At 37.3% G+C, this 288,358-nt stretch overlaps 1 protein-coding gene across 2 annotated transcripts; it reads right to left on the reverse strand.

Annotated features, from left to right (window-relative positions):
* Positions 1–56,518: 56,518 nt before the first annotated feature.
* On the reverse strand, positions 56,519–231,536 carry PARP8 (poly(ADP-ribose) polymerase family member 8). 2 transcript variants are annotated; one of them, XM_047763755.1, is made up of 27 exons: positions 231,397–231,536; positions 230,264–230,365; positions 229,243–229,297; positions 141,027–141,064; positions 134,629–134,718; positions 133,821–133,891; positions 132,276–132,353; positions 130,917–131,011; positions 120,578–120,638; positions 119,709–119,799; positions 112,034–112,100; positions 105,059–105,184; positions 103,964–104,528; positions 102,097–102,147; positions 101,896–101,991; positions 89,225–89,317; positions 81,971–82,096; positions 80,672–80,737; positions 78,138–78,205; positions 76,336–76,384; positions 75,136–75,248; positions 74,826–74,898; positions 73,563–73,632; positions 70,581–70,654; positions 69,143–69,212; positions 68,213–68,297; positions 56,519–56,895 (listed from the first exon to the last, which is right to left on the reverse strand). In XM_047763755.1, the coding sequence occupies exons 1-27, from the start codon at positions 231,425–231,427 to the stop codon at positions 56,793–56,795; spliced, it is 2,607 nt and encodes an 868-aa protein (XP_047619711.1). In that variant the 5' UTR covers positions 231,428–231,536; the 3' UTR covers positions 56,519–56,792. The 2 variants fall into 2 exon arrangements, with proteins under 2 accessions (XP_047619711.1, XP_047619642.1); XM_047763686.1 differs by lacking the exon at positions 231,397–231,536 and adding an exon at positions 230,453–230,850.
* Between the last annotated feature and the right edge of the window lie 56,822 nt (positions 231,537–288,358).

A 288,358-nucleotide genomic window follows, 5' to 3' on the forward strand; every position in this document is an offset into this window, starting at 1 on the left:
ATTCAAATTTAAGCCAGGATCCTAAAGAAAAAGAATATCTCTAAAGTCTTATAAGACTACCCATGCTGTTGAATAGAAACTTTCTAATTTTCCATAGGACAAATAATCATGCTAAGTAATAAAAGCACAGCAGTAACAAAGGACAGTGGTGCACTCCTTCACTGGATATTTTCCTTGGTATTTAAATCTTCCCTATTTTTAGGAGTTCCCCGTTGTGGCGCAGTGGTTAACGAATCCAACTAGGAACCATGAGGTTGCGGGTTCCATCCCTGCCCTTGCTTAAGTGGGTTAACGATCCGGCGTTGCCGTGAGCTGTGGTGTAGGTCGCAGACGCGGCTCGGATCCCACGTTGCTGTGGCTCTGGCGTAGGCTGGCAGCTACAGCTCCGATTAGACCCCTAGCCTGGGAACCTCCATATGCGCGGGAGCGGCCCAAGAAATGGCAAAAAGACAAAAAAAAACAAAACAAAACAAACAAAAAAAAAACTTCCCTATTTTTAAACAAACAAGCAAAACAAACTTCAAAAATCTCATTGACCTCCTTTCTCCTCCAGCTAGAAGCCTCTCTCCATCCTTTTTCACAACCTTACCAAAATGCTGTCTATATTACCATATTTCTATTTCCTCACCACCCGTATTATCTCATCCAAACAGTTCTTTGTAAGAGCTTCAGAACACAACTGACATCTTTAGAGCTCATATTATTTGGCTTCTCACTATTTATTTATACCGTGAAAATATTTCAAAGTATAAGTAAAATTTATGTATCAAAATTCTCTTTACAATATTCTTTTCTTGGCCTCCTTGCTACACTTTTTTATTCCTGTATCTCTGGTTACTAAACGTCTTCTTTGCAATATTATCCTGCAGAAAATAAGCGTTGAAGAATCTGTTATCTTAGTTTCCTACATACTCAGTGGCTTCAATTACCTTCTACAAGTCAATGAGTTTGTCTCTGTGTAGACCTCTGTTTTCAGCTTTGAATCAGTGCATGAAACTCTCTATCTCTATATGGTTGTCTAAGGCTTTTCCTAAATATTTCTCAAATTTGTTCACTGTTGGCCTCCACTGTTAATGCTCAACTGTGTTTGCCCACTTCTATCTCCAGGGTTATAGTACTGCATTCCTAACTGGTTTCCACATTGACCGTTGCCCTCTCCAAGTTTATCCTCCAAACTGCAGATCGAGTCATCTTTCCAGAAAAGCAAATCTGATCACAGTCATCCCACTCTCTTCTCCATCTTACAACACATTAAAAATTCTTCCTGAAGTCTCAGTGGTCTTAACAAAAAGACCAAACATTTACAGGGCGTAGTTACCTCTTCAGCCTCATCTCAATTCAGTCTCTTTCTGAGCAGCTACACTCCAGTCAATGTCTTTCTTCCAGCTCCTTGAATGCTCCCCTGGCCATCCACCAACAAGCATTTGAACAAGCTGCACCCTCCGTCAAAATATTCTCTTTCCTCTTACCTCCTGAGCAGACTTTGATTTTTTCATATGCCAATCCTCACTGAAGCATTTCTTGACCTCTGCTCTGTAACAAATTACCATAAACATAAAAGCTTAAAACAACACAAACTTATTGTCACACAGTTCCCATGGGTCTGAAGTCTGATTTCAAGTTAGCTGAATCCTTTGTGTAGGGCTTCTCCAGACTGAATTCAAGGTGTTGATACGCACAGCTTCATCTAAGGCTCAAGATCCTATTCCAAGATCATTCATGTTAACTAATGCTTCCCCTGTCATTGTAAGGCTGAGTTTCTCATTTTTGTGCTGGCTATCATTAATGAGTGAGTGGATAAACACATCATGGTATATCTACGTAGTTGAATGCAATTTAGCAATAGCAGTGAACTATTCGTGCACACAATAATATGAGTGAAACTTAACTATCTATTCTGAGAGAAAAAAGCCAGACCAAAAAAAGAATGCCTACTGTATGATTTTATTTACATAAACATCTAGAAAACCACACACATCTATCATGGCAAAAGCAGATTGGTGGTTGTTTGGGGATAGAGCAGTTAGAAATGGGAAGGAGAGTTAAAGCTAAGCAAGAGGAAATGTTTGGGAGTAACGATGGATTCATGATGAAATTGTAAATTTTAAATATACGTCAATTACTCCTCCATAAAATGATAGAGAATTATCGTCTCCACCATCATTAGATGCCTTTTTTTGCCTTAAATCACTTTGCTTTCTCTCAATGATCTTGGTCAGGAACCTAGGTCTTCTTTGAATAACTTTTGAGACATGGTCTTGAGGGTGCTTTAGACTACCAAATGACCAACAAGTTAGAGCATTGGCAAGTACGGAGCTAAAGGACAATTTGGAGAATTTATGAACATGTTTGAAAACTATCTAGTAAATTTTCATCCCTACCCAAGAGATCTTCTCACACAGACCTTTAAATCAAATGGCACCTTGAACCAAAAATAGAGTATGTGACAAAGATTTACTGAAGGTGGCAATGAAAGAAAATTGAATTTCTAAAATTTATTTATTAGTGACCAATAAATCAATTCAAGCTAAGCTAAGGGATTTTCAATTATACACCCCAAAAATTAATTTTAATTGAAATCAAAGTGTCATTTGAAACCACTGAGAAGAGCAAAACTAGAAATGTTAAAATGTTACAATACTCAACTTGAACTTGAGTTTATTTGACTCAAGTAGTTCAAGTTCCTACTACTCAACTTGCTCCCCTTGTTACAGGTAAAATAGTGCCCATGGTTTGTGGATACTTCAGTATAGATCCCACTGGATGATATCTTAGTAGAGAAAAATTAATATAATTCTCCAAGGTGCATGGAATAATTCCGTTATAACTACAGTTGATTAAGTTCTAGTTAGAACCATACTGGGCTTCCAGTAACCACAATTAGTAGAGTGCAGTTTCTCCTCCCAAATCTGAAGAAAAATACCTGTATCAAAGAAAACTCTAGTTACCGTCAACTACGCAAATGAAAGTACTTGAATACCGCAGCATGTACACAATTAGCTAATAAACTTCACTCAATAATTATCTAAAATTAGGAAAGCATAAAAGAAAGGAACGTGCTACATACCAACTCCAGGTTTTCCCCTAAAAGCATTGCTCTCCAGTGGTGACAGTCACAACATGTTTGGGAAAATGTTATTGGACCTTGTGGAGTTAACGATGTAGTGTGGCTTTCAGCTGGGAGGAGAGCTTTAAAGCAGAGTTGTAAGAATATTGTGGTAACTGTGATCAACACCAGGGAAAAGAAGTAAAACAGCGAGATATTGAAAATAATGTTTTAATGGAAAGAAACATAAAACAAACTTCACAATGGTGCCCTTTTAATGTGCTCACGATAGCTGTTAATTTTGAAAAGGTAAGTGGACTGTTTATAGCATATTCAGAAGTAGAAAGTAAATGTTAAGAAGGTCTATTTGGGGACAATAGAAAGTATGGTAGTAAATCTTACAGTAGTAGCTGCTTAAAATCTTGCCATTTTCCAAATTTAGTCTATGACCCAGAAAACTTTAACAGCTTGAAGCCTGGGAGCATCCTTAAGCAGATCAAAGAACCAGCCACACGTTTGGACTTTATAATCAAGAGAATGGATTTCTGCACAAGTTAAAGATACCAAACAGTGGGAAAAAATTTATTAAAATATGGAGTGAATGGAATCATAAAAGTCAAAGAAGTTTAAAGTGGGAAGACCTTTCCAGGTAATATAATACAACTCCTTTTTTCATAGAAAGAGAGGACACAAGCCTCCAGACATTACATGCCATGCTTAAAAGCACACAACAGAAAACCTTTGCAATCACGACTTTCTACAAATTATTTAAATGCCTGGAACACAGGAGACCATAAAACATATTTGCTGGATGAGTATATACATAAGTGCTTTAGCCTTTTGTTTAAACATTTAATTATGCATAGCCAAGTAGTTGGCAAATAATGTTAGTCTGCAAATTCAGACTTTTTGATTACACAGTACCATTTATTATTAATTTCACAACATGGTGTTTGTAACCATGGTGTACAAACCATGGTTTATACAATCCATGTTTGTAACCACGGTGTTTGTACAAAAACATGGAGTTGGTATGTAGCACATTCCTATCTTTTATGCTTTCCTAATTTCAGATAATTATTGAGTTGAAATTTATGAACTAATTGTGTACATGCTGCAGTATTCATGTATTTTCATTTACGTAGTTGACGGTAACTAGAGTTTTCTTTGATACAGGTATTTTTCTTCAGATTTGGGAGGTGAAACTACACTCCGCTAATTGTTGTTACATGGAGTTTGTAATCTTAGTCAGAAACCCTAAGCTACGATTAGAGTCTCTGAGTCTGAGAGGAGCCACCTACTACCTCTCAGGTCACTGAGGGTTATATGTCGAGGATAAGGTGTTCCTTGGACCCCACCTCCACTCTAGTCTCCATATACTGCACCATGCCCAGGTCCTGAGCACCCCTCTGCACTTAGCAGTCTGTCCTTCACCCTCCCTTCTATCGGTCTTCATCTTGGTTTCCACCAGTGAAATGTGAGAAACCAAGAGCAGGACTCACAAAACAGTGACTACAAGGACAGCATGTCAGGCAGATAATGAAAATGTAAGGAGAAAAAAAGCAGAAAGGCTTCAAGCACATAGGACTGATAACTACGAGTAAACTTAGAGGTCTGGTTTTTCCAAAACAGGGTAGAGGCAGAAAAACACTGAAATTATATCTTAAGTTCTTCGCACCCTATCGCTAAGGCCTAGAAAGCAATACTTGTTTGCTACAGCTGCTGTAGCAGAGAACCAAATCCTGGGTGACTTCAACAATAGAAATGTATTGTCTCCCAGCTCTGGAGGCTGAAGTCTGAACTCAAGGGGTCAGTTTCTTCCAAAGTTTGTGAGAGAAAGATGTGTTTCAAGCCTCTCTCTTCAACTTTTAGCTGATCATCTTCTCCTTTTGTCTCTTCACATCACCTTCCCTCTACATGTGTCTGTCTCTGTGACCAAATTTCCTCTTATTTAAGGACACCATTCATTTGCTTTAAGGTCCACACTAATGACCTCATTGCAACATGACTGCATCTGCAAAGGTCACATATAAGCGACTGGGAGTTTGGATTCCAACATATCATTTCAGGGGGACATGATTCAACCCGTAATAAATTGGATTACATAAAAAGTAAGATTTAGTTTTTTTACTTTTTTCACTTGAAAGGTACAAATGAAATTGTCAAGCAGCCATAAGATAACAGCTTTACTTTTGGAACTTGATATTATATTGAGTTAACAGTTTAGATACAGAGGTGGGCCTCCTGAAAATTCGCTTATCTCCAACCTGCCAGTGACTTTGTGTCTGTACTCTGGAAAGTAGCTTTTTGTGGTCCATGAACAATCAATCTTCAAATAGACAATGACAAGGAAGTCTTGTGTTAGTTTTCTGCTTTTTCACAAGATATTAGATTTATGTAATGGCTAAGAAGCATCTTCTACCGTTAACATTTTCATTTATGCATTTTTGTAAAGGTGAGAATCGAAAAAAAATTTCCAACATTTTAAAGAGTGACTAGAAATTGGAGAAAATTGTAGCACATTAATTTGCTAAAATATTAATGAAAAATTATAAGTAAGGCACTAGAGTGGCTAAGAGATACCTTTGGAGTCTGATGGATCCAGGTTAAAAAAAATCTGTCATTTGCTAATTATATGAACTTGACAATTAACCAACCTTGCTATGCCTCAGTTTATTACTTGATACACTTGTATTATTACGTTTTATTTTTACTTTTTTTTGTCTTTTGTCTTTTTAGGGCCACACCTGAGGCATTTGGAGGTTCCCAGGTTAGGGGTCCAATCAGAGCTGTAGCTGCCAGCCTACGCCACAGCCAACGCCATGTGACATCTGAGTCATGTCTGCAACCCACACCACAGCTCACAGCAATGCCAGATCCTTAACCCACTGAGCAAGGCCAGGGATCGAACCCACAACCTCATGGTTCCTAGTCGGATTCACTTCCACTGCGCCACGATGGGAACTCCTATGCTTTACTGATAATAGTACTAACATCATATACATACTGTGAGAAGTAAATTAGCAAATGTACATAAAATTCTTGTAATAAAGACCTAGTTCACAATAAATGCTCCATATATGATAGCTTTTTTAAATAAAGGATGAGAGCAGGATAATTAATTTACTATATAAATATGAGCCCTATATTATGATATTAACAAAGAATGATAAGATTCAATACTAATGATAACAATCGAAAGGAAAACAACACTTTGGAACTTTCATTTCACCTTTCCTTCTGAATTATAATAATTTGTTGAAGCAACACATACATCCTTTTTACTCAGATTATCAATTTGAAGCCATTCACTTGTATTCACTTTTGAAGTAATACTTCTTAACCTGCATTGTTATTTTTTATTAGCAATTTTCTATCACAAGCATAGCAATTATAAAATCGCATATCACTAGAAATTGATCTTAGAGATAATTTTGCCCAACCCTTTCAATTTGCTCATGAGGAAACTGATATCCAGAAAGGTTAAGTGGTTTTCCTAATGTTATATTTTTAGTTACTAATCCACCAAGGTTTTTGAATTCCCAGTCCAACAGTCATTGAAGGCAGTAACTCTTCAAAATAATGCTAATATATATTATATTAAGCAACATGTTGCTAAACTTGCAAATGTTTATTTTTTACTTAATTCTATCAAGGAAGAAGAGTTCATTAAAGTTACCTATTGAGGAGTTCCCATTGTGGCTCAGTGGGTTAAGAACCCGAGTAGTATCCATTAGGATTCGGGTTTGATCCCTGACTTTGCTCAGTGGGTTAAGGATCCGGTGTTGCCACAAGCTGCATCGTAAGTCATAAGTCGAAGATGCAGCTCAGGGATCTGGCATACTGTGGTTGTGGTGTAGGCAGGCATCTGTATCTGTGATTCGACCCCTAGCCTGGGGACTTCCGTATGGCACAGGAGCAGAATGAATAAGTAAATAAATAAATAAATATTTACCAATTAAAATTAAGTACAGCACTAGCATCTGATATCATTTAATGTGTCCTCATGGAGCAAGAATTTATAAATTGCTATTTTTTGGGTACAAATAATTGTATCCATTTGAAATTTCAAATTAAAACATACCAATCTTGATTTAAAAAGTAAAGACAGTATAAGGAAATGAAATTAAATTGATGGCACAGCCCTTGACTAAATTCACCTGATTAACATGAGGAACTCACTAAAAGATAAAGTAAGAGACAAGACTGGTTAACATAATCCAATCTGTCCATATCAACTCCTCTGGAAGACAATCAAACCCACAATGCTTTGCATTATTTGTTTGTTTTTTCCCTGATCTAAAGGTTGAAAAGAAACTGAGGTAATTTCTATTGACAAGATTTCTAATCATTTTCATGTCTCTGCTTTTTCAAGAGTTTTGAGCATAACAGCTAGAAGAACTAAATGAAAACTAAAGTAGTGGTGTCAGTTTTGGGAAGAATTTGTCTGTCTTCTTTGGGGAGAAGGGAATAGGAAGTAATAGTCTGGTTCTTATCAAAGACAAGCTCCTAAGGATAGGTAAATTGTTCGCATTCCAGACACTTTTCCCAGGGCTAGAAAAATTGCATAGAGCAGATTTTAACAGATGGAGAAGTCAGTTAACACTAACAGAAGAAGCAGCAGAGAGTCAGAGAAAGGACTTCAATGGAGAGATGGTGTAAAACAATAAAACAGTTGTCTATTTTCCCTCAAATTCAACATAGAGAAAACAATGGAGAGACCGTTTAAGGATATAATATGCCAAAGGCCCACTGACTGAGGTTATGTCACAGAATTAACTATGGCCTTACAACTGTGGAACAACTGTAAGGGGAAACAAACAGAATCTCTATGTTGAATTGAGGAAAATGACTTGTATTTGTAAAACAAGGGCTTGAATTGGGGCACAGCATCACCAACCTATTTTGGTTTTCTCCTGTTTAGAATTTGCCATTTGCCACATTTTATCTGTTGATGTATTCACAGAGAATGGGCAGACTCAGCCTAGTTTACAAAGCAATAGAAATAGAAGCTGGTTCTGGGATGGATGCATTTTACCTTTAAAAGAAAATATAGCCAGATGCATATTAGTCTTTAAATTTAAGATCTTCTTAGATAACCTCTTTATTACTCTGATCTGGTTGCCTGGAAGGCCAGCTGGAGCTGTGCTTCTGAAACACTATCTGTGGTTCTTGGATCTGTTTTTATCTCATTTTGGTTTATTTCCTTATTTTGTTGGAGAAAATCTTCTAAAAGCTATTCATGAAAAAGTTCTTAAAATTTATTTCTTTACCTTTATACATGACTGATAACTTAGTTGATTTTAGAATTTTAGGTTGGGATTCATTTTCTTTCAATATTTTGATTCTTTTGCCCCATTATATGCTAGCTTCTAGAGTTGCTGCTGAAAAGTCTATTATCTTGATACTTTATCCTTTCTATGGGGCATATTTTTATTTTCTTTGAAAGCTTTTAACATTTTTTTACTCTCAATATGATGATGAGCTCACTCAAGCTAGAAATTTATGCCTTTCATATAAGAAATATATATTATCCTAATCATCAACAGCAGCAGCAGCATTAAATTTTCCTTTTTCTCCTTTATTTTAGAACTTGAATTATTTGGATGTTGAATATCTCATATTGATTCATCCTGTATTTGATCAAAGTTTATTTGGACCTATTTTCAGTCTCTGTCTTGGGTTTTACTTTTTGAAATATATCTTCAATATTATATTATTGAAGATATATTTTTGAAATATATCTTCAAAATTATATTAATTTTGTTTATATGGGGTATCATTTTTATTTTTTATTTTTTGCTTTTTAGGGCCACACCCACGGCATATGGAGGTTCCCAGGCTAGGGGTCTAATCAGAGCTACAGCTGCCAGCCTACACTACAGCCACAGCGACACCAGATCTGAGTGGCACCTGTGACCTACACCACAGCTCACAGCAACACTGGATCCTTAACCCACTGAGCAGGGCCAGGGATCAAACCCAAAACCTCATGGTTCCCAGGTGGATTCATTTCTGCTGTGCCAGGACAGGAATTCCTGTTATTTGCTTATTTTTTAAAATAGTCTTCTATTACTCCATAGATATAGTATTTTATCTTGTCTCCAAGGAAACCAGTCAGAGTTCTAATGTTTCCTTATATTCCCAGGATTCCCTCTGTTTCCTTCAAATTCTCCTCTGTGGTTATTTTCCCCTCTGTCTTTCAAGGAGAGACTTTCCTAAAATTAATAAAACATTAATTTGGAATTTTTTGTGCTTCGGCACAACTTTGCAACTGGTAGACTTCCCCATAGACGGACTGGGTAGAGATGTGGCCATTTCATCAGGGGATTATTCCAAAACCAGTAGCATTAAATTCTTTTTTTCTTTTCCTTTGAGATTATTTGTTTGCTCCAGAGAAGGTGATTCCAATACTCTGACTGGAGTATGTGCCTGGCTCATGGTATTTTTGAAACTGAGGAGTGCAAGGTTGCTGAGGAGTTTCATTTCAGTTCATAGAATTTCAATTAATTCTCTTCAGGATGATCCTCTTTCCCAGTGTGTTGGCTGTCTCCTGGTCCAGAGCCTCTCTAGTTCAATTTTTCTGCAGAATCCCAAGTATCCTGCTGGGGCAGGGGAAGACTCACCAGGCTCCATGGTGTGGCACCATATTGAGCTCTAGCAGACGGCATTCTGTGTTCTGCCGCCTGCACTCTCTGCCTTCACACAGGCGGCAGAGACTTTTCCTATGTTTCTGATGGGGACCAGCTTGTTTCTCTTTGTTATCTCATTGCACAGTATGTTTTCCTTCTCTACTTATGTGGATTTAACACATCAGATACAGTTTTATAGAGGATGTGGCCTTTAGCAAGACAGGAGCCTAAAGTTCAAGGTTTGAAATGATGGGATGAAGAGAAAGAGAGTGTTGCATGGAGGGAAATACCATGACTAGAGTCAGGCAGCCAAAGTGAACTGGGGTTATACGTATGCCTTGGCAGATGCAACGCCCAAAACCAAAATGAAGAAGAAAAGACTTCCTTTGAAGAACAGTGGTTCAATGGGAGCCAGTTAGTGAGGGCTTGAAGACTGAACTACAGGATTTGAAATAGGTACAAAGGGCAGAAAGGAGCCATTGACAACTCTGATTTGGAGTGAAGGTTTCAGGTGACTAGACAGGCATGCAACTGGATATGAAAGATGAAAGAATAGTATTGGGAGATGTTCTCAGAAAACCCCACATTCTGATCACTACAGGCTGGACATCACCCTGTTATTGTAAGGTCCCTTTAAGATGAAGGTTGATACATTGAGGGAATCTAAGGTTTGCCTTTATATTTCTGGAATATCTGTATGAAAAGTGCTACTCCAATTGTTCAAATGTATCTGTGAACAAGCATCTAGGGAAGATCTGAAAGATGGACAAAAAATTACATACTTATGATACTAGCAGATTTATAAATACTTAAGATAAAGGCCACCAGAAGAGAGAATACTTTATAGCTTTAGAAGAGAAACTTTCATAAACTAAAGGTCATCCTTCCATATGCAAAAAGAATTCCCGAATGTAATCCATGTGCCAGGCATAGAAGTAAGGCTGATATAATTTCATTAGGAAAGTAGGTTCAGGATGGCAAAGTTAATTCTCAAAATGCTATCAGGTGTAAGAGGATTGATAGCTAGGACAGTTTTAGCCATAGAGTTATTATTCAATAATGCTTATTTGATTATGAATAAAATGAAATTGATAATAATTATAGACCTATACTGGTTTTACAACAACCATACAGATTTGAGGTTGGGCATATTTAAGTACAAAAAAAAAAAAAGAAATGAACAATCAAAGTTCCTGTTGTGGCTCAGTGGGTTAAGAACCCGACATAGTGTCCATGAGGATTCTGGTTTGATCCCTGGCCTTGATCGGTAGGTTAAGGATCTGATGTTGCCACAAGCTGTGGAGTAAGTTGCAGATGCATCTCTGATTCAATCATTTGCCCAGGAACTTCCATATGCTCCAGGTGAGGCCATATAAATAAATAAATAAATAAATAAATAAATAAATAAATAAATAAATAAATAAATAAAAGGTGAACACTCATAGAGAGGTTCTCTGCCTTTGGAGAATTTCAGCCAAAAGTCCTGGTTCAGGTATAAACTTGTGTTTCTAAAATATATTTTTTGCTCTGACCAAATGGAAGATTTTGTCTTGAAATTACAATGGCAATTTAGACAGACACAGTGTAATCCCTAAATTAGCATTTGGTGGGACTATTTAGACCAACAATTTCATCCCCAGGGAGAATAACCTTCAGTTATTTATGGACCTAAGTGCAGATGCCCAATTTTTCCTCATCCAAAGGCAGCCGCCTCAGCAATTTAGTGTCTCTTGCCACCACAGCAGGACATTGATTACTTTGATACTGAAAAAGAAAATGCCACCTACGGAATCATCAGTTCTATTTCTTTATTGGTGCCAAGAGGGTAACTGCTCTTCGCCCGGCTTCATGCGGAGAATGCCATCTCACAGGCTGTTCTTCCTGCCTGACCCACGTCACGCTCTTCTCCCCACCTCCAGAAAGAACCAGCGAGAGTCCAGGGTAGACTGCAGCCATCTGCTGCCTCCAGGGGCATCTTGACTGACCTCAGCTGCAGAGTCATTCAGAGTTTTATAGCTGGGAAAAGGTGGGCAGAAGTTACCAGTGAAGGCCAGCTTGGAGCAGATGTGTTGGGCAGAGAAGTCAGGTATCATCAGCATTGTCCCACCCACTTCCTCTCCTACCAAACCTTCCTTTGTTACATTAAAGATGTACCTTGTTTACTTTTTTATCACCCTCAAAACCTTTCTTTCTGGGATTCATTGTTTTAAAAAAAAAAAATGTAATTATTTCACATTTTTTTTTCAAGGCTGTACATGCAGCATATGGAAGTGCCCAGGCTAGGGGTTCAATCAGAGCTATAGCTGCTGGCCTATGACACAGCCACAGTAACACAGGATCCCAGCTGCGTCTGTGACCTACACCACAGTTCATGTCAGTGCCGGATCCTCAAACCACTGAGTGAGACCAGGGATTGGACCCGTGTCCTCATGGATACTAGTTGGGTTCTTAACCTGCGGAGTCATGACAGGAACTCCTCACTTCACTTTTTAAAGCTTGTCATGGCTGTCACTTTTTAGATTAAAATTCACAATTATTGGAGTTCCTGTTGTGGCACAGTGGAAACAAATCCGACTAGTAAACATGAGGTTGCTGGTTTGATCCCTGGCCTCACTCAGTGGGTTAAGGATCCAGCTGCGAGCTGTGGTGTAGGTCACAGATGCAGCCCAGATCCTGCGTTGCTGTGGCTGTGGCGTAAATAGGCAGCTGTATAGCTCTGATTTGACCCCTAGCCTGGGAGCTTCCATTTGCTGTGGGTACTGCCCTAAAAAGAAAAAAAAAAAATCACAATTATTATCATGGGCTAAAAGACCCGCACAATCTAACCACTGGATAGCCTCATCCCTGTCACTCCCCACGATGGTCAGTCTGCTCTGGCCAGACAGGTTCTGTGCTCCTTCCCACTCCACTGGAGCGGCTCCACCCCATTTCCACCTGGCTAATTCTGCCTCACCTTTATGTCAGCCTATGCCACTTCCCTGCAGGGATGTTTTAACTGCCAAGTTAGATTCTGCTAATATGCCCTCTGATCCACTCTGCACTTTCCTTAACCCACTGAGCGAGGCCAGGGATCTAATCTGAGTCCTCATGGATGTTAGTCAGATTCGTTTCCACTGAGCCATGATGGGAACTCCTCTAACCAAACTTTTGTCCCATGTAATCCATATTTTAGTTGGTCTTTAAGGAAGAGAGTCCAGGACAATTACATAAGCAGTAATACTTACAAATTTGTAGCAGGACTGAAGTCCTGCCTTTAAAAGTCAGCTCGGACAGCATTGCAGTGTCAGAAGCAGAGTTCAAAGGATAAAAGTGATTGCTATTAAGAGAAAACAAGGCTACCAAGTCTCCATGAGAATCTTGGAGCAGGTGAGGTTTCATTAAACTGTGTGAGATAGCAAAGATTGAGACATTGTGAAAAGGGTAAGGATGGCAGCAGTTATTCTAAGCAAGGAGGATGTCTTGAGTTACAAAATAAATTCTAGCCTGAGTAAAAGGTTCCCTTGAGGAGAAGATAAAAAAGGCTGGAGTAGGTCGGGGTTGGACCGTTGAAGACCTTGGATGGCAGCCCAGGACTTCAGCCTTGTGACTGAGGCCCCAATAGGAAGAAGTGAGTGCTGGTGGTTGTATGAGCAGAAGAGGCAGAAGCAATGAGAGTGGAGCCTGGAGAAGAGACCGAAGGACTCTTGCAGGCAGAGCCTGTACCAATGTGAGGTGGGCATCTCTTCCATGAAGGACAGATGCAACCCTGCAATAGGAAGGGATTGGAAGCCCAGGCTGATCTGTTAGATCGTCCGACAGCCTCATGGAAGTGCTTCAAAAAACAGAATGGAGAAAAAAGCATGCAAAAGACTTGTGTCCGCAGTTGAGGAGTCTAAAGAATAGCTATGACCTTGACCTTCAGATTACCTCTGTCAAGTGGTGGGAGCTTTAGAAGGGTTTTGAGCAGGGAAGTGGCAAGCTAAGAGTAGTCCTTTAAGATGAATCATCTGGGTGGGCCAGTGAGCGACATATATATTCTGAATCAATGAGATCTGTCATCACAAACTGCACTGGGACCACCATCTACCAAAGATGTTGAAAGTACTTTTCTATCTGACTGCAGTGAGGGAGGTGTGTGTCGGAGGGGGTGGGGGCGGCAGTTTTCACAACAATCTGATGATATGATTAGAATCAATGTTATTCTTCCCTTTTGGCCAAGGGCAAAAATGTGAAATTGACAGTGTAAATAGCTTGTCTAGAGTAATAATTCAAATTAGTGTAAGAGCAGGGAGTAAAACTCTTTAGTTCTCAATCTCTTTTCATTAAGCTGTGATTATGGTTAAATGTAGTCTGGGGCCCGCCAGTTTAAGGGGTGTCTCACAGGCTGCAGGTGGAGTCTGACAGCCTTGGTCAGAAGGACCCAGCTTTTATCCCTTCAATGCTATGGGGCCTACAATAGCCCTTTTACTTGCAGAGACCTGAAACTTCAAGTGAAGACCAGTGGTTGCACCCACAGCCAAGTCCACACACCTGTCATAATGACAATTTAAATTTAAAATGAAAATCTTTTGCAGAGAGTAGCCCCAGAAGCTCATTATTATAGCTGAGAAAAAGATCTTATAGGCAGGTAGTTTCTCATACATGGTAGTCCCTCCCCACCCCCCACTCCTGAGATCTGAGAGGTCAAGTGGCTTGCCTAAGAGTGCACAGCTACTCACTGGTGGATCCAAGACTAGAATCTGAGCCTTCTGTTTTAAGTTACTTGTTCAATAGTGGGTCTTTAAAGATTCAGTTAAAAAAAATTCAGTTCATTCTGCAAGAGGATTTGAAAAGCCAGAAAACGAATCCAGAATCATTCTTTACTGATATTTTCAATGTCCCTCCATCTAAATAGCATTCTATGTGGCTGAAAGCCCTAATACAAGTAAAAAATATTATCATTTCTGACTGAAGTTCTTGAATCAGTCCTATAGAAGAGTTAGTTGAATAGAGCAACAAACAGTAATAGATGGTTGGAAACAATCATCTTCACCTGATCTGACCTCACCTGACTTGATCTTCCTTAAGGTGCTCTCAAAAGTCCTTGAAGTTGAATCATGGCTTTTTATGTTTCTTTATGACCTTAATGCTGAATTTATAGGAGATGCTCAAACATGAACTGATTGGCTGAGGAGGAGAACACCACTGTGAATAACGCAGTGCTGGAAAACATTTAGATAGGGGAGTCCAGCCTGGTCCAAAGGCCAACTTCCCAAAGCCATGAGCTGCAAGCTGACAATAGTGGCAACAAATGCAGGAGTGGTTTACCATCTCTCCTAATGACCGTGTGGTTTGGCAAACAACCCTGTGAGTGGAGAGTGAGGAAGCAAAGCCTGGGAGTTTGCAAGAACCTCCACACTTATTTTGAATCATTGTAATAGCCTGAGGTGAAGCAGGGGTGGTGGCCCTCTAATTATTATTATAGGATAGTGTCTGGATAGAAAGCTCCTCTCCAAGTTTGCCATGAGAGATGGAATTCATTCACAGGTGAGTCTGAATCAAGCTGGAAGAAGAGGAAGGATCACTCAAGTGCCACCACCATGGAAGCAGTCCTGATGCCACACTTCCAGCCCCATGAGGACAACTGGACCATAAAAGGAGTGGTGAGGAAGGAGAGGGTTGGCAGTGGCATGCCAGTGTCTGCTCTGCTTCTGTTCTGGCTTCCCTGGTCAAAATCTCAAGTAAGTCAAGGTGTTCTGGATCTAGAGTCGTAAAAACTGAGTTTGCTGCCAATGGCCAACTTTGACTTTTAGGAAAGGACTTAACCTTTCTGCCCATCATGTGCCTCTTCAGTAAAACTGGGCACTGTATCTATCCCAGAGGTTAGTTGTAAGGATTAAATGAGATAATAGGTAAAGAATGCTTACTCAGGGAGGAACAGTGTAGGAAAATTTAAACATTTATTATCACTAGTCATCACTGTAACCCTTGGAGGATGGGCTCACTTGGAGACAAGGAAACAGATGCTTAGAACTGTTAGCAAATGCCCCATCTCAGATTCAAACTCAAATCTCCCAGACTCCTACATTCAAGTACTTAACTGATACATAATGCCATCTCCTTGATACTAACACATTGTTGAAAAAAACCTTCATTTTGGAGTTCCCATTGTAGCCAGAACCCCAACTAGTATCCATGAACTAATGAACAAATGAACCTGACTAGTATTCATGAGGACTCAGGTTTGATCCCTGGCCTCACTCAGTTGGTTAAGGGAACCAGTGTTGCCCTGAACCGTGATGTAGGTCGCAGACACGGCTTGGATCTGGCGTTACTATGGCTGTGGTGTAGGCCAGAAGCTGCAGTTCCAATTCAACCCCTAGCCTGGGCACTTCCATATGCCACAGATGCGGCCCTAAAAAGCAGGAAAAAAAAAAAAAAAGAAAAAGAAAAAACAAACCTCCATTCTTCTCCCAAAGGCAGGATATTTAATTCTTACGAATATCAGCATTCAATAGTCTCTTTCATGATAAAAATTAAATCACATTTACGACCATTCCAGCAGGATGCTTGATACATTTTTGCATTTAAATTTTTCCATTTCTTTCCTTCTCGGTCCTCCCCTCTGTCTTTATCTACTGCTATAATGCACCCAGCCCTTAAACTGTCCTTACATCTACGTATTTCTACAGAATACAAGGACACTGTGGCACCAGCAAAGAGAGTAATTCAAAAATACAGGCGAACTCCCAACCTATCATAGAGGTGGCGATTTTGCAATTAATTTTCAAGTCACATCCATGTATCCAGGGTGCTGTTTAACTCACAAAAAAATATATATATATATATGGAAAAGAAGTCCTCCTGTTTTTAGAACAATGGACATAATCCCCAACTTTCTTTGTCTCCTTCAAGGTTTTCCTAAGGTTGGTCCTCAACTATCCTACTAATTCCATACAAGATAACCTTTTACACTATTTCTGATTTGCTTTGTTTCTCTGGTGGACATCTTTTGTTCTGCACCCTTGTGTCTCTACTGTTTTGTTTTGTTTTTTTGTTTTTTTGGTTTTTTTTGACTCCTCTAGCAAGGTAGGATTTATGACGGGCATAACCTTGCATAGCCTATCAAAGATATAGGCCTATTTATCCTTCTTTTGCTCCCAGGGCTCCTACCCGCCTTTCATTTCTCAGGCCTCCGTGGGGGCACTTCCACCACTGCTAAGAACTTCAGGAAGGTCTCCATTCAAGGGGCTCCTGGAACACTTCAGCAAACACAAATCAGATTTTCAACAACTGCTAAATTACGCCTTCCCAATGTTCAGTCACTGACATATACCAGAGGCAAGTTTGTAATAGCTTTTGGGTCCCATACCTCATAGAGGAAAGATTCATTTCAGCACACTATGTCTCTTTTTTTTTTAAATCCATAGTGAAGAAAAAAAAATCTACTGTTTTGAAATCCTGTCTTAAGAAAATTGCCCATTTGCACTTCAGTTTATAAGAAAGATTGTTAACAAATGTTGATTTATGGTAAAATACATACAGACAATAAATTCTAAGCATATGGGGAAAACAAAATAAATGAATTAGCTACCACAAAGTATTTTCTTCTGAATGCTTTTCAAGAAGGAAGAGAATAAATCTAAGATATTTATAGCTTTACAGAAATATAGTTTCAGACCTGGAAACACCACATCTTGTCCAGAGTCCTCATTTTACAAATGAGCAAATGAAGTCCTGAGAAGGTGACTGATATGACAAAAGCTACCAAGTCACTGACACTTCTTTTTCAATGAACAAGTCCATCCAGGATAAAAAGCAACCAATATGATTTATTCTTTGGTTACCTATTTACGTAAGAGTTGCTCTGGAACTATAACCCTTGCTCATGGGATTGCAAGGTTCCTTACACTGAACCAGTCCTGGGTACGAAAGGGGTCACTTTAATGCCAGTTTCCCAAAATTCAGTGGATCACTCCTCATCTCATGGATGCAAATCTTACACAATGATAGCTTTAAGTCTCCAGGTGTTGATCAGAAGTTCATCTGCCTCCACAATTTTCCTTCTATAAGTACTGACCGGACCCTCAGAGTCAATTCCAAGAGTCTTTGCATTGCTATTGCTTGCTGTACCCTTCACTAGAGTACTGGTATTTATGCAAAGGGTGGTTCCAGGTTAAGTGTGAAAATGCCTTTCTCCACTCTGAGTCACCCTTTGCCACTGAGAACCACTGGAGCATAACCTGAGACCTCAAGTTTCTGGTATATCTACATCCCTCTTCAGTTTTTCTGCTTTCCTTTCACATGGCAGACTATATTGCTGTGACTCGACAGGGGTTATATAATTCAGTCCTATGGAGAGACCTCCGTGCCATCCTGGAATGTCCATTCCAGGTCCGATCAGCCACGGTGGGATTATATAATACAAGTATGTCTGCAGGACATCAGCCCTCTAGAGAATGGAAATAAACCTGAAAGAAAGGGAAATGGCCAGTGGACCCAACAGATACCCAGTTGGTTCACTATGGGATCCCCTGAGTCAGATACCACGATGCCCCTCCCGGTTCTCTTCCTCTTTTCTTACACAGATGCTTTCCCCTGTGTGACTCAGAATGTGAATGAATATATGTGTGCAGCCTCTGTTACCAACTTATCAGACATTGCTGAGCATTTCTGATTCCCAGGAGTGAGCTGACCTTAGGCTCAGGCTTTCATAAATTAGTTTCCCAATATTTAAAGAAATAGCTGAACAGTTCACCCAGAAAATCTTGTCCAATCTCCTAACTTGGGTATAGGACTAACTTGCATGGTTAATTTTCTTGCTTATCAGAGAAAATGGCCAAAGCCAATACAGGGTATGAAAATGACGGTAGTGTAAATGACGGTAATGGAAATGACCCTTTAGCCACGGATTCCCCATGTTATAAAATCTACCCTGAGAGTCTTAGGCCTTGAACCATCTATTTGAGCCACTGTTACTGTTCACATCAAAATACTTCAAAAATCCAAGTATAATATTAAACACCAGAGTGTAATTATCTCCAAATTAATTCTCCTGATTGTTTACTGGGGGAAGATAAATAACTCGTTTTCATAGTGCCAGAGAAGTGGAAATCTTTTATCTCAAAGTTTGGACATCTATAATAACAGCATATTTCATTTTTTAATTTGAGGCAGAGCTTTTTCAGTCTACCCAGCCCAGAATGTGTGCATGTAGCTCCAGGACAACAACAGCGTCTTTGCCAGGGGTGCTGGGCTCTGGCTTTCAATGTGGACTACACAGGCCAAGTCACTTCCCCAACAAAAGAGCAATTGGGAGAGAAATTCATCTCATTTATTGTAAAACAGGAAAATGCAATTATGCAATTTGCAATTAAAATGAGGCCTTCCATCTTTAAATTTAAATTGCTGAATCACTTAGCTTGGTGCTTACATACTGACTTATATATTTTATATTTCCTGTGATTATGTCTCCTTTCCCAGTGATGGCAGAGACCACGCATTAAACTTTCCAAATCTTCCACAGCTATTTTGGGACTATCTTATACAGAGTAACATTTATTGCCTATTGACTTAAACTGGGCACAGAGTGCTTACATTTTAATTGCATTTTTTAGATTAAATTGAATCTTCCAACTGAACACTGAAGGGTAAACACAATGCTATTTACCAGTCTTTATTTTATGCGAGTCTGTGTTGAATTTTGAATGATCTTTATAAAATGCTAAACCTCCAGCTTTCTACCAAATTTAAAATACTTTAAGTAAAATAAAAGACAAAGTTATGCCATGCCTCAAATAAAAGTTGCAGTCAGCAATCTTAGGGTCTGTCAAGCCAGCTTCACCTGAATTTATCCTTGCCTCTGAAACAATTTTCCCTAATCAGAATGATCTTCTAAGAGGATAAGTAAAATCTCCTGCTGAGAGATACTGATCGGATTCTTCTGGTAAATGCTATTAAGGTAAACACTTGGTAGAGACTTTGTCACTGAAACTCTCCTTATCTGCTCAGGGACATTCTCTTTTTGGATCTTTAATCATCATAGAGCAATCTGGACCAGGCAAGTCTAAGGCCGGAATTGGAAGGAAGAAGCAGTGTCTTCCCTCTACAACATCATTTAGCATTCTTGGAAGTTACTGAGGATGCAACTACATACACAACTTCTTACTTTTTAGCAGAAGAATGAATGCCCCAGAAGAGCCCAGCATTCTTCTGCTAAGCAGAGGTGGGAAAAATGAGGTTGATGCTAAGAATTTCGTGTTTGAGAAACTGAAGAGTGGATGCAGGAAGACCTGTGGAGACCTGTTGCCATCATCAAGCTCTACAGGAGGAAGGAGGTGGTCAGGGCAAGGGGGTGGCAATGAGGCCAGAAAGAAATGGATGGACAGGAGCGGTATGTCAAAAGTGGAAGCAACAATACTTGGTGAGAGATTCAAGATGGAGGGTAATAGAAAGGAAAGAATAAAGGTTGCTGCTTGGGTTTCTGATTTGATGGTGACATTTTTGCCAAAGTGAGGGTGAGGAGGACCATGGCTCGCTCCCCTGGCATATTTTGCACTGACCGTACCCCTGATCCTTGAGGCAGATGCCAGCACAGATAATTGCTCATTATTTGGGTCATCTTCCAGATGAGGTCACTTCACAGAGACTTTTGAAATTTGCTGCCTCTCTTTGTCTATTATCAATATTTTCCCAAGGTAGCTATTTCTTTGTCCATTCCTTCTTTATAGAATCCTTTTTACAAATCTACTTATTAAAAATTTATCCTTCAAGCACCAGTAAGCAGCTCATCTTTTCCACTGCATTTTCATTAATTAAAATAATTGCAAGAAATATGGAAACAAACTAGGTGTCAGTCGAGGAATGAATGGATTTTTTTAAATGTGGTATTTGTATACAATGGAATATTATTTAACCACGGAAAAGAAGGAAATTCTCCATTTTCAACACATGGATCAACCTGGAGGATATGCTAAGTGAAATAAACCAGGTTCAGAAAGACAAATTCTATATGATCTCACTTGTATGTAGCATCTAAAAAAGAACTCAGGAGTTCCCATTGTGGCGCAGCAGAAACTAGTCCAACTAGGAACCATAAGGTTGCTGGTTCGATCCCTGGCCTTGCTCAGTGGGTTAAGGATCCAGCGTTGCTTGAGCTGTGGTGTTTAGTCACAGACAAGGCACAGATCTGGCATTGCTGTGGCTGTGGGGTAGGCCAACGGCTGTAGCTCCAATTAGACCCTAGCCTGAGAACCTCCATGTGCCGCAGGTGCAGCACCCTAAAAGTGAAAGTAAGGAAGGAAGGAAAAGAAAGAAAGAAAAGCAAAATAAATAAATAAATAAGAACTCAGAGTAGTGGAAAGGAGAATAATGGTTTCCAGAAGGTGGGAGTGGGGAAATGGGAAGATGTTGGTCAAACTTTCAGATATAAGATGACTAAGTTCTGAGGCTCTAATGTACAACATGGTGATTATAGTTAATAATCCTCTATTGAATACTAAGTTTGCTAAGATAGTAGGTCTTAAGTGTTCTCATCACACACATACACAAAGGTAACAACATGAGGGGACGGATTGTTAATTAGCTTGACTGTGGTAATCATTTCACAATGAGTATGTATATCAAAACCCTATGTTGTACACCTTAAATATATACAATTTTTATTTGTCAATTAGTGTTTAGAGCTTTACCTCTAGCATTTAGGAAATAAACATTATATATATTTATTTATAAAATGTTAAATTAATAATGATATACACACATGCTTTACTAAGCTAAGAAAAATTAAAACATCTTGATTATAAAGAACACAAATGCATGTTCTCTCAAAATATCTTTCTAACAGTTACAGTGCACCTTTATACTAGTGTCCCATTGTTTTCAGGAACCAAATAAAGTTTTTTTTCCCCCCTAGGATTTTGCACAATTTTTAATAGAGTAGAAATTAGAGGTAAGATTCATTTTCAGAAAAGTGAATATTGCTTTGCAATGAGCAGACGCCCCAAGAAATCTTGCTCCTATGGATTTCAGACAAACATCAATGCTGGGAGTTCTATAAATAGAAAAGCCAAGGTAGAATTTTTAGCACAAAGAAAATAGTTGCTCAAGAAATCCCTCATATGTGGTAAAATTAGAGAATTTAAAATTATTCGAGGGGAAGCTTCTGCTTCCTTATTTGTTTCTTCAAATTTGTCTTTAAAGTGATACAGCTTCTACACTGCTGAATCACTTTAAATTTCATTTTGTAGATGATGCCAGGGTCAAGTACAAGGAGACCAGATTCCAGATAGAGTGACCAGCAGAGGAGGAAAGGTCAAGCAGACCACAGGGGTGGTCCAGACATCCCAACCCACACATCTGGTAGAATGGAGGGCATCCTTCCATTCGTTCATGCATTCATTCATTCGCAGTCACCACTGAGTACCCAACCAGAGACACTGCTAGGCACTAGGTAAACATTGCTAGGTACAAAGACCACCAGCTAGAGAGTCATAGAGCTTAAAGCCTAGTGAGGCCAGTCAAGCAATAAAGAAGTCAAAGGACAACTGCAAATTAAAACCATAAGCAGTTCAGACCATAAGAAGGATTCTACTCATGAGATGATGCAGAGAGACTTTGAAACTGACGGCACTAATGGCTTGAACCTAGCCAGAACACAGATTGGGATTTGAACCCACATGCTGGGACTTGAACCCAGCCAAAACCCTGATTGGGACTTCAACCCACAGTTTTAAATTCGAGTTACTCACCCTGTGTCTGGACTCACCAAGGTTCAGGTTCTTTATGCCTCCGTGCAGAAGGAATTCAGCGAGAGAAAAAGTGATATGCAGGAAACAGATTAATTAGGATAGGTCACTTGTAAGAGCTGCAAGCGAGCAGGAAAAGAAGCTCTGCCTGAAGATCCAGTGAGTCACAGTTTTATCATCCAAGGGGAGTGGGGGGTGGAAAGGCCCGCCTCTTCCTTTGCCGGAGTAGTAGCTCCTCCTTAGTATCCGGTGTGGTGTATATTCAAACCAGCTGAAGGGCGGTCTTCAAACTCTTGCCCTTGGTCTGAATCTGAGTGCAGGCCTCAACCCATCCCCCACCCAATGACCTGAAGCAATTCTCGAACCTCCACTAGTTAAGTGAGCCTGCCTTGTTCTGATGGTTTTCTTGAACTTACAGTGGTCTCCCATCATCCCCCAGGTTTCCCTCTTTATGTATGATCCCCTATTGGGACTTCTACAGCCACCTGTGCCTACTCTATCCCTATCAGTTTGATGGAGGGTAGTGTGGTTGGAAGACATTTTGCCGAGAAAGTTAACTTGTTACCAGAATATAAGAGTAGTCAGTCATACTGGTGGTGATGGTTGGGAGTATTCCAGGCAGAGAGAGGCAAAAAGACTTGAGTTGGAGATGAGCTTGGTGTTCGAGAAACTGATAGAAGCTGGTGGGCTGGGACACAGAGTCTGAGGGCGTAAGGCCAAGATGAGGTCAGAGAGGCAGGGGAGAGACAGATGGTATAAGATTTAAGTTATGTAAGGGATTTTGATTTTTTTGTTGTTGTTGTTCATAAAGTGAAATGAGAAGTTACTGAAGGTTTTAAATAAGAGGGAACTATGATTCCACTTATATTTTCAAAAGATTATTGAGGCTATTTTGCTGAGAACAGAAAGAGGGAAGAGTGGATGAGGAAGACCTGTGCAGACCTGTTGCCATCATCAAGCTCTACAGGAGGAAGGAGGTGGTCGGGGCAAGGGGGTGGCAATGAGGCCAGAGAGAAATGGATGGACAGGAGCTGTGTGTCAAAGGTGGAAGCAATGAGACTAGGTAAGAGATTCAAGATGGAGGGTAATAGAAAGGAAAGAATAAAGGATGCTACTTAGGTTTCCGATTTGATGGTGACACTACTTTTGCCAAAGTGGGGCAAAGTAGGTAAGAAATGGGCAGAAGATTTTGATGTGAGATTAAACATCACTGTGTTTTTTTAAATGTACGTATTTCTTTTAGAAAGCAGAATAGGCATAATATAGACAGAATTCCTGCAGAACTCCTCTCTTTCTCATGCTCTCTTTCTCTCTCTCCAAAATTAACCTGTGAAAAACTACAGATTTAGAACACTTTAAAATGTGGTTTTCATTTGGTAGCAGGTGTCAAATGCAGCCATAATCCCCAGCATAACTTTCTCAGTTCACAGTACCCTTGGTGAAATATTTTTATGGCAACAAGGCCCAAAGAATTAACTAATAGTTTTTTAAATGGTTTAGCCTAAACAAATTAATAAGCATTTTGTTCCAGCAACTTAGTAGCCATTTAAATACACACACACACACACACACACACACACTCAAACACACACAGAAACATATACCTACACACAAATATGTATACATAAACTGGAAGAAAAACTTTATTCTATTTCATCCTTAAATAACCACAGTTATATACCAAAGGATTGGATGTATCTGCCTCTTGGGCTCTATACTGTTTCTCAAAACCTTAGAATCAGATTGTACCTTGTCACCTTAATTTCCTCATGTATATTGATTTCTGCATATGATGGTTTCTATCACAGCAACTACAGAAAACTGTTTCTCAGATATGACATCCTTAAAACAAATGTAGTACAATTCAATGTTGAAAATGTGAATGTCCTTACATTAATAATTTGCCTGGGTCTGACAGATATTAAGTTTTGCTGTGTTGTCCTTGAAATTTAAAATATCCTGCTGTGACCTTTTGAGTTCCCTGAGGTATCCTGGGGCCCTTTAGCAAATAGTGTGGGAAATATGGCTTTCATGGGTTGCAAGGTAAACTTCAACCCATGTTCTTAGATCAAACCACCTTCATGGAAGGCATTAGCACAATCTAGATCTTTCCTCGGATTGTTATTTCAAAAGTCATGTAAATAAATGCATTATTTAATCAGTATTTCTCAGCGTTTTATGCAAATGAAGCTTTCTCAGAACTGACTTTTACTCATATGTATGCTGAAACTTAAAAAAAAAAAGTTAACCAATCTATTTGGAAGCTTTCTAAAATACTCCCCTAAAGTATATCTCAAATACTTTCTAAAATACTCCTCTGCTCTCTTAAAGAGAGACTGTAAATATAAATTAAGCTACTTTGACTCCTCTCCCCACATTTGTCTTTGTCATTGTCTCTCCCTGGAACTTTCTCTCCTCTTCAGTCACATGCAGAAGATCCACCGGCTGCCTTGTGTATCACCCCATCTTCCAAGGAAGAGTCTGTTCACCAACACAGTATGTCTTGGCCTGAAGAGGTACATATTGGATTTACTGAAGAAGGAAATGATAAGTTAGGACCAATGAGGCCACACAATGGCTGAAATAATAAAACACTAGGTATAGAGCAGGGATTTGAGATAGCTATCTTGTTATCTGAGAAAGTTTTAACTCTTTTCATGTTGGGAGTGTATTCTGAAGATCTGATATCACCTATATGTGAACTATGAGAAATAAGGCCTTTCCTTATATTTATAAGATGATGTTAAATTGGCACAGTGGGGGCTCATGATGAAGAGTCCCCAATGACGAAGACAAAGGTGGGGAGAGGAGTCTCCCATGAGCTCTTGGTCCATTACATTGTTCATTTGTTTATGCTCTCAAATTTTATTTGAAGGTAGAGTTCCAGAAGCTCCTATCTCCAAAATGTGAACGACTTCCATGAAATGACAGTGGGGTAGAATCACATTTTCAGTAATATGCAGTGGATTCAAAAATTTAAACCAATACAGGGGCTGTGTGGAGTGGTTCTGTGCCTCCAAGAAGGCAGACCTTCACAGTACACAGCCATTCTCTGGGTGGCCTTTCTGCATGTACCATGTAACTGGTGCATGTAGAAGAGATCCTGATAGCACTGACCATTCCCAGATTAACATGGCTATTGGGGATAGCAGCTCACATCACTACTTTAATTGGATGCCTAAGAATGGTTAACTTAGAGCAAGAGCACAAGCCATGTTCTTGGATAATGTCACCATGAGTTGTCTCTACTGTATTTTAAAATCCTCCTGTGGAGTTCCCTGGTGGCTCAGAGAGTTAAGGATATGGCATTGTCACTGCTGTAGCATGGGTTTGATCTCTGGCCTGGGAAATTCCACATGCTTTGGAGGCAGCCAAGAAGAAGAAGAGGAGGGAGAAGAAAAATATAAAATAAAATCCACCTGTAATTGTTAATTTCATATATCAACTTGGCAAGAATATGGCACATAGTTGTTTGGTCAAACACCAGTTTAGGTGTTGTCGTGAAGGTATTTTTAGGTGTGATTACATTTAAATCAGTAGGCTTTGAATAAAGTAGATTGCCCTCCATAACATGGATGGACTTTATCCAATCAGCTGAAGGCCTTAGAGAAAAGATTGAGGTTCCCAAAAGAGAAAATAATTCTGCTTTAGTCTACCTTTGGATGTGATAATGCAATGTTGACTTTTTCCTGGGTCAACAGTCTGCCAACCTGCCTTGCAGATTTTGGACTTATCCAGACCCAAAATCTCATGAGTCAATTCCTTAAAATAGACATAAAATAGATGATAGATAGATGATAGATAGATAGATAGATAGATAGATAGATAGATAGATAGATAGATAGATAGATAAAGAGATATATTTCCTCTTGGTTCTGTTTCCCAAAGGCCCCTGACTAATACACCACCAAGCTGCCATTAGTAGCTAGCTTCTCCCTCTGGTTCAGTCAGGATTTTCCTTTCCAAATATAGAAGTGAAAGGACCACAAGTCTTTAAAATTTGACCTTTAGCCATCCTCCCTCCTGGGTTAATTCTATTCCAAAATAGCATGGTATTTATTTAAAGTAAATCAAATCAAATTGGAACAGTAACACTGCACCCACAGTGCCCTCTAGGATATGTAAGTTTATTAATCCATCCTAAGACAAAGAGAGAAGCTCTTCCAGTTTCCACTAATAATGCCACTCCTATCATATCTCATGTGTGATGATTAAGTTAAAACAAGGCCTTTAGACTGGGCCCTAATCCAATAGGACTGGTGTCTTTGTAAGAAGAGGAAATCTGGACACAGAGAAACATTAGAGGTTGATGCACCCAGAGGCTAGACTGTGCATGAACTCATGAGAAGGAATAGTCTGTAAGCCAAGGAGAATGGCCTCAGGAGAAACCAAACCTGCCAACACCTTGCCCTCAGACTTCCAGTCTCCAGAACAGTAAGAAAATAAGTTTCTGTTGTTTAAGGTACCCAATCTATAGTATTTTGTTAGGGCAGCCCTAGCAAAGTAATACAGTAGGACATCAAAAGTCCTGTTTAAAACTCTCCTTCCATAAAGCAAAAAATACGCCCTCTTGCTGCTGCTTTTTTTTTTTTTTTTCCTTACAAAAGTTATGGTATTTTTCTGTTAGAGTCCTGACAGTCTTTTTAGATGGTAGACTATGGAGTCAGGTAAATATGGTCTTTTCATTCTTTGATTATATTTCTTTAGAATAATGAGGGAGGAGTTCCCGTTGTGGCTCCATGGGCTAAGGATCCAACATTGTCTCTGTGAAGATGTGGGTTCGATCCCTGGCCTCACTCAGTGGGTTCAAGATCTGGCATTGCCACAAGCTGCAGTGTAGATCGCAGATGCAGGATGCTGTGGCTGTGGCATAGGCCCCAGCTGTAGCTCCAATTTGACCTCTAGCCTGAGAACGTCCATATGCTGCAGGTGCGGCAGGAAAAAGAAAAAAAAAAAAAAGAAGAAGAATGAGGAAAAAGAGAAATGTGGAAAGAAGGGGATAATGCCCAGTTCCAAAAAGTTCTGGAGTCACCCGCAGAAATGTTGTACATGACACATAGCAGTAAATTGACCAAAGGGAGGTGGAGATTATGTTGATGAGGAGGAGGGGTGGAAAGAGAAAATAAAAGTAAGATGTTAAGATAAAGGTGGGACGGGGAAGCAATAACTCATCACCATTTGAAAAACTTGAATTAGTTTTGTTTGGTTTTGTGTCAGACCAGCAATTGAGGTCCTATTTTTTCTTCCTAGAATATAACCATCAGTTTCATTATAGATCTTCAAACCATGTGAGTAAATGGTTGGGTGAATTTCATTTAATCACATAAGAGTTCATGCTGAAATTTACTTCAGGCAGAAAAGTTAGAAGCACAAGGATATGTCAAATTCTCCAGTGACTTATGGTAAATTCTTAGAGTGTGAAACTATTCCTCTCTGTTGTTTGTAGATAAGGGCTGTTCAAAGTGGTCTGTGCATTTGAGAAATAAAGTGAATGGAAATTTTCTCTAAGTAGGGCATATTTCTGATGACTAAGATTAGTACATTATGTCTACTCCAAACTAAGTCAATAATGGATTGTTCCCAGATAAGCACACAAAAATGGGTTATAAGTAACTGAGAGCTGAAATAGCAGACATAAATTTATTAATTTAGCTCACTATAGAACTGGTCCAAAGAAACCAAAACACCTCCCAAAAGACCCCCCAAATACCTGACAAGGATAGCATGACTTTCATCAAGTGATCACATTAAGGTCATTAATAATTGCAGGAGATGACTAACCCATTCATAGTTTCTGTGGAACAGCAAACAGTGTAGTATCTGAATTGCATAGTGTCGTTTATCTTTCAATTTTTTTTCACGATCCAAGTGAAAAATTGAGTACTCATTACATGAGAAGAAAATCAAGCTAGAGAATGTCATAAATTTATAGAGAGCTCTATTGGAAAACACATCTTGAAAGTGACACAGCTATGACTGATGAGAAAAATCTCTTGCATTTATAGCAGTTTTTCATTAAAGATTTTAAACCTTGTGATTTTGTTTTAAACAAAGTGCCACTGTTTTTCAAAAGGTCTCAGAGAAGTTTGAACAGCAATTTCCAAATTCCAGAGAAACTGAATGCAAACACTATTATATCTGGAATTGAAATGAGTGTATTTTGCCTCCTTCCCAGGAGAACTGAAGACAGGAGGGCCGAACATTTCTTTGTATTTTAAACTATAAACACTTGAAAATGCTAGGGCTTTCCAAAGTATAGGTAAAACTATAAGAAGGAAGTTAAGAAAATCACAACCTCCCTCTTGTGAAAATGATAATTATAGCTTAATTGATAATTATAGCTTAATTGAAACTCTTTCTCTTAGAATGTATAAGATGCTAATGACAATAAAAGTTGGATGGACTAGATTCTTGGAGTAGAAGGTGGGCCAGAGATGAAAACAGAAATTCTCTCTCAAGAATATTGTTCCTTCAGGAAATATTTTGTTTTGTAAAAACATATGGCTATGCTACTTCCTACTAATGGTATAGTTAATAACACTGAGGAGAAATCCATTCTCCAGAATGTAAAACCAAGCATCCAGATGATGAGTCAAAACCTTTGCTCTGATGCTCTGTCTCCTCTATTGTGCCCTTTGCTGATAAACTCACACAGGTTGTCCCATATCTCTACGCACCAATATTTAAATGGTCAATGCAGAAAGTCTCTTGTCCAAATATTTACTAAGCTGAGGAAAGTAAACAGAGTGTATAAGAAAGTCCTCTTACAGTTAAAAAAAAAAAAAAAGGTACTTCATTGAAATATTTATCGCTCTGAATCATCTGTAAAAATGCCTTCCACTTCAATAGTTATTTATTTATCTTTTTTAGGGCTGCACTGGTGGCATATGGAGGTTCCCAGGCTAGGGGTCCAGTCAGAGCTGTAGCCGCTGGCCTACGCCACAGCCACAGCAATGCCAGAGCCAAGCCACATCTACAACCTACACCATAGTTCACAGCAATGTGAGATCCTTAACCCACTGAGCAAGGCCAGGCATAGAACCCATGTCCTCATGGATGCTAGTCAGGTTCGTTAACTGCTGAGCCATGATGGGAACTTCTCGATAGCTATTTAGATCTTGCAGTTCTTTTTTCTTATTTCAACAGCAAGGCACATGTTCCATAAACTCTGATGATGTAAAGAAACTTCTCTGTCAGTTTCCTTGATTTTTTTTATTCAATCATGGCCTATCAGATCAAGGTAAGACTGCTTCTCTGAAGTTAGGGCCCTCTTTAAGAAAAGTAACCAAGTGTTGGCTGGAGGGTATGTTCAGACGTCAAAGCCACAAGGATCCCCAGGTGAATGCAAGACAATTCCCTCCATAACTTCTTCACTTGGGATATGTGCACAGCTTTCATCTCAAATTCATTTGATATTATCTCTTCAAATCATAAAATTTAGAATAAAAACCAAAATTAATGTATTGTCTTCATCAAAGTAGACATATTCTCCAATTGGGATCCCCTGCTCTTCTGTCAAATTAGGGCTGGAAGCACCTATAGAAGTCATCTTGGCCAATGGTTTCCAAAATTTTTAATGTAAAAAAATCTATCAAATGAAGTCTTATCCCAAACTCTGATCTATAAGATGACCTGGAAGTGGCTTTGTCTTGGTTGAAACAGGAAAGGAGGAAGTCCACCCACCCTGTCTCTCACTCTCACCTGGAACCATTATCACAGCTTCAGAATCATCAAGCTCTGTGCAAAGTATTTTGAAAACAACCGATCTCTTCTTTCATTTTACAGACAAAGACCATTCATTTGCTCCCCTGGTGAGAGGATCAGAGCCCACATCTATTGAACACATCGATTAAACAGCTGTGTTCTTTTTATTACCCTATCCCTTTTTATTTTTTCCTATTTTCTTCTGGTTATTATTTCCCCACAGTGCAATTGAGTTGGTTACCTCTAGGGGTCTGTTCCACACAACTGGGGAACCTGGGAGTAGGGGGAGAGTTGGGGCGTGTGAACAGAATAGAAGAGAAAAACGTAAACTGTACCTCATGTATAAGATTCAGCCACCCAAAGGTAAATTATAGAAAGAGGACACTAAATTAGGATAGAAGAAACTCAGAACAGCAACAGTCAAACATATAGTTTCACTTCAAAGTCATCAAAGACTCCAAAAACTTTTAGTTCATGCCCTCAAACCTCTCTTTGGTGTTTAACATTATAATAAATAAAACTCAGAAATAGGAGATAATCTTTTCAAGCCAATAAGCACACACTAGACAAAGAGGTAGAGCTTACTGCCACCACTCTACCTGAAAAATACAAAAGAAAGTCCACATTACGTGAAGGAAGAACCAGCAGAAAGATTTCACAGTCTTTGCACAACTTTGTTCCCTAGAACAGGCAAAGTTTCTATGATTCCAATTCAGTTTGCTGTGAGCAAATACAATATTGTAAGAAATCTCTTTTACTTGGGGAGAAACTAAGCTCTCTGAGGGCTTTTATAATTTGTTATAATTTGTGATTATTTTTGGTGCTAGGTACTTTCATCATAAGCATCTTTGCCATAGATATCTTTGTTGGGATCATTTTTACTGCATAACTAATTGCCATAAGATCATTTAACTGTAAAAGAGAAAATGACTCTTTGATAAAGTCCTTTCTCCATTGATGCAGTGCTCCCATTTTTATTTACACAAACCTGAGCCCTCATAATGGTCTCTACCATGATGAGTAGACATGGTGATCTCAAAATAGTGGATAACAATCCCATATGTCAAGTTGATAGGAAGCAGAGTGAGAAAACTTACTGGAAGTGTGAAATAAGAGAATGTAAAGCCAGACTGCATACCTTACAAGAAAATGATAACATATCAGTTTGCAAATCCTTCAGTTGATTTGAAGGTGCAGAGTTGAACTCACATTTCCTGTAGGACTTTGGAAAATCCATCAACAGACATGCGACAACATGCCAAGAATAAACAATAGTGTAAAGGCTCCAACTAAGCAACACAAAGCTCAGTTACAAACTTGCATGCTGGTGTTTGGAAAGTGATACCTTTCTTAATGAAGGAAGAACTTTTAACAGAAAGGAAAAATATGATGCTGAACAGGGAGATGAATTGACAAGCAAAAATATATATACACAAAGTATGATAAATGAAGAAAACAATTTGGAAGACAAGGGCTTAGGTACAAAAAATTAGTTATTTGCATAGTATTAACATAAATCTACATACATTTAAAATATATTCAAATATTTTGTATTTTGCAGTAAAGTGTTTTTAGTTTGGTTATCCATTTTTTAAGTTCCAGAATGTCCTTTTTAATCACCTTCTTTTATTTTTCATTATTTTATCTTTCACACAAAATGAGCAAAAATGCTTTGCTCTTTCACTAAAGCAAAATGCTTATAGTGAAAATACCAGACTTCATTCTTCTTTTTTTTTTTTTGCTTTTTAGGGCCGCCACCTCAGCATGTGGACGTTCCCGGGCTAGGGATTGAAATTGGAGCTGCTCCTGCCAGCCATCACCATAGCCACAGCAATGCCAGATCCAAGCTACATCTGTGACCTACACCACAGCTCATGGCAATGCCAGATCCTTGACTCACTGCGTGAGGCCAGGGCTCAAACCCACATCCTCATGGATACTAGCAGGGTTCATAACCCATTCAGTCAACATGGGAACTCCGACCCCATCACTCTTACATACTCCATGCCAGGCATGTAAAATTCAATAATCATCCTTAGAGTGACAAGAATCTATCCACTGCTGTCTCTGAATGCCAAACCTTTCCTTTCAAAAATTGGTTGCTGAACTGATTCATTTGTCACTATTCTCTTAATATTTCCTTTTTTTTGTGCTCTCTACAGAAAACTCTCAAAGCTATACAAAGATATGTGCCCATACAACAACCCAGGGAGGTCTCTGCAGGTACACAGGGATAAACAGCTCAGCCCAGGAATGCTGGACCTAACCCTACTCATGCACAACTGTGCACACAATCCACACACACTCATACACTCACACACAGTCTTAGTTTCAGGACATTTGTGAAAATAATGCTTTCCCAAGGTTTACTTGTTCAGGAGAACAACTGTAATGCATTTTAAAATATGAAACATAGCAAAATTTTTTCCTGAACTAGTGGCTAAGAAAATGATAAATATAAGGTATAACACTGTATTAGAAATTCAACTCATGCAACCCTGGGTAAGATAAAAAATCAGTCTTGAGAAACCATACACATTTTTCAAATTTTCCTTTTCAATGCACTGCAAATAATCCATTTTCAATATACAACAAATAATACCTCATTAGGGGAAATAAAAAGAAGAGAAGAAAGGTATACAAGTAGGAGTTGGAGAAACTACATAGATAAAAACTTTAAAAAATACAATCATTTCTCTTCTACCCTCTCTGTAAAATCCAATCAGCCAATAAAAAGTGAATGGTTTTAAAGTTGAAAGTAGACTGTAAAAGAAGTATCTCTATTATTACTTTCAAAACTTCCAGCCTCCAATATTTATTTCTCTGATGTGAACGCTACTATGACAGACACAGCAATAACATTTGCAGGATATAATAGAGACACCGAGTGAAATAATGAAATTGCATGCAAATAGAATGTCCCCACCAAAGGAAAGTGTCAGGTGAACAGCGACATACACCAGAATACTGCTGGCATTTAGGGATTAGGATATAATGGAAAAATAGTGAGGCAAGCAGGAAAAAAAAAAATAGGTTAGGTAAATGTGTCCTAGAGAAAGGCTAGTCTGGAAATTTTACATTACTCTTTTCATTTTTCTAAGCTACGAATACATGGTGCAGTTTGACTGGGAAAATGTGTGTGCATATTTTTAATAGGAGGCACTGGTCTACCATGGAAACGACCCATCAGGGAACATAGAAGAAAAGACCAGCTATACAGTTAAAATGACCTCAGTGGAGGCTGACACAACACAGAGGTGAGAATTCGCTGTGGTCTGTCATGGGTGCCCACTGAGCACTTCCAGAGGACTCTACCCCCACCCCTTACTGGGTAGTGCCTACATCAAAGGCTCCTGAATGGTCTTTCTGGGGGATATTTAAGCAAATGAGAAAAATGTGAAAATAAAGATTCAACCTGACTGGAGGGCAGGGAGGTAAAGAATTTGTGTGCTAATTCCAAGCTGAGTTGTTCTAGCTCTGTGACTTTGGGCAAGTCTGTGCACCCCCTTATTTTATCTGTGATGACAATAATATACTCCGGAACATCAATATAAGGCACAGGATGCAAAGGATTTCTTTCTGAGATGCCCATCTCCCAACTTCCCTTTCTTCTCAAGGGCTGCCTGGCATTCTCTGGGCATCGATTCAGGGACACACGTGTTTGCACACTGGTATTCACAAGGTTTTATAGAATTTATTAGAATCCTTAACTAAGACTCATAACAAATAAAAGGATTTGCTTGATAAATATAAAACTAATATAGAGCCCTCATATTTAAGATCCTTTCAAGTACATTTTCATAAGCTACAAGACAAGATTTAAGTAGTTGATTCCTTTTTCAGAGCGAACTGATCAGTGTGCTCTCTCCAGAGTCAGGGGCAGCATGACTAGGCCCTACTATGGACCTAATTTATTTTTACTTCTATTTTCTCTTTAGATACTGTTTTTCTTATGGTTCCAGAGGGCTTTTGTCTTATCTTTACCAAATACTTTTAATAGCACTCAGCCATTTGTGTGTTGTGTGTATGTATTGGACCAACACCTGTATTTTCTTACATTTTTTCCTGTGTTCTTTATGACATTTCTATTTTTTTATCTTGTAACTATTTATGCCATTTTCTGTTCTCAGCTTGAAAATAATGCTTGGGCTCTGCTCACCATATCTATTGAGAAGCATGAAACTCACTTGCCCTGGAGTTACACACACAGTCATAGATCTGTGACCAAAACCCATCCACTGGAGAATGGAATGCTTCTGGGGTTTTCTTCCCAAGTAATTCTTAGCATGGCTGAAGGCTCTAGTTGTCCCTAAAGAAATTCTGTCATCTGGGCTCTGGCAAAGGGCCTCTGTGAAAACACACCCCCAAGGAAACAAACCTGTTCTGCAGGAACTTTCTGGTTTTAGGGGTTTTGAATATCCCTGTCACAGCTCAGAGACAGTAGCAACGGGACACAGCAGCCATTCTTTGTACCTCAAACTCCTCTATCTGGGCTTTGCTTATAAAATAAAATGCTGAAATCCATAAAATGCTGTAACATTTGAGTTATTTTTAATCTACCACTGGGCTGTGCAGCAATAAAAATACAGGCAGTGATGAGGCAACATACAATAAAACAGTATTTTATTGCTATAAAACTAGCCTATGTGAGCCTCACTCTAAAGTCTGTAACTTTAGAAAATCAACAAAGTATACTATGGAAACTCCCTCTTTTACATAATCCTCTTCCTTAGTTAGCGATTTACTCTTAAATATGTAATATTACATACAACTGGGGAAACTGTTATAATTTGTATGGATGCCCTAATATGATGAGTATTCTGTTTCTCCATCTTGCTTTTTTTTAGCCTTATTTACCACCAGATATATATTCCATGTTTCTCTGAAGTCTGTACTACTGTCACATTTAATTGTAACACAACTGTTTTTCTCACTTTAGAATGGGATTCCATTTTGTGACTCCATTTCTGAGTTAACCTTAGTTAATATAGAATCAGGCGTTCATTAAGCATAAAAGAATTATTATTCAGTCCGGGCTCTGATGAAGATTTAGAAGCACAAACAACAAAACAAAGTAATAATAACAACAATGAAACAATGATAAAGAGCACTAAAAGATTTATTTTTAGTGGTGCGTCCACTGCAATAGAATCCCTTCCTGGTGTTTCATGGTGGCAACACCATACTGACCCATTTGTACTAAGATCCCTTGGCCCCCAAAACAGTAGCAAGAAATGACCTTGATTCAACTCTAGAGCACCTAACAAAGACTAACATTTGAGAGGGAAACTGAAGGAGCCCATAGTACACACTTGTCTTTCAAAACTCACCTAAATTTGAATCAAGATACTTGAAGTATTAGCTTCATTCATATTTCAGCGGAGTTAATTTCTATTGCTGAGCTTAATGTCATGTGAAATGATATGAGACCTGGTAAGATGGTTCAACCAATATCCTCTGTCAGTCCAGTCAAGAAATCCTGTGTCACCCACCTAGGCTTCTTCAGTGTGGCCATTTTCCTGGGCGTGACAATGCAGGCAAAGTTCTCTTCCCATTATCTTCAACAGGAACTGAGGTGAACGCAGACACATTGTTAGACAGAACTGGTGCAGCTCATCCATGGAGTAAATAAATGATATTGTCTATCATTTTTGCAACAAGATTTTGAGTGGAATTGAGAATACTCGGATATATTTTCAAGTCTTTAATACAGTCAAGAATCCCTTCCCTAAAAACATAGCTCAAAGAATTTATCCTCAGAATCTATAGAAAACTATTAATTTCAGGTGGATAAAAGAGTTAAAAGCAAAATAAAATGACAAAGTCATCTTAAAAACCTAAAAGAAATTGGAGTTCCTGTCATAGCTCAGCGGTTAGCAAACCCGACTAGCATCCACAAGGACATGGGTTCAATCCCTGGCCTCGCTCAGTGGGTTAAGGATCTGGCATTGCCATGAGCTGTGGTGTAGGTTGCAGACGTGGAGTTAATTCCCCTAGCCTGGGAACCTCCATATGCCCAGGGTATGGCCCTAAAAAGAACAAAAAAAAAAAGAAAAGAAAAAAAGAAAAAGAAAATATGTACAAATGTTTATTTGATGCTTGGATAGAGAAAGACTGGAAAAATCATATGGAAAGCTATTAATAGATTTAACTTCATAAATATTGGAACTTCTATATTTCAACATAATAGACAATATTAAACATTCATCAAAAAGATGGTAAAATATTTGCAACCAAATGACATTTTTAATAATCCTAAATTATAAATAGGTAATGAAATAAAAATAGCAATAATAATTCAGTAATTCAATATGTAAAGATATAAACAGAAAATTTACGAAAGCATAAAACCAAAAGTCTCACAAAAAATAAGAAAGAAATCAACTTCTAGTTCCCAGGAGATGGAGTAGATATATTTCCCCTAGTCCTCCATGAAGCACAGCTGAAAACCCTAAACATTCTATTAAAAACACATTTAAGTCTATGAAAGGTACAGACTTGCTAGAGAACTGAGTATCCAAGGGACAAAACAGTGGTGGTTGGCTGGATTTTTTTTTGTTTTTTTTCTCTTATATATTCCAGACTTGGAGTTGAAGAAGCCAGCAACCCAGAAATATGAACAGAGACAGGCAACTGAAGCCCCAACAAAAGCCAGCTCTCTCTAGCCAAAGGACCAAGAAAGGGGGCAGCCTAGCAAAAAAAGAGTTGTTTTAGACAATAAACAGTTTTTTCTATCTAAGCATCACAGAACACACACACCAAAAAAACCCCAAAACCAACTGGCTCAATTCCTGTCCACTCCAGTAAAGGCCTAGTGGAGAGTCTATTTCCATTCCCACTGCACTGGTGGAAATGGTGTGGTGTCAGAGGATACATAGTCGGCAGGACTGTCATCATTCTCCAGGGGAATAAAGACAATCTTCCTCTGTGGTTTTAGGGGCGGTCTTTTTGGGAGCAGTTACAAGGCTCTTCTGCCTCTGCTAGTCCAGGAGGTACCTGTGGAAGCCAGTGTGGAGCCAGAACCCCCTTCCATCCAACAGCCAATAGAGGACCCCTTGCGCAGGTGTCTATGAGGCTGAGTGGGGAACCTGGACTTCTACCCAACCAGGCAGTTCTGAGATGATAAACCAGCATTTTCATCACATGCTCAAGGAACCCAGGACCTAAAGATGTTTAAACCACAGCAACAGCCTCCATGATAACAATTGCTTATTAACCCCTTATGCTGGCTAACTTTTTCAAGGAGTTTCTTCCTGGCTGGAGTTAAAATGAGACTTGGTTGACAAGTTAGAATGAAGAGGTAATCATTTCAGAGGATGTACATTTTATCATTTAAATTCCTGGTGACAGAGTTGATATATGGTGGCCAGGTAGCTGGTGAACAGTTAGTGAGAAAACCCCATGACAGAGTGGCTAAGGATGGAAGAACATGCAAATGTTGACATGAAAATCATTCATGTTTCAATGCAGTACCTGCCCCAATGCAAGTGTGAAAAATGCGGAAATGGGTGAGTTCCATATCTGAGTAAAACCATGTATGACACGGAAACAGCACATAACAGCAGCCAGGAAATGAAGGTGACCTGTTTCATGAACAATCCACAGAAATCCTGAGTCTGGCTGTGGATTTCCATAAGGTGCTGACCTTGGTATTTAAGCCAGTCATATCAAATTGATATCATATTAACCAAGGCAGGAGAAGGCAATAAAATATTTGTTAAAACCCTTTCAAAGCAGGTGGGACCCCACAATCTCTGTGCTTCACAGATCCAAGTCATCATGATTTGCTTTAATTATTCCAGATTCACAAGTAAAATGGCTCAGCTATTGCTTCCAGCAATTGGGGCTACAAGTACTAGTATACTTAGCAGAGGTTCTAGATTAATTGGGTTGTGAAACCATGGCTTCTTGATACCCTGCAGTTTCTTTTCCCATTGCCACATAATTCTAGTCTGTACACGATATTTTTTGTGGCGTTTTAGGCAATTGGCATGTTGCTGCCATCTGACTGGCAGTAAAGAAGCCCACCTTTGACATTATAAGATGATGCATCAGTGATTAAAAACAAAACAAAAGGTGGTTGATGTTTATTGTAGTGGAACAGCACAGACCCTGAGGGCCTTAACTAATTAGTATTCACAAACATATCCTCAGACTGAAACATCCCCTGTCACTGAAAATCATTAGTAACGAGATGAAACATTTTAGCAACAGTTGTTTTTTTTTTTTTGCAGCAAAAGTAAACAACAGACAAACAAAGAAGGTAGAAATTAAATAATCATAAAATGCTCCCTTGGTTTTGGAATAAGGGTATCATGGACAGCAAATGGGTGTTTGTCTATGTAATTTCCTTGCTTGCAGATTTTCAATGATTCTGCAGAATAAATCCAAGCTCCTTAGTTTGGACATAAAGCTCTTTGTTGTCTAGATCTTTTTCCTTCCATTTCCACAATTCTCAGACAATAATCTTTTTAAATGCAATTTTTTTAATTATAGTTGATTTACAGTATTGTGCCAATTTCTGCTGTACAGCAAAGTGACTCAGTCATACATATATATACATTCTTTTTTCTAATGAATTTTTTATTTCAGTTATTGTATTTTGCATCTCTGCTTGCTTAAGTTTTAAATCTTATATTTCTTTGCTCAGTATTTTCTGTAAACTATCAATCTTTGCCTCCAGTTTATTTCCAATGTCTTGCATCATCTTCAGCATCAACAGTCTACAGTCTTTTTCCCGGAGGCTGAGAATCTCCAGATCACTTAGCTGTTTTTCTGGGTTATTTTCTTTCTCCCTTATCTGAGTTATAGTTCTCTGTCTTTTCATTTGTATAGGTTTTTGGTGTGGTGTCCTTTTTACAGACAATAGAATTGTAGCCTCTCTTACTTCTGGTGTCTGCTCCCCTTGTGGCTGAAATTGGTAACAGCGGCCGGGTTGGGGGTGGGGAGGAGGGGGGGCTTGCTATAGGCTTCCTGATGGGGGGGACTGGTTCCTGCTCACTGGTGGGTGGGCCCTTGTTTCTGGATGAGATTAGAGGCAGCTGTGTGCCTGGGACAGCATGTTTACTGATGGGTGGGGCTGTGATCCCACCTGGATTATTGTTTGGCCTGAGGTTTCTCAAAGCTGATATGTGGGGCCAGATTTTCCCAAAATCGCCACCTCCAGAGAAAACACACACACAGATGAATATTCCCAAGAGCTTTGCCTCCAGTGCCCTTCCCCCCAAAATAAGCCACATTCAACCCGTTTTCCCAGGAGATCCTCCAAGAACTGCAGTCAGATCTGACCCAGATTCCTATGTTCTGCCCTGGGACCCAGTGCACATGAAAGTCTGTGTGTGCCTTTCAAGAATGGGGTCTCCGTTTCCCCCAGTCCCGTAGAGCTCCTGCACACAAGCCCCACTGGCCTTCAATGCCAGATGCTCCGGGGGCTCTTTCTCCCAATGCCAGATCCCCAGGTGTGGGGATTTGGCATGGGGATTTGACATGGGGCTCAGAACTCTCACTCGTGTAGGTGAGTCTCTGTGATACCTTTCCTTTCCAGGCTGTGGGCTTCCCACCCAGGAGATATGGGGTTGCTTAAATCGCGTAATCGCCCCTCCTACCTCTTGATGTGGCCTCCTCTTTGTCTTCTGGAGTAGGACACATTTTTGGAAGTTTCCAGTCCTCTCCTCAGCGAGGCCCTGGGCGGGGCCTGGGCCCTGGGACTTCGCTGGGCCCTTGGTCTGCATGGTCCTTCAGTCTCCCTACATTCTTCTCCCTGTTGAAGGTTGCTCAGCATTTGGTTGTAATATCGTTGTTTTTGTGAGAGAAGTTGAGGTCCAGTCCTTCTATTCTGCCATCTCAATCCTGTCTCCTGCAAGGATCCCAATCATCTGCTCCAGGGCAGCTTGATCACGTGACTCACTCGCTTCCTGTGATACTTCTCCTTAAGCAAAGTTGGCCTGAAGGGAAGGTGGCGCTCTCTAGCACTTGCTGTCCTCTCCTCAGCGAGGCCCCGGGCAGGGGCGGGGGGGATGGGCTTATCATCCAGGGACTTCGCTGGGCCCTTGGTCCGCATTTTCCTTCAGTCTCCCTACGTTCTTTTTTAGAAATTCTTTCCCATCATGGTCTAACCCAGGAGATTAGATGTAGTTCCCTGTGCTATACAGTAGGAACTTACTGTCTCAGACAGTAATCTTATGTCCAACCCATGAAGAAATACTAAGTAGGTCCTGGGCACTCACACCTTTCTTTTTTTTTTTTTTTTTTTGTCTTTGTCTTTCTAGGGCTGCACCCACGGCGTATGGAGGTTCCCAGGCTAGGGGTCTAATTGGAGCTGTTGCTGCCAGCCTATGCCAGAGTCACAGCAATGCCAGATCTGAGCCGCGTCTGTGACCTACAGCATAGCTCAGGGCAATGCCGGATCCTTAACACACTGAAACGAGGCCAGGGATCGAACCCGCAACCTCATGGTTCCTAGTCAGATTCATTTCCGCTGCACCACAGTGGGAACTCCCCTTTCTCTTTCTAATCTCTTTGTCTTTACTAACGTGGTTTCTGATTCTTGGAAGGCACACTCCCTACTATTGACCTGAAAGTTTTTCCTTTAGAATTCAATTTCCGGGAGTTCCTGTGGTGGCTCAACTGAAAAGGACCCAACTAGTATCCATGAGGACTCGGGTTTGATCCTTGGCCTCACTCAGTGGGTTAAGCATCTGGTGTTGCTGTGAGCTGTGGTGTAGGTTGCAGACTCGGCTTGGATCCCGTGCTGCTGTGGCTGTGGTGTAGGCCATAGGAGCTACAGCTCCAATCTGACCCCTAGCCTGGGAACTTCCATATGCCACAGGTGTGGCCCTAAAAAGAAGAAAAAAAAAAAAATCCATTTCCTGAAACTCTCAAACACACCAAGAATTCTTTTCTTCTGTATCTCTTTGGTGCATATCCATTGTGTCATCCCCAATGTATATATTATAATCACCCATATAATAGTCTCCCCTCATTAATTCACTTGTTCTTTTAACAAATATTGAGCAGTGAGTGTGTGAGGCTTGTCCTATGCACAGGGAATACAGCATTTGTATTAGTCAGGGTCTGAGATAGAAAGCACTTTCAGTATTGACAACAGAGGGGGTTCAATGCAGGATACTGGTCACTCAGGTGATGGAGGACATTTGAATCCAAACAGGGCATAACAAAATGGTCCAGAGTTAGTAGTATCAGTTAATCTGCCCCATAGGAGTGAGCTGGTGCCATGAAGGACAAAGGGCTTCTGCTGGAGAGGCCACCAGAGGAACAAATGGACGGAGAAATACCCTGTTTTCCCCCTTGTCCTGTTCTCCAATCTCCTACCTTGCTTCCCCTTGTCCACGTCCACCTGGAAGGCGGCCAACGCATAAGGAATGCAGTAGGCTCAGCCTCCCCTGCGACGCAAAGCAGCGGAAATGTGCAGATGGATCTGAAGGCCAAAATGCCCAGGATTGGCACAGAGCAAACAAACAAAAAGAAATGTCCCAGTCCTCATGAATACATGAGCATTTCATTGCATTTCCTCTCTGTATTCCTAACTCCTCACGTACTAATGGCATGTGAGAGGTGGCAAGTATACATCTTGAATGCCTTAATTGCTGAATTTAAAAACAGTTCAGAAGAAATCATCTTTATGATCCCATGGTTCCCTGCACAACTGCCCAGCCACTTCATGAGGAAGTACTTTGGGTGGCAGCTTTATCTCAATATCAAATTCACTTCTGGTGTGACTCTCTGTGAATCTTATTACAGTCTGTATTTTCTGCGATGCTCTGCTTTGGATTTTATAAATCTGATACCATGTCGAGGCTTTATAGTCCTGAGGATTATCAAGGTCACCGTATTCTGGGAGATGTGAATTGTGGCCATTTCTGGGTTTTTTTTCTGTTGTATTTTGCAGGACATAGCCTGTCCCAACAGCTCCTCTGGCCGATAGTGCACTGAACTGTCTGGGAGTAGAACATTAGATTTACCTTCTGTGGCCTGGGCAGGGGCTAGGGGCCTTGGCACTGATCTTAAGTGCTTCTGAAACAGATATTTCCAGGATTCTGCTGAACTCGTTGGCAAAACCCTGAGTGCTGTGCAACGCATTTAAATTAGCAGCTGTTCTTCCCATTTCTATCAAGATCCTCTCACCAGTGAAGGTCTTTTTCTGGGCCATTAAAAATGCCAAAACTTGTTCAAAACACATAGATTTCATAAACTCTGTGTACAAAGTGATTCAGTTCAGCATTTTGGCATGTTGGTCCTGTGTTTAGAATGTGCCGATGGGTGAGTGAGGGAGACAAAAATCACAGAACAGTTAAGAATCTGAGCTCAAGTTGGCTGGCCTTAGTTCCACCACTCACTGAAAGGTGACCTTGGCCAAATCCTTGTGCCTTTCTGCTTCAGTGTTTCAGTATGTAAAACAGGGATAATAATGGTATCAACCTCAAAGGTTATTGTCAGTATTAAGTGAAGTAAGTGAGAACAATGCCTTTTATGTAGTGTTAGTAAACATCATCAGAACTTTTAATAATAGTTACTCTTTTTTTTTTTTTTTTTTGGCTTTTGAGGGCTGCACCCGTGGCTTATGGAGGTTCCCAGGCTATGGGTCTAATCAGAGCTGTAGCTGCTGGCCTACACTACAGCCACAGCAACTCCAGATCCGAGCTGTGTCTTCGACCTACACCATAGATCCTTAACCCACTGAGCGAGACCAGGGATCCAACCCACAACCTCATGGTTCCTAGTTGGTTTGTTTCTGCTGAGCCACAGCAGGAACTCCAATAGGTACTCTTACTACTAGTACTTATTACTACATTCCTGCAGGCCAAAGATTGAGGTATCTTCCCCTTTGTGTCCCCCTGGGGCACAGCAGAGAACTTACAGCACAGTAACTACTCAAGTGTTTTTTGGAGATATTAAAGTTCAATGAAATGCTCCAAGTTGCTTTCTCTATCCTATTAGAAAATGCCCCAGTTTCAGCCCAAGGTCATTAATTGGGGAAAACCTCTACTGTACACATCATCTCAGTCTTGAGGGTGTCTCCCAGCTACCTTACTCTCTGTCCAGTTGCGTTTCAAGATAAGCTCAAAATGGAAAGTAGAGAAGACGAAGGAGAAAACAGATGTGGAAGGAAAATTCAAAGTGAATGGACGGTAGCCAAAAAAGACACAAATCAAAGCCCCCCCAGGATGGTAGCCAAAAAAGACACAAATCAAGGCCCCCCCAAAGGAATCAAATTAACAGAGAACTGGACTCATCTCATACTTGCAAACTCTAAAGTGTTTCCACTGCCCTGGAGGCCTCATGTAGGTCCCCTTGCTTAGTAGAAGATCTGCCTCTTCCTTCAGGGCTCAAATCTAATGATTTGTTGGTCCAAGGATGTGTTCCTCCTGGGGCCCACAGGAGTATTTTCAACTCAGAACATAATTCCCTGAGAAGTTTGGGTAGGTATTGCTTAGAGACCCAAAGGTATGAGCCTACAATTTTCACTCATTAATACCTTCTGCATGGGGTAACTGGCTCATTTAATGGGTATTCTGAATGTCTACTCTGTAGCAGACACAGGACCAAGGCACATGAGACAGATGAATAACTCTAGTGCCTTAGCCTCAGAAGACATGGAGACATCAGTGTAAATGATAGTTATGATTAACTATTATGATAGTTAGTTTTAAACAAAAGTCTATATGGGTGTCTTCCTCAAACTCTAACTTTCTCATTCTCTTAACTCTCAGTTAACTGGTCAACTCTTGAATAATTGTTTACTGAATACTTGCTATGTGCTGAAATTTGCAGAATTTGAAATATAAATAATATTTTTTTTTCCCTCCCCGGGTCTTTAAAAAATATTAAGGAGACAAACAAACAAAAAACCTCGAAAAGCACTTCTTTACAATACAATACACAGTACTGTCTGGAAGGTGTTCTTGGAAGAGGTGGAGCTTAGCTTGGGCATGCAGATAAGGATTGGAGATTGGTGCATGGAAGTCAGAGGAAGAGAAACTTCTTAGCAAAGGGAGGAATTTGGGCCCTGAGGAGAGTGGACAAGCTCCTGGTGGGTTGAAGGGACATGAGAAAAAAAAAATATGGCTGAATTCAGGGAGATCGTGGGAGATACGGTTGGATTGATGGAAGGAATCTAGAAATCCCAGAAAAAAAAATCTAATTAATTAGAGCAGCCAGTGCATACTCTGCCCAGGACCCCATTCTGTACCTTCTGGGTAAACAAAGGGCTGATGAATGAATTACAGGTTTTCCTTGGCAAATTGAACACGCTAGATAGTTTTGTTGTGAAGAGAAGTTGATATCTTGTATCCTGGACTTAATATTTAACTTCCTGTCTTGGCCATCTTTATCCAGTGTCATTCCATGTCACTGCCTTTAAACTTTCTCACTTTGATCTCTCTGTTATTGTGAGGTCTATTGGTGGTTATGTAAAAAATCGTGGTTACCTAGAGTCCTAAATTGTGCTCACGTTGCTCCCTTTTGTCTGCAAGTCTGAAGAGGATGACAGCTTGTAAACAATGTCACAATCTAACCTTTCACCTTCTCACCTTCCAGACTGAGGTTTTTGAAAATATGTTAACACGTATAACTTGGAGGGCAGTTGTTGGGGGGGGGGTGCAGGTAAAATTGCAGTTTCAGACACGCTGAGGAAAATGCCTATTTACATGACACATGTTTTTTTAACTTGAATAGCTAGGCAACCTGAAAGAAATAATAGCAGGAGTGTTAGAGAGAAAAAAACAAATTACTAAGCAGTTAAACCAAAGCTGAATTTTGTTTATAAAAAGTAGCATGAGAAATGTGTGGGACAGAATCAGGGTTAATATGAATCCTCCAGCAAGGGGGCTGAGAAATGAACTCCTCTTGGTTTCAGAGGCTCCCAGAATATGCCCAAGGCCCCTTTGCTGTCTCACTTTCCCTGTTGCTTTTGTCCTGGGCTCCTTTCCTCTGTTAGCTGCACAAGGAATGAAAAGCTTCGTGCCTGCCTCCTCACCCCACATCAATTAAAACAAAACAAAACACAAGGCTAATCATTCCTGGTTTTTGGAGGGCTTCCCCAATTGTGTAAAAGGACTTTAGCTTACAAAGAATCCCTTTCCTCTTTTATTTTTTCCTACAGAAAAAAAAAAACTAGTCCCATGAACACCCAAAGAAATGAAATAGGCTCATCTCATGTGTCAAAGGAAATGTCTGTTTTTGTGTCTCCCGGGAATTTCACATTCAGGCTAAAACAGGAAGTTTATGGCTGCTAAGAAGGAGGGTACGGATTGGCGAGAATCAAGGTTACACACTCTCAGGAAAAGAGTCTTTGTTTCCTTTCTGTAGCGAAACAACCACAGTCATCCTGACCAGGGATGGCCAAAGAAAATGACTTTGGTGCTTTCAGGATCTCCCCTGCTGGGGCCTCCCCCACACCCTTTCTCCACCGCACAGGCTGTCCATCCTCCAGGCTCTGTGGTCCCTCATCAGACTCCTCCCGTCAATTGGCTGTACTGCTGAAATCCTCACTCTACCATTTGACATGAGAAACAGGTTGTGAGAAACACATATCAAGGGAGTTGTTTTCAAGACAAATTAGGAAACATAGTGAACAACCAGGATCCCAAGTTGAGGTTTAATTATCTTCTTTTTTCCCAGAGGGGATTTCTGGTTGTTGTTTGCAAACTGTCACAATTTTGTATAGTGAGTTTGCAAAATAAGGCTTAGATACATTATTTACTCTGTTTATAGTTTGGTACCATTGGGTGAGAAAGGCAGAAATCACTGAGAAGAGTGTCTGCAGCATAAAATAATACTGCTTTGCCTGCAATATTCTCACATTATATTTCTTAATTTACTCATTCAAAAATATTTGCTTACTCAGGGTGGTGGAATTTTTAAAAATGTTTTTATACTAAAAAGTGGATCATGTATCTGTTGCTTTTTTTTTTTGTTTGTTTGTCTTTTTAGGGCCATACCCAAAGTATATGGAGGTTACCAGGCTAGGGGTCGAACTGGAGCTGTAGCTGTTGTCCTACACCACAGCCACAGCAATGTCAGATCCTAGCCGAGTCTGTGACCTACACAACCACTCATGGCAACACCGGATCTTTAACACAGTGAGAGAGGCCAGGGATTGAACGGGCATCCTCTTGGATGCTAGTCAGATTTGTTTCCTCTGAGCCACAATAGGAACTCCTTTTTTTTTTTTTTTTGTATCTGTTGCTTTTTGAATGTTTATATGCAGCTTGATATCTTGCCTTATGTCCAATGTATGCAGAGTCCCTTTCACTCTCAACAGCTGAAGGACTCTCTCACAGTGGCAAGAAAGTGGTGGACCTCTTATTCACCAAATTGTTGTATTTCAAATGGTAATAATTGTTATATTACTTATAATAACAAATGATGACTTCCCCCGAATCATCCTGGTTGGGTAGCAGAAGTGGAGAAGGTATGGAAGAGGTGGAGAAAGACTGTGTTCACTTTTAGTGCAAAGTGGTTGGATTCATTCTTTGTCACTTTTTTTCACTAATACTAGTAAAAATGTATGTTATTTAATTGCAAGATTAAAAAACCTTAACACTAAATGTTTTAACAAGTTAAATTTATGATATCAAACGTAACATTAGCAAAGAAAAATTGGTGGTGGTAGGTAGAGTATAATGTGCAGGAATGCAAGTTTTATGCAAAAAGCCACAGAAATAATGGTAAGTATAAGTCAGTTCTCCAAACTACAAAGTGTTGCAAGAATTTGAGCAGGAAGACATCATTTATGGCTGGGTAATCCAGAAAATATTCATGTACTTGAGGGTATGTGAGCTTGGCCTTGAATTATGGATAGATTTGCAAAAGGCAGAAACTCAAGGAAAAGGATTCCAAATAATAAATTGCAGAGAGCTATACTGTTCCCCGGCTGCTGCATATTAGAACTAGAAAATTGGCTATGCTGTAAGGCTACACAACTATTAAGAAATATGTATCCCAGAAGTTAACCAGGAAACACATAAAGAATAGAAACCTTCCCAGTTACACGATGGCAAAAATTAAATTAGATGTCACAAAGAAGTAAGTATGTGTAATAAAATTCGGGTATGTTGCAATTTATACCATGTTAGAAGGATGCAGTTCCTTTGGAAAGGACCTTATTTCCCCATTGATTTATAATTATAGATGTACTTAATTCCATCCCTGGTTTATTTTTATTGATAACATTAGTACTTTAAAGTATCTCTTTTCCTTGTATGTCAAGTAGTTAATGACCTGTAAATGAACTCTTAAATATGCTAAGGAAGCTCATTATTTAAGGTAATTATTTAGCAAAGCAATGATCTTTGGTTATGCAAATTACTGACGTTAAATTATAAATTTGCAAGTATCCAGTTTTATGGTTCATCCTTGGCCCTGAAGACGACTTTCTGACTCAAGTGTTGCTGGCTCCAATATTAAGATGAGTAACAGGAAGATGAAAATACATAATTCAAGGGTGACAGAGTAGATGTTACCTGCATTTAGGGATTCCTCCATTTCCTGCAGATGATGGAGCTGGAGCTGGTGATGATGATGATGTTAGCTTTGGCTTGTTATATTCCCCCTGCTGGGTATTATTTAGATTTATGAATATATTATGTGCCAACTATAAGACATAGTTTTGGCTTTAACATTGCTTCATTTGAAGAGTACTTTCATCAGATGGACATTTATAATTTACTGCTTTTGTGTGCTTACTAAGTGCCAAACACTTACTAGGTGCTAGAAATAATCTGTGCTTGGTGGCATGGAGGAGGGGTGACCAGGGAAAAAGCGGCAGGCAAATCAACACACCTTTCACGGTGTCCTAAGTGAGATGGATGAATGATGGTCAGATATATGAGAAGATTTAGAACCATCTGGTCAAAATTGGGAGTGCAAGGGAAGGTTTTAAAGGAAGTGAAAAGAAGCTTAAGGGCCAAGAGGAGTAGAAATTGGAGACAGGGAGTGAGGCTGAACAGAGAAGAAGCAAGTGAGAGGAGGTAACTAACCAGGGCTGTTCTCTGGACTGCAAATCATTCAGTGTGGTTCCAAAGCCCTGTGTAAGGATCACAGCGGTAGTGGGGGAAAATGAGGCTGGAAAGGGAAGAGGGAAACAGGGGCCAGAGGTTCTATTTTGCTGAGCCATAAATTGGGAGACATTAAAGGATTTTTAGGTAAGGGTTTATAAAATCAGATTTGCATTTTAGGAAGATCACATTAGTCTCAGCGTTATGAAAGGGGGTCAAGCTAGCTGTGATGTAAAAACAGCCTATTAATAGGAGCCTATTTGGTAGGGACCAAAGTTTAGGAGGGTCTTCTGTGTGCTGAGTTAACCTTTTAATTGTTACATCTGGGCATGTCAGACTCAAGACAGTATCTCTTTGCTAACACGCAGACCTAAGATTCACAATCTTAATAGTCAGGAGGCTGTACTTCGACGTACAAGTCTCTTCTGGGGAGAGGACCCCAGATTCAGTCAAGGGGAATCATTGGAAGATATTGATGTAACCCACATAAAAGTTAACAAAAGAAGTCATAGGAGAGATGAAGAAAATTGGACACACTCAGGACACAAAGAGGAATTAAAGTGACCTGGCTATTGATTAGTGGGGATTGAAGGACAGGGGAGGGGTAGGGGATAATTTGTCTCCTGGCTTGAGTAAGCAAGAATGGTGTGGTTCACTGGTTGACTAAGAGGAGTGCAAGAGAGGAGTTGAATGGTGGGGGATGGGAACACTGGTCAGTTTATCTGAGGTGTCCTGGGGTTACCGAGGAAGAGATGTATTTGATCCTATGAATTTGAAGCTCAGGGGAGAGATGGGACAAGAGTCAGAGGTTTAGGACTCATCAGACTACAGCTAGGAGTTGGACCCACTCATGGTGAACAGTGTCTTCCAAGCAGAGTGAGAGTTAAGATGCCACCATCCTGGGCGATGAGTCTCCAGTATTTCCTCGGCTACCCCGCACACACACACACAACTTGACATCTTGAGGGATCTGAGAAATGATGAGTCACATCAAAACAGACACGAGACATCCTCATTCTCATTGGAGACTGTGCTTATGGGAAGCTGTTTTGAAATAACCATTAGTTTAGTATTCACTTTGCAATAAGCAAGGTCAAACTTACTGGTTATTTGAAACATATCATGAAAAATTTCTCATTCCCATCTGCAAAAACCATTAAAGAGTTGCCTATAACTAATTTCTGGAAAACATATTCATTACACATTAATAATCCATTTATGATGTAGATGTAAGATTAACAATGTTTGAAAATTTGCCTTTTTGAAATAACGCTAGCTAAAATCATGGTTATTCTCTTCCAGATCTTAGTATTTAGCAGGTCTGCTTTCATAGGAGGAGGATGAGGTGTGTTCACAACCACGTTCCCTTGTGCTCCAGAATACTCCTCATCCTCATGTCCCTGCACTTGGCTAAATACATGCTTTTAGGCTTCTCAGCGGTGTAGACAGCATTGCCAGGTCAGTTCTCTCCTGAATACTAAAAGGAATAGGAGAATTTTAATTGATTTCTAATATAAAGTCTGGGGAAAATCACTCTCCATTTATATTATCTCTAACATATAAACTGGGCCTCTTGTTCCTCATTTACTGCTTTTATCTAAATCCTCTCCATCTCTTCTAAACATTTTTTTTTTTCCTCAGTTCCTCCTCTCCAGGCCTTTGTACCTGTCAGAATTACTAAAACCGACTTCCAACATGTTTTGCTTTTTGCCTCTCTCTGAAATCCTTTGGAACCCAGCTGCCAGCATGCTTCCAAAACTCCACCTTCATGATGTCACTCACCCAGGCGCTGACAATGATTTTTCCATTGCCAATTACATCAACTTCCCGATTTTCCAGAAGAAAACCACACCCAGCCTGTACCATGGTATCAAACAACTCCTTGATGGAACTCTTCAAGACAACCAGTTCAAACCCTTCACTGACTCTTCCCATTAGCCTGTTGTAATTCTTACATTTTCTAACCATTTTGCCAAACTGGGATCTCAAAAGTAATAAACATGGTTTATTAGAAAGAGACCAAAGATGAGCTTCAGAACTCCCCACCCTCAGTTTGGAGCCTAGTGATCCTTTGGGCAACATGTTTAACTTCTCATCTATAAGAGAGAGATACCTGCTAACACATTTCACAGAGTTATGTTGATGGGAAAATGAGACATTCTGTGTGAAAGTACTTTCTGAACTATTAATGCTACGTAAAGCAAATCCTATCTAATCAAAAATTTCTCTTATCTGAAATTCAAGAATACATGATTTTTAAACTATGCATATATTTGGAATCTTTGAAAATTTCAGTTTTCTATACAAGTCTCTATCATTTGAAATAAGTAAAAAGAGGGACCTGGAAGTTGGGAACAAAAATAGAGACCAGATGCTCAATTCCTCAGTGGCTTTCTGGGAAAAAACAACAACAACAAAACAAACAAACAAAAAACCCAGCCTGTTATCTTTTTAGTTAACTGGGAATGTAAAACTACGATCTTGCTGGCTCTATTCCTATGAGGGGAAATGTCATTTTTGGTCAGAGGGAATGACAACTCCAGGAGTCAGTAAGATGGAGCCGTGAAGTCAAAAAGGTAATCATTAAAAATGTGGCTGAAAAAAAAAAAAAAAAGACTCAGTAAGTAAGTGCTTTCTAATACATGTATTTTCTGCAACAAAGCAAAAGCAAACCATTGTGACTTTGTTGCAAAAAGACTGAAAAGTAGTGAATAAGTAAATGGAAATTAGAAACACTATTTATTAACACTAATTTAAGGATTAAGTGTCCTTTTAACAAAGGATTAAAGGATCAAAATGTCATTTGGATTGCAGTTTTAATTTCAATGAATGTCAAAATATTGATGAAGTTTTGTAGGTTTATTCAAAACTCGTTTGTTTTTTTTCTTCTAGAGCCGCTCCCACAGCATATGAAGGTTCCCAGGCTAGGGGTCCAATAGGAGCTGTGGCCGCCGGCCTATGCCAGAGCCACAGCAATGTGGGATCTGAGCCGCGTCTGCGACCTACACCACAGCTCACGGCAACGCCAGATCTTTAACCCACTGAGCAAGGCCAGGGTTCGAACCGGCAACCTCATGGTTCCTAGTTGGATTTGTTAACCACTGAGCCATGACGGGAACTCATATTCAAGACTCTTTCATCTGTAAGACCCCTTCTGCCCTGTGCCAATTTTCCTTCCACTTTCGTTTAAAGACCTTGTCCTCAGATTGGGGACAGTCTAGTAAGTGTCCTGCTGATGGCCATGCTCTATTCCATATACTGACCGTCAAAATGCATACTAGACTCTCGGAGTTCCCGTTGTGGCTCAGTGGTTAAGGAATCCTGACTAGGAACCATGAGATTATGGGTTCGATTCCTGGCCTTGCTCAGTGGGTTAAAGATCTGGTGTTGCCATGAGCTGTGGTGTAGGTCGCAGACGCAGCTTGGATCCTGTGTTGCTGTGGCTGTGGCATAGGCTGGTGGCTACAGCTCTGATTAGGCCCCTAGCCTGGGAACCTCTATATGCCTCGGGTGCAGCCCTAGAAAAGACAAAAAGACTAAAAAAAAAAAAAAGAAAGAAAAAAAAAGCGTGCTAGACTCTAACAAGTATTTCTAGAGTAACTGACATGAACTCTAAAAAATGAAAGTTTGTTATCTATGATATCTCAGCTATAAATGTAACATGAGTAACATTATTTTATTGATTACAAGCATACTTAGCTCCTCATAAATACTTACTATTAATGTGTTTAGAGAACTGTATCTATTTATGGACCAATGTCTTAGTCAATGAAATGTCTTATAAAAAGTAGTGCTTTACAAAACATTTTCCAATCATTCATCAAGTCAGAAATGCTTAGAAAATTGAGGACAGTTCATTTGAAGTGCTCCATTTGATATTAGGCTAAAGGGGTTTATAAATAGAGCGTACATACAAAATGTGCAAAAAGTCTTTTGTTTCAATCCTGTATTTCTTGATAGAACTTGAAATTAAAATGGTACTCACATGACCAATTCAATCTATTGCAACTACTTGGGGACTGCTGACAAGCAGAGTTTTTTATTTAATTCCCTCTTATTTTAAAAGTTTTTTTTTTTTTTTTTTAATGAAAAGGGCAACATCATTTTAAGAGTTTGTTGAGAACATCAAAGATCTAGTCCCAAAAGTAAGATTCATCGTGAGGAGTATGTAAGGCCTAACCGGGTTTTCAAAATAGTGCCCACATATACCGTACTTGTTGAACAAATTCAGATTTATTGAAAGTCAACATTTACATTGGCTACAATGTTAGAACTATTACAAAGCTGGATAAAAGAGGCTTAAGTAGCAATAGAAAGCAAGTGCAATAAAAAGTGAATAGAGAAAATATTTGGCCTTAGTGATATTTTGGCAGTATTTACATTATGTACATATTGTTAAATATTTATAATAACTCTAAGGCACCAAAGGCTAAATAGCAGGTTGCAATACTATTTTTGTGCACAAAAGTCAAGAAATTTATTGTAAAGAAGGCTGTTATATGTAAAGAAACATAGGCATATCTTAATGTTTACATAAAGGAGCGGCTGCATTTTTTTAAAATCTTGAATGATACATTAAATATTGGGCAGATTGAGGAAATTATTTTTAGGACATTAAATTATGTTGACTATGTAAATAAGCACTATGTTTTACTGACTGGCGGGTAAATGTGTAATGCAATCTATTCTTCAACACAGCTTTTTCACACTCATGGATATGTTTTGTCTAAAAACTACTTGAAATTCCTCTGAACTACAAAAACTTATCCTAATATATCACAGTGTATACAAAATCCTCAAGAAAAAATTACTGGGTATTAATATACATCAAATTTATATATAACATGACAAAAATTTATCAGGCATTCAATGCCGGAATATTCGAATATTGGTTCTGCCATTCTGGTATAGCAGTTGGGTATTTTAATCCTTTAACTGTTGAGGGTGGGCAATTCTTTTTGGCTTTAAGGTGAATGGACATAGAATTGGCCCATGTAGAAAACCAGTTCTAAAGGGAAGTAATTCTTTTCAAACTTTGCAACTTGAAACCTCTTCACATAACTCACTGGCTGATAACTATGCTATTTATCACTAGTGAGTGAAATGTTCCCATTACTCTATTGTCAAGAGGTAACTGACAATCTAGATCCAGCATGATCTTGACTGTTGAATTATTCGATGACTCCTATTTGTAAAATTTTATTTGATCCTTAAACTGGAAACTCAATTTATTTTAACCAACAGTCTATCATTTGTCTTGAGGTAGTGTTATAATGAAGAATTCTGCAGGTCAACAGAATAATATCATAATATTTTTAAAATGTGCTTCAAGTGTCACCATGAAAGCCATATATTTAAGTGGTAGATGGTCCAAGATTGAAAGGCCCTTCATAACATATTAAACACTATCTGATGAAGTCATCCAGACTTTAACAAGGATGATGAGGTTTCCCTTAGAACTTTCTGAAACCCCAGGCTCTAAGGCAAGTTATGGTATTATGGTATAAAGTACTGCTAAAATTCTTTCAGTGATAATAAAGATTCATAGATTATATATATTAAAAGTTTCCTTGCTTTTAGCATTGAGGAATTTCTTTTCTAAATTTTTCAGTGAGAAATATTCATTCTTAGCATTAACGATAGTTTGGGTTAGCTTCTTATATCCCATAGTCTTTGATAATGAATTGAAGGATGTGGCACTCTTATATTTAAACTTTAAATTTAAAGACCCCCTCTAAATCCAACATTTGACTGAAATTTGCTGAGCAATAAAATAAAAAACATTTCAACATAATGCAATCTAAGGCACCAAAAGTATCTTACCTTAAAGTATTCTATAGAACGAGGTTATATATATGTTATTACTGTTTTCTCTTCCTAAATGTTCAATTATTTTCTTATCTTTTTAAATACAGTGGACAATGGAAGAGGACAAATTATTCAAAGTGAAATTACAAATCAGTAATTCATGAAAAAAAGTAGGACTAATAAATTAAGGTTCTTCCCTTGTTTTAAGAATGAAAATAAATGACTGCCTTTGTTCAGTGGGTTAATATTAAGTAGTAATGGCTATACAATTAATATAAATAACTATTACAAAGCATCAGCGAACAGACTTCAAATGATTATATAAGTACAATACAGTATCACATGTTTGGAATCATTAAATATATCAAAAGATAGTATCTTAACTGGGTGACTGAATCAAGGCATTATAATAATGTTTACACTTCCAAATTTTAAGGACCTCCTTGGATTTTGGAAGCATGATATCCATTTAGTAATGAATACTGAAATTAGATTCTTTAGAAATAAAGATAAGCATCAGTAAACTATAGTATCCCCAACATTGCAAGTCCAATGATAAGACTGAAAGAATATACTTAGAATATTAAGTAAAAAGGCTTAGATAAAAAGGCTCTGATAATTTTTCAAAACAAACGAAAATCTGTCATTTGGCACTGCAAAAGCATTCAGTTATCATTAGAAGACATCTTATTATCATAAACAATGTCTACTATCTGTACTATTTAGAGGGTATTAAAATTGTCAACTACCTTCCTTGCTCTGATAGATGAATCTATTTTTATTCTTAGGCTGACAGTAAAAATTTGTATTATGAAGGTTTGTCTCCCCTAAATAGTCTTCCTTGAGTCCTCCAAGCTCCCCTTCCAGTTCAGATTCTAATACATACTCCTCACAGATCACTCAACTGTTAAGGAAACGCTTAGTGGCTTAGTGGTTTTTCAGTTATGCTTGGAGGCACTAAAGAGAATTTTTGGAGGTGTCCCAATGGTCCTAGTGGCCAAAGAGGTGGAGTTTCAAGACTTCAATTTCCAAATCTTGCTATTTATTACAGTCTCATATTTACATCATATACCTATGCATGTCCCACAAAATGACTGTGAAAAAGTAAAATTTTTTTTTGCTTTAAAATGTTTTAAAAAACACAAAGGGATTCAGAAGCCTTGGGGAATCTTGGTGGAAAGAAGCAGTCCTCTTGTCCTAAGTGAAGTTTTTCAAATATCTGGTCACACAACACTAACTAAGGTACTGAACCTTGGTCCTACCATACATAGCAGTATTAACCTCAGTCTGGTCTTGAGTTCAGAGGCACAAGTCAAAACAGATCAATGTTTTAAGTGAATCCTATCACTATGATTAATATCCCAACCATTTCAAGTCTATTTTTTGCAGAAATAAGTGGCACATCAATTATTTACAACGTAAGAAAACAGACGATTCGTAAATACTTCCTAAATAGCAATCCTTAATGGTGTATGACCTTTGTTCTCACCTTTTATACCAAAAGAAATAAGCACAGAATTTATAACATGATACTTGCAAATGAGTATACATTTTAGTTTTTTTTCTTTCTAAATAAATTAGAATCAGATATGAGCCTTGATTCAGGGTTTGAATAAAGCGGCAGACTTGCTAATTAAACTGCCCTCACGAATGGCCTTATTCCAAAAGCATCATGTAGGAAAATAAATACTGTCAATTAAAACTTGTAATGAGTGAGAACTTTAGGACCTAAAGAAACAGAAATGATTTTGATGAGCACATGACTCTTGAAAGGAGAATGCTGAGAGCTGATGTTATTGTTCTCTATAAACTTGTGTTCTTTTAATATAAAAGAAAACATCAAAGTTTGTCTTCTTTCTCAATATGAAAAAAATAAGCAGTGGTATTAGATGAAAAAATATAAAAATTCTGGTGTTGTATAAATAAATGTAAAAAATGTTCCCTTGTAAGAAATAAAAATATATATACTATTTAAATTCTGAGGACATTCTTTTAAACACATGATCACTTGAATATAGATTTAGTCCCGTGGGGCATCTATGTTCCCCCAATTATAACATTATAAAGAGTTGAATTTTAACCGAAGGGAAAATTCTTTAAACAAATAGAAACTTTTTGCAAATATTTTCAGTGAATGAACGGTGGTGAATTTGGCTCATATCTTGGTTTATGTCCAGATCTTCCTGCCTACTGAATATTATTTTCTTTTCATTGAATGATATTAGAGTTGTGGAGCTGCACTATCTCTGTTGTTAAAATACATATATGTGTACATATATACACATATATGCACAATCACACATTTCGATGCATGAATCTATAGATATATTACATACTCTTGGGCAAAGCACTGCATCTAAGAACTAATTGTTTTGTATAAGGAAAAACAACAGATTAGGAGACATCCCTCCCCCAAACATTTTAATGTTCATATCACTAATTATATAGCACATCTGAATGTGCAAACATTATACTTATTGCAAAGTATCATACAGATTTAGACGCCATTATAAAATGTTCTCAATTCTATTTTTGAACCCTAAAATGTCAGTATATAATACCAAATTTCCAATTAAAGAGTTTAATATAAAAATATCAGCACAAAACTGTTTTTTCAATCTGTTTATTGTGTGAGCAACCCAAACTTCAGTTTAAGTGCTGTTGTAATTTTATTACTAGATTCCATAACCCTACAATTGGTAAATTTTATACCATTTTAGGCATTTAATGAGATACTTAGAAATACTAAGAAAAAAATCAGTATTCAAAGGGTTAATTTTGTTTATAATAACAATAAATTATTTTATCATCTTCTTCAGTTCAAAATCCAGCTTTGAACCCGAGGAAGGCTTTCAAATCATGTTAATTAAATGGTGGTCCTTTAACCAGTAGCAGTTTGATTACCAATTACTCGAAGGATCTCTTTGTGAATGCCTCCTTCTTGTGTGTTAATATTTGTGTCTCCCACTTGGCCATCTTCATAGCTAAAACACACAACACAGAAACAAAACATTCAAAAACATCCAAAAAAGCATTTAAAACAGCTTAGAAATGCTTTTCGATACCTAAAATATACTGCAAAGGGATCAAGAGCAAAAGAGTTATTTCTCGGTTGTATTTAATAATATACTCACAATACTGAACACAGAAAAGCTCGCATTCCTAAACACATGATTATTCTGCGTCATACGCTAATGTGTCTCTTCCTTTTAAAGTCTGACTTTTTAAACTCCACAGAAAGCACTGCCTGAGATTCAGGAAGCACCCTAGTGTCTTTGGCCTTGAAAACATTCCCTCCAGCAGTTGTTATACGAAGAACATACCAACTTCAGTTATGTATTCCTTTGGTTCTGGATTTCATTTTATACACACACACACACTCTCCGTCTCTCTCTCTCTTATTCTTTTCCATTATAGTTTAATTAAAGATATTGAATATAGTTCCCTGTGCTATATAGTAAATCCCTCTTGTTTATCTAGTTTATACATGGTGGTGTGCATCTGTCAATCCCATATCCCAATTTATCCAGTTCTGGACTTCACTCCTGCTTCAATCATTTCTTTATTCTCTGATCAGTGACACTCGGAAAATTCACTTCATTTTCTACCACTGCTTCTTTGCCATGCCTGTCTTCTAATTATTATTCTGTTCTGATCGGTGCTGCATTTTTCTTCTTATCACAGGGTTGAGGTATTTCTTATCACAGGGTTGAGGGTATAAACCCTGTGCTTATTTATGTTGGTACTTCCTATAAGAATGCAAGTCTGCTAAGTTTAGCTAAGCCACAGAAGTGAAAATATAACATTAAAGGACAGCCATTACTAAGTTCTTCAGAAAGAAATAATTATTACAGATGATAATTTATTTCCTCAAATAAACTTATTTGGGCCCTAAGAATTCCCCAAGAATGAATTTTTGAGCTTCCACAATAATATTCAGAGTAGAATAGGTTATGAATTAATGTTAGTTCCTAAAAAAGACTTCAAGACAGAAGCTTTAGAGAAGTGGTAATTACTCCAAAACAGATAACCAGGGATGTGGGTACAGTGTCTCAAAGATTAATATGTGCCACTGTCTTTTCCTCACCACACTTAAATTCTCCTGAAATAGCACAATACAAAAAATGAAGCAGATGACATATAGCAATGAGAACTTAGGTTCTTACATAATCAACTGCTTATAAACCTAGTGATAACTGCATTTGTTATTAAGTTTAAACTTGGTTAATTCTTACCACACGCACACACACACACACACACACACACACACACACACACACGCGCGCGCGCGCCCCCAATGGTAAAATAGTATTGTAAAAAAAAAGAATGGGATATGTGGTACGACGTCTAGTTATAAATAATTTTTTAGGAGATCAAACAGTACGTGCTCTGTTAAGAACTGGAGAATGGGTAAAGTGAAATGCTTTAGAATTATCCAGATCTAATCAGGCATTTTATAGCAAACTATTTAAAGATTTACTTTATTGGACACATAAAATACGTTAGCCTGTTTTTTTTTAATAAATCTTGGCTACTCATTGGACTTAGGGTAAGATAAGCCATGCATAATTCTGAGCCAAGGCTGGGGTAGCAATCTGGTTTGAAGGCTGGGTCCAAAGGAGATAATGGCATTTGGCTAAGCCAACTGGGCTAGCTCCTCTAGGATGTAGGTTATGGAGAGGAAGAGACTGACAAAAAAAAGCATGGAGCAGACCCAAAGAAAATCATACTATTTGGAAAGAAGTGGGAAGAGTGGCAGGTCTTAGAACTGTTTTGGTTCTTTTTTCTTTTCTTTTTTTTTAAGGGCTGCACTTGTGGCCTATGGAGGTTCCCAGGCTAGGGATCAAATCAGAGCTACAGCTGCTGGCCTACACCACAGCCACAGCAACTGCGGGACCTGAGCCGCCATGTCTGTGACCTACACCACAGCTCATGGCAACACTGGATCCTTAACCCACTGAGTGAGGTCAGGGATCAAACCTGCAACTTCATGGTTCCTAGTTGGATTTGTTTCCAATAAGCCACGACGGGAACTCCTATTTTGCTTCTTGAAGGCTTCCCAATTTCAGATACCAGTCCACATGCATCTCCATCCTAAATTTCCTAACTAGTGCCTTTTATGTGTCCTATCTGTACGGCACTTTGGGTATAGTCAATGTACCTTCTATGTTCTCTATACTTTGGACGTAACACTAAATAAGATATCATCAGCTTAATAGACACCCAGCCTATATACTACCATCTCTATTCTTCAATTTAAAGTTGATCTTGATTAAGATTTGCCTGTAATACATTATAACTTTTATCTTTTTTCCCCTCAACCCACTGAAATCATTGTTTAGATCTTACTATCCTTCTGAAAAGTATTGACAACGGTTGCCCATGGCCCCCTAGCTGATGAATTCAGGAGACTGGCTCTGCTATCTCTGTGCCATGTGATGCAGTTGACTACTTTTTTCTTGAAGCTATATCCTCTCTTCACTCCCTAGCTGGCTTTTGATTATTCATTCAACCCCTTTCATTGCATGCTCTTCCCTGCCCTCGCATCCCAGTGCTGGTCCTACCCACAATTCCACCTTCAGTGTTCTCTCTCCTCACAATATGCAAACTCACTTCACTTTAGTCTCTCCCATTGCTATAACTGTCACCCACACGCTGATTCTAAAACTGCATCTCCAACCCTCACATCTTTCCCCAACTGTAATTTTCCGAAAGAAATCACAAAGGTGGTATATTCAAAACTGAACTTAGAGTTCTCGTTGTGGTTCAGTGGTTAACGAATTCAACTGGGAACCATGAAGACACGGGTTCAATCCCTGGCCTTGCTCATTAGGTTAAGGATCTGGCGTTGCCATGAGCTGTGGTGTAGGCTGCAGACATAGCTGGGATCCCAAGTTGCAGTGGCTGTGGCATAGGCCTGCAGCTGTAGCTCTGATTCAGCCCCTCGCTTGGGAACTTCCATATGCTATGGGTGTGGCCCTAAAAAGACAAAACAAAAAAATGAACTTAATTTACCCCAAAACTGCGCTTTTCGATTCCATCAATATCTCAATTTGCAGTACCCTCATCCACCCATTCTACCAAAAAGAAAATATCAGACATTCTTTGTTATTTCATGTGCCCAAGTCCGGTAAGTCCTCAAGTTGTCCTGCCTCCATTTACCTCGTTACTCCCATTTGCATCTTCTCTCCACCTGGCGCCATCACCTTCATTTAGACCTTCATTGTCATTCATCTAAACAAGTACTTTTCAAGTTGCAGGTTGTGTACAGTGAGCAGCAGGCTTTGAAATTAATTTACCTTGTTCAGGCTAGTATTTTTCAAAGAAATTAGAATACAGCAGGACAGACAGCATTGGACTGCAGCACACAAAGTAAGGTTGTTCTTTCCCAAGCCACAATGTCAAGTACATCTCTTTTCACAGTGAGAAATGCTGACCTAGACTCCTGCAATAACATTAAAACTAGTCTATCTCTACACTTACCCCCACCAACCCTCCTACCAGACTATTCTCTGCCCTGCTATAGTGATGCAAATGGTCTTCACTTCCCTTGCAGAACAAAATCCTGTGTCACTGGCACAGGCATACATGGGTCCTTTATAACTGAAGCCTAAACTTCCTCTCTGGTCATGACCCATCACTCCTCTCTCACTCTATTTCTCAAATGAAAGGGTTTGCCATTCCCAAATATACATTCATCGGCATGTATAAGAATTTGAAGTTAATGGACAGGAGAGGAGACTCACATTCTTTCAATGAACTATAATAATTTATAGAAATAGCATAAAGGGAGGAGAGAACAGAGAGCAAGAGTGAGAGACTGAGACTGAAAGTATTTAAGAAAAATGCTTATTTTCCCAATGTCCCTGAGGCCCTCAGGAAAGCACAATAGCTTGGTTGGAGGGATAAAATCAGCCAAGGGCCAAAGTCATTTGGGTGTCTTAAGCTATGAAGCATATGTAATGATAAAGGAAAAACCAACTACCATTTGATCTGGGCAACCAGCAAGGCTTAGATACTGCATTACTAATGGTATTAGGAAATTTATTACAATATAGCACAAAGAATATTTTGCAGCTATTTATCAGTATTACAAACACTAGGTTGTTAATATAACACTGAAGTTAACTTATGTCTAGGAAACAACAAAATTAAAAAAAATAGAGCAAAAATGCTATCAGTAGGAATGTGATACACTTGACTAAAGAAAGAAAAATGAAACCATCTAAAAGAAGACAAAAATTACTTATGTTTCCAGGAGTATAAAAGATTACTAAACTTTTAATAAAAATAAACCAATTTGCTTTAAAAGCTGAGAGAGAGAAAATAAGACAACAGATGGAATTTAGCTATCTGGAACTCTCTTGAGTATGGTAGGAAATTTCGTGGACAAAAACTTGAATGTATTGACAAGCTTTATTTTCAAACTGATTATGGCAGTTTTTGTGACAATTTTAAGATTGGTACACATAAGTTTATTTTCTGACTCCCTAAATCTGGCAGCCAGAAATAATAGCACTGTTTCTCATTAGCAAGAGAGAAAATTCACTGTGAACTGAATGATATCCAGCACTTCTCCAAAGTTCTTGTAAGAAATCTGATGCTGTAAGTGCACTGTCTACTTCATAGCCCATGTATAAATCTTTTCATTAGGTTAGAACATTCGGTCTTTTGTCATTGCTCTCATTCAATATGTATTAAGTATTTCTGCACAAGATGTAAGATTCCCAAACACGGACAGAATTTGCATTTCACTCAGGGAGATAACTGAGTTATGCAAATAACTGTAAGGACAAGGAAGCCTGGTGATAGAAAGAAAGGACAAGCAAAATTCAGAGCCAGGACAGATATCCTGTCTGACTGGGATGTCGGGAAGGGTCCCATGGGAAAGACTATATAGTGAAGCTTTGAAAGATGGGCTAAAGGCTGAGCTAGTGAGAAGGTCAAGCATTTGGAGTGATTGAGCAAAGGCACAGTAGTGGAGAAAACGATTCCAAGCTTTTTTCAAGAGACCGCTTGGATAACAATTTTACTTAATCAGTGGCTTGCCTGGGTAATTGAAGTAAAGTCAAATGGGCTCTGTGTTACAGGATGCCATGTGTTTATTTGTTAATAAGTGTATGAGCAGGGAATATTCAAAACTCTCCTTTTGAAAAATTAATGTGGTATAAAGTGTATGATCTTACTAAGCACAGGTAACTCTAAGTGGGGGTATATCATGGGTGACTGTCTCTACCTTTGCTTACCTTTGATTTCAGTTTCTTTACACTGAATAGGTATCACTAGTGTCAATAATAGTAATGTTTAAAAAAATCTGGCATTGTGGAGTTCCCGTCGTGGCGCAGTGGTTAACGAATCCGACTAGGAACCATGAGGTTGCGGGTTCGGTCCCTGCCCTTGCTCAGTGGGTTAACGATCCGGCGTTGCCGTGAGCTGTGGTGTAGGTTGCAGATGCGGCTTGGATCCCGCGTTGCTGTGGCTCTGGCGTAGACCGGTGGCTACAGCTCTAATTCGACCCCTAGCCTGGGAACCTCCATATGCCGCGGGAGCGGCCCAAGAAATAGCAACAACAACAATAACAATAACAACAACAACAACAAAAAGACAAAAACAAAACAAAAAAATCTGGCATTGTAAAAAATAGATTAGGAGCAATGAAGAAAACATAAGCATGGAGAATAACTGCTAATCTTTTGGTGTACTCTGGGGGAGAGAATGATACACATGGAAACAAAGGTATTTATAGAAGAAAACTGTGAGAGGATGTACTTGGGAGCTAATGATTCCAGTGAGCAAGGAAAGGGAAATTGAAAACTACAGCTCAGGTTTCAAGTCTCTTTGATGTGTAAAATGACTGCATAGATTTAGAAAGGTGCGAAATTGGCTAGGGGATTTAGCAATAATGGGTTCCACTTTGTACAGAATGATATTAAGGTATTAGTGGAGTTTTGGAGAGGAAAAATCCAGCAAGTACTTATAATATGGGCATTTCATTCATTCCTATGTACCTGCCAAGCACTGTGCTAGGTACATAATCACAAATACGTCACATAGTCCCTGACCTCAAGAGGTATACAGAGTAATGAGAAGACGAGACATAGGAAAGAATAAGTAATGAGATCCTGCTGTATGGCACAGGGAACTCCATGTAGTCATTTGTGATGGAACATGATGGAGCATAATGTGAGAAAAAGAATGTATGTGTCTGTGTGTGTGTGTGTGTGTGTGTGTGTGTGTATAAAGTGTTTCTGCACAAGATGTAAGATTCCCAAACATGGATGGAATTTGCATTTTGCCATACAACAGAAAACCAACAGAACACTGTAAACCAACTATAATGGGAAAAATAAAAATCATAAAAAAAATAAAAATAAAATTGTCACCAAATTTTTAGCCCATTAAAAAAAGAAAGAATAATCCAATAATAAAAAACATGCTCAGGGTTATTACATAGTAACAAATAGGAGCAGCACAAAGGCACCGAGGGAAGTTTCTGGGAGGAGGACACACACTAAGATTTAAAAGAAAAGTGGGAATTAGATAAGAAAAAATCTGAGGAAAGAGAACAGAAGAGAGAATCGAAGCTTGATGGAGAAAGAAAAGAACAAAAGCATGGAGCCTGGAGATGCCACTATACAGTTCAGGTTGTAAAGTGTAATGTCCTGGGGTAAGAAAGAGGGAGCAATGAGAAATGGTGAGCACGCAGCTGGGGGCTGGATCTCCAGGACCTGCAATGCAGTGGCACTGAAGGATGAACAAAGCACCGAGGAGGCAGGTGGCTCCCTTTGTAAGAAGAGACTGGACTTCATCTTTTAACTAGGAAGCAGTTACCAAAGAGTTTTAAGCAGGGGAGTGATGAGGCAGTTTCAACCTTGGAAACAGATCTGGGTTAGAGACAGAGAAATTGGATTTATTATTGACTGGGGATAAAGCAAAGTTCCCCGATTGTATCAGCTTGATGTCACACGGCTTATGTCACTGAGCCATGACTGAATGTCCTGTCGGCTAACTTCATAAATAAGCTGTCTCCTTGCTCAGTTTCCATCCAAACACGGTGTATCTTTTGAAAAATCATGATGCAATATATCTCTTATTTCATGTTATAACCTTGATACAGTACTTCTTTTATAAATTTTTCTTGTAGCTAAATTTTGACTTAAAACCCATATGTATTCCAAAATATTTTCCTTTTTGCTCCCCTTTTTTGTTCATTTGTTAAACATTTACTGACAAGCAATGGTGCCTCAGATGCCATGCAAGGTAATGCAGGACACACAGGACAGTAAAAAACCAAGAGGAGGAGTCTGCCCTTTAGAAGTTCACAGCCTCATGGAAGAGGCAGATACAATGAATAAACTGAATTTTAAATGGAAGTTTGGCACTGACCTGTGGGAACACCAGAAGGAAAGTTTAATTTTGATTTAGGAGCTTCATGGAAGAGGGGGTATTTGAGCTCAACGTTAAAAATAAAATAGACTTTGCAGAGGAAGGCCTCTTTAGCACTGAGATTGGCTTGACTCAAAACCCTGAAAATACCCCATGTCTCTTTTCTGAGAAGGATCTGTTTTATTTGGTCCTTTCTGCTCTTACATTTCTGAATTTCTTGAAATGTTCTGAGAAATATATACCTTAAATCTAGGTAACAGAGAAAAAGATGGAAACAGTTCATTTGCAGATCTGCCTGCTTTCAATCAAAGAACCACAAAAGCATTAAATGTGTAGGTTGTCACCAGATAAGCAAGATGTGAAAATGTGGTGGTTCTTACTTAGCCTTTCCGTGGTGCTAAACAGCTGAGGGAGAAGATATACCCCCATCTCTAAGCGCTTTCACCACAGCAGTTTGGGTGCAGGGGCCACTGTATCAGGGAGTGCTCAGGCACTAAGATAAACCTAATCTGATAACCTGCCAAATCATCAATTACCTCCTCTTGGGTTTTATTATTTACTCCTATTTATAGACAATAACAATGGTAAGTTTTCCTCTCTAGCTTCAAAATTCCTACTCACTGTGAAAAATAAACATTTTTGTCATACCTGACTACAGCACAATAGGTCTATCTGGTTTTCAGAGCCCCCGTCTGAGCCCAACTTCTGGCCCTTTTAAAAATGGCTGCCGTATATTAGATTCTAGATATAAGGGGTTAATAGACACAAACTACTGCCTTTGGAATGGATGAGCAATGATATCCTGCTGTATGGCACTGGTGGAACTGTATCTAGTCACTTATGATGGAGCACGGTGAAGGATACCATGAGAAAAAGAGTGTATACACGTATGTGTGATGGGGTCTCTTTGCTGTATTGTAGGAAATTGATAGAACACTGTAAACCAGCTATAACGGAAAAAATAAAACTCATTTAAAAAAAAGTCTGCCTTATTTCTACATGTTGACCTTAGTGTCTTTGCACTCAGGTGTCTCAAGGCCAATAACGGAATCAAACTTTAGCAACAACTCCTAGACACTCAAAATTGGCTGGAATCTGTTCTTAACATCTGAATGATTACATTTTGCCTGAAGCATTTATATTTAAGTTTATGCATTTTTGGAATTCTCTAACAACATTTTTTCAAACTTCTTCTCTCTTTTCTTCCCTAAAGGATATCTTCTTTTAAATTTTACTTTTAATTTTTTCTGATACCCTGTTCCCTCAAATTTCCCCCATTTTTTCTCTGTTATTTACTTGCGGGGAAGAATGTGATTAGGCTATTGCATGACTATTTCATTATCTCCTTCACTCTGGAAATCAGATTAGCATAGAATTTATTATAATTTTTAATATTTTCACTTAATATCAGATAAAAAAAGGAGGCCTCATTAATTTATATCTTAGTCATCAGGCCAAGCATCTAACTCTAGGTCACGATGTGTTAAAAAAAAAATACGAAGAGAAACAGAATTTCTGATTATGGCATGTTTATGATAACTCATTTCTTATCAATTTATTCTTTTCCTAGATGTTACCACTCACTGGGGAGGAATATCACTAGTGGAACTCCGTGATCACATCCTTTATAAAGAAAGAAACTGATGGTTGTAATTAGAATGTACATTAGTAAGTGAATGGATTCTCCTTTTGATGTGTTTTGAATCTTATCAATTTTCCTTAATTAGTCCCTTCTCTCCTGAGGAAGCAGAGAAAAAGGATGAAATCTCATCTGTGTTTATAAAGAAATGAAAATCATTACCTTAACAGAATGTTTTCCTTTGTAGTATTCGGGAAATATCTGAGTGTACTGAAAGTATCTACTTCTCTCTTCCTCAGATGTTTTTTCCCCCCTCATCTTTTTCTTATGAAATATAGAAATTCTTCTCTCCAGTCAACACACATGTATGCACACCCACACACATATCTCTACCGATTTAGTTTATGTATAATTTATGTAAAACTGCAAAGAAATAATACTGGAAATGTTTACTGCCTATGTCTATATCTAAAGTTGTTTATTTAGCTCAACAAATTTGAATTTTAGCAAGATGCTAAAAGGAGCAGAGTGATATCAGGCTAAGAAAAGGACTCTGGAGTTACTTTTTCATCAAAATCTCCAGGTCACTCAATGAAATAACTTTGTAATTGGAGATATCTTTTGGAAGGTTGATCCTCTAACAATAAGAGCCAAAATGAGCAAGAAAGAAGGGAAAACATATTTAATGAGTCCCTTTCAGTGGAGACCTGCACTGTGCTACAACTTAATCTGAATCATAACCTTAAAAACCTAGGAGCCTACAGAGCCACAAGGCACCCCTCTCTACCTTGCCTTCTGCCCTAGGAGATGTGTATGCTTGGTCAGTATGCCCACTTGTCCTCTAGTTTTGGTAGAGTTTGTCCAGTAAGGCATCTCAGCAGAGCACTGGCGGGAAGGTCAGGTCAAAGTTTTGTTTGGTTCCAGCCCCACCAGGACCCCTGAACTGAAGGTCATGACTCCTTTCAAAGCTGCTGAACTAGAAAAGGCTATGCTACCAGGTTCTGATAACTGCTTCCTGTTCTAGTGTTTTTGGACCTGAGGATGTTTAAGAGCTCTGGTGCTACTAGATCCTGCTTCCTACACTAGACCTATGATTTCCCTAGAACCACACTTTTGTACTTAATCTAATTGTGAATGACAGAAATTACATGTTTCTCATGTGCCTGTGGTTTCCTGTTGGGATTCTAACTGACCCAGGTTTATTGTAACTACTGATAAAGCTTAGCGAGGTTACTCAGCTTGGCTAACGTCACCTCACTAATAACTGGTGAGGCTGTACACAAGTGGCCTGGTCACAAGCAGTGGGGCTCTTTACACAATATTCACTGCCGCCTCACCATTAAGCATGAAATCTATAGCTGTGTATATGTCTCATACTGTATGCAATCTATGCATTAATAGGTATCATAAACACAAAAGATACACAAATACATAACATATAAATCTGTATGAGAAGAAAGTCATAGTTTTCAACTGATCCAAAAGAAAACACGACAGTTCATAACATTTTCTTTGTGAGGAGTTTATCAATAAGCTCATAGATCAACTGCTGCCGGCGTAGGATGCTACAGCTACACTACATATTGAAGGAATCATGATACAGTCATTTTGATACAGCTTATAAAACAAGTCAGTGCACCTTTCCAGATTCTCTTTAGAAAATGGCATAAAAGTACAAAGCAGATATGCTAAGCTCTTCCTTGAGGTCCTTTCTATGACAGGACCATGGAGGAGGAAGAAACAAGCATGGGGAAAAGACTGAGAGTTAAGCAAGCATGGGCAAACATCAGACAGACAGGAACTGCACTCATTTATTTAGGGATGAAAAATAATGCTACTGAATTTTAATGCAGCTCTTATGCTATAGCTCTGTCAAAAAATCTACATTAACATGCCCTGAACTGCCAGCCTGTATTCTATGGAATGAGATCAAAGTTTGATAGGAATAAGACTTTCTCATCATTGTTTTCCTCTTTCCCCATTCTAACATTTCTAAAGTCTATAAAGAATAAATGTGTATATTTATATGTGTGTATATATCTATGTAGATACATATAAGATCCATATGTATGTATATTTACACTTACACACACGTATACATACATACACACAGACAGTGGTTAAAGGGACCATATTTTTCTTCAGTTCTTCTAAGTTAACAGCATGTAAATATGACTAGTTTTTTAAAGCTTATTAAAATTAAAAAAAGAACATGAAGTTGAGAAAATACTTGTCGGTTATATTTTGGCAGCTAAAGCGACCAAATAATAATGCAGTTACTACTTCCTCATTTACGGAGAAGACAGAAACATATGAATTTGAGCCTTTACACTTACACGAAAAAGAATCGTGTGCAGACATGATCAGTATTTGGGACAACCCATATCTCTCCATGTTTGTGCAGGTCAGGTGAGGTGATCACTGTAAGTGGAAGACAAAATGAAGAACTATTTTATTCTAAGTTACTTTGTTCCTTCTCTTAGAAATCTAAGAGCAAAAAAAAAATGCATTAACAAATTAACATAGAAAAAAACTCTTAACCTTATTAAACTCTCAAGAAATGTAAATAAAAATAGTGGCATGCCAGCTAACAATTTTACTTCTGGAACATGATTAGTGTAACACTAGGAAGGAAATCACTTGTGTATTTCAATGGTGACTTGGGAAACTACGAAGAAAGCAACTTAGCATCCTCTATGACTATCAAAACTTTAAACAGTTAACAGTGGCTACAGAAATTTCCAACCCAAGGAGAAGAAACAAGCTTTTAGTCAAAGTCAGATTTTAAAGCAAGAACAAAGGAAAGGATAAGATTTTGCAAATTGCTTTTCAATTTTTTGTCCTAAGTTCCAAACAGAAGAATAATTTCAGTGAAAGAACAAGAAAGATCTGTCGGGTTTTCTCCTCAGCACTTGGTTTATCTTTTCACATTTTTCATGGTATTATACATTCAGAAACCAGCATAAAGAGGAAGGAGGCATATGAACAAAAGAGGTAAGCAATACCTAATCAGAAATAGAGAATGACCATTTTGAAATCTCTGCCAAGAATAAAACATACTACTGTTTACATTCTCGCCAATTCTACTCCTTGGTTTTAACCTTTAGATCTCTTCTGGCCCCTTTTTCCATTGTGCCCTTAGAGATGGCCATAAGGAATAAAGCTTTCACTAGTTCATTATGTGTATTCTGTAAACATACTTAAATTCTTAAATACAGATTAGATAGAGAATGAACTCTACAAGGCTTGTAAAACTTTCAACTTACCTTCACATAAGGCTATGCATTTTAAGTTACGGCTTTGCAGGAACTGTGATTGCTGTCCTTTTTTCTGTGACTAATTCCAAAAGAATTTAAAGATTAGGGTGAAAATGGGACAACCAGTCAAGTGAAAAAAAAAAAAAAAGATCATCATTAAAAAATAATAGTCACCAGGATAGCTCCAGAGTTTTAAAAAAAGGGCCTGTCTCGACCAGCTGTTATATCCTTGAATACTGTCTAATGTCAAGCTGTATTTGTTATATCATTTAATATCTGTACAATAATCATAAGTAAGTCACTTTCAAGGTAAGAGAACTCAAAAATGCTAAAGTTCAATAGCCTCACCACCGAGAATTAGTACTCAAGTTTCTTTGGAAATCTAGCATCTTTATTTCGAGGGAAACAAAATTAAAGTCACAGGATCTTTTCAAACATTAAAATCAATTATTACAAATCACCTAACTAGCCAAAACCAACCCATTTGTATGACGTCATGAAGCCAGAGAGGTTTCATAAACATCTCATGCAGAAAATCTGGGATTTTGTTTTTCTTTTTAATTATTAGATTAGCTATACTCTTTTTTAAAAATATAAAGTCACATTATTCATCAGATGGGTATTAATTTGTCCAGAAGGCTTGTTTTCTCTGAAACAACAAGGGATTTGTGCTTGCTCCTCTCTATGCCTGGAATATTTTCTCTCCCACATGGCTTGTACACTCATCACCTATAGGTTTTTCCTCTAATAGAACCTTCCCATAGTGTTCTTTCCTGACCGTTGCATTGAACATTTATTCTAGTTCCATCTTCCATCACAGAGCATTCAACAAAACCATTCAAATACCCTGATTTTTCTCCCTAAGATTTATAACCATTTAGCATTCTTTCCATCTAAATATATATTTGATTTATTTAGATCCACTCATAGAATGCAGGCTCCAAGATGATTTGTCTATTTTTAAAATTTTTATTTTATTTTATTTTATTTTTTTTAGGGCCGCACCTGCAGCATATGGACATTTCTGGGCTAGGGGCTGAATAGGAGCTGCAGATGCCGGCCTACACCACAGCCACAGCCAAAGCCAGATCCTTGACCCACTGAGCAAGGCCGGAGATCGAACCCGCATATTCATGTATGCTAGTTGGATTCACAGCCTGCTGAGCCACAGCAGGGACTCTGGATTTGTCCATTTTTTTATTATAACTGTAGCCCAACTCCTAGGAGATCTCCAACATCATAGCAGGAGCTCTAAGTACTTGCTGAATATCTACTGAATAAAGGCATTTGGGTCATTACATTTTAGGGTGACTTTTGTTCCTGTATGAATAATGACCACTTAAAATAACTCTTCAGACTTCAAAAGCCTAAATATTTATTGAAGTTCTGCTGGCTATGGGAGCTAGAGTTCACTCATCAGAGGCAGTCACTCAAGTTGCTACAACACCTGTGACGCGTTGCTGTTTTTACTGCTTGAAGCCGGCTCATCCTTGGCTGACACCTTCTGCTTCTTGTTCATCCCTAAAACATCAGCAAAATAATAATTTAGGAATAAAACCTTACGATGCAGCTCAAAATACAATCCATCTACACTGCAAGCTTCCACTTTAAGCAAAAGCTTGACAGCATCAGGCCACAGGCAATGGTCACGATGGGCTCCCAGAAGGAGCAGCTGCTATGCCAGGGGTGGGGTGGGGGTCAGGGGGTGGGCAAGGGCAGTGGAAAGTCAGTGGGGTTTGGAAGTCCTGGTCAAGTCACAAAGTACAAAATACAATTTTTGTTTTTCTTTGCAGATTGAAAACAATGATGCACGATGTCTTGTTTAAAATCAACATAATTTGAATATTCTTAAAATTGGATTTTTTTTTTTCTTTCTACAGCCACACCTATGACATATGGAAACCCCAGGCTAGGGATCAAACTGGAGCTGCAGCTGCAGGCCTATGCTACAGCCATGCTGGACCTCAGCCTGCATCTGAGATCTAGCAAGGTGCTAGATCTTTAACCCACTGGGGGAGGCCAGGGATCAAACTCGCATCCTCATGGACACTATGTCAGGTGCTTAATGCGCTGAGCCACAATGGGAACTCCAGAACTGGATTTTAAAAGGCTTTTAGGACCTAATTTTCATTCTTACTCTCTGGTGAGTAGAAGAAGATAAGGGGTGAGAAATATGAAAAATTACATAAAAATATAATTGTTGATACATGCTCAATTCCTGTTGAATTTACTATTCCTTCTAAAAAGGAAAACTGCATAAATCCTTTTAGTCTATGATACTCACAAGTCTTACCTTACTCTAATGCCTTGACTTTTTACTATGAAATATTTTAGACAGAACTAAAATTCCTATCTGCTTTAGAATAGGTAGAATTGTAGCTATACTTTATTTAAAAATACTCATCTACCATCCTAAAGTTGAGAAGCCTGTTTATTTGTTGCTGTTTTACTAAAAGGCTTAATGAGAATGGGCAAAGGTGATAGACCACATTGCAAATGGTGAGGATGTAAGCATTTTCCAAGTCAGACATCCCCCAAAAGGTGCAGAGGTGGTGGTGTCAAGTTGAGGAACAGGCTTAGGATTTCAGAGGGAAAGGCAAAGGCTATCATGGGCAGAGAGACTGTTCTAATCTCCACTTCCTAGACCCACAGCACTCAAAACCAAGTAGGGAGCTATTTCATCTCACTGAAGAGGTTCTTACTTTTTTTCCACATCAAGGACACTTAAAAAATTGGATGAACGCTATGGTCCCTCTTCCCAGACAAATGAACATTCATACCGACAAGCTTTACATTCACTTATGTCCCCTACAAACCTGCCCATGAACCCATGTACGGAGTCTGTGCACCAGCATAAGCAGCAGAAAATCACAGTACTTGATGATTTGTTGTGTCTTCCTTGTCTATGTTGAGGTGGTACTTATTTAAACTGGTTTTATATGAGGTTTTTTTTAAATTGTGTTCTGTCTTAATAAGATTTAGAGTCTGATCTATGCTGATTCTAACTGTCTTCTCCAATGAGCTACACTATTTTGTTTTCTATACCATCTTCTTCTTCTGGTATTTATTTTCCTGGTGTTATTTTGATATACTGTATATTTAGAGGTCATTATTTCTTAACAATATGCTTTCCTACAATGTGACTCTGCTACTCTTTCATCAGGAGATGGAGTCTAACTCCCCAGCCTCTGAACATGGAGGGGCTTGGGACTGCTTTGATCAACACTGTAGGAAGGAAGTGGTGCCAGGCGATTTCTGAGGCTGATTCAGAACAGGTACAGAGTCCACCTGGTGCTCCTAGGACACATGCTCTGGAAAAGGTCAGGGTGGAACACTAAGAAACCACTTGTTGTGGCTGAAAGAGCATGAACTTGGGCAAAGAACTTTGACAGGTAAGCCTGGTTTACAGTTCCCCAGGCATTAGACCTAAGCGTCCCTTTCCCTAATATGAGGTATCAGGCACTATGTGAAGACATCTCCTGAGGTTGTTTATTGGAATCACATAACCACACACACACACACACACACACACACACACACACACACACACACACATAAGCAAAATCAACTACATATGCAGAAGCATATAAAAGCATTTAAAAGTCTGAAGGGAAATACACTAAACACTGAGGATGCAGGGAAGAAGGAAAGGTTTTCATTTATTTTTTATACAACTCTGTGTAGTTTCAATTTCTTTACAATGAAGAATTGCTTTATATTTTAACAGAAGAAGTTATTGTTCTAAAAAAAATCACTCTGTTCATTGTGAAATACTCCAAAATTTTTTAAAGTGCGAAGAAAAAACCACCCCAAATTTGACTCTCTAAAGATTAAAAATCCTAAAGATTTGGTAATCATTCTTTCCATATTTTGAACTCAAGAAATTCCTCCTCAGCATGTTTTCAATTTACTTATAAATGTTTTTTTTCAATCTCAGCAAAATATCAACAAGAAGTTGCCAATAATAGGATGGTTTGGAGGGTGTTTTTCTAGTCCTAAGTTTTCCATACTGCCTAAAACTTCTTTACGAGATATAGAATAATCCAAAGATAAGTTGGCATGACACAGAATTGCAATCAATGAGAGTCGGTTAATTTGTACATAAAGTTTTCTGTGTGCTATATAATGTTTTGCACATGCTCTATTATGAATATTTACTGCAGACAGAATAAATATAGAAACTATTGAAAGAGAAGTAAAATTAATTTTGCAACTGACAAAACATATACTCCATCTTATACACTTGAGGAAGTATTATAAATTCATCTTGACTTGTGAGCTTTTTTTTTTTTACTTCTGGCATTTATCAAATTACTTTAGTAAAAATGTAACAAATACGCTTCATTCACCTGATGACAAATTGTGCCTGGAATATACAACAATAAAAACAATTAATAAATTTGAGGTTAGAAAAGAAACACATGCTTACCTGAGTAACCAAATGATATGCTTGACATTGGACTAAGATAGATCCCACTCCCATACATTGCACCATGGAGCTAGAATGGGAGGAAGTGGGAGGTGAAGCGGTCAGGCAATGGTATCAAATGTCAGAATTTCACAAGAGAAAGCCCTCAGTCTCAGGCTGGAGCATTAGCTCTTAGACAATGATAAAGCCCTTATTCCCAGGGCTAATTGGAAAAGAGTACTAATATTCTTGTCTTTAAAATGCAGAGTGCATTGATACATGGAAAATGATAGCCAGAGAAAAAATTCTTGGTGAAGATTTTCCACCTACCAATGACAAAGAGAGTCGCTTAGTATAAAATACTGTAGGAGGCTTTCATGTTAATGACTTTAAAATACCACAAAGAAAATAGGCTGAAACCTATGAGACAAAAGGTTGGTTAGGACTCACCTGCTAGTATACGAACAAAGTCTCCTATTCAGATTTTCATTATATAGCAGTGTCATCCCATTCTTATTCTCCTCTGCTTTTTTTAGCCTTTCATTAATTTAAACTCTTCAACTGTTCTACTACTCAGAACAATTAAAATTCTCTCTTACTGTCTCCATGTTCTAGGGCCCTCCTACCTTAATGAGTATGCACTGGATATTAACCCAATAAATATGTATTTATTTAACTGTGTCTTCCCAACTATCAGGTGACTGGCTTGAGGAACTCATTTCCTGACCTCCTTACACCATCAGATGACAATCAGCTGTGTGAGAGTGAGGTGGGATGTGGGAGATGAGGACCATAAAGAAAGATGCGGACCACACCTGTGATATCCTGCCCACATGCTGCCCTGGGGGCTGAAAAGAAGGTAGCTGATGGCTCTTTGGTGGCCAGTCTCCAGCTTGCTTATTCTTAGCCCCACCTTTTCTTCTCGCAAAGCAGTCACACTCAGGGAGTACTCAAGAAGTGTGTGTGGGATTAGAGAGAGAATTTGTGTAACATTCTCTTTTTCTATATAAGTGTAAAGTGATTTTACTCTTTTCTCAAAGGGAAACAATTTTCTTTTTCTTTTCATTCCTACATTGTGTGTAGGGTCAATTCTGCTTGACCTATTTTGTGAAAATCACAAACGCCTATTAGAAATTCCATGATTTTCTTTTCTGTGGAAATTTTCATTTGAAACTTTTTAAAGCACACGTTTTACCTTTGGCAAGTAAAAACATAACACTGGAATGGCTTACTGAACTTCAATACTGAAGAATAAGGTCTCATGAAAGTATTCAGAAAATTTACCTGCAGTCGTGTATTAGAAGCAACAACCAGACCATTCCTCAGGATGGAGTGCCAGTTTTCAATGTGTGAGCCACTAAAACACAGAGGAAGGGAAGGAAAAAGCAAAATAAGAAACTGATAACCTTCTAAGGTAGTCTCAATATAACAAGTCATGGCATCTTCTCAGAGTTGTGAGTTTGCTAGTCAAGTATCATGTAGGGCACAGTCCAGGGCTAAGAGCCAACTGCTAAATGAGGATGTCTTCCTCCTCACACATTTCTGGAAGACTGAACAGGGGACACCCCCCCAACATTAAGCCATATATACTCACTGAAATGCAAAGGTGCTTCCAAAGAGTTTTTTAGCAGCTCTAAAATTAGATTCTTTGGCTGGTGGACTGCTAAGAAGAAGGAACTGATGGGGAGTGTGCATGAACTTCAGTTGCTGCCATTTAAAACAAAACACAATAAAACATGTCAAATTTAACATGATGACAATTTCTAATTTTCTTGGTTTAAGAATGATCTAGTTTCATACCATAATAATTTATATTAACAGGATCATTCCTATAAAAAAAACCCTGCATAAATGATAAATCACATGGAATTGCTGATATGAAAGATAATTCGTTAGGCTAATGGAAAAGGAATAGGAGACAGACAATCCAAAGTCATTTATATTTAGCTTTGGAATATGCTATGTAATCATATTCAAGCAGATCTGTCTTCCTAATTACATTTCTTTTTGAGGACTTTTATTACTGAATTCCCTAAGCATCCACTAGCTATTCAACTGGGGAAATATCTGAGAGTTTGCTAAGCAGAAAAGTTAGTTTGAGATTTTAAAATTGCAAAAATCATCATCATGCTTTATTTGTATATATTTATAAAACTGGAAATTACCTCCATTCAAATGTTAGTTTCCCCCTCATTCATGGAAAAAAATTAAAACAGAATCTTTTGAATTGGTTGCTTGACAGTTTTCTAATTGCTGCCCTTTTCCCTAAGAATATATATACATACACAGGAACCCAATATATAGGAATCTCATAGTTTAGAGAGTCATGGAGAGAGAGTTTAGATTTTAGATAGCTCCTAGGTGACGATCAGAACTGAAATCTGAGTCCATTAGCTTTTTCTTTACTTCGTAAGGGTATTAGGACGATAAATAAGATATCTGGGAGGCAATGTCTTCTTCGATGAAGCTGTGCCAACATTAAACTGACAATGATAAAAAGCACATTACCTTTTCCTGGTCAATCTCTAGATAATGTTTATCACTTGTGGAATAACTAAATGATTTCATATTGATTTGTTGACTAGAAAGAAAAAGACCGAAATTGAATTTGATTTCTTGGAAAAAACGTGGAGGTGGGGTGTTATGTGGTAATTTCGAACTGAAGAATTGAGGCTTATACTGAGTTCACTTTAAATTCCTAGAGAGACTGCCTAAAAACACAGGGGCCAGTTCTCCCAACTAATAAGTACTCCTCCCATTTCTGTATGTACATATATGTGAAAAAACGACTTACCCTGTTAACTGGCAGTTTCACAATATGTGACCTATTACTTGAAATAACCCTGAAATTAATTAAAATAATCCATCAGTCACAAATAAATGCCACACATATTTAAACTTGTTTTTTTTCAGTTTGCAAGTGATTAAAACTTTCTCTTGCTGTGACATAAACTAAATTGAGTAATAATTTTACTTAATTATATCATTTAGCTTTGCTTCCTGAAATAATTTAAAGACGTTTATGTAACAAAAAAGATAATATTTTACTCTTAGAAAACACAGAAATAGCTCTTTAAAACTTAAGACATATAGTATTTAATATTTAATAACTACTACCTCAGATATCAGCAAAATGAATATTTATGAATATACTTTCAAATAATGAGAATCTAAATTCAAAGATTTAGAAGCTGATTCATACATCTGCTTCCTTTGTTCCTCCCTCTACTATCTAACTAAGAATGAGTTTTAAGATGCTTTTCTTTCTTTAAATATCTGAGGATCTTTGTGTTGATATATACAATGGTTTTTCACAACCTGGTATTCACCATATGCAGATAATAAAGTTGAAAAAAAAATTCAGGTATCTGAAATAACTAATTGTCATATGCTTTTCAGTATAGAAAATAATCACTAAAAATGTAAAACATGTTGGTAAATTTTATTCATGAAAGAAGAGTGACTAACAAGCTGAACAAAATAATTAAAAGTAAACAACCAGGTTGACTTCAGGGAAAAAAAAAAAGAGATTAGATATTTGAGATTTTTTAACCTTCATTATGAATACAACTTAATGTGACAATCTAAACAGTTAAAATTTTAAAAGTATGTGTTATTTTATTCAATTTGTCAGAATTTTAATAATAGATTTTAAAAGATACAAAGAAGAGAGACTTCTAAAACCTAATTTTTGTCATGGTCTTCTTAGACTAAATTAAAAGTGTTTTTATAAGATTCTGCCTAAGTGAAAGTTAAGTACTTAGAACCATGATGTTGCCAGATTCTTTCTCCTTTGCCCATTTTTACATAATTTTTCAAAACCTCCTGGTACAGCCTGGAGTAAGTACTCATTCAGACCAATCTCTTATAATCTTTACATGTGCATTACTCCATGATAACCATGGTCAATTCCATAGTCTTTGAGTTGTGATTTCAAAGAGACATCCATAAAACCTTCAAAGTTATCGTGAGTAGACACTATTGTTTTCTTTCTGCAGATGAGAAACCACAGGGCAAAATTATTTGAAGTAAGTGTTGTAGCAAGGTGAGTTCTCAGCCCACCTCTCAACTACTCCTTTAACCCTCCTTCTAGGATCCACGCTGGGCTAACGCTGTGCCCCTCACCAGGCTTTCTCGGAAACATCTGCATTATCAAATAAAGAGTTTATCAAATTTATACTGTCTTCGTTGTTAACAGAATAAATTAAACAAAACATACATTTTAGAAAAACTTTCAGTAGATGTTTGAGGCAGTGAGCTTTATCACTTAGTTAACTAGAAAATTAAATGAACCAAAATGGCTTAACTACGTAATCCAGCCAAATTTTTAAAAACTATAGATAAACTGCCATCAACGGCACCATATATCTGTATAGTGCACATAGCAGCATTTTCTTCCTCTTGTGATGCACAAGTTTTAATTAAAGTGAGAGTCATTAAGGATTCTTGGACTGTAAAATCACTAGGCCTCTTAGGCTTGTAGAACTGTAGCACTGCAGGTCTTGTAAGATAGGCTTTTTTTTTTTTTTTTTTCCCCTTAAAGCAGGCAGTAGAAATTGATGCAGTTTTCATTAAGAGGAAAACTAAATTTTATACCATTGCAGTAAGGGATGAGCAAGGGGATCTTGTTTATCCATCTGCTTCTTGATTTCCAGATATGGTGCCTGAAAAAAAGTCATTATATGTCTTGATTTTTTTCTTGAAAATTCCTTTATTCCTTCTTAGTTTTCACATTCGCAAAAGGAAAATCAGATTGGACCAATATGCCTAATTCAGATAAACCTGCATAGCTGTGGTTGTGACATGGTCACGGCAACTACCACCTCAGCTGTTTCTCCGCAAGATTATATGAACTCTAATTTTCCATGAAGCACAAAGAACTTGCCCAAACATTTTGCTAAGACACTTGACCAAAGTTTAGCCTGGCTTCTATGCACTGGGCTAAGGCCCTACAGCCCTGCTGAGTCTTTGCTCAAGAAAACCCAGTGCTGTCAAAACACAAAAGTAACAACCCACACTGCTAATCTGTCCGTGATTCTCTACTTATCCCTCCCCTGAAATTTTTCATTTCCACAGAACACCTCCTTTTCACTTTTATGTAGCCCCTTTTTCTGTCTCACATTAAATCTTTAGTCACTTTTGTCTTATTCAGAAGTGACCTCATCTCACAATGGGAGTCTCTCCCCCTCTACTGCAGTTCTTAAATAAATCTGTCTTGCCACCTTTACCAAGTGCCTGGTTTCTCCTTGACATTTTTAACTTTTTAAACTAATAGTAAAGCCAAACTCGTCATAGCTACTGCTCATGCTCATATCTGAGGATACTGACTTCAGGCAGATCTTCACATGAGAAGATTGGACATAATTTACGTACGAAGATGACCCCTTTCTTTTAAAAGTATTCATGGAATTCACCCAGACAATTATCCTTTTCATGGAACAAAAGACAATCTGTCTGTGACAATTTAGGTCTATCTATAGGACTGTCCATTCTCGAAAATAGGACAGCATAATGTCGTATTTCTTTGGAGAGTTTTAAAGAATCTGACATGATAAAAACCTGACAGCATCCCTATGAAGTGTAGGCTGAAGGAGGACGCCACGTTGCTATTTACCATTTTGACAGTGAAGACACTTAGGCATTAAGCAATGAAGCAACGTACCCAAGGTCACAGGCCACGTCACTGATGAGCAAACTACTGCATGGGCCTCCAAATTCCTAGGCTGACACTCACTCATCTCCACTGCCTCCTATTAAAATAGCTTACACGTGACCCAGAAGAAAGGAAGCAATTCTTGGCAGAGCGCTATCCCAGAGTCTGAGTTTGTAGCTATTTTTAAATCCAAGAATGATCTGGATCTAGGCCTAGGGTATAGTATAAATACCCTATACCAAAGTTTTTGGTAACTAAAAATGTTTATTTAACTTTACTGAAGATACTGCAATAGGTTCTTTGTTTTCCCCTAAGTGGAAATGCATTTATTGTTTTCTTTTCCTTATACAAATAATACATATTTGTTTGAAAAGAAATTCAGGTAATATAGAAAGAACATAGAAAAACAGCTGGAAAGGATGATGGTGTTTAAGTAAATAATAGAACTTGCGAATTAAAAGATCTCTTTCTTATTCTTGTCTGACACATACTAAGTGTTGAATGAATGAATGAATGAATACTTGACGAATAAGTAACTAACGAAAGAATCAAGAATCAAATTTGGGAATGTAAAAATGTACTTTGGGAGCACATTTGTAAATGGAGTAGATGTGATGGCAGGGCAGGGGGATAATGGGAGTAAGGGGGTGGGGGAGTGACACAGAAGTTTTGTGGCCCCCAACACAGATGATGACCCAGAGTACTACTTGTTTTTTATAAACCTGCAAAGGCCTCTGGGGCCGTGCAAGCCTTGAAACCACCATATGCCAACTGAACCCATAATGTGTGTTGTCAATTACAGAATATTAATTTCTGCTCATAATGATGAGCTTTAAACCTCTCTTCAAGACTTTGGCAGGAGAAAGGCCTCAATAATTCAATAGGATGTACTTTTCCAAGTGCTGGACTATAGCCCAGTGATATAATACACTTTCATAAAAATCCCTGAACCCTGCTCATCAAATTCTTCCACCAAAGCCTCCCTAATGGCCCAAAATATAAGCTCATACCTTCAAAGTATCTGGTGTCTTCCAAATTTGTTTTGAGATTCAGTGTTACATCTAAAATATTTATGTATAATTTACACCTGATAGAATGTTTTTATTTTAACATTAAAATGATACTTTGAAATTGCTACTGTTAATTAAAACTGACAGTCTAGGAAGATGGTACCATACTTAACTTTTGCCTTAAGGTATCCTGACAAATTCTCAGCTGAGTTTGAGAGCAGAAAATTAGGATTATAATTATGCAATTACCCTCCAAAGTCACAGTGATAGCATGCCAATACACTGATGTCATTTAATTAAAACATCCTAGTACAAAACAATTTTAATTTTTTTAAGATTTTAATTTTACTCTCATATAATAGAAATGTCTACATTTCACTGCAGAGCCAGTACTCTCAGATATTTAAAAAATATAATTTCACTCAAGCAAAACTGAACCGTACAAGACTACAAGATGATATACTTACTTGTGTCATTTCTCTAATAGAAGTTATGCTATCCAAAGCTTTCATTACTCGATCATAGTTCTTTTTCTGTTTGAATGAGGAAAAAACAGTATTCACTATAAGCCTTTGTAAGTCTGCACATTACTAGAGAAACATTGTTTTTGTACCTGAATTTTCCATCAGGGTCAATTTAAAAGCAATGACTGAGTGGTGTACATAAAAGGGAAGACTTTAATAAGGTGGCTCAAGGACATGGGATTTATAACTGAGTCAGAGAGAAGGAAAAAAGAAAACAACGCCAGTTCTAGTAGAAGCACATAAAATCATGTTCAGCCTACAGGGGAAAAGCTATAAATACAAAATGATACTAGGCTCCTGATTCTGTTTTCACTACTAAAAAATTAAGCCATAATAAATAAAGCAAGCATAGAATCCTTCTAAAATACAAAATTCCACTTTAAATCTAACAATTTCATTTTGCTTTTTTTTCTTTTGATTAGAAGATTGTTGCCAAAAGAGTATGACTAATAAGTGTATAAATGACACCATACATTCAACTGATAATTCATTTTTAAGTATATTGTAAATACTTGCACTGTTGCCACTTAGGAAGGAAGGAAAGTTTTTCCTAGGAGATTTGATATAGTCATTGTTTCTATAAAATGATTTCAAGATGAATAGTAATAGAAACTAAGGCAATTGTGGCTCTCATGCAATTTGAAAATTGTGTTATTTTAGAAGAATTCTGCCTAACCTCCATGAATATTTATAAATTTGTTTTCTCAAGAAATGCCGGTTGATTAATGAGTTAAACTTTTTAATAACTTTCAGATAACTGGAGAGGGAGGGAGATCAAGGGAGAGTGAAATAAAAAATACAAGAGAAAAAGGGAAATTTGTCCCTTTATCCATGATCCTCAAAATTAAAATCAGATTATCAAAAATATATAATGAAATTAAAATAATCATGTCAACCATTATAAACCAATTTTTATAGCTATTTTCCTACCTTCCATGAAGATGGGATGGGTAAAGATAAGAATTTGAGGGGGTTCAATGCGTCTAGTTTCACAAAGATGAAGCTGTGAAATGATTTTAAAGGAGAAAAGGAGAGGGGAAGCCACAGAATATCGGAAGGACAAAGTGGAAGTCAACTGAGTTTGTGGAGAAAGAATTATATTTAGTCAATGGATAGAGTTCATGACAGGTTATGGATACAATGAGTTAGTGAGTTAGTTACAAAAGAAGAAAGCTAAAGAGACTGCAATCTCAATTATCCTTAAAAGGAACCCGTGATTGGTGTGTTAGGATAGCTACTTACCCTGGGGTTGAAGGCCAGCATCTGAGGGTCGTTAGGATCTACCACAGAAGGATATGGCTCGAAAATGACAACTTTTCTAGGAGATTCCAATGCAGACCTACACATGGATACTAGTAGATCTACCACCTTGAAATACATACATAAGAGAGTTACTACCCTTCAGGTTTCATCAAGTGCTTTGCCATTGTTTATCCCTCTCACAGTAATTAATTAGGAAAGATTCAGGATGGCTATCAATCTCTCAAATCTGTAATTTGTAGCTTTAGCACAAATTTGACCAAACTTGACTTTTAAAGTAACTAATATGGGTTGCTTCCAACTATTCACGCCTTACTAGCTCTGTAACAGTAGTGTGTGTTTGTCATGAAAAGGAACTATATGCGAACATTGTTGCAAGCTCTAAGGCAAGACAATGAGCAAGACAGGTCCCTGCTCTTGTGGAATTTACCTTTCAATGGAGGAGGTGTGCTGAAAAATCAGTTAAACAAATACAGGCTTGAAGACAGTTTTTGGTAGTGTTAAGTACTATGAAACAGGCCTGGAAGACTAAGGCAGCAGGGGGGTACTGTCTTAAAGTGGCCAGAAAACACGGTGATGCTTCCACAGAGACCTGAATGTGAGGAAGACCATCTGGGGAGAAACCATTCCAGGTGAAGAAAACTCCTCCAAGAACAGTAAAAATCTCCTGACAGCATCTTACTTCTTCCTACTCTTTTCTGCCAAAGGCCATCAATAACCACTGATTTGCTAAACATCCTGGCCTTAATCCTAGGTTCTATGATTCCCCTGCAGTTTCCTAAGAGGCAGTACTGCATAGAAATTATCAGCATGGCTCTCCTCCCTAGTTCCTAAAACAATACGCTCTAGCAACTGAATCAAGAAAATCCACACTGTCTAAAGCAACAGAGCTCACCAGAACAGACATATCTACGGTGTGATGAGAAGAGACTTCATAAGGAAGCAGATAACTTAATCTTTATAGGGAAAGATATTTCCAGAAAGTTTTTAAACAGGCATTTAAAAAATGCACAGGAAGAGTAGGACTTTTTTTTATTCTTGTGGTTAATGAAGGTGCATTGTGACCTAATGATAATAGTAGGGCTCACTATGTTGTGTGTATACTCACAAAAACACATCACCCAATCACAGCATCCAGAATTTCCAGTGACCTAAAATAATTAGCAACACTCAAGCCACTGGGTACAGGATCTACAAATAACACATCCCAAAGTACACAGACATACACACCCACAGTACTCACTCAGAAATGGTAGAACTGAAACAGCTAATATGTTTCTACCACACCATTCCATTTATGTGTGTGTGTGTGTGTGCAATAAATTGGATTCCAAGCAACACATATAACAATAAAGACATAATAGAACTCTTTTTGTTGTCCTCTCACATACTCATATTCCATTTACCCCAGAAAGCTGCACCTTAACCCAGATACAAACTTTTCCATTGTTATCTGGTCTCTCAATAAGAGGAAGACCCAAGCAAGAATCCCTGAGAAAGAATCAATAGTAAAAATAAAACAGACTTTTCTGAAACTTTTGGGAGGAAAGAATTGGTACAGTATTATACAAATCTTAAAAATTATATGCATCAAAGTATGCATTTGAAGCTTTGTAAGAGTACATGCCCTTCAGATATATGGTCAAATGGCTTTTGACAAGGTTTCCCAGACCAGTCAGTGGGGAAAGGATAGTTTTTTCTACAACGGCTGGTGGGAAATCTGGGTATACACGTGCAGAAGAATGAAGATGAACCCTTATCTTATACCACACACGAAAATCACTCAAAATAGAATAAAAATCTAACAAAAAAACCTTAAACCACAAAATTCTTACAAGAAAACAGGGGAAAAGCTTCATGACATTGGATTTGGCAATGGTTTTTTTGGTTTTGACACCAAAGGTATGGATGACAAAACCAAAAATTGACCATAGGACTATACAAACTTAACATTTATGTATCAAAGGACACAATCAAAGACAGTGAAAAAGCAACATGCAATGATAGACAATATTTGCAAATAATTTATGATAAGCAGTTAATACCCAGAATACATAAAGAATTCCCATAACTCAACGACAAAAAAATCAAAACAACTTGATGTTAAAATGAGGAAAGTAACTGAACAGACATTTCTTTTAAGAAGATATACACATGGCCAATAAGCATATGAAAATATGCTCAACATCCCTAGTCATCAGAGAAATGCAAATAAAATCACAATGAGATACTACCTTACAAGTATTATAAGGATGGCTACTTTTATATATGATGGCTACTATATATAAAAAAACAAAACAAAACAGAAAATAACAGGTGTTGGTGAACATATGGAGAAATTGGTACCCCTGTGCTCTGTTGATGGGATTATAAAATGGTGCAACCACCACAGAAAACAGTATGGCGGTTTCTCTAAAAAGTTAAGAATAGAAATTCCATATGATCCTGCTGGAAGTGACAATCTTACTCATGGTTATATATCCAAAAGACCTGAAAGAAGGATCTTGAAGAGACATTTTCTTAGCTGTGTTCATGGCAACATTATTCACAATAGCCAAGAAGTAGAAGCAACCAAAATATCCATTCACGAATGAATGGATAAACAAAACATGGTGTGTGTGTATATACACACACACAGTGGAATATTATTCAGCCTAGGAAAGGAAAATTCTATCACCTGTTATAAAATGGATGAACCCTGAGGACTTTATGCTAAGCGAAATAAGCCAGTCACAAAAAAGTCAAATATTGCACAACTTCACATATGAAGTATATAAAGTAATAAAATTCACAAAAATAGAAAGTAGAATGGTGGTGGGAGGAAAATGGGAGTTGCTGAATGAGTAGAGAGTTTCAGTTCCACATGATGAAAAGTTATGGAACTCTGTTTCACAGCAATGTGGATATACTTAACACTACTGAACTGTGTGCTTAAAAATGATGACTGTAGTAAATTTCATGTTAGATTTTTTTTTACCACAATAAAAAAGGTACTAATGGATACAATAATAACGTGAACAATGTTCCCCTTTCAATCACAGACTTATTAAACACCTTGTGCCCAAAGCTTCAAAACAAAACTACTAAAAGAGTATATGCATTGTTTTGTCAATAATTTCACTGGTGGATTTAAGTAAATTATAATGAAAATAATGGATATAGTGGCAAATAATTAAATTAATAGAATATTTTTGTTACTATATGTCCTAACCTAACTCTCAAGAAACAGTGTAACCACCCTGGTAAAATTCTGCGCTGTCTACCAAAGTTTCATACTCCTTGTATGGATGTAGGGCTACTGCCCAGAGGCAACTGCTGGGCAAGGGACTGTCCACCCTTTTTGTCTACATCAGGCCATAGACTAGTTTTAACCAATGGATAGTAAGTGGAAAAGAGCTGAGCTGAAGAAGAAACAGGTCTGTCTTCTCCCCTTTTCTCTTTCCTTCTGCTTGGCGTATGGAAAACAGCAGTGCTCTGGGGTACACGAAATCCATTTCCTTAATGACCACACAAAGCTGCTCAACAAATATTCCAACTGGACAGTGGTGTGAGTTAGAAATAAAAGTCTACTTTTTTTTGTTGTTTTTGGCTTTTTAGGGCCGTACCCACAGCATATGGAAGTTCCCAGGCTAGGGGTTGAATCGGAGCTGCAGCTGCCAGCCGACACTATAGCCACAGCAATGCAGGATCCCAGCTGCGTGTGTGACCCACATCACAGCTCATGGCAATACCATATCCTTAGCCCACTGAGTAAGGCCAGGGATTGAACCCACATCCTCATGTATATTAGTCCGTTCTTTACTTCTGAGCCACGATAGGAACTCCCACAAAGTCTACAATCTTAAGTCATTTTAACTGTACAGCTTATCTGTTACAGAAGTTAGCATTCATAATCTTTGAACAAAGAAAGGCTCAAATCACAGTGTTTGGATCTGTATTCATTTTGCACATGCTAATTTTTCCCTGGATTAAAACGATGTACAATACACCCTGGAAAAAACGCAGATTTAAAATTGTAGACCAATGGCCTTCAAACATTTCAATAGTAATTCTTCCCTTTCTTTCTTGCTTGCTTTCTTACTTTCTTTCTTGTTTTCTCTCTTGCTTTCTTCTTCTTCTTTCTTTCTTTTTTTTTTTAAGAAAATCATATATGAGAACCCAATACATAAAAAAATAAAATGGAGCTGCTGTTCTGGTCAAAGTGATATTTGGAGGCCCGGAGCCCCAGCTGTTGAGACACTCTCCTCCCAGCCCGGCCTCCTGCAGCATCCCTCTAAGAAACCTCCAAAGCTCCTCAGGGCACCACTTAAAATGCAGGAGTCAATTGATGCTACAAGACTACAGAGACATAGTGTCTACTTAGAGAAATAATCCATTTCCATGTAATCTCGAGGATTATAGTCAGAATACTGGAGTATTTCCCTTAAAGTAGTGAAAACTTTGGCTCTGGAGTAGAATCCCTAAATTCTCTAATTTTTTTGGATACTGATCTTTAGACCCGAATCACTAAGTTGATCTGATCAGGTACTTGTGCTCTGTTAGTGTCTTATATAATCCAAAAGTAATTTTTCCTTAAGAACCATTATTTTTAAAGATGTATCTATAATAAGAGGGAAAAAAAAATTACTAGTTTTCCTCCTAATCAATTATTCCTTATTTCGAGGCTTTACTTCCTTTCCATTTCAAATTGTTAGAGAGACATTTTATATCTTACAAAATGCACAAACATTAACTATACTCCTTGAAGAATTAAACATAATATATATACATGTATATTGATACATACACCTGTGTAAAGTTTATTTTTACATAGCTATAAATAGCATCTATTAAAGTATCTTTTTTCTTTCTTTTCTTTTTTTTTAGCAGTATTAGTTCCAAAGGATGAAAATAACTTTCACATTAAAAACAAACAAACAAAAAACAAAAAAAAAAAACAAAAAAAAGGAAAAGAAAGATAAAAGCTCACCATGGTTAGATACATTTAAGAAACCCTCTACATATAGGCTAGTCATTGTCTTAAGTATCAGGGATTCTCAGAGCTTTTCATACACATATTTGCACTTACTGGGTATAGGGGCAATATTAAGATGTGTTTTTGAAATTTATTTTAATAATTGAATTATTTTTTTCACATCTCATATGACAAACATTCTACTGTATGCCTTATTTTCACTTACAACCCATTATATCTCAAATAGTGTCCCTAATATTCCATCAAGCAGATGCATCTTAGTTTGGTTCATCGGTGACATAACTAGGTTAAGGGAATGTACATCTATGAGGCCTGGGCTGTCTGTGTTAATGGTTGTACTGCCTGTCACATGGCAGGCATTTGATACTGAAAGAATGACCATATGTCTACTGCATGATCATCTTTCCACCCATCTTTGTGAATTTTGTAAAATTCTTATACACTTAGCTTCCTGTTGATTTATAGTGAAGCTAAATATTTTCTCATTTTTTTCTTACTAACTATAGGTCCACATTTGTGAATTGTGCATTCATTTCTTCTATTAATCTGTTATGATTTTCATGTTTTTATCTCAATTTTTAAGGCTTCATGTAATTAAGTTTGTAGCAAAACACACTTTTTCATTGTGTTCACTATTTTTATCAAGTAAAAAAGGAACATAAAGTAGGTATGGACTCAGATCTAATATTTTGATATTTTTCTTTATGATTTCTTGTATCTGCATATGCATGAACCTGATGCACCACCTAGGCTGCGCATGCTAACTTTGACTCTTCTCTAGTTTGTATATAGCCTTTTTTTTTTTTTTTTGGTGGCTGCACCTGTGGTGTATGGAAGTTCCTGGGCCAAGGATTCATTCTGAGGTGCAGCTGTGACCTATGCCGCAGTTGCGGCAATGCTGGATCCTTTCACCCACTGTGCTGGGCTGAGAATTGAACTCATGCCTCCACAGTGACAAAAACCATTGTAACTGTATTCTTAACACACAGTGCTATAGCAGGAAACCCTGTATATAACATTTTTTTTGTCTTTTTGTCTTTTTTTTGTTGTTGTTGCTGCTATTTCTTGGGCCGCTCCCGCGGCATATGGAGGTTCCCAGGCTAGGGGTTGAATCGGAGCTGTAGCCACCGGCCTACGCCAGAGCCACAGCAATGCGGGATCCGAGCCGCGTCTGCAACCTACACCGCAGCTCACCGCAACGCCGGATCGTTAACCCACTGAGCAAGGGCAGGGACCGAACCCGCAACCTCATGGTTCCTAGTTGGATTCGTTAACCACTGCGCCGCGACGGGACCTCCCCACCTGTATATAACATTTTTAAACAAAACTATTCTTTAAGCTTTCTGGAATTTGTTTTTGCACCCAGTGTAAAGAGCTAAAGTATTTTTCTCCCCATGTTGCAGGTCACTTGTTCCTATTTCACTAAACCATGTTTATTTTACAACATGATGTGATACTTCCTTTAATATGTACTAAATGTATTTGTAACTTAACCTATTTGGGAGATAATCTGTCTTTCTACTCATTGCCAGCACTGTATTTTGTCAAAATATCATAGGATTACATAATACAGCTTTGTATATGGTTGGTCTCCCTTAATTAACTTTCATTATTTTTTAAGTTTTCTGTAATTTTTTTCTTTTAGACTTATTAAAAATTCAGTCAAATCCCACAAATAAAAAAAAAACTTAATCGAAATTGTAATGAAACTGCATGAGGTAACAAGTTTGGGCACCTTTACAATTTATTTTTTTCCTTTCCAGAAACATGGAATACTTCTCTATTTCCAAGTTTTTTCTTTGTTTTTTATATTTTTCCTTCTATATCATAAACACTGCTATTGTAAAATTGAATGTGCTCTTTTTATTGTATGTTCTGCTCATTATCTTCTCACCTAAATTTTAAAAATAAATTGGCTTCCATTTCATGGCACTAAAACTTTACAAAATAAACTTTAGGTAATTCAAGTGCAAGGGTTTCAGTATCTCATATTCACCATGTGAAAGAGAGACAATTATTTTCCAAACGATAGAAAGGTGGTTTAATTTCTCCACTTGGCAATTACGAAATGACAAAACACACATTTTAAAATTGGCAAAATTTAGTTTCTATCTAAAAATGTCAAATGCTGGCTTGCCTTTTTAATCTATCAATAAACTACCAAAAGTTTGCCCCAAAGAAGGACAGAGTAAATGTAACTAGTGCAACAGAATAAATTTTTCAAATCAAAATATGGAATAATTGGTATTATGTGTTACTACCTGAGCTCCAGTTGCTATTTCATCAGCAGCTTCATTCATTACTCCCAGGGTTTGAAAAGCAAATACACACAGCTCTCGTTCACACACAGTAGGCTACAAGAGAAAGAGGAATCAATTCAACATTTTTCCCATCTTTCGATTCCTAAATTAAATACATGACATTCTTTATAATAGAAAATGCAAAGTTTTAGAACGTTAAAAAGGAAGAAATATTATGTAAATATTATTTACAATAGCCAAGATATGTAAGCAATCTAAGTGCCCACTGACAGATGAAAGGATAAAGAAGATGTGGTATGTATAAATCCAGTGGAATATTACTCAGCCATAAAAAGAATGAAATATTGTCATTTGTGAGAACACAGACAGACCTAGAAAGCATTGTGCTAACTCGAATAAGACAAAGACAAATACCATACAATTTCACTTGTATGTGGCATCTAAAAAATAAACCAAATGAACAAATACAGCAAAAGAGGGAGGTTAAGAGGTACAAACTTCCAGCTACCAAATACATGAATCACAAGGATGAAATGTAGAGTGCGGGGAATATAGTCAATAACAATGCTATGTCTTTGTATAATGACAGATGGTAACTAGACTTAGCATGGTGATCATTTTGTAATGCATAAAAATATTAAATCATTATGTGGTATACTAGGAACTAGCAAAGTATTGTAAGTTAACTTATTTCAGAAACAAACTCATAGAAAAAGAGATCAGATTTGACGTTATAAGAGGGGGTCAGGGAAGGGGGAATTGATGAAAGTGGTCAAGAGGTACAAACGTTTAGTTATAAGATAAATATTAGGAATATAATGTACAACATAATACAATTAACACTGCTGTATGCTATATACGAAAGTTAAGGGAGTAAATCCTAAGAGTTCTCATTACACAAAATACTTTTTTCTTTTTCTTTCTGGGTTATTTTGTATTAATATAAGATGATGGATATTTATTAAGCTTGTTGCAGTAATCATTTCATGACACATGTAAGTCAAATCATTATGCTGTACACCTTGAACTTACACAGTGCTATATATGCTTATATCTCAATAAAACTGGAGTGGGGGTGGGGAAGGAAAGAAATACCACTTTATTTTAAAAAATCAAATTTCTAAATTTAGGTAACAATTAGTAAATATTTATTAACTGATACAGAGTCACATATATGATAAAAAAAATTTCGGTTAATTTTAGGCACTTGTGCACAGAATGATTTAGCAATAGGTGAAAATATCCTTAAATTGGAAATCCATCTCGCCTGCTGAATATACATTTGCACATGAGATGTATTAAAAAAAAAAAGCCGATATCTAAGCTGATGATATAGTTAAAAATGAGATTGAACCCCAAAGCTGTGTAAAACAAATATACAAAGGAGAATTCCATTTCTTCCTAGGTAATTTTCTCTGGAAGAAATAAGCGTGACTCGGCTTACTTGCCACCCAGCTCTTGAAAGATTGGTTTTGTTGCAAAGACTTTTGACTTCAATAACCTCCTGAAGTCAACAGCACTGAAATATACACTCTGCAATTGCTTTGGAAGAGCTCTCATCTTTCAAATCTAATACAGTGTCATCTGTTTGATTTATCTTATCTCCCAAGTTACATTGCATTAGGTAGCTGATGAAGCCTAACACGATGCAGCCTGGGGTGCCCAGCTCAGCAGACAGACGCATTTGTTAGTGCCACTGCTCCTATGCTCACTCACTTCAAAGGATGGCTTGGTCTACTGCTTGACTAGTGGGAAGCATGGCCCCACTCCAAGCATCCTTTATGTTCAGAATGGGCCCGTGTGGGGGCTTTGTAGACAAAAAGCATGACCAATCACACAAAGCTTTTGATTGGCGTTCCCCAAAGAGAATTTCTGCAAAAAATAAATTGATATATTTACTTTGTCAGCCTGAAAAGGACAGTTTGATCCCATTTCAGAAACAACAGCAAAAACTACCTATGGTAGGAAATTAAAGTAAGTTCTTCAACCAGACTCAAGCTACACACATTACTGTATCTATCTGGATACATACAGGGCAGACTGTTCAATTTCTAGTACTTTTTCTTTTACTTTAGTGTTTAACCTATTCTTGATCTTCTGTTTGTGTGTGTGTGTGTGTGTGTGTGTGTATGTGTGTGTGTATCTATATGCATATACATTTCCCCCTCAATTTCCCCCACTGACATTGGGTTGTTTCTTCTGTTCACTTTCTAGGAGTGTGGTATGGCTTGAAATAATAGCAGCAACAATTTTTGTTGCACATTTACTATAGTGTCAAACACCATATCGGTGTTGAGTATAGTGAAACTCTAAGCAAATGAGAACCAGGGAAGCTAAACCATGGAAATCATAAAGGGCCATAGGCATTAATTCATGTACTAGCATATCCAAAGTTTACTGAGGAAGTACTCAGAGACACAGAAGGTACTTTGTTTTTCATGACTAGAATCCATCAATCCCAAAGCTGAATAATAAGAAAAGGCTCATTTAATGTGTGTGTGTATACACTAGTGTGTGTGTGTATGTATATGCGTATATACACACACACTACAGATACAGTGTGTATATATATATTTATATATATGTTTTTATTTGAACCTTGGATAATTATACTTATTTTCTGATAATCCAAGTATACATGTATTTATGTAAGTGTGCTCACACACATATGCCAGGCAGTAAAACGGTAGAAACAACGTTTTTGCTACCAAATTGTTTCCTTAAACAATATAATTGAAACAAAATACTCTGCTAAACTAGACTAAAAGATAATATTTTGGAAGATAATTTTTTGAAATTTTAATTCTCTAGCAGCAAACTTTGTCCCTCATCCTACGTACTCATGTGCCATCCTGACTTTGTCTCAAATGATTTTTACCAATTTGGCCCAGACCTCCTAGTCTTTATCTTAGGTAACAAGTGAACAACAATTCAATGTTTTCTGCACTGCTTTCTCTGCATTACTGTTTCATTCCCCTCCCAGACCTGTTTATGTTCAAACCTCTAAATCTCCAAATTACATGGGCTTACCAACTGACCCATTAATAAACCTACATTCCTAATAATAAAGCTATGGCTTAGTTACTTTATAGACACTCCTTTTCTTTCCTGCATTTTTTTTGTTTGTTTGGTTGAAAAGAGACCTTTCCTCCCATACTCAAATTTGTAAGGCTGGTTTGTAGGAATATCCTGTTACTCCAACTGAAGAAGAAAATCAGGTACCCTAAAAACTTGTTTGGGGTGGGGGGTAGAAATTTTGCTATCACACTGAAAAAAATCAAAGTAGAACTACACTTTATATTCTTAAAAAAATCATTTTATTTTTCTTTCTTTTTAAAATAGCAACTATAGAGGTAGTAATATTGTGGTTAATTTACATACCATACTAACACCAAACCAGGTAAACACTGTGAATTTTTTTTTTTTCTTTCTAGGGCCGCACCCGCGGCATATGGAGGTTCCCAGGCTAGGAGTCGAATTGGAGCTATAGCTGCCAGCCTACACCACAGCAACGCAGGGTCCGAGCCATGTCTGCGACCTACACCACAGCTCAGGACAACACCGGGATCCTTAACCCACTGAGCAAGGCCAGGGATGGAACCAGAAACCTTCATGGTTTCTAGTCCCATTCATTTCTGCTGTGCCACGAGGGGAACTCCCACCAGTGAATTTTTTAAATGACAATGTTATAGTTGGAATTCATTTTTACTAGAACATTCAATAGAGTATTCAAGATATAAATGTGTTTAATTTTAAGATAACCATTTACCAACTAGTTTTTGCAGATTACTGATTTTCTCGCATGTTCATCCGCTTTTATCTGAGAGAAGTTCAAAATGTCAACACAAGATGGCGCACTAAAAGAAAGTTCTCAAATCATAAGTAATCAAGATTAGATGTCTCACCACTCACAGAAAGGACATCCTATTCAAGAAAAGAAATGGATTAATTCTTTCTTAAAAAAATGAGCAGTTACATTGTAATTAGTATATTTCCACCTTAAGCCAATTGCCAGCCAATCCCTGGCTCCTAACACATTCTGCAATAACTATATTATTTGCACAGAAAACTCCAGAATCAATTCAAAATAAAAAGAATCAGAGTGAATGGCTATGTGTATATGCATCACTGGGTCACTTTGTTGTACAGCAGAAATTATCATAGCCTTGTAAATTACACTTCAATAAAACTTAAAAAGGAATAGTACTTAAAAAAATTAAACAAAAAACAGCCATTAAATAGCTATTACTGGACAAATGAAATTGTATGTTTTATTACATGTACTTTAATACAAAGTATGCATGCCTAAATATAACCAAAAATAGACATTATTTACTAATCTGAGTTTATAATCAATTTACTAATTTCAATTTCTAAAATATTATCTATTCTTTCTTGGGGGGGCGGGGGCCTGCAGGTGCAGCATATGGAAATTTCCAGGCTAGAGAACAACTCGGAGCTACAGCTGCTGGCCTATGCCACAGCCATAGCAACACAAAATCTGAGCAGTGTCTGCGACCTACACCACAGCTCGAGGCAATACCAGATCCTTAACCCACTGAGGGGGGCCAGGGATTGAAGCAGCATCCTCACGGATACTAGCTGAGTTTGTTTCCGCTGAGCCACAATGGGAACTCCAAATACTACCTATTCGTAATGTTATACTATTTTATTGCCTTCAAGCAATTAGTCTCTCTAATGTAAGCTGTAAAACCATGGCAAGTCCTTCCTGCCATTACACACAATACATACAATATATTTGCAATATAATATTCACTACGCACCACTGAAAAACATGGGGTCTTTATATGTCCCTAAGTTAAGATTCATTTTAGAAATTTTTAAGCTAAGATGAATAACTTCTAATTTTATTTGAATCAAAGCAATTTATATGTGAGCAGTAAAAGCATGTTTCAAAAAAAATGGTTTTAAAGCCCTAAAGAATAGTTTAGAACCTAAAAGCATTTTAGAAACTTTGTGTTTTCAATGAATTTAAATTACTTCCTACTGAAAAGAGAAATGATGTAGCTCAAGAGAATCTAGCTGTGTATTCATATACAGCACAGTGTAGGTGAGTGGTTTGCAAACCTTTACTACCATGGTTTTTTTGTTCAAACAAAATATTTCATGTAAGCCCAATATATAAACAGATAAAAGTGGATACTGTTCCAGGTGGAGCATATGTGCATGGTTCAGTTTTCCTAGCTATATAGAACATGGATAAAATCAGATTGAGCTCACCAGGTGGATAAGAGGACCAAGTGAGAAAGAGAACCAAGTGAGAAAAGGTTTATAAAATCTCCTTGAGGCACAGAGAGGTATTTAAATATTAATGATATTGGAGTTCCCTTCGTGGCCCAGCTGTTAACGAATCTGCCTAGGATCCTTGAGGATGCGGGTTTGATCCCTGGCCTTGCTGAGTGGGTTAAGGATCCACTGTTTCCGTGAACTGTGGTGTAGGTCGCAGATGCAGCTTGGTTCCTGCGTTGCTGTGGCTGTGGTGTAGGCTGGCCACTACAGCTCCGTTTCAAATCCTAGCCTGGGAACTTCCATATGCCGTGGGTGTGGCCCTAAAAAGCAAAAAAAATAAAAATAAAAATAAATAAATAAAAAATATTAAGGGTACTAAGTAACCTGGATAAGTTGTCTCTTTCATTTGTTTTAACCCAATGGGTATACAAAAGTAAGTATTTAATAAGTCTCATTGAAGCATGTTAGGAAGTAATATTTTTATTTTCATGCCCAGGGTTCATCAAAAGTCTTCATTTGTTGCTAAAATACTTCTTGCTAAAAAAGAAATGAGCAATGTGAATAAAACTTCATAATTTAAAAACTAGCATTGGAAATATAAGGGAATAATTAAGAGTATCTACTAGAAACACATAACCTACAAGACTATAACTCTTTATTTCTAGTTTTATAATCAATATTTTGGGTTCTTTTCATGGATTGGAAGATAGACACATTTGGGGTAGAGAAAGATTTACTGTCCATCAAGAGACAGGAATCCCAGAGGTCAAGACAGATCCACAATAAGACAGGACCAGGCCCGATAAGGCCTTAACACATGGTGATCCCTCTTGTCTCATCAAAGCTGTTGTTTGAATATTAGAATAGTTTCTGCTCAATTTGGATATAAAAATAGTTATATTTTCCAACTAAAATTTTTTGGCATAATTATTACTTAGCTTAGCCTGTACTTCAGAACTTAAAGTGTTAACTTCCAGACTTAGGTTGGGGGAAGTGGGGAGAAAAATATGGTTGAGATTTTTCATCCATGCTTCAAATATTAAAGTCAGAACTAAACATATGATTTCCCTTAGAAGGTAAAATGGAACATATCCAGGTTTACCCACACACTCAGTTTCTCAAGAATGGTCATGAAAGAGCCTTAAACTATGATCAAATTACAGCTGCACCTGTGGCATATGGAAGTTCCCAGGCCAGAGGCTGAATCAGAGCTGCAGCTGCCGGCCTATACCACAGTCACAGCAACACAGGATCCAAGCCGCATCTGCACTCTACACCACAGCTCACAGCAACGCTGGATCCTTAACCCACTGAGCAAGGCCAGGGAATCAAACCCCCATCCTCATGGATACTAGTCAGGTTCTCATCCTGCTGAGCCACAATGGGAACTCTGATTTCAGTCTGAAAATAAGAACCTTGGTAACCAACATTTGTCTATGGTCCTCGGCAAGACTGGATACACAAAAATATTAGAACCTCAGGTTTCCCTGACTTTGCTTTTGTAGGATGGAGCACTAGTCTCGAGAGGTAAGAGTAGACTTGCAGGCCTCATAATCCAGAGCAAGTAATCTGGGACACTTTCATATGCCAGAGAAGAAAACGAGATCATGATTCTCATGTCACATGCTGATGTGGGAAACAGGAAAGTCTGTTAACCAGGGACACACAGAATGAGATTGCCAAGTGTCACCGACAAAGTTCCAACTTTGTGGGGAGACTAATCCACATAACTACATGAGCAGTTTTCTCTAACAAAATGCAGCAGCTCACATACAGGGTTCAAAGAAGAAGGTGAACACCTGCACTGATCTAGAAATGAGACGCCGAAGGTGAGCATAACAAAAAGACATTGGGAAACTACTGGTTGATAAAAACAGTGGTGATTCTGGCAGTAAAGCTTTGTTTTTCTATTTTGCAAAAACACTTGATAAAGACCAAAATCAACATTTTAAAGCACCTCCAAAACAGGTGACTGCATTAACGCTCTGATTCCAAAGTGTAGAGAACCAGTGCTCTGGTTTTGGTGTGGTTTTCTGATCAAAATCAAGACCATACTGCCAAAGCGAAATGCTGGGGTTACAACAATGCTCTTGGTAATGTGGGTCTTATGCAGATTCAAAGTATTACATGTCAGGACTCACACCTGGAAGTGATACTTATAACCTTTGTAAACAAAAGAGAAAATCAGACCAACTGTGGTACTTCTAAATAAGTAGTTTAGTTCCTTGTTGCAGACACTGTGACATGCTTACCTCGACCTCTGAGTAAAGTAGTAGAATAGCAGTGACTGAAATTTTAGGACTTTTGGGAAATTGGGATAAAAAACAATCAGGTTTAAAGAAAAAGAGAAAAATATACAGAAACAGTCTGAATTTTGACAGGGAAAGACCTAACAAACGTAATAAACATTAGGCCCAGAAATCTATGGAAACCGGAATTCCCGTCGTGGCGCAGTAGTTAACGAATCCGACTAGGTACTATGAGGTTGTGGGTTCGATCCCTGGCCTTGCTCAGTGGGTTAAGGATCTGGTGTTGCCGTGAGCTGTGGTGTAGGTCACAGACTTGGATCTCACGTTGCTGTGGCTGTGGCTGTGGCGTAGGCCAGCAGCTGTAGCTCCGATTAGATCCCTAGCCTGGGAACCTCCATATGCTGTGGTCATGGCCCTAGAAAAGGCAAAAAGACAAAAAAAGAAATCTATGGAAACCAAGTTTTATCTAATCAATTGAATCACTTACTGGGCTATAACATACACTCTTTATATCCTGGGGATTTACTGTAGTTTTTAATGTGTTATATGGGCTGAATGAGCGGTCAATAAATCAGTTTATTGGTTAATAACTCATAGGAAATTATATCTGTAATAATTTTTATACACTACGAAATTATACACTATACATTATTGAAGTTACGGTAAAATATACTACAATGTAAAGATAAGAGAGATACAGAAAAAAAGAATATACCTGATTTGGGCGAGATATCTGTTTGACAGAACCAGGAGGTAGTTCTGTTTACTTCTCTTCTTTTGAATATGAGATGTTTCTGTATTTTCATTTCCTGATCTGATTTCTTTTTCGTTTTTCTTTTTTTTGGGGGGGGGGCAGCACCCACAGGATGCAGAAGTTCCTGGGCCAGGGACTGAACCCATGCCATGGCAGTGACCTAAGCCACGGCAGTGACCTAAGCCACAGCAGTGACAACACCGGATCCCCACCCCACTGTGCCACTAAGGAACTCCTCTGATCTGATTCCATATATTACTTATCTTACTACTTAAGATATCAAAGTTTTCTGATTTCCTTATATATCAGTTGAACCACAGCAACATAAAACCACCTGACGACTGGCTATATTTATTTAGAAAATGTTATATCCTCTCTTGTTCACAAAAGCATTTCCATTTCTAGAACGATACAGCAAACTTCATTGGTGCAGAAAGATATAAAGTAAAACAGAAGTTGGAACAAGGCACAGAGAATACTAACATCAATGATGATATTTCTACCACCTATTATAGGAATGAACTGTCAGTAATTAAGCCACAAAGAGCAAACCCCCAACAACATGTGAAGTAAATTTCAAGGACACAAAAGCTGTCAGTTCAAGTACACAAGACTAGACGCATGATTAAGAACCATGGCCTTATTCACCATTCTGCCAGGGTTCAAATCCTGTCCCTACCAACTTACTAGCAGTGTGACATTAAAAAAAAATTACTGTTTTCCTCAGCTATAGAGCAAGGATAGTATTAATACTCACCCCACAGGGTTATTATGAAGTTTAAGTAAGATAATCCATGGAAAGCATCGCAAACACATGATCACACACAGCACTCAAAATCGTGTGCCATTCATAACATTACTATTATCTACTGCAGTGAAAATGGCATTGCCACGGATCGAGCAACAGACCAAGATCCACGGATGCACACTGGCAAAATAAAAACAGGCCTCCTCAATGGGATAAACTGAGATGACCCAGGGACTTTCCTTTCTCTCCTTTTAACTACAGACTCCTGGGCACTGAAGAAAAATAACAATCTTGCACAAATATTGGATAGAGTAAATGCTGATTTAGTTAATTTAGGTTTCAGAATAATAATACCTCTTTGAATAACTGACTGTCAAAAAAATAGCCTATGGGTGGCAATGAAAAACTTTTTTATATATGTTTCCCATAAACAAATAAAATGAAACCAATATATCATAAAATCTGACAGATGATTATGCTCATAAATGGCTATTATATGTGTTTTTTAAAGTATGAATCTTGAAATACAAGCAAAGTTCTAATAAAATGACCTACTTCTAGGCTTTGTAATTTACCTTTCAAACCTATATTCCCAAGGACAGGACAAATTTCTCTCAAGAAGTGCAACAAAATCTAGCATGGTGCCTTATATTCATAAAGCTTCCACTGAATGTTTGTGATGCAGTTTTGAAGTCAGGCAGAATCAGGTACCAAGCTGAGGTTGTACTCATATAGCTGAGTGATGCCTAACAAACTGTCTAACTTCTTTGAATCTTTTTTTTTTAATCTTTTACATTTCTTTTATTATAGCTGGTTTACAGTGTTCTGTAAATTTTTTCCTGTACAGCAAGGTGACCCAGTCACACATACATGTATACATTCTTATTTCTCACTTTATCATGCTCCCATCCTAAGTGACTAGATATAGTGCCCAGTGCTATATAGCAGGTTCTCATTGCTTATTCATTCCAAAGGCAATAGTTTGCATCTATTAACCCCAAATTCCCAATCCATCCCACTCCCTCCCCACCCCTTGGCAACCACAAGTCTGTTCTCCATGTCCATGAATACTACTCAGGCATAAAAAAGAACAAAATAATGCCATTTGCAGCAACATCGATGGAACTAGAGACTCCCATACTAAGTGAACTAAGTCAGAAAAAGACAAATACCATGTGATATCACATATCTGGAATCAAATATACAGCACAAATGAAACTTTCCACAGAAAAGACAACCTTTTTGAATCTTAATCCCATTATTTGCACCATTGGCACAAAAATACCTAACCCACAGAATTTGTTAAAATCAAATAAGGAAGCAATATGTAAAATATCTACATAGGGTGACTGGCAAACAGTGTTCATGTCATCTGCAAAGTGTTTTAGTTTTTTTTGCGCAATCTGGAGACCTCCTATTATTTTTTTCTTAACTGCCCTGGTTAGAACTTCTGATACAATGTTGATGAGAAGTGGCAAGAGCATCAAAAAGAATAAATCACTTAAAAATAAATTTATCCAAGGATATGCAAGACTTGAACACCAAAACAAAAAAACAAATAAAAAAAGTGTGAAAATAAATTATAGACGATTTAGATAAATGGACAGATATCCTGTGTTCATAGATTGGAGGGACTAATATTGTTAAAATGGTAAAATGGTTATACTTCCCAAACTGACCTACAGATCCAAAGCAAACCCTATCAGAATTCCAACCGCTTTTTTGGCAGACAAGCTGACCCCAGAATTCATATAGCAATGCAAGATGTCCAAACAGTGAAAACAACCTTATAAAAAAATTAGTTGTAGGACACATACTTCTTGATTTCAAACTTTCTACAAAGCTACAGTAAACAAGTCAGTGTAGCACAGGTCTAAGAACTAACATACAGATCAGTGAAACAAAATTAAGAGTAGACCATGAAAATCAGTACATCCATGATCAAATCATTTTCAACAAGGAAGGTAAAGTCATTTAATTCATACAGAACAGTCTTTTCAACAAATCGTGATGAAACAACTGGATATCTACATGCAAAGGAATGAATCTGGACTACAATCTCACATGATAAACAGAAATTAACTCAAAAAGGATCAATGTCTTAAATGTAAAATATAAACTATAAAATTCTTAAAAGGAGACATATACGTATGTATGTATTTGTGACCTTGGATTAGGCAATGGTTCATTGATAAATTTGGATTCCATTAAAATGAAAAACTTTCGTGTTTCTTGACAGGACACTGTCAATAAAATGAAAAGAAAAACCATAAAACAGGAGAAAAATATTAGCAAATCCTATCTCTAGTAATGATCTAGTATACAGAGTACCTAAAAATTCTTACAACTCAGCAAAGAAAGACAAATAATCCAAGTAAAAAAATGGGCAAAAGATTTCATTTTGTTTTTTTGAGTTTTTAGGGCTGCACCCATGGCATATGGAGTTCCCAGGCTAGGAGGTCTAATGGAAGCTGTAGCTGCCAGTCTATGTCACAGCCACAGCAACGCCAGATCCAAGCTGCATCTGAGACGTACACCACAGCTCATGGCAATGCTGGATCCTTAACCTACTGAGCAAGGCCTGGGATCAAACCCACAACCTCATGGTTCCTAGTCAGATTTGTTTCTGCTGTGCCACAATGGGAACTCCACAAATGGGCAAAAGATTTTAAAAGACATTTTTCCAAAGAAGATATACAAATGCCAATCATGGACTTGGAGAACTGACTTGTGGTTGCCAAGGGGGAAGGAGAGGGAGTGGGATGGATGGGGTGCTTGGGGTTAATAGATGCAGACTATTGCCTTTGGAATGGATTAGCAATGAGATCCTGCTGTATAGCACTGGGAACTATGTCTGGTCACTTATGATGGAGCATAATAATGTGAGAAAAAAGAATGTATACATGTATATGTAACTGGGTTACCATGCTGTACAGTAGAAAATTGACAGAACACTGTAAACCAGCTGAGCTGGAAAAAAGTAAAAATGGAAAAAAGTAAAAATCATTATATAAAAAAATAAAATGAAATAAAATAAAATAAAGCAACAGCAAAAAAAAACCCCCAAAAGCAAAAACCAAACAAATGGCCAATAGGCACATGGAGAGATCCTAAAATCATTAGAGAAGGGCAAAGCAAAACCACAATGAGATACCACTTCACAAACACTAGGATGGCTATAATTGGGGGAAAAAAAATGAGAATAATAAGTGTTGGTGAAGATGTAGAATAACTGGAACCTTCATATTCTGCTGGCAGGAATATAAAGTGGTTCAGCCATTGTCAAAATCTTTACCCTAATTCTCCTTCTTTCTGTATTAAGTGTCTTAAATTGGGTATGTGTTTTTTCAGTGTTTACAAGTTTACATACATACATACATACACACACACACATACTGATACTGATGAATATAATGATGGAATAGACGAATAAACAGAATGCAATGTGATAAATAGGAACATGTGAGAAATTTTCCTAATATGAAACTGCTTGATCTTTTACAGACTCCTTAAGAAATAGTGATTCATTTGTCAAAACTATATGACTTTGTGTACTAAATGACTGACTCAATAGAGTATTTATTGCAAATGCAGTTATTTACTTATCTATTTCTAAATCTTAACCCTTTTCACTTGTATTCTAATTGACATTCCACCAGTGGGAACTTACCCTAAGCATTGGGCCATTTTGAAACACATGTGGCTCATCACAAACCACACAGTATTCATTCAACACAGGGATCCGCTGTTCAGCAAACTCAATCGTCTGGATAAGACAATAAAGAGAAACAATTAAGTCAAGTTCATGAATGATCTGAAAACCCACTGAAGGCTAAACTACTTCTACAACGGATGGAGGCTTGGCTCATACCTGCACTAGGAAGCCACGGTCTCGTATTGGAATGCATTTGGCACCATTTGGCTATAAAAAGCAAAGTAAAAGAAAATAATTTTTAATTAGGAAAATATATAAAATTGTAGCTTTTTACTTTTGCAACAGTGAATACAGATGTGATCTAAGACCACCTGTAACATGAATTAAATCACTGATTATGACATAGAGATTTTAGAATTTATTCTAACACACTTTCCTCCATTACTATTGCAAACTGTTTAAACTAAATGATCTTCTAGTAAAAATGACTGGCATCTTTAAATGATCACAGAAAACTCATTTCCTCTGTTACTCATCATCAAATGCTCCCACTTCCTCATTTAGACTATTTCAGTCTTATTTTACAACAGACAGAATTAGTCTTCCAAGGACATAGTAGACAGTTGCTGAAGGGGTACAATACTAAATTACCGTATTACATTTAACCATACAGGAGGGCATTAAGACATTTTCTTTTACAGAATACCTGAAATTATCTTTCTTAACTCAAACTACCATGTGAAATTTTCTACCCTGTAACTCTTTGACACAATTAATTTTCTATATGTCTTTAATACTTAGTTTTGAGTATAAATGTGCTTTTAGGGATGCCCACCTAAAATTACCAACATACTCAAATACATTTTTTTCACACAAATATAATTTCATGATATAACTTACAATGTAATTTTAGAAACATAAATTTTATTGTATAGATAAAATCTATACAAGAGCACTATGACTTTCTGAAAATATCTTATTTTTTTTCAATTTCATCTATTGCTGGGTGTATCCATATTAATAGTTAAAAGAGTTATTTATATATGTCCCTCCCTAATACACACACACACATATTTACTAAAAACAAACAAAACTTTTTGTTAATTATTATATGTAATTAACATACATAAAATAGGTCTGTTTCTTTATCTGAAACTGGCTATAATGCTGATCACCCTAGAGGTAAACTTTGTGTAAGACTAACTCCCAATTAATACCACCCAAAGTACTTAAGCTTTCTTTTTTTTTTTTTTTTTTGTCTTTTTGGGGCTACACCAGCAGTATATGAGGTTCCCAGGCTAGTGGTCGAATCAGCGCTGTAGCCGCTGGCCTACACCACAGCCACGGCTATCCGGGATCTGAGCCGGGTTACACCACAGGTCACGGCAATGCCGGATCCTTAACCCGCTGAATGAAGCCAGGGATCGGAACCTGTGTCCTCATGGATGCTAGTCAGATTCGTTTCTACTGAGCCACGACAGGAACTCCCAAAGTACTTAATAGGATCACCTCCCAGCCACATCTCCCCCCCAAAACAGCTACAGGATAAAGTGACTTCAGTTTTATGAAGTAGACATCAAAAGCAGCTTTAAGTGAAGCTCTAGGATACAGCTGTAAATATTACTTCTCTCTACAAGTTCATGGGCAAAGGTTTCTCTTATATACAGCAGGAAGGATATCACTCTTAATTATTAGACAAACTCTGACCTCCATTACTCACGTGATAAAATGGGAGATTAGATAAACCTACTAAGTAAAACATGAAAACTGCCATGCTTCCTTAAAAGGAAAGACTTTGTGAATCCAACTGACTTCCTTCCATTTTTAGGAGCATTAATTATCCTGACAGGAATCTGGACTAGACCTCAAATCTACAGCAGCATTTCCTTTTTCAGAATCAAAACAAGCATTCCAGTACCAGTTGCGAATGCCTGGTATGCAAAATAACATCCAAAAGGAGAAACCCCAGGAAATTAAAAAAAAAAAAATCGTGTCTCTATCAGATCAAAACAAACCAAACAACAGAAATCTCTATTGCCCCTTAGCTAACAGTTAAGAACTCAGGATGAAAACTTGTACGCACGGCAGGCTGGGAAGATGAAGATGACGATGGTGTTAAGATACCAATAAGCCCTGAGGTAAGAGAGAGCCTCCTGCCCTCTGCATTAGGTTCCTTGAAGAGCTCCGTTTTGGATGACTTGGGGGTGCTGGAGTAAGACTTGCTGAGTAACTTGTGGTTCTTGAGTCCATATAATTCTTCCATTCTGAGGTTACTGGAGTAAGACCTGCTTAAGAGTTTGTGGGGCTTCAGGCTGGCGTTGTGCTCACAGCGCGGGTCCCCGGAGCAAGAGCGAGTCAAGAGTTTATGCGACTTGAGTGTGAGGCAGTCCTCCTGCTTAACAGTGGCCGGGCAGGGACGGTTCAAGAGTTTGTGCGACTTAATGGTCGTCACTGCCTGCTCAGCCCTGGGGTCGCTGGACAGCGAGCGCCCGAAGGTCCGGTGTGACTTGGAGGCGCACACGTCATCCGTCTTGACGGTGCTGGAACAAGTCCTCCGCAGCAACTTGTGCGTTTTGGAGATTCCGTCTTGCTCAGATTTCAGCTTGGATTTGCTTTTTCCACAACCAGGGGGAGGATAACTGGGCGACCTTCAAAATCGAACAACAATTAATGGAGGGCAAATGGTGAGTGTAACAGACCCTGCAGAACACTTGTCAGACTCCATCAACTCAACTCGGCTACAAATACCACACCTTTCTGAATCCAGCTTATCCGTCTAAAATTGAAACCATAAGTATATATGGAAAAATCACAGGGATTGAATTATATTATGCCTGAAAAGCAAAAAGGATTGTCCAGTTTTTATTCTTCCTACCTATCCCAGAGCCCTATAAAAATAGGACTAATCGGTGTGGGGAAAACGCTATGTGCTTAGAAATTAAAAAAAAAAAAATGTAATTTTAGTAAATTTAACCCACATAAACAAAACACAAACTCTAAACATATAAATGAGTACCTATGTTTTTTGATGGAATGAATGTAACTTGGTCTGTTCTCTGAAGTCATAAGAAAATAAATAAACAGTCTGCTGAGACTGTAGAAAGAATACACTGAACTAAAATAACCATGGAATATCACAGGCTTAACAAGATGATGGGGAAAGATGTCTGTTACCCACCTGCGCAAGGTAGAAAATAAATGCAAGGGAGACTTCACTTTCTTCTCTGACAGCTTCTTGTTGTGCAGGCAACTGGATTTTTCTTTGCTCTGTTTCCACTGCTGTGTAACAAATGTCTGCATGATTCTGTCAATCCAAAGGTAGGTTTGTTATCACAGTTCCAAGGTATTTTAAAATCAGATTTATGTGTTGATTATGCAGAGAGAATGCATTTATCAAAGGAAAGTAAGTGCAGGGGAACTAGGGAGAGTCTAATTTTGAATCATGTAAGATGTTTTCATGTGTAGGAAAGCATCCTATAGAAAATTCCTATGGCCTCACTGTGTTACAATTAATTAATTAATTACTGTGACATAATTAAAAGAACAAATGATAAAAAATTGATAAGAGAGTAAGAATAAAAAGAGATTTATAAGGACAGCTTTTAGGATGATGCTGCCACACAAGTTTAAAGATATTTATTAGTACTTGTGATTTATTAAGATACAAGTGAAGTTCTTTTCTTTTTATTTGATTTGCTAATCTATTTTTCCTCATGAAAAGGGTAATAAAATGAAACTACAAGACCCTAAGTAAAAATAGACCATGTGAAATGCACTCTGGAGAAAGAGGAGGATAGAAGTTTTCAGCACAGCCCCACTCGCTTAAAAATGTACTTTTCCTTTCTCTCTTTCTTTCTTTCATGGTGAGCCTCAAGAATTTTTAGTCCTATCATAAGACAGGAACTTAGTAATTTCTTTCTCTCCTTTTTTTTTTTTTTGGTCTTTTAGGGCCACACCGGTGGCACATGGAGGTTCCCAGGCTAGGAGTCGAATCAGAGCTGTAGCCGGGAACTTAGTAATTTCTGGTCTCAGTATTTTCTAGGTCAAGACCACGACATCACTGTTTTGTGGTAAAGAATTCTAGAATGGCATCTGTGGGTTTAAGATAAGGGTTGTTTTTTGAGAAGAGGCACAGGCTGTGATAGTTTCTCTGTACCCCATCTCTCAAGTGGCAACGGAAGAGAGTTCCTTAAGGCTGATATTTGAGCAGATGTAAAATTTTACAATTAAACGTTGTGTGCAATAAATTAAACTTTTTGATTTTATTTCTAAAATCAATTCAGCACTGCCTATTTTTCATGCTCTTTTTAGTTATTTCTAACACAGACAGCTTTTAGACCAGGAAATCAATACCAATATCTACCATTTACAATACCCCAGGGTGTAAAAGAGGGGCTTTATATACAGATTTTATCCACCTTAACGTTTAGGACACCCCCCTGGAAAGTAGCTATTATTCCACATTTTTCACAAGTTAGGGAAGGAAATGAAATTTGTCCAAGTTAGCCTGAATAACAAGTGGCAGAGCTGTAACACCCACAGAGACAGACCTATGTTAACATATGTTATTCAGAAGGGGCGGGCTGACTCCCAGCACGAGGCCAATCATTCATTTCTTGAGATCCTTCAGGTCGTACCATATTAACTCCGCTTGCCAGAAACTATATCACTTAGACTTACTACCCCAACCTTCAGTCAGTTAGCTTACATGAATTTGGAGGCAACAGTCATGTACGGAATTATCTGGGGTCTTTTAAGCTTTCTAGGTAGTAAGGAAGAAGGGGGTAGAACTGCAGTCGATGTATGATTCCAAATTAGGATAAATTCTTTCTAGAGCTCAGGACCAAAAAAGAAAATTTTTATTTTCCACTTTATTTTAAAGATTTTTTTTTCCTCCTAGGATTCCAGCAAGATTTAAATGTAACAGTAATATTAGGGTCATCATCTTCCCTTGTATCTAACCTGAAATCCCCAGTGACACCATCCTTTGTACCAAGCAGATTCAGATTCTTTTCCTCCTTTGAAAAATTGCCATTCCTGCATACCATTCCCTAAGAAACCCAGCTCATGCTTCTTTGACTCTCCATAGGCTAACTGGAACAACAACAAAATAACAAGTCAAAGAGCTACAGTTGTTCCCACTTTGATATGACATTAGCATTCTACAGTGTGACTTCAATATCTAAAACTAGTAATTATTAAATTTGGACACCCACACCCCTACATGTTCTTGGATTCAAAAGAGGGGAGTAAACTGTCTCCTGTAAGAAATTCAATATAGTATTTCATTTCAGTGGTAACCTGAAATACACATATGAACACATCTGGTATAGTGACCACTCCTCATAATAGAGAGCCATGGAGAGATTTCAGCACTCCTATGGATATGTGAGTTTACTACTGTGCTGGCACTAAGAAGGATTACTACAATTGCCATCGGCTGATGACAGAAGGGAAGAAGATTTCAAGGTAAATTATACATTCACATCAGGTGAAGACCAGACGATGTCACAGCCAGCTATGGAAACAAAGGTCCCAGGGGAGTTCAGATAGAGCAAAGGGAGTACATGGGGGCAACATAAAGAACATGCTGCTCTCAAAAGAAATGTGCACTGTAGTAGCCACTACTGTGTTCAAACTGCAGTGGTGAATCAGTTTCAGTGAAATGACATCATCCATCACATTAAATTAATGTCTAAATTTGAAATCTCAGTGTTTTATTTTGATTTTCACATCAGTTATAAATTGAATTTTATTTTACAAATGTTAACATATGAAGAATTTATACCTAATTTTACATTTGTATGTACTCAAGGTAATGCTGGACATTTGCAATATTTTTTCCCCTTTTAAAAACATCTTAAGGAAGTTCCCTTACAATAACCAGCACATGGAAGCAACTTAAACCTCTATAGACAGAGTAACGGATGAAGAAGATGTGGTACATATATAAAATGGAATACTACTCAGCCATAAAAAAGAATGAAATAGTGCCATTTGCAGCAATATGGATGGACCTAGACATTATCATACTAAGTGAAGTCAGTAAAAGACAAACATCATGTGATACCACTCATATGTGGAATCTAAAAAAAAGGATACAAATGAACTTATTTGTAGAAGAGAAACAGACTCATAGGCTTTGAAAACAAACTTACCGTTACCAAAGGGGATAGATGGGGGAGGAATGGTCTGCGGATTGGGACTGGCATATGCACACTGAGGTATATGGAATGACTGGCCAACAGGGACCCACTGTACTGCCCAGGGAACTCTACCCAATATTCTGTTATAGATGGGACATTCTACATATGGGATAGTCTGTACCCCATCCATATGGGAAAAGATTCAGAAAAGGACTGGATGTGTATATATGAATAACGAATCACTTTGTTGTAGAGCAGACATAACATTGTAAATCAACTATACTTCAATAGAACTTCAAAAATTGAAGAAAAAAATTAAACGGATCAAATTTGGGAAAAAAACAAAACAAGAGTGTTCTCCTGTGCCTCAGCAGGTTAAAGATCCAGCCTTGTCATGGTGGCGGCTCAGGTTGCTGCTGTGGTGCAGGTTCCATCCCTAGCCTGGAAACTTCCACATGCCATGGGCATGGCAAAAACAACAAAAAAACCAAAAACTTAAGTTTGATCAACGCCAATTCCATATACAGTTATAGTTGTACATAGTTTGAGAGTACTTCTATAGACTGTGATATGCTTAGCCTTTGATTGACTGATACTCTATTTGAGACTGATTACTATAATACCTCTGTTTTGGGTCACTATTTTTCCTTTCAGGCTCTTTTAATGACTTCATATTTTCCCAATATCCATTTAATGCTGAAAACATATTCCAAGCCTTACTAAGGCAAAGGAGTTAGCTAGGATTAGATGAGAGGGCAGATTAGTGGGTGGGTCAAAAGTATCATCCACTCTGGTTCTCCCACTTTCTTGGTGTGTGTTCTTAGGCAAGTTGTTTAATCTCTCTGGGTCTTGGCTTCCTGACTGAGGAAATGTGGATAGTAACAGGACCTGCTTGATAAAGGTGTTGGGAGGATCAAGGGAGGTAAATATTTGTCAAGCCCTTAGAATAGTGCTTAACATATAAGCAGCCCTGCATAAGCATTTGCTTCTGCTATTGTTGTTTAGATTCTGTCTTACTGCCAGAATCACACAAGAAAAGGAATCATAGAAAAAATTTAATGAGCGTTTCTTATTTCCTGGGCAACAATAAAAGACCTAGATTCTAAATCTTCCTTCTTAACTTGCTGTATGCTTCTGGAAAATAACCTCTTTATATTTCAATTTCCTCTTATGACTTATTGTGAGGATGAGATCAGATCTTTAAATTTTATTATATATAATTTTAGAATACAAGGGACCTTGGAGATCAGAGGCAAACCCAGTTATTTATAATTAAGGACAGAAACTAAATTAGTCTAAAATATATCAAATGTCATTTTAAAAAGTTCTAGTTTATATATCAAACTTTTCACATAACTAAAATTTATCCATAAAAGTCAATAACATTTTAAAAGTGTTAAACATTTGGATGGAAATAATGCTAAAATGTCACATATTCTACAAGGTAATTAAATAGTGAATACGTAATATAGCTTTCCTTAATTTCTCAGGGTTGGGATTATACACAAATTATGTTCTCAATGTCATTAAGGGTAGGAAGCTATCTACTCCTAGACTTCCATATTTTTATAATTTTTGCCTTGTTTGGACACATGCCATTAAAAAAATTTTTTTTTCTTATGTGGCTTGTAAAGCAGAACTCGACTTTTGGTGATAATCACTGTCAATATACATTTATCAACTGTAACAAATGCACCACTCTGGTGGGAGATGTTGATAATAGGGAAGCTATGTATGTGTAGGGATGGGAATATATACAAAATCTCAGAACCTTCCTCTCAATTTTGCTGTGAACTTGAAACTGCTCTAAACAAATGACGTTATTAAATTAAAAATAATTTTAAAACTGAGGGAGAAAATTGTGTGAGGGAAAAAAATCATAGGAGGTAAAAAAAAAAAAAAAAAAGATGTGCCAAGCCCAACTTGAATGGCTTAACATAGAAGAGAGGCTCCATGCTTAGCTCCAAGACCTGTAAAGCACTGGCTTGAAAAACAAAATCCAATTGAGGAGTTCCCATCAGGGCTCAGTGGTTAACGAATCCGATTAGGAACCATGAGGTTGGCAGGTTCAATCCCTGGCCTCGCTCAGTGGGTTAAGGATCTGGTGTTGCCTTGAGCTACAGAGTAGGTCGCAGACACGGCTTGGATCCTGAGTTGCTGTGGCTCTGGCGTAGGCCAGCAGCTGTGGCTCTAATTACACCCCTAGCCTGAGAACCTCCACATGCCGTGGTGTGGGCCTACAAAAGACTGAAAGACCAAAAAAAAAAAAAAAAATCCAATTAAAAAAACTGGAAAAGTGGATCTAATCTAGTACAGTAAAATGAGAAAATTTCTCTTATGAGTCCTTATAAAGAAAATACTGCATGATATAATGTGCTAATAAACATATGTTGTTAAAATTGAATTTAATTTCATAGATGTGGAATTCTAAACATTAAGGATTTATTTTCCAATTTCTTATGCCCATATTTGTACCCAACACTAGGGGGTTTGTAAGCATTTTTTCTTGCAAATATGATTCACACATAACTCATATTTGAGCAATGTGAAGTCAAAAAACTTAAGATAAGTCTAGAGCTTGGCAATATGTACAATTCTTGATATCCCACATGACGCTTCCTCTTTCATCTGTAACCTCGGGCAAAATGACTGCAATAATTCCCCAATTTTTAGCAAATGAAATAAAAAGTTTCCAAGTATTTTCTCTTAAAACATTGCTTAATAAAGGCTAATGTATGTTATTAAAATCCATTAAAACAAAGGTGAGCATGTGGACTATATCACTGTGGAGGGCCCAAGCCATATGTTTAAAAATAATAATAATCAGAGAGAGTTCCCACCATGGTGAAGTGGCTTCAGAATCTGACTGCAGTGGCTCAGCTCACTGCAGAGGCATGGGCTGGATCCCTGACCCAGTGAAGTGAAAGGATCTTTCTGGCTCTCAACTTCCATATGCCACGGGAATGGCCACAAAAATGAATAAATAAATAATAAAATATAAAAATCTCATGATTTCTCTCAAAAGATTTACTCAGAAGTAAAATTTGCACATTCATAAAAAGAAATAAACCTTCACAAATTCTCCACAAACACAAATACTGTTTTTTGCTGTTGTTTTTTTATGGCTGCCCCTGTGGCATGTGGAAATTCCTGGGCTAGGGGTCTAACTGGAGCTGCAGCTGTAGGCCTACATCACAGCAATGTCAGATGCTTACCCCACTGAGAGAGGCCAGGGATCAAACCCTCATCCTCATAAGACACTATGTTGGGTTTTCAACCAGCTAAGCCACAATGGGAACTCCATAAATACAAATTCTTAAAGCAGGTATTTTGATAAGCCTGGGGCTTATTCAGTTTATCTTTTGACTATGGCTAATTGAAGTACTCCCCTTATTGTCAATTCAACTAGGGTCATTTTACGTTTATAAAATATAAATTCACTCATTGTATTAGTCAAGGTGCAGGAAGTAAAGGGCTTATTTGCAAGAGGCATGTGTCAAGGGTGTAGGCATGGAAACTATGGATAGTGCAGTAGATCAGAGCTCCTCTGGGCCCCAAAGAACAGGCATAGAGAATGATTAACAGAGCCCAGTAAGAGAGAAAGGAGCAGGAAGCTTCTGTTGAAGGACTCAACAGTTCAAGGTGACCTCGTAGGGCAGAAACCAAGGTAATAAAAACTCCCATCTTTACACTGCTTCCTCCCCTGTTGGTCACATTAGAGACAGAAAAATAGGAACTTGGGTGACAGGTCAGCCTCCTCAGGTGGAAGACAGGGTGCTGGAGTGAGGAGAGTGGATCCAGAGGGTCAAATGCGAGGAAACTGGCCCAGTTCTAAAAGGGAGCTCTGCCAACTAAAATAGTGATGCCTCTCTTAGCACCAGGATGAATGCTTTTCCAGAGGTGTTTACTTTAAAAAGCTCTATTAAATAAAAATGGGGCTGGTGTGAACAAAAGGAGAACTCAGTTCTCTTCAATAGAAATTTATTTTTCTTCACTGGAAAACTTACTTTTTCAGCTGATGTCCTAATCCAAATCTCTCTTTTGTGGAAATCTGAAAGACATCAACAGTGGGCACTGCAAAGGAAACAAAAATCAGTCTGAATGTTCAGTAGAAATTCAACCATCAGCTAGGAAATAGATTGAAGAGTAATATATATATATACATACATATATATATTACTATGCCTATATATTACACATGTAATATATGTATACACAAACATATACATTTTATAATAGTCTACACACAATCCTGCACATTGCTATTTATACTTTAGAGAGAGATTCTGGAGATCATCCTACATTAGTTTATGTTATATACTAATGTATAATATATGTATATATAAATGTATAATATGTACAATGATGAAGAATGATCTCCAAAAATATATATATTAAGTGTAAATAGCAATGTGTATGACAGTTTGTACACTATTCTTTAGGTAGTAGAGAGATATATTTCTATATACATATACATTTTTGAAAGAATAAAACAAAGATACAGTAAGGCATAGGAAACTCACTTTTCATTACATACCCTCTTGTGTGCTTCATATTTTCACCAGATATATGCATTTTTATAAGTTAATGACCATGATGCTTAGGAAATCAATAATGTCTGAAAAAATCGCTCACCATTCACTATTCACTGGTTGAAAGGGTATTTATTGTGTTCCCGCTGATAGAGCAGCAAAACACACACTCAAATATCCCTGCCCTTATGAAGACTTAGTAAAATAAAAGGATACAGACAAAAGCCAGATAAAATGGATAGAATGCCACATGATGATAAAGGCTCTGGAAAAAAATAAGGAAGGAAATAGGGAGGGGGTTGAAGGTTATGTGGGCACAGGCTTCAACATTAGATAGCATGGCGGGGAAAAAAGAGTCCCAGCCAGAGGAAACACAGGGCACCATCCCTGAAGAAGAAATGTGCTTCTCTATTCTAGGTCCAGCAGGATCTGATGAGCATTGAAGCTGGAGAGGCGGGAACAAGGTATCTCGCTAGGAGATGATGTCAGAGAAGGACCATGGGCAGCATAGGGTTTTGTAAAGAGCCAAGAGGAGAAACAGGAAAATCAATCCGGAACTTCTTATAGCAACTGAGGCAAGAGTATGGTGGCTTGGATTAGAGTAGGCGGTGAACATTTGAAGTCACACTCTCTGGGAGAGCTGACAGGTTTTGCTCATGGACTGAATTTGTAGCCTCAGAAAGGATGAAGGTAAGGATTTTGGCTTAAGCAACCAGAAGGATGAAACCTACCAATTCCTAGTATGTGAAGACGTACAGGAGAATCTGGTTTGGAGTGGTGGGGAAGATTGGCAACTCAACTCTGGATATTGTTGATTTGAGATGTTTGTCTGTCACTTGAGTGGAAAAGTTAAGTAGTTCCTGAATAGAGAATCCTGCACTCAGGCATTCAGATGGGAGGAATGTGCCAAAGACATAAATTTGGAAGAGCCAGAATATGTATGTATTTAAAGGCATCAGGCTGGATAAGAAACTACAAGTGAGGGTAGACAGTGGAGAGAAGGCTAAGGATTCAGCCTGTGCCCTCCAGCATCTAGAGGCTCAACAAAGGCCAAAGAGGAATGGCTAGGAGGATGGAGGCTTCCAGAATGCTGCTGATCTGGTCACATAGTCACAAAAGTTTTCCAAGGAGAGGGTAAACAACTGTTATCAAATGCTGCTAAGTTAATTATGATGACACAAAATTGATCATAGGGTCATTAAGCAATATTCAAGTCACTGGTGACATTGATAAGAGCAGTGTTTGTGAAATGATGCATCTAAAACATGACTACAGCATATTCAAGGAGAAAAAAAGAGGAAAGAAAATTAAGTAAGCTGATAAAGACAACTCTAAGGAAGAAATTTAACAGTCACAGAAAGCAGAGCGTTAGGGACTGAGAAGAGCCATCTGAGGTCTAAGGGTGTTTATTTTAAAGATGAGAGAAGTATTTGTTTTCTATTGGGAATCTTTTAGAAGAGACTTGAACAGTACCAGAAGGCAAGGGAGAATTGCTGGAAGGGTGTCTTCATTAGGTGAAAGGAGGTGGAAGCTGGTGTGTAAATGAAAGATGACATTGTACAGAAGCATAGGTAGCACCATTCATACTAACAGCTGGGATAACAGATGACTAGGGCAAAAACCATCTGGTTAATAGGACATTCTCAGGCCATACATGCTCCACATAGTAAACCAGGGTGGTCACCCCCATCGCCTCACTCCCTGTCTTGGCCATTAGTCTGGGATACAAACAGTCCAAATTTAAAAACATTAGTACAACCAAATTTCCCACAGGGTTCATTTCTGGGGGGTAATAGAATGAGAAAGATATACTAATGAAATATTCTCATATTTTAAAAAAGGTGAAAGTTATTCAGTTTTTCCTTGTCACTCACAATCTAGGTTGGGAAGGCAGTAAGTGAAGATTGCTCAAGATATGTGGGCATTATCTCAACACTCTGACCATGTATATTGATACCCATGTAGAGGTAGCGATAAGATGATCTGCACAGGAAAACATTTTTAATAATGTTAGCTGTTTATCACTTCAAACTAAAAGCAGCCCTGTCTTTAAGATCAGAAACTAGATTTATATGCCAGCAATTCTGGAAACAAAGATACAGTATCAAAAGAATCATAACAATTGTGTCTTTTTATTTAAAGTATATTTCTCCATGTACAATGAAAATAATCTTTAACTTCAAAGTGGATAAGGAGGTGTATTTCTTCAATTCTTATCATTCCTGTTCACTCATAGATATACTGTCGGATTAGGCCTAGCCAATGTTATAGTTCAAATAAGTATTACTCACACATTTCCTAAACCTAGGAATAAATGCTTTTCAAAAAGAACTGTTAACTAGGTCAGTCTAAACCTTGGATTAGTCATACACTTTTTGCAAGTTCATTTTACTATAGATAATGATATTGTCAAACACATACTGCAAAACAGTCTTCAAGAAATACTTTCTCATCTTTTTATTTGTTTGCAATAATAAAAATCATAAACTAGGACAAAACCTAATTATTTTTTTCTTGAATAATAAATTATATATTCCTTTTTAGAATCACTGTCTCTAGTCTGATCATATATTTTGCATTATTGCCCATTTTAAATCATATTTTCCTTCAAATTTCTCTGAGGAAAAAAATAACCTTTGGGGAAATTTACTAGCAAGATGGCAAAGTGAGTAAATCATCTTGGACAAGCCTCATCATGATCAGCGCATTTTAGAAATAGGAGAAAACCAGTAAAAGGACCAGAAACTTGGAATAATGCCATCCTCATGTAAGAGAAATTCAAGCGAATTTTGCTACAGATGGAACAGATGGAAGTAATCTTAAGGGGCACTAAAGGGTTGACTCAAAACTCCCCATTCTATGAAAGATAAGAAGGCTAGAGGCAGACTACTGCAAACACATCTCAGAATAAAGGGCAGATGAGCCAAGAAGCAGAGGGTGCCCCACGGCAGTTCTGTACAAGAATGGACCAACTGGCAGAGCTTCCTCCTGAAGCACACGCTGACGTCATTCTTGTCCTGGGCCCACCAATGTATGTCAAGTTCTCCTAGAAGCAGCTCCCAAGTGAAGACTGTATGGCAAGTACTTTACTACAGGATTGTTCTCAGGAGATGGGAGGAGGGGGAAAAACAGGAAAGGGGAAAGGGTACAAATTCAGGTCCAGACCCAACTTCAGCCTGGTCCTGTGGGTAACTGTGGACCATAATTTGCACAACAAAGTCTGTCCAGACTTGAAGCAGAGTAGCCGAGCCACTGTGCTGCCCATCAGTCACACCAAAGGGGTAGTAGGATGGGGGTGAGGTCCTCTCAAGTTCTGAACTGCTCTCCCCAGGAAAGACAAAGCCCTAAGATGTCACACACATTTAAGCTCTTAAGTCCCAGGGTGAGCTGTTAGCACCAACAGAGTTCGTGGCCCACCCCCTCCAGCTGCTAGATCTTAGAATTAACGTATCTAGAGTACATTACTAAGTGTGGAATCCTCTTTCTTTACTCTTCTTAATGGAAGAAATTATACACAAAGCATACAACTTTCTGAAAGAACTGCATTTCAACACTGCTTGAATTCTGAGGAAAACAAAACTCCAGCTATAGAAATAGTTATGTCTTGAGTGATTATTGATTACTTTCATAGTAAAATTCGAAATGATGCTGCATAAAGAAAATGAAAGCATTGTTGGAGTTCCCGTCGTGGCTCAGCAGAAACGAATCTGACCAGTATCCATGAGGATGCAGGTTTGATCCCTGGCCTTGCTCAGTGGGTTAAGCATCTGGCATTGTCTTGAGCTGTGGTGTAGGTGGCAGACATGGTTCAGATCTGATGTTGCTGTAGGCCAGGGGCAACAGCTCCAATTTGACCCCTAGTCTGGGAATCTTCATATGCTGCAGGTGCGGCTCTAAAAAGACGAAAAAAAAAAAAAAAGCATTGCTAATAAAGAGGGAGAAACATGGTATCAGTAGTGATTGAAGTCAAACTAAAAAATAGGAAGGGAACCAGTTCTCTGCTGGCTCAGCAGGTTAAGGATCAGGCATTGTCACTGCTGTGGCTCTGGTTACAGCTGTGGCGCAGGTTCATCCCTGGCATAGGAATTTCTGCATGTTGTGGGTATGGACAAAAACAAACCAACCAAACAAAAAACCCACCAAAAAAGTAGAAGGGGGACAATAAATAAAAATTAAATTATGAAAAAAATCCACTTAATGGAGTATAAAACAAATGGGAAAAAAACACATAAAATCCTCAGAGGTGAAGAAAACAACCTAAATGTCCAGCGACAGATGAATGGATTCAGAAGATATGGCGCATATGTACAATGGAATACTCTCAGCCATAAAAAAGAAAAAAAAATAATGCCATTTGCAGCAACATGGATGCAAATAGAGATTTCCATACCAAGTAAAGCAAGTCAGAGAAAGACAAATACTATATCACTTATATATAGAATCTAAAATATGGCACAGATGATCCTATCTACAAAATAGAAACAAGGACAAGGACATGGAGAGCAGATTTGTGGTTGCCAGGGCAGGGGGTTGGGGAAGAAGGAGGGAGTGGAGTGGACAGGGAGTTTGGGGTTGGTGGATGCAACTTGTAACCCATTTGGAATGGATAGGCAATGTACAGCTACTGTACAGCACAGGGGAACCGTGTGTGATTGGGTCGCTTTACTATACAACAGAAATTGAAGAAATATTATAAATCAACTACAATAAAATTATTAGAGGTGAATTAAAATATAAGCATATGAATCAAAAAATGGGTATGTGAATAAGTATAACTGAACCACTTTGTTGTATAGCAAATATTATCACAACATTGTAAATCAACTATAATTCAATAAAACGTAAAAAACTAAATTGGAAATAAGATAAGCTCGTAACATCCAATAAATAAATATATAAAAGGTAATATCAAGGAGAAAGAGAAAAAAATCTCAAGCACATATAACAAAACACAAACAAAACTGAGATAGATTTCTTACAAATGAACCACTTCAGACACAAGCTAGCAGAAGTTTCTAAAGCATTTTTGTCTTTTTGAGGGGAACTATTATGACCCTGTATATTTATACTTGGTCAAGTTTGCCTCATTCGCAAAATGAAGAGTCATTCACAGGTATGAAAAATGAAGCATAACCCTCATGTCTCCTTGGTTTACAAACTAGTAAATACATAAATCAGCTAACAGAGATGAAAAGAGAAGAAATATATAGATGAGTTGTGATACTAAATAAATGGTATTGAACAATAAAATCAACTAAACATGAATACTTGTTCAAATATTTATAAAACCATGCAAATGTGACAAATCTTTAAAGAGATATTGTGAAGGAACATCTTTGCCTAAAACTCAAGATCACATAAACACACGAGTAACAGTGGTAAGATTATGTAAAAGCATGGCCCATTTCAATCTCACACAGATGAAACTGGAGTAGAGATGAAATGACCTAATTTTGTTCCTAATCCCATTAATTAAAATAAAAAAAAAAAGTTCAGACATGGAGGCCCCTCTTTCTTTTAACCACCATCAGAATAAAATAGAATAAGTACATTTTTGATCATGGAAGAGAGAAAAATATTAGTGATACAGCAGAATACAAAGGGAAGCAGCAAAAACACATATATCTATAGGCTGGGATATTGTGCAGATATCACAAATCATTCTGTTTTAGAATATTTAATGCCTAGAGGACAGACTCAGGACATAACCTTAAGGTGCATAGCTATTTATATAATTCACCGTCAACTTTATGAAAACAGACCACGTGTGTGGGAGAACAGAAATAACACCGAACTATTCACAGGCTTCTCAGTAGAGAAGGATTATGAGGAGTCAGTTTTCTTTTTTATTACACTTCTATATATTTTAAATAATTAAAATTAAAATACGTAACATCTATTTGTCTTTGCCTAGCATTAAACCACATCAGTTACTATATGTTACCATATGTTGAGTATTTAAGAATACATTATACAGAAATAAAAGAGCAGTGATTCAATAGAAACATTTTCAAAAGGAGAGACTTTCCTATATATTTCACAAACTTGAAAAGACAGATATTTTTCTTAAGAGAAAACTAACAGGAGATGTAAGTGCCTTGATATGTCTAAAGAAAAACGTGCAGGGACCAAAGTAATGTGCATAGCAGGTTAAAAACGGCCACAATTTCAAGGGGTGCGATCTATGTCTCCAACTTGATTTGGGGTGGGTTCTATTTTGATCACCAGAATACAGTGGAAGATTCATTGAGACTTCTTCCGCACCCTGTCTCCTGGAACACTTGCTTCTGGATCCTAGTCACCATGCTACAAGAAGCCCAAACTACACGAACAAGCCATGTACAAGGAGACACTCTAATCAATAGTTCCAGCTGAGCTCTGAAATGACAACTATATCAAGTACTAGCCATCTGAAGTCCAACTGGCTTGAGCATCCAACCTAGTGACATAAATCCCACCTACCACCTGACTGCGAAGGCATGGGAGATCCCAAGAAGGAACTGCCCAGTTGAGCCCCCGAAACAATGAGAGAGATTAAGTTGTTTTAAGACACTGCATTTTGAAGTGGTTTGTTCTGCAGCAGTAGATGACTGCAACATGGGTAAATACAGTTAGATTCAGTAATCCTTGGCAAGATTAATATCAGGGTCCTTTGTTATAAACAATTATCCCTTGAGATGCAGCAAAATCCTCCCTTCAGGTATTGAAAAAAAACCATTATTGCAATCTGCATTTTAAAAACAGAAATATGTTATACTTAGTTAAATTCATTAGTAATCAAAGGTGAGAAAAGTAAACATTAAAATTAAATCTCAGATTCAGAGACACAAATAATTAAACCTAAGGGCAACTCAAAGTATACTTACTGAGCTTCTTTCTACTCTATGCAAAATTGTTTTTTTTAGGTTTTACTGTGTTTGTTTCACAGCAACATGTCAACTTCCGAAGTCTCTCCAACAATATGTTGTTAGATACTTCTGCTTCCGTTAAGTTATACTGGCAATTAAGCATCTTTGTTAGGAAGCAACTATATTTAAATATTGTCAAGATAGCTGCAGTTATGTTCAGAAATGCCACAAGAACAGTCATTTTGTTTAATGGGCAATGCACAGATAATTAATATTCAAAATAATAGAGAAATAAAACTAACCTGGGCCATTTAAATACTGTGTAAGTGAACAGTGTAGTCGGACAATTATAGGTTCTGTTCGAATCACTTCCCATGCCACAGCAATCTCCTCCTGTGCAAATATTTGAAAGATGAATTAGTTGTCTTTTAGAGTTCTTGATTTTTTCCCAAAGTGAAAAAAAAAAAAGCACACTTTTAAAACTTATTTTGAAGAAATGATCTCAAAATCTATTGGCTTGTGAAAAGAAAGCCAAAGTACTCTTAATTTTTGTCTTCCTCATCTGAGAATTAATGTAAAACTTAAGAAATAATAACATACTATACCACAAACCCATGCCTTTCAGAATATATTAAAAGAACCGATGCAAAAAATATATATGTATAATACAGAATGTAATATACACACACCTATACATACATATACACATATATATATAAAATCTCTGCTTTTCCTCCTTCTTCTTTTTTTTTGTCTTTTTGTCTTTTGAGGGCTGCACCTGTGGCATATGGAGGTTCCCAGGCTAGGGGTCCAATCAGAGTTGTTGCCGCGGGCCTACGCCATAGCCACAGCAACGCCAGATCTAGCCGTGTCTGCGACCTATACCACAGCTCAAGGCAGCACTGAATCCTTAACCCACTGAGCAAGGCCAGGGATCGAACCTGCAACCTCATGGTTCCTAGTCAGATTCATTTCCACTGAGCCATAATGGGAACTCCAAATCTCTGCTTTTTTGACCAGTCATAGCATTTCTTCATAAATGACATAAAGCCATTATGTTACTGTGTTACTAACAGTCTTATGAGAGAAACTAAAATTAAATTAAATTTCTTCCAAGAATAATAGTGTGTTTTTTATCTGTACCAATCATATTGCATAAATTGATACTTACGTCAAGAAAGCTAACATCAATATGCAGATCAATATCTACATCATCAATGGCTCCATATTCCCTGAAAGCAAAGATTAACATCAATTTTTTGTTTTCTTTAAAGAGACTGTCCTAGGTTACTTTAAATGAAAATGTAATCATGAATTCTCATCCCTGATTTCCACAGATAGCTCAGAAATGACTGTGGACATGAATTAACTAAGTCAGTTTAGCTGGACTGTGGTCTTGTGACCTCTTTATTCCATATAGACATCTTTCCATCTTTTAGTACATGCATATGCAGACATATATTCAAGAGTTATTTCATTCATAGTTTCAAACTTCCCTGGTTCTCTGTGACAAATTAAACAATTTTCTCATATGATTTCTTGGTTTTCACTGTGTTCTCTGAAGATGAAGAGCTGCCTCTAGGGCAAGAAAGGAGTTTCTGACACGAGGAATGGGTGGAGCGATAACTGAATGCCACAATAATGTGCCCATAAATTTTCCTGCCACGTTAGACATCAGCGGTTCTGAAACCCATCCAGGTGCTCTGCCACTTCAATGTCACTATGTTTTGATAGGCAACTCTAAGCATCTGATGTATCAAAATTAAAACAAGTTACAACAGTATATTCCACACAAACCAGCCTTTTTTTCAGTTAACGAAAGATGATAAAAAGAGTAGTTTTTGTATTCTCCATACACACACATCTCCATTTTTGATATTTTTATAAAATTCTGAAGTCACAAATGTGAATCATAGTGAAGGAGAAAACGACAGAGATAACAGAAATTATAAAAGTTATTGGCCAATATTTACTGTGCACTTAAGTGCCAGAAATTGTTCTAAGGACTTTACATTCATGCAGTTACAGTGCACTGTAGGTACTACTATCATTTCCAACATAAATGTCCATTAACTCAGGCTCAGAATAATAAAGCAATTCACTCATCACCACTCTGTAGCAGACCTGGGATTTGAACACATGTATCCTACTTATGTATGCATGGGCTTAGTTGACTCGATATTCAATAAACTATCACTCTGTGCTGGAAACCAGGCCAGACACTAATGGATGATCTCATTAGGTCCTGGTCATAGTCTTCTGACAGGGATACTATAATTATCTTCATTTGCAAATGAGGAAACTAAGGTTTAGGAAAGTGAAACAAGCTTTTCACAAAAGTCAGATAAGAAGACAGTGGCAAGTCAGGCACCGAATTCATGTCCAGCTTCAAAACTAGAAAGTACAGTTTCAGGTACATAGCAAGGATTCAGTGAAAATTTCTGTGTATGATATATTCATGTAATGCCAATACAGTACAAAACTATGGCACTTTTATAGGGTCAGAGAAGGCATTTTTAATGATGAAGTGGTTTTATGTAATCTGACAAACAAAGGAATCTAGGCGGTCCTTTGGCTTTTGGATATCTATGACCCAAAATTGCAGCATATTAGAAAATGATAACTTAGCCTCTATGCTTTATTAACTCTCTCCTTCACTGAGTACATTTTCGTTATTTATGAAATGACACTTATAATATATGCATTTCTTTTTTCATGGTCACATTTTTAAAGGTTACACAAAGAAGAAAAGGGATAAAATTATTCACATAGGAATTAATTCTTTAATTGCATGCATCAAAACATCTGTGCTATTCATAAAGGATAAAGACCTTTATTTTATATCCTTATGCAAATTTAGACATGATATGCAAATTTAGATTAAAAAATATGCCAAATTAGCTAAGAAATTACACAGAAACTAAGACAAGAATATGGACCAAGCATATAAACCCTTTCTTTTATGCCTCTAGTTACGGACTCAGAAAACTTTTTCTGGGAGTTCCCGTCGTGGCTCAGTGGTTAATGAGTCCAACTAGGAACCACAAGGTTTTGGGTTTGATCCCTGGCTCGCTCAGTGGGTTAAGGATTTGGCTTGGCCGTGAGCTGTGGTGTATAGGTCGCACTGAGGCTCAGATCCCGTGTTGCTGTGGCTGTGGTGTAGGCCAACAGCTACAGCTCTGATTAGACCCCTAGCCTGGGAACCTCCATATGCCACAGGAACGGCCCTTCAAGCAAAAAGACAAAAAAAAAAAAAAAGAAAGAAAACTTTTCCTGAAAAGGTCAAAACAGAAAATATTTTAGGTTTTCAGGCCGCACAGTCTCTGAGCATACTTCTCTTCGTTTTGGCTTTTTTTCTTTACAACCCTTTAAAAAAACAAACACCATTTGTTGCTCATGAGCTGTTCAAAACACGCCCCATGGCCTAATGGTCATAATTTGCTGATCTTAGCACGAGCAAATTACTCATAATATAAAAAGTCAAATATCTATAGTCATTAAATGCAATGATGAGGACAGATCACTATCGATGTTCAAAAGACATTTTAGTGAGATAAAGAGGCCTCTACTATAAGCATTCCAAAGAAAATCATAACAAACATGTGCAAAGCAGAAATTAGGGGGGAAAATCATATTGAATAATAAGAAAATACTCCAACTATGTCATACTAATATAACTTTAAAGAATTACTGTTGCTAAAAACGTTGATATAAAAATATTTAGTTTCCCGAGGGGAACATTTCAAATACACTATTTACCAAGGAAGTAGATTACCAAAACACTATGGAAACTAAAATACACTTTAAAAATAAAATGGAAATAGGAAAACCCCAAAGGCAGAAAGAGTACTTATATATCAATCATAGATTGTGGATAAAATTTACATATTTTCTAAAAGATAGCTACTTTTTTTGATTATGGTGGTAATACAGACTCATATAAGATATGAGAAAGAGAAAAAAAACAGACAATAAATAACCACTCAGAGACAATTCTTTTTATGTATATCTCACTCCAATCTCTTTCATATGTTAATATATTACATAATATATATAATTATTACTAAGAATAATAAAGTATGTAAAGATTTTTGTTCTGCTCTTTTACTTTTTCTATAATGAGCATTTTTTTATATCATGAAACACTTTTAAAAACTATAAATTTATTTATTTATTTATTTTGTCTTTTCTAGGGCCACACCCGCAGCATATGGAGGTTCCCAGGCTAGGGGTCTAATCGGAGCTGTAGCTGCCGGCCTATGCCAGAGCCACAGCAATGCCAGATCCAAGCTTCTCTGCGACCTACACCACAGCTCACAGCAGCGCCAGATCCTTAACCCACTGAGCAAGGCCAGGGATCGAACCCGCAACCTCACGGTTCCTAGTCAGATTCGTTAATCATTGACTCACAACTGTGACTCCCCTAAAAATCATAAATTTAAATGTCTATATTTATATAAATGAAATTATATAATACAACATTAGGTTGCTTTCGATTTTGTTTTACAGTCCAAATATTGATAAACAGCCCTCTGGATAAAAATCTAAGGGCAGCTGTCTTCTCAGAGAATATTTTCTAGAATTACTGAGTGAAATAAATGGTATAACTTTATTTGGGAGTCTTGATGTATACGGCTGAGGTATTATTTCAAAAGGTTAAAACAACTTATGATCATGCCAGTCAGAGTCTCACACTGACCATTTCCCACATCCTCATCATCACCAGGCATTCTTTTCCTCCCACTTTTGTCAATTTCAGAGGGGAGAAAGTAATAAACTTTGGATTTATTTATGACAGGAAGACTTAAGTACATTATGAGGCAGAGAGAAAGGAATCAGAGATAACAAAATTCAGCATAAACCTTACACACCACTCTTTGCTTCATCAGTAGATTTTTGGATCACTTCAACCGAATTGATCATAAAGTTATGATCAGAATGTGACATATGTTCTTTATCAAACCCTTAATATGTGAACTTTAAAGTATTCTTTATATGATCTCTTCAACACTCTCTTGGTGAAAAGTTACTCTCTTCCCATTGTCTAATATTACCAACTTCTTTCAAAAGAAAAAGGGAACTAAAGGGTTACAAGTGCTCTTCTTCACCACAGCAGAGCACTGAATACAGAATTCTAAAGATGCATTAAAGGTTTGCAATTAACTGGCTTCTGCAGGTGTAGATCTGTAAATAGTCACACTTTTTGTTTTTATGCCACACTTCAAAGAACCCACAACAACACTGTGTATGTGCAAACCAATTTCCGTTGTGATGCCCTTTTTATATAATGCCAGTAATTTCACGTTTCCCACTGCGAGATTACAAAGCTTGATTACAGTTTGTCCAGATGCAGCGACCCAGTCATCAGGATTGCTTCTATATCTGAATAACTTTCAGTAGCCCTGGATCTCATGAATAGCAAATGCAGAATCAAGGCGAATGCCTGAAATATGAATGCAACTTGAATTGTGAAGCTCGGTATCTGATTGTGTTCTGAATGCTGTACTGGGTTTATAATAACACAAAATAATTCTGTGTACTGCCTATATTTATTCACTGTGAAAAAAATCACATCAAATTGAACTTGAATACGTTTTTAAGATAAGGGGAACTACACAGAAATGATCTGATGCAGTCATTTCACTCTGAGACTGAGGGTTTGAGAAGAACCGCTCCACAAATTTCTTTCTAGATTTATGAGTTAGTCTTTGAACTGACATATCTTGAAATCCAGCCATTTGATGCTGAATATTTACATATTTAAGAACATATGTATGAAATACTTTTTATCTATGAATATGTATTTTTGAGTGTACAATGTCTTAAGAATTCTTGGTGATTCATTCTCTTTTCTAATGAAATGAATCATGACAACATCCTCATTAATGAGACACCACATAACATACTTGCAACATATTAAATGTCAGAACATCTATGTTGGTCCTCCCTTCTCTAGAAAACCATAGATTACTCATTATAATTCAGTGATATTTCATAATACTACCTGATCAAAATTAGCAGTGACTGTGCTGGTTATAAACATATATTTTAGATATATATAGCCTTTCCTTATTAATTATCAATAAAATGATATTTATATACATGAAATTCTACCACAAATTCTTGGGAAATAAACCACTATTGCAGAGTTCCTATGGTGGCTCAGTGGAAACAAATCCAACTAGTATTCATGAGGATGCAGGCTTGATACCTGGCCCCATTCGGTGGGTTAAGATCCAGTGTTGCAGTGAGCTGTGGTGTCTCAGATGTGGCTTGGATCTCGAGTTGCTGTGGCTGTGGTGCAGGCTGGCAGCTGTAGCTCCAAATTGATCCATAGCCTGGGAACTTCCATATGTTGTGGGTGTGGCACTAAAAAGCTAAAATAAATAAATAAATACATAAATAATAAATCACCATTGCTATTTAGTTATTTCAAACAATTGGCTAGTTACATTCTGAGAAGAAATATACTTTGTGAAGAAACATATGTACCTCTCCTCTGACATCTGAAACTCAACAGTTTGCATGTCTAACTCTACATGCCTCCTTAGTGTGTATTTCATGCTCAGTGTGGGAGAGATGTTCGTGAAAGGGCCAAGAAACAGGCCAACTCAGGAGTCAGGAAGAAATCCTGGCACATGAAAGTATTTGCCAGACTGTATCACAGTAGCTATAAATTTCTCAAAGGATAAAAGGGCTGAGAAGAATTTAAAAATTAGATCCAGATAAGAAAGGAAACCCATGTAAAATAACAGTGTATAAAAGCTACAGTTTAAGCAGTTGCTACAACTCTGCCCTCAGTTTAAAAATCCTTGGTTTGGCTTGAAGAAAAAGCACAGGCACTGGGAGTAGAGGCAACTGTCTGGGAGCTGGTAGTCTGATGTTTCCATTTTTTTTTTTTTTTTGGCTTTTGGTCTTTTCTAGCGCTGCACTCGCGGCATGTGGCGGTTTCCAGGCTAGAGGTCTAATCAGAGCTGTAGCTGCCAGCCTACTCTAGAGCCACAGCAATGTGGGATTCGAGCTGTGTCTGCGACCTACACCACAGCTCACAGCAACATCAGATCCCCAACCCACTGAGCAAGGCCAGGGATTGAACCTGCAACTTCATGGTTCCTAGTCGGATTCGTTAATCACTGAGCCACAACGGGAACTCCTCCATCTAGATTTTATGGTTTTGAAAAATAGTCTCCTCTTTGTTTCTTCCATCTGTATGCCTCCTGTCATCACTTTTTTCTGGTTTTCAGAGTCCAATCAGACTGTTTTGCCTAGGCTCCAGAAGCAGAAGCAGGAGCAGCAATATGCTAGAGAGGACATTGCAAACATCCAATCCAAGATCTTCTGACAGGTCAGTTAGATGAAATGATGCTGTAGTAACAAGCATTCTCAAAATCTCATTGGTTTAACAGAAAAAAAAAAAAAAAGAAAAAGGATTCTTATGTCACTCACACCCCCTGGTTACTATGGAATCAGAGGAGAGAGAGAAAGCTACTCATTGTCTCTGAGGAGCCCAGAGTCGTGGGGTCCTGAGGATATGGGAACCCCCACACCAGCACTTATGCCAACACTAGTTGTGTGTCCACTGCTAACATAAGAGGTATGAAAATATAGTCCTGGCACATGTCAGGAGAGGAGAGCCAGAAGATCTGTTGAGTAGTCCTACTGACCCACTACTAATGGACATCCAGAAATCCAGAGGAAGTGAACTGGTCCACCCTGATTTATGTGGCCTCTCTCTCTTTTTCTTTTCAAGGAGACATATGTTGGGGTTATGGGCCTAGATACAGTAGCATAGCTTCCTCAAACCTTAGGAATCTTCAGCATGCCCTGACCTCCGAAGTATCAACTTCAAAATTATAATCATCCAACCACCAAAAAGGTAATCAAAATGTAAAAGAGTCACAATCTTGTAATCTTCCAACCTATTTTAAGCATTAGTCACAATAAAAAGGTTAGACTATTACTCATATGCCTTCAATTTTTTCAATGGATGATGGCATGACCATAAAGCAAAGGATACTTTTATTTGGGGTCAAAGTTTGAAACATCATAAGCAAATGACCAGAATCATTTCATGCCTGCCCAGATGGGAATTTTGTGACTTGTAATTCCCTACCTTTCTAAAAATATTAATCTCAAGTTGCTTTCAATGGCACTGATCATTTTTTTAAAATAAATACATGACTGTAGGAGCAAATTTATGATGAAAAACATAACCTCATTTTGTTGCAAGATGAGACATATTCAGACTGATCAGAGGGTTAATAATGTTCCCCCAGAGACTAACTCACTTCCTGTATGAGAGCCTATGAATCAGAACTGTCATCAGTATTTATTAGTATGGTTCAACTCAGCTAGAATGCTTCTTTAGAATGACTTGGCCAGGTAGAGCTAAAATTACCTACTTAGATAATAAATTTATTATTGGTCACTTTTTCTATATCTTCCTTCAACCTACTTTAGGAGGGTTTTGCCTCAATGGAGGCAATCTCTGTTATTTCCATCTCTTACAGAAAATGTAGATGTGGTTAGCTGCCTTTCTCATTAGATGTCACATAAAAAAGAAGATACCAAATAGCCCATTATGCATATTGAGGTACTTGTGCTCTTCAAACTCCATTAAGTTCTTATAAACCTCAATTAAGTAAAAGAACACCTAATTAGAACAGTCTGTTTCCAATAGACTTGGAACTTTGCAAAGAAGATGACTCCAAGACCTCAGGCCTAACTACGCTCTCTCCCATGTGTCCAAGCCACAGTATTTGAAACCAGACAGTAAATTCATTCTTATTTAAGTAAATCAAACTGGTTCTGCTGTTATTCACCTTTAGATCATGAGGCTTCTGGGAAGTTATTTATTCTGGAAACATCCTCTATAGTTAGAGAAAATCTAGACCACGCAAGAACACGGTTTGCATTAATTAAGACTTAAATTGAGCCAAAACTTATAAGTGAAAGAGGCAAGGGGGGAAAAATCCAGACCATTTATGACTTTCGAGACTTCACTTGAATAAAAGTCCAAATATTGATCTAATTTGAACAGTCCATAAATGATCAGTATTTTATTAGTAACAGAAAATACTAATAGAGATGAACATAAGTACTTAATATGTGCTTGCTGAAGAAACAAAAAATATTCAAATATATATGATGGTATGATTGAGGCCTAGATAGCAGGAAATATGTGTTAAAAAAAAAATCAATGTATGCTAAAGTGATCCTCCAAACAAAAATAGGTATTTCAAATAAAAAGCAGTTGAATTCTATGTGGCATGTAATGATTAATTATATCCCACAAACTTTTTTCTTTCATGAGGAAGGAGGTTAAATTACTGCAATTAAAGTTTTAAGCTTTCGAGCAAAGTTCAACTCAAGTTAAAAAATCAGTCATTGGAGTTCCCGTCGTGGCACAACACAAACGAATCCAACTGGGAACGTGAGGTTGCGGGTTCAACACCTGGCCTCACTCAATGGGTTAAGGATCCAGCATTGCTGCTGTGAACTGTGGTGGAGGTTGAAGACGCGGCTCAGATTTGTCATTGCTGTGGCTCTGGCATAGGCCAGCAGCTACAGCTCCGATTGGACCCCTAGCCTGGGAACCTCCATATGCCACAGGTGCAGCCCTAAAAAAAGGACAGAAAAAAAAAAGTCATTGTTTTGGACTACTTGTTGATAGTCCCTATTGCCCTCTTCATATATTCATTCTATTACAGTTATTCAATTTCCATATTCCCTTTCCTGGAGTCATAGTGTAGCTCGACCATGAAATAATCAGAGCTAATTTGCTGAAACTCAGAAAACTGCAAAGATTTGCTTTTCCAAGTATAATTCCAGTCATGCTCACTCAATTGCAGCCTCATACACCTCCATGAGGAGGAGAAAGAGGGTCCAAGTATACAACCTCAGCTCATCTAGGCTGCAGGTAGCTATGAGTTTCTGTTTCTGCAGATAAAATGAAACAGCAATGATAAATTACAGCTGAGTTATACTTCCCAACTAAAAGTATTTTTCTACTCTCTCAAAATCTGGGTACGTCCACTGAAAAGAATGTAAGCAATTAATATGAACATTTTACATGGATGTTCCACTGAAAACAATCAAGAATCCCCAGCCTGTATTTCACATATGCCCTGTGCAATGCTAAGTACTGCAGTACAAGCATGACTGAAAACCAAATCTAGACAAAATAAAGGAAAAGAACAAAAAAGTGGGCTGCCTCAGCATTCATGGAATTTGGAGGGGGCAAAGTGAACCAATAATGACAAGACATGAGAAGAATAATAAACGAAGTAAAGAGTCAAAGGTGACAGGAGTGCACAGGGCAGATCAACTTAATCTGCATTGGAGATTCAGAGAAATGCTGACCTTTGGACAGGAGCCCGCATAAAGACAACACCCGGATTTGAGAGGGATGCCTTGCTTGGTAAGAGAACTGCTTGGGAAAATGGCCAAACACAAGAGTACTGAAATACAGTGCATCTGGACAAGGCAAACAATCCCAGGTTGGGTGGATAAGGCTGGAACTGAGGTCAGGCTGTGAGAGGGTATGAAACTCCATGGGGACTTAGAGATCACGCTTTAGGCAAATAGCAAAAATCTGAAATAATCAGCTCTGACTTGTGGAAGGAAACTAGTAGGACGGTGGAAAAGGGTTTTTCTTAAATTAAGGAGATTAAAAAAAAGGTAAATAGGGAGGGTGAGGTCTTCTGAATAATCAGAATAATAAAAAATGGTCTGGAAATTTATCATCGAGTACTATATTAAGTAACTGCAACATAAAATACATCATCATTTAAATACACATTATGCAAACTTATGTCTTCTTTCCATTTTTTGTTTTTGTTTTGTGCTTTTTAGGGCTGCAGTTGCAGCATATGGAAGTTCCAAGGCTAGGGGTAGAATCAGAGCTGTAGCTGCTGGCCTACGCCACAGCCACAGCAACATGGGATCCGAGCTGCATCCACGACCTACACCACGGCTCACAGCAATGCCAGATAGCCAATTCACTGAGCGAGGCCAGGGATCGAACTCGCATCCTCTTGGATACCAGTAGGATTTGTTCCACTGCGCCACAGTGGGAACTCCTCCTTTCTTTTTCCTTTAGGGGCCAGATCACACAGCACGATGTGATTTGGACACCAGCGGTTATGCATTACTTACTTTTATTATTCGCATGGATTCATCCTTGATTTATTACAACAGTAAGGGCCCATCTGGCTGAATCTATTACAGGAATTGATTATGATGCTACTTAAAGACTGATATTTTATCAAACTAACTCTCCAAAATAACTCATCTCTTTAATGCTGTCAATGTAATCTTAAACCACATGTACAAAAAAACAGTCATAGCCAGAAATATGCCGTTTTGTATATGCAGAAACATAATAACCCTCTCCTATACTTTCAAATATAATTAAGCCCAGGAAAATTTCCAATTAAAGAACTCCAATGGAAAATCCCACTGGCTTTCCAAACAATTTTAAATTGTATTCCCCAAAGGTATTCATTTACCTGAGAGAAACTGCATGTGGTCCATATATCTCTCTCACCGCTGACAAATCAGCTTCGAGCTGAGGGTGTTTGTGCAGCTCCCCGTCGTAGTTCACCTGACAGAAAGGGATAATTTAGAAGTTACTTAGGGTGAAGAGAATCAAAAGAATTAAGACACAATCTCTTGGACAGGTCGCCCTGTGGGTTCTGCCCTGAGCATTTTCTCTGTCACCTCTATTAAAAAATATAGATAGTTCAGCAGTATATTCATTAAAGATAATAGAGTCACATACACCTAGTGTGACTTATTGTGCTGAGACTACTCTGACATAAAGACATTGCCAAGTTAAAAGGAGCGAAACAGGGGTCTGGCAGATAATCTGAAAAACTTTTAGACTGAAAAAAAAAGCATTTACTTTCTCTCTGTAAGAATTAGTGGTATAAATAAAAATCAAACCTGGAAGAATTATTCTGCATAATGTTAAAGTATTAGAGTGGTTAAAGAATCATTAGGAAAAGTACCCCTCTCCTAGTAAGGCATTCCTAGAAAGGAGAAACTGAGTTTTATTTATGTCTGTATCTCTACTGCCTTGAATATGCCTGATTGACAAATTACTGATTTCTAATTCTGAATGAATACACTGACTTGCATTCTTTTACATACTAATAACAACTTTGGCTTTAAAGCATTTCTTTAACATATTCCTTATCTCTTATACTAAATTACAAACCATATTTGATTCACAAGTTTACAGAAACACAACAAAACATTTTCTACAGCCATATCCTAAAATCAAATGCTCAATTTAAAGTTTTAACATTATCCTGGAAAAATAAGATGAATTCTTCTGTATCTATGCATACGAGGCCATGCCATTTGCAGGTATCTAAGTCAGGATGTTTCTCCATAACAATTTTTCAACAAACACTTTACACAAGCATAGGGGAAAAGGAAGACAATGAGTACAAATGATGAGGATGCTCAATAATTAGGGCCCAGCATTTTTTATAAAGGTTAATCATCTTCTATTGAAAGCCAACGATCTGTGCTGTTATTACTGTCACCAGTTCAAAATACTGACTGGGCACACTATGCTTAATAAATGTAGAGGTGACAAGGATAATAAAAGGCTGTGGGCAAAATCCCTGTAATGAAGTAAGAAACCTTCAATGAAAATAAATGACCGCAGTCAACGAAGAGCAAAAGTAACCTTAATCTCTGAAAATATGTAGAAAATTAGAAACAGATAAACCGGGTGGATTTCCTCGTTAGTTACAGAACTCTGAATAGCACACAGATCTCTCAGACGACAAGCACAGATGTCTACTAGAACATATTGTTACCTCTGAGAGCGGACATGTGGAACCTGGGGTGCTTACCTGTCCTCCATAATAAAATTCTTCAGAATCATTATCTCCTTCAGAATCTTCTTCCACTGTACTATTCTGTCTGGACTCCTTAAAATAATAGAGTATGAAGACAATTTCAATGGTCAAAATAGTTTGCCTTCTTTTGAAAAGAAAGTGGCAAGTGACCATAAATAGGTAGGCCTATCAAATGGATTTCAAATAAAAGCATCCTGGGTGTAGTACAAGCCAAATACCAAAGGTAGAAAGAGACAGTTTTGTGAGTGCATTAGGCTCTATGCACATCTTTTTTTAGAAGTTCTATTTTTCTGGTCTTGAGAGGTACAATTTAATATTTGATGTATATAAAAAACTATGTATAATCAATTATAACGTTGGTTTTGTTTGGATAAGACATCTGACACGCTCATACTGATTCAACTTTTTATTAAAAAAAATTCCTCAGCATTATTTATCCAAGACTATTCTCACTTCCGTTGCCAACTCTACACAATGGTATGAAAGAAAAGATACTTTGAATCTAATAATATAAAAATCAAATTATGAAAATAAATATGAATCACATTGTGAAGAGAACTTTTAGTTTACTAAAATTATTTGCTTTATCAGGTTTCAAAAGGATATTTAATTAAATATGCTTGAACTTGAAGTCTGAGTTTCTAATGAATAAACCATATTTATTTAGTGTCTAAAGTTTAAACAATGAAAATTCATCTGAAGTAACTATTCCTGTCCCTGTTAAAATAATTAAGAGAAGGGGAGTTTCCTTTAGACACAGGAATCTATTAACTCAATGTTTTTAGGCATCCCTAAATTTCTAGACCAAATTTTACATTTTTAAGGAAAACAAAAAACTTAGAGAAGGGAATTAGGGTTTTATAAAATACTAAGTTTTTAGTTTTAGTGCCCTAATGCTCAAGAGCAATTCTCAGTTTGGGTAAAGAAGAGCAGGATGGATGAATGGTACAGGACTAAGAAGAAGGGAAGGTTGTATTGAGTGCAGAATTTTAAAAGCAAAGAATTGTTGGTTCCACAGCATTTATTTTCTTTATTTAACGTCCCCGCTTTTATTTACAGATTGAAATAGATACTTTTTTAAAGGTGAGGAAAAGAGATGAGTTGTTATTTTACCATTGGCCAAAGATAATAAGACTATACCCAAGTTCTGCGTTCCTTCAGCTAGAAAGGTCATCTTTTGCAGGTGAAATTTTAAGGGTTCCATCAAAACTATGCACAGCCACATACAGTTATTCTATGTTCCATAAGTGTGCCTTAATCAACATGTTATTTGCTGAAAATATAGAGACTAAATTAGGTTTTCCATGCACTTTATTTAGATATAAAACAGATGTTCTTCCTATTACTTTAAAGGCAGTTGATTTAAGGCCACTCCCTTTCCCACACATTAGCCCCTAAGCTGGGAGCTTGCACATCATTCACTCTATGCAATCTTAACCCAAGTAATTATGATATTAACTACAAATACTCAGTAAACTTAAAAATATATCTATATTATTATGAAGAAATATAATAAAACATAAAATGTAATTTACATACCTCCCCATTTTCCTTCTGTAATTTGGATTTTATGGATAAGCAACAGTTAATGTCATTTGTCTTTCTTAACTCTGAAAGTTATAATTAAAAAATCATTTTAGTTTTCAGCATACTATTTACCAAACATTCATAGGTTTCAGTATAAAAATTCCCCTTAGATGATTCTCTCCTTTGCAAGAGAAGTAAGGGATATCTTGAAATTATATTATGTTGGAGAATTACATTATATACAAACTATTTTGATTTTTCATTTCCCATGAAAACATGGTCATTCTAAAGTGCCACTATACAGATTCCTTCAGCTCTCATTATATAGCTAATGGGGTCTACACTGCCTTAAGCATTTTCTTAAAATATTCAGTTTGTCTAGCAGTATCATTACGCATGAAAATATTTTCATGAGAGCAAATATAAACATAATGCATGTAAACAGGACTTTTAAAAAGTAATAATTTACACATTTAAAAACATGTTGAAGGAATTCCCTGGTGGACTATTGGGTTAAGGATCTCACATTATCACTGCTTTAGTGTGGGTTCAATCTCTGGCCTGGAAACTTCCACATGGCAGGGGCATGGCCAAAACAAACAAACAAACAAAACAAAAACCATGGAAGAACAAACTAATACACTTTAAACAGAAAATGGTAATGTGGAACCAGATTTATCAATGCTGAAGATAGATATTATATGGGTTAAAAGAAATAAAAAAAAAACAACCCCATAACAAAACAAGAAAGCATAAAAACAAAGCTACTTATGGTCAAGAAAATGTTAACCTACAATTTAAAAAAATAGTGTACTATTACCTGTTGCTATTCGATGAAAAATTATTGGAATTGGCTCTGTAGTAACTAATACATCTTCATCATTTTCTGAACTTGATACATACGTATTATCTGCAAGGAAATGTGGATAATTAAAGGCATAGTAACTTGAAAAAGTAGAACCTCTATAAAAAATTAAGATATAGCCACATCACTGCCAATGTTCATGAAGCACACAACACTGTTCTGATTAATCTCAGAAAAGATGAAGTAAATTGCAGATGTATGTGTGAACTAATCGTAAATGGCTTCTTTAACAATGTTTGCATCTCCTTGAAAAATAAAGACTTTGGATAGAGACTATCCAAAGACATCTCTAATATCCCGTGTGGCAGTGGATCATTTGGATACACGTGAAGCGAGTCCTTCCTAATATTGTTACCAATATCCACTACAGGAAGCAGGGTCAGTGAGTGGAGGGAGAAAGCTAAACAAGATCACTTGGTACACCAGAAAAGATTCAATATCGAGTCACCAAGGAATTTAAGCTACAGATTTGCTGTAAATCATACCACCCATATGACCTTAATATATATTTTTTAGCTGATAGAAAAGTCTCACAATCTTTATTTTTCTATAAATTAATTTTATATAAACATGCTGTACAACTTGAATGCCTACAACACAATTATTCCACTGAGTCTTGAAGTTTCTTATTCATTATCTGTTTCCTCTGGAGGACAAATAATATTTTTTATAAATTTAGGATTCTTCCCTGATTAGCACGGATCTTCAAGTATGTGGTAATCTAACTCGCAGCTGTTTGTTCTACTTTGCTCATTGATGATTATGGGGCATCTGTGAGACAGCTTGTCAACAAACATTTCAGCAATTCTTCAATAATGGTTCCACAACACACTCACTGATGATGTACAAAATATACAAATATATATAAAAATAAAAGTATAAATATATTCCCAACAACAGAAGACTGTACCAATTTCTGCTAGGGAAAATGAGTGTTCAGATGAATACATGATAAAAGATCTTGAGCCAGATTTTCATAATATTATGTCAGTGTAGTGAGAACATTTTTAATTGATAGATAGCTAAGTCATTACTTTATCGCCAAAGAAACATCTGAATAGAGTGATATGTATTCACAGCATAGTCACAAAAGACTCTCATCGACATAAGGTTTTAAGTTGTTCAAGAAGGTGAAAGGAGATGGGGGTGAATTAGATTTGAAACAAGGCAGGTTTGTCTCATTACTCTATTTTAATTACAAAATTTCCTTCCTTTTCAAGTAACAGCTAGGAGGGTGTGAGACTTGTGTTTATCAAGTGAAACCCTAGATTCAGAAACAGATCTAATATAATTGTTTTAATTACTGTCTCAGCATAGCAGGTGCGCCTTTGCTTATCTAGAGTCTCTTTTGTCAAGAACCTCATACTTTTAGGTGAGGATCAAAAGCTGCTCTAATAAGTCAGTTTTTAAATTTTTTAAACCCTCATTCAGAGTCTTACTGATTCAAAGCTATTTGCTACTGAATCAACTTAATTAGGTTTTCCCTTAGAACGCTGGTCCTCGAAGCAAACTTGTGAAGAAAAGGTGCATTAAAGCAACAGAAGCAAGAGCTGACCACCAACTAGAAGGGAAGATCCAGAAAAACCCATGAAGTGGACACAATATCATGGAATATCTGGGTGTCATGGAATGAGGATTTCACCAGAGCATCAAGAGGCAAATAAATTAGAAAACAGGGAAGTGAATAACTCAATTTAAAGGATCAAATGGCTTATGTAAAGTGTTGACACTGGAAGGCAGTGAGATTTGATTCAAGAGAATATAATTTGGTAAATACATCTTGCATGATACTGAAAGACAAGATGATGCATTCAAACAAACATCATTTTCTAAGAGATGTTCTACAAGTTTGAACTTTGAGTAGTATTTAAGTATTAAAACACCTATAATTTCTGTTTTTCACTTAATTTAACCAAACCCAAACATCTTCTGTTTTCATGACATTATTAAATCACCATCACGATACAAGAGGCCAGATCACAGAAGTATACCCAAGTCAAGCACAGAAATGTGAGAGTAGACATAGCACTTCAAATCTAGATTCTGCTACCCAGCAGCTGCCGACCCCTTTTAATTTAAGCCACAGTCTGCTTAGTTATAATATATATACATGTATAATATATATATTATAAATTTACATATCCAACATAAAAAAGATTTGCTGATGATCTTTGGGGAGCACTCCAGTATGAACTAACTCTGTTTTCTTTTGTTGTTAACTAATTATGTCTATATCTTCCTCAAACTCTTCTGACATCTGCAATAATATATCAACTTTGTTTAGATGTAGGAAAGTAGGACGCAAAAAGGGTAAAGAATGCATTTAGGGTAATGAGTCAATGACAGAATAGAAGGCTTTAAAACTGAAATGCCTTCACTGGAAGTCTCTCACTTGACTCTAAAGCTGTCAATTTATTTTTTTCTTGAAGTTTCTGGTGACAGGTTCTTTAATGTATATGTTTTACAGATTTCTGTTAAAGGCTGTTAACAGTATGAATATTTCCTCTTCCCTTCCCTACCAGCCTATGCAGCACTGCTGGAACTTCCACGGACAGGGGAGAGATGAGTGGAGAGCTATGAAAGTGCATGCTTAAACTATTGCTTTTATTCGATTTCAAATACATAATTTAAGCTGTCATTCCATTATTCTTTACTATATAACTTAAGAGAAATAACTAAATAATAATTATACTGATTTTATAATATAATCTGCATACTTCCCTCACATTATGACATATATGTCGATCTCCAAGCCAATTATGATCCCTATTTCAAAACTGAAGAAACCAAGGCTCAAAGATGTTAATTTGCCCAAATTACCTAAGTAATTAATTACACAGTCTACTGTCTAAATAAAAAAATTAATGCTTTGCTATTTTTTAATATCAAAAAACTGTCACTCAACAATTGCAATATCTTGTAGAACATATAAAAAGGATGAGAGAATTTACACCCACCAGTAGGTGATCCTCTTAATTAAAGGTGAGAACTGATGAGAAAGAATTCTGCTGGTCTGTCACAGCTGAGCCAGTTGTCTGTGATTTGTAATATACTTACCTTTAAAAAACAAAAAACTGTCTACTGTATAAAATCCATGAAGAAGTACAGGTAAACCAGAAGATTCATCTATTTCTTCATTTATTTTGAAGAGCCAATACATCTTTAGAATTTCATTTATGTCATTATGTATACTGAAAACTCAATTAAAGACCCTCTAAAATTTCATTTTCACAAAAATAAACTACGAGATGAGTTACAATAGATAGGACAGGTAATAATAGATTAAAGTTATAAAATGCCAGATCTGTTCCCAAGGAAATAAACAAGGTGATATGATCCTGAATTTGGAGGATTATGCTGATATATTTTCATAAGGCAAAGAAAATTCCGTATTTTCAAACTTAGATAAGATAATCATTGAACCCTACAATCCGGAAAAAGTAGGAAAAAAAAAAAGCCTGAAGAACATAAGCAGAATAAATTTATAAAGGTATTATCAAGATTACTGCTTTTAGAAATTAAAAGCAGCATAAAAGAGAGCTATTTGTTTGAAATAGTTTTTGAAACAGGCAAACTTTTTGGAAGAAAAATCAAAGATGCCAAACAATTCAATATGTATATAATATTCATTCTTTAAAAAAAAAAAAAAAAAAAGCTCGGTAAATGAGAAAAGGAATGACACTTGCTTTTCTCAAAGCAACTTTGGAAGCATGCTCACTAATTTTGCGAAGAGAGACAAAGATTCCAATTTCATATCTATCATTAAAAATCATTCTGGAAGTTCTAGTCAGTGCAAGAGGAGGAAAAAAATACAGGTGTGAATACTGGAAAGGAAGAGCAAGCATATAATTTTTATCTAATATTATCTATGTTAGAAATCAAGTGTTTTAACTGAACTCCTAGTACAAATAACTAAGGATTAAAATTTAATAATGGGGGAAATGTTATCATAGCAGTATTTACTTCAAATAAAACTTCATAAAAATATTAGTATTTCTTCCTCAGAAGTGACAGGAATTAGAAGTGAATTATACATAGACTAGGTTACCACTTTGGGAAGTATTTAACTTCTCTCAGCACATTTCTTCAAGTATAAAACATCATAATAGCACTTGTTCTGTCTATACAAGAACTGGTATTTAGAACCAATTCAATGTGTATATGAAAATACCTGGTATCAGCATACTGGTTGCATCAACCAATTTAAAATACTACTTCAAAATGCTCTAATCTCTCTCTGCATCTTTGCGTTTTATTTCTACTCCTTTTCTTTCTATAAAATAAATTATAGTGTAAGTTCACTAAAACTTTGTTCCAGGAAGGGGAATTCAATTTTAAAAAGTACCAATGATAACCAATACTTTATTTTTAATTTCAATCTCTGTGTACTGTAATTCCAGTGGGCTCCCCTATGGTGAGAAAAACCAGAGTAATACCTCTCGGCCACAAGAGGGAGCTAAATATTTGGTTCACTCGGTTTTTATTAAAGGCATCGTCTACCATATTTCCTGTGCTACAGAATAATTCATTTATTGCCTTCAACTGGGCTTTGATTTGTGGCATTATTTCTATCATCTTCACTTAAAGGTCTGGCACCTCACATGGCTGACATCTCTATGAGCTGCCTCAGATAAGAAGCACAATAATTATAACAATTACAATAAATACTGGGGCACTTATTTTCCTAACATACTTAAGCAAACATTCAGCATTAAAAACACACTATAGCATAATAAGGGAGAAGGCTGATTGCAAAACCATCTAAAAACATTTTTAATAATTACTATTTCATGTTTTGGTTCTTCCAATGAAATCTGTGAGAGTATTTTTTATACTACTATTTAAAAGATAGGCATAGCTTTAATAATGAGTAACTTTCCTTGTAAAACTGTATAATAGTTTTATAGAATACTATGCTTAAAATATGTAGAGCATGGTAAAATAACTGCAAGGGACTTTATGACATGAAATTATTTTAAAATATAACATTTGATCTTACAAAAAGGTTAAATGCATAATGTATTGCCACAGGAAATATTTAGCTTAAATGCTAAAGAAATCCTCATCCCACATTATATAAACAAATTAGTTTTTAAAAGACTTATAGTATATATAATCAAAGTTACTTAGCAATATAGTTATTTTATACAGAAAATTATGAGCCCAATCATGCAGAGTAAGGGAATAAAATGGCTAGACTTGAATAGGAATTGGAATTATGATTCCAACTAAGACGCTGACAGATCATAACAGTTAGCTTGATAACTATCAGATTACATTAATAATACTGTAGTAAAAAAACTATATATATATGAAATATAGCAGTTACAATTTGCTAATCTTTGTCACAGAATATGATAAACAATAGATTCTTGCATGATGCTCTCTTCTGTGGATGTAAACTAATCAAGTCATATTGGATCTCCACTAAGTTTACAGTGTATATGCTCTTATTCAAGATAAAATTATAGGTTTCATTTGTGAGAAAAATACCAAAGAGAAACACATCTTGTCTTGTTTCAGATTATGAGGACCTAAATGTTGGCATACACACACATCCTGGGCTCTGATGAGATTAAAGTGAGTCCAGAAAGTAAGACTGACCATACCCTAGAAGACAGACACCAGCTTGATTTAAAGAAAACTGGATCTGTAGTGAATGTACAGTACACAGTAATTTCTATGGATAAGCGTTTATGGACCTACCAATCTATTTCAGAACAAACAGTGAGGACAGCTGTGTGCATGCAAGACGCCTAGTAGAATCTAGCCGTACGGTCCTGAGCTCTGCACTACTGGATTCAAATCCTAGCTCTTCCTCTTATTAGCCGTGTCACCATTCATCTGTAAGTCTGGTAATATAGTGTGGTAATAATCCCATAGGGTTGTTGTGAAAATTGCTTAATTATACATACACTTAGAGAAATTAAGAAAGGCCTGTTATTTTCAATTCTTGCTATTACTTTTAGCTATTGTTTTAGCTTCTACTCTTACCTATTATTTTTAGATTATGAAAAGCCAAAGGATGTTCCAAAAATCAACAACTAAGCCAGTCTGGAGAATCTATTTTAACTGTAATAAGGTAAATATATAGGCTAGGCTGAAGGTATAATATGGGCTCAAGGAAAGTACTTTTCCTGGGAAAGCTATTCTGATTCTAGGCTGCATCTCAGGATAAGGCACGCACCTCAGGGCAATCAACACAATTCTTTTATATCTTTAAGGCTTCCTTCCCCTGCCAATGCTTCACCACTAGAAATATTTATACACATTTTACATGTCCAGAGGAAAAAATATTCAAAGGAACCACAATGTGAATATTTGTAACAAAAATAAAAAGAAGAAAAACATACCTGGGTAATCTTCAGACACATGTACAGAATAGGATACACTGTTAAAATAGGGAGAAAAGAGAGAAAAGAAAGGCTAAAGTTATTGCTAAGGCAAATATGCTTTTCCATAATAAAAGCCAACCCTATGTTACCCCATTTTTTTATACAGATAAATCAGATATTACAAACAGATTAGAAAACTGATATTTCAAATAGAAAACTTAGAGATTTTTAAGAGATATGACAAAGGAATAATATCTTTTGTGATACCTTTTTTTAGGCTAGGTCTTTTGACCTCAGCAATGTTTAATATTCAGTAATTTATGATCAGCTGCATTGTTTGCTCAGATTTTAATCAAATCATATTTTATTACTAAAAATGAAGTATACCTCCTGCTTAGTATGACACTCAAGAATTCAAGCATTTACAAATTTAAGCATTTATTTCTAATATTCCTTCCCCACAATATTCTGTGCTTTTGAAACATGTCCTTTTCTTCAAAGAATCAACAAAATGATGAAACATGTAACTAAGAGCTATTCATCTGCCAATCTTGCACCAGACTACTGCCTGTTCTCAGAAGGACTGGATTGTTTTGAAAATCATTTTTAAAAACTCTTTTTCCCAGTAAACGCACTGTTTCTATGTACTTATCTCATATGACATATGGGAATTTGTCATACTTTGCTCTTCTGTCTCTATAAACTAGATTGCAAGTCTCTTGAGGTGAAGGTTCACGTCTATTTGTATTTTTAGCATAATTACCTATGCTAAACAAATATGCATAACACATAGCACATATTCAATATTAGCTTTTTGGATGGATCAGTGAAGCTGCCACCTGTCACAGAAAAGTCAAAATTTAGTTCAAGTTCAGCTAAATTAACTGCCTGTTAAGAACAAAAAATATCTATTCTCTTTAAAGAAGTATAACAGAATATTGAGTCTCTGTAAAGTACCACTCACATAGTGTATGCCATCCAAATTACTTGACATATGAACAAATAGGAAACATGAACCTGTGTATGTACGAGAAAATTTGACCCTAGTGTTGGGATTAGCCCTCAGTAATGTTAAAAGAGTTAATAAGTATGCTTATGGATGTAAAGAAAATCCAGTCTGAAGAAGAAACAAACAAAAACAGATCATCAGGATCCTGTGGGACACTAGCAAAAAAGCAAGTATTTTACATAATTAGAATTTTAAAAGGTGAAGAGAGAGAGAGGGACTAATGCAAAAAAAAAAAAAGAAAGAAAAAGCTGAAAATCTCCCAATTTGGGCAAAAGACATAAACGTATAGATTGAAGATGCTTTGATAACCCTAGGCAAGATAAGTGCAAAGAATATTACTCTCAAGTACACACAAACCGCTGAAAATCAAATATAAAGAAAACAATTTTAAAGAAGAAAAAAAATGACACATTACCTATAGGGAAGCAAGAATTAATGTTACATTTTCATGAGAAACTATGGGACACACAGGGTGGTAGAATAGTAAAGGCCTGGGGGCACCCACACGGGCACGAACTACTATGAACCCAGAATTCTACATTCAGGACATATATCTGTCAAGAATGAAGGTAAATACAGAAGCTTTCAGAAAGAGAAAATTCTGGAAATATGTTTCAGCACATCAAGTATAAGAAATCCCAAAGTTCTTCAGCCTCAGTGATTTCAGAAAGTCAAATACCCAGAAGGAAGGAAAAGCAACAGAAATTGTAAATATAAAAGACTATTTTTCTCTTAATGTTTTAAAAATATACATGGCTGTTTAAAGTAAAAATTCCTACACTTCACTGTAGGGTTTATAACATATGCAAATGTAGAACACATGACAGTTATAGTATAACGTCAGGGGGTTAAATAGTCATACACAGTTTCAAGGTCCTTAACTTATGGAAAATGGTATAATATTGACCCTAAATAATAACTCTAAGGAAACTTAAGAATATATTCTTTAATTCCTAGAATAAGTACAAAAAAGCTTAAAAATAGATAAATCAACTGGAATTCTAAAATCATTTTGGAACATTTAATCCAAAAGAAAGCAGAGAGAACAAGGTCATTAAAGACACAGATGATTTGAAATAGATTTTCATAGAAAAATACAATCATAGAAGATATACAGAAGAGTATCTTTTTCTTTTCAGGTATACACAGATAGAATGTTCACCAAGATAAATCACATACTGGGCTACAAAACTAGTCTTAATAAATCTGAATTGATGGATGACCATGGTTCACTAGTTTATATCCTGAGATTCTTGGCTCAACTTGTCTTTATGACACAGTCTTAAGGCCTGAAAAAGCCACTGCCTTTTAGAATTTGTGACTGGACTTTGGAATCTGTGACTGTGGCCACAGGCAATGCCACCTCCCAGGTGAACCTAAGCCTCCAGGACTCCACCAGTCAAATCCCTGGCATGTTGCTTAGTCCTTGGAAAGAGATTAGGCAGAGACAAGAAAGACTAAATAAGGAGGAGAGCAGGAAAGAAAGATGGTTAGTAATGAGACCAAGTATTGATTTGCTGTTCTTTCATAAAGCATATTCAGTTGTTCAATTAATTCCAGAATCATATATGTATATGTCAACTGATTTACTCTGCTGTACCTGAAATTAACACAATTTTGTAAATCAATTACACGACAATAAAATTTATTATAAAAGAAAGAATGAAACATGTCTTGGTAACCCAGTGGAAACCAAACATTTTGTGTTAATGCCAAATGAGATTTAAGAAGAAAAAAAAAAATCAGGAGATGACTGAATGATTAATTCAGAGGGAAACAAAGAATATGAAACACAATAAATAAGATAGACAAAAGAACTTGAATTTGAATTTTCTTTTTTTTTTTTTTTGGCCACACCCATGGCATACGAAGTTCTGGGGCCAAGAACTGAATCCAAGCTATAGCTGCAACCTATACCGCAGCTGCGCCAACACCAGATCTTTAACCCACTGTGCTGGGCAGGGGATCAGACTCTGCACCACTGCAGAGACAATGCTGTATCCTTAGCCCTCTGTGCCACAGTAGGAACTCCCAGGAACCTGAATACTTTAAAGTACAACAGTATTTTTTAATAGTACAATATCAGAAGCAAGAAATCAACATCAGTATAAAGTCTGGGTATAGTCCTATGTCCTTTGTTCACATTTGCATCGTGTACCCATTATCACAAATTAAGACAGGGAACTACCTGGATCACTGAAAGCTTACCCTTGTGTGGCCATCTTTAGGGCCATACCCATTTCCCTTCACCCCAACATCCCTAACCCCAGGGAGCCACTAATCAATCTTCCATTTCTGCAACTCTGTCATTTTAAGATTATTACATAAATGAACTCAGAGTATGAAGCATAATAGTATTTTAAAGCAAAATTAGTATTTTGAAAAGAGTACTATGATTGGAAATATTTAGGATAGTCTGAAGAAGAGAGAGATGGAATTAAACAGTAAAATATGAGCAAATATCAGTGGGGAGGTATGTAACAGGAACGGAGAAGCAGGAACAAATGGCAGATGTTGGACCCCAGCCAAGAGCCCAGCTTTGGGAATCATGGCTCTGAATCAAACGTCAAAAATGAGAAGATAAAATAACCATGCCAGTGGTGCCTCAAACAAACAAAGGGAAATATACACTATGCCTCCATGTGAATTTATTTTCCCACAACTCGTTCCCTTATACAATGGAAATGTACTATATAGAAATGAAATTATTGATGATCAAGGCAACCCTTTATCTGGCAGTACTATGTGACAGAAGCCTGAGACCATGCCAGAGATTATATTCAATACTAAGCTGAATTAATTCCCAAGAGCTTACCATCTCAACCAAGAGCACGTGGCTTCATTTTTCATCCAAATCAATGACTAAATCCAAAATGAAGCTTTAATACATTCCCATATCTATCTCCACTTCGGGAGACTGCTATGGTTAGGACCAAACAAACAGGCGTCAAATTCTAGCTTTGAGCTGGGTGGCATAAGGAATGTCTTTTCTGTACACTCAGCTTCCATCTCTTTTCAGTAAAATGGGGGAATCCAGACCTACCTTATAGGCCTGCTGTGATGATTTAATGGCTTAACAGGTGTAAAGCCCCCAGGACAATGCCAGACACAGAACAGCAGGTGCCAAGTTATTTCAGTCAGCTTCCAGCACAAGCAATGAAAATTTACAGAAGTGAAATTTTACATGAATGAATGTTCTCTGGGGAACCCAATTTACTCAAAATCTCAATATGTTACATTTATCAGAGACCAAAGCTAACACAGACGATTTTATTTTATGGTTGTATAATCCTCATGATATTAGCAGACATTTCCATGTTCATGATCATACCGAATTTCTCAAATACAAAATAGAAAACAAAAGCCCTACAAAATGATTCATCAGCCCCTATGCTGTATAGCATCTTCTTGGTTGTACACCAGAAGGAAAATCACCAGGGCTGTCAAATCTGACTCAGTTTCACATACAGAGTCTTTAGGGCAACAGTCTAGTAGAAGCAGACGTGGATGATTAAAACTAAAGGACCTAATAGGTAGGGCTTAAATAGGCGCAAAAGAACCAAGCTTAAATAGATGTAAGAGCAAGGGTAGCATGTGGTGTACCTAATAAATACCGAGAAGTGAAAGTGGAAGAGGGTGAATATGAAAAGGAAGAAAAACTGGAGCAGGCTTTTTCACCCGATTCAAGAAAAAAATGCCTTCGGATTTTTGGAATAGGCTAAATTACAGATACATTGAGTGGCTTTGCAGGAGAAACTCCTATGTGTTTGGCAGAGACTGTGTGCACCACACAGTGCTAGGTTCCTAATATCACACTTTTAAAACTAGAATCTGTAAATTATTTCTATAACCACAATACTCTTTTAGAAAAAGTGATTGTTTCCACCTCTTATTCCTCTAAAAACATCTATCCCAGGCAAAGATACTCCCAATTGCCAAGGGTCCCTGGAGCAGTTTCCTGGGAGAGCCCTCAGATGCACAGTATCTACCTGATCTTGTACTTTGTTTATATGCTTGTTTACTCCTATAATTAAATTCTTTCATAAGGTCATTCTTGTATCAGTTTACCACTTGCTCCATTACCATCTGCTTCTTTCTGAAATGTCTGCAGAGAACTGAGAATCTAGTTCCCAAGCTCACAGATTTAACAAACTTCTTTAAGAACAAGAAGGGGCTAAAGGATGATGGCAGTTTTCACATAATAGAAAAGAGAACTCAGACTTGAAGGTGGAAGAGTTTTAGACTGTGTAGACCTTTCAGAGATCTTGAATTCATATCTGTATTCTATTAAGTGGGCTCCCCACTGCTGTGACTTTCTGCCATCTCCAATTCAAAACTCCTGGGTCCTGAACTCACACTTCAATTACACCCAGGAGGTTTGACAGAGCCAGCAAAAATCAATACTTTATTGAGTGATACCCTTTTACCTTACTTTTGAAAACCTAAAGCAATTTCTGCAGTAAACCAAACCTTTACATATCTTTTCTCTCCCAGTGAGATTCCTTTTAGAATTTACATGAAAAAAAACTAAAATGCAGAAACTAACTCAAAATTGCAGTAGCAGCAAGCAGACCTCCACCGTAGTGACAATGCTTAGGAGAACAGGCCTCTACTCCAAATGTCCACCTATAAGACAATGGCTTATTCCTGAGGACGTATGTACCCCACCAACTCCCAGACCAACTGGGAGCTCTCCTAGGAGGAAATTCATTCCAGGACTTAGAATTCTGTCTTTCTGCCCTTCAGGGCTACAGGGTGAAAGAGACACTGTCCTGCCACCCGTCTGACTTGCACGCAACTCAAGCTAGAAGATGATTTAGAGCAGGCTAGAACACATTTGCTATTTTGATGCAAGTCAATGCTATTGTGATGTCATTCACTTCTCAAAACATTCATCATCACCTTCATTATCACTTTTATCTTCCAAAGACATTTTTTAACTATCCAGGTCAACCAGCCATAGCACGCTCATTCTTAACCATCACTAGCTACCAATTGCTCTGTCATTTATCCAGGATTAGGGATTTGTAGGGCACGCTCTTTCTCTTTTCTAAAAATCCTCACATCACTCACATCCATGTGAACAAAGGGAAGCTGTGTGTAGTTCCATGGCCTCATCTTCCCTTAGCTTTCGCTCACCAAGTCCATGGCTACACCTTGGACCTCAACTTGCAGTATAACAGCTCTCCTTCTAAAATGTGAACCAGCACATCCCGTTTTCTAGGCATAACTTTATCATTTTTCAGCCTTTGTTCCTTTATTCCTACTCTCTGACATCCTCAAATCCTTATGCTTTCACTCCCTGTTTCTTTATTGGCCTCTCTGGGCTTCAATTCCTTCTTTATGTGACTGTGGGTCCCTAACTGCTGTCTCCACATCACCTTCAACCCCTCCACCGTGCACCCCATCCTGCCCATGCAGGTTATCTACCTGGCCTGCAACCACTGGATTGATTCATGTCTGCCATTCTCAGCTCCTAGCCTTGGGCTCTGAATGCTGCAGGAAGGGACAATGGAACCAAGGGATTTGGTGCCACAACTGCCACAGGGTTTGAGACACCAGCTACATGCAACTTTCCTCACATCCCCAAAATCCACCCCACATATGCTCCTTTGTTACTTCTTCTCACTAGTCTTCTCAAACCTTTACAACTTTCCAACTTCTTATAACAACCTGCCCTCTCACTATGCACATTAAGATAAAACAGATGATCATTATTCATTCTCTCAATTCTTTCTCCCACCAACCCCCTACAGGCTCATACTTCTCCCTTTGCATCCAGAAAGCAGGAAATATCTGTCCTTTTACCTAAGATGAATACAGCTACTTGATTTATAGATCCCCTAAACCTGCACTCTATTTAGTACCTTTTGTCTATTAATTTAACCTAACAATTCTACCATTTGAAATTAATCAAAAATGTGTAATTATGAAAGTGAGAAAAGATTTATCCACACAGATATTAACGGTAGCATTATTTAAAATGAAAACGTACCCCCAACCAAGAGTACCAATAATAGGATTATACAAACTATTATATACACATGATATAATGCTAGGTAACTGTGAAAAAGTCATGCTATAAAATAGTAAGCAATGTAAGAGATAGGTGTTTCTGAGACATTAAGGATATACAAAAATTTAGACTGCTGTAACATATTTTCATTAAAAAATGTGTACATACATATCTACTACACATATATACAGAGAGAAATATGGCTTGAAAAATAATGACAAACTTTAATAGCTGTCATTTCTTGCTTATTTGATGAAAGGGAATTTTATTCTTTGAAACTGCATTGTTTCAATCCTTATAAAAAATGTGTACTATGTATAAACAAAAAATCCAGTAATGCTTAAGCTCTCCCTTTACCTTTTAGCCTTTTCTAATTATCACCTTACTTTTCTTCTTAAGTTTTTACAAAGACTAATCTAACCTGTTCTCACTCCCTACCCACTTCACATGCACGTTACAATCTGGTTTACACTCCTAGTACTCCAGCCAGTTTCTGCTTCTTCAGATCACCACTGCCCCCCGCCCCTGCCATCCCCTATTCCTTTTTTTATATGAATTCTCAGATGCATTTAACAAAAACGAAGACATCATGAAACACTCCTTCCTTGGTTCCTTGAACTCCACTTCTCCCTGGGTCCCTTCTTGCTTTTGAAGATGTTTTCTTAATCTCTTTTGGTATTTCACCTGTGATGTTGTTTCTTTATTTCAATGGTTTCCAGCCATGCTGACTGTTCTACTTTTTCACATGAGTAATCTCAATTATATCCATGAGAGTCTCCGACCAGCCATAAAGTAGAAGGCTCAAAATTTCCATGTCTCTAAATCAAACAGGCAGCTCCTTCCCCAACCCTCCACCATTTTCAATAGGGTATTCTGCACGCAAATTAAACCCATCACACACAAAACAGAATTCATAGCCTTCCTTACTTTAATTTTCAACTCAGCAAATTAACTACCAAGAAATTTGGTACAGGTAAGAGCAGCAGCTGCTGTCAGGAGTGAAGGATCTGCTTACCATTTGACCATATCAGAGCACAAGCCCCCTGGCCACTTTGTTGAGCAGGGAAGTTCTAATTTAGCTGATCTGAAGTGGAACCCAGGCATGTGCATCTCTAAAAAGCACCCCAGTGATCCCAACAAAGGTAAGCTCTGGAGCTTTTTTTTAAACACACACACACAGAAACTGACCCTACAGAATACAATTCAAACTCCTTAGCATGTCTCCCAAAACTCTTCATGATCTGACCCATAAGTACCTGACCAGCCAAAACCCTGGCAAATACCCACAGACCTTAACTTTCAACCATTTCAGGTCCTAACATTCTCCAAACAGGTCATCTTTTTCGCACAAAGGAAAGTGGCGCCAGACTGATGGGCTTTGAATCTGGCTCTGCCGTGATTAACTGTGTGACTGAGGGCTGGATAACTAACCAATTTCTGCCTCAGTGTTCTCATCTATAGTATCTATTTCTTAGGGTTGTTGTGAGGATTAAACAATTCAATACATGTAAAGCACTGTGAAGAAAAAAATGACAACAAAGTATTCAACAAACATTAGCTGCTTCATTAATAATGTAATAATAATTATGATTTATTCCTACACATAGGCTTACTTTCCTAGAACACACTCCCTTTTCCCCTCAAGATTCAACCTCGAGGACAACTTCCTATCAAATGTCAGTAACCCAGGCAGACTTGGGTGGATTTCCCCCATGTCCCACTTGACCTTGACACTAACTGTCCTCTAGACTGAAGGTACAGACCAAATATTTTCATCTTAAATTCTCAGGGCTCTGACATAATAACTTATCAGTCAAATAATTTCTGAGTAAATGAACAGATCATATCTTTTTCCAAAATTACTTGAAGATATATCATGACAGTCCTTGACAGAATACCTACCAGGTAGTAGGCAAGTGCTCAAATATTTGAAAAAAAAATCATCAAATGCTGGTACCCAGCAGGTTCCCTTGGAGGTATACACCACTGCACACGTGAGGGTCAGGCCCTTTCATCGCATTCTTTTCACATGCTTTTTGTGTCATACAGAAGAAGAACGAGTTCTGAGTACCCAGGTCATACATATTTTCCACCTTTTTCATTTTCAAATCTTCAAAATGAGGGTGATACTTCAATTATTACCTCCTGATAGCATAAGCTGAAATGCAATGACATGATATAGGGGAAGATCTTGGGACATGCTTCCCAAAATGGAAGCACCAGTTGTTTTCACAAAAGAGTAAACATGTTAGCATTTCAAACTGATCAGTAATTTAAATAGTTTACTTGTCAGGAGAGCACCACACATGAAAGTCTTTATTTAACCTTCTCCTCTCTTGAAAGGACAGAAGAAGGAATGTCAGTTCGCCTAGACAGAAGAAGCAGAGGTACGGAAAATGTTTGAGAAGGAATTTGGTGCAACATTAACTTTCTGTGCAAGGAATAAGCATACTTTATCCAAGGTCTCCAGTGAAAACCCTGTGTGTGTATCCCCCTGCCTTCTTCTGTATTGGCCAACAGGAGGACAAGGTCACCAAGTTCTCATTGCAGGAGACCAATCTTTTCCACCAAGGAAATGAGTAGTTGATATAAAGTTATGTATAAATAGCCACAAAGGTTAAAGGGTGAAGACGCTTGCCCAATAAACACTGAGTTTCTCAATAACATGCCTGTTTCCATTTTTCAAGGCTTATTTTGATAAATTTTATTTTTGCTTTTTTTAGGGCTGCACCTGCAGCATATGGAAGTTCCCAGGCCAGGGGCAGAATCAGAGCTGCAGCTGCTGGCCTACACCACAGCCATAGCCAATGCCAGATCCGAGCTGAGTCTACAATCTATACCACAGCTCGGGGTAATGCCAGATCTTTAACCCAATGAGTGAGGCTAGGGATCAAACCTACATCCTCATGGATACTCCTCGGGTTCGTAACCCACTGAGCCACAACAGGAACTCCTTATTTAAAAAAATTTTAAAGTTATATTTTCAGCAAGTGAAGTAACGGGATCAAACATAATGGTGTTATTTTGTTTGATTTTAGGGAAGTGGCTGAGTCAGCAACTTTCTATGCTTTAAATACCGTATTATAGGCCAAACGTTTAGACTTCTAAGTAAACCATCTTCTCAACAAGGATGAACTTGAAAGACCTAAGTCCAACTTTGAATAGTAACCTAGATGCATTACTTATGGTATTAATGTACCATATGGTACAGGCAAAATCATTCTTTTATACTGCTTTAGTCAAATGCAAAGGCCAACAGTATATTTAAATAAAGTTCTGTTTCTCTTTCTTTAATCATAACCAAAAATAAGAGGAGGTCACAAATGCGGTCCCAACAGGTCATGAATAGTGGATAAAGCGTGCCAAGTCACCACCATTAAATTTATTATATATATTATCTGAAAACTACATTAAATTTACTTACATATACAAATGTATGTATACATATATATATACATATATATATATAAATTTCCATATTTCTTCCTCCAAAGTTTAATGTCTAGACTTTTCTTGTCTGCACAGTTTGCAACTGTAACTGATTCAATACTTTGATAAAAAAATATTCACTAAAATGTAGATGCCTTTACCTTCACCATTTTACATCTAGGTTCATGTTAGAAATAGCTGTAAAAAAGCCTAAAGCTTCTAGAAATGATTTGCACAGCACGTCAAGGATGAAAAGTCTAATACAATGGAATAAAGCCTTACTTCTATGACTGAAGTAGTAGATAGTAGAGGCAAGAAAACATGTTTTAAGAAAACATTATATTCAGAGGGACAACTGCAATAAATCCTAAGATATTACCTCACTGACTTTCTCCAATAAAGATACATGAAATCAGTTGTTTCCAAGATAATTTTTTGTAGAATACCAAATGTGATTCTTAACACCACCTAAAGATATTGCAGGATCCAGCCTATCTACAGGTCTCATCCTCTTGCATCACTCTCTATGCTCCAACAAAAAGGACTGACTCTTTCAGTTCTTAGCCATGCCTTGCTTCCTGTGCCTGGAATTCTCTCTCCCTCCACCTGTCCTTTTTGCCTTGTGAATGCATTCCCATCCTTCAGATCTCAAAATGTCACCTCCTAGGGCAAAACTTTCTGATCAATCTTCCCAGACTTGGACAGATCTTACACAGAGCAGACACAGTTTGTAATTTTACACTTATTGGCATGACATTAACACTGCTTCCCCCATGAAATCTATTAAGATTGAAAAGCACCTGTTTTCCTCAGCATCTGCCATATATCTAACACATAGTAGGAATACTGTCATTATTTGTGGAATCAACTTTTATTTAAAATGTATACATCCTTTGAGCTTCCAATCTGGAATAACCTTTCTCACAAAATTACATAGCAAACATGATTTCATTTACAACCTGAAGAGCAAAGGAGAAAAAGCACAGGCTTTAGAATATTGCCTAGAAGAGCCACATGAACCTGAGAAAATTAGGTTGGTTAACTTCCTCCTGTTTACTTGTTAGGCGAGATAACATCTAGTTCCTCATCTTGTCCAGAGGATCACATGGAAGATGACATGCAAAAGAAAGCAGCTTGCAGAATGAGAGGAGATAAGCAGTGAAGATGATTTCTAAACTCCCTTTCATCCTCCACATTCAAGAATGAGAAGATGTAGAATAATTCTGTAATGGATATCCACAAGGCCTCCTCACTCTCCATCCTCCTCCTTCCCCTCCTGCAGCATGAGGAAGCTCTTGAATTTGCAGGAGGAGAATCCCTCCTCTCATCCAGAGAGATCAGCCAACCAGAATTGCTGATCCCTCTCCTAAAGTAGAGAAGTCACCTGGCCTATGCTTGGGCATCAGTGGTTGGTTCAGAGGGATTTGTTCAGAGTAAACCTTAGAACTTTAATGGTTTTGGGAAGTGACACTCACTCCTCCTTTTTGTGAATGAGGAAACACGTAGCCATAGTTTCTGCTGGTAGTGTAATACTCATGGTGAACAGAGAAAGGTAGAGCTTAGAAAATTTCAGAGACAGAGGCAGAGCCCTAATGAAAATAAACCTACATCTGGTCATCAAGGAACTTTTCATAGCAGGAACAAAGAACTTTGTTTTTACAGTTTAAGTCCGCATAAAAGATGTTTCTTACAACCAAAATCATCCTAATTTGAACATGGACCTATTAAACTGCTTGAGTTATTTTAATGTAATAACTAATAGACATATATCCTTGATTTAATTTCATGATTTTTGCCTAATTATTTGAAAGTAGAGAATACACTAGTGATTTATTTAGGGTTTTAAATAACAGTCATAACTTTTATAGAACTGATGACCTGAAAGCATCATTAGATATTAGATGACCTGAAAATACATTAGATATTATACAATAAAATCTGTGTACTATTTATTGTTTTTTCTGTTTGTCAAAGATAATTTCCTTTAGGGTATAACATTTTTTTCCTTGTCTTTAAATGATTTTTTTTGATTCTAAATGGGCATCTGATTTCTTATTTTATTTTGATACTATATGTATGTAAAATTGGATGTAGAAAGCTGTAATTCCATCCACTGTTTTTCTTGCTTCTTTCTGGACTATAGTCTTTTGGGAGGTCAGCAATGAAATAGGAAAGTAGTAACACTTTTAGACTGTAGAATAATATTTCTAAGTGCTTACTGAAATCAATTAGCCTTTCACTCTTCATTAAGCTTTTGAAAAATGATTTATTCTCACAAGATTAATGTGGAAAGTACAATTATTTGAAAACAAGGGTAATGTATTTAAATCTGACATATTTTGACCACAAAGTTAATTGATTACTAGATATTCAATTAGGAAATGCAATTCATTCTTAAGCCAGTGAATACATAACTAAAAGACAGCCTCTGAGAAACAAATATTTAATACAAAAAGAGCCATGTGGATGGTTTTACAAAGGAAAGGTGGCAGTTTAACAAAACAGGATTAGAATACCTGTTCTGAATGTATGTCTAAACTCAGCACCAATATGTGGACTTTTCCTGTGGAAGAAGAATCAAGGCAGACTCTGCTGACTGTAGATCTAGTGAAATAAGAATTACACATTTAATGGCAGCTATTTGCTTAGCTGCTGTTGTTATTCCTGTTTTAATATTCAACTTTCTGACAGATGAGGAAGATTCATCTTTTTGGCGGGGGGTGGGGTGGGGGGGGCTCTAACTTTCAATATTGTGGACACCGCTTTTGGAACCTAAAAGGAAACATTTTTAAAGAGCATCTAATTCTCACTGACGACTCCAGAATTCTGAAATTCCTCATGAGTCTCCTTACTTTTCATGGCCATAGAGTTATTTTCACCGGTTCAATAAGGGCCCGCCCTCTCCTGCTACCAGGATATTACTGGACAAATCGATCGTGTAACTAAAGCTATCCTTAGAATATCATATTTTTAAATGATTTGCGTTTAATCAGAAATGACAAGCAACTGTGGAGGGGCAAGGACTGACTTTTATGTGAAACTAATGCCTACAAACCCATGCCAGGAAAATTGCCTGGTAGATAGATTCTCAGAGTTATAGAGGGTAAGAGAGGTCACTTTCTGACAGGACAGGACTCTTACTTAGCAAATGTTGGGAGCCTCAGCCACACACACAGCTATTCATCCAATTACATAGGTACTGAAGGTGAAATGTGTCTTAGAGTACATCTTCTTTTTGTTCTTCTAGCCTCAGAGAAGCAAATAATAGAGGGTTTGAAACTCCAATCTAAGATTTCTTATGAAAACTTTTGGAGAGAAGTTAAATTCTATCACCTTAATAGCCCATGACTCTAGATTTGCAAACTCAAGGAAGCCTCTATAGCCAATTAACACTCGTGCTAAAGTGTTTTTTTCATGAAGAATTACCTTTGGAAATTACTTATAATCATGGGAAAAACACTATAAGGTAAAACTGTCAAAGACATGAAAATGGGCAAAAAGGATACTATTTTCCATTGGAATTGGGGGCATTGGTTGTTTAGTGGCCCCTGCAGTGAGTATCTGATTCTAAAGGGATTTTTTTTTTCCTTTTAAAATGGATTTCTGATTGCCTCAGCTATTTTTCTACTCTATAGGGAAAAAAGCTGACTTGTAAAAAACTGATCATAATGCAAATGATTCCTGCTCATGGCATCACAGATGAGTTTTGTCCTAATAAAGAATATATATCTCAGTAAGTGAAATGTCTGTACCTCCAATCCTCATTTGAATCATGCAAATAAAAACAAAGTTTAGAATTTATAGATGAATGCCTCCTTGTATCAGATTAATTTAGGGGCTAAAACAATAAAGTCAACTTTCCAAATACAGTAGATTTTGCTTTACTTTTGAACTGTTGAAAAGTTAGAGGTAACTAGTAGGTTCACGAATATGGGTTGGTCAAATAAATAATGGTACATCTTTTTTACAAGGATAGTGCAGACAATAAAAGGGTTGTAAAACTGTCATCTAATGATGTTGTGACTCTATTTTTGTTAAAAATTTTGATTTACATATACTTATTAAAATATGGATTTACCTGCTGTATAGCCCTGGGAACTTATATCCAGGCACTTGTGATGGAGCATGATGGAGGATAATGTGAGAAAAAGAATGTATACATATATATATGTGTGTGACTGGGTCACTTTGCTGTACAGTAGAAAATTGACAGAACACTGTAAACCAACTATAATGTAAAAAATAAAAGTCACTAAAAGTCTGGATTTGTAGTTGTATAGGACTCTTTGGTGGGGGTGAAGGGTGCAAGGGTATCCTTTGGGGGAAGGTTCCTTGGATCACTGATTGTTGTTGTTGCTGATGATTTCTGCTTTTCATTTCTTCCTAACTTTTTTGGAATTAATTTTATAACAGTAATCAAGTATATTTATAGGGAAAAACTACTAAAGTTGATTTAAAAATTATATTCATGAGTCAAATAAGAATATATTCATTAAAAAAATGGGAGTTCCCCCTGTGGTACAGCAGGTAAAGGATCTGGCATTGCCTCTGCAGCAGCTCTGGTCACTGCTGAGTTGCAGGTTCAATTCCTGGCCCAATGGGAGTTCCCATTGTGATGCAGTGGTTAACGAATCCGACTAGGAACCATGAGGTTGCGCGTTCGGTCCCTGGCCTTGCTCAGTGGGTTAAGGATCTGGCATTGCCATGAGCTGTGGTGTGGGTCACAGACTCAGCTCCGATCCCGCGTTGCTGTGGCTGTGGCGTAGGCCGGTGGCTACAGCTCGGATTCGACCCCTAGCCTGGGAACCTCCATATGCCGCGGGAGTGGCCCTAGAAAAGGAAAAAAGACAAAAAAAGAAAAAAAAAATTCCTGGCCCAATGCAGTGGGGTAGGGATCTGGTGTTGCCGAAGCTGTGGCACAGGTCACAGCAGCAGCTCGGATTTAACCATGGCCTGGGAACTTCCTTCTGCTGTGGGTGCAGCAAAAATAAATAAAAATAAAATAAATAAAATAAAATAAGATAAGATAAGATAAGATAAGATAAGATAAGATAAAATAAAATAAAATAAAATAAAATAAAATAAAATGGGGGAGACTCCTTTATAACTCCTGGCTAGATTCTATGCCTTCTTTAGGAATTAGTTTACGTTTTTTACTTTCTTACATCCTCCCTCTCAGGTCCCACCCCACTCTGTCCAACCTGACCCAGGTTGGACAAATCTCCTTCCTAAACACTTCCATAGGGCCCTACACTAATGCCTCCTAAAACTTTTCAGAGTTATAATTTGGGTGAATATCAGATCAATGCTTCTTTCCCCTCTAGGTCTAATGTATCTTATTGACTAGATCTTTATGTATCTCATTCATTGTTGTGTCTCAGAAGCTCAATATTATGCATATTGTAATCCTGAGGTGCTCAAAATATACACAGCTCCCTTGCCACATATACTGAATGACTTATAAAATATAGTATTTTATAAGAAGTATTTTATGTCTTATCAAAGATAAACAACCTAAATCCAATTAACTTAGGTCTGTTTATAAGTCTGATTTTAGGAGAGATGAATAACACTGTCTTTCATTCATGGAAAGATTTTTTTAAAATATATGTAATATTTTAAGGGATATAATTTGGCTTATAATGTGTTTGCATGAAACAAACCATTGTAATGGAATTCTCTTGTGCTATATAATGTCATGAAATGAGAACACAGGAGTCACACTGTCTGTGTTTATATATTATGTGCAGAGGGTTCAAGTACATTTATCTATAATTCAATATCTCAAAATCGTGATAATATTACACTTGATATTTGCAATATTGATTACAAAACCTGCACAAACTGAAAAAGGCACTTGAAGGTCTTGAAGTTTCTGTATGTGCAAGCCATGAAAATATGTTTAAATAAATTACAGAAAATATTCTGTTCATACAGCTCCCCAGGAGCTATACAGATGTACACTGGAATCCTATTACAGCACTATCGAATGAGAGAAGCAACCATCAATCCAACTTGTAAAAACGTTCTTCCAATCACTACAAACCCTTCTGTTCGTGATGAATTTCTATTATGGCAATACATTATAGTAATACTGAGGCTCTAGAATATAGGTTTGTCTATTGGTTCTGCATATATAATCTCGTTAGGGTTTGAAGGCCAGGTGGGCATAAAGACTCCATACTCTCAGCTTCCTTGTCCGAGGCATGCATGGTTAAGGAATAAATCTGTGTCTCAGTATCCTTTATTTTGGCACTGTGATTTCACTGAAGAAGATGGGAAAACTCCAGCATCCATACAAAGTCACTTCTCTATTTCTAAAAATCGATAAACTTCTTAACTACAGATAAATCAATGAAGAGATTTCTCAGAATGCAGAGAAATGCAAAGCAGAGAGGGAGACGTCAGTCAGTCTGAGAAAGAAAATGTACACTAGCCATCCCAGGGACATTTGCAATTTAGTTGAGAATTACACAGTTCTAAGGACACCAATTAGGAAAGGAGAATCAATTTTATAGAACAGCAAATACATTACTGACAAATTGACTTGTTTGAAATGATGATGTGGTTAATTCTGCAAACAATTCACCTACGTGTCTCCCTCGGTTATCGTGTAGAACTGACTGTGCATGATTATCATCAGTCCACTCATCCAGTCACAGCCCCAAGCAAATGAAGAACTGGACCCTCTACCTCTGCACCATCACAAAAGTCTTTTCTTCTCCTTTTCCCCCTCTCCTTTTCTGAAGAGGGCTAGCGAGAAGGAAAATGATGAAATTTTCTTCATGAGATTTCCCACCCCAACTCTGCTATTAAGAGATCCTCCAGAAATTTTAGGAATTTCACATACACCAATTGAAAAGATAAATACCTATACAGCATGTAAAATAAAAACTCCATAGAATATAAAGTCCATTGTTAAAAGTTTGCTTTTATCCATATTTTTGCACTTATTTATTTATTCATTTATTTTTGTCTTTCTAGGGCCGCATCCGAGGCATATGGAGGTTCCCAGGCTAGGGGTCTGATCGGAGCTGTAGCTGCCAGCGATGCCATAGCCACAGCAACACAGGATCTGAGCTGAGTCTGCAACCTACACCACAGCTCATGGCAACGCGGGATCCTCATCTCTCTGAGGGAGGCCAGGGATCAAACCCACGACCTCATTGTTCCTAGTCAGATTCGTTTCCACTGCGTCATGATGGGAACGCCCATATCTTTGCATTTAATATCATTTGATCATAGCCTCCGATAGGATTTTCTAAATGTTTCCAACATTATTTTTCACAACAAAGTAGGTCCTCTTCCTCATTACTAAAGTTATCAGTTACTGTACAGCATGCAAACAAAGTAAGGAAATGCTCTATCTGGGACAAGGCCACTTAAAGAAGACTTCTGGAAGTAACTGCAATACTTGAGAATAAACCAGAAGTTGATGACTACCACAGATTAAAGGAAAAGATGAGTAAGTGTGAGAACCAGATCTGTAGGGAATTGTAGGGAATCTGATTTAGTAGGAAAATAAGTAATCATACTGAATATTAAAATGAAGACTTACATGATAAGAGACTGGAAAAGATAATAAAAACATTATATTCTACCATAGATACTGACAAAACCAATGTATAACAAATTGATAACATTTATATATAACAGATTATGAGGTAGTGAGTGAATAATTAACAAGCCATTTCCTAATTTAACAAGTACTGTTTCTGACCCTGAGTAGTTTAATTGAAATCTAAACATACATACTACTATTACAGCTTCATGCAATTTTTCAAAAAATGTCATAAAAAAAGAATATTAAGTTAAAGTCAATCAGGGAAACTTTTTTATTTTTTGCTTTTTGGGGCTTTACTCATGCATATGGAAATTCCTAGGCTAGGGGTCGAATCAGATCTGCAGCTGTTGGCCACAGCCACAGCCACGCAACATGGGATCCAAGCCTCACCTGTGACCTACACCACAGCTCACGGCAATGCCGGATCCTTAACCCACTGAGTGAGGCCAGGGATCAAACCTGCGTCCTTATGGATACTTGTCAGGTTTATTACCATTGAGCCACAATGGGAACTCCAATCAAGGAAACATTTAAAAGCTTTTTAAAAAAACTATTTCATCAAGCATTTAAAAATATACAGCTTTTTTAAGCAAAAAATACATTTTTTCAAAAAGTATTGGTACCACAACAAACTACTGAATGTAATAAAAAAAGTAGCAAACTCTGAGATACAGAGCACAAACTAGTGGTTACAACAGTGAGGAGAGGGGCAGTACAGGGGTGGGGGATTAAGAGTTATAAACTATTAGTATAAAATAGGCTACAAGGATATATTGTACAACACAGAGGATACAGCCAATAGCCAATATTTTATAATAACTATAAATGGAGTATAACCTTTAAGATTGTGAATCACTATGTTGCATACCTGTTACTTACATAATATTGTACATCAACCATTCTTCAGTTTAAAAAAAAGTGTTGATACTAGCAACTGAATTTTCAGATTTTTTTTTTTCTTTTTCTTTTTAAAGGCTGTACCTGTGGCATATGGTCTTAGGCTAGGGGTCAAATTGGAGCTGCAGCTGAGGCGTACACAACAGTCAGGGCAACACCGGATCCAAGCTGCATCTGTGACCTACACTGGAGCTAGAGGCAATGCCAGGTTCCTAACCCACTGAGTGAGGCCAGGGATAGAACCTACATCCTCATAGAGACAATGTCAGGTCCTTAACCCGCTGAGCCAAAATGGAAACTCCAGATATATATATATATTTTTGAAGATAAGTTTCCCACAGGATAACAGACACCATCTGTTATGTCAGGAGCAAGTTTGTCATCAGTTTTGAATGTCAACTATGAGCACAGATCAGAAATTTGAAAGCACTGATATGTGAAAATGATTCACAGCTTCATTCCTATAGTTACTAAAAAAAAGATACAATCTGCTGAATTAATGTTATATGTCATTTGCATTTTTCATTAAAAAAACAATTTTTACTATGTTTTAAAAGCCAAATTACACAACAAAATATTGATGTTTCCAAAGCAGTCCATTCAATAGCTTTTATGCAAATATCAGTCTACATATCAATTATTTCTATTCAGATTTTTTTTTAGCCATGTTTAGCAAATGTGTACAAAACACTATTTGCATTTATAGCAAACAACTCTGGTTTTAAAAATCAGAAGTACTATGCACTAATTTAGTTACATAAGTACTATCATATATTTTGTGTTCATTAAGACTCTCTCTCATATTCTATGTATTTTATTTTTCCAGATTCTAATTCCAACTTTTCTTAGGGGCAAGCACTAAATTATTGTCTTTTTATTGCATTGTGTTTCCACTGCCAGCAATAATGAGTAAGAAACCAATATTCTTATGCTAACACGCTAATCCTTTGGGAAAATTTATGATGATAAAAATCTCGATCTCTCTTCTGAATCCCCAGGACCCAGATGTGTTTTGAAATTCAGAGTTTTCATTTTTTCATATTCTAGAAAGGTAACAGAGTGCATATTTTACACCTTATCACCAAAAGCAATAATATATATGGAGGGAGAAACATGAATATTCCCACTATAAATAATCATGTCAGTTCAGACAAGTTTGCCACTAAATAATAGGCCAAATTTATAAAATAATTTTGTTTCAATTTTCAGAGCACTTTATATTTAGAAATTCTAGATAATGGATCTGGATAATTGAAATATTTCAAATTTCAATATTTAAAAGGGTGACTCATGAGGCCACATTCTGTAATGAAGCAAATACATAACTTATTATAAGAAGAAATCTACACATAAATACATAAATACCCAAGCATTGAGTCCTATCTATACGTTATGCCTTTCCAATAACTGTATCCAACCCCCCCCAAAAAAAATATCTGAAGGGGATAATGAACACTTCCCATCACAGTAAGATCGGGATGAATATATCTCCACAACGTCGAGAACAAAAGCTGTCCAGTGATCAACAAGCACATCTAGGGTTCAAAAAGCACATTTTTCTTCTTTATCATATAAACAAATTTAAGATGTTTACTGGACTTACCAGATTTACATGAACCAGACCTGTACATGCAAATGCACAATGCTATGAATTTTCCTATTCTATATTTTCATTTGACTGAAGTCCAACAGACGAACATGCTCATACCTCTGGATAGAAGAGTGAGAGAGAAATCAACTGAACGAAGAAATTCAAAATGGAGTGAGTTTTGTTTTCACTCTCCTAAGGCCAACCAAAGGATAAAAGCCTTTGGAGATGGAAAAAAAAAATTCATTATGTAATCTTGATTTTGTACAGTGTTCGAGTGGAACAGAAGTCAGTCAGCACCTCACACATGCCCTCATTTTACAGATTAAGAAACATAAACTTATAGGGATTCATTCAACTCCATGTGGAACCAGGAGCAGAGCTAGGTTTTCTGATATTTTCCTTTGAGTCTTTTGGCTTCTCGTGATTTTGCACACTGAGATTTGCAATGGTATACAACTTCTGATTATTTTTTGGCAAGATCTAATCTTTTTCTTCCTCAAACTATTTCTGAACACAAAGTTGACAGAGTAAAGATACTGTCCCAAAGGAAGCCAAACCCTGCCAGGTACCCTCTCCCTCACGGGTTACACCTTTGGCTCCTAATTAATATGCCTATGTTTATTATGCAGTTATTTCTTCTTCTGTTATACTTCACCTATGATCATCATTCACAAAAGAACTTATTCAATCTAAAAGTATAGTTATTTTCAAAGGAAATCATTTAATATATAAGAAGAATATCTCAATGATTCTTAGCATTGAATAAATATTTCATCAGCTACAGTACTAGGTTAACAAGCCACACATAACTCAGTTCTGTCATATAAGCTTTTTTCAAGACATAACAATAGGGTTGCCATTTATAAAATTACAGAGAATGATGAAGAAAAAAAAATGATAAAACTAAGACCAAACGAAATTGAGTTAAAATCCATCTACAATCTGTGCTGAAGACTCTTTTTAAAAAAATCTATCTCAATTTTAACAGAGGAAATAAGCCCAGGCACTGGGGTCCTAATGATGAGTAGACAAGCTAAAACATTTCTTTGTATCTTAGTTAATATATTTCCATATGTGTTCACTTTAAGAAAGCATTTGAAGTGGGTTTTTTGTTGTTGTTGTTGTTGTTTTGTTTATTTTTTTTTTTACTATAACTGCATTCTCAAATGCATCTAGCGCCTTTCTTCTCCCATTTTACATTCTAAAATAAATTCTATTCAGGTAATGGATATTTTTTTAAAAGGTAGAAAATACTTCAAGGCCAGGCTTCAAAGTCCTAATGTATACTTTTTTTTTCCCTTTTAAAACCAATGAGGATTTTTTTTTGTCTTTTTTTGTTGTTGTTGTTGTTGTTATTGTTGTTGTTGCTATTTCTTGGGCTGCTCCCGCGGCATATGGAGGTTCCCAGGCTAGGGGTTGAATCGGAGCTGCAGCCACCGGCCTACGCCAGAGCCACAGCAACGCGGGATCCGAGCCGCGTCTGCAACCCACAGCACAGCTCACGGCAACGCCGGATCGTTAACCCACTGAGCAAGGGCAGGGACCAAACCCGCAACCTCATGGTTCCTAGTCGGATTCGTTAACCACTGCGCCACGACGGGAACTCCCCAATGAGGATTTTTATGTTTAAAGTCTGCAAGGTGACAAGAAGGATACTGAAGTTGTCACCAGTGTCAAGGAATCCAAATTTATTGGCAAGAAAGGGAAAGAAAAACATTTGAGACAGCTAATCTGGAAGAGGTGGATGGACGATGCCTGAAGGAGATATTCATACCTAACTGAAAAGAAATAATTCAAAAAGAGTTAACTTTCCAAACCGCAGAGAGAAATAAAATTTACTCCCATAACATTCATAGAATTATAGTCTTAAAAATGGACCATCCATCTGGGCCTCTCATTTTATAGGTAAGGGAATTAAGTCCCAGAAAGGTCTATCAATGTTCCTTTGGCTACACAGCACTTGGTCCAGAGGTTAGGTATTCTGTGGTGCCGATGCCTTTCACTACATTTTATCATTTTTGCAATTATTTAACTGGATCTGCACATCATATTAATTAACATTTATATGTAGCCAAACACCAGTTTTTACTCCAAGTCAGACAGCATTCAATTTAAACTAATCGTAAAATATATTTAACAGCCAAACGTGAAGAAAAAGTTATTATTCCTCTGTATATAGTTACCTTTCAAAGAAAACTTTATGCATGAAGATACGTGTAATTCTACTTGGCATCTATTTTTCAAATCTATATTAGTTATCAAAGGAAAATTCCTATAACGATGAGGTGACTGTTGAAAACTTGTACTTAACAGTTGCCAAAGCAATGAGAGTAAAAATACGTCTATTTTTTTTTCTTCTCACTCTTGCTGAAGTTATTTATTTATTTATTTATTTTTTATTTTCCCACTGTACAGCAAGGGGATCAAGTTATTCTTACATGTATACATTACAATTACATTTTTCCCCCCACCCTTTGTTCTGTTGCAACATGAGTATCTAGACAAAGTTCTCTATGCTATTCAGCAGGATCTCCTTGTAAATCTATTCTAAATTGTGTCTGATAAGCCCAAGTTCCCGATCCCTCCCACTCCCTCCCCCTCCCATCAGGCAGCCACAAGTCTCTTCTCCAAGTCCATGATTTTCTTTTCTGAGGAGATGTTCATTTGTGCTGGATATTAGATTCCAGTTATAAGTGATATATGGTATTTGTCTATGTCTTTCTGGCTCATTTCACTCAGTATGAGATTCTCTAGTTCCATCCATGTTGCTGCAAATGGCATTATGTCATTCTTTTTATGGCTGAGTAGTATTCCATTGTATACATATACCACTTCTTCCTAATCTAATCATCTGTTGAAAGACATTTGGGTTGTTTCCATGTCCTGGCTATTGTGAATAGTGCTGCAATGAACATGCGGGTGCATGTGTCTCTTTTAAGTAGAGTTTTGTCCGGATAGATGCCCAAGAGTGGGATTGCGGGGTCATATGGAAGTTCTATGTATAGATTTCTAAGGTATCTCCAAACTGTTCTCCATAGTGGCTGTACCAGTTTACATTCCCACCAACAGTGCAGGAGGGTTCCCTTTTCTCCACGTCTATTTTTTTAAAGGAATGAGATTTCCACTTTAGAAGAGCAGCAGTTTTCAACAACTACATATTCATACGTGTCCTGCAAGACTGAACCATAAAACTGCCACATAACTAAGTACATTTATGAGGAAAAAAGTTTAAAACTTTAGTTACTTTGAATAAAAAAATGAGCCACTGGTTACTTTGTTCTGCATTGATGAAGAACTTTGATTTGTTTCATCACATTATTAAATATTTTTCAAAGTTAATATATAGGTGTCTCCAAGATGAAAGGATATGGGAAAACTCTAAAATACTTCATAAAAATTTTAATTTTCAGTGATAGCAAAATCATACCTTGTAAATTATGCAACATTTTAAACTTTGCTGGAGAAGCTATTAACTCCAAAATATTTAAATTTCTTGGTATTAAATTATTAAAAGTATTAAAATATTAGTCTTACTTCTCTTTTAGAAATATTTTTATATCAAGCATTCCCAGGAAAGAAAAGGCAGGTAATTATGGTAGGGGTGTAACTAAAAGTCCCAAACCATGGGTGCCAAAAAAAAAAGGGCCGGGGGTGGGGGGTGGGGACACATATGTGTAGTTCTTAAAGAATTGTAGGACCTTAATTTTGAAAGTGTGATTCCTAGGAAAACAAGGGCCTGACATAAAAATAGGCTGACAAATAGCAAAAGTCAAGCTGAGATAACATCGGAACAACTCAGAATAGCTGAGAGGAAAAAGAATAGGACGTTTAAAAGATTGTTATGAAAATTTCAAAACAACAAAAGGTTCTCAGAACTCAAAACGTTAAGATCAACAGAATCATTTTTACCATTTTAAATGGGTTAGTTCATAGAGAGTTCAAACTTTCTATCATTCTTTTAAGTCAGTCTGCTTCAATAGCATCCATTCATCAACTACACTCACTGTTATCTAAAATTGCAAATATCAATGTTGTCATTTAACAAAGGCAACAAAGTGACAGCTTTAGAAATACTCATTAGAATTTAAAGGAAAATACTTAAGATAGAAGCCATATTTCCACCTAGAAAAATGACACAAAACTAATGAATGCAGACGACAGTCACATCTGCCCAGCTCCAGTCCCAAGACTTTCCTTCTCAGATATGCACTCACTTAAATAATGCATTCAAATATCTTAACCCACTCCAACAATCACAGACATGATTCTGAGGAAGCAATTCAAAGTGATTCTTCCTTTGTGACTGAAAATACTACAAAACAAAAGAGAACTTCTAAAAGCACACATGAGAGGCTTTATAAATACAACAAATATTAAGTCCTTGAGAGAAATGACATTCACCTTCAGAGCGAAAAGAAGTATTAAGAAACTGAATTCAAAAATTGGTTCTCATCAGTTATTAATAGTCAGAACTCAACATCCATTCAAGCAAGAATAGAGTAAATGGCTATTGAAGACCTACTCTGTGCCAACACAGCTGTATTAAAATAGACAGGACCCTTGGACATGGGAAGTTTCTAGTCCATCAAAGGAAAACACAATGAAAATATCATCCAAATAAACGAAAAATACAGTTATGACAAATGATCTGAAGGAAAGACTACACAATAAACTAGAGTATGAAACAAGGGCAGGGGGAGAGTTTCTTGGACAAAGTGACAACTGGGCAGAAATCTGTAGATGGGCCAACAGAAAGGACTGGAGGAATTTAAATGCATCTCATCATTCTTCAAGGTGTTCATTTTCTAGCCTTTAACTTCCAAATGAATTGTAGAACCCAGATCTCTTCATGGGCAGAAATTGCATTTTATCCCTCTGTGTTCCTGTAGTACCTGTAGCCCCAGGCACAGCAGAAGATGCAAATCATAATCCACCTTAAAACACTTTGCTGAAAACTGAATGCAAGCCTGCAAGTAATGTTGATTACCTGAAGTATTTTACTTTTTAAAAGTACTGTCCATATCTACTGTTGCAATAACTTTGATCAAAACACTTGACACAGTCTCTGCACCAAGAAAAACAACACAAAAAGAGGGCTACGACTGGAGCTTTAGCCCTCTTTTCCAGAGGAAGCCAAGCCTGGTGGGAAGCAGCAGCAGCAGCAGCAGGTGCAGGGACTGGGCAAACTCCAACAGAAGGGAGTATCTGGCACACCAGAGCCAGAGCTGACTCACAACACGTGAGTCCAAATGGGCCTACAGCTCTCTGTACCAGGAAGTAGTGCAAATGTTCATTACGAAAGGGGGAAGTGGTCATAGAAATACTATAGCCCTGCTGATAGGGAGCTAAGGATAACATGATTACCAAAACCATTAACAGAACCATGCCCTGTCACTCACACAGCACTACCACAAAGTGCCTGTGTTTCTCTTACAACCTTAAAAGGCCCTGAGAAATCTGAGTCATTTTCATTTATGACTATAAACATCATCCTTACCATAGCATGGGATTCCCTTGTTTTTAAAATGGAGAGCAGTTCCCAATGGCATACTCTTCTACTTGTTTCCACAGAAAGAAATTAGTAACAGAAACAGGGATGTAATATTCTAAGATGTGAATTCCCTCCCTCCCCTGTTTACCTCTACCTTCCCCCTCCAAATAAAGGAGTCTTGCCTTTGGGGCAAGCAGAATGGCCTGTCTTCTGCCTTCTACGACAGGCCTATGGCACGGGGACAGAGATGATCTGTCCACACAGGAGGACTGATCGGTGCCTCTTGTTCTCGCACATGACTAGCCTGAACAACAGGACCTCAGCGGTACTGCCCTTCTCGGAGAATATTCAGGACCCAGCAAGGGCTCCTGAGACTGGTGTGCAAACAGCTCCCTTGTAAGTTTTCCTGCACTGGGCAGAGGGAACCTTCTCAACCATCACTGTGCATCCAAGCGAACTTCCTTAAATGGAGATTTGTTCTTACGGGATTTTTTATTTTAATTTTTAATTTTTTTTTTCCTTTTTACTGCTGTACCTGTGTCATATGGATTAGGTGTCGAATCACACCTGCAGCCACTGGTCTATGCTACAGCCTTGCAGCTTGTGGAAAAGAGGGATCCTAAACCCACTAAGCGAGACCAGAGATCAAACTCAAATCCTGGAGTTCCCGTCGTGGCGCGCAGTTAACGAATCCGACTAGGAACCATGAGGTTGCGGGTTTGATCCCTGCCCCTGCTCAGTGGGTTAACGATCCGGCGTTGCTGTGAGCTGTGCTGTGGGTTGCAGACGCGGCTCGGATCCCGTGTTGCTGTGGCTCTGGCGTAGGCCAGCAGCTACAGCTCCGATTAGACCCCTAGCCTGGGAATTTCCATATGCTGCGGGAGTGGCCCAAAGAAATAGCAAAAAGACAAAAAAAAACCCAAAAAACAAAAAACAAAAAAAAACAAACTCAAATCCTCACGGAGACAATGTTGGGTTCTTAACCCACTGAGCCACAGGGGGAACTCCCCCAGGGGATTTTTTTTTCTTTAATTTATACATCATTGGCAATATATAATACGCTTTACAGTGGTTACTGATGCTAATCAGTGTGGTTAAGTGAGAAAAAAAAATAGCCTCCCCTCTCAGATTGTGAAATCAAATCTTAGGTACTCAGATCAGTAAAAATAAATTTATAAAAGGGGTAAAGAAATAAAGCTTGGAAGGCAGCTGATGAAACAGTTTACACATACTTATTTCATTCAATATATTTTCACTGAGTATCTTTCATGTACAAGCACTTAATTAGGTCCTTTAATAAAACACCCTAAATTCACTATTAGTGTACAGTTGAGACTCCCAAGTTTAAATACATTCCTAAAGTTACATCTTACTAAGGGAAACCCAGATCTGTCTGACACACAGCTAAGTTAGGGAACTGTCTTTTAAAAAGTTGAGAGGGGGACAACTTGAATCAACATGGCATAGCTGTGGAATAACCACATATAAAGCAACCAAATTATCAGCTTTCTAAAAAGAGGGAAAAAAACCACAAGAGTAGGTGGCATAGGCATAAACAGCTCAGGCTCTAAAGTGAAGCTTCTATGGTCATGAGTTGAAGGAAATCTCGCATATACGCACAGAATTAGAAAAAACTAAGCAGAACGGCTTACACACAGCTAAGGCCAACATTAGCACTGCCATATTGAAATACAAACACCAAGAGAAAAGAACATACTGATGATATTTTAGAAAGACTGGCTTAGGACCTAACAGATCTTCTACTACTATGGCAACGTAACTCAACTGTGAAGACTTGTTTTCATACCACTGTGGTATACTGTCTAAACAACTGAAAATGTCTGCCATGGAAAAAACAATTAGTAAATTGATGCATTACCCTTAATTTATGTTAGTTAGTCCACTCATTTTGCTTTAGTTAACAGCCATGATTAGTAGTAAACTCACAAAATTATGTTTGAATTTCACAGCCATGCCCTGATTGAACATGTGCTTGTATCAGGAATCAATAGTTGGCCACAACTTTCTCAGATTAATAGTGATGATTAACAGTAAAATCAAATAGAAGATTTTTATTTGAACCCACGTATAAACATTTAAAAAAGTGTAAACAGGTAAATAATTTACAAATTTCTTACTTTAGACATTAGTCAACATTCACCTCTAGCTAAAACTCACGTATACGGTATATTACGAAAAACACTTTAGGAAAAACAACCAAATTCATTTACCTGCTATTAATCAGAAAAGTGCAACATTTAACTACAATTATAAAAATGAAAATATGTTTATTATATATAGCCAAAACTCTATTGTGTATCGCTTTCCCCCAAATTTTTTAAAACGAATGACATAATTACATTATTTTCCCAATAATAAACTGTAGACAGAAGGGTAGAAGAAGGAAGAATTACCTAACATTTCACCACATATTCAAGAGCAATCATTTCTTTTGGACACAATTGTGACTCTTACTTATCTACTCATCCATTCATAAATATCAAGTCATACTTACAAAACAGAAACAGACTCAAAGATTTCAAAACCAAATCTATGTTTAACAAATGGGATACACTGGCGGGGATAAGTTAGGAGGTTGGGATTGATATATACACACTACTATATATAAAATAGGTTGATCACAAATGACTGGGTATAGTTCCTGTGCTATACAGCAAGATCTCATAATTTATCATGATGGAGGATAACGTAAGAAAAAGAATATATTTTCTTTCACTGGGTTCCTTTGCTGTACAGTGAAAATTGACAGAACACTGTAAATCAACTATAATGGAAAAAATAAAAATCATAAAATAAAAATAAAATAAAACAGATAGGTAACAAGGATCTATTGTATAGCACAGGGTAATCTTGCAATACTGCATAATAACCTAAATGGGAAAAAAAATCTGAAAAGGAATGGTAATATGTATATGTCTAAATGATTTACTTTGCTGTATGCCTGAAATTAACACAGCTTTGTAAGTCAATTATACTCCAATAAAATTAAAATAAAAAATAAATATCAGTTCATATAGCTGCAAATTCATTTCTGAACCAATCAACTTCTGTCTTCAGTAAAGGATAAAGTGATTTTTTTCCTCCTTGCTGTGCTGGCATATGCACTGTGTCATTTAAAAGGAAACAAAGCAACGCATTTGATTAGCTATAATTTATTTTAAATGCAGCTACTGAAAAGTGAGTAATTTTCATGCTCAATAAGGTAGGTAAAAGTAAAGAATCAATCTCACACATAAAAAATAATTTCACATATCTATATATTTGTCTGTCCATTCCAAAAGCAGAAAGGAAAGGCATGTAATCTGAATAGACAATCATATTTTTAAGAATTTCTACAGTTGGTCCTGAAGAATATTTATAAGAATGTCCCTGCACAGATGTGGGTGGACCCAAAGAGAAAAACTGAGAATAACCCTCCTGGAAGATTTCAAATTTTCTGCTTAAAGTTTAAAATGAAACTAAATTTCTCATAAATAAATGTTAGAAAAATCTCATTGCTTCTAAGGCTTGGCACTTTGAGAGGAACTTTTAAAAAATCTCCTCCCAGCTTCCTGAAAGAATTTTTAAAAATCTATTAAGGAGGAAATGAACCTCTTTAGGGAAATCTGAAAATATTCTTCACTAATGCATATTGTAGAAATGTTTTCTCACTTAGTTTTCTCTTTGTTATTCTCCTTCAAGAACTTATTCTTACCTCTAGGATTACAGTCACCAAGGCTAAAGGTATTAGATGCCGCAGGAAAATCATGAACTCAATGTATCACGTTATCAGAGCTTTAGCACTTCCTAACTTTTCCTGTTACAGGTATAAATTAATGAGAAAGCAGAGAGGTTAAAAGACTTATTTGATATTGTATAGCAGGAGAGTAATAGTATTAGCCCCAGAATCTAGTATTCAAGCAAACCTAAAAGAAATTAAATGTAAATCAGTCAAAAACAAACAACCACTTATTTTAGAAAAGGTTGGCCCCTAGCCTTTGATATCCAAGCACTTAATCATATCATCATCATCATCATCATGGCCAAAGCCTTAAGAAGGCAACTGTTAAATCTAGGAACTGAGAAAGAACGATCTATTCCTAGAAGAAAATGTACTAATTAAACACTTGGGCAAGAATGAAAGAAGGAGAAATCTAATGTCCTTCCATTGCTTGCTAAGACAGCAAGGACTGAACTTCATTCCAGGTGAAGTCAGTGAGATTTGAAAACAAATCTACTTCTAAAACAAGCATCTGAAAACCAAAGGATAACATTTTTAGAAGTATAATCCATTAAAGACACCTGAAAGTTGATTCTCAAGGGAAAGGAATTTTTAGTTTGTAACAATTATTTGCCAGTAAAGCAAAAGCTATTACCACACTCAAGAGGCAAAAATCCACTTTGGCATTCACAGAGTAGAAAAGTTGAGCACAAATTAATAACTTATCTCTAATCAGCAAATTATTTCAAATGACTTCTGATAGCAGTTGACAGTTGCCAAGCTGCATTACAGATCATTCCAGTAAGCTGGCTATAAAGCAGTGCGGTTACCAATGTTAATTATCTGCTGCAGAAATATTCATGATTTAGAGTGAACTGAAATGCCTTCTTGATGCTGGACTGTCCCAAGCAGTCCTAGTAAGTACACAACTCACATCATTTTGCAGGGATGGGGAACACCTAGGATAATATGAGATACATAGAATCTTTATTTTGAACACATAAAACATCCATGCCCGAAAATTTTGGCAAGTTATCTCTGGCAGGAACAAGATCTCATCTTCACTAAATTCTATTTCCTCCAGAGCACAAAGCACAATCGATTCGATGGTCCCAAGAGGGCTGAGAAGCATATACTCTTTGGTATCAATTTTTAAGTAAGTTTTCAGTACTTTAACACTACAGACATTGACTTCTTATCCCATATCATTGTAAATGGAGAAGAGGGGGTAACTCTGCTCCACAGTCATTGAGGTCTCCAGGGTCACTGTCTTTCATGACCAGCCATCTGCTAAGGCTTCATCTGCCTTTGTTGTTCAATCACATGCACAGGAAACAGAACATGGAAGGCACGGAGAAGAGATTTACGGGTAAAGCCTTGAACTGACATGTATCATTTCCGTCCACACTCCATTCCCTGAGACTAAACACATGGTCCTACCAAACTGCCAGAGAGGCTGGGAAATGTAGTCCAGCTGTGTGCTCAGGAAGACAGGGAGCTGGTGGACATACAGGAGTTTGTACCACTGCATCTTTTAATATTATTCATATATTTGGCTTACCATAAAATTTATTAACTTAGAAACTCTTTTGTTAACTATAGAATTTCAGTTTTCCAGCGCCCTTTGTTAGAAATCGATGGCAGAGAAAAACAAATACAGGTGATTTTAAAGCAGATTTCAGTAATCCCAAAAACTTTCACACACACACACACACAAAACTGTTTCAGTCCAGCTGTCCCTCATCCTTCAAATATTACACTGAAACATTCATTATGAAAACTGTAACATATTTTAATTAGACACATTGAAAAAGGAAACAGCTTGGGCATGAAAAGTAAAATCTGATTCATCTACTCAGTCATGTTCCTCAATACTATTACAAAGCTGCGAAATTTTTACAGCATGATATAGACACACCTAAAACATAAAACACATAAAAAGAAAAGATAATCTGAAAAACAAAAATCAGGACACAATTCTAGTAGGTTTTTTTTTTCAATCATTACACACAAAATGTTGCCTACAAAGGCATAATTTCTTACCAGCTAATAACAACTTTTTGTTTTCCACCAAGGAGAAAACATTTCTATGAATTCACTCACTCTTTTGTGCTAATAAATAAGACATTACTGTGTTCAAAAAACATCTAAAAGTTACAAGAGAAGAAGACAGGTTCGGTCACATAGTATTATCAAACTCTTTCCCACGGTAGTACTATTTCAGCTATCCTCCACGCATCTGAACTAACCAACTACAGTCAGGGGAAGGCACAAACAATCCAAGTGGTTAAGAGGTCACAAGTACCTGACTTTTGAAATTCAGAGAAAGTGGGAGGTGAGACTCAGTGAATTGAATATTCTCTTTTTAGAATGTCAGCTCTGGACTGTGAGATAAATTACTGAATGTGTGGACTACAACCCAAGCAAAATTAACTTCATTCTTCTTAAACAACTGGCCAATTTTCATCTTCCAATAAACCATCTATCATGGCATGACTGCATTACAAAAGCTAATGCTACCTCTAGAAAACAATCAAACAAACAAACTTATGAGTCTCCTGTACCCACTGGTGTTTGAATGGTATGCTTTCTGGAACAAAAGAGATACCCACTGCTGCAACCTCCTAATAAAATAACACTGAGGGAGACCAGACTTCTCTCAAGAACAGGGAGGCTGCTATTGCAAAGTTTTGTACTCAGGGATACTAAATGACTGAATGGACTTTTATCCCAACTCAAAACCATCTCATATAATGCCTGTGGAAGGTTAGACAACAATTATTTTTACTTTATGTGAATCACTTTAATTAGGTAATAAGATTGCTCTCCTCCCCACAAGTAGCAGACAACATGAGAAGAGGTATTAGAGCCAGGAAAGAGCTGCCATGTAAAGCCTTGCAAAGTATGCACTGCACAAGAGCTCCAGGCTGAGAGCTCCAGAGGAACGCTATCCAGCCTGCATTCAGCTCAGTAAGACTTGCACCCTAGTGCAGCTTGATGGGGAGGAAAGAGTGTCACTGTCTCATTCACAAAGATCCATGTCAAATAGCTATGGAAGGGAAGAAGAAAAATGATCAAGGGCACAGAGCATTTTAAGGAAATGCAGACCTCTGTGGTGCCAGGGGTTGAATGGAATGGCAGAGCTCCTTGACCCCAATATTTACTCATGCCTTTTTCTATGGAAACCAGATGTTAACCTTGGAATATGGCTGCCCAAATCAAGACTATATCCCCAGCCTCCTCTGCACCAAGGAATCATGACATGACCAAATTCTGGTCAATATGGTTCACACAAAACTATCCTGTGGCAGTTTCTGGGATCTTCCCCTAAGAGGCACCTGGGAGAGGTCCCTTTGCCTTCTCCTTCCTCCATTCTTCCTCCTCATCAGGAACAGGTATACCACCTGGGAAGGGGGGGCGGGTGGAAGGCCCTGGGTCCCTGAACACAGTAGCCAGACCCTCCCTGAAAGACCAACATGAGAAGGAAAAAACTTCTCATTTAAGCCAAAGTTATTATGGTCATATTTGTTAACTGCAGCTAAATTGCCATGGGAAAATGCAAGAACATGAGGAGCTGAGAACATGCTGCAAGAGGGGAGAAGAGAGGCCGGAAACACACCTTCCCTTGACATCTGGTCTAGATCCCTACTGAATGAAAACTGCTGCCTGAGCTAGACCTTAACAGTGAAGTAATAAATGTCTCTTACAATGTAAGCTATGCAAAATACACTTCTGGAGCAATGACAGGAAGATTTCTAGAACATTACTTTTGAAAGATTCTCCATTAATGATAATATATTACTGCTAATGGGGTCCATAACAAGGACAGAAATATGTAAAATATTTTCAAATCATTTGCTTGAGGATCGTATGGCTTATAACAGTTATACCTAACAAGACACTACAGGTTCTGCTAAGTCTTTTAAAGTTCAATTATTGGCACAAAACTGATCTAGAGTAGACTTTGACTTTTCATGATGAAAATCATTTCTGAGAATATACTGTGTATTTTGTTTCTAGGGGTTGTTCTCTCTCTGGGGACTCTGTGAAAATATTTCTTTTTATAATTTCCCTCTTTATCTTTTAAATTACTTAACTTCTGAGAAGGACGAAGAACACAAATTTTAATACGATTCTTCTTAAAACCTACAACAAAGGACTAAAACGCTGACAATATCTTCTGGTCAAATTCCTACTAGCACATCTTCAGAGATAAAATATACATAGGGGTGTGTGTGTGTGTGTGTGTGTGTGTGTGTGTGTTTGTGTTAGCTTTCTCCATGGTTTTAATACTATTCCTATTTGTTCAATAATATGTTTACAATTTTTGTCAAGAAAACATTATGTAAGAGTCCTTCAAGAGAAGAATTTACCTATGTATCACTTTCAAAATTTGGTACACAAAGATTAAATTCTAGCAAAATCCTTACATACAGTCAAATTCTCAGACTTCAATATGAGCTTCAATTGGCCACGACTGTATAATTCATCGATGCTTATCCTCTCAACTTCTCAACAACTCCACATGTAAAATTAGCCTCTTTGTCATCATTAAACTCTCCTTACCTCTTGAATCATTTCCATCAGCTTTCAAACATACTCTAGTATAATCCATGACAATCCTTCTGGGCTACCACCCTATTTCTCTGTTTCACTTCATGTGAACATTTCTTGAAAGAAGTGTTCATACTCACTATTTCTGCTATTTTCTTAGCTGCTGTTTTTTTTTCCCCTTTAATCCAATCAAATTGGGCTTGTCTTATTAATATAATTAACAACCTCTATGTTCCCAAATCCAGTGGTCATTTTTCTCTCCCTATCATAGTCAAAGTCTCATTAACACTGGACAATTACACATGTTCTCTTTCTTGTAACACGTCCTTTTCTTAGCTTCCATGACATCATCTTCTCTCTTAGTTTCTTGTCTATGGGCCCCCCAGAGCTTCAGCTGCTGAACCCATCTTCTTGCTTGACCACTAAGTTATGGAATCTTCCAGGGATCAGTCCTACAATCCTTTCTCTTTCCTCTATCTGCAGAGATGTCACATCGTCTATGCCTAGGCTTTACATGTCACCTCTAGTTCAAGACTTCCTACTTTGACCTCACAGACTACTTTGACCTCGGACTAGAAATCTAACGTCCTATGTGACTTAACTGTTAATTCCCTACCCCACCTCCAAATCTGCTCTTCCCCAAACTTCTCTATCTTTACTATCTAAATACCTGTTCAGGCCCCAAACTATGGAACAATGATTAATTCTTTCCTTCCGCCACCCACCCCCTCACATCTGTCTACTGCATCTTCGCTCTTACTGACCCCACCTTCTGAAGCTAGATTCTGCTCTGTAGTACCTCTTCCTTAACTCCAAGGCAAGCCACTGCCATCCTTCCCCTGAACTACTCTAAAGCCTCCACCCAGTCTTCCAACTCCCTTTTGTTTCTCCAAATAATTCATTTGTGAAGAAAAGCCATTGTGATAAATTATATAACTTTACATAGTTACTATTTATGTAACTTAAAAAATCCTCCAATGGCCTCCTTAGTAGTTAAAAATAAAATTCAGATTTCTTAAAATGTCCTGCATGATCTTCCCTGCCTATTCTGCCCTGTCCACTGTTGTTAATGCAGCACCAAGAACAGTGGTTGATACATAGCAGGTGTGAAATTGTTATTTGTTGAAGGAATTAATGAATTGAATAAATATAAAAAACATAGTAAAATTATAGTACGTTTATTTCAAACATGATTTACATTCAGTAGTAGTAAGAAAATTTTACCTAATTCCTTTAATCTGAGAATCTTAATGTTACCAGGCATTAGCCTCATTTAATCATCAAACCCTTTAATGAGCAAGTAAAAAAATATGATATTCACTGTACTGACACAACTGTTAAATCAGAACTATCCTATATCATATAATTACTGTCTCACTTGTAAAGCTCTGTGCACATCCAGTCATCTGCCTTTGTAAAATTTAACAGAATTCTGGTGTAAGGAACAGAATAACAGCATCTTCCTTTCTCCACAGAAGGCTCTGAATTAGCAATTCTCAGCCTCCACATGGAAACATAAGAGTCTTAGATGATCATTTTGAAGCACAGCAAAGCTTTGGAAAGAACTCATTCTGATAAAGCATAATCAAGATTCTTGCTACAATGTCAGTTTCATAAACTTAAATGTACATTCGCAAATGAGAGCTGAAGAGGGATGGAACACAATTAACTGGGAACTGAAAACTGAAAACAAAGCTCTAATAACGATCATCTCTAATGAACAAATGAAAAAGTCTGAATTATTCTCATACATTACACGAAGATGAGAAAGCAGTTCACATATCTGTTTTGTAAAGACCCTACAGTTACAACTGCCAATTACAAAGAGATCTGAGAATTTGCTAATATAACTTATAAGATAATCATACCATGTACTACAATGTAAACACTAGAGATTTTTTAAATGGTCCCTTATTAATATTTACTTATTCCCTTTGTTACTATTGCTCATGATGCAATAGCCTGGATAATTGTTTAAAAATGAACATTCTAAAATTTTGATTAATCACAGTGACTTTTCCTTATTAAATGACCAATTTTGGTCATCTCTCTGGCAGTACTTCATTTTTATAAAAGGTCGTTATGGGACACTCTGACGCACACACACCCAAAAAAGTAGGTGTTGCAATTCCCTTTCTTCCCCCAATATGGGGAAAGAGTTCAGGAAAGTCGGAGTAGACTCCCAGAAAACTCATAAAAATATAAGTGAATTCATAGAAATTTGTTCCTAAATATAAAATGTATCCATTGTGAATATTTTGGCAGGCTGCATAAAAGCACTGCCTCCTCTCTACTGCTCTACCATTAAGATCATGGAGAAAGACTACTAAAGAGAGCAAAAACTGTGGGTGCTTTCATGATGACCACCGTGAGATATTTTTCCCCTGTGGTCATCTGGCTGAATTTATGCTACTATTTGAAATCTTTTGAGGGTACCGACATGAGAGGAGGCACTGCCAAGGGTCAAAAATTAATATGCTCTTTGGGCTGAGCATGGCTGGCTGACCACTGATTCCTGTTTCCTGTTGAACTCTCCCTAAAAGGAGGGTAAAAACAGGGAAAAGGATCACAAGGACAGGAAGAATGAGCAAGCCATGCTGGAAAAGAAATTTCTAGGACTTACGGAAAAAGAGAAGGGGCTAGAAAAGTGTTAAGTGGTGTAAGAGAGTGGAAAAAGCCAGGAGGGGGCTACCTGCAAGAATGGATCTCAAGAAGAGAGTCAGTTTGCACCTTAAGAGTCTGGAGAGGATCAGGGCTTCCGTGAGGGCCAACTGCAGGCTGCACACAGAGCTGTGGGCCCCAGGTCCCTCTCTGTGACTACCCCCTCCCCTCACAAGACCTAGCTGCCTAGAAGCCCAGCTCACACCTCAGAGCTTCCAGTTACCTTGCCACCTATTTAATGTCCCATTTGAAAAGAGGAATAATGTCTACCTGCATTTGATTTCTATCACTGCTGTAACCAATTACCACAAACTCAGTGGCTTAAACGTATATAAATCTTACTATCTTCCAGTTCTGGAGGCCACAAATCCAAAGTAGGTTTGACCAGGCCAAAATCAAGTTGTCACAGAGCCGTTCACTGCCCTTCTCCAATCTTCCCACCTCCCACAGAGGCCCGAGGGGGAAAATCCATTCTGGGCATTTCCACTTTTAGAGGCTGCCTGCAACATTCCTCAATACCTAGTGCCTTCTTCCCTCCGTCTTCACAGCCAATGGCGGGCATGTTCAAATCCCTGACTCAGACCTCCTGCTGCCTTCATGACATCTCCAGCTCTGACTCTCCTGCCTCTTTTATAAGGATCCTTGGAATTACGCTTTGGACTCAGTCATTCATTTATCATTATCACGGCAATAACTCAGGATAACCAGGATACCTCAGGTAACTCAGGATAACCTCCCCTTTGTGAAAACTTAACTTAATCCCATCTGCAAATTCCATTGTGTCCTTCAAGGAAACCTATTCACAGGTTCTGAGATTAGAATGTGGACACTGCTGGTGCCATTACCCTGCCTACCACATAACCTTGTCAGCTTATAAAAAAGATTATGTGGTATTATCCAAATAGTTGAAGTTTATTGATCCTCCTATATATGCATATGTCAAGCACTCCCCTAACTCTCTTAGAGATTTAACTCCCTGAAACCTTACAACAGTTCTATGACACACAGACCACTATCATCCATAGTTCACAGATGAGGAAAACATACCACAGTTGCGATGCCCAAAATCATACAGCAAGTGTTGGACAGAGGAGGTTTAAAAATCCCTCCCCTACTCTCTTAACCTCCCTGGTAAACACTGAGTAAATCTTAGCTATCTCTGCACTGAGTTTATTATATAAATCTCATGTCATGTATATAAAAACATGATAAAGATCACGGCCAGTATTAGTATTTAGAACTTTTAAACATTAAAAATACCTTATGTGTTTCCCACGTTCCTACTTTATTTATTTTTGCTTTTTAGGGCCGCACCCACAGCACAGGGAAGTTCCTAGGCTAGGGGTCCAATTGGAGCTACAGCTGCCGCTCTAAGTCACAGCCACAGCAACGCTGGATCCTTAACTCCCTGAGTGAGGCCAGGGATCAAACCTGCATCCTTAAGGATTCTAATTGGGTTTGTTAACTGCTGAGCCACAACAGGAACTCCCACTTTCCAACCTTAAATGCTCCTTATACCAAAACACTTTTCTTTCCCTCCCTACAATTTGTATTAGGTTCCCACCCTGCATACGCCAGTAGCTCCCTGCACTTATCTGTCACATTAGACTGTACTACGAGGTCTACCTCTTTATCTGTCCTCTGACCTGTGAGTGTCATGAGGACAGGGACTTTTCTATCCTCACGGTTGCCTGTAGATCCTGGTTCTCGTGCTTACTGAATGATGAGGAATGAATGAGTGCAGAAGTAACAAACTTCGGTGATTTAAACCTGGTAGGTTGTTTTGCCAAAAATCTTTACCAACTGCTACCATTTTGTACATTTCTTAGACTAAAACATCTTCTTATGTTAACAAAAAAACAGAAAATTAAATAGATTCTAAAATGTTCCTGTTTATTTTGTTTCTGCAACCAACAATACAGTGATCAAAGCATGAAAAGTAGGAACATTCTGTAGCTTTATAGGTGCTTCACAAAACACTCTATGTTTGCTGTGCAGAAACAAAATCTTTTCCAGAAAGTTTTTATTTTAAAAAATTAAGTGCCAAATATCTATTTCTAAATATATAGCTCTAGAATAAGTCTACAAAATGGTCATCAATAACCAAAGGTCAACATGTACTGTTTGTTCTTATTATTCTGGATATAAGATAATTTAGTTTCTGCTTTTCTACTTTATCTATTTAAAACTATCTTGAATTAAGTGAAGCTTAATAAAACTTTAAATTGATAAAGAAGGAAATTCTATTGTACCATAAATATTTGTCAGAGATGGAAGAATTAATGACATCTTTCAGGAAGGAGGTAAATCAACTTTGCAGAAAAATCCTTTAGATTTTTCTGTCTCTGAAGGTTTATCATTATCACAGTAATACTAGACAAATAACCTGGCCTATCATTTACTCCACTAGCTTAAAAACAAAAAGAGGGTTAATAGGCGTATTAATAATCACCATGGAAAATGGAAGTAAAAGGTAAAGCAGTGATGTGTTTCACCAATGATAGTTTTGGCTCAAACTGAATTGACTTTACGAGTAAGACCTTGATCATTGTATATAAGATAAAGCACAGAATTGTTATGTTGGAGTGTGTGTGTGGCCAGGGGTGTGTTTTTCCATGATTATTTGTTTAATTCAGCAGCTCCACAATTACCACCAAGAACTCAAGTTTTTCCATCTTTCATTCCTGTCTCTCTCAATTTATTGTTTCACCTTCGGATTAACTTCCTGTGTGGCCAAGAAGAGGGCTCTTGCAGTCTGAACATCACATCCAGACATGAGAATGTCTAATGCAGAAGAGGCTCTCTGTATTTTTCTTCTTAATAGTAACTCTAATAGGGGTGGGCTCCAGAAGCCTCTCAGTCAGGAGCTCCTCACATCTGATAGGCCAGATGTGGGTCCTCCAACCAGAGCAGAATCAATCAGGGTGGGGAGGTGGGCAAGAGGGGCAAGGCACTGGATTAAACTAGCTTGTTTTTACTCCTGACCTGGAAAGGTCACTCATTTGCACTAAGGGGGATTTCCTGAATAAAACTAGTTTTCTCCAGAAAAAAGGAGGACGTGATGTCTGATAGATGTTTGAAACATAGGAAATAAACAGTATCATAAGAGTTAGCTCTACAACAGGCCAAATTACCAAGTCCTGAGGAGGCAGGATGAGGAAGGAAGGTTGTGTTTACCAGAGAAGGAATCAAGATACCATTTTACAGATGACCAGTAACAAGAAACCATTCACTTTCTAAAAATTAGTAAACATACCACTATATGCTAAGGCTAGGAAAGCATTCAAATATATATATATATATATATATATTTGAGTGCATACACACCTATATGTATGTATGTATACATACACACCTTCCATATCTTCTCAATCTATCAGTTAAAATGAGGATCAAATCAAGATACTTTAGACATGCTCATCCATATGTATGAATATAAAATACGTAGATAGAAACAGAGACAGACAGTGATGATAGCTACACAGAGATTAGGTTCAGTCATTCAAACCAGAACCTCTTAGAGGTAATAATTTTTCATCGAACATGTAGGTTGCAGACATGGAAACAAAATTATGTTTTCTTCAAAAGTCAATAGCAGAGTTACATAGCTAAATCCGTTATACCTAAGTACGGACTATTTATTTATTTATTTATGTCTCCATTACATGTATTTTTATTTATTTTTTTATTAGATAAATATGGATACTTTAAAAAAAGAAGAATGAAATTAAAGAAAATCCATATCATGAAGGAGCATGCGCACACGCGCGCGCGCGCACACACACACACACACACACACACACACACACAGCTATTCTTGATATTTCTCTAAAAGATTTCCACCACAACAAAGGAGTGGTATAGTAATGAGAATTAGCAGAATTCAGTGAGATTGGGTACCACTGGGTACTGAACCCATTCTAATTTCTGATTCTTCTAAATAGAAATATTTCCTTTCTAAAAGAACACAGATAAGAAGCATGTGAGTACTTCTCTATTACTATTGCTGATAAAATTATAAGGCGACATCAACCACGGCTTCATAAATCATCCCAAAAGAGAGATAAAATCCGTAGAAGATAGAATCTAAGAAAAGATGCATGAAATTACAAAGAAAAATTCAATTTACACTTCAGGTTGAACCAGACATGCAAATATATGTACAAACAAGTAATAAGCCAATAGAAGGTGATATTTTATCACCTTTAGATAACTGAGAAAGGACTGTTTCAGGAGTAATAGCGTAATTAAATACAAAAATATTAATTAACCCCAGAAAATTATGAACGTGAATTTTCCTTCTCTGGCCAAAATTAACATAGACTTTCTCTCTATTGAAGAGTCATTAAACTCACTTCACAAACATCCTGAATATATACATATTTTTATCATTTATTATCTTTCTTTCTCCTTTCCCCCTTCCTTTTGCATTAACATTCACACACATACTCTTATCAACCATCCACCTTTCTTTTTTTTTTTTTGGCTTTTCTAGGGCTGCACCCATGGCATATGGAGGTTCCCAGGCTAGGGGTCTAATCGGAGCTGCAGCCGCTGGCCTACACCAGAGCCAGGGTAACGTAGGATCCAAGCCATGTCTGTGACCTATACCACAGCTCACAGCAACACCAGATCCTCAACCCACTGAGTGAGGTCAGGGATTGAACCCACAACCTCATGGTTCCTAGTTGGATTTATTAACCACTGAACCACGACGGGAACTTGCCACCTATCTTTCACTCTTGGTCTGTCTACATCTCTTTCTCTCTTTCTAGGTTTCTGGGTCTTTCTACCTCTCTCGTATATTTTACAAGAGCAGCAGTTTTAATGACACCAAGTAATTTTTTTGTGTGGGAGGAATAAATCTCTGGATGAATCCTAAAATGAGACAGTCCTCAAAATCTAGTCGCTATTGCATTCTAGAGTTTCACTGATTACTGGCTCCTACTATAGTGAATACGTATATTATCACTATATTTTACCTATTGCCCTACTCTTGAACACAAACAGGCAGTGAATGATCAACTAGATATTTGAGAAAAGTCTCCAACATGAGTGTGGGAGACTAAAACAAACAAAAAAGGAAACTTGGAGAAAATAGAAACAATGAAAGAAGTAGAAGAAACTTTAAGTTGTTACAGATATGCAGAAGTATTAAGTACACAAAACAAAACAAAAATGTTTTAAGAAAGTATTTTCAAAAGGAAAAAATAAGAGGGGAGTAAAAAAAATAAGAAGAAACAGCTCTCAAAATAAAAAATATATACTGACAAAAATTCAACAAAAAGCTTGGAAGATAAAATTGAGGAAGTTTTGAAAAAAACTAAAATTCATGGAAAATACGAAAATGAAGATAAGAAACTTAAGAGGATCATTTGAGGAGGTTCAACAGTAGACTCAAAAAAAGGAGGTGAGAGAGGTGAAGATATATCAAAGATATAATACAAGAAAGTTTCTTAGAAGGATAGGAACCTCTATACCAGAAGGCCTTCCTGTAATTGCCAAGTCTAATAGACTTTTTAAAAAAGTCCACTCCAAACCACATCATTGTTAAATTTCAGAACTTCAAAGACAAACACTGCTCTAAGATCAAGCTTCCAAAGAGATACAAAGAAGTTAAAAAATAAAGGAATCAGAATCAGGAAGGTACTGGATTGCTCTAGCACTGGATACTAGAAGACTGTTGAGCAATGCCTTCAAAATTATAAGGGACAAATAATTCTAACCCAGATCTCCATACTTTCTCAATATATCAATTAAAATGAAGATCAAATAAAAATATTTTACACATGCCATACTAAAAAAAGTGACTTTCAGCACAACTTTTCTTTGGTAGCTAAAAGAGTATATTTTTCAACACAAAAGGGGGAGTATGGCACCCAGTAACCAGAGAATGCAACACAAGGCTATGCTGAAGGATAATACATGTACATCAGAACTACAGAGAAAATGGGTCAGATGCAAGGGAGAAAAAAGGACTCAGGGAAGGCCACCAGGATGAGTAAGGAGTGGAGAGATATGAGTCTGATAATTTATTTGATGTGCTTGACCATTTGGGAAAATTATTGAGAACCATGACAAATGTTCCAAAATAACTGAAAAATAGTAATTGACACATAGTCAAATAAAAACTAATGAAAAATTCATAGGCAACTTTTAACCCTAGGAAAAATAAAAAAGTTGTATAAGAAAAAGTATATAGTTAAATCACAATGGTAGAGACAATGTAAATATAATGTTGACTTTTTGATGCAACCAAATTGAAATGGCTGCATTGAGATATATTAATGGGGTAAGGAGAGCCAAAAGAGATAAATACTCATATAACAGACATTCAGTAGAAACTGTCTAAAATTGACAAATCAATAAGGAGCAGTTTAAACATATTATTCTAAAGTATGGTAGATATAGTGATATAAGCCCATATTATCTTATTTTGTACTTATATGTGTGTTCATGACAGTGAATATACATTTTTAAACTCTCCCTTGACAACAAGAGGAGATCACAGCAGGTAGAAACAGGATGACACCAGCATGCATTCAAATCCAACAGAAGCAGCCAATACAAAATAAATGGCTTTCAAAAGACAATCTGGGCTATTGTTATCTGAAAAGTAGCAGAACATGTCCGCTAATGACATGAATGAATGAATGAATCTCTCTTCCTCTCTCTGGAGTATCTCTTTGGAATATCTTCCAAAGATTAAGCCTTAAAATCATTCAAATATTATAGTCAAATATTAAAAGCTTAGTTGTAACAGCTTAGGGATTTTAATCAAACCTTTAGAATTTGCCATAAGGCTTTTGAGGAAAAGATTATTCATTCTATACCTGTCAAGTCTATTAAATTTTTACTGTGAAATGAATACTTTTAAAAAATCTAAATTTAAAACATCTGCAAAACATCAAAACACCTAGAATCATCAAAAGAGAAAGAGTCATAACTTTTAGGTAACAAAGAAAGTTCCTTTCCTGCAGGATTTAGGCCATGGAGGGTACTGACTGATCATATATTTATGTTAATTGAATGATGAATTATGCACTCTTGTCTAAAGAACTATGCTAACACTATATATAAACAACTTACACTGATGCATGGTTGACAAATGTCTGATTTATTAAATCAATACATGCTCTTATGTGTATAAAAAGATTTTATATCAGTTTATAAAGAACATTGATTTAACGAACTACATAAATGTATGCAAATCTAACACTTAGACAAGACTACCCAATAAAATGTAGCTATATAGATTTTTGTGTAAATTATGAAACCCCTGAGTAGTGATTTCATAAGCAAGATATATATGTACTGGTACATAAAAATTGCAGAAATCACTCTATGCTACTATCATCATAATGGACTATTAAAATATGAATTAGGAACTGCTCAGATAACCAAGTTTTATTTAAGTAAAAGCACTCTGAAAGCATAAGCAATGTGATGAGATGAAATTGTTAGTGCTATTCTTTTTCTTAATAATAATGACATTATTATTAATCCTTTCATTTATTGTGGGCACAATTCCAAGCTCTGAGTGGAATATTTGTGTTTGTGTGTGAGCTAATTACAGCAAGTTATTCCTATGTAGAAATTAGAGAGATGAAGTAACTACCCAAGATTATGAAGGGCCTGGTTTTAAACTGAAGCTTCTGGACTCAAAACCATAGTCTTAACTACTAATATTAAGTAGGTTTGTTAACAATTACAGGAAGTTTATAATCAAAAGGCTCCAGATGGAGTTCCTATTGTGGCTCAGTGGGTTAAGGACCTGACATTGTCTCTGTGAAGATGCAGGTTCAATTCCTGGCCTTGCTCAGTGGATAAAGAAGACGGTGTTGCCAAAAGCTCTTGCATAGGTAGCAGATGCGGCTCAGATCCAGGGTTGCCATGGCTGTGGTGTAGGCTGCAACTGCAGCTCTGATTTGACCCCTGGCCTGGAAACGTCTACATGCTACAGGTATATGGCTATAAAAGAAAAAAAAAAAAAGAAAAAAAAAAAAGCTCCAGATATAGTCAAATGGGACAGGAAAATAATTATACTCTTTTTCAGGTAAAAGAAAATTGACTGATACTGGGCATTAAAAACTTTGCATCCTATAAATTAACTATTCAGAATATATAAAGAATTTCTAGAACTAAGAAAAATTGAGACCCAATAAAATATATGCAAAGGAATAATAAGTTCCAAAATTTCAGAAAACTCGAAAAATACTCCAATCACTAATAAACAGTAGATTTAAATTAAAATAATGACGGGATATGATTTAACACCCTTATTCTGAAATAAATTTTAAAATATAACATCAATTACTGGCAAGAATGAGGGGAAATGGTGATTTTTTTAATTCACTTCTGCCTAGAGTATAAATTGATACAACCAATTTTGAAAGCAATTTCTAAGCATAAGGCTATCTTAATCCAACAATTCCACTTTAAAAATATACCCAAGATAGAATCTAGTTCAAGTATATTACAAAAACATACAAAGATGCTCAATAAAATTAGCAGCTACACAACCTTGAAATAACCATGTAATAGTAGAATATGATAATTCCACTACAATGAAACTGATGTTGGGTAATCCAATAGTTTAAAAATAGCTATTTACCTTGCTATATTAAAGAGCTATACAACTGGTATGCTCTACCCAAAATACATATTTAAACTGAACAATACAGGGTCTTCATTTTGAATATAAAACAGTGCATGGTTTCCTTCAAGTAGCATACTCCTTCAATACTTTGAAATACATCCAATATTATTTTTTTTAATTTTACATATATGCAGTAAAAACACTTCAATGTGACTAATAATCTCAAAATTACCTGTTTTATTAAATAACAGGGGTCTCAGGAAGCGTTCTACATTTAAACTAAAAATCAAGAAGTTAAGAATACTTCTGTGGTCTAAATTGCACACAAATATATCTCGAAGGCTTAGAATTCAATGAATCTTAAAAATTCAAACATTCCAAAAATATGTTTAACTTAACTTCTACCACCTTCCTCTTAAACCTTTTTTTTCAGAACATAACATTACAACCAAACATTATATTACAATCAAACATGTACAGAACATTACAACCAAACATGTGCAGTCTTCAGTTCTCAGTGCCTTTATAAAAAATGTTCTTCACTTTTCTTGGAATGTTTTCATCTAACCCTCCTGATCTGATCTACCCACTACATCTTTCGAAAATTTTTCTTCAGAAAACCTTTCAAACTTCTTCCATTTCCCAACAATCTGTAGACCTCGCCTCTTTATGCCAGCTTCTACTTTCTATTTTAGTAATTATTTCTTTATGTTACAGCTATGTGTTTATCTGTTTGTTTTTTTAAACCAGACCATAAATTTCTTAAAAGCAAAGGTGTTTTTATTTATCCTTTAATCACCTTCACTGAGGGAGTTATACCGAGCAGCTACATATGTGTTGGCTGAATAAATAGATACGATACTTAATGAATATAAAGGAGAAGGAATGAAGGCAAGGTTTTAGGAAATTTAGTCATCTCACTAGATAATACTGAAACCACAAATGTAAGTGCACACAAACAGGTTTATAACGGTAATGTAGGTTAATTTGTTTTATTATTACCTCTATATCATCATCTTCAATTTGAAATGAATATAATACATATATGAGCAAGCTGTTATGACCATCAGCAACCTAAAGAATTTTAAGAATAACCTTGATTCATGAACACTGTGATTCTCATCTCTCAAAGATGATCTCCCTCAAGAAGACCACATCATTGAGCACTCACTGTGTCAATCATATTGCAGCTAGTAGGAGAGGGTAAGCTCTGGAAGCCCAAGGACACCTCAAATCCCCACCTGCTGCGTCCTACCTATGTTACTTCCAACAAGTCACTTAATCTATGTTCCAGTTTCCTACTACTCCATAATATTGGGATAACAGCAGTACTTAATTTAGCAGACTGCTCTGAGTATCACATGAGCCGCTGTCAAAAAACAAACAAAAAAAGCGATTTTGATGCCCGATATATAGTAAGTGCTCATCAAGTTTTTTAATTTTTTAAATAATTTTTGGAGCATAGATGATTTTATCAAATATTATATATCATCATCACATTTATATATAAAGTTTTCATTACTTATTTTACAAGTTACCAGTAATACTTGTCATGAAATATCCTAAAATGTCTTTATAATGAACCGTGTTATTAGTCACCTCTTGCTTTCTGAAAACAACAACAACAACAACGACAGCAAGCCCTTCTGGAGTTTCCCAGTAGCTCAGCAGGTTAAGGACCTGGTATTGTCACTGTTGTAACTCTGGTTACTGCTGTGGCACAGGTCTGGTTACTGCTGTGGTGCAGGTTTGATCCCTGGCCTAGGAACTTCTGCACGCAACAAGCATGGTCAAAAAAAAAAAAAAAAATCTTAATTTTTTTCAAATATCCACTTCTCTCTCTTCCAAGACCTAAATTAAGATGGTTCCATCCCTAGCTCCAATTTGGCCCAATCAGAATAATGGAAAGGATTTGAATTCTTGTTTTTTTTTGTTTTTGTCTTTTTAGGGCTGCACCTGTGGCACACGAAGATTCCCAGGCTAGGGGGCCAACTGGAGCTACAGCTGCTGGCCTACACCAGAGCCACAGCAACGCCAGATCCAAGCTGCGTCTTCGACCTACACCACAGCTCACGGCAACACCAGATCCTTAAGCCACTGAGCAAAGCCAGGGATCGAACCTGCAACCTCATGGCTCCTAGTCGGATTCGTTTCCTTTGCACCAAGACGGGAACTCCAGGATTTGAATTCCTAGTTTGGATGACTGATTTCTCCTCATTCTCTGCTGAATCTGAACAAGGAAGCAAGCAAAGTGCTGACTGCTAATGGTAGCTATCTTGAAAACAGGAGGAAAAACGGCCTTAGATTGAAGCCTAAATAACCAGTTCACTGATGACATCACTTAGTCCCTGACTGCAGCTTACTGTAGCTCTGGTCTTTCAGTCATTTGAGATAATAAATTTCCTTCATATTTAAGCCAGTTTTGAGTCCGTGCCTTTTGTTATTTGCTGTCAAAATATCATAACCAAAGTAGAAGGAGTGGTTTATGGTACTTCTCTGTAACACAGGTAGCTTGTCTGAGAAAATATCATCCCTGATGTGATCACAACAGACCCTCCCCCACTAAAAAGTATCCTTTGTTTAGAGTTAATTCCCCATATACTGCTTGCGATGCTGCACTTATAAAATACCAACAAAAGATTTGTTTACCTCCAAGAGTTGAGAAAAAGATCACTGACATCTTACTATTGATACAGAAATTGTTGGGCTTCAACACCGCTATCAAAAAGGAGTCTAGGCATCCCAACATTATTCCATTCAGGGCTGGCTAGAATTGTATATTATACTGATTCCAATGAATCTATAGGGCACATTCATTTTAGTGATTTCTGAGATACTTTACATGTCATGAAAATTTTCATCAAATACACTCTAACATCTTACGGAGGTTCTCACACTTCAGTGTCTTCGACTCCACTGGGGGCAACACACACACACACACACACACGCACACGCACACGCGCGCATGTGCATGGAATATTACTCAGCCATAGAGAATAAAATACCGACATTTACAGCAATCCAGATGGAATTGGGAATATCATGTTTAGTGAAATAAGATAAAGACAAATACTGTATACCACTTACATGTGGAATCTGAAAAGTAATACAAATGAATGCAAATACCAAACAGAAACAGGACACAGATATAGAAAACAAACCTATGGTTACCAAAGGGGGGGAAGGGAGGAGGAACAAATTAGGGGAACGGAATTAACAGATACAAACTACTATATGTAAAATAGATAAGCAACCAGGATATACTCTATAGCACAGGGAATTACACTTGTTATCTTGTAATAACCTATAACAGAGTATAATCTACAAAAATAGTGAATCACTAACCTGGACACCTGAAACTAACACAATTTTGTAAACCAACTATACTTCAATTGAAGAAAAAAAGATTCCACCGAGATTCAAACTAAAACACAGATTTCCAGGCATCACATCCAGAAAAATTAATTCATTTATTCGTAAGTGGGTTTAGGAATCTGCATTTTACATGCACTTCAATAATTCTGATGCAGTCAAACCCTGACCCACATTTTAAGAAACACTGCTCGAGACCAAATTAGAAACATATATTAGGGAAGTGCAGGCAAATGGCAACACATTAAATGGCACATGCAGCTAGCTTATGATGAAAATCAGGTGCTAACCTCATCTTACCAACTCCTTTTAAACATATGTATTTCCAATTCCTAGGCTGGTTATCTCCATATCACTTATATCTTCATATTTTACCACTTTTACAATACTGGTTCACATTCTATCTATAAGAATTCTGCTATTAATTTTTTCTTTTGGTTTGCACTTGAAATAATATGCTTAGATCATCATCTCTTATTCCATCAATTTCTGTCAGTAACCTGATTCCCCTCTAACACTTCATAACTAAGGCAGATATTACAGAAAATGGTCCCTAGATGTCTGACCAAAAGGCATCACCGATGTTTTTTTCATCTTTTACTTCTGAAATCACATTCTCCTGAGCCATGCTGCCTGAGCCAGAGCAACTGTCTGAATCAGTGAACTATTTTTGAAAGTAATAAAAGTACTCGCTTTTCAAACTTCATTTTCAATAATTTATCTCGTACAAGTAATTACATTCCCAATTTTTATATCCTACATTGTCGGTCTTCTGATTTTAAAAAGAAAACGAGCCCAGTTCACTAAAAATAAGTCAGACATCTTTATCAAATTAGTATTTTTCTTTCCTCACTTGTGACACATTAGGAAGTGGCAATTTAAAAAGAAGCAAGCTAATTAGCAACTGTGGTTGTTCTCCTATAATCAAGTGAGGCACATAAAACTCACATGAAGAAAACCCCTTGATTTACTTTGGTGTCTTGAAAACTGAGCAAAGCATAACACAAACCCAAAGCAAATCTCCAATAACTACTAGTCATGTCAATAACCACAGTTTTAAAATACTATGTTTTTAAAATCTGAAACAAGCATTTCCACTAAAAGAGTTTTCCTTGTGTACAGTAGTCTCAATCCATATTGAGAAGCCAATCAGGATGGAATAAAGACACTGCTCTGGCAGTTTGGAGGCTGTCTGTCTGCAAATATCATACCCATCCCATATGCAACATTAAAGCTTTCACCTGCTTTACAAGGAAGCAAATTATTGGTCATGAAGTAGTTCTAAATTTAAAACTTACACTGCTCTAGTGTAATCTTGTGACTTTGCAAATAGATCAATGAATCCAGAGTTGCGAAACCATTTTGAAACATCCTTCATGCATTCCTATTTTAGAGAAGCGCTGTATAAAATACATTGCAAGCCACACATGTAATTTTAAATTGTCACATTAAAAAGGTAAAAGGAAAGAGATGAAATCAATTCTTATATTTTATTTAGCTAAATATACACAAAATAGCATCATTCCAACATGTGATCAATATAGAAATTGAGATATTTTATATTTTTTTTATAATACTAACTAAACTTTTGAAATCCAGTGCACATCTCAATTCAACTCCAAATCAAGGGCTCAACAGCCACTTTTGGCTGGTGGCTACCATACTGAGGAGGACAAAGTTAAAAGAATGACTTTCAGAAATGAAATGTTGGCATTGCTACGGCAACTCCTCAGAAGTGAGCATTTAGGGAGTAAAGACTCAAATAAAATAAATGACCTTGTGCTTCAGATAATTACACACTGATCAGAGTAGTTTGTCAAAATAAGCAACATTTTCTGATTGTGACCTAAAAGAAGAGTTAAATGGCCTTTCTGATGGTCAGTTGGTAATCAGAATCCATACATGCCAAGAAGAATTATCAGGATATCCAGAATGATAAGGATTTGAGGCACCTCGAGTCTCAAAGGCTAAAAGTAGGCCAGACTCTTCAGCCTGAGGTAGATTTGGCACCCTCTCTACAGAAGGAAGGTAAGACAACTTCTTACCACAGGAGAAGATTTAATGCGAGGACAAGCTAAGCAAATGTTAAATACAGCTCAAAAATAAGAGCAACAACAGCCAAATCCATCATTTCAATATGTAATCAATTTTATCTTAAATCTTGCTTTGTATAGCAGGTCCTTTCCCTTATAATTCTCGTCTAAATATGGAAAATTAATGTTCAAAGAATGAATGTTCAGACTGTCATAAAACTGAGGGGCCCAGAGGACCCTTAAGTATCTAATACAGAAAAGCATTAAGTTGTGAGATATTGAGGCTTTAACCCAGGGACATCAACAGAGCTACTTCCAATTTATTATTTATTGGAAATTTATTGCAAAGGTACTGCAAATTTACTCTTATCATGACTGGATTCTTGTTTCTCATGGAGCTACATCCCTGGCACTGAGCCAGGGGCTGAAAAGCTTAAGTGTCTTCACCGCATCCACTTTCAGGTATGCATTATCTTAGCAAGCACTGCATCCAGCTGGTGACATCCATCCAACCCACAGGCTAAAACTAAAGGTTAACAATTAAACAAAACTAAAAGTTAATAACTAAAAGTTAACATACCCACAGTGGGAGAACACTGCAATATGACTTTTTAATCTGAATACCAGTAGACAGTATACCTTCTTTGCTCAACTTCACTCATTTTTCTCAAAAACTAAGCTAATTCAAATGGCTTGATCTTGATTTTTCTGACATTTTATTTAGTATTTTATTAGGTCTGAGTAAGATGTAGAGAGAAAAACTAGGAATCACAATGAAACGACTAATCTTTTTAAGAAAACTGGGGTGTATGTGTGCAGGCAGAATTAAGACAAGGCCACGGACAAGGTCAAACTCTTTAAATTGACAAGTGGTGCTGAAAAACACCTAATTCCAAAGACGATGTCAAAGGTAACAGAGTGTGTGACTCTGAGGGCCATGGAAGAGAAGCTATAAATACAAGGCTTGGGCAGTTCACCGGCTTTGAACTTCAAGGTAGTATCTGGGGAAGCTGAAACCAAGCACAACATTAACTAAGAAGAAATTTTCTGAGCTGAAATGCAAAACCAAATAAAAACCTTTCCCTATTTTACTTGTTGATTGGTCTTTTGCCACTGGCAATAGAGCAAAGCCTAAATCCTCTGAGTAATCTTGCCACAGCTACAGTTTTACCTTCACCAAGCCCACCAATATGAGAAAGCAGACTAAGATTTTAGTTGCCTCCCACTTTTTAATGGTTTCCAAAATGAAAGATTAATTATGAGAGAACTAAGCCCACTTATTCAGTTTTTTTTTAAAACAATAAACAGCTTGGTTTCTAAAATTTAAAAAGGGAGAGAGGAAGGCTCATTTTTTAGATTTGTTTTCTCCCCCAAGAAAAGTCAGATGTTGTTTAAAAAAAAAAAAAAAAGTCCTGAAGTGAGTAATTAAGTGTGGACTGTAGGCCATGCTGGGTCCACGGTGGCAGTCTGACCTGGAAATAGACTTTCTCTCCGTGAGTCTCAGGTTTCTCACCATCTAACACAGAAGATGGTTCTGTTCAAATGCTAAATCTAGTAGATTTCTGCCTTTTCCTGTTCAGAACAAACAGTGAAATGGAAAAGGCTACAAGGGCCTCACTTCCTTAGCACTGCAAGCTTTCAATAAGAAATGAAAAGTCCAAGCAGCACTCTAGAATAATCAGCAATTCAGGGGTTATCTAACGTGAAAAGTCAATGATCTTAAAATAGCTACCAGAAGTTTTTTAAAAGTTCATTCTTTTAAAGCCATGTTTACTTCACTAACTACTATTAAATTGCAATGTCCTTCATTACACTAAAAGTTCCTGTAACAAGGCTCTGTCATATTTATGTCATGTATTTTCTTACTCTCTCATTTTCATTACATTTCTGATATAACTGAAGTGATAAGATAAAGGACAAAAATATCCCCTAAAAAGTTTTTAGTCCTTAAACAATAACAATTTATTCAGAGAAGTTAAAGCTCAAGGCAATGTGGTTTCTCCTTTCTTTGAACTATTAGTACATGCAGGCAGTATCATATGACCCTCATCTTACTTCAATAAAATTTCTTCACTAAATTAAAATTTATGAATCTTGCCCCATACAGTTTTCTTGAAAACAGGAAACTTGCTAAACAATTATCATATCACATTTTCTACAACAGTACTGGAAATACTTTGTTGAGTATTTTTTTGCCTGACTGCATAATGAAATCAAGCACATTCCCTGTATTTGTCATCATATTCCTGGCAGCCAGCAAAGTGTCTGCCACATAGTAGATACTAATAAAAACGTACAGAATCAATAAATTTTGCAGTCCATTATTCTTTTCTAATATGCTCCTCCAAATGATTTTTTTTTTTACCTAAAAAGTGAATTTAAAACAAATTTTATTCCCTACATTTTAAGAATATTTTGAAAGGTCAAGCTCTTAAGTGCTTAATAAAAGCACTTTTAAAAACAATAAAAAAAAATCTCAAGGCAAATATAAATTAATTAGGCAAATGTAAAAACAGAAAGTTATTAATGGCCTCCTGTTTTTGACACAAAATCTTCAAAAGAAAATACAGTCTCCAGATGATTCGCTCTTTAATGAGACGTATTAGTTGAAAAAGGTTCTATTTTTCAAACACTAGTGTCTGGCACACAGATAAAGGCCCTCAAACATCTGCAACACATACGCTGCTAGAGCAGTGGTCTGAACACACAGGTAGTCCATTAATATGCACCAGCATCTCACCTGTGAAGAGCAGTGTGTGAGGTGCTTGGAAAACCACTACCACTATAAAGGAAAGAGATAAGACTAACTGCAGAAGCTAACCCTCTGACCCTGTCTTTTTTCCCGTCTTTGTTCCACTTTCCTAAGCCAAAGGGAGGGTACAAATGGAAAAGTGAGTTCCCTCGTGGGTCTGCTCCTTGAGGCTTTCCTTTGAGGGACTTCCAGATAATTGTTCCTGGGGTGGGTTTTATCAAAGGAGTAGAAAACAAATGGCAAGCTCACTGAGATTAGGGAATTTACTAGTTTTTTCTCCACAGCCAGAACAGAGCCTGAAATGCAAAAGGTGTTCAATCCATATGGGCCACTTGGTAAAGAAGCAGTGGCAGCAATAATATGGTAAATCCATCAAGGCCCAATTAAACCCCCAAGTAACCTTCCCAAAAAGTGAACTGGACAGCTCAGAGTATCATACCTCGTCTCAATAGAGAATGAAAAAAAAAAAAGAAAAAAATTATTTTCTTAATCAGAAATAGCATTTCCCAGTGATTATTACATCATCCTATTAATTCACTTTTGAAAAACTTCCTATTATCTTTATTTGTCTGGCTTATTTATGTACATCTGTCTGCCTGCCAGCAGGGCAGGATCCTCGTCAGTCCTGTCGCTGTTAAATCCACTGTGCCAGGCACGGGAAAGAGGAAGCACTCGTGGAATAATGACATGGATAAAAGGTATATATTTTCCTTATGTTTCCTCTTCTGTGTATTGATGGATTCACCTAATCTTTGTTTTTGCATGTAGCATTAGTGGGTGTCTCAATTATTTCTATGGGAGAATTAGAGATGTCCGGTACTCCATTAATAAAAGAAACAATTCCCATCACTTTTGTTGAATAGAGAGAGAAACTGAGTGAAGGAAAAGAGCAGTGCTGTAGCAATGGGATATAAAATCTTATACTTTTTTTTTTTTTTTTTTTTTACAGATAAGAGTGAGAAGCCAAAAGCAAGTCTACTGGATTCTTAGTTTGGAATGAATCAAGAATTTCTGGCTTAGAATGAATTTAAAATACTTCTTAGAAAAACTAAGACATGTTACAAAATCATATAACCAAGTGACAAGTCTTGAAAAACTGTCATTTCAGAGTACTTTTACTTGCACAGGAAGGTATGAATTTTAAAGATGGTACAGTTCTAGAGGCCATAAAAACAGTAGAAATGTTTTTATCTCAAAATTTTACTTTATTTTCATGCTTTATTCGTAATCACAGATCAAGTTATTTATCATCACATAAGACTAGGTCTAATTATGGCAACTGTATAATTAAGAATAGCATAATACCTATCTTAAAAATATTCTTGCCTAGGGAAATTAATATTTAATTATAAGTTGGAGTTCCTGTCGTGGCGCAGCATAAATGAATCTGACTTGGAACCATGAGGTTACTGGTTTGATCCCTGGCATTTTGCTCAGTGGGTTAAGGTTCTGGCGTTGCCATAAGCTGTGGTGTAGGTCGCAGACGCGGCTCGGATCTGATGTTGCTGTGGCTGTGCTGTAGGCAGCTGTAGCTCCAATGGGCCGCCTAGCCTGGGAACCTCCATATGCCGTGGATGTGGTCCTAAAAAGCAAAATAATGATAATAATAAATAATAATAAAATAAAAATATTTAATTAGAAGTTGAGGAAGATTGCTTCTTTTGTTTCTTCCTGAAAAGACCAAATTTAAGAGCACTTACATAAATTGTACAACTAAAGATGAATACATTTTCATCATGTTTCAAATTACATATTCTACAAATTAGACTGCAAAAGCAGGGAAACTGAATGCTGTTTTATTTAAAAGTTCAGTTATCAAAATAAGAAAAAAAGTGTTAGTTTATGTTTACAAGCTAAAATAGTCATAACTCCACAATTACACACATTATTTTCATGAGTCAGAGCTGGAAGAACAAGGTCAAATCCTTGAACTTTTCAAAAATGAAATTATGACATAAAAGGTTCCAAATTTCTAAATAATAAAGGAGGAAGTTCTAAATGCTGTGTATCACTGAGTTGCTGAACAAAGGCAAATAAACAAAATTCCTCAAAATGTACCCTATTTGTAGCCCCTTGTGCAAGGCAACATCTTTTTTGGATGTGGTTATTATCGTTGCAGAAGAGTAAACAATTTATTTTGGAATCATTAATCAGCACCTGCTTTAAATGGTCTTTTCAAGCAAACTTTATCTCTTTCACAACTCAGAAATTCTCCAGATTTCAAAAGCCCCAATCTTATCAAAGTCACTTCAAAAATGATTCTTCAAAACTGGAAATGTAATTACTTAATTAGAATGTCATACAGATTATATACTACTTATGGAAACTATGCCAAGGGGAGCAAATGAATATTTATAAAGGATTCAGGAAAAAAAATACATCTTTTTTGTTAGAAGAACTAAACAAGGGCTTTATCTCCAGGTAACCAAATTCACTGTGCTTTGAACTTTGACTTCCTGCAATCCACATCCCACAAATGCAATCAATAGATACCACCCTACACATCCAACTAAAGGGAAACCCTGCCATTTAATATCTCTTTAATTCATTCACTTCTCCTTATATAGCTGCTTCAGTAAGTCTCCTGTCATTAAGGATAATTACATAAAATGTTTTTGTTTAAGATTCTACTAAGAAAAAAATGGGTAAGAAGGGAAGAAGGGGGCCATGACTCAGGCTATCAAATCTTTAATTTGTGCTAGGTTAACTAAACTCCAAAACTTAAAATCTGTATCGATTTAATTAATTGATTTGATTGAATTCGTGTCAGTCATTAAAAATAAATCTTGAAAATTAGATGTAGATATTCAAACAGTGTAAGATTTAAATATAAATTCTAATAGAAAAAAACTCTCCATGGTATTATCTGGTGAATTTCCATTGTCTCTGAGACACAGAAATTTGGAAACTCTGATACTGTCAAAAAGTGTTTTAGCAAGTATGCAGATGGATTGGAGTACCTCTTAGAGGATTACCTAGTAACTACTTTAGGTATGAGAGTAAGGATTACTGAGTACAACAAATATATTGAGAAAAAGGCTTTTGCCTGAAAAAAAAAAAAAAAAGACATCAAAGTTTGCAATGGAACAGTACTTGAATTAGCATTACCACAAAACTTCAATATTGCAATTGTAGGGGGAAAATATAATTTTGAGAAATGATGCCTGACACAAATATTTAGTTATTAAATATAGGCAATAGTCAAGAGAGTACAAGTCTAGCGAGATTAAAATAAAATAGTTAAGCTAAAATCAGACATATATTTCAATTCTCACGAATATACTTGCCTTAAAGCACTGTTTAGTTAAATTTAGGTTATATTATGTTTATTTCCTTGTAGTTGATCAAATTAAGTGTCTGATTTCACTGTATTAGAGAAAAGCAAAACAAAAATTTATGTTTGGAAACCAGAGGCTACACAAGGAAAGGAGCTTTTATGTGCTAACTTATTATCTTGTCTTCCCCAAATGTGAATGAAGATATCTACGGAATAATCAACAGTTAGTTGGAAGTTGGTTTTCTCTGCAGAGCTTCATCCTCTCAGAGAATTTTAAAGAGGAAAATCATCTAAAGATAAGTTCTTTTTTCAGCATAGTGGAAGCAGATTTAAAATGCCAGCTTCTTTCACTCCTAAACCAGTGCAATTCTTTTTTTTTTCTGGGAGCTGATGGTGGCACATCTGGCCCTTGGTGTAATAGGAAGAGGAAAAATGTTGAAGATTTAAGGCTTAAGTCCAGTACTTTCTTGACCTTAAACCAGTAACGCCATATGAAAGCCTTATTTTTCTCCCCAGAATGCCTTTAGTAGGACTTTGTAGAAATGGATATGTATTTAGTCTGGCCCAAATCACTAATTTTCAGTGAAGATAGGTTCCATGAATCATGCTGTCTGTCCTTCTGTGTGCTAATGGAACTTTTATTTACCCAGTGGGTGATGTTATACTATTAGAAATGTAGCAGCCAGAGGAAAACAATGGGAGACCTGAGCTGCACCCGGGGACCTCTGATGTCCAGCAACTTGTCACCACTCAGAATACGGATCACAGTCTAGCAATATCAGCTCAGCTAGAAGCTTATTAGAAACATCACATCTTGGCCCACCTCAGACCTACTGAATCTGAATTTGCAATTCAACAGATGCTCAAGTGATCCCTATGACATTCAAGTTTGATGTTAGCACACTGGTTTTTCATCAGTATTGAATGGAGATGGCACTATAATTTGGCTGATTCATGGGAGTCTACCTAGGACCATCGTGGGAGGAATCCCAAGTAGGCAATGATGCCTTGCTGAAGATGGCTGAGTAAACATATGCTTCCTCTGATCTGACTACCTCTTCATGTTGATGTGCTCTCAGACAACTGGGAAACTAAGGCGGCTCTGGAAATGAGATTACATGGAAAATGGATGTGCAAACACTGTACATGGTGAGGTCTTAAATAACATTTGGTACTGTGATATTTTTTTTCTGAAGATCCCAATTCTGTCCCACATCCCCGTTCCTACAGGTCATGGACTTGGCAAGGGAGGAATTTAAAGGGACAACAAACCCAGCAATCTTTCATGTTCCAGCGTGGGAGAGCCTTCTCAAACTTTCATTCACACTTGAAATTTAACACACTTTTACTCAACACTGCCTGCCATGTCAAAGATAAAAACTGCCACCAGTGAGAGTAAAAGAGATACAACTCTGTTGACACAGGACTGTCACTGTCTTGGCTCTAAGACAGTAACATCCTCCTCTGCCAAGACACAGAAGATCTAACAACACCACACTGTCCTTGTTTCCTGAATAGGGGGATGTAGAAAAGTATCTTTCCACTATAGTTCCAAAGAGGCAAGGTTGAAACTTTTTCCAAAGAATTTCTTTTTCCTGTGAAACAAAGTAAAATTCTTTTCTAAGTCTTCCCAGCGGGGGATGACATGTCGTGAATAGATTTACTTGGTACATTTTTAACTTACCAGTTAGAAGCTACAGATCATCTTGGCCAGCACATCTTACATAACACCTAGTCTTCTAATCCCTTTCCTTCCCTGAATCCTTTTCAAGGAACCTCTGGCCCCAGAACTTCTTGTCAGATTATTTTTGTCTCCAGTTTATTTCATCCAATGGGTTTTCCTTCCATTCAGAGAGGGGGTAAAAAAAAATCTCATCAGGATAAGAGACTGATTATTCTGATTGAGTAATGGTCTCTGGCCTTTTTCCTGCTCCTCAATGTCCCATTTCCATTGAGATTCTGCTGCATATTAAAGTCTCAGGTATAATTTCCTGTTTTACATAAGGCAAAGGGTCATTGGACAAAGTGATGAGAAGTGAAAAGATGCTAAGGAATAAGAGGGGGATATGAAGGACCTATAATTCATTTGAGAGTATTTCAGTTAAAGCACTCAAAGATGTTCTAGGATTCTCAGGAAGCCCTGGAAATAGCAGAAGCTGTAGATTAACACGGACACCTAAAGTGCCAGGGGTCACGTTGAATTCATCTTTGTCTCTCTGCTGCCTTTGTCTCCTGGAATGATGGGGCGAGTAAACCAGTTAGTAAATTTTTACACATTTTCTTCGCAGAGGTTTTCTTATCTAAACCTCTAATTTAATCACGGAGCACCAGTTCATTCATTTATTTACTTATGCACTGAACTGAGAAACAGTCACTGAGCACCTATTGCACCAGGCACTGTGGTAGTTTCTGGACAACCTAACACCAAAACCCCTTGTGGAGTTCATGGTCCAGAGAAAGAAATTAAACTTTGGCCATGTAATCATGTACAAATGTGTAAAATTTCAGTTGCAAAACTGTGAGAAATGCCCCATGGGAGGATTTAACCTAATGAGAGAGAGAAGGTTTTCCTGTGACACTTCAGCAGTGAAGGCTACAAAGGAGATAAAAAAGGGAAGTAGTGCCACTGATCCAATACAGTGATTATCTTCATTATCAGAGAAACTAGTTATAGTAAACAATAGTTTATAAGGCACATACCAAATGACATTACAGACGACAAACGAAAACATTATTTACTCAAAAGATACAGCTTTGCCAACATCATCACCACCAGCAGTGTTATCCAAAAAATGACAAATAACTAGTTTTTAATATTTTTTCTAGATCCAATGTCTTTTTAATTTACATCTTGGTTTACGTACCAATTTTCTTTTTTCAAACACTGTTGGCTAGGATTTCAAATAAAAGAGGCAGAATTTCCAGAGAATATTCTGGCGGCCTATTCAATAACTTTCCAAAACCCTAGTTTTTAACTCAGAAGGAAATGAAAATGTTCAGACCCATTCCTTTTAATGTCTTGAGTGACAATTGTAGCAACAAGCCTGGGTCTCACTAAGTGAGAATAAGAACATAAAAAGCAAGGAGTTCCCACTGTGGCTCAGCAGTAACGAACCCAAGTAGTATCCATGAGACAGCGGTTCAAACCTTGGCCTCATTCAGTGGGTTAAGGATCAGGCATTGTCATGAGCTGTGGTGTAGTTTGCAGTCATGGCTCAGATCCTGCGTTGCTGTGGCTGTGGCATAGGCTGGCAGCTGCAGCTCTGATTCAACCCTCAGCCAGGGAAAGTCCGTATGCCCCACATGCAGCCCCCCAAAGCAAAAAGCAAACAAACGAAAATACAAACCAAGAGCAGTAAGTCCAAGGGAGGAGGTAGAATCCTCAGGGTCTGAGAGCCAGAGCTAAGTTTGCAAAAAGCATAAGAAATTCCAAAAGCTACAGAGTTGATTAAGAAAAGGCGCAAGGAGATTAAGGGGCAAGTGGGCAGGTAAAGAAGTACAAGTGTGGGAGGTCCCCCCATCATGGCTCAGTGGTTAACGAATCCGACTAGGAACCATGAGGTTTCGGGTTCGATCCCTGGCCTTGCTCAGTGGGCTAAGGACCCGGCGTTGCCGTGAGCTGTGGTGTAGGTCGCAGACTAGGCTCGGATCCTGAACTGCTGTGGCTCTGGCAAAGGAAAAAAAATAAGTACAAGCGTGGAAATGTCAAATTGAGCCTGAGAAGTGATTAGAAAAAGTAAAAGAAACAAGGACACAAACAATACCAGGAGTGCTATTAGTAAAGCCAAATGGCAAAAGATTTTACAGAATGAAGACACGAAGTAGAAGGTGATCAATTAGAGCAGGGAGGGCTGAGGGCAGATATCAGTGGATAATGAATAAATGGAAAATAAAGAGCATAGAACATCACTGAAGGAAGGGAGAGAAAGGGAGGTAGCCAGGGGGTATGAAAGGATTGACACTTATAGATAATAGAATCCTGACTGCCTTATAGTTTTCATCCTTTCATATTGAAGATTATGGGTTAATCATTCAGGAAATTTAATGGATGTTTTCCACATACATTAAAATATGGTAATTTGGGTGCCCAAATTACATTTAAAATTTGGGACAATTTTTCAGTTATTCAAATATAAACTAATCATAGAATAAACTTTCAGCTTTCACTTAGGCAAAGTTTAAAATAATTCTATTTTTTTTAAATTATTTCTGTAAGGTAGCCCCTCCAAAATGACTAGAACTAATAAAAGATAGATTAACTTACAGAAGGAGCTATGGTATAGTTTGATTCTCCTCAATCCTTTGCTACATTGTCTATTTGAAATTACTTTAAAGTAACTTTTTTTTTCTTTTTCTCATTTAAAACAAAATCTTTTCTCTCTCCCATAACCATTAAAATATGACCTCTAAGTGATGATGTACAGATTTACTTTATAAGATTTACATAATTCCTAATAATAAATGCCATGTATTTCTTTCGCCTAAACCATATTTTTGTTCAGAAATAAACCATAAATCCAACTGAAATATATCAAGATGTCAAAGTGGATGATTTTGAATTCATCCAAGTGAAAGGTTTTGAAATTTATAAATCCCATAGCAACTTTAAATCACAAAAACATTGCTCAAGTACACGGAAGCTTAAATTTTGCACATCCAAAAGTAAATCCTCTTGAAGTGCTTCTAGAAATAATAATTCCTTTATCTGCTAAGTTATTTCTAAATCAAAATGAAGTATTATTGGGGGAAAAGTTTAGAAATAATCCATTACTGTACTGTACAGTGAAGCAAGGAAATAAAAAGAAGAAAATTGAACACTAACCAAAGGAAAAAAGTGATTGATCACATTTATTTTCAAAAACAGCCATAGAAGATTTATAAAAATATTTTGCTTTTATTGACAATAATAATCATGCATCAATTAGTACCCATCATTAGTGCAGATTACAGAACCTATCCATTTCTTTTTACAAAGTGTGTCTAATAAATATTCAATTAGCTAAACTGGTCAGACTCCAACAATCATTTACCACCTAGTTCACTGCTTTAGAAGGTCTGGATGACTAAGCAGGAACTTATACTATATGGTTACTTTTTCATTTTCTAAGCATCTTGGGTGCTGCATCAGATCATGGTCTCACCTAAAGCTCAGGCCTATCTGAGCACTGACTATTCAGTGTGACTGGCAAGTCTCTAGTCACATGTATTATTCTCACTCCACTTCTTATGTGGGAGCCGTTTATTCCATAAAGTATATATGGCCAGGTACATACGGCCCCAGTTTCTAAAAGCTGTGTTGTCAGGTTCATAGTTAAAACCAAGGTTCTTTCTACTACATAGCACAGGAAAATCTACTCGATAGTTTGTAATAATCCATATGGGAAAAGAAAATGGATATATTTCTATGTATAACTGATTCACTGTGCTGTACACCTGTAACTGACACAACCCTATAAACCAACTATACTCCAATAAAATTTTACAAAGTAAATTAAAAAAACAAGCCACCCTAAGAAAATGCCTCAAGGACACCAAATTTATATAAGCAGAGATGAAACCCCTTCCACAGGAAATGTGGTTCCAAAACCCTCTAAGAGGTTTCTGATCAAATCCAGGAGAATAAACTAAACATGAAAACATATTCAAACTGACTAGCAATTAAATAAATGCAAATTAAAACTATAATGAGATTCAACTTAGTGTGCACAGAATAAGCAAAAATTAAAAAGAATTCTCACATCTTTCTGTGAGCTAAGTCATGAAAGTGCTGGCAGGAGTGTAAATTGGTGTCATTTTCATAAGGGCAATTTTGTAACATGTCAAAAGACTCAGATTTTCACCCTAGAAATACATTTCCAGTTAAAAGACAGGTGCAAGAAAATATAAGTACAAGGATCCTTGTTCACTGTAGGATACTAAAAGCAACAAAAATGTTCACAAAAGGTTGCTTCAAGCAGTAAGTAAGGTACAGGAAACGTTATAGACAGTTATTTATTGCTATTGTTTTTGTTTGTTTTTGTCTTTTTAGGGCCACACCCGCAACATATGGAGGTTCCCAGGCTAGGAGTCAAATCAGAGCTGTAGCCACTGGCCGACACCACAGCCACAGTCAACACCAGATCCGAACTGTGTCTGTGACCGACACCACAGCTCATGGCAATGCCGGCTCTTTAACCCACTGAGCGAGGTCAGGGATCAAACCTGCATCTTCATGGATCCTTAGTCACATTCGTTTCAGCTGAGCCACGATGGGAACTCCTATTAATTGCTATTGTTATGTGAAAAAAAAAGCTACTTACAAAACATCATTTTGGAATTTAGGATAATCATTCTTTATACATAATAAAAATATGAGAGAGCAAATGTTGTGCATTTGTGCATGTACAGAAAAATATATCGAAGATATCAAACTGTTAATCCATTATCTTTGGGTGCTGAAATTATAAGCAATTTTACTTTCTTCATATCCTTCTGCATTGCCAGGGTTAACAGAACAAGCATGCATAACTCAAAAGTCATGGGTAATGTAGATATGAATATAACAAACCTAAAAAGCTTAGAATCCTGTAATATTATGCTAGTCTCTGAAAGTGTTTTTCTATAAATGTAGTTATGTTCTCTCCTGAGGTATGTTGTGACATCCTAAGAAAATCAACACAATCAGCAACACCTGGACAGATTTAATTTCCTAATGGCTTCTGAACATGGCTTAGATTCAAAATGTTGGATAAATGTAATCCATTCTATGCCTGGGGATGCTTTCGACTGTAGTATTAAATCAATGAATAAAGGGTAAGAAAACACCAGGCCACAATACTACTTCCCACACTTATTCAAGTTTTCTCTGAGACAGACTATTTAAAAATCAGCAGGGGAAATCTATGGTCAGTTGTAATAAATACTTAAAAGTAAGGGAAAAGAGCATTTTATATATACCTTTTGGAGTTCCCATTGTGGCTCAGCAGGTTAAGAACCTGACATAGTGTCTGTGAGGATGCAGGTTTGGTCCCTGGCCTCACTCTGTGGGTTAAGGGCCCGGCGTTGCCCCGATGTGCCACGTAGGTTGTGCAGATGCGGCTTGGATCTGGCGCTGCTGTGGCTGTGGCGTCATAGGCCGTCAGTTCCAATTCACCCCCTAGCCTGGGAAACTCCATATGCTGGAGATGTGGCCCTAAAAAAAAAAAAATTCCTTTCATGTATTGTCAACTGATAATTTGGCTTAAAATCTACCAATGGCATTTGAGTTTGGTAATTGTTATGAGAATGCCTATGTTTAACTTATACAAAGAATTCCTACGGGTGTTACAATAAAAATTTTAAGAGTTCCTCTTTTCCTGGGTCAGGCATTTAGAGACACAGATAAGAACAATACACATTGCATCAAAGAATTTAAAGTCAAGAAGTAAATACAGGCAGAAGAGCCAACAATTATAAACCATTGTTTTTCTGGGGTTGCTGTGAGCTGCAGTGTAGGTCACAGATGAGGCTAGGATCTTACGTAGCTGTGGCTGTGGCTGTGGTGTAGGCCGACAGCTATGGCTCTGATTTGACCCCTAGCCTGGGAACTTCCATATGCCACAGGTTCGGCCCTAAAAAGACAAAAATAAATAAATAAATCATTGTTTTAAGTGCTATTACAAATAAGCATGAGGTGCCACAGGAGTGCAAATTAAGTGCCTCTGAGGAAGGGTAATGATTGACCAAATGTGACTACTTAAGCTGAATCTTAAAAGTTGTTAGCAAGATTTAGTTAAACAGATTAGAGAGGTAAAGTGATTTAATTTTTACCATCCTATGGAAGTAAGAAAAAGTAATTATGAGGACAAAAAGAATTTCCCATCAACAGGACTGTCTAATTAGGTCTCAATAGTATCTGCTCCTTCATTCAAAAGTTTTGATTATCTACTTCAACTCACACACTGTGCTAAGTGAAAAAGAAATTGTTCTTCGCTTTTAGGGAGTATAAAAGACAGAATCATAAATAGGGAATTTTAAACTATGAGGTCACCACACACACACACACACACACACACACACACACACACACACACACACACACGCTTAAGTATTAGGGCCACGGTAGCACCTGGGAGAAACTCACACTCTAATCCTGAGGGTTTCCATGAAAACTTAGAGGAAATGACGTCTAAGCTGAAATCAAAATAAAGAGGATACAAAATAAAAATAAATATCAAAAGTAAATAAAGCAGTAAGGATTAATGAGTTATAGTTAGGAAGATCAAAAGATGCCTGTTCACAAGGAGGCTTTTGAATGACATGATGAAGACTTTAGATTCATTCTGTGATCAGTGGATTAACTAGAAACGGCTTTAAGAGGAAGAAGCAATATGATCATATTTTTATTTAAGATTATTTTGCTACAGGTGGAATGGAATGAAGCAAGACTGGAACAAGAAAGGTTTATTTGGTAAAGGCTTTTGGAATAAACAAAGAAAGAAACGGTGGTGGTGGTGATTAGAACTAAGGTAGAAGGACTTGGGATGGAAACTAGCCACTACTCACTCTCAGTCATTTGATATTAAGGAGTTCAAAAATCAAAAAGTACATGATGATTAATTATACATAGGGAGTATGCGAGACAAAGGCATCCTGGATCCCCCCCAAGTTTTTCACTTGGGTAAATATGGGTGAGCTGTGGACTCATTCAATGGCACAGGAACCCGGGAGGGAGTAGAATATTAGCTTCATTTTGGACATATTTAGTTGGAAGATTCTTTAAGATGTCCAAGTTGGGGTACCTAGTAGACAGGTAGATATATAGAACATCAATCTGGGCTGAAATAAACAAGATGTCAGGAATTGGGGAGATCTGGGACACAACAATAATGAAATTAACACAAGGGAGTTGATGGGGATTTCCCCAGATGTTTGGAGTAGGCAAAGATGCGGGAATAAAAAGGAATGTTAGGTTACAGCAGCATTTAAGGGACTGGAACAGGAAGTGGAGTCCATCAAAGGATGTGGCAGTCAGAGATGTGGGGCACAACTAGGAGTCCATCACAGAGACCAAGGGAGAAGAGCATTTCCAAAGGGAGGCCTGATAAACCCTGTCAGAGGTTACATTCAAGCAAGTCAAATGAAATAAGAGCTGTGTCAATGAGCATGGGAGGCACTGCTAGGTTGCTATTCAACTGAAAAGGTGATGATGTAAAGAAAAGAACACAAACACTTCTGTCTGAGAGTTTGGCTTTGAAGGGGAGGAAGCAGGGGCAAGAGAAGAATGAGGAAACAAGGGATTTTTTGTTTTGTTTTATAAGCTCATTTGCTTTTTTTTTTTTTTTTAAGACAAAGGAACTAGTGAGAAGAAGGTAAGTGAAAGGGGAATAAATCACGGAACAGATGTGTTCCAGAGCACAAAAGCCATGGGCTCTTTTCCCATAACATTGAACGACAGAAGAATGATCCAAAACCATTAGGGTTTTGGGTACCTGGAAGAAAATGAAAAGAGTTGCTACCTTTTGGTTACTGGTTTTACCAGAATTTTGATTGCATGTAGTTTGGAAGAAGGTGGAGGAAGAAATAAGGTTTGAGAAGGGTAGGGAACAGAGATAAAGAAAGAGCAACTAGTACAGAAACCAGACAGCCCTGAACAGGGAAAAAGACGGTATTCAATATCTTTCCAACAGTTTATGTGGTACTTGATACATGAGGTCCCAACTGAGGCTGAAGATTATACATTTAGAAACATTTATCATCACTTCTGGGTCTTTACCTGCAGAACTGTGAATCAGCGTAGGCACAGGAGTGGGGTAGGTAGGAAGGAGATCTTAGATGTAGCTTAGCTAGGTGGGTCCCAGAGAAAGCCAAACGGACAAGGAAGTTGAGAGGATATTGCCAATTGGGCCTTTGAGATGAAGGCTAAAAAGCGAAAGGAGTAAAATTAGGAGGAAGTTGATACAGAAAGTAAATGGGCCATAGGATCAAAGGTCTCAATGACAATGTCAGAGAGTCAGGCGTGTGGGCTAAAGGTGCCGGAGTTTAAGTAGTTCCAGAGCATGACGAGGAGGTGGTAGCTAAATGGCTAGGATGTGAAAATACCAGTGTTGAGACAGGCAAAGGAATTTTAGGGGGCCTTTGCTCTCAATCAGGTCATCTCTGTGGATCCTGAAGTCACTGATATATCGGCTGGATTTAGGGTTGATTGGAAAAATGCAAACCGGGTGGGTGTCAAAGTTCCCGATCAATGAGGGGGAATGACCAGGAGTGTGGGAGAGACCAGCAAAAGAGAAGGGAAAGAAGTACAGTAAAAGAGTCTGGGCTTTACAATAGCAGAGGATTTTGCATAGGCTGCAAAAGAAATCACCAGGGATCTCTCCTTGCTGCCCCACATCCCTTCATAGTCACTATTCCAGCTCTCTTAATCTCTGTTCCTCTACTCTCCTTAAGAAAGAAATGGAAGCCATCAAGTGGGAATCCATCTTCTTGCCCTTACATAATTCACAGGTCCTAGGCTCCTCACTATAAAGCCAAACGGTCTGAGCCTAAGAAAAGCCCTTGGAGAGGACTGCAGGGAGAGATGCTCTTAGGGAAGACCCCGTCTCCACCGAGGCCAAAAAGTGATGAGCCTCAGTGTATTAGCAGCTAGAACGACAGAGAGTGTTTCCACAATAATCTCCCAATAGAAAACACCGGCAATCCAGGTACATGGTGAGACATTTGCCTCATTTAGGAATTTTCTAGGTCTATGAATTCCAAGAGGCCATTCTATCAAGTGAAGTGGGGGAGGGAATGAGTTAATCCCCAGGAACTTCACCAAGTGTCCAGAAACTGCAACCTTCTCCAAGACAGGAAAACACAGTAGGTATAACGTCACTCACTGACACCTCTTTTGCTCCCTTCACTGTAACCCTTAGAGTTGGGCAGACCCGCATAACTGATGTGAGCCTCTGATACGTGGGAGGAAGTGATGTGTGTCACACCTGAGCTATCATGAAAGGCCCATGCAGAATTCCATAGCTCTTTTCCTTCCCTGAAACAGACTAAGCAGGCTGTGTTTCCACATAATCTGCATACAAGATAGAGGCTCTTCAGTATCACTTCTCGAGTGACTATATGGAACCCTCACCAGCCAAAGAGGGATGGAGAGAGTAAGAGAGAAATAAACCTTCATAGAATTAAGCTATTTCAGAGTTATTTGGTTATTGCAGCATAACTAGGCTATACTTACTAAACATAGAAAACTCCCTTGTTGGCCAAGAAAATAAAAAACAATGATAGCTGGAATTCCCATTGTGGCTCAGCAGTAATGAATCTGACTAGTATCTATGAGGGCTAAAGTTTGATCCCTGGCCTCACTCAGTGGGTTAAGGATCTGGTGCTGCCGTGAGCAGTGGTGTAGGTCACAGAGGCAGCTTGGATCTAGCATTGATGTGGCTTTGGTGTAGGCCAGCAGCTGCAGCTCTGATTTGACCCCTAATCTGGAAACTTCCATATGCAGCAGGGGCAGCCCTAAAAAAAAAAAAAAAAAAAGAAAAAAAGAAAATATGATAGCTGACAAAGTGGATGGGATGGGGTGGGGAAAAGGACAGAGTAGCCAGTTTAAAGTTTCAGGCAGCCCACACTCCTGGAAAATCATCACATCTCAGATAACTGGTGGACTAAAGGGTCTCTTCCTGGGAAGACCAAGGGGGGTCAAACAGGAGCTTAAGAACCCCTAGGAACAACAGAGCATTCCCTGGAGATCTCAGCATGGAAAATTATTCATATTTGAACATCTTCCCACACCCACCCCACTCCTTTGTCACAAACAAGGAAGTAATTCTGAATATTTTTCCAAGATCACCAAAGAGATCATTTTCCTGTTAGAGTGCCTTGTACCACAGCTCAACCAATAATATAGAAAGATGTTCTTAATTTTCTTGACAAGGCTATATGATAAAAAGAATAAAATAATGTAACAACTCATCATATATAAGTAGTTTTCTTTCAGTAAAGAACTTACATGCTGTTTGAGGAATACTTGAAGAGTAAGGTAGAAATAAATTCTAAACATTATATAAATATTTAGAACTTTCATAATTACACTTTATATACAGAAGAGAATTACCTGATTCATTCCCTTCATTATTAAAGTATTAACTACTTCACGCAACATATGACTTTCGAACCACATCAGTATGGTTCAATGTGAGTTCAAATGAACAGCAGAGTATTATCCAAAAGAATAAAATATTTACTAATCATCATCTCCACTCTCTGCACTGGAAGGGCGTGGATCATTATGACATATCCAGATCTATTTCCCAATGAATCTCTATTTCCTGTGAAGTCTTTTCTTAGGCAATGCCTGCCCACTAGTGATCCTTGAGGTTTGTGGTAAAAATACTGATGGAGGTTATAGAACTCTGCTCCGGGCACACTCAAATCTAGGAGTGAATTTTGTTTGTTAGAGTTGTGTGTCAGAGTGAACTACTCACTCATAGCATAGCACATTTAGTCGCTTCAGATAAATGCAATTGTTCTGTAGATTTCCCAAGGCCAAACAGAAAAATAAACTATGAAATGGAAAGGAAAAAACTTTTTTCTGGCAGACTTTGTGGTTGTCACGCCAACATCTATTCCCTTTTTCTTAGAAATGTTCCTACTATTCATGACTATATCATATATCCCTCAGGGTAGCTAATTTGGGGACAGCTAATTTTACCCCTGACTCTAGCAATGGGACATGGAATTTAGGTCTAAAATAATCAGCTTCTGAAAGCATCCCCTTTCTTCGGCTATGGAAGATGAAAAACCACTGGAGTTGTCTGCAGAGAAAAAAATGAAACATACTAGCTGACATGGAAGGCAAGAGCTGAGTTTTGGAAAGAAACCAAGTAACTGAGGACCTTGTTAAACCTTAAACCAATCAACCCAGAAACTCAATTTACCACCAAGTCTAGAGTTAGGTAACCAAGAAAAATCCCCTTAAGTCAACAGAAGTGGATATTCTGTCATTAGCAAATGAAGGCATGTTTGCCTATACAAGTGTCAAGACTCACAGCCCTAGTGTGGTTCTCCATGCTCTGAAACAGTGATCTGCATGTTCCAAAAATCCTGACTTGCTTATCCTCAACTATAAATAACATTTAAAGCTAAATGTAAAGAAGAAAAAAAAAATCTATATTTTTGAAAAAAGGACCTTACGTTCTAGAGCAACTGTCTTAAGTGGGACAGCCGAAGCAACAGAGATGTTCAATGATTTGATCTTCATAGGAAAGAACCGTAGCAGAACCACAAGTCCCCTCATTGCTCTGCAAGCAAACTACCTACAAAGAGACCTCATCCCATCTCCTGCTTCTAGGAAAGGGACAGGAGGCAGGAATAGAAAAGTATACTATTTGTGACACTTATTAAGCTTCTGGCTTTCAAAGTAGCCAAACTGAAAAAAAAATCATTTTTAAAAATCCATGCTATAAATAAAATATGGAAGTTAAGCGAGTCTTGGAAACCAGCCCTGACACTGGTTCACAAATAACATTAGGTTAGCCCCAAAATATCGTCATAAGGTTTCTGACAAGCTGATGTAATTTAAGTTGGATGTTGGTGCTCTGTCAAGATGACACTTAGGCATTTTATCATTTGTATAACATTATGTAAGATGAAAAGTAGAATATATGAATATATACAAAACTTAGGTTGTCACTTATTGTTATTCTTAACCCAGCATATTTTCAGCCCAGCCAGGACATCAACATATCTTCATTATTTGGCAGTGACAAAGGCTACTGATTCCAGCCATATTTATTACTTTCCTTCTCCAAAATCACAAACCCAAATTGGGTAATAGTCAAAGAGAGAAATTCTCCTCTCTTCTATCCTAATTTAGGGAGGAGAATCTTTATTTCTTTTCAAACCCAAAGGTACACATTACAAATTTATCTACTTTCACTTGATCAGACTAATGACGAAGATAAACATTTTCAGGCTGGTGGTCAAAAGTGTTCACTCAGTACTCAATGAACTTCAAGACCAACCAGCTATAAAAGTCACCTAAGCTAGGCAGCCTTCACCAGCCTCTTTGGAAAATAGTACACATTTTTCTACTAAAGTAGACCATAAATGCTTATTGGAAATGTCTGTTTACATCTCTGATAATTAACACATATTTTAATTCAAACTATGGATTAATTTATGCTTATAAAATGCTAATTAAAGAATATGAATATTAGACTTCCTTTTTTAAAATTTCTACTTAGTAATATTTTCACAAATAAGAATATGAGGTTAAAATGATCCTTAATGTTCCATCTAAAATGAGACCTATGCATTTTAATGGAAGAAATAATGCATAAGAAGTTTCTTTTGGTTTACTATTATAATTCGTGCTTAATTTTTTTACTAAGAAAAAGTAGTTCATATAGCACTGATTCTAATATAGAAAAAAAATGAAGTTATGTTGTGCTTCTCTTAGACTAGAAGGTGGAACTATTTAAACTTAGAACAGAAAGATGAATTTACAAAGTAAAAATATGTGTCAGTGATGTCATAGTCAAAGATCAACTACTGCTGAGATTGGCAATGTTATATCTCTGCACAATTACTCATATTATAATGGAAAACTTTCAAATAAAAAGTAAGAACACAATATATAATGAGGGCAGAAGTCACCCTAATTATTCATCTTTGTATTCCCAGTTAGGGTACCTGGCATGGTGTCTTCACTGTAATTGATATTCAACAAATATTTGTAAAACGAATGAACAGGGAATGAATGAGGAGAAAATAATAAATAGCTCCTCTGTCCCCTGGGAGTTCAATGCACTACTTTCTTTTAAATTTAATTAATCCTCAACGTCCTTGTAAAATAGCCAAAGGGAAAATGTATTTGCATTACATCTGAAATTGATGGAATCTGTGAGAAGGGTCAAACATCTTCCTCAAAGTAAATAAAGAATTCACCCTCCGGATAGGACCAGGGAGTTCAAATGTTTTCCTAGGTGGAAGGCTTTCAGTCTGATCCCCTGCTGCATTAACCATAAGAAAGCTCCTCAGTCTCTTCAGGATAAATCCCTGGGACCCCTGAATGTTGCCGCTAATCCATTCTCTCTACCATTCATCTGCTGCTTTCCAAGCTCCTTTTCACTTCCTCCTCCTCCTAATCTACAAATTTCCAGGTCAGCCCTGATGTGAAGTGCTCTATCTTGCTTCCCCCAAATGTACTCATGCTTATCAGACCATATGCTCCAATGTTCCGGGGGGAAAAAAATCATCACACTTGCATACAAGAGATCACTTGCATACACACCAGTGTACCCACATTTGAAAATACCGTTACTATTCTGTGTTCATCTCTGCTGATCCACAGCGAAGCAAGTAGTAGGACATAAACATATCCTATCTTCATTGTTCATGAGGGTACTGCTTATGAATTACAAGACTGATACAACATTAACATGACCTAATTTTGAAAACTTAAAATAGTATAAGGCCTCTAGGCTTAATTTTATAATGGAAAGATTCAAGGGACACAAGCAAGCATAGACTATCTCTGCTGAGGGACACAAAATTTTTTTTTAACTTAAAACACCTGATACTAAAAATGCCACATTTCTACATTTCTGCAGTAACAAGGTGGATATCACATTGAATCCCATTTCTGTACTTTCTCTCCAGCAAGTAGAATTAATATTAACACATGAACTGAAAATGTTAAGTGACTATAAATAAGCCCAAATGATTTCATTAAAATTTAGCTTAGCAAAATGTTACTTTCATATACTTTGTAAAAAAACCTTTTAATTCCTACTCAAATGCAATGAACAACATATAAGCAAAGGAAGTAGCATCAAATGTGACTGCCCTGGCCCCCCCACCCTTGGTGTGTATTCAATGATGCTTAGTTCAGATCTGGGTTTCTCCACTCAGGAGAAAGAAAGGATACACTGATACTTGGGAAAACAAGTTTCTAATGGCACAGCCTTGCTCTAGCAGCAAAATTTCAACCATCTATCTATACACTGCCATCTGCCAATATGACAAATGGTGCTATGTGCAACGTTTATACTGCTTTGTAGCCAAAGCTCTAAGCCAGAGGGTATGAAATAATAACCATAAAATCAAGCACAGAAGAAAGCAAAACATACAAAATGGTTTTAAACCATTGAAAAATATGTCACAAAGCCATGTCCTTATGTTCCCTCAGATTCCTGAACAAAGTTTGTGCCGTTTTAAACATAATTCTAATAAGCGTGGGTGTTTAGTTTCCAGTCACATCATAATTACAAGTAAATTAAAAAAGAAGAATGAGGTGTGGGGAAACAGGACAGAAAGTGGGGAAGTCAGGATTGGAGTGTTCCTCAAACAGGTCACAGTAACCACCAGAATAGTTTCCCATTAATAACCACACTACACAGTTTGCTTTTTCCACCTAGTCCTTGAACTCAGAGACTTTCAACTTCAAGTTGAAAGAAACCCCATTCTGATTCTTGACTCACCTTTATAACTTCAAAACAAAGACTTGAATTTTATTTTGGATTAACTGCTTCACAACAGGTTGAAATTGGAATTAAATTTTACATGAAGCTCTGAGTTATAGGCATAATGAATCTGTAAACTTGCTGCTATAGATATCAAAGAGGAATAGTCACCCTCCTTTTTAACTGCCTGATGCTAATCCCTCCCATTTCAAGCAAACAGGATCTAAAAGATGCTTAAAAGTAACTATCCACATCCAGGATGATGAAATGACTTTTGCCTCATAGTCAGTGACCCAAAAGCCCCTCAAGAATGAACGAACTGGATTCAAAGCCAAACTCAATTAACATTAAGCCAATAAAAGATCATAGATACTAGGAAAATAAATCTAAATTGAGCAACTGTATTTTATTGAAACATTTTTAATGAAACAAGAGATGACTTCAATATGACATTAAATTCTTGTCATTTAAAATTTCAAGAAAAAGTAATATTTTATAATGGGATCAGATGTATCTGATTCTTCGGTAATACACATTCCTTTTAGTTGGAACTAAAACTCACCCATATCCAATTATTAGTGAAATGATATATAAAAATTAATTTTAAAGAAAACTAGAGTCTAGTTCTTGAATTCATGAAAAATATAAAACTCAGCATTTTATCAAATTTCAACCATTTGCAAAATTTCTAATACACTTAAGGTATTCATGTGCTTTTTCAAGTAGGGTGCCAAAAATAATTTTTGCTTGTTTATTTGAAATGACAATGCATGACTTTTAATGAAAATCAGGCATGCCCTCAGGACCTAACAAAGGATACAGGACTGATGGATTTGTGCCAAATATATCAAGAATTTAAGTCTGATTTTGTAATTCTGCCCTCTTACCACATACATGGCTTCCAGGATCACTTAGAAATGAACCCTTAGAAAGGGGAAGCCTTACTGGAATATAGAAGGCATATGAAAGTGAAACATACTTTATGAGACACTGGTGTTTTCTTTACCGAGTGTATTTGATCAATACACTTAAGCAAGTTTCAGGGGGGAAAAAATCAACTGATTTGTTGGCAAATTGGTATTTCCCTAAAAAAAACCGATGTCGTCTGGTTTTAACTGTGATAACAGTTGCTCTTTAAAAACTGTAAATGTGTGCATGTAAAATACATATTGTAATAGACATGCACGCAGAGACAGACAGACAGACGCACACAGATGGCTTACAAATGACCTCTATGCTCATTCACCCTTCCCGTTTCCCACTCTGCCTGTTGTACCAGCTCCCAGAGCCCTGGGAGTCACTGTCAAAAAAGAAAGCACATAGGGTGTGAGAAGAAGGGAGAGTGCCGTGAAAAATAAGAACAACGGGCTCTGATCCAGGGTACTGGAGGAGACAGAAGTGGTAAGCCTAGTGATGAATATCTGGTCCCAAAATAGCATCTCCCACAAAATCTGAAAAGTTTTCCCTTTATTAGATTGCTTAAAATTAATTTAAATTATCAAACAGATACTTTAATTAAAATGTAAATGTTGAGGCAATCCAGGCTATCAGGATGTATAAAGTTATTCTAGCCACCTGTTCTTTCCAACAACTTCTCTAGCTTACCTTTTATTTGAAGTATGTAAGAAATCTGCTTGGGACCAAAAGGTGAGGGGTAATTTAGAAGCAGAAATTAGAAATTATTTGCCTATCCCATATTACCTGCTCAATAAGCCTTTGTTTGGTTATTAAACTTTCTTGACTACAAGACTCCTGTTTTTAGCATATCTCTAAAAATATCTATCAAAAGAAACTACCTAGCCACTATGCTAGGAGAAGCTGTGACACTTGTCTGTCAGTGTTAGTAAAGGTGAGAATTTAGCCCTCAATAGAATATTTCACCTCCTTTGACTGTCACCCCTGTGCCACTTGCACTGCAAACCACTTGTCTGTTGGGTAAAACTATGATACAGCCCTGAAATAAAAGATTTTTTTTCCCCTATAGAGAAAGTTGTTACATGTCAGACAATACAAGAAAAGTCAGGAGGAACTGCCAAAGGTAACAGAATATAGGAAGACTCTCTAAGGGTTGGGTGAGGGAGGCTGATACAATATTAGGGACCTGCCAAGAGAAGGGCTCTTGTGGAAAACATGGTTTAGCTGATTTTCCAGAGAAACTACTTAATTTTCATTATTACACAATTCTATGAAAGAGGAAAAAAAACACAAGGTTAAGCAAAAAGTAGATAGAAACAATTTTTCAAGTTAAAAAAAAAAAGCTACAGATGAAGATAAAGAATCCAGAATTTGGGGAAGGAAAATCATTATCACTGGAATGCTGTGGTCATCTGATAATGGCCAAAAGCAAGTCTGGAGACTCTTTCGACTCCAAAAATGATGGTTTAGGTTTGGACTTTGTGACACTGAAGAAAAAAAAAAAGGAATAACATACAGTTATATAAATGAACATATGCTACTGCTATTTTTTTTAATTTGTGTACATAATATAGTTTTATTAGAAGTTGTTATTCATTGATAGTGTATCTTGCAAATGAATGCCTTTTTAAATTGAGAAAATTTTGCATTTCCAAATCAATCCAACCCAAAAAAGAGCATTCCCCCCCTCTATTCTGCTTGCTCATGAGGTCTAGACCAGGAATTAGAATCAGGATAGGTCTATGAATAATTATATCAATTACTGCCTTTTCTGTCAGGCCCTGTGCTGGACATTGCAGGAAAGGGTTAACTCAGGCTTGGATGTTCAAACACTGCACATTCCCAAGCAAGGTCTGTCATTAAGACTGGCCTCTGGCCAGTTCCTAGGAGATGAACGCTGAGCCCATGGAAGCGTCTGCCCGAAATGAGTGTATTCGTGCACCTATTGTCTTGGTTTTGCACAGATAGTGATGCTAACAAATGTGATTTATGGTAAACACCTGTTCTTTGCTCTGTGGCTGGAGTGTGAGCAGCTGAGGTCTGTCACAAAGGTGCAGCATGCCTATCCTACTGACCCCTAATAAAAGCCCTGGACACCAAGGCTCAGGTGAGGTTCCCTGGTTGGCAACACTCTGCAAGTGTTGTCACACATCATTGCAGAGAAAACTGTGTCCGTATGACTCTGGGACAAGACACTTGGCAACTTGTGCCGGTTTCCCCTGGACTTTCTCCACTGAGCCTTTGCCCATTGCTGATTTTAATCTGCATCTTTTTGTTAGAATAAAATAAACAGTGAATTAATAGCTTTCTGAGTCCTGTGATTCCTTCTATCCGAACCTCAGGGCCCCTCTGACCCTCTCAAACATATTATCTAGTTTACTCCTGAAAACCCTGGAATAAAACTACTGCCATTTTACAGATGATAAAATCCAAATTTAGGGAGGTTAAGTCATTTGACTGGTTGGTCAATAATGCTATACCGTACTATAATGTAATGAGTTATAGAGAATTGTTTAAATAATCTTATATCTACACTTGCATTGTTTTGACTAATATAAAATACAATTTCATAATCTTTAAAAAGACTATAATCTGTAAACACATTCTAACATATTTATTAACAATTTTACATATGTCCATGACAGTTCTAAAAGCATTAATGTGGTACCAGAACTTTTAAAAATTGTATGATGTCCCATGCTTACCTACTCTTACCCTCTAAAAAACATCTCTACGTAATTCAATTCTTAATGCTTCTCATCTTTGAGAACCATGTGGGGATATGTGTGTGAGAGAAACAAATAGGTACATTATATTCTTAATGTTTGCAAATGTAGTTTAGAATATTATATTTGTATGTTGGGGGGCTTAAAATGCATTGTAATTTCAATGTTTTGCAGGTTTGTGCATATATGTGCACATGTGTGCATGTGTGTATACAAGAGAGAAATGTTTCAAATATATTTTCTGTTTAAGTTCAGTATTCAGCCACAGAAATATCTGATAGCACAAAGTCCTGCTTGGTTTTATTTGAGACGTGCAATGGAACTATTAAATACTGTGTTACTGTGGTGACTAAAATTCCGTAGACATAGAATTTTTGTACTAGTTACTGATATTCCTTGGAATACTATTTACTGCTTAGCACAGTTTTATAATCTACATTTTAACAATTTATAGATTTCTAATTCAAAACTGTGATTTTCTTCTATATAATAAGCTAAGTGCTTAAACCATAATACAGGTTACCTGCTTTGGTTTTATGCCAAGACACTTTTATTATAAACAGCTAATTTTATACTTTCATGTCTTAAATGCATATGCCTCTGTAATATAAAAAGAAATCTTTAAATTTTCTATGGATTTGAATCCTTACCTAGAAGTTGGAACAGCCTTGGCAAATACCTGCCCTTTTTTTTTTACTGATAATTTTTTAAAACAGACTTTATTTTTTAGAGTGGTTTTAGGTCACAGTAAAACTGAGCAGAGTAATCAGAGATTTCCCACACATACCCTTTACCCTTACATATTCATAGCCTCCCCTATGACCAGCATCCCTCACCAAAGCGGTGCATTTACTATTAATGATGAAACTACACTGACACATCATTATCACCCAGAGTCTATAATTTACCTTAGGGCTCACTCTTGATGTTGTACATTTTATGGATTTACACAAATGCAAAACGACATGTATCCACCACTGTATCATACTGAATAGTTTCACTGCCCTAAAAATTCTCTGCTCTGCCGATTCAGTCCTTCCTCTCCATTAACCCCTCGCAACCAATGATCTTTTTATTGTTTCTGTAGTTTTGCCTTTTCCAGAATCACATATAGTTGGACTACATATAGTATGTAGTCCTTCAGAATGGTTTCTTTCACTTAGTAATTTGCAACTAATTTTCTTCCATGTTCTTTCATGGGCTGATAGCGCATTCCTTTTTGGTGCTGAAAAAATATTCCACTATTGTCTGGATGTACCACAGTTTATTTATCCATCCACCCCCTGAAGGATATGTTGACCGCATCCAGGTTTTGGTCACTTTGAAAAAAACTCTATAAACATCATGTGCAGATATTTGTATGGACATAGTTTTCAACAAGTAACTGCAAGGCATGTGACTGCTGGGTCATATGGTAAAGTAGGTTTAATTTTATAAGAAACTGCCCAAACTGTATTCCAAAGTAGTTGTACTTACATTTTGCTTTCCCACCAGCAATGAATGAGAGTTCCTGTTGTTCCACATCCCCACCAGCATTCTGTGTTGTCAATGTCCTGGATTTTGGCCATTCTAACAGCTGCATTTTGATTTCAAAGTGCATTTGAAATGTAACATTTCCCAGAATACATCCCAAAGGCTGAAAACACCGTTTCTTTTTTTTTCTTTTTTTAAAAAAACCCTTTTATGAAATGACTGCCCTAAAGTAGCTTTTTCTCTGACAACTGCCTACAGCTAGAAAGAATTTCATACATATTGGACATCAAAAACTGATGATACTAAACATTTTAAATTAATGACATAGGAAGGCAGCACAGAAAGTTCATATTATAGTAAATTAGTATGATTTCAAAAAATTAAGTTTAAAATCTCTCTTGGCCAAAGTTTCATCAACTGGGGACCGAATTCGGCCAAGAATATGCAACTCTGAAATCATTTAATTGAAACTCACTGAAATCACCATTCTAGGCTGGTTTTCTCTTAAGGATAGACTGATTCAAAAAGAATCTAGAAAGAATGTGTCTCGCAGCAAATTACTCAAACTTCTTTCTTAATTAGCTAAGAATGAATATGACCAATCACTAGAGAAGTCATATCGTAATAATAAAGGAATGACTACTTTTCAGCTGGAGGGCCTAACTTTTTTTTTTTTCCTGCTGCATATCTAGCTGTGGTGCATTTTAATGAGAAAGGATGACTGCATCAGCTTTTATCCAGGAAGCAGATTTCAGTCTTCTGCTTAGGTCTCACTTGCCAATATCTAAGACTTTGTTCTTGAGAAGATCAATGACACGAATACATGTAGATGAACAAACCTATCATCACAATCATAAATTCACTGTTAAGATCTTGCACACTGACTTCCAAATAAGAAACCTAGAACTTATTGGATTCTCAGCACATTTGAGGGGCCACTGGTGTCTCTGAATCACAAAAGTATTCATATCGGAAATATATCAACCATCAATCACTAACATGAATCATTTTGAATATAGACCCGGCTCTGTGTCCCCAGGAAGGCACGTTAAAGCAGAGGATTCACTCTCCATTCACATATTACCAAACATCATGGGGGGCAGCCTAAAGTTTGATGCTGACAGTGTCTAAAGAGGGAGTTTGCTTTTTGATGCATGTTGAAAACATTCTTAGAAATGTTATAAAACTCCTTCAGTAATTTTCTCATGTGGTCACTGGGAGGAAAATTATTTTACAGAATATTTTTAAAATGTAATTCACCAAAGAAATGAAACATTTAAATAAATCCCAGATTTCCCTTGCCACGTATTTCTCCAAAATATACTCCAACAAAGACGGCTTGAGAAAAAGCTCTAGCAATCACAGTGGCAGAATTTAAGAGGACATAATGAGTACTTCTGCTGCGTGGAACCATTATCTATCTCCAACACTTCCTTATGGGCCTCACTTCTATTCATGTGCCAAAGAGGGCCCTGCTAACTTCAGTTCCCTGATAAAGAATAGTTGAGAGCTCTTGTCATAAATGAATTCAACACAACTGAGGACAGAATAAATCCTCATGTAGAAATGTTGGTGGCATGAAATGCCAAGTGCCTTTAACTGAAGCTTCCTTTGTCATAAAGCAAGCTCTGTAAAAATTACTGAAAATAAATTCTTCAGGGCTCAGTGTGAATTGGCAATTTCCATTTATATTACACTGTTGTTTACTCAAAAACTATTTTTAATGAATAAGACTCAGAGTTTGCCAAAGTGTTTTCCACAAAACAACTCTCTTGAGATGTTCCAGATCTGTAATTAAATAAGTCTGAAAAACCCTGAATACTTCATTCACCTCTTGGGTATGCATAATGCACACTAATATATAAAAGGCTCTAAAAAGACAACCATTAAAATTGTTTAATATCGTTTTAACTAGGCCTTTCCCAGACATATTTGGCCACATACTTAACATCTAATTAAACAGTTTGGGAAATGCTACCACATAATATACAAAAAATATTACTGTCATTTAAGAAAATATTAGAGAATACTTACTATATTCTGTTCAGTCAACTAAAAGAATTCTAGTCTTTAAACAGAATATAAATTTTTGTGAGCCTTTTTTTCTTCTTCAGCTGTACCCTTGATATGTGGAAGTTTCTAAGTGAAGGATCAAACCTGAGCTGCAGCTGCAACCTATACCACAGCTGCAGCAATGCCAGATCCTTAACCCACTGCACCAGAGCAGGTGCTCCATGTGTGTGACTTATTTGACTTACTAGTCTCTCTTTTACACAGCTTTATCCTGAGTACTATTTTTGTTTGTTGTTCTCAAATTTTGTCTGAACTTTTTTCTTCATAGGCATGAAAGCCTAACAAATGTAAAGTAGTCTCTGGATCAATTCTGTACTTCAAGCGTAGTAAATCTTCTATAAATCATTCTTGGATAACAATCTGTATTTGCTTTTAAACAAAACAATGATGAAAATTCAAATGACTGCAGCACTTGAGAATTGACGGACAAATCCTAAGCACACTTTCAGGCCACCGGGAAGGTCTTTACAACCTACATTTTAGAATGTTCAGAAAGAAACCATCCTGGTTGCTAATTTCTATACAGGAAAAATTGATCTGACTGCATAAAGGTTGCTGTGGATGTCTTCCTTTTAAATTTAACATTGAATAACTTGCACCCTCCATTTAATATGGAGAAGGTGTCACCCACAAACCGGCTATTAACAATATGCAGATAAGCTACACTCAAAACTTGCTGCTATTTTGTAAGAGGCTGGGGATAATCTGTTTATAACCTCATCCTATCCTATCAGATTTTATTTTGTCTTCTCAATCTCACCTTTTTCTGCTCAGGGTCTCACTCTATTCTCTCCTTGTGCATTAATGTATCAAACATTTTCACAGAGATGCCACTTGTGGTCAAAGAAAAGATTAAGTGAACCAGTCTTTGTGATAAAAAAAACCCCACGATCTTGATAGCCAAACCAAAAATGTTATGTGACACAGATGCTTTTGGTCAATAAACATCAACAGCTGTATATGCTTAATGCACTAAATTAATACAAATTGCTGCTGAGTGGAGAGATTGGGTCAATAAACAAGTAAGTTAGTGTTTGGAAGGCTGAGAAACATATATGAATGGATGGGGAAGGTGGCTCCTGAAAACCAAGAATGGGATTTCAATTTGATATGGAGAAAACATTAGTTGCATTTGAAAGCTTCTAAGCAGGTAAATACTATGATTAAATCATGCCAGAGAGTTCAGGTATAAATGGACTGGATGGGTGAGAAGCTGTAAATCAAGTTTAAGATACTTTATTAAAGTAACTGACCTTGGTCCAGGTGAGAAGGGCCCAAGTGTAGGCATGGGAAGGGATGAAGGTGCCAAGAATGATTTCAATATAAGAGCAGGTAGAGCTTAAGAGATGAAGATGAAGGCGGGTTACATAAAACCTGAGACTGTGGTTTCCCTGTGCCAGGCTCAAGTGATGTGATACTGACCAGAGAAAGGCTGGGAGGAGAAGCTTCATTTAAAGAGGAAATGATTGGTTGTTTCGATGTATTGGCTTGAAGTACCCAGCATTTAAGTGAGATGACTAGACAGAAAACCTAAATTATGTCACAATAAAATAGGAACGACAAGCCTTATTAATAAAAACATATTTCCGATTAGTCTTTCCTCTGGGTACATGCATGGAAAACAGGCTTTCAGAAATTTAGAGGATGAGAAAAAGAAAGGTTACATGTCAATAACTTGATTAAAATTCCATATTAAGTCTGTGGCAACGGTCTTAAAGCAATACTTCTCTTCTGGAGCACAATCTATCCAAAAGCAGATGTGTGCAGAGAATTACAAAATATTTTTAGGACTAATGAAATTTCACTTATATGTGTCCCCCCCCCCACAACGTCGCCACAGAAATGATGGGGAATTTAAATGGATCAGCCCAATATTTGCATAAGGTTTCCACAGCCAATGTACATAATTTGCCCACTTTTTTAATGCTTAGCACTGGGCTCAGGAGCTTCCCCTGCCAACCAGTAGATTTTCAGTATGGCCCCTGGCAGACATTCCACCGGCAATAGCAATTCCTTCCCATGCTCAAACATTCCCAACTATTCTAGTCATGCCAGTTCAAACAATGCCCTTTAAGACCTTATATAAACATTGACTTACATGAAATATACCCTGACTCTGCTTCTTACTAACTGTAAGTTATTTAAATTATCCAAGCCTCAGCTTCTTTAGCTATAAAATGTAAAATAGCTGACAAAGGACCTACCGATCTTCTTTGCTGCAAACACAGGATGTAAAGTGGGTAAAACGCACAGCAGAGACTATGCCCAATAAATATGATTAGTAGTATTATTTTAATCCATGGAATAAATGGAGTTTAAATTTTTAAATATATAAGCTTCCATAAAGTTAAATGTGGGTTAAACTGGTGGTGATTTTAGATAAATGGCTTTAAAACTCATTTAACAATGAAACCTTTTTCAAAGAAAATGCTATACTACAAACAGAAAAGAGCTAGAGCAGCTGTAATTTACAAAGGGATAAAAAAGCCTGGCTCTCATTCACTCGCTCAGCTTCCTTCATACTTCCTTTTACTGGACACCCCAAACTTCCAAGGTAGGTTCCTAGTGCTACAAGGAACACACATTTTTTTCAAACCATCATTTTGGATAATAACTGATATAACCAAAAACTATGGGGAACAAGTCCCCACTGCCAAGGGGAACGTTCTAATATGTTATTTCAATAAAGGATGATTCTTTTCAATCTAACACCTTCGGGAGCATTTGATGGTCTCAAAATAATTACATGTTTCAGGAATTTAGAATGAGCATGTACTTCTTTCATTATGAAAACAGATGAAATCTTTCTGAGATGATGGGATGACTTCTCCACCTTCTCAACTTCCCCCACCCTGGCATTCACACAAAAGCCTCCTTCCTAAGAAAGTCAAAAGAAAACAAATGTACTTTAGCAATCAAGTGGATTGTCTCTTTCCATAGCATCCAATGAGTAAGGGATTATGCATTGGGAGCCCCAGTGGATTAGGACTCCCAGAAATGTGCCTTGATAATCAGAAATGGTGATTTTTTTAAGCTAAATTAACTACTTTTGTATATTCGTCAGTGTACCACAGTCCCCTAACTCTCTATTATCCTAAGCAACTGCATTATCTACCCCCAGAAAGCAACTGAACAGGGCAGAGAACAGGGCTTATAACTTGGGTAAGCAACTTCTGGATTCATAAGAAATTCCATTCTGCATGACATCACAAGATTGGGGGCTTTTTGAATTCTTTGAGTACTTCTATACCTAGTCATTTGGGTTAGGAAATGACTCACCTGCCAGAAGACCTTTTAGCCTTCATTTAGTAATTCACTCAGTATCTACTTACTAAGAAAATATATAGTACTCGGCAGTGAGCTAGAGGCTGGACAAATTGCAATGAACAGAACAGACTCTGCCTTCCATAGGCTCATGGTCAGACAGATGATCTAGTAAACAAGAGCTAACAATATAACGTGACAACCTGTTTTTAGAAACATCTAGCAAAATTAAATAGGGTAGAGGATGAGGAAAGACATCTCAGAGGGAATTTGGCTTAGCAAAGATTATGAAAATAATCAATAATGAAAACTGACTAGGGTTGAGAAGCAGGAGAGGTGGGAGGTTAGGATGTGGATGGGTGTGCAAATTCCCAGGAGAAAGAGGACGGAGCATATGATTTGAGAGACCATGGGGTGCAATTAGTAGTGTCACCTACAACACTCCAAAACAGTCATGTGGACAGAAACTCCTAAAAAAAAAGGTGCACTTCAAAAGCTATCAATCCACCCATGACCACATGAAAAAGTGTTTATTGATACAATACAGGCTGATGTGGGTTGCATATACAGCCAACTCTGAACACTGCACTAAATACAGCCAACTCTGAATATTGCACTAATATGTTTTTAATTTATTAATAATTTCTAATATAAGCATTAGATTTCTTATCATAGATACTCCCTGACTGGAAAATGCCAAAACCAATAAATATTTCTTTATTTATTTTAATATCCTTTCCAAAGGAAAGACATCAATATTATATTCTTGGGTGAAAAACAGTGAGGTCTCAAGAGTGTAATATGGTGTTTGGATGCATACATTTTATATGCACATAGACATGTAAAAATTCTGAAAGAATAATTTCTAATAGAAGACATAGAAACCATAGGTTTTTAAATTTTCTTCTGTTTGGCTTATTTGTTTCCTTTTTTTTTTTTTTTAACAATCAGCACTTAAAATCTCAGTCATGTCTTCACAGTGCTCTCCTTGCTAAAAGCTCACAAATCAGGGAATCCCACAGGGGTCCAAGGCCAGGTTCTTGGGGCTATCCCTGCTCTCTTGTTTTCCTTAACCTCTGGTCCCAGGCCCTCCACCTGCTTCTCCATCACCTTAGTAGCCATCACCACCCACTCTAACCCTTCTGCTGCTTCTAACTGCACAAGTGCCTGCAGGTGAGATGAAGGGCTAGGCCCCCCAAAACTTTGTGGTCCTAAGGACTTTACGGTCAGCCAACAAGGGAGAAAGAAAGAGGCAGGAGATCACAGCATGACAAAGTATAAGGAAGGAATTACTTTTACATACACTTATATATTGCATACAGCTGAAGCTTCTGGTTTATTGTTCTCAGCACAACGCTGGAATTGATAGGAGCCTAGGGCAGGCCCTGGACTGCTGATGGCTGTGTTGTTATTCCAAGGAGTCCAGGAATCAGAACTGGGACAAGGACCATTGCTACAATGAATTAATCTTGCCTTATATATATCACAAGTATTCAAACATGGAGACGATATTATAATCAATTCCTAACATTTAATACTTTTCTCATTGTTTCTCAACAATGAGAACTACAACTCTCAAGTAAACGGTCTGATTCCTTTTTTTGATGTTCAAGTGTCTCAAAGAGGTTGCTCCCAGAGGTTGGGAATACCAGTGTAGGGGAAAGGGCACAGGTCTCAGAAGTATGACAGGCAGGGTTTATAGGGCAGCTTCATCATGAACTGAGGAAACTTGAACATGTTTTCTAAACTCTCTGAGTCTCAGTTTGCAAATCCAAAACTGAGGATAACAACTCCATGAACTCTCCCATGGGGGAGAACTAAGAGAACTCAGTCTTCCAGCTGATCATCTGCTCCCCTTCAAAAGTCCTCACCTCAAGTCCACCAGGCAGAGGAGCAAATGGTAACAGGCACTAGGCCCTGTGACAAGCTCTGAAGGAATGGCCAATTTACTAAGCCAGTGGCCAGCCCTGATACAGCTGCTTCTTGCCATTTCCTCTTATCCACAGAAGCAGTAAAACAATGTACATGTTAAAAGAAATTTTCAGTATTATTTCTTTTTTTGAAGAGTAACATGTAAGATTGTTTGTCTTAGAACAAAATGTAATTATTCTTGGAAAGTGTCAGAGAGGAAATAGCATATGAAGCTTTATCTATGACTCGAATGAAAAATTATTCTTGAAAATTAATGTTCTCAACAATTTAGATGAAATGATAGTACAGTAGAATTCAAGATAAACCTGTATTATCTCTTCATGAGATGCCTACCTTTTTAAATTGAGAACTAAGTCTAGTTTACCCAAAATGACACTATTAATCGAATACGATAAGTACATTAAATCAATATTTGAATTTTAAATGCATGATTGACACATGGCAATGAGAAACACATAATAAATGTCAGATTCTAATGTGTTTAATACAGTTCTTGAAAACAGTATTTTTTCTTTCCAAAAATTTATTTTCTGCCATTAGCTACAGGGGAATAAAGGCGTAATCATTAAAGATATTATTACTACTATACTAAGACAATCTTTTATACATTGCTTTACTTTTCAAGCTTTTGGGAAGACAAAGCGGTCACATCAACAACTGTACCAGTTATTTTTCTTATTTAAAAAAGTAGGCTATTCCCTATTAGACATGCAAATCCCCCAAGATTTAAATCAGGGACCGAAGAAAAAACTATCCCTTAGGAGGATGACATAGAAGAGGAAACATCTCTTACTTTAAGTGCAGTCACAGCATTTGTTCCTACCTTGAAAACTGATATTATCTCAATTAGTTAATTATTCATCCCAACATCCAGGCCCTGCTCTTGGAGGCATTCACACCTTCTCCACCTCTTGTAATGTTAACATTAGTTCAGTAATTCACTGATTAAAAAAAAAAAATCTTCCTGCGGTATCTAACAGATCTTAGAGATTAAGTTCCCCCCTCCTTGTACAGATAAGTAACCTGAGGCCAAAACAACTCAAGTATCTTATTGGAAATAATAAAGCTGATTAGGTAAAAGCTTACCCAGGACTTTCTCAGTTCACACCTTTCAGATGGGGAGCCAAAACAATTGTGAAACAGATATAACTCAAGCAGATATTAACCTGACTACACAGGGAATGTCTTCAGTAGGCCACACATATTTTAACTATTAAAATAACCCAAGAGCTTATTAGTCATACAACAACATCCTTCGGATAGTTGTGTGAATTTAGCTGAATCTCCTCTAATTTAATTATTCTCTTTATTCATACAAAAATGATGGTACTACAGGACTTCCCCTGTGGCTCACAACAAAAATGATGGTACTACAGAAAATTGAGAAAGACCCTGATTTTATTCTCCTCCAATAAGCACATATTATTTATGTTTTATTCTCAACTATTAAATCAAATCAATATACCAATCCTGAGGCTTAGGCATACTGTGCATATGGGAAACTGGATAACTGCTTCAATGAAAGCTTTTTTAGGATGCACACTGCAACACAGATCCTAAGCATTTTTAAGATTCGTATTAATTCCAAGCTTTTAAAAAATGTATTTCCAGAGGGGAGCTTCTTTTGGAATTTATATGTTCATAAATGTTTCCATTAGCTAAGAGATATTTTGGAATGTGATCAAACCGTATTGAAAGTCAAGTCCTAACTTCAAGGCTAAATCTCTGACGGTTCTTACATGTGGCCATGGTTCTTTAAAGTCTCCAAAAGACACAATAGGGAGAAAATTCTACCTTCCAAGTGAAGATAGCGAGGCATATTTTAATGCTTACTTTTCATTTCAACTCTTTCTCTTAAACACAAAATTGAATTTGGGCTTCTTTCACACCATTAACAATTTAGTATTTACACGTGCATCTCTCATTCTTCCTACTCTAGAAAGAAGTTACACACACTCCAGCTACATATAATTCCCAAATTCTTCCCAACTATGAAAACTCCTTTTTAAAAAAAAGTATGGAGAATTGGCAGACTGAATGTTTATGTCAACCTTCAGAAAACATGTAAATGTGCAGCCCCAACTCATCAGAAAAATCGTCACATGTGGATCAAACTATTCGGTGACATCTGATGCCTTTTATGCCCAGTATTCAGGTTTTGTACTCGCCTGTGTCAACCCCTAAAGCCTCAAAAGCAAGCTACTACTGTACAAACAGCTTTAACACGAAGAGTGTGAGAGTTCTCTGCTTTTGGTCTGCGATGTGATCTTAGAAACACTTGAATCAAACACAATTATTTCCCCTCTGCGATTTAAAAGCAAGGGACCTTGGTTTAGCATGTGGCCAAAGAACAGCAACAACAGCAGAAGAAAAAGAAGAAAAAAATACCCAAACACGGAACACGGTAAGAACAAAGGAAACACAAGCCTCTGAACAGGAAATGAAGCAACTCTATACACATAAATACCTTTTGGGGCCGCCAATGTAGGTGAAAGTAAAGGTGGAGTCTGAGTATCTGAAATCTGAAACGGAGAGTCTTGTTAAGAAAAGCTACACCTTGAGTGGATTTTTAACCCTGGTTATGACTTGGACCCCCTATCTGATGGAGCCAAGGGGAGGCCTGGCGGGGTAGGAGGCGAGGGCTGGAGAACCCCGAGGTCCGCTGTCCCGCCGCGCAGGAGGGGGATGCTCCGCACCCAGAGCAGGGTGCCGCGGGAGGCCGCCCCCCCCGCAACAAGTGCCGGGTGCCATGGCAACGGTGGGAATTTCCCGGTCGGGGCAGCCGGAAGTGGCCCACGCCGAGCTCGCGGCCGCAAAAGCAAAATTCAATCCCTCTCCCCGGGGAGCAAAATGGACGAAAGGCGACCCCCAGGCAGGGTCGCGGGGTGCCTCGGGAACCCCGGGGATCCCTTCCCTTTCCGGGGCATTGCATTGCCAGTCGGAGGGGACTAGAGAGAACTAAAGGGGCCAGAGATCCGCACAGCGCTCTTCCCCGGGGGACCTCGGCGCCGGCGCAGCCGGCCGGCGCGGCGCGGCGCAGCGCAGCGGGCTCCATTCCCTGCCGCCGCCACCGCCGCCGCCGCCGCTCAGTCCATTGCGCAAACCCGGCGGGTCCTACCCGCTGGCTGGGTCGCTGCTGCTGAAACCCTAGAGGCGGGTTTGGACGCTCCAGGAGTCCACAGGGGCTAAAAATACAATGCACGGCCCCTCAGCCTAGACCCCGGCTCGAGAGACCAAGGTTCTGCCCCCAAAGCTGGTGGCCGCCCCACACAGGGGGGAGGGGAGAAGGGGAGAGGTTGGCGCCCCCTCCCCCTTTTGGCTCCCGCTCCCGCTGCAGCAGCTGTTGCCAAATGAACCCCGGAATGGGGACGTGCTACACCCCCCATCCTCAGCCACACACGTCGTGTCCAGAAAACTGGGAAAAGGGGTGACGGGCAGGCAGAGGAAACAGGCGCTGAGACTAAGGCTCTGGAAAGGCGAGAACTCACCTGCAAACAGACAGTCCTTCTCGGCTCTGGACTTCTGGATCACGACGTCGATATCCTTCTGAATTCGCTCTTGCCTTGAACACATCCCCATTAAATAAATCCCTGGAAAAGAAGCAGCCGCTATTTCCACCCCACTCCACCCCCCTCGCACGCTTCCAGCTTTCGTAAATATTCAGTTAAAAATGAAACCTCTGGCCGAGGCAGGGGCTGAAGGCGAAGTGGTTTCGGAAGTGATCCTGGGTGAGAGAGGAGGAGGAGGTGGTGGAGGTGGAGGAGGAGGAGGAGGAGGAGGAGGGGGAGGTCGGCTTTGCATGCCCAGATGTGACCGCCCAGCTGCTGCTTGCCGCTGCTGGATTCCAATTTCCTCCCCTCCTGACAATGGATGGTGATGACACGGAGTCTCACTTTCTCCCTCCCCCGCCCGGACCAACGGCCGTGGGGGGCCGAGGGTGCCGGAGTCGGCCGGAGAGCGATCACCGGCGGGGCGGCGGGCGCCGGCGAGGGGCGAGCCCCGCTCCGCCTCACGCGCACACACCCCTCGCGGCCCTCACGCCGGCCTTCCACACCCGCGCACACTCGCGCCCGCGGGAGGCGGCGGCTGTGCCGAGGCTGCTGCAGCGCCGCCCGCCGCAGACCCTCCCGAGCCCGTCGCGCCCGCCGCCCGGTCACCCAGTCCCGGCCGCGGGGGCTTTAATAGTATCCGCCATCCGGGCGCAGGCTGGATTCCCCAGCACGACCGCCGCTCGCGCCGGGGGCGAGTGGGAACGTCGGTAGTGAAGACTCCCCGGGGCTCCCAGCCTGCCCCCTCTCCTTCCAGCACTTTTATGAATTCGACTCCACTTTCGGAAGGGATTATGAGTCACATGGAAAACCCAAACCCGAGTGGCTGGGAGCGGGGAAAAGGGAAAAGAAATATCGTTTAAAATGGAAAATAAATAAATAAAACGAACAAATCCTTCCTTGTTGCCACATCAGGCAAGATGGAAAAAGCCTTGAAATGACTCCAGACGTACACTCTCCCGTGCCCTGACTGCCAGAGTCTTTTTCTCCCTGATGGAATTAGCTCAGCCCCTTCGGAGCGTCCTTTAGGAAACACAGTCCCTTTGGGGGGACTTCTACTTGCAGGGACTCACCAGTTCTTCCCTCCTCCGTATTTCCGTCCATGAAAAATTGGTAGAATCAACTGGTACGTGCCAGGGTCTCCCTGAAGGATGGATATCTGTTTGGCTTGTTTTAAAAATCCGTGGTTTTGGGGGGGGGTGGGGGTGTTTGTTTGGCCAGTCAGTCACCGGAAAGCTTCTACAATCTTGTTGTCTTATTTAGAAATGAGATACTGCCCTGACTCTCACTTTCTGTTCTGCCTAGGGACACCTTGGGCTGATGTAGCTGTTCTGTCTCTATACTGCCATATGCCCTAGGACAGGCCTCCACCAGCACTTTGCTTGTTGATCTTTTCTCCCCTGGGATGGCCTCCCTGAGCACACCATGTCTCACTCACTTGGTTCTGCATCCCCAGTGCCTGGTGCAGTGTCTGGAATGTAGGAGGGAGGCTGAGGTGTTGGCTGAATATGTGAATGGTCCTGCCTTGCAGCCTTTTTTCTTTGTGGATAGTTTAGCTTCAAACCCCTTCTTTATCAGTACAAGCACCCAAGAGTTGTCAAACTGTCTCAGACCCTTAATTGGTACAGTGCTGATGCTGACAGTGACAATGTGTTGTTTAGGAGAAGTAGGAACAACTGTGGTCCTTGAAGGATTCTTAAAGACTCTAGAGAGACAAAAGTAATGAGAGATCATATGCTCCCAACTCTTGCAAAAAGAAAGTTATCTTACAGAAAGAAAACACCAAATGATTTGTCATACAGCCTAGAACACACCATGTTAGTTGTGAATTGTAAGAGGAAACATTCCTCTATGTCACCTGGACCACTGCAGTCTTTGATATAGGAGAGGCACAGTCACACACCTGAAATGCTTCCTGACCAGGGCAGGACAGGTTCAAGTCCTTCCTGGGGAATGTGGCTTTGTCTATGCCCCTTGGCTACCAAAGGCACTTTCTTCTCTTCTCCAGAACACTGAAAATCTTGTGTACTTCCTCCTTCCATTCTGTGCTCTAACTTGTCTAAAAACTTAAAATCTGTTAACTCACAAGAATTTATTTTCTAGTTGTCTGTCTCCCAGGAGTGCATTCCCAAAGTAGTGCTCTTACTACAAATAAATTTAAAATAGTCTTAAAGCTACCAATTTTTTTTTGCTTTGTTTTGTTTTGGATCACCTCTTGGTTTACTACTCACTCATAAAATAGGCCTTCTTGTAATGTCCTACATTTGATTTTTTTTCAAGCTTCACAGACTGCCCTGTATGTGTTAAACAAAGCTAACCTCACTCTGTTCATGCCCTTAAGGTATGATATATTTAAATGTTTTTAAGTTTTAAGGGATTAGATAAAAAAATAAAAACTAACCCTTCTAACTAGTATGCATTTCTATTAAGTTTCTCTATTAGAGAAAACAAACTATCAAAGCATCAGTGTTCCCATGCTAGATCTCTATGGTATGATTCTTTAAATTCTGCTCACAGCCAGTATCCCATTTACCCTGTCTCATTTCAAGACTCTTATTTAAACAGTTAGATTATTCGTGGTCTTATGAAAAACTATTTGCACCCTTGAGATGAGGAGGTTATATCCCTGCCTTAAACACTTGTGTGTACACGAACACACATACTCATATAGACTCAGGAACATAGTGCTTAGTAGGCCCTTAATCATTTTGTTAAAAAAATATAAATCACTATCCGTGATGAGAGAGAACTTCTGTGGTATGCCATAGGAATTGGAAATAATTATTATGTGTTGGAAGATAGAATCTAGCTAAAACAGTCCCATTGGTTTAGAAAAATGACCCAAAGCTAACAGATAGAATTTATTAGAAAAAAATATATAAGTTCCTCACCTATGCTAATAGATTCAACTGCAGAATGCAAGGTAATGGAAATGTGGCATTAAGTTCAATGGTGTGACATGGTTATTAATCAGTTGCATTTACCCAGAATGTATTAGTACAGCCTGATACTGCTCTAAGCGCTTTCCACATATTAACTCATTTAATTCACAAGAATCCTATAGGGAAGCTGTTACTATTATTCTTCCAATTTTACAAAAGAGGAGCTGAGGCACGAAGGGGTTAGTTCGCTTGTCTAAGGTGGGACCTAGATGGCAATGAACCTTGTCCTCTCTCCAAACCTTTCAGCTGTTGAACTGAACTTTAAGGAAAATAAATGTTCAGAAGTCTCACTGCTGAGTAAACTGGCCCTGTTAATGGCAGCAGGCCAGGGTTAAGCCAACAAGAAGCCCTATAATGGATTCTGAAGGAGGCCTGGAGCCTATGGGCTCTCAAAATAGCCTCTTCTAGTGGCAGTTATATTTCCTTTTCCTACACTGAACTTCCTTTCCCAAATGAATTCCAGCCCTCAGTAAAGTCTTAAGTAAAAGCCTGTACTCTGCTCTTCCATAGGAATTAAGAAAAGAGGGTGGGAGCAGGATTAGCAAAGAGAACAGCCCCTTTTCACAAATGCACAGGGGTATCATCAGTAGCAAATGCCCATGGGAATACCCAGCAGACTCAGGACAGCCAGCCGTGGAAGCAGTGCTCTGATGATTTGCCTTTGGGATAGAATCAAAGTGAAAAGGGAGAGAGTGAGTCTGAGGGGTTGCCATGGGAAGGGGTCACCAAGGGCCTTAATGAGGAAGAAGGATTTTGAAAGAAATTGGAAGTCTCTGGAAGGAAAGCAATCTCAAAATTCTTTTCAATTATTAGATTTATATAAATTCTTCTTGCAGTTGCTCTGTAATGGAGAGAAATCTATAAAATTCAAAATCTCTGCTAGGCCCAACTGGCCTCTTCTGAAACAAGTGACTTTGGGCAATTCTTTCTCCATAAAGCAGCTAGTAATTTTGCTTTGAGAGAAACTAATCCTGCTATCTTGACCTCATCTGTTTGGTCTAGCAAGCAAAGTAGGAGCAAACCAAAGCCTTGACAATGGAGAATTTTAGGTGATTTGATGTGAAATTTGTCTGAATTTGATCTTTACCACACCTGTAACCTGAGGTCAGATGGGGCAGCACGAGGGTAGTATTAAAGGTTTACAGCCCTTTCTAGCAATCTTACTGAACTTAGCTACTACCAAAGCTATAGCGTGAAACCTGAATTGCTCTTTCTAGTTCCAAGGTTCGCTTTAATTTAGTCCCATTTGTCCCTCATTAAACCTTAATTCCTATTTCTACCATAGACACATCCTCCGCCCTATTTAGATTAGAAGCTCATCGTCCCATACAAACTCATCCTTCTCAGCTTGCACTCAATCATATTAATTCTACTTTGTTTTAAATACTTCTCCTTTGTTTTTTATTTTTAAAAATTATTTATTTACTTATTTGTCTTTTGTCTTTTTAGGGCCATACCTGTGGAAATAGAAGACCCAGGCTAGGAGCCAAATCAGAGCTACAGATGCCGGCCTACACCACAGCTCAGGGCAACGCCAGATCCTTAACCCACTGAGCAAGGCCAGGGATTGAACCTGCATCCTCACGGATACCAGCCAGGTTCATTAGCCGCTGAGCCACGATGGGAACTCCTGTTTATTTTTTAAAGTGCATAAATACTGCATAAATACATTCTCATGCAAACCATTTAACATGTGTGAGTACAGAGAATAAAATGTGAAAATTCCCATCCATCATACCCCTTATTCCAAAGGGTAACTGGTATTAACAGTTCTACAAGAATCATTCCATTCTTGCGTCCATATATCCACACACAAAAATTCATTGGTGTGTGTATATATATATATATATACATTTTAATTTAAAGGAATCACATAATACACATTGTTTTGCAACTTGATTTTTCCATGGTCTTGGAGAACTTTCTCGGTCAGTGCGAAGAGATCTAGCTCATTTCTTTTAGCTATTGCAGGGAAATTTATTGAATGAATGCACCATCATAGATTTTAACCATGCCTCTGCAGTCATGATGGGCTTTTCAAAATGTTTTGTGATTAAAACAATTTGCAGTAAATGCACATTTTTATGCAAAGTTTCAGCAGTTTCTTTGGGGAGGATTGTCAGAAGTGGATTGATTGAATCAAGGCAACTGGCAATTTAAAAATTTGATAGGGACAAGCAAATTGCTCTCCAAGTTATCTTATTTATACTCCATCAACTGTTTCTGAGAATACTTAATTCTCTGAAACATTTCCAACAATAGGTACTATCAATCTTTCAATCTTGTTCTAACTGGATGGATGAAAAATATTCACCTTGTTTTTAGTTTTATTTCCCTGATTATCAGTGAGGTCAGGCCTTTTTTTTTTTCAAGTGTCTATTGGCAATTTGTATAGTCTTTTGAGTATAAAATATAATTGAATATGATGGCCTGTCATAATCTTTTCTCTACTTTCCTGCTGGTTTTTCTGGCTTTTTATTATTTTTTCCTATGAGGCCTTTATATCTTCTGGATAGTAATACTTTTCTCTTATAGATACTCTTTATTCAGACAAAAGTTTTAAGTTTTTCTTTATTAAAAATAATAAAAACCTGGAGTTCCCGTCGTGGCTCAGTGGTTAATGAATCCGACTAGGAACCATGAGGTTGCAGGTTCTATCCCTGGCCTTGCTCAGTGAGCTAAGGATCTGGCGTTGCCATGAGCTGTGGTGTAGGTCGCAGATGCAGCTCGGATCCTGTGTTGCTGTGGCTGAGGTGAAGGCCGGTGGCTACAGCTCCGATTCAACCCCTAGCCTGGGAACCTCCATACGCCGTGGGAGCGGGCCAAGAAATGGCAAAAAGACAATAAATAAATAAATAAAATAATAATAATAACCAAAAATGTAAAGCTAACTCCTCCAGACCACATACTATTTTCTTTAAAAAAAAAAAACTGTCTTAATTTCTCTAACTTACTAATATTTCCTCTTCCCTAAATTCCCCATTTCTAGACTGTAAGTTCCTTGAGGACAAGAATTAGTTTTACTCATCTTAGTAACCACTATAGAGCTTGCGACAGAGACTGTTTTAATATAATGCAAAGAAGTTTAATGGAAAATTGTTGGATTGACTTGAAGTCTTAATTATTGCCTTTTATTGCTTTGTTTTAAATCCCTTGAAATTTAGATTGTCCCTGTTGCTTATTCTGTCTCCACCGCCCATAAACAGCTCCTGGCACAATGCCAAGTATATTAGAGGTACTCAGTACATAGCATTGATTAAATGATTTTGCTTTTATGACCTTTGATATTTCATGCTTTCTTCTCAGAAGAGAAGCATTTCCCCAAGAGTGTGCCATGGGATATTAATTTTATATCTTATAAGGAGATCCCCCCCAAGACGGATCCTGATTCAAGTAAATTTGGAAGAAAGCACATTAAATAAAGTTAAATAGGTTTCTCTGGTTAATGTTGAGCCTCATCATATACCTAAGATGACTATGTGGCATTTCCTTTGTTGACAGTGCATTGTTTTCCATGTAATTTCAATAACACATTTTTTTTTTTTTTGGCCTTGCCCACAGCATGCAAAGGGATGCAGGCTAGGGATTGAACCTGAGCCATAGCAGTAACCATAGCCCCAGCGGTGACAACACCAGATCCTTAACACGCTGAGTGACCAGGGAACTCCAATAATACATTTTTTTTTTAATTCAGGTTAAAAACTTCCATTAAATGGTCTTTTTCTTCTTTGCTATATCAACTGTGGAACAACTGTAACACTCATCCTACTAGCTTTGTGGTGAAACAGTAAGGATCAAATTCTGACTCTCCAAATTTCTGGAAACAAAAAACTTGGGCAAGGTATATGATCTCAATGTATTACTACATTAAAAAATCTCAATTTTCTCATCTGAAAAATGGGGGCAACGATGGCTCTTAGCCCTTAGCCCTTGGAAAGGTTTAAAGGAGATAAGCACATGCAAAGAGAAATAGAGAAGTTGTTTAGCAAGAATTAATTATTGTTAAAGAACCTCTTTTTAAAAATTTTCTCCCTCACCCCTGTCTACAACTGCCCTCTTGGTGTCTCGATTTATCTGGTAGTTCTCTGTCACATTATCTGGATGCATTTGCTATAAGCAAGTGCTAAGTCCCTGCACAGAGACTTCCTCTTATTCACATTTGTATGTCCCATGTGTTTGGTGCCATCTGGGAACCTGTACAGATTCAAGGTGGAGGAAGGAGCTGGAGGAATGTGGAAGATGTGCCTCCCTGGAGGCGTAGCTCTTATAACCCAGTCTTGCCTCCTTGAGGTCCACATCCACACCATATTTGTCGGGAGATGTTTGGTTGTGTCACAGAACTCTAACTCAAACCAGCAAAAGCAAGGTTTGATCTGTTGGCTCAGACAACTGGGAAGGACATTTGGGTGGCTTAGAGGACTAAAGCAAGAGCAGGCAGACCTAGAGCCTCAGGGAATTGAACTGGGAATTCAGTTCGACCCATTTGCTCTCTCTTGCCATTTCCATTTCTGCTTGGTGTGTTCAAACTTTCAAATACTAGGGAAAATGGCTCTCTCATAATCCCAAACCTATAACGTTCCAGCTTAGTAAACTCACGCAGGGTGGAAAGATGGCTTCTTTCCCCCAGCGATTCTTTATTAATCTCAGGATAAAAATGGTACAATTAGCCACTCACCCTGAGTCAAGAGTCTTTTGGACCCTTTTGGACAAACACTGTTGCCAAGTGAATGAAGTCTTCTGATTTGTTAGGCCCAGGCCATGTACCAGTGCCATGTTCAAGGGCAGCATGTGGGAAAGGATGAAGGCAATATATCTTATGGGTTTCTTAATAGTCTGATAAAAAATAATTCACTATACCGGTTCATTGCATTTCTCTAGTCTGTGTCTGGGGTTTTCACTCATATTTTGGGGGCTGAAAAATATAAAAAATGTATTACTTCATTCCTCACAGTTCTGATTTCTCCTTCTTTTGTTCTCACAGTGTGATAGTGAGAATACTTATAGGCTATGCTGCATGTTGGTGTCCCTACCCTGTGCTATTCCAGAAACAGCACTTAGCACACATACTTTGTCTTTGCTTATGAGGCTGAGCAAATGTGCTCAGAACCTAAGTAACTTGCTCTTTTCAACAGTATTTCTCTTATACTTAAGCTAACGTGTGAAACACAGAAAAAACTCAATAAATACTTGTTAAAAGAAAGATGGAGAGTACCCTTTCACAGTGTGAAATAAAAACACAGATATCAGGCATGTAACTCAGATTGAGCCGTGGGGGGAAGGGGGGAGTAGGTATCAGTGACACTGAGTACTGAAGGCAGCGTAGGAGTAAAGAAAGAGAACATCTAAGCAGTGGGAAGGTCGGAGTCAGTGTTGTGCCTCTGCTGGCTCCCTTAAGCCTGCAGGATGTACTCATCTCTTCGCTACCCCACGTTCAGTGATTTCACATTGGCAGCTTGAAATCAGCTGTAATGGGAATAGTTACCAGAGAATCAGAATCATTACAAAGCAAGGCTTCAGCTCTCTTCTCCAGAGAGCTGACAGTTAAACATTTACCATGCCCCTGCATGAAGCATGAGCAGGACAGAATAGTGCTACAAATGAAGCTAGAAAGCAACTCAAAAATCGAATCATGAAGGAACTTATGTGTGAAGTACAAACATCTGAATTTCGTAGCTACTGAACAATTTTGAAAGGGAAAATGCATGACATGACTTGCTCAGTATCTGCTAACTAGAGTTCATCAACAATAGCTTTGTATGGCAAACTTGGCAGAAAGTGTTATAAATAGTCATCCTTTATTAAATGCTTGCAGTTCTAGGGAAGTTATTGCCTGTCCTAGCAAATCGATCTGAGCCAACAGCTTAGCCTAGAGCTATGCCAGGCCCAACCTAAGCTTGATTCCACCAAAACCAAGTGTGGCCACAATAGCTGTACTGCTTTAAATCAGTGCCAGTAGCTCATATATCCCATACAACACAAGTCTATTTCCTCTTGCCACCTGGCACATCACCCTCCAGAAATGTTGACATTAGCAAACTTCCAACAAAAGGCTGTCAAGTCTCACCATATTTTTTCTTTCCAGTCTAGGTTATTGCAGGTGTGATCTTGTCTAGTAGCTGTGGTACAAACTAAGTGGATTTTTACATTGCTTTCAAAATTTATGAATATATATATACATATATATACACACACACATGTATAAAGGTATACTGAAGACAGAGAGAGACTGAGAGAGGGAAGAAGAAAAGAAGGGAAGGATAGAAGGGAGGGAAGAAAAAGCAATAAAGTAGTGTTCTTTCTAGGGCTGTAGAGATAGAAATCTACAGTGAAATCAACAACAGCACGTGAGAGTTGGATGAAATGAGGTGCTACACTGGACCCCTCTTTTCAGAGTAATTGTGTTGAGTTTAGTTTAGGGTTTTGGTTTTTATGAAAGCATGAGGTGTCAGCAGCAGATAGGCTCTTGAAAACTTACTTGACTTCACAGCAAAGAGTTTTCTTCCTTTTCCTAGTTTCTGATTTCTAAAAGAAGTTTATAGTGTCTTAGTTCCTGAATCTGACTCTCTCTTCTCTTGGGGTCTCTGGCCTTTCTACTGCTCTTTGTAGGAAATGCTTTGTGTTTAAAATGACTCTTTTTTACCTGTTTAAACAGTGTGCCAAGAAAATTTATAATAGAATCAGGAACTTGAATTAATATTGCTATCACAAGTTACTCTCCTGGAAAAGTGGGTACAGAACAATGTAATGAAGATAAACTCAATAAAAATTTTTGTCTTTTGAAAGTGATCATCCAAGAAAGTTGATCATGGCGCAAATTTTTGTAAACCAAAATGTAAGTACCATTGAACTTAATAGTATACGATCACTTCAAGAATTAACAAAGACAAGCTTAACTCAATGTCTGTACTGAAATTTAATGGAATAGATTCCATTATTACTCAATAATCCTCCTCCCCTCCAATCGGCATGAGAATAGTCTACTTTTTTGTTTCTGGATGTGTGACTCTCTTTGGTCTCCTGTCAGGTACAGTGTTCATTATTGCCCTTACCTTTGGGCTGGTCAATTTTTATTGACTTATTTTGGCCAATAGGTTGTTCTCAGGTGTGAAACAAGCAGAATCTTGATATGTACTAGTGTGGTTAAAATTTCTCTCCTGTAGGTGAGAAGAAAATAACCTAGGTAATCTGTTTTTCCCCAGAAGGATGAGAGACATGTAGGGCAGATCTGGATTCAACTTGCAACTTGGAGCCAAGCCCAGTCTACTCCAGCCTAGATCAGGCACAGACGCATTAATGAGAATAAATGATTGTTGTTTCAAGACACTAAGTGTGGGATGGTTTTGTTACTCAGTATTATTGTGGTAATTGTTGACTGATACAAACAGTAAAGATAAAACAAATCAGTGAAAACAATGCAAGCAGTCAATCAGACTGTTGTATTGCTAGTATAAACTAGGAAAGCATGAGTTTCTTGAAGAGAAAACTTTGTACAACAATCACCAACTTTATACCTACAAAGATGCCTTCATGCTCTCATGGTGGTTCTCATTTTATCATGCTCAGAGCATGCCTTGTAAGATGGAAAGACAGTCTGAAATCAAACTTTTATAAAGTAATATTCTTTACATTTCAATAGTTATGTCTCATACCATGCTTGAAATCATACTAAAATGTTAAAAGTATTTATCTCTGAATGGTAGTATTATAAATGTTTTCATTTTTTCTCCTTATTTAAAAATTTTCAATCATTATGTGGATTATTGGTGTGCTTTTAAAATATTTTAGCTTATTTTAAACAAATTTAGCCTGATTTTCAGATTATAGGCTTTGAAGTGATCACTTGTTTCCACATGGAAAGTTCAGAACTAACAGCAAAAAGATGGAAAACATATATAAACTGGTACAACCACTATCGAGAACAGTTTGGAAGTAAACTATACATAGAACTACCATATGACCCAGCAATCCCACTCTTGGGCATATATCCAGACAAAACTTTCCTTAAAAAAGACACATGCATCTGCATGTTAATTGCAGCTCTATTCACAATAGCCAAGACATGGAAACAACCCAAATGTCCATCGACAGATGATTGAATTAGGAAGATGTGGTATATATACACAATGGAATACTACTCAGCCATAGAAAAGAACAAAATAATGCCATTTGCAGCAACATGGATGGAACTAGAGACTCTCATACTGAGTGAAGTAAGTCAGAAAGAGAAAGACAAATACCATATGATATCACTTATATCTGGAATCTAATAGACAGCACAAATGAGCCTTTCCACAGAAAAGAAATCATGGACTTGGACAATAGACTTGTGGTTGCCAAGGGAGAGGGGGAGGGAATGGAATGGATTGGGAGCTTGGGGTTAACAGATGCCGACAATTGCCTTTGGAATGGATTAGCAATGAGATCCTGCTGTGTAGCACTGGGAATTATGTCTAGTCACTTATGATGGACCATGATAATGTGAGAAAAAAGAATGTATACATATATGTGTAACTGGGTCACCATGCTCTACAGTAGAAGATTGACAGAACACTGTAAACCATCTATAACAGAGAAAAATAAAAAACATAACAAAAAAAAAGGTTTTTCCCAAGGCAAAAAAATAAAAAATAAAAGTACGTAAAAACTGGAAAAAAAAAAAGATGGAAAACGGGAGTTCCCACTGTGGCTCAGTGGGTTTAAGAACCCGTCATAGTGTCCATGAGGATTTGGGTTTGATCCCTGGCCTTGCTCAGTGGGCTAAGGATCTGGCATTGCTGCAAGCTGTAGCATAGGTCAAAGATGCAGCTCAGATCTGGCATTGCTGTGGCTGTGGTGTAGGCTGGCAGCTGTAGCTCTGATTCATCCCCTAGCCTGGGAACTTCCATATGCCACAGGTGTGGCCCTTAAAAAAAACAAACAAAAAAAAAGATGGAAAACAAACACTACTACACTTCTGCAAGATGTTTATTTTACTCTACTTTTCTCAACTCTAAGAGATTTCTTTTAAAAATGAACTTCTGCAATAAAACCCTGCTTCTAGGAGCCATTTAGATCTTGCTTATCTGGCATCTGTGGAAGGCTCTGTAGTAGGGGTGGACAGACACTGACCTCCCCCACGTCCCCCACTTCTCATTTATAGAAAAGATTTAGCCTCCTAGGCCTTCCTCAAGTTCCAAAGAGGAAATTTAATTAGAAAAGTGAAAAAATGCAGAAACAAAGGAAAGCAGTCAACCAAGACCAAATAATAATCATTTAGCTATAAAACTAAGGACTTTTAGTTCCTCCTCAAGGGCTATAGATAAATATCCTGAGCCACATCTTTAAGTTGTTTTTCAGAGACTAAAACCCCCATCAGGTGGAAGAAGTTAACTGCTGACCATTAGCATGTAGACCCCAGATGGGTTGGAACCAGAATGATGATGACGTTGACTCCTATAATACCCTTGGTTAACTCACCACCAACCAAAAAGAAGAATGTCTACAAGTTGATCAGGCACCCTGACACCATCTTCCTCACCCTATCTTTAAAAACACTTTAAACTCCATCAAGGAGTTCAGGTCTTTTGAGCATGAGCTGCCTGTTCTCCTTGCTGGGCACCTGCAATAAACACTGTACTTTCCTTCATCACAACCTGGTATCAATAATTTGGCATTGCAGAGAGTTGGGTTAAGGGACCAAAGTTTGGTTTGGTAACATCACCAGGGTTCAGGAGCAAAGACTTTCTCATCCATATAAAACTCTCCCACCCCCGTTCATTCAACGGCACTTTAGGAATGTTATTATCCATCCTTGTGGGCACTGATAGGGGTCTCTTTTGCTCCTCAGGTAAAATACTAGAAGGAATCTGTACAAAGTCGCAGAGCGGAAGTTCAGATAGCATCACCCTGTGGTTAGCAGCATAGTCTGTTTATGCAAGTGCAGGCTGTCAGCTCACTTAGGCCCTGCTCCTTGGACCCTCAACAATACCTGAGGCTGCACAGATCTTTGCTGCAACATTCCTCCTTCTTTTCAGAGTGACTCTAAGGGTGGCTCTCCCTCTAGGTCTTCTTCCCAAGGTCATTATCTTTTTTTCCTCTCTTTTCTAATTTGAACCCAAAGTATTCTGGATTTTGTTTCATTTTGGTTTTGGTTTTATTTTAATGAGAAGGTGGGGGGAAATTCGGCTCTGCCTCTAAATACCTTGCTAAGTTTAGAATTCTATTTCCCTAAGGCTTAGAACGTTAGAAACCAATGCCTGAACAAGATTTTTCTCTGCTTTTCTTTTTCACATCCTTCCCTAGAGAAAATGGGTACACAGTGGTTCAAAAAGTACTTAAAAGTGTTAGGTCAAAGGAGAGAGGAAAAAAAAGTAAAATAAATTAACAGTGCTAATTCTCTATATTTAATAAATTAATGGGTATATAATACCCTCATAATTACTATTTTTCTGCACTACTTTTTGGGCAGTAATTATCTTTCTTCTTCCAGAAGGGTGTAACGTTTATCCCCTAGTCTGCTATTTCCTCAGCCAGAAAGGGCCAAGGGTCTAAAATGAACTATTTTGGAAAATGTGCAGCCAATGCATTCCATCAAGCCTCGTGCCCTGGCCTTTTCCTGAGACCTTAACTGATCAAAGCATCTACCCTATCATTTCTTCATGACTCACAGGTTTTCTTTCCCCATCCTTCCTCTCACAGCCCTCTGCCCTCTGAAACACTTTCACAGTGGTCTCCCTTTCCCCTTTTTATGATGAAGAAATTCCCTTCTGCTTTTAGTTTCTGCACTGAAGGTCTGCAGACTTTCAGTGGAGGACTTTGCTTTCCACTTAGTTTATTTTTTTGCTTTTTAGGGCCGTACCCACCACATACGGAAGTTCCCAGGCTAGGGGTCAAATTGGAGCTACAGCTGCCGGCCTACACCACAGCCATAGCAACGAGGGATCTGAGCCTCATCTGCGACCTACACCACAGCGTACAGTAACACCAGATCTTTAACCCACTGAGTAAGGCCAGGGATTGAACCGCATCCTCACGGATACTATTGGGAACTCCCCACTGAAATTATTTTACCTTAACCCAAATCCAGCTTTCCTGGAAAGATATCACAAGCCTTTCTGCAGCACCTAAAATCTCCTTGAACTCCAAGCCAGAATCCAAATCCTTTTCCTTTGCAGCTTTCAGATCTACATTGATTATCATTCATCTATGAATTCTAATTTCTTTGGCTTGTTTTGTCCTTTCACATAATCCACACTTCCTCTTTTATTTAATTATTGCAATTGTGTCAGACAGTGAGGAAAAGAGTATGTTATGATGTCCTGCCCATAACCCAAGCAGGAATTCTTAGCACAGATTTTAATATAAGATATACCTATGAGCAGGACTTGCTTACATATTTCCTCACACTTCACACATTTCTCTTAATAGCACCAACTTTTAAGAAGTAATCATTTTTTTTGCCTGAATATTATTTGCCTTTCATGAGCTACTTCATATACCATTTGAAAGCATGATCAAAATGGCTACCTTTTTGGGGGCTTTTTTATTTGCTGAAAGAGGAATTAACAGTACACTTCTAAGTGGCCAGAAACTGCCAAGGAAAATATTCTCCTATTTGAATTTATCTAGAGTTCTCCATCTAAACATAAAAATATTTTATAAAGAAATATGCCAACAAAATACTGGCCACACAGTCAACACAGTTAAGGAAGTTCACTTGGCACAACTCTATATGGTTGGGGTGAATATGAGGAATTTTGAAAGAGATGGTCTCTGGATTTAAACAACTAAAAAAAAATTACTTGTGCCATACAAACATGCATACACATATGCAAGGAATAGAGACCAAGGATCAAATTGAAAGAGAGTTTCCTATACTTGGGGTGGGGAAGTTGCTGCAATGTCTTTGGAGTGGAAGCAAGAGGACCTTCCTCAGCAAGTGCAATGCTCCATGTGTTCATGACAATACATCATCTAAGCTTTGAAGAGCTCTCAGTTCCCTTAAAATAAGCTTATCTGATGTCCATTTACCACATCTCAACAAGCAAATTGACTGTGATATCTGTGAGTTAAAGCTCTCCTGATCTGGTAATGTCTTTAATTCTATCCACTGAATGATGGTTTATTTGGTTGTAGAATTCCAGTGTGATGGTTAACAACATGGAAGATGTTATTTCTCTATTGACAGTTCTCATTGAAGAGGAAGAAAAATCTGCAATAATCCAGTTGCCCTTCATTGAGGGTTATCTGCTTTTCCCCTCTAGAGGATTCCAAGATACTCTTTTTGTCTTTAACATCTTGCAATTTCACTGTGATGTGTCTAGGTATCTGTTTATTCTTATTGAGTTTGCTCAGAGCTTGGAAAATTTCTGGATCTGAAAGGCCTGGGTGTGAAAACATTACTCCAAAATATCTTTCTGTTTTTTAACTTAAGAATTTTTTTTGAAATTACTTCAAAATTACAGGTACATTTGAAATTAAAAAAAATTTTTTAAGCAGCACACAAAATACCCACACACTCTTGCCCTGATTGTTAATGTTGTTATTATTATTTTTTATCAAATGTGCATTAGCATTTTTTTCTCTTCTCTTTCAATATATATCCCAACTTTTAGTCCTTAGACCGAGGTCTTAAAGCAACGTGCAACGTGATGCTTGGCTTTGTGACTGCTGGGGGCAGGGAATTATTATCTTTTATTCTATTCAGGTATGTATTTTAAAAGAATCCTCTATTATATTTTATCTACTATTTCTGTATGTTTGGAATAGAAATGAGTTCTTCCGTGTTAGTAAAACTTCAAACATCCACTTCTCAATGTAAGTAAAAAGCTACATTATAGTAATTTTAGAAAACATTACCCAGGAAGCAAAAGTGGTATATTTTCTTTTTTGCTTACTTTGTTAACATTATTACTTTTTGAGTTTATGAGAGAAAAGTCAAAAATCCAGAAGAACAAAAAAGATGAGAGCTTTGTGATTTTTTTTCCCTCTTGATCTCTATTTACCAGGAAAGGATGTATTATATATGTATATATGTATAAAACATCCTTTCCTGGTAAATATATATATATTTTTTACATATTCCTGGAGATACACACACACACACACACACACACACACACACACACACACATATAGTATTAGTTTGCCAGGCTTGCTAAAATAAATATCACAGACTGGGCAGCTTAAACAACAGAATATATTTTCTCACCGTTCTGGAGGCTAGAGGTCTGAGATCAAGGAGTCAGCAGGATTGACTTCATTCTGAGGTCTCCCTCCTTGACTTGTCAGTGGCCATCTTCTCCCTCTGTCCTCACAGGGTCTTTTCTCTGTGTGCATCCATGTCTGTGTCCAGCTTTCCTCTTCTAATAGGGACATCACTCCTATCGGTTTAGGGACCACCCATATGACCTTAATTATGCCTTTAAAGACCTTATTTCCAAATATAGTCACATTTTAAGATCCTGGGGGTAGGATTTCAACACATGAATGGGGGGAGGGGAATCCTAATCCAGCCAGTAATACAGCCTATATATATACTATAGCATGTCCATATCATATATGTGATATACAAAAATATATATAATCCCTTGATTAACTTTCTCACTCTAATGATAATTGAAGGAAAAGCTTCAGGTGACTATCCTTTTGTATGAGTAAGAATTCTATCTTTCCTTAACACAAGAACAAAGTAGAGAGAAATCCATTTGTGGAGTGATAAGAAAAAATTCTCTAAGTCAAAACTGTGAAGTGATATTGTCATTTTTTCCAGGGGGCCAAATGTTAGAATATGTGGCATGCCATCAGGAGACAGAATTTTTCAAAGGCTTATTTCAAAGCCAAAGATACTGGTTCACCTTATACCTCCAGCAATCCTCTACCAGTCAGTTGGGAAATGAGCTAAAAATCAGGCTTTTCTGTCTTAGTATAGTTGCACAAAATCTGACCTTAATCCTAAAATTCTACTCTGTAATAATTTGTTTCCAAACTCAATTTTTGTTAGAAGGTCAATTTGGTGCTTTATAAAAAATAATAAGACAAGAGTAAAATACTGGGTAAAAATCACTGGCAAGGCAAAGCAAAACCATTCATTCATTCATTTCTTCTGTTGTTTATGAACAAACATGTTTGCTTCATTATTAATACAATCTCTTGGGGATTAAGCAGATATTCTTTTTGTAAATATCCTTCAGTCTTTCATAAGCATATATATAGTTTATCAAATAAACCATAAGTTCTCCAGGAAAAGATCTTTAATTTCCATTTCTTTGACTTCCTTATACTGATTGGTAAGCACACACAATTAGTTGAATGTTTACAACAACTATCACAGATCAACAATTCTTTCAGTGAATATTTTATTTTCTAACTTCCAGGTCCTATGCTATGCTCTGGGGAATGCAGAGATTAATGCATTCCCTACCCCATAGTGGATTTCATGGAGAGTGACATGAAAAATAAGTATAAATGTTGTAGACATTGTGATAGAAATCTCGAAAGGAAATAGTTATTCTAGAGGCAAAGTGCTGAAGCTCAGATTTGAATTCTGGTCTCACTACTTACTTCTTTTATGAGTTTAGGCAAACTTCCCCTAAGTTTTTAAAACCACAGTTTCCTTATTCTTAAAATAGAGATATTAAATGTACTTATCTCACAGGATTATTATTAGGGTTAAAAACAATTATGCACTGATTAAATTTCCTCAGTGTCCCACATTGCCAATGTTATTCTTTGCTCAACAATCAAATGGGTAAACGGAGATATATCTCCAAGGAAAATTTCCTGTAGGTGGTCTCCAGGAAAGTCTGGAAGATTCCAAACCTAGAAGTATTCATGGCAAAGAATAAAATTAGTTTACATAAAATATTTCAAAACTACTTCTAGGAATTCCTTGGTGGACTAGTGGTTAAGGATTCGGTATTGTCACTGCTGTGGCTCCAGTTCCATCCCTGGCCCAGGAACTTCTGTATGCCATGGGCACAGCCAAAGAGAAAAAAAGAACAAGAAAAGAGTTCCTGTTGTGGAGCAGTGGAAACAATCTAACTAGCATCCATGAGGATGCATGTTCGATTCCTTGTCTTGCTCAGTGGGTTGGGGATGGGCGTTATTGTGAGCTGTGGTGTAGGTTGCAGACGTGGCTTGGATCCCAATGCTGTGGCTGTGGTGTAGGCAGGCAGCTATAGCTCCAATTTGACCCCTAGCCTGAGAACTTCCATATGCTGTAGGTGTGGCCCTAAAAAACAAACAACAACAACAACCCCCCCCCAAAAAAAACAAAAAAAAAAAGGAAAAAAAGAAAAAAAATTTCTAAACAGCAAGAAAATCCTTAATCATTGTTAAATGATAAACAAATTGAGAAAAAAGAAAAAAGTATTAGAATCATATGTGGCAGATAAAGAGGTCATTTTTTTTTTCTTTTTATGGCTCTACCTGTGGCATATAGAAGTTTCCAGTCCAGGGGTTGAATTAGAGCTGCAGCTGTGGTCTACACCGCTGACACTGCAACACCAGATCCGGGTTACATCTGTGACCTATGCAGCAGTTTGTGGCAATGACAGATCCTTAACCCACTGAGCAAGGCCAGGGATCAGACCCACATCGTCACAGAGACAACATCAGGTCCTTAACCCGCTGAGCCACAACAGGAACTTCAAGAACTCATCTTTTAAACTTACAAATTAATAAGAAAATGGTGAAGATCCCAATACACAGAAGATATGGGTAAATCCACATATCCCCCACTTTTCTAAAGTTCTTTATGCCATTTTGCTCTTACAAAGGATCTATATTAGTACCTGCTTTTTCACTAATTGAAAGAAATCTAAAGAAGATTTTAACATTTATAAAAAGGGGGGGCAAAAATCAGAGTCTCAGCATCAAACCACCAATTGCTTCAAACTCAGTCTGTGAGCATCCACGGTTTATCTTGATTTATTGTGTGTATCCATTAGCAAGATGTGTCCTAAGATGCTTTTCTTTATGCCATATTGGCTTAGGAAAGGTTTCACAGGAGCAAGTTACTTTTGGATAGCTGGTTTTCTATGTAAAACTTGTGTTACATAGAAACAACAGAGAAAGAGAAGCAAATTCCCATGAATGTGACAAAAGATGCTCAACCTCAACCTTATTATGCCTGATAATTCAAGGCATTTAAATCCAAATAGCAGTGGACTGCCATTTTTCAACTAATAAACTGGCAAAACTTATACCTAATAATATCTAGGGTTGTTGACTACCTGGTGGAAAACCAGGGCTAGGATCACATACACTCTTGGAGTGTGATTAAATCTTTCTGGTGTACAATTTAGTGGCATGTACTGCTATAATTAGCAGTGTATATTCTCTTTGATAGAGCAAAGCCTAAGCTACATGTGCAATAATATATGTGTAATGGTTGTTCATTGCAGTATTGTTTGCAAGGGCAAACTGAGAACAGTCTAACTACTGACAAGACACTGGGTAAATAAATAAATGTACATCTGAATGATGCACTATATAGTAACTAAAAGCATGGGTAGAGATACATACTGTTATGAAAAGAGCTCTAAGACAAGTTATGAGGTGATAAAATCAAGGTTCATGAATAGATAGTATGTATACTTGTATAATACATAACCCTTTAAAAAAGGAAATGTAACATACAAAGATGACCAAGAAATGACTAATATCACAACCCTTTAAAAAATACAAAGATGAACAAGAAATGACTAATATCACAACCCTTTAAAAACGGAAATGTAACATACAAGGATGGCCAAGAAATGACCAACATCACCTACCTCTAGCAAAAGTGTAGGTAGGGCAGAGGGAGACATTTATTTTTCATTTTAACCCAATGAGTTATTTAAATCTAATGCCTTTGCACTTGTTATTTTTATGATAAATAATGAAACACAATATTTAGGTACATAAAGTGTAAGTTGAACATTAAAATAACTCTAAAAAGTTAGAAATGATTGAGTTGAGATTAGACTATAGGAAACTCATATGTCACAACTTTAAACTATATCCTCTAGCATCCCAATTCTTTTTGAGAACATTTAAAATTGCCTCTTCTAGACTTTAAATTATTCTTTGGTATTTTATTTGGCTCTTTTCCTTTCCAAATTGCTAACTAACTCTCCTCTCTGGCAGGTTAAACTTTTTTTTCTTAAAAATTTTTTTCTTGGTGCATTTCATAGGGTTTTTGTACTGCATCTGGTTCTTCTTTGTCTGATGAGTCTTAATCCTTTTAGAAAGATTAGTCTGATAGAACTTTTCAAAATTTTTCTCAGTTCCTTGGCTTCTTGGTTTTTGGCTTATAATCAAAGATCAATTTCTGATTTGTGTTGTCCTAGAGAAGCTTAATGGAAGTTAGAGCAAGATAAATAGGATACTAATTAAAAGTATAAACCTTGTGCAACCTTAATACAGAGACTCTAACCCAAAGACACTTCCAGTGGTTGATGTGGCCATTCATTCATTAAAATCAGCTATTTTTCTTTTGAATTGCATTACCTTTAATTCTGTAAATTGAATGTTATATAGCACCAGGCAAACTGCTGTGAGTAATTATAATACTCATTGCTGAGTGATGTGACTTCTTCAAAGCTAGGCTTTTTAGGGAAATTGCATGATTAGGTCTCTAGGTGTCTTGGCTTGTTCAGAGAATTATGTTGGCCCTCCAGGGAGCTAATGCATCTTTAATTATTTACAGGTTCACTAGAGACCCTATACAAACATAAGCACATTAGCTCAGTAGCTAAATAACAGTAACATGAAACATGGTAGACACATAGGAAAGATCTAGTAGAAGTAGGCAAACCCAGCTGCTGCCACTTTTAGGTCACATCCTGTAGCTTTCTCTGTCAGTATTTGGTTGACAATTGCAGACCTTGGTGCGTGTGTGCCAGTGCATATGTTAGGCCCTTCTGAAATGTAGGGGCCTTCTTAATTGCTATAGAGGAGACTGAGAAGCAAATGACATCTACTGTATACTGGACATCTTTTAGGTGAAAGGCAGATTTGTTTAAGGAAAATCATCTGTTGCTTTTAAAGTAGTGTTTAAAATTATGGGAGATCACCATGTGAAGATACAGACAAAGGGAGAAGTCTTTGTGATGATGGAGTCAGAGCCTGGAATGGTGCATCTGTAAGCCAAGAAACTCAAAGGAGTGCTAGCAAACCCCAGAAGCTGGAAGATGCAAGGAAGGAGTGTCCCCTAGAGCTGTCAGAGGGAGCCTGGCCCTGCCGACACCTAGATTTCAGATGCCCATTCTCTTAAACTGTGAGAAAATACATTTTTTTGTTTTAAGCCAAAATACATAAATGATAAATACAATTGGGAAAATATTTATACATCCCCGATGTAAAATATTTAGATGCACATTCTACCAATGTAAATAAAGTAGTTTTCTTTTCAACTCCTGCACCCATCTTTTTTTTTTCACTCTTTAGGGAAAACAGTTGAATGTATGTCAGAGTGTGTGTATATATCCTAAATATTTATACACACAATATACATATCTTATATATAATATACAATGCACACATGCATAAATAAACAAATAGACTATCCAAAACATAGGGGTCTGAAAATTGTTTAAAATAAGTTTGCTCTAGGACACATGGGAATGCATAAGATTCAAAACCATCCAGTTCAAAACAACCTCATTTTGTCAGATTAACTCAGTTGGGGACTCTAGGCTCTGTTCCTCTGATTGCTGTTCTAGCAGTAACTTAATGGCAAAGTTTACTGAAATGGAAATACATGGAGTGACCTGTTGTTGGGAGCACACTTAGCAGCCTCCTAGGCATCCAGTGTTCCCCACCCACACATATTCCCAGCCAGAGAATTTCCCGGCCATGACAACCTCCTCCGAGTAGGATGACCCCTGTGCCAAGAACTCTTGGTCATGATAATTGGTGCAAGAAGGAGCATATGCTTTCAGCTAATCACATCAAAAGGGAGCACAGCTTTGTTATTCAGTGATTGAGGGGAAAATAGCCTCTTTCTGATTGTGGCAGAGGAAGCACAAGGTAGTTGTCTTGTGATAACATGAAATTTCAAGCCAGAAAATAAAACAGGAGATGTAAATAAGGTAGAGAAGAGATACAGAGAGGACAAGAAACATTTATTTTGTGTCATTGCTAAACCGTGGCATTAAGCTATCTTTAAGTCTTTACTATTATCCAAATTCTCTTTATCGTACGAGCCAGTTTGGATTATGCTTTTTGTTACTTGCAATTAAAATTATTCAAATATATTAGAGCTAAAATGTTAGCATAATTGATCTATACTAGTATTTGCCAGAATGTTTAGGGAAATACTTGCTTGTTAACTCAGTAAGTAGACCATGTTCAAATACATTTGCAAAATATTGAGATGAATTTTTCACACTTTCAGAGATTCATGAAGTATAGGACATTTTAAGAAGGAATAAAAATTCTAATTATGATTATACCTACAGTATTTGTATTAATTAACCAAATATTTCCTTTTTCATGTAATATCCATTGAAAACCTATTAAAAATATTCCCTAGAATTAAAAATTCAGATTATCAGTATATTTGTATATTCTACTTTTCTCACAAGATTAGAGTCAACATATTTAGCCAGATCATTTGGACCTAAGCACTCCAGAACCTAAAAAATGTTAGTTTATAATTATACATACATACATACACACACACAGGTGTATATACATACATGTATAATTTACATATATATATATATATCTCAACCTGTTTTCTATTTAGTCAAGAACCTAAGGTGTGTTCAGTAACAAATTCAAGATCAGCCAGGCTTAAGATATCTTTGATCTTCACCTCAATTCAGCTTGTTGAATTTTGTTCATTTTATCTGATGTGACATAGATTATAGCTAAAATTAAGACGATGTTTGCTGCGCATCTCATATTTATGTATCTTGGATTTTTTTAAATATTAGAGAAGCCTAATATGCCTGATTTTAACAGTAAATGTTTATCACAGAAATATTGGGGAGCTTGTGGAACTGTTGAAAAGGCTGGAAAACCAAACTAAAGTTAAGCAGCCAGGAAATGTGCCCCAAACCATGCTGCAGAACTGGTCCAGAGAGGAAACCACTGCCACCCCCTCTAAGAACTAATGCTACTCTACTCGCAGACACCCGACACCAGCAACTGTGCCTGTTGTGCAATCTGAGACTGACTGTTAAACCACCATTATCACGCCCACTGTGCACCACACAACAGACACTTTAGCAGCTGCTGTGTTGCCTCCACTGGAAAGAGAGGAAGCTTAACTGAATCTGTTTCTTTTCTATGAGTTCCGAAGTCAAAATTCAGCACAGGCAAACAGATTGGCAGAACCTAAATCATACACTGGTACCCTGGCAGCAAGGGAGGCAGAGAAAGCATGCATTTGACATTTTAGCCCTAAACCGAAAGCTAGTTTCTTGCTCCTATCAAGACGGATAGGCTAGAGAATTCCTCCATCATAGGAACAAACTTCAAATAATAATAAATACTCATGCTTTGATTTGCTCAATATTAACATAAACTTCTATTTTTTCAATTAATCACAAAGGACCCATGCTTCCTCCTAACCTCATACAATGATTTCTCCCTCAAATAAACATTTCCTCAACAAGGGAATAATCCAAAAATCTCATCATTCACAACGCCTACTTTAAGGCCGAGAATTCTGGGTGATGTCCATTCCTCTTCTAAGCCCATCATTATACTATCTTAATATTGTGTTATGCATGGTTTCAATTACCCCAATCTACCATATATAAAAAAGAGGGAAAAGTGGAAAGGAAAAATGAGGGGAAAATTGTGATGAAGATATATAAATATATACAGGACAATACAGAAAAGAAAATGTGGGTGGAAATTAAAGCCTTTGTTTCTGGGGATGGTCACCAGGTCATTACTGGCTTCTGTGACCATATGCCTTCAGCTAACATCTCTGCTAGTCAGGGTTTTACCTTGTAAGGTGACTGAAACTTCATTCCTGACAGAAACGTCCTTCATAGTCTATTTGCATGAGCTTGCTGTGGTCATTTTTGTTTTATTTTAAAAAATTAACAGATTTTATTTTTAGAGTGATTTACCTAAAAATTGAGTTAGAAAGTACAGAGTTCCAAGAAAGTTTAGCATCTTGTATTGGTGTGATTCTTTTGCTAAAATTGAGGCCCCAACATTGATAGATTATTAACAAAAACCTGTAGTTTACAAGAGGGTCCAGTCTTTGTGTTGAAAGATCTATGAATTTCATCAAATGTACAATATCATGTATCGACTATTACCATGTCATTCAGAGTAGTATTGGTACCCTAAAAATCCCATGCCTCATGTATTCATCTCCCTCTCCCCAACTCCTGGCAACCACTGATATTTTACTGTTTCTATATGGTTTGTCGTATAGTTGGAATACTACAGTACAAAGCCTTTTCATACTGGCCTCTTTAAGTTAGTTGAAGGTATCTGTTTCCTTCATGTGTTTTTGTGGCTTGATAGCTCATTTAAAAAAAAAAAATCACTGAATAATATTCATTGTGTTGACTTACCGCATTTATTTATCCATTCATCTACTGAAGGATATACTGGTTGCTTCCAGGTTTTGACAATTAGTCTTCATTAATTTTTGGCAAAATTAAGAGCCAGCCAAGAAGATCCCTTAGGTCCTTTCTACTTTTCTCAGAAATTACAATGTTAATTCCTCTCTAGAATAAGTTTACTATCCTAGCCAACAATGGATCCACCTCCTAATTTTTTAGAGGCATGAGGAGTCCTAAAAGGCCACATAGCGTCTCTCATCCTCAAATTCAGTGGAATATTGCTGTAGATTCTCTTGGGTCCTAATTCACCAGAACCTAGAATCTCAGAAATAGGAGACAAAAATTTGAAAAGGATCAATAGTTGTAAAGTGACATCCACAACCCAGATCAAAGGGTCTTGTATTTGCTCTATGGGAGATACCATACAAGCTCACACTTAGTAGTGCAGAACACACAACACAATCTCTAGTAACAGCCCAACCTTATGAGCCATTGTTTCTCAAGTGGCACTGGAACTGAGTCTTTAACAGAATATTCACCATTCTATAATAACTGTTATTTTGAAGTGATAGGGTAAATGGTGGGACAGGAAAGTTCAATGATATTTACTCTCTTCTTATAAAACAAGTTCCTTGAATACAAGCAATGTGGACTTGAATACTATGGCAGCATATGAGGCTGTTTCGGCTCAAATACACATATCCTATTCCCAACTACTGATGGAAAAGACTAGTTAATTGGGTAGCATTCACTGCATGATAAGCAGTTCACATTGTCATGCTTGTTCCATTGATAGGACTTCAGTCTCTACAATGGCCTAGAATCAAATCAAGAGCTCTTTCTTCAAAGAACAAAAATGTTATTTTGCCAAAAAAAAAAAACAGATCATTTTGCTCTAAACCTATGAACTTCTGAGGGGTAAACTAGAATGTGAGTATAAAGAACGTATTTAGGAGTTCCCATTGTGGCGCAGCAGAAACAAATCCGACCAGGAACCATGAGGTTGCAGGTTCGATCCCTGGCCTCGCTCAGGAGGTTAAGGATCTGGCGTTACTGTGAGCTGTGGTATATAGGTTGAAGACATGGCTTGGATCTGGCATTTCTGTGGCTGTGGCATAGGCCAGCAGCTGTATCTCTGATTAGACCCCTAGCCTGGGAACCTCCATATGGCGTGGGTGAAGCCCTAAAAAAAAGCAAAAAAAAAAGGAAAAAAAAGGAACATATTTATATTTCTAATAATGTATGTTTTAGTGTCATATTATGCAAGCACAGGCAACCAAAGGGTATTAAATAAATGGGAATGTCACTAGAAAACATTGTAAATAAATTAACATAATTCAATTATGTATAATACGAGAAAAGATATGCAATTCAGTATGAGGCTAACATAACCAGAAAGAATCACTGAAAAATAAAAACGGGGAGTTCACATTGTGGCTCAGTGGGTTAAGGATAGGGCATTGCTGCAAGATATGGTATAGGTTGCAGATATGGCTCAGATCTGGTGCTGCCGTGGCTGTGGTGTAGGTCAGCAGCTGTGACTTCAATCTGGCCCCTAGCCTGGGAACTTCAATATGCCACAGGTGAGGCCATGAAAAGAAGAGAAAAAGAGAAAGACAAATCCCTTTATTATAATACATAATTAATCATGTTAGATTATCCCAGTTAGCTTCTGCTTGGCTAAAAGCAATAGGAAACCTAATTAACACAGCAACATTTGGTTTTTACTTAACAAGCAATCTTAAGGTAGTTGGTTCCAGGGTTGGTTTGGTAGCTTAGCGGTATCTTAAAAATCAAAAGAACTTATTTACAAAACAGAGATAAACTTATAGATTTCAAAACCAATCTTATGGTTACCATAGGTAACCATAAGATTATATGGTGCCCATAGGTAACCATTGCAGAGAGGGAAGATTTGGGAGGGTGGGAATATCATATACACACTACTATATAAAGTAGATGATTAATGAGAACCTACTGTACAGTACAGGAAAATCTACTCAATAGTTTGCAATAACCTACATGGAAAAAAAGAAAGGATATATTTATATGTATGGCTGATTCACTTTGCTATGGCTCTGAAAGTAATACAACATTTTAAGTCAACTATACTCCAATAAACTTAAATTAAAAAAAAAGCTAGTAAATTTCTATCCTTTAACTTTGCCTTCCTCAGGGCATTAAATGTCACCATCAGCTTCATCAACTCATAGTTGTAAATAGCTTTGTTGCTGTACCTATTTCAAAGTTTCCAAAGTAGGAATCTAGAGAAAAGGGGAAAAAAAAAAAAGCCTTCTCCATTTTTTAATTAGAGGTGAAATCTTTCCCAGAAGTCTTCAACATGCTTTTTCTTCTATCTCAGAGGTCAGAAATAGATCACAGACCTGCCTCTAAAACAATCACAAGCCAAGAGAAAATGATATTACCTGTTGACTCATACTCCTTCATGATTCATCAATTGAGACCAGGATCTTAAAAGACAATAGGGATCTGTTTTCCAGGAGAAAAGGGGAATAACTGTTATATATGCAGCAAGAGATTCTGCCTCCATTATATTTTTTTGTGGATACAGTTTTCCTTATAACTATCTGAGAGTGGAGAGGGTCAGCTTCATTTTCTAGTTCTATAACCAATTTAATGATTTTGAAGTTATAATCAGAAATAATTTCACTAGTCTCTTTTCTAAAAGTTGGACTGATTGATGAGTTCATCTTTAATACAGCCACTATGAGTTAATCTATTATTTGTCTCCAAATCTTGCAGAGATGGGCACAGGGAAAGCATGACTTGGAAAATCTAGTATATAATAAAAAGTTGAGGTCAAATACCTCCTCTAGTCTCTGGTCTTATAACAATAATAATGCCCACAAATGAGAACACCACACATAGAGGAAATAGCACATTAAAGAACACTCTAAGAAATACATTTTCATTATTATTTTTTGGTCAAAATTCTGAAATTGTGTGAGGGAACTTATACCGGGGTTCTCCAAAGAAACAGCACTAATAGGATATTATATTATCTAACATATATAAAAAGGAAATGGCTGATATGATTATGGAGGCTGGTAAGTCCCAAGATTTGCAGGGTGAATCCATAAGATGGATACCCAGGAGAGTCAACCCTGTAGTTTTAGCTCAAAGGCTGGCAGGCTCAGGCACCAGGAAGAGTTGATGTTTCAGTGCAAGTGCGAAGGCGGAATAAAAGCTGATGGCCCAATACAAAGGCAGGAAGAATCCTCTCTTACTCAAGGGAGGGTCAGCTTTTTTAATTCCATTCAGGCCTTCAATTGGTTAGATAAGACCCACTCACATTAGGGAGGGCAATCTGCTTCACTTAGTCTATTGGTTTAAATGTCAATCCCTTCCAAAAACATTCTCACAGAAACACAGAAAGCAATGTTTGAACAAATATTTGGGCACCCTGAGGCCCAGTCAAGTTGACACAAAATTATTCATCCCAGACCTAGTGAATCTTCAACAAATTCTTGCAAACTTTAGAATAACCAGAGAAATTACACTGAAGGCTATTGAATGTGAACACATTCCTAATTTTTTTTCTGTGTTACAGTGTCTAGTTTGTGAAAAGGACAATATTAAACGCAGTTGTTTGGCAATTTTTCCATCCTCCACTCTACTTATAGGCATATGTATTATGTCTACTATAAAAGAGAAATAAGATTTAGAGGTGAAGAAGTCAAAATGGGTCAGATTAGGAAAACAATGGAGAATAGGTATTCGCTGAGCAGCATGGACCAGAAAGGTGGATGGTGTCAGCCCATGGTTATAGGTAAATCTGAGCACAAGGGGAAACAGCTCAAAAGCTAAGGGAAACCTTAACATTCAGAAATAGTAAGAGCATGTTCATGCAGGTGGCAGACTAAATTCTACTGGAGTGTTACTCTCTTCATATGCTATCGACAGCCCCCAAATACCTCACAAGTCTCAAGAGCGGCCACTTTCAAACTCTGAATTGTGTCATAGTGGTATTGTGTTCAGGTAACCCTGATGCACCAAGAAAAATATTCACCGTGTTCAGTATACTCTGCTTATTTATCACTGAAGTTTAACACAAAAATCATTGAAATAAAAATGCATATTGCTTAAAGTACTTAACTAGCTATTCAGGCAATTTGGGTTTCTAAATCCATCCATTCTTTTGTTATTACACACACACACACACACACACACACAAACACACATATTCTTTATTTATCATTTTATTTCTAAGTAAAAGATAAGCCCCAGAATCAGTATATATAATAGGATGTGTGTGATCCTGATTTGTGCAATATTGAAACAGAGACTAGATAGAAATGTCATCTTTTTTCCATTTCATTTAATTTGGTATGGAAAAACACATGGTTTGTATCTAAATTGGCTTCAGTCACTAAGTACATTTCATCCAACAATATTTAGATATAATCTAAACCATCTTAAGTACTTTTTTGTGATGCAAGAGGATAGTAACTTCAATTTGAAAACGTAAAATTTCAGGATCACAAAGTTTAAGTGTATTTCCCAGAATCTCATTTTCTAAAGTTATTAGAAAAAAAATAATGCTGATCAGAAGAAGAGAGGCTACTGCTTGACAATAAACTGGAAGTTTTTACACATTGCTGATCTGATTTTAATGAGGCAAAAAGAAAAGACTTGTAAGTAGTATTCCATAAAATGTTTAAAATGAAATTACAGTGTATATTTTTATTTTTTAGAATGAGGAGAGTTAACTTTTTGAATGCTAACTGGCTCTGTACAATATTTTCAAGAAAGCTATATGGTGAAATGGAGTAGTTGAATGGCATGTTTTTGCTAGCTGGCTTCTAGTTCCTAGATTTCTGCAAACCTATTGTTTCCTCCTTTGCCTCAAAGAGAAGAAAGAAGAAACCTACATGGAATTGTTTAATCAGTTTCATTCAGCAAATGTAACTTCATCATAGGCATACCTTAAAAATCTTGGTCTGAGTCTCTAATATCCCTGTTATTACTAAAGACTAATAATCATTTTGCTGCTCGAAATATAGCCAGTGTTCCTTTTCATTAAGAAATGTGATCTTTGGAGTTCCCGTCGTGGCGCAGTGGTTAGCGAATCCGACTAGGAACCATGAGGTTGCAGGTTTGGTCCCTGCCCTTGCTCAGTGGGTTAACGATCTGGCATTGCCATGAGCTGCGGTGTAGATTGCAGACGCGGCTCGGATCCCGCGTTGCTGTGGCTCTGGCTTTGGCGGGTGGCTACAGCTCCGATTCAACCCCTAGCCTGGGAACCTCCATATGCCGTGGGAGCGGCCCAAGAAATAGCAAAAAGACAAAAAAAAAGAAAAGAAATGTGATCTTTTTGCTTAATTATGTCACCTGCAACTTGTGAGGCAGGTAGAAGAATCTTCCCATCTACCAGAGCAGTGCTTCTGGCCTGAATTACACATACGAATTACCTGGGGATCCTGATAAATTCCAGATTTTGATTCAATGGCTCTGGGAAGGCATGAAATACTACCTTCTTAACAAGCCCCCAAATGAAGATGATTCCAGGACACCTTTGTAAGCAGAAATTGGACAAGTTTGTAGACATGGTCAAACGTAAACAAGGATCTGAGAACTGTAGAAAAACTTAATGTAAAAAAGTGATATGTTTAGCCTGTTTAGAATAAAACCTAGGAGGGTCTCACAGACTCCCAACTTTACTCCACTTATGAGAAACACGACCTTAAGGTTCTCATTTTTTCATCAGTACATCAATTTTCTTACTCTCAAACTGGTATAATAATTTGCTTCCAAGAAGCTTAGTGTAACATTATTATTATTATTATATTATTATTAAATTTTGGCTAAATGAGAGCAAGGAAGGGCTATGGTTGCTAATCTGGAAAAATGCATTAGAGAATAAAAGGACTGAAGAACTTATATGACTTTTAAAAAAAAGTAGAATTGAATAAGAATAAAGAGGATCAAATTGAAATAAAGAATGAGTCAGTAGGGTATGGGCTATTAAACCCTTGATGGGATTTTCCAGGTATTGACACACTGGTAACTTGAATAAGAAGAATAGAAGAAAAGGTCAATTTGAATCCTTAAAGTGTTATGGGAGGCTGGGAGTAAGAAAATATATTATAGTGTCTGGCAAAATTTTTATATATCTTATGAAAGAAAAAAGAAAGACCAACTGACCAGAAGCAATAGGAAATAGAAGAAAGAGGTTTATCTGCAATTATTAAAACCAGAGAAAATTCCATAAGGCTATTTAAAGAAATATTTATGAAATTTAGATTAAAAAAATATTCTAATAAAGTATTACATATGATCAATTGTTCAAAATATATAACACTGACAAATTTCACAGGATATAAATATAAGAGAATAATTTAATATAAAGTGTAGGAATTAGAGCAACTTAATTTTTCTTAGGAAACAGTTTTGGATGAAGAAAGTAGTGATTCAGGGTTTATGTTAATATAAAAAAATACAAATATAATTTATGTTGTGATAAAGTACTGAGTAATTTAGTACTCTGGTACTCAAACAACTACAAAGGGAAATAACAAGAAGTCTTCTAAATCTTTGCTGGATTTATAGATATAAAAAGTGATGATTTGTGTTGGTAGGAGTGCATGAAGTGAGTGCTTTATATGCAGTTGATCAGAGTAAAAAAACGGTACTATTCTGGCATGAAAATCAGAAATACGTATCTTAACCCTCAAAAATTTTCATGTACTAATTACTTCCTAGGAAATAATCATTAATACATGTGTAGATTGATATTGATTGCAACATACTTAAGATAGAGTTGAGTATCACTTTCACTTCCAAGAAACAGGAGGGGGGCAGGTTACTTAAATATATGATAACAAACAGATACAGAAAATGCTGTGGAGTTATTTAAAAGCACATTTAAAAAAATATAATGGTAATAAATGATTGATATGTTTTTAAAAAGCAGGAAATATTTTTCTACCAGGAATATGCTAGACTAGATTTGCCAAACCTCATCCTGCTATAAATCATATACACATACCAGATAAAATGTACATGTCCTTTAAAAATGCATATTGCTGGGAGTTCCTGTTGTGGCTGGGGGAAACAGACCCGACTAGTACCCACGGGGATGGGGATTTGATCCCTGGCCTCGCTCAGTGAGTTAAGGATCTGGCATTGCCATGAGCTGTGGTATAGGTCACAGACATGGCTCAGACCTGGTGTTGCTGTGGCTGTGGTGTAGGCTGGCAGCTGTAGCTCCTAGTCAGCCCCTAGCCTGGGAACGTCCATATGCTGCAGGTGCAGCCCCCAAAACAAAACAAAAAAAAATGCTATCCTTCCTTCTGAGACTGGCAAAAATAAATAAGCAAATGAAAACGTGTATTGCTGACTTGCAAAGGAATTAAGGTAAACACAATAGGCTAAACATAAAGAGAATACAGGAATTTAAAAAGGTATGCAAGCATCACAACCAGAGATTTCCATAAGACAGTTCTGTCCCTGAAACACGGGGATTCAATTTCTATGACCATCTGGGATATGACAGACAAGGAGACAAAGCTTAGTGCCTGCTCAGTGTAGTGGTCTTATAGAGAAACCTGCTTAAAGCCAAACTCCAAAGGACTGTAATACCAGTGAAAGGGAAAATTAGGAAACACCTGCCTCTCAGAGGGTGCCAACTAGGAAATTTTTCTGCCCCAAACTTAGTGTTAGGTTGGGAAGAAAAATCTCAAGTCCATCTTCACATAAAATTGTGGTTTAAAATCTCATTATATGGAGTTCCCATTGTGGTGTAACAGGATTGGTGGTGTCTCTGGAGCCCTGGGATGCAGGTTCAATCCCTGGCCCTGTACCATGGGTTAAGGATACAGCATTGTTTCTGCTGTGGTGTAGGTTGCAGCTGCAATGTAGGTCACAGCTGTGGCTCAAATCTAATTCTTGCCTCAGGAACTCTGTATTCCATGCAGTGACCAAAAAAGAAAAAGAAAAAGAAAATCTCACTATCTACATAATATTTAAAAATGCAAACATTTTGAAAATTTATTTTATAGCTGTCCCTCATTGGTATTATATCCAAAAACCTAGCCAAAACTAAAGCAAAGAATTTTTGGAGAAATCTATATGTATCCTGGGTCTCAAAGAATTACCACTGAAAACATTCAAATAAACATAAGATTAAAAATATGACCATTGGGAGATCCTGCTGTGGTTCAGTGGTAATGAAGATGACTAGTATCCATGAGGATGTGGGTTCAATCCCTGGCCTGGCTCTGTGGGTTAAGGATCTGGTGTTGGTGTGAAAAGACTACCACAAAACTCATGAGGAAATAGGCATCATGATTAGAAACATAAAATGATAAAGATTTCAGATATTATAACTATTATATAACCATAAAAACTATATTTAATAATTTTAAATAAATCAAGAAAAAAGGAAGTATGGCCAGGAATATAAATTAGAAACACACACACACACACACATATAATATCAAGCAGATTGGGAACTGAATTTAAGAGAACTTTTAGAAATTAAAAAAAAATCAAGAAATTAAAAACTTCATGGACAGGTTAAATACTAGATCAGATACAGCCAAAGGTACAATAAGTGAATTAGAAGTTGTATGTAAAAAAAGTTATAAAGGATAAAGCACAAGAAGAAAAGGAAAATGGGTATGTGAAATAGAGACTGAGAAATAGAGTCAATATCTAATATGATCAACAAAAGAAAAATAGAATTAGGGAAAGGTTATATTCATGGAAATAATATCTGAGGACTTTTAAAAATTAATTTATTAATTTATTTTTTTTGAAATTTTTATTTTTTTACAGAATAAAATACACACATTTAAACACAATTACATTCACACAGATTATTATATCATGGATCTTAAGAAAGAGATTAAGTGACTCCCTCTGGAGAAGTGGAATGGAAAATATGCTGAGACAAACAGGAAATTTATTCTATACTTTATCCCATTTTGTATGGCTTTCATCTTTACTATTTAGTATTATCTATTACATTTCAATTTTTCTTTAACAATTAGCATTATATTAAAATTGTTATATTATGCAACTAAAATTTATAAAGAAGAAAGCCTTATATACCATTAAATATTTTATATAGCATAATAAAAAGAATAATTTAACTGGTAAGGATAACAAAAATAATACACCCTCTGAAAATAAGCAAAGTAGAAAATTCATAAATTGGTTAAAAAACAGTGTAACTATATAAATATGTCCTCACAATTTGTTACATCTTATTGATTCTTCAATATAGGCATTACGCCATTCTAGGTGATGTGATAAAGAAGATATTATAGACCTTACATTGTACCATGGAGAGAAATGTTTATTAATAATACAATTGTAGAATTATATTATTTAATTGTACAGTGGCATTATTTAATTATGATTATCATAAATTCTTTGATGGAGAGGAAATCAGAATCAGATGTAAGAAGACTTCAGCATTCCAAGAATGATGTCAAATGACCCCCTTCATGGTGGATTATGCACTTATTTACTATGAGATATATTTCTTCTTCAGAGATTCCTTGTTTGTGTATCAATTGTAGATTTTTGGTTCGCAGTTATTCTGTAGTTTTGATGTAAGAGTCTATATGTATATGAGATTGTTTTAAGTTGTTCTCTTAATTGCAAGTTCATCTCCAGTGTCCTGCATTTGTACCTACCTCTTCTCATGATTTCTGATTTTGGTGGTATAATTGTGTGTGGATGATTTCGTATCTTTACTGTATAAATACCTTTATGGGTGAGACTTGTCATTTGTGGAATTTTTGTTTCCTGTTGCTGTCTTTTCTTTTCTGCCTAGAGAAGTTCCTTTAGTATTTGTTGTAAGGCTGGTTTAGTGTTGCTGAAGTCTCTCAACTTTTGCTTAGAAGTTCCTTTAGTATTTGTTATAAGGCTGGTTTAGTGTTGCTGAATTCTCTCAACTTTTGCTTATCTGTGAAGGTTTTGATTTCTCCTTCAAATCTGAATGAGAGCCTTGCTGGGTAAAGTAATCTTGGCTGGAGGTTTTTTCCTTTCATCACGTTAAGTATATCATGACACTCTCTTCTGGCCTGCAGAGTTTCTGCTGAAAAACCTGCCAATAACCTTATTGGGGTTCCCTTGTATGTTACTTGTTTCTTTTCCCTAGCTGCTTTCAAGATTTTCTCTTTGTCTTTAATTTTGGTTAGTTTGATTAATATGTGTCTCGGTGTATTCCTCCTTGGGTTTATTTTATATGGTACTCGTTGTGCTTCCTGGATTTGAGTGATGGTTCCTTTCCCATGCTAGGGAAGTTTTTGGCTATCTGAGGATTTTTCATAATGCAAATTTATCAATGTTCAAGATGAAATAAAACATTTGGAAATTTTCCTAACCCATTAATGATATTTAATTAGAAGTTAAAAATTCTTCACAAAAAAGAAAACCAACATGCCCAGACATTTTTACTGGTGAGTTCTGACAAATATTTCAAGAATATTTTTTTCTTGGTCACACAAAAGGCAAAAAGTATTCCATAATGAAAAAAGCAGAAACACTTGTTAGTTCATTTAATGAGGTAACTACAATCTAGGAACAGTATACAAGAAATGTACAATAAAAGAACATTATAACCAATTTCCCTCATAAACCTAAACACAAAAATTCTAAATTAGAAATTAGCAAATGAAGTTTAGCAATCTATGAAAAAAGATAACATAATATGAAAACTGGGTTTATTCCACGAATGCAAGGATTTTTAACAATATAAAAAAAGGCTATAAATGTAATCCATCACATTAACAAGTGGAGGAAGAAAAGCAGATCATCATTTCAGGAGATGCAGAAAGTAAATTCAATAAAATTAAATAATTAAGCTTAATGACTGTTTTAGCAAACTAGAAATAGAAGAGCTTTTAGTGTCTACTTATAAATCAGAAAACATTCTTGGTCTTTTGAGTAAAGGCAATTGAATGCAATAACTGATTACTCAGATGAAGGAAGCCAAACCAGACATGGTGAGTTAGCTACTTAAAAGCAGGAAACCAATAATTTCCCCAGGGCTAGAAGAATAGTGGGAGGTGTGTTTTCAGAGACAGGAGGTCAGAATCTCTGACAAATCCTAGAGTTAAGATCAGCATTGTCCACAGGGAAGTAGGTGCCATCTGTCAGGAGTTGTTTCTCTAGAAAAGAGACAAGCTTTGCTAGAGATACCATAGGAGACAGATACCCTGACTTCTCCCACTGCCTCTCACTGGAAAGCCTAGTGAGAAACGGGAGGCCAGAGAAGCCTGGGAATGTATTTTCCTGAAATACAGGAGAGTAGAAGGGTAGAGCAGGAAAGAGAGGGACTAATTAAAGGAGGTGGGCTTCAAAGATATTTCAATTCTAGTTCTAAAACTTGGAGGTGGTGGAGTTCCCGCTGTGACACAACAGATTAAGAATCAGACTGCTTGGGTCTCTGCAGAGGCCTGGGTTCCATCCACAGCCCGGCGCAGTGGGTTCAAGGATCCAGCACTGCTGCAGATGCAGCTCAGATTCAATGCTGAGGGTGCGGCAATAAAAGCAAAACAAAACAGAAGCAACAATAAAAAACCCTTGGATGTGACACATTTCTGTTTTATTATGAATGTGCATATTTTATACATATTATTTCATATGTATTCAGTATTTACTTACTTTTAAAAACAATGTACAAAATTGTATGTACAGTTTAATCTTATTGTTTTATGTACTTCTACATACAGTATTTACATAAATATGGAAATAGACATGGACTTTGAAAGAGAGAGAATGTGAATATGAGACAAAAAAGTACACCATATTACAGTTATATTACAGGAATTGAATTTGCAAAGAAAGAAGCATATTGAGAAAGAAAATATCAATCATCCTTAGAGGCTATCCAAGAAATGTTCCGTAGTCTTTCAAAACCCAACTGCTACAAACTTAAGGAAGCATAACTGAATTGCAGTTTAACTCAGAAAGGGTATATACATATTTACCACATTTATTCTGTTTCAGGAAATGATATCTTAACAGAATAGGGTTAATCTGCACAGATTCTGTAAAAAGGAAGCTTGAATAGAATTAAGCTATATATTTGTCCAATACTGTCTACAGGCAGAAGATAATTGGCTGACAGGAGTGAATCTTCAATTTTTTTTCTTTTGACATTAATAGGTACAACATAAACCAGAGAAAAAATATCAAAAGGGAGTGTGTTCAGATTTTAATAATGACCACTTCTGTCAATAATTTGTTTTATTTTTTACGTATTTTCTATATCTTTCCAATGCTTCTTAATGAGCATGCATTATTTTAAAAATACAAAACCATCAATGATTAATGCACTAAAATGGAAATTTTAAAAAAATTGTGACCTTTGTCATTGTCTTAGTCTGCTTGGGCTCCTATAAGAAATTACCACAGACTGAGTGGTTTGTAAAGAAGAGAAATTCATTTCTCACAGTTCTGGAAGAAATCCAAGATCAAGGCACTGGTAACTTTGGTATCTGGTAAGAGTCTACTTTCTAGTTCATAGCCAGCTGTCTTTTCAGGTATCCCTACCTGGCAGAAAGGGTGAGGGAACTCCCTGGGTTCTCTTTCATAACGGCAACACCCCATTCCTAACGGCTCTGTCTTCAGGAACTAATCATCTCCCAAAGCCCCGCCTCCCTATAATATTACCTTGAGGCTTAGGATTTCAACATATAAATTTTGGAAGACATGATCAGTCAGACCATAGCAACCATGCTTATAAGCCAATAATGAAAGGGAGGGACAGAGGTAGAAAGCGAAGAGGGGTGATGGATCTCAGGAATTAGGGATTGTCTGGATATGGTAACTTTATTGCTAAAATCAAGACAGTACTGGACACAAGGAATTATTATTAGTAGTAGTATTTTGGCCATGGCTGCAGCATGCACAAGTTCCCAGGCCAGAGATCAAATGTCTTTGCTAATTAGCTGAGAGAAAAGCCCTTACAGATTGTGACGCAAGAGATTCCTGGGTAGAGAAAAAAAGTAAATTGATAAGAGAAATTGATAGGAGGCCATGGAAAAAAAATTCTAATCTCACTATTTTTCCTAGGACTGACCCTGTATTGCAGAGGGACAACATGTTTTCTAGAGCTAGGGTTCTATTAATGAAGTCTAACACAGAAACTTTCAAACCAAGTTTCAAAAAACAGAATATGTGTACAGATTGAGGTTGTACTTTATTTCCCCTTGTCTGTCATTATCTTGTAGTTAGGTGTATATTTGGGATTTCTTTGGGAAAGGCATATTACTATATTTGACAAGATTTTTTTCAAGTATCTTGGTCCTACAGAGTGGTTCTCAACCTTGGCTGCACATTAGTACCAATTGGGAGCATTTTTCTCTATGCCAATGCCCAGTCACACTTTGGACTTTGAGAGGGGGATGAGCATCATTATTTTTAAAGCTCTCAGACCTAAGAAACAGCAATCTTAAAACACCACAGTTCCTATAACAAACATAGATGCTAAGTTGATTTGTTACAGCCGAGTTATTAGGTCAGATCAGTCTATAGGAATCAATCAGTGGTAAGGACTTGAAGTAATTTTTTTTTTCTTTTTCTTTTTAAGGCCACACTTTGCGGCATAGGGAAGTTCCATAGCTAGGGGTCGAATCTGAGCTACAGTTGCTAGCCTACACCACAGCCACAGCCACAGCCACAGCCACAGCCACACCAGATCTGAGCCGTATCTGTGACCTACACCGTAGCTCACCTGGCAACGCCGGATCCTTAACCCACTGAGCGAGGCCAGGGATCGAACCTGCATTCTCATGGATCCTAGTTGGGTTTGCTAATCGCTGAGCCATGAAGGGAACTCCGGACTTGAATTACATTTAAGAGAAGAAATATCATTAATGTAGAATGGTGTTTGGTCCTGTTTGAGGCCAAGATATATGTATGGGCACGACAGAATCATGTTTAGAGCCTTTAAAAAAATGCTCTGGCCCCACTTTGTTCCAATTAAATCTAAATCTCTACCTGATTTTGTCCAGAGTATTAGTACAAAAGAAATAGTGATTCTGATGCTCAGCCAGGGTTCAGAACCAGCAGTTAAAGTAATCATTATGTGAAACGACTCTTTCAGAAGAGAAACTCTCCAGACTTAAAATTCAGAATAGATAAGGCAAAGCAATAAACAATCAAGCCAAAGTTCTCAAAAAACTGGTAGATAACAGGGTGTCAATTTCAATTAATTCAGTTATTTGGTTAAAATCAGCTGGAGTAAAATTTCACTTAAATTCCAGTTAGTCAAAGAGAATGAAAATATTGAGTGTCCTTTTATAGAAACAATACTGTGGTTTTTTGAGTGCTGGACGTGTTAGGTATGAAATACGTCCATTTGTTAAATGGCAAAGATTTTGTTTTATTTTATTTATGTAATGTGAAATGTTTGGCCACCTGGAGTAGTGCCTGAAAGTGGATGTAAAATGGAAAATGTAGTCAGTGAGACTGATTAATAACCATGGGCAGAAAAATAGGCCAAGTGGAAAAACTTATTCATGTAATTGCTTCATTTTGCTGACTGCAAAAGAATTTGTTTTGGAAGTGATTTCAGCTATTTAACTTTGTAGATTGATAGATCAGAGAAAGGTCTTTAAAAATGACATTACACAATTTTTTTCATAATGTGAAAGTAGTTTGACCCAAAAGATATATGCCACTTTTTGTACCTACCTTTGTCAGGGAAAAAATAATTACTGTACAACATAAACAGTCTTTGTGAAAGGAAATAGGAAGATCATGGATTTAAAATGATCACATTTAAAAAAGACAAGGAGTTCCCACTGTAGCTCAGCAGATTAAGAACCTGACATAGTGTCCTTGAGGCTGTGAGTTTGATACCTGGCCTTGCTCAGTGGGTTAAAGATCCGGTGTTGTAGGTTGCAGACGCGGCTCAGATCTGGTTGTGGCATAGGCCTGAGCTGCAGCTCCAATTTGACCCCTAGTCCAGTAATTTCCATATGCTGCCGGTGCGGCCATAAGAATAAAAAATAAAAAAGACAACACTTATTTTTCTTTATACACAAAAATAGATGGGAGAAAACAGAAACTATAATAATTTCATTTTCCTGATAACTCATGTTGACATAAAATATAATTCATGTACCTGAGAAGAAAATCCAAGAATTAAGGTAAAAATAAAACATAAAATTCTCCTCTAGCCTTTCACAGCCAGACATCTAGAATCTTCTCTGGAGATAATGACTGTTGACAATTTGAGTAGTGTCTTTCTAGAAATGATTTTAACATATATATGCGAGTATAGAATATATGCCTTAAACAAGTTATAGAAAATATAACTATCCTTTAAAATCACAAAAAAAGGATGTTCAGAACCATGGCTTTGTGCTTTTTCCTGAGCTTTACTGACATATAATTGACAACGTTATATAAATTTAAGGTCTACTGTATGATGATTTAACATACATATACACAGGAAAATAATTACCTAGGTTTTGATGTTTTTGTTGAATAGTTTATCTTCGAGATATTCCTTTGACAACTGCATTGTATGAATACTTCAGTTAAACAATCTGTTATCAACGACATTAATAACAAATCTTGGTTTATGTACTTTTGCAAGATCATTTGTGTGATTAAATTCCTGTCAGTGAAATTGCTGTAGAATATATTAATTTAACATGTTTTATTGCTGTGACAAAATACACTTCCAAAAATATATCCCCAGCTTATATTCCTACCAATGTTATATGAGGATGTCTAATACATCCTTGCTAACATTGAATATTATTGTATTTTTTAGTTTTCACTAATCTGATTGACCAACACTGAGCATTCACTACTCCTGGCCATTGGTGTTTGTTTTTCTACCTGTTCATCTTGCTTGTATATTATTATTTTTTTCTCTCCAGAGACTGGCAAAGATTGAAATGACTGATTGTAGTGAAAATGATTGGAGAGAAAGAAACTCAAAGACAACTCAGTACAGTACTCTGAAAGGCAATTAGACCCAATATCTTTAAATTTAAATTGTTGTAAATTTTTGATAAAGCAAATTCTCTTTTTAGTAATTTTCCTACACAAATAATACATGAGAAAAATATCTTTTTGGAAGTTCTCAGGCCAGGGATTGAACCTTCACCATAGCAGTGACAGCAGTGACCCAATCCTCTGTAGTGACAATGCTGGATCCTCAATTGCCACACCACAATGGAACTCCCACAAAGATTATTTTTATAATGGTTGTAATACATTGTTATTAGGAAAATTACAAGCAAACTAAATTCTCATCCACAGGCCTCAGGAAACATTTTCTGGTATATTACATATATTATACAATAAAATGTACCTGCTATTTAAAAGAATGGATGTGTTTATATTGTCATGTGGAGACATTTATTTTATAGTACATACAATCATAAAAACATGGGGCCATTCAAAATAACATGTCCAGTATGTACATTTTTGTAAAAAAATAATTTTATCCATAGGGAAAATATTTGGTTATTTTATATCTAAATGTTAAGAGTGATTACTTCTGGAATATAGGACAGCTGGTAATTTTCCCCTTTTTAAAAAATACATTTTTTGTACTTATTTTTTATAAGAACATCTTACCTTTATAACCAAAAATATCAGTGAGGTCATTTCCATTTTGAAAACTTAATTCCAGTTGGAAAATATTGTATCATTGTATTTGACATAGCAGTACTTTCTTATTCTTAGGTCTTGTGTAAGGTACTAGTAAAACTACATATTGTCAGATTTGCTTGGTTTTCTGCCATACAGTTGCAAATGAATTTAGACAGTACATACTACTAACTACTTCCCAGGTAATAGGCTTTTAATCTAAATCTTGATGCTCAAGAAGTATCAAACCAGCTTTAAAAAAAATATTCTGTTTCCTTGGACGGTATTCTCTACTTTTTATTATATTATTTATCAGCACCAGAATGTGATGACTGTTTCCCAGAGAATAAGAGAAAGATCAAGGAGAGTGAGAAATAATGAAACTAAATTCAGTTAATACTCTGGCTTGTCAGTAGCTTTCATGAAAGATTTGTTTGCTGAAGAAGTTGAACCCATTAGCTTAAAAGGGGATTAACTCTGTTAGCTCTAACAGAGCATGGACAATTAAAAGTTTATTGGAAATTAATTGAAAATAATGCAGTGTTGTGAGAAGGGAGGACGATGATTTAAAGGAAATTATACCAAGTGCTTTGAATTAGCTAAGGATAAACAAATGCAAACTACCATTTGATAAAGGTTATTATAAACTGATAAAATGATTCAAAATATAAGAATAGAAGATTGGGAAGAATGAGTGAATTTACAGAGACAAATAGCAAAGAGGTAAAAACACTAGAAAGAGGAACAGTGAGTGAGTGCATGAGTTGATGATATGGTTTCACAGGGGAAAGCCATTCATTTATGAAGAAATTTCAACCTTCAAAACACTACCATCTCGCCAATAAGAATTTGATGAACTTTGCATTTATGTGGGTTTTTTTTTTCTTCATTTTGTTTTGTTTCATTTTGAGGTTTTTTTTTCTTCATTTTGTTTGTTTCATTTTGATGGTTTTTTGGCTTTTTTGCTGACGTTCTCACTTTATATTGTTTGCCAGTGGAGCTTAAAGATTAAAGACAGGGTCAGTGCCCAATTAAGACAGTTTGTGTTTTTTGTTTTGCCAGCAATATATTTTCAGATATATCAAATGTGAATACATTGAGATCATCAAGGTGACATTATTCTACTCTTGTTCTGCATCCACTTGTTTCACTCAAGATCCTAGAGAGCATATTAGACGGTGGTAAGCATCCTTGAAATACCAGCCAGTGTTTGCTGTTGCTTTCTTTCTATGTGCCAGGAATTTTGTCAACCACTTTAACAGATAACACTCCTTCATATTATCACAACATTCCAAGAAGTAGGTATGATGATTTAGTCCAATTTAGATGTTACAGGAAATGAAACTTAGGAAAGTTAAGCAACTTGCCCACATTTATAAAACTAGGAGGCTGAAGAACTAGGATTTGTATAGGAACTTTACAGCTTCACAGCCACTGCTGTGTTCTCTTAGGAATGTTGATAATTAATTTACCAGGACTCCTGGCTTATAGACTATTGACATTTATTATAGTTTTACATATTTTCAGAATTTGAATTTTAAAGGAATAATGTTGATGTTCAATCTAATTAGTGAACAAGGAATTTCAAATTGAAGAAGAAACTTTTTTTTAAGCCATCAGATTTCATTTTATTTTATTATTTTATTTATTTATTTTTGCTTTTTAGGGCTGTACCTGTGGCATATGTAGGTTCCCAGGCTAGGGGTCAAATCAGAGCTATAGCTACTGGCCTTTGCCACAGCCACAGCCACAGCAACACCAGATCCGAGCTGTGTCTGCAGCCTATACCACAGCTCAGCTGGCAATGCTGGATCCTTAACCCAATGAGGGAGGCCAGGGATGGAACACATGTCTTCATGGATGCTAGTCGGATTCCCTTCTGCTGTGCCACAATGGGAAGACCTCGGATTATATTTTAAAAGTTCAGTGGGGGTGAAGAGTCTGGGATAGCAATATTATACATTGTTAGTGGAAATGTGAATTAGAAACATTTGTGAAGTAATCTGCAAATAATTTTTTTTTTAACTTTTGACCTTGCAATTCCACTTTTGGGATTTGAGCCCATGGAAATTAGAGCACCAATGTGAAAGAATATATATTCCAGAAAAGTTAGATGTTTTTTACTGCTTTATTTGCAGTAGCAAAATATATGGGACCATGGTACATCTCTATCAAAAGGAGAATGATTAAATAACTTGTAGAATTTAGTTATAATACATATATATATTCCCACATACATATATACATGTATACATATATTATTTATATTTACATTTAAATATTATGCAGTTGTATAAGGTAACAGTTTTAATTTCCATTTATTTACCTGGGGAAATGTTCATACCCTATGCCAAGTAAGAAAACCAAGCAATTTATGTAAGTTGAAGTGGCAAAGTCAAATTATATTTATAAAATTTATCACAGGAGTTCCCGTTGTGGCTCAACAGTAATGAATCTGACCAATATCCATGAGGATGGGGGTTCAATTCCTGACCTTGCACACTGGGTTAAGGATCTGGCCTTGCCATGAGCTGTGGTGTAGGTTGCAGATGTGGCTCAGATCCTGCATTGTTGTGGCTGTGGCATAGGCCAGGAGCTGCAAGTATGATTTGACCCTTAGCCTGGGAACTTCCATATGTTGCAGGTGTGACCCTAAAAAGAAAAAAAAATATCACAGATTTTATAAAGGGTAAAAATTTAAACATAAATTCCTTCAAATTCTTTGTGAATCATTTTACATGTAGATGTGTTTTTTTGACATGTTTGTGGGAGAAGGTGAGCTCGATGTCTTACTCCTCCACCATCTTGATCCTTCCCCCAAATTCCTTAAAATTTTTAAAACTACATATTGAATCATTTTGTGCAAACTATTTTTTTTTTCCAAGCCTGTGGCATGCAGAAGTTCTGGGACAAGGGATCCAATTTGTACCACAGTAGTGACATGAGCCACAGCAAAGACAGCCCTGGATCCTTAATTTGCTAAGCCACCAGGGAACTCAGTATGCAGCCTATTTTTGTTGGCCCTGGGGGCACTGGTTCCAATTTGCCCTCTATGGTAGCCTGAGCTGAGGCAATGAAGAACTTGATAATACATCCCTGTTTTTGTATGATTAGGAAAAAATAAATGAGAAGTGATGGATTCTTTTACTCTGGAATTCTCAACAAAATTTCAAGGAAGCAAGAATAAAATCTTTACTGTATCATTTATGCCCTCCTCAGAGAAAAGGAAGAAATTCCAAATTTTTAGAATTCTTGAATAGCAAAAACAGAAAACAAAATAAAGTACCAGTGAGACTGGCATGGTCTGAAGCTTGTGGACTGGGCTGTAGATAATTCACATGTGATGTTAGTTAAGTCTAAATAACCCAGACATTCTGATTTTGGGCCTCTGTGTCTTTAAGAATCTTGGAACTTTGTTGTCAGACCACAGTTCTTCGATTTTGTGTTATGTCAGGGAGCCATTCTCTCTTGGATGCAAGTGTTAGGGAATCTGGCAGATAGTCTTTTTATACTGCCTTGTTTTCGGTTAAGTTTTATTTATTTTTTGGTCTATTTGTATTGAATTTTTTTTTGTTATTTTGTTTTGTTCTGTTTTATTTTTTTGCCTTTTTCCTTTTAGGAATGCACACGAGGCATATGGAAATTCCCAGGCTAGGGGTCAAGTTGATCCTGTGGCTAGGCCATAGCCACAGCAATGCAGGATCCGAGCCACATCTGCAAAGTACACTGCAGCTCATGGCAATGCTGGATATTTAACCCACTGAGCAAAGCCAGAGATTGAATCCACATTCCCATGGATAGTAGTCAGGTTCAGGTTCGCTGCCACTGAGCCACAACAGGAACATTTGTGTTGAAGATTTTGATACCTCCTAGCATCCTCTGAGGTTTTTTGTTTGTTTAATCAGCCGGGTTAATCAGCATTGCAGGGGAACTTGTGAGAAATGCAAATTCTCTCGGGCTTTGCCTATTGAAGCACTTATTGCCAACTGAGTGCCAAGGAATCTGTTTGTTTTGGGGGGTGTTTTTTTTTTTTGGCACAAAAACATGAGTTCAAAATTGTTATGCTCACTGGAGTGAAGAGCCATACTTTGAAATGTGAGTCAGTGAATTTTCCTGTTCTGTGCTTTCTTCTGACATATGAATGAAATTGTAAAGCTTTTTGTGGGTGTAAAATAAAAAGTAAGTTTTTCCCTATTCTTATTTTATGAAAACAAGTTAATTAGTCTTTAGAGTGGTCTGTTTTTAGGAGTTACTACTCTTTCATTTTTTTTTTCTTTCTTTCTCAGGAATCATTGGAAGATTTATTGGACACAAAAACTGGTCATTTTGGGAACACTGTAGGACAGTGGTTCTTAAAGTAGTCCCTGGTCCAAGGGGTTAATCAGCATTGCAGGGGAACTTGTGAGAAATGCAAATTCTCGGCTTTGCCTATTGAAGCACTTATTGCCAACTGAGTGCCAAGGAATCTGTATTTTAAAAAAGCTTCCTTCCAGATAACTCTCCTGCACACTCAGTGCTAAAGCAATAACTAATGAAGAGAGATTCGCTTGGCTTGTAAAATGGAGAGTTCTAACATTTGAGAGGGTTTTGCTTGGTTTACCTAAACCAAGCATTTGATGAGCCTGGATATATTTTGCAGAGGGAATTGTTGCTTTGACTTATCTAGAGTTCCATCTCCTTCTGAAAATTCTAAAGCATTTCAAGTATATAGTTTTCTCCTTTCTCTTAAAAGAATACAGGAAAATCTCACAGAAATTTAAAAATGAGTCAAAGCAAGATGGGAGGACTTTTGGTACGTCAACAATGAGGTATTACCAAATCTCAACAGTTATGTTCCTCTTTTGACCCACAGTCTGACTGGATAAGGACTATAAATAAACAGTACATAAAGGTACATAGTAAAATAGGGAGAAAATCATCGCTGGCCAAGAATTTTACAGTGACCTTCTGTTGGGTGATGTAAATAACTTTTGGACAAATTCTTAGATATTTTGCTATCTCAGGAGAAAATTAATAAATTAGGGAAAAAAATCTCAAATTTAATGAAGCTCCTGTTTTCATTGACTTATCTCACAGGTAACTTACCAAACTGTATGTAGTTCAGAGGAAAAAATACTTATATATTTAGTTCTGAGTTGAATTAATGGACTTCATAGCTATGTGATATGATAAGAAGCAAAGGAAGGCAAGTGATAAAAGGAACTGAATAATGCTAAAGACTTTGCTACTTTAAAACGAAACTGAAGTGTCTTTCTATCTAGTTAAGATAAAGTTTACTAACATTTCTAATCATGGGAAATTCTTGAATAAATGCATATGATTTGATAGTTTGAGTGGAAATAAATTAAGTTTTCTTCCTGATTTTATTACAATGTTAGAATTAATGCTAGAATTTTTTTTTTTATTTTATACTATACCCTAATTAATCAGAAGCCTCTAAATGCCCTTGTTGGTTTTATGGTCCAACAAAAACGAATATAATAATTACTGTCTTTTAAAAAAGTTTTGTTCTTGGAACTTGAGATAGGGTTACAAATCATTATACCATTTAGGTAAAATCACACACTCCTGGAAAAAACTTTTTAAATTTCATATCCAACAAAATTTTAAAGTAATTATTGTTTCTCTGTAATGTTTCAGCTTAAATTAAATTTTAACATACTACTTAATTTTAAGAACTTTTATTAATATTGCATTGAGATAATTCACAAATAATCTCTGGATACACAAGCAAAAATTTTAATATATCAGCATAACTTATTGTTATGATATAGGGTGATGTCAGATAAGAGAATGAGTAGTGTGTACAAATGTGTCCTGTTGGTGCACATGTTAATTTTTACTACTTTAAGAAATTAAGTCAGTGTGAATATAGGCAAATGCATGCAAGATAATGTGTTTTCTTTATCAGGGCAAAAAGGAACAATTTTTTTTATAAGTAAAATTGTTATGGTTCTGCCATAATGCCAAATTAAACTTTAAAATACAAATTTGAGGATGTGTAACAATTGAAAAATATCTGAGGGAAGTAAACTTTATTTATGTTACATAATGCTTACATATAATGAGTATAAATGTGCAAATCAATGTTTAGTATTTTTTTTACTAAGTTGCTTTAATTTTAATGAGTTTATACATAAAATGTAAAAGGGCTTTCGAAGCTCTTATTGCAATATCTTATTTAGATGATCTAAGAAAAATAATAGTATTTGGGTTTTGTTTTTGATAGTGTGATAAGCCAATCTCTATACTAGCCTGCTCTTAGCAAGAACAGTAAAGTTATTGTCTTTCAGAGAGCAAGCTTCTTCATTTAGTTGAGACACTCAGTGTTTTCACTTTTGCTATGTATTTGAATAATTCTTTTACAAAATCTCATTTTTAATAATCATTTTGTCTTATTGCTTCTAATTATCAGTGTTTCTTACTCTTGTGCTTATCTTATGCCTTTAATTATTCATTGTCTTTAGGAGCTTACAACATATATTCATATTTACATCCTCTGATATTTCTTTTCAAATTTATTTATTTTTCCCCCCTAGGCTTGGAGTGTTAAAGAGTAAGCCTGAGTCAAGACAGTTGTGACTACTTATCTCACTGAAAGTCTAGTTATTTTTTCAGAAGCCTAGAGCAATTAGAGAGCTTGAGGTCACAAGTATACTTCACATTTAGCACCTCTGCTTTCTTTTTTAGTGCCTTGCTAGATTAGAAATAGCCCTTTGGACACCATTCTTTCACACTCAGGAAAATACTGCCACCTGAGGAAATAGAAATTTGTAGCAACACATCTCTATACTCTTAGAAAGTCTTTCAAGAGGTGCATAAACTAAGCACAGATGATAAATGATACAACATTTATATTTTTGTGGTAAAATAATCAAATTTCCATGTAAGAGTGGAGTGCAGAGTAGTGCACCAGCTTTAAATAACATGACCATTCCCCTTTGATGTCATTTTGGTTAAAAATGGAGTTGAGAAAGGCTTAATTACTTTGCCCTATTTGGAGAGAATTAAGCTGATTAATAGTATGATGCATTTAACTAGATATAGAAAATAGGAACATTTTCTGCATTTTTTATTGTACAGATAACTACTAATGTTCAGATTGGTTTGGCATAATATAAATTATTTTCTGCCATTAACTAGAAAGTAAACAATTTGTAAGTCAGAAAATTGTGTCAAATTCTGAAAGATACAAAGGATATCTTTAAGTTTACTATTTATGATTGTTGATTTGAAAATTAACTTCTTAAAAACTTTGAGATTTATATACCAAGACAATGAGAATTCTGACACTTATGCAGTGTAACTTACTACATATTGAAAATTCATTCTTCATAAGGAATTGTTTTCAGAACTTCTTGTCTTCCTGTTCCCAGTAAGTAGCTTCATTGTGTGGTCACACAGAGGAACTGAGGTCTAATGTAATTCTTGTAGAATAGTGAACACACAGCTCCTATGAATAATCCTTGGGCAACAATTCTTACGTGAATAAAACAAAGGAATATTTTCTGACCTCTTCTGTACTTTAACTTGTAAAGGTCATTGGATGCTACAGTCACAAAGCTGGTAACCCTCTGGGGACAAAGGGGAAGCTCTAGATTTCCTGGTCATTTGGGATAATTTGCTTTTCTCTTCATTTGCAGAATAACTGTCATCTGAAGACTCTTTTCTTTTTTTTTCAAAGAAGTGTCCCACCACCTGCTGCCTGTGTTCAGAGACCCACACATCAATACAGCCTAAAGTAGGGACACATTTACATGAACTTTCCCCCTAATTGATACTGGGAAAGCCCAGACCCACAGACCCCCTGGGGGAGTGGCTGGCTGCTATTGTCCAAGGTTTCTACTACCTCTGCTGGAAAATCACTGGTGGTGACACCTGGAACCAAACTTAGGGCTTTAGAAGAAGATGCATTTACTTAATTCTGCCCTTCACAGATGAACTCTCAACTTAAGCTCCAGTACCTGATCCCTAGACAGACATTCAAGGGGAAAGTGGGCTCAGGGGTAAAAGAGCCTGGGGTGGGATTGTAGGGGACTAGGTGAGACTCTTGTCCTTTTAGAAGATGTGCTTTCCCAGTGTGGATCCATAGCAGCTGGGATGCTGAACTGAGTTGGGAGCCCACCTGAGATTCCTGATGTCAGGGTCCTTCACCCTGCAAACTCTATTGTCGACACTCTTTTTGAGACCACTTTTCCAAAATTTAACCCTCCAACTCAAAATGGTAAAACTATCAAGATGTCTTTTCTGCATACAATATTTTTAGGTTTCCTAGATGACCACTGGACAGCCCCAAAGCTCTGCTTTCTAGCCATATGCAAGAAGAAATAAGAAATAAAGATCATATTTTTGCATTGTCCATATTCTTAATTAGCACAATATTCTAGTGGGAGTTGTTCTGCTTTTCAAGCTCACAATATAAGAAAACCTAATTTTGAATAGTCCTAGAGTAATTAACTGCAATAATTATGCATGATTTATTATGGCTATGTTGCAATAATTATGTACTTTTCAGATTGGATAAAGACATATTTATGGTCATGTGCAAAGACTGGTACAATACATATCCACCAATTAATTTTTTTAAAAACAGTCATATCAACTGGTGCCAATGATAATATATATTTTATGGGGTAAATTAAAGGGCCTATAGATATATCAGAATTCTCCAACTGTCCTTACAATGCTTGTTCCTTTATAGTATTCGCTGATAAAAGTTTTCTTAAATGAATATGTATTACACCTCAAAAGAGAATTTCATTCTCTTCCATTGTGATATTGCTTGCTACAACAGCAAATAAGCCAGGCCTTTCAGTCTTGTTATCAACATCTCTTTTCTCTTTAAAACAAACCTAAAGGCCTCTAGAAGCAATATCAAAAGAACTTCAGTAAGAAATGCACCAGACACTGTAGATATTCTTGATACCACAGGAAATTGACTCATGGATGTTGCCCTCCCGAATGAGCTGACCTTCTCACAAACAATATTCTGACTATACCCAGTGAATGAGTCAGGATTTCCAAAACTTGTAATGTAGAAGCAGATGAATTCATGAAGGTAGACTGCATAGCTCAAGACAAGTAAAAGAAGTAATTGCTTGGGACTAAAGAGACTTAATAAAGCAATTTAATTGGGGTTAATTTAATTTTCTATTTTAATGAACATGAGAGAAACCCCTTTTCTTTCTTCTGAATCTATTTCTAACCCTCGATTTAAGAGACTAAATGTGCAGAAACTAAATAGAGCATTCTGACTCTGAGTCCTCAATGTTGAGAAAAAAGTACCTTACGAAAGTTCTTCATACAGAATTGAAACTTATAAGTTGCTAAGAAAAAAATACAAATAATGATTTTGTAAAAAATTATAATGTGCAACATTTGGCTTTGTCTATTAAAACATTCATAAATCAGGTATAATGGTTAAACCTTATACAAAATTACTTCTCCTCCCCCCAAATTACTTTTAATAAAGACCTTTATGTTTCATGATAGTGCAGTTATTTGTGTTGGTTCCACAAGAACTGGTCTTCTTTTCTACGCGAATATCATTGGAAAAATCAAGTTTTTACCATTACTGTGCTACAAATTCCATTTAATCAGATAAGACAGATCCAATAATAAACACAAGTTCTATGTTTTGCATGCAGAAGTGATCCCTACAACATTCTTCAGGAACCTGACCTGATACTTGCTTATGAACTTGGGACTCTTAGCCCTAGAGGTGGGAAAGAATGTCACTTCTTGGCAGGGCAGAACAGTGAAAAATTTGGGTATCTTTCATAAAAAGGACACCCTTAATATTACAAATACTGTAGATGAAATCAGGCGGGATGAATTGGATGGGCTAGTTTGCTCTCAACTGAGCTAATAAACACATAAAAATAAATGAAAACCATAGGGCTTTACAAACCTAATGACAGAAGTGAACTCTTGAATCATAGTATCATATTGTTCAATTTAAAAAAACCAAAGAAGTAATTATCTGTTGATCAATGTTTCTTGTTACATCTATGCAAATTAAATGAGTCAAAGTAAAATATAAAATCAATAATACTGATTGAGAAAATTGTTAAGCAAATGCAGGTAGACAAATATGTCCTATAGGGGAGGAAACTTGACCACAAGGAGGACTGTAAAAGCAGAAGTGACACCTGGCACTGCCACTGTTGTAAGCACATGTATCACATCCCACCAGTGAAGAAAGAAAAAGAAAAAAACCCCCTCACACTTCACTATGATATAAATAATAAAAAGAAAAGTCACTGTCTAGTTTTAGTCACTGAGTATTTCTTTAAAGTTGCTAACTTCTTGATGAAGACGACTCTATAGTTGACCTCTGCAATGCTATTGTTTAAAGAAATGTCATGAACTTTGTGAATATGTAACCATAATAAAATTGGTTGATTTAGGGCGTTCCCATTGGGGTTCAGTAGGTTATGAAGTCGACTGGAATCCATGAGGATGTGGGTTCAATCCCTAGCCTCACTCAATGGGTTAAGGATCTGGTGTTGCCTTGAGCTGTGGTGTATGTCGCAGATGTGGCTCAGATCTGGCGTTGCTGTGGCTGTGGTATAGGCTGGCTCTGATTTAACACCTAGCCTGGGAACTTCCATATGCTGCAGATGCAGCCCTTAAAAGAAAAAAATAAAATCCTGATTTCTACCATGAATACACAAATGTAAACTTGATAATCTTCATAATATTGTTTGTTTGCTTTAAAATACTCATTCTGTATTTTAATTTGTTGGGCTAGCTCTTCTGAAGTTTGACTTTCTCACATTTCTTTGCAAGTAAATGCCGCCTTCTATGTGTTTCCATATGCTTTTGTTTCTGAGCCTTCTTTTCATGCACCATACACACAAATCAGTAGGTGATGGAACCTGCAGCTATATTTGGGATTTTATGCTTCACTGTTCACTTTCAGAGGAAGAGAATATTTTTTTTCTAGCCTTCCTAACAAAGGACCTGAAATTCACCCAGAACCAATAAATGTCCTTTATATTTACCTTTACCTTTGGCAAGAAAGATTTAAATATTTCTAGCTCATTATTTCAGAACTCAATATTATTTCACTGCTGACCCTGATCTAATCTATGTTCTTATGTTGTCTTATGCCCCTATAATTGATTCAGTGACTCAGCAAGAGGCTTAATTTCTTAACAACTTGGGCCATGTGTTAGTTTTGTTATATCTCAGCCAATTTTCCCAGTAGTTTTGTACCACACCTCTGCCTGTCCACCTTCTATTTACTAACACAATTTCTAACACAATTCAAGTCAGTTTTACTCTTTGAAATACCTAATTTTAGGCCCTGCACAGATAGTTTGCCTGGGTTTGCACTGGTTTTTGGTTGTTAACATCCTCGGATTCTGAAAACATCATCTAGACTCTCCATCACCTCCAGCCAGGCCTATTCTCCCTGAGTCTGCTTTATAAGTACAGATTTCATTTCAAGTTCCAACTTCTCCACATCTAGTCCATTTCATGACAGTTAGAGAAGGTGTGCACTAATGTATGACAAATGGTAATTTAGTAGATAAAACTGTTAATTCAGGGGGAGTTCAGGGAAAGCATTTTTGAAGCAGGGTCAAGTAAGATCTGTTCTGATGATAGATAATTTATAGAGCATGTGGATGATGGAATGATGAAGTGGAAAATAAAGTAGCTATATACGGACATTCCAAGTAGAAACAGTGTATGCAAGAACACAAAGGCAAGGAATGAAAGGGCCTTGACAAAGACAGAGAAATAATTCAGGTTGTTTGGATCATCAGTGGGGCGGGTGGTGCTGGGCTTATGGAAATAGTGGTTAATGTAGCAGAGCATAAGCACTGTTGGGAAACGTGACACAAACTGGGTGACTCATGCACAAGGTGACCATTCAACAAGGGGTGTGGCTTCTCACTTATAAACAGGGCTGAATGTCACTGAATGTTAAGGTCATCCTTCAGTTAAAATCTTACTGAAATTATATTGACCTCTGATGACCTTCAGAGAGCACCAGCCAGATGGATTGATGGTAAGAGAAATTTGAAAGGGCAACAGAGCAAATCTGTGCATGAATCCCTACCATGTCATTTATCTATGGCTTCAGCTCCATCCAGTGATTTGTTTGTTCTCACTATGGTCAAAACCCTAGGTACAACCCTATTGGAACTATAAATCCAGTCATAATAAATGACAAAGGGCATTCAAGCAGAAGCAAGAAGCAAAATATTTTACAAGTGTAAAGATCAACGGCATTAGCCCTTGCCCTTCCAACAAGCTTCCCCAATATTTTCATGCCGCAGCCCTGCCTGCCTTCCCTCTAATTGAGTAGGCTTCTACTATTTGGTAGTTTCCCTAATGGTGATTACTTGAGTTTCTGGTCCCCAAACTGATTCATCCTGTTCATTGAGCGCTGTCATTTTTAGACTACTACTAATACATATAAAAGAAGCTGAGTTTTTATCAGGTAATAAATAATTGAGAAATTGTCTTAGGCAGAGTTTCCTTACCTGGGGATTAGTTAAGTACAATATGAGAAAGGCCCAAAGAAATAACAACTATATTACAAAAGAATATAAAAATACTTGGAGCCTGGAAATCATAAGTTTACCAACTAATTCGGTGACTTGGCTGCTTTTTCTCACCTGAATGGTAATGGTCTTCTTTAAAAAAAGCTTTTAATTTACATCACAAGGGGAAAGAGCTGAGTACACATTAGAGAAAGCTGATAGCAATCATCTCAAGTTTCAGTTTCTATTTTCTGTAAATTAACTGTCGTTTTTGTAAACAACCTTTTAATGTCTTCATAAAAGTGTTTCTAATCCTACTGGTTTAGCTACTGTATCAAATAAATAGCCAATTCCATTGGGGAAGGATTAAAGCTCATAAGTGAGAATCAATATTTCATTTGGATAATGGCTACAAAAATCCCAACTGTCAAAATAAAAGCGAGATTAAAACCATGATAATAACTCAGAAGACAGAGTGAGGCAGAAGTGTGAACTAAGGGAAATGACTCAACACATTCAGGAACATAAAACTGTGGCCTCAATTCCTTCTGACAGCTGTTGTGCTATCTGCCCGCTACCCACGTAAAGTATATAAACAAAGCACATGAAGGGGACCAGGATGACATGTGGTCAAATGCTTTCTGGGCAATGGATCTGTCTCAGTATTATCTTATTAGTCAGACTGCACTATGGGAATTTTTATTATTCCTGCAAAGCAGTGTGGTCTAAATGAATGGAGCACTGAACTCTCAGCCAGAGACTTGAGTTCTGTCTAGTTCAGGATTTGTCACCAACTTGTTATGTGATTTTCAACAAATGCTTCATTTCTCTCAACCACTTTTTTGGTAAAAATCCCCTGCTTTCCTTCAGGGGGCTGTGAGATGCTTGGTGAGATGGAGGCAACATGGTCTAAATGATACATGTGTCTAAAAGCGGCTGCTAAATTACTTAAACTGGGTAGAACAACACATTCTAGAGGAAGGTGGGCTGCATGAGAACATGTGGAAAGTGGGTACGCCATGGAAATTCCACATGGCCTCTCAATTCTTCATTGATCCACACATCCTGAGCACCTGCATGTGGCAGGAACAATGCAAGATGCTAAGAATATCTAGGTGAAAAACATCATTTCTGCTCCTATTGATGCTTCAGGCTTAAGGAACAGAACTGGTTTTGACATAGGCGAACTGAGACAAAAAAAAAAGAAAAGAAAGAAAGAAAAGAAAAAAGTCTGCGTGTTTGGAAGAAAAGGACCTAACTAATTTCTAGAAAAAAAGAATTATGTTTAGAGTAGGATGGGGTACCCCAGAGAAGGAACAAAGAGACAGTGTGTGAAAAAGTTTAGAAAACGATGAGGTGTAACAGAAAGTACTGTGAGGTAATATGTAGGAGTTTCTGGGCTACTATGCTTTTGTTGTGAAGAGGACTTCCTTCATCCAGACTGTGTCATAGTTCTTTGCAAGAGGTTTTTGGTTGGTTTGTTGGGGGGATGTATCCCCTTCCTTTACTCATTCACCTCCCTCCACCCCGAGTGACGTTTATTAAGATAATATTTTAAAAGTATATATATTCTGCACATCTCTCCTAGAGGATGAGAAAGCATTAAAGAAAAAACAATGTAGGATTTGGTGCTGTTACCTGAGGGCCTAGAGCAAGGAGGTGCAGTCACAAGGCAAAAATATCCCAAGGTAGTGGCTGATATGATTAGATGTAGTGGCTTTTAACTATATGCAAACGAGAAGATAGCTGCTTTGCCTACAGCAAAGGCAATAGTATTATGCAAATATAAACCTGGACTATAAAAATGTATGATGAATTGAGGTGTTATGAAGAGGATTCTAGTATTAGACCTAGTATTAGACCAGAAATCAAGAAACATGAGCTTCTGATTTCTCATTAGAATGAAGGAGTTGCATTTACAATCCCCCGGGGTCCCTTTTAGGGTCTGTGGGTTCTGAGTAACTAGTCATAAAAAAATAAGAGGGACACAAACAGTCCAGTTTCAAACCAAAAAATAAAATGGGAAATTAAATAAATAAATTACTTCTGCCCTAACGATTGTTATTTTTTTTAAAGCCACATGATACTGTGTTGTACAATGAGTAGAGGCTCCAGAAATGAGACCAAAAACAAAGAAAATAGATTTCTGTTGATAGAGGTAGTGTGAAAACAAACAACATGGCTGCAAATGAAACAAGATTCATAAAGAAAGAAGGGCCGATACCATGGCTTTTTTTTAGGAAAGAGGTTTTATCTACATCCAGCAGTAGAAAGGTAGAAATAGGAAGTTAATATAGGGATAAATCAAAAAGGAAAAGGCTCAAAGAAATGAGGTTAACAGGCCCAGTGCAATGGACCCTAAGGCCTGGAAGAACTAGGAGAACAGTGGCAGGGAAATAATGATAGGACTTGAGACCAGCAGAAGCAGCAGAAAGCAAGAAATTGAAGGCAGTGGAAGGGAAAGGAAATTACTATTATTATCATTATTCAGTATTTTCCATGCAACCAAGATATTTTACATTCACCTCTTGAGAATGTGGTGTTTTCTTTTGAGAGGAGGCAATGAGATTTTCTAATGGCATATTCTTAAGGTAAATATGAAGTGTTATTTGAAGATAATTTCCCTTGCATCTAGAAGTTATTCAAAAGAGATTTTAGTTGCATCTCAGGGAAAAGAGAATAGAGTAGAATTAAGTAAAACAACTTCTGAAGCCAAATAATAGCAAAATACAAGCAATACTACAGGACATAAGATAAAAGTCCATGGATTGTATATATGCACTAACATATTGGATTGCTATAAGAAAAGAGAGAAAACCAAAAAGAAAAGCAAGTAGCAAGTCAATAGCAAATACCAATACATCTGGATAAAACTGTGATGGCTACACTGTATTTTCAGAAATGTTATCTCAATTGAACTTTAAAACTGCCTTGTGATGGAAGATGGCACCTTTCCTGATAATGTCAAAATTCATTTCTCAAAACTTGAAAAACTGGCAGTAGCACATTAAAGATGAACAAATTCCAATAGAAATAGGAATACACTTAAAGTAGAGGACAGACCTTTAAAACATCTAAAAATTTTTGTTGGACAGATAGTACTTATTCATTATAGTAAAAAAAAAAAAATAGAAAATACTGAAAAGGAGAGATCACCTCTAAACTCACCACCCTTACTATGGGAATTTTCAAAAATTTATAAGACAGTGACTATAATGAATCCCCTTGTATGACCACGCATGTTTAACAATTATCAACATTCTGTCAATCTTGTTATCTATTGCCTCACTCTGTCCCAACACATACAGTGTGACAAGTGGTACTGAAATATTTTAAATCAAATTTCACCTATCAGAAAGTTCCCGTTGTGGCTTAGCCGGTTATGAACCCGACACAGTGTCTTTGAGGATGTAGGTTTGATTCCTGGCCTCGTTCAGTGGATTAAGGACCTGCATTGCTGCAGATCCAATGTTGCTATGGCTATGGTGTAGACTGGCAGCTGAAGCTTGGATTTGACCCCCAGTCCAGGAACTTCCATGTGCCGCAGGTGTGGCCTTAAAAAAAAAATTTGCCTGTTATAAGCTTCACCAGAAAATATTTCACTGTGCCTCTTGAACAGACAGGTTTAAAAATATATATATTGTCACAGCGCCATTGTCATACACAGCAAAATTAATTATTACTTAATATAATTTCTCTGATTTTCTCAAAAATGTATTTTAACAGTTGGGTTTTGTTTGTTTGGAAATGAGGATACGAATAAGGATTTTGCGACAAGTCAAATTTTTAGGTCTATCATTGCTTCTCCTTCTACTTTTATGACTTTTATTGTTGAAAAAATTAGGTCTATTATTCTGAAGAATTTCCCATGTTTTGGATTTGGTTGATTGCATCCTTTGTGGTATCATTTGACTTTATGCTCTTGTTCTTTCCTTTAAATTTTTTTGCAACTTGGTAGTTACATCTAGTCTTGGTGTATAAATTTATTATATACACTTTATTTCTATAAAAATAAGATGTACTCTCTTTAGTTTTTGTAACTTGCTTTTATACTTCATATATCATATGTATAAAAGAAAGCACTGGGGAGAAAACCATTGAGCCTTTTTGACTTTTAAAAATTTGGAGAATAATAAAATAATTTAAAAATATAATAAAGGTTTTAGGAGAAAAATTAAACAAAAGATAATAAAATAATTCTCAAAATTATAGAATTCAATGCAATGCTCTAGGAAACAGAAAACAAAAGGCAGGGAGAGTGAAAATCAGGGTAAGGGAGTTTAGTTGGCAAAAGAGTGAATATAAAGGAGAAAAGAAGCACTACACTGAAACTAGAAAATGTTACAGCTATGAGGGTCCTGGATAGGATGTGTTGTTCTGGCTACCAAACATCACTGTTGATTGTTCTAAAGCCTTGTCACATCCATTTCTCAAATAGGGAGATCACAAAACACCCTAGCTTGGTGAATGAAGTTCAATTCCTAGAAGAACCACAGAAGG

Source organism: Phacochoerus africanus, chromosome 1 (assembly GCF_016906955.1).
Source record: "Phacochoerus africanus isolate WHEZ1 chromosome 1, ROS_Pafr_v1, whole genome shotgun sequence".
Classification (NCBI taxonomy): Eukaryota; Metazoa; Chordata; class Mammalia; order Artiodactyla; family Suidae; genus Phacochoerus; species Phacochoerus africanus.

Excerpts from the sequence above, each read along its gene's own strand:
- PARP8 (XM_047763686.1), bottom strand. The coding sequence starts at position 230,576 with ATGCAAAGCCGACCTCCCCCTCCTCCTCCTCCTCCTCCTCCTCCACCT. Across the intron at positions 133,892-134,628 it reads TTTTCATCGAATAGCAACAG|AGTTAAGAAAGACAAATGAC; the intron begins GTAATAGTACAC and ends TATAACTTTCAG. Across the intron at positions 120,639-130,916 it reads CCACATGCAGTTTCTCTCAG|GGAATATGGAGCCATTGATG; the intron begins GTAAATGAATAC and ends CTTTGCTTTCAG.